We start from the raw sequence: 288,358 nt of genomic DNA, 5'->3' as shown, positions 1-288,358 counted from the left end.
AATGTGCATCCTACTGGATGCATTGAGTTAATCTTCGGTCACTATGCAGTCAATGATAAATGTCCCATGTTTTAAATGGGTTCTCATGCGGATATTAGTTATTTTCCAAACGCTTTCAAACTAATTACATTACAATTACGGAATAAGACATGTGCAATTTGTTTCGGTCCGAATGTGAATTCGGACGAATTTCTGGCAATTCGGACATTCGGGTACTTCCGAAAGTCCGAATAGATGAATTTCCGAAGTGCTGAAGTGCCGAAGTTCCGAAGTTGTCGAAGTGCCGAAGTGCTGAAGTTCCGAAGCACAGTATTGCCTAAGAACTAATATACTTCCAGTGGAAGATTGAAGAATGTTACAATGTATACAATTTTAAATACAAAGTATACAAACATAGACAGAATTCAGCTGTAAGCATTTGCAACACTTACAACAATCAAGTAACACACATTCATATAAAATGTAAGTTACTTAGCCTTTCAATGTAATGACAGGGATGAATAAGTAGATAACTCCCTAATTCCCACGGTATTAGGGAGCTATCTACTAAAAGGCTGAAAGACCTAAATTGGTCTTTCAGCCAAATTTTCTAATACTAAGTAAAGATTACTTAGTATTAGTAAATTATGCCCCTACTCCCTACACCACGAGTAGGGGCATGTCTATTAAACAGTGAGCAGCCTGTGGCTGCTCACTGTTAAAAAAAAAAAAATAGTCCCCCCTCCCGAGTCCCCACCCTTATTCTAATTTAGGGTCCCCACCTACCACTCAGGAGTGGAGGCTGGGGGGGAGGACATTAGGTTCCTCCCTTATTATAATTTAGGGCCCCCACCCACCGCTCAGGGGTGGGGGCCAGCGGGAGGACAATATATCCCCCCCATCATTTTACTTTAGGGCCCCCACCCACCGCTCAGGGGTGGGTGCCACTGGCTGCTCACTGTTTAATAGACATGCCGCTACTCGCGGTATAGCGAGTAGGGGCAAAATTTACTAATAAGTATTTTTTACTTAGTATTAGTAAATTTGGCTGAAAGACCAATTTAGGTCTTTCAGCCTTTTGGTAGATAACTCCTTAATACTGTGGGAATTAGGGAGTTATCTACTAAGCGGCTGCAAGAGAAGTCCCAAAGTGCCGAAGTCCCAAAATTCCGAAGTGCCGAAGTCCCGAATTGCCGAAGTCCCGAATTGCCAAAGTCCCAAATTTCGGAATGCCGAAGCGAAAATTTTCCCCATGCACATGCCTAGTCGGAATTCAGTAATTTTTATTGTAAAAACTTGTGAATATGGACTAAGTACAAACGTTCTCCTTCCAATTCAACAAATCAGTTTACAATTTATATCATCAAAAGTTAGACTTACAGTTGCAAGAAAAAGTATGTGAACCCTTTGGAATGATATGGATTTCTGCACAAATTGGTCATAAAATGTGATCTGATCATCATCTAAGTCACAACAATAGACAATCACAGTCTGCTTAAACTAATAACACACAAAGAATAAAATGTTGCCATGTTTTTTTTGCAGTCAACCAAGCAGTGGAAGGAACTGATTACCCCATTCTATGTTAGAATATCCACTTTCATGTTATGCACTCACTTCATTAGTGTTTGTAAAACATTAATCTTAATGAGAAATGTAATGCCGCCGAGAAGTCTTCCTGTAACTTTCAGAGGTAGATATCTTTTAATTTCTTCTCATGAGCTATTTCACATATACTTGCATGTAAATATCTTTGTTGTGTCCTAACAGGGCCCAGTCGAGTGGAAATGCCACTTCACAGAGACTAGCAGAACTCATTACTTTATTAATGAAGCCATTTCTTTCTTGAGGAAAACATGCACCATACTAATTGGAGTTACAGTATGGCTGCGAATTCTGGTAAAAGAAATTGTCTTACCAGGCGCAAGAAGTCATTAATTGCTTCTTTGCAAAAGATCCATAAAGCGTCTGGCAACAAACAACTTGAATATATTGTGTGCGTCTTCAAAACTGCCAGACAAGAACCAGGCTGAAAATGATCAAAGCTTGCGGTCATTAAAATGCTTGCTAACCTAAATAAATGATGCATTTACTATGTGTGTAATTTTTTTCAGACTAGCAATGCTCATTTGTCCTGAAGAGGAAGGAAGGTTAGGAGATGAAGAAAGGATTTTTTTTAAAGACTCAGCATTCAAAGTATTAAAGTATTTGTTTCCAACTAATCTGAATACCTATTGTGAAGCATGTCATTAACCCACAACTCACATCGCACAAAGAAGAAACCTCCACTAACACTTATTTTTTCCTGTTAAAACAAGTAGGACACAGAAACGTTTAAAGGAACCCTCAAGCATTAGGAATACAAACCTGTATACCTGGCGTTTTAGTGTTCATGTCCCTAGTAAAATATAGATGACCCTCCCCCCGTTTGTGATAAAAATAAATAAGATAGATGATTTACCTACCTTTCCTATGCCAAGACTCTCTCGGCGCTGTTTGTGTCTCTATCTCCTGTGACATCATGGAGGAGGTATGGTCTCCTGTGGTTTTGTCCAATGCTGCTCATAGAGCAGCACTGAGGACATGACCTAGTTTTAGTCGGTCAGTCCTGGGAAGTGCCTCTAGTGGATGTCAGTATGACAGCCACAAGAGATGTACTGAAGCCGGCAAAGTAAGCATTGCAGTTTTAAAAAAAAACTTGCTTAACTCCTATGCCCTTTGCTGTCCTGCAAAAGCTTGACTTTAACGCCTCAGGGTCATAGAACACTCTGCGGATTGCCGTCCCTTCAACCCCGCAATACTCACCTCTAGTGTTGTCGCGAACCCGGAATTTTCGGTTCGCGAACGGCGAACGCGAACTTCCGCAAATGTTCGCGAACCGGCGAACCGCGCAAACCGCCATTGACTTCAATGGGCAGGCGAATTTTAAAAACAACAGGGACTCTTTCTGGCCACAATAGTGATGGAAAAGTTGTTTCAAGGGGACTAACACCTGGACTGTGGCATGCCAGAGGGGGATCCATGGCAAAACTCCCATGGAAAATTGCACAGTTGATGCAGAGTCTGCTTTTAATCCATAAAGGGCAGAAATCACCTAACATTGACACCTGTCCTCAAAGCCCAGCCCTGATACACACTGACACAGAGCAGAATAGGGACTGTTCCCCCTACATAGGGTCACTTGGCAGATATGGATTGACACCTGTCCTCAAAACCCCTGATACACACTGACACAGAGCAGAATAGAGACTGTTCCCTGTCCACAGAGACCATGATACACACTGACACAGAGTGTCCGCGTGAAATAGGGCCGTGAGTAATGACGTCACGGGTAGCCTGCCCATAGTATCGCATAGGGTGGAAGAGCTGATAGGACATCTGAAACGTATTGGGATGGAGATGCTTAATTGTTCTCCAAAATGCTTGACACCACCCCATAGTGAATCTCTGCAAACTTTAATACCATCAGAGGAGGAAGAATGTGGCAGCCCACTGGGATTATTCGAAAAATTTCAAATTGATGATTTTCCAGACCCTGGGGTTGACATTAGTCCAGATTTACATCTTGTGACCCATGAGGATGTTCCAGGCACTACTTGTGAAATAAAGACAGATAATAAAGTGAATGATCCTTCTCCTTGGGACTTGCACCCTGTCGTTGAAGGTGGAGTAGGCAATGGCAAGAGCATGCTGTGGGTAGTCAGTGCAAACACTCTCTTCCCGGTGAATAATGAGGAGACTAACTATGATGACGTTATTTGCGTTGAAAGTAATGATGCCAGAGATCTTTTGAAACCATATGGAAGGAACTAATTGGTTAAAAGAAAGGCAAGAGACCACCTGCATATAGACAAGAATACTCATAAGAGAAAGAAGAGAACAGGTGAAAAAGAGAAGCTGCAGACTGCCCATCTGCAAATAGTTGAGTTATGTCCTGAAGATGTCCGTGTTACCACAGTGCAGACTCTGTTTGATACACTACTGAAGAGAGTCAGAAAAACCCCAGATCTTCACGTATTGGATGAGTCGGTGCGTGGAGTTGCAGAGAACGTAGAACAAGAAATATTTAAACTTTTCCTGTGTACTGACAGCAGATATAAGAATAAATACCGGATCCTCCTTTTCAATTTGAAGGACCCTAAAAATCAGATCCTGTTCCGTCGTGTGGTCCTTGGTGAAATCACCCCACAGTGTTTGGTTCTAATGAGTGCAACGTAAATTGGCAATGTGCACTGGAGAGCACACGCTGAAGGAAGGACTGACAGAGCCGCTTGAAGACAAGTAACTGCTATTCAATCTATAACAGTGAAAAACAAATTTTGGTTTTAAAAGCACGCTATAGAGACACCAGATATGAGTGGCAACTGTCAAAGTACGCTGGCAGGGTTGTGCAGGGCACACGCTGAAGGAAGGCCTGACAGAGCCGCTTGAAGGACACTGACTGTCTGCTATTAGCTTACACTGGAAACCTTTTTTCTTTGTAAAAGCACGCTAAAGAGACACCAGATATGATTGGCAACTGTCAAAGCACGCTGGCACAGGTCTGCAGAGCACACGCTGAAGTAGGCCTGACACCCAGATGCTTGCAGACGACTAACTGATCTTCTATTACAGTGAAAAAAAATGATTTCTTTAAAATCTAAAGCTTAAAGCGGCACTGTCACTTACCTTTCCTCAATCTCTTCCTCTTCTCCCCCTCTCTCGGGATCTGTTATTCATTTCTTCCATTCTTCTTTAGTTTTCTTTAAAATCATAAGACAAAGTAGGGACTCTGTCTTATGGAGGATTCCTCCGCTTGACCAGCTCTGACCAGCGGAGGAGCAAAGTGTGCTTCATTTCCGCTGGTCAGAGCAATTTTCCCATGATCCCTAGCTTTCCTCCCAGTTCCCACAATGCTTCCTGTCAGTATTGCCGAAAGTCCTGTCACTTAGACAGAACGCCGGCAAAACTGCCGAATTGCATCCTAACAGAATAAGAACAGTTTCTCCATTGGTGTTAGGATGCAATTCGGTACTTTGTTCGGATCGGAATTTCATTCAAATGAATGAAACTCCGATCCTATTCATTGCTGTGGCTGCATCTTGCAGCCGCTTAGTAGATAACTCCCTAATTCCCACGGTATCAGGGAGCTATCTACTAAAAGGCTGAAAGACCTAAATTGGTCTTTCAGCCAAATTTACTAATACTAAGTAAAGATTACTTAGTATTAGTAAATAATATGCCCCTACTCGCTATACCGCGAGTAGGGGTATGTCTAGTAAGCAGTGAGCAGCCTGTGGCTGCTCACTGTAGAAAAAAAAAAAAAAAATATTGCCCCCCACCCCTAAATGACGGGTGGGGGCCGTTAAGTAAAATAAGGGAGGGAGACCTATTGTCCCCCCCCCCCCCGGCCCCCACCCCTGAGCGGTGGGTGGGGGCCATAAAGATAATGAGGGGGGGGGACCTACTGTCCTCCCCCCCCGGCCCCCACCCCTGGGCGGCGGGTGGGGGCCATAATGTTAATAAAGGGGGGGGGGACCTACTGTCCTCCCCCCCGGCCCCCACCCCTGGCCGGCGGGTGGGGGCCATAATGGTAATAAGAGGGGGGGGGACCTACTGTCCTCCCCCCCCCCCGGCCCCCACCCCTGGGCGGCGGGTGGGGGCCATAATAGTAGTAGGGGGGGGGGACCTACTGTCCTCCCCCCCGGCCCCCACCCCTGGCCGGCGGGTGGGGGCCATAATAGTAATAGGGGGGGGGGGACCTACTGTCCTCCCCCCCCCAGGCCCCCACCCCTGGGCGGCGGGTGGGGGCCATAATAGTAGTAGGGGGGGGGGACCTACTGTCCTCCCCCCCGGCCCCCACCCCTGGCCGGCGGGTGGGGGCCATAATAGTAATAGGGGGGGGGGACCTACTGTCCTCCCACCCCCGGCCCCCACCCCTGGGCGGCGGGTGGGGGCACTAAGTAAATCCCCCCCCCCATCAAGGTGACTAGGGGTGCCCAAGCCCCTAGTCACCCACCCCCCACCCAAATAAAAAATGCCCCTACCTACCCCCCTCACCCTAAAAAATAGTGAGGGGGCAATAAAATTGCTAACCTGTAAAGTAAAATTAAACTTACCATTCGACGTCTTCTTTTTTCTAAAATCTTCATTTTTCAGCCCCAAAAAAGGCCAAATAAAAAACCATCATAGCCGTCGAACTAAAAATAAAATAAAAAAACCCGAGCACAAAAAAAAAACCCGACGAAAAAGAAAAAACCCGAGCGCACAAAAAAATAATCCATCTTCACCCATGGAGGGCCACAGGCTGCTCACTGTTTAGTGGACATGCCCCTACTCGCGGTATAGCGAGTAGGGGCATTGGGGAGATTTGAATCTCCCTTATGCTATTATGGGGGTCATATTGACCCCCATAGAGTGAGGGGAGGACCTGGGGGGCTAATGAAGTGGTGGGGAGCACTGCTCCCTGCCGCTTCTGTCTTTACATAATGCAAGGAGGGAGCTGCACGCCGGTAGCTCCCTCCTTGTAATAAACCGAACAAACAAACGAACACTGATTCACAGTGTTAGTTTGTTCGTCTGATTTTTTCTATTCATTCATTCGTCTGTCTGATGAATGAATGAATAGGTGAAATTCCCGTTCGCATGTCCAGGTGTTTCACTGGGCATGTGCGGGAATCTCACAGTCTGTGTAGTGTGGGTAGATGACGTGTCCCACAGGGACTTCACCTACCCACACAAAGATGGCGGCGCCCTGAATATAGATCGGGGCAGAAAATAAAGAATAAAAAATAGTTAATGTGGGGGGCATAGGGGCATTTGGGGATGACTAGGGGGTCGATTGGATGTAGTTGAGGCGGGAGGGGGGTTAAAAAAAAAACGGAATTCGGCATGACAGTGCCGCTTTAAGCTATTGTTAAAACAGATATGAGTGGTGGCACTGACTGTGCAAATGGGCAAGGCATCCAACCTGACACAGAAGCTGGCAGGCAGGCAACTGCTCTTCTATTACAGTGAAAAAAAAATATTTATTTGAAATGTAAAGCTTAACCTATTGTTAAAACAGATATGAGTGGTGGCACTGGGCAAATAGGCACAGTATCCAATGTGAACCTCACACAGAAGCTGGCAGGCAGGCAACTGCTCTTCTATTACAGTGAAAAAAAAAAAATTATTTTAAATGTAAAGCTTAACCTATTGTTAAAACAGATATGAGTGGTGGCACTGGGCAAATAGGCACAGTATCCAATGTGAACCTCACACAGAAGCTGGCAGGCAGGCAACTGCTCTTCTATTACAGTGAAAAAAAAATATTTATTTTAAATGTAAAGCTTAACCTATTGTTAAAACAGATATGAGTGGTGGCACTGGGCAAATAGGCACAGTATCCAATGTGAACCTCACACAGAAGCTGGCAGGCAGGCACCTGCAATTACATTACACAGAAAAAAAAAAAAAAAAAAAAGCAGCCTGATGTTATAGCCCTAAAAAGGGCTTTTTGGGGTGCTGTCCTTACAGCAGAGATCAGATGAGTCCTTCAGGATTGTAGTGGACACTGAATACCCTAGCCTAGCTATCAATTTCCCTATGTAATCAGCAGCAGCTAAACTTTCCCTCCTCTCACTAAGCATGCATCTTCCGAATGAATCGAAAATGGATGCTGGGAGGGAGGTTGGAGGGTGTGGAAGGGAGGGAGTGCTGCTGATTGGCTGGAATGTGTCTGCTGACCGAGAGGCACAGGGTCAAAGTTTGCCCAATGATGACGAATAGGGGGCGGATCGAACTGCGCATGTGTCCGCCCGCCGCGGCGAACGCGAACACGCTAATTTCGCCAGGAACTGTTCGCCGGCGGACAGTTCAGTACATCACTACTCACCTCCCACCGTGATGCGGTTTCCCAGCTATATATATATATATATATATATATATAATTATTTATGTATATTTATGTAATATTTTTAAATAATTAAGGAAATTTGCAGATAACTTAATTTTCAAACCCTATATTTAAACCTGTATCTTTCCAAAACAATAATAAAACCTGTACATGGAGAGTACTGTTGTACTTGGCAGAATTGGATGAACACAAATAATAGTGTTTCAAAACAGTAAAACGTATCACAATAATAATATAATCAGTGAAAGTGCCGTTTGTGTGTGAAAAATGCAAAAAAACAAATATGAATGCTAAATTTGACCAGGGTTTGTCACTAAGTGGCAGCCAAAAAAGACTAGACATACCCCATTTTGAATACCCTGGGATGTCTACTTTTGAAAATGGTATGTCATGATGGGGGTAACTCTCATTCCTGGGTTCCCATACGATCTCAAAGACAACATAACCAATCTGCCCATTTTCAATATGTAAAACCTTAATTGGGCAAGCCTTATATTTGACCCTACAACTTTTCAAAATCCCATGAAACCTGGACATAGGGGTACTGTTGTAATCATGAGACATCGCAGTGAAAACTAACAGTATTACGACATTCACACATTGATATAAAGGGGCATGCCACCCACCGTCCCAATTTCTGAGGGACAGTCCAGATTTTCATGTTCGATTGTCCTTTTAGAGATGACAGGGAAGTGTCCCCAATAATCATAGCGTGACCCTGAGTTGGCCTAAGTGATGGGCAGGCAACCTGATGTGCATTCATGCCAGGCGGACCTGCACTTAATTGGGGGGACCTGCCCCCTTTATGGGTGGGTCAGGTCCTTTGGGGGCAGAGCTAGAGACATGATTGTATCATTAGGTTGTTTGTTTGTTTTTTAAACAATAAAAATAATATAAAATTGTAAGTGTCTCTTACTAGTTCACATTGATTTTATTGCTTTATAAACTAGGAAATCTAATAAAGTAGTTAATATTTTAAACTTTATTGTATTGGACTTCACCCTGATTGTTTGCAGAGCCTGGGACCCCATATTCCTTTGGTGGGAAAAATACCACGTTTGCTCCATACTTGTGAGTACCTTTCCTATTTTATTTCAAACATGTATTTGCATCAGTGACCACTATCTACCGTATATACTCGAGTATAAAACGAGTTTTTCGGCACATTTTTTGTGCTGAAAACCACCCACTCGTCTTATACTCAATTCACTGTCTGTATTATGGCAACTTACATTGCCATAATACAGACCAGGACCGCCAGGCTCATTACAAGCCTGGCGGTCCTGTTGGGGGCTGGGAGCAAGCTGCTACTTACCTTTACAGCAGCTCCTGTCAACTCCCTTCTCCTCCGTTCCGGTCAGCTCCCCACTGTAAGTCTCCATGAGAGCCGCAGGGTCTGAGCGTTGCCACGGGTTACCGTGGCAATGTTTCGCGCGGCACTCAGACCGCGAGACTTACAATGGAGCTGAACGGCACGGAGGAGAAGGGAGCTGACAGGAGCTGCAGGAAAGGTAAGTTACAGCTCGCTCCCAGCCCCCCTCCTGCACAGCCCATCCACTGGACCACCAGGGAATAATATAGCCCCCCTCCCTGGCCAGCTAACAAGCAGGGAGGGGGCTAAAAAAAAAAATAATATTTAATAATATTAAAATAAAATAAAAATGTAATATTAACGGTAAAAAATTTTTTTTTTATATTATAATAATCATTTTTTTTAAAAATGCCCACCCCCCCACCAAGGTTACACACACTGCATTCATATACACACACACTGCATTCATACACACACTGCATTATATACATACACACACACTGCATTATACACACACACACACTGCATTATATACACACACACGCTGCATTCATACACACACACTGCATTATATACACACATACACTGCATCTTATACACACACTGCATTCATACACACACACACTGCATTATATACACACACTGCATTATACACACACACACACACGCTGCATTCATACACGCACACTGCATTATATACACATACACTGCATCTTATACACACACACACTGCATTATATACACACACTGCATTATACACACACACACACACACTGCATTCATTATATACACACACTGTAAATAAATATTCAATTAATATAATTTTTTGGGGATCTAATTTTATTTAGAAATTTACCAGTAGCTGCTGCATTTCCCACCCTAGTCTTATACTCGAGTCAATAAGTTTTCACAGTTTTTTGGGGTAAAATTAGGGGCTTCAACTTATATTCGGGTCGACTTATACTCGAGTATATACGGTATTTTATTCTGTGTTTTGCATATAAGACCTACTTACAAACAAGCCAGTGAGCCCATAAGGTAGGGCTGATATCATCCGGGCCTACTGTATCCATTTGAAAATTCTTTGCATTACAGCAATTTAAAGATAAGAAGACGCCATATATACTTAGGTGGGGGTTATACCGCACAGACGCAACTAGATAGAGCTATCCTAGCTCTACAAACTGTGAGTGCAATTCCTTTTTTCTTATTTTTAGTTGTCACAGGATATACTAAACTATATTTTGCTATAATTTATGTCATCCTACTTCTTCTGGAAACACCTCTACCTTAAGAAATACATCAAGGCAGTACTCCCTCATCTCACCTGTTTGCTCAGATTTGACATCAGCCTGTCCAGTTCTCTTGTTCCAAGCTGGCTAATGATACCTCCATGACGCTGCTTAGTTTCACCTCTGGCAACAAAGGAGTTTCTCAGTAGTGAATAGGCACCATGATCATTTGATGTCATTAAAGCTGTCATGGTACTTGGAGTAAACCTTTAAATGGCCACCCTAAGCACCAAAACTACTTTAGATTAATGAAGCAGTTTTGGTGTATATATCATGCCCCTGCAGTCTCACAGCTCAATTTTCTGCCATTTAGCTTATGAAGCCCTTGTCACACCTCCCTGCAAGCAGAGTGCACAGCCTTCGTAAACACTTCCTGTAAAAAAGCATTTTACCAATGTTTATTGCACAGTATGTTTAATTTAGAATTTCTTATCTCCTGCTTTGTTAATTACCTGATAGATTTCGCAGCAGCCTCCTGTGGATGAATAAAGTTCAATTAATAGAGCAGAAGACAAAATCTTGTAAAGTAAACACGCTGTGCTATAAAAGGAGGAGGTGTGGCTAGGGGTGCACAAACTTCTAAATGGCGGAGAAATGAGCAGTGAGACTGCATGAGCATACACCAAAACCACTTAATGAAGCTAAGGTTGTTTTGGTGCTTAGAGTATCCCTTTAAATGTAACCCTTGTAACCCTGTCCATTGAGGGTAGAAAAACACAGATCGATCAGGACAACAATTTCAGAGATTTCCCCAGTACAATCATGAAGATGAAATAAACCCTTTATTTATTTAAACCTTGTCACAATAAAAGTACGATACCGTCAAACATTTTCAGATTCCAATGACTTGTGTTTGCAAATCCTCTAAATGTGTCCAGTAGATGGAAATCTAGGATAAGGAATGCTAAACGCGTTGTGTTGAAAGTTTACTGTTATTTATACTGCTAATTAGAATTGCATATTCAGTTTCAAACTAATCACAATTCGTCCGAATTTTGGGCGTTCGGCGATTCATCCAAATTTCGTATTCCAGAATGCCATACGGACACATCACCAAACAAATTAAATTTATGTGCCGTTTCATTTGTTTTATAATTCAGGGTTCCTCTGTGGCACCAGAAAAGGGGATGGGAATGGAGAAGAAAACGTACTTTTTTTTTGCCTCATTAAAGCCTATGGGATCAATATGACCCAGTATACATGGACAAAGTGATTATTTTTAAAAAGCCCGCACCTGACTTCCACAGTTTGGAACTAGAGGGGGCAATGGGATATGCCTCCATTACTCTATTAATAGCCCCCACCTTCTGCCATTGGGTGGGTACTGGTGGTGACAATGGGATGTCCCACTATTATTTTATTGGTCTTCTCCCCCTGCACATGGGTGGGGAATAAGGGAACTTCAAGAAGTCCCCCCAATGTCTTTTTATTATAGCCCCCATTCACCATACACAGGTGGGAGCAGGGGGAGGACTCCCCATTATTTAGTTTCTGCCCCAACCTAATTCCACTGAAGGCTCACTGTTACTCCATATTTTCTTGCTATTTTGGTTTGTCCAAATCATTTTTTCTGAAACAATCCTAGGATTAAAGCATCTTTATATAATGTATCCAGTGTCAGGAGAAATTTGTGATAATATACTGGCAAGACTCGCAAGACTCGCACAGGTTTATTCACGAAAGTATTGGGAATTTAATGTGGATTTCAAATCTAAGGGCAGAAAAGTTATCTACACCAAAAACAAAATGGATTTTTTTTCTAATTTGGCTACATTGATCTGAGTTTTGAATTCACTTGAATTAATTTTGAATTCCCAGGAATTCTCACTTTAGTGAATAACATGTACATTAGCTTTAAAGGGACACTCCACTGCCCAAATACAAAATACATTTTGAAAAATCACCATTTAGTGGATATACCCCAAATGAAAACGTGCGTGCATTTAATTACGCATTTTTTCATTAGAGTAATATCTAAAAACAGCTTGCAAAAACTGCAGATGTCTTGTCTGCTGCCTTTGCAGGCCTTCCCTTCTAACCCCACCCAGACTTTCTGTGGCTATCCAATCATAGCCTTCCCAATGCTGCTCTCTCAGAAGTATTTGCATGCCAGATGTTCTGAGCAATTGCTGCCTCTTGAGTTTAGTGCAACTAAGCTAACCAAACTAGGAAGTAACAGGATATGTAGCCAGGTTAATTAAGAAAACTGCAAAATATTTATTGAAATCTGCATTTTTTATTAAAATGAAAAAATAGGACACACTCTTAACACATAAAGCTTCTCAGCACGCTAAATTGCTTTAGGGGTCTGAAGTGTCCCTTTAAATGGGTTAACATACATGTAGTACCCCAATGTGACCACCAGGTGGCAACCTAAGATAAGTATATCTATCAGGTAGACCACACTTCATCAGCAATTGCCTTTGTAGTGTGAGTATTGTTAGTGTTACTAAATGGGAACCACAAGGTGGGGGTAGAGGGATACAAATTTTCAAAATCACTCCCTGTACTATCATGGTTTGTAAATCCACAAATGTACTTAACTTCTTCCCACCACTTTGCAGGATTATTCCATGATTATTAGAATTATTATTATTAGCATTCTGCTGATAACGGGGGTGGGATTGTTAGCATGCCCCAAGAGTATTATCTAAAAGAGGCATACTCCCAACTACTTGATGAGGCGACATATGGAAAACTAAATAACAATCGCACCCCCCAAATGCAAAAGAATTTGGAAGAATACTTGAAGAGAGGATTAGATTTATTTATTTATTTATAAAATATTTTACCAGGAAAGATACATTGAGATTTCTCTCGTTTTCAAGTATGTCCTGGGTCCGCAAAAGTATGTCCTGGGTCCACAAAAGTATGTCCTGTGTCCACAAATGTCCTGGGTCCACAAATCTTGGGAATATAAGGGAAAGGAATTTGATTTTATGAATATCAAGTATCCTATGATGGCATTTTTTTACCTGCCCAAGATCCAAATAGATTCTAATAGAACCTCCAGGAGACCCATTGTCTCTGGGATAGGGTCTTTATTCAGAAACCTATCCCAATATATAGATCACATCATCCAACCATCTGTCTTTAAAATGAAGTCACATTTGAAGCACACCACACATTTACTGAGAATTTTAAGGGAAACAAAGTAGGAAGAAGGAATATATATACATGTATAAATCATGACAAAGGAAGTAAAGTCTATAGGGAAGTCCTGGAGAGTGAAGACATACTACCTCAACAACAGATTGACTTTGTAATCAGGGGTATTTTATTGATTTTAAATAATAATGTTTTTACATTTGAAGAACAACATTTTATCCAGAAGGTCGGCACAGCGATGGGAACAAGGTTTGCACCCAGCTATGTCAACCTTTTTATGTCCAGATTATATGATGTATATACATGGGCAGAGCATGGCTGGAGTGCAAACCTCATGACCTATAAACAATTTATTAAGGACATGCTTTTTATTTTGAATGGACCGGAAGAGGATTAAAAGAAGTTTTTAGAATTTCTAAATCAGAATGACTGGGGGATTACATTAAAAGGAATTACCTTCTTGAATATAGGAATACGGATGGTTCAACACAGGAGGACATGGATATCCCAAGTATGTTTAATTATAACAATCAAGCACACCACATCAATAAAAACATAAATGAATGGTGGCCAGTCTTGAGACAGGACGAACTAGTCCATAATATTCTACCAGAGAAACCCAAGCAAGTCTTCAGAGGGGCACCTAATTTAAAATCGATGTGGGCTCCAAGCCAACTACCAGAAAATCAAAAAAGCATGGTGAACCCCTTCAATCTAGGAAGCGGCTTTTATAGATGCGGATCGTGCAGCGCATGTCGAATCAGTGCAAGAACAAACAACAAAAAATATACATATTTTAGATCACACTACATTGGAGAAGAATTTAAGATAAAAGATGTAATTACGTGTAATTACAAAAGGAGTGATCTATATGTTATACTGTACATGTGGACTACAGAACGTTGGACGAACAGAAAGACAACTGAAGAAATGACTGTATGAACACATATACAATATAATATATATAGTGTCTCTGCGTACTTAAAGCTTAAACACAATATGGACCCAAGTCAATTATATTTCTTTAGCATTGAGATGGTCAAAAAGGACAAAAGCGAGGGGTTTATACCAAAAAACTAACCATCCAGGAGATGCAGTGGATATTTAAGCTTGGGACTTTAAAACCCAATGGCTTAAATATTGATTTTGAGCTTACACATTTTTCAGATAAGAAATATATTCTTTAGATATATATATATATATAAATATATATATATATATATATATATATATTTATATATTTTTTTTTTAGGTATATTTTTTAGGTATACTTTTGAGGAACATTTATGTAGTTTCCGTGTTTTATCTGTTCCCCACTATGTATTTATAGAACTCTCTGAGATGCTCACATTACCAAGTGTGTTTTTGACACATTTTTTAGATAGGTGTATTTGTTTATATTAGTTTCTTTCCAACAACACCACCCGAGTCCAAAGAATTGCTGCTATTTACTATATGGCATAGGGACTTATGTGATATCTATAACAAATACGAGTTTCCCCATTAAGGTGAGGGTAATCATATATGTCAGTTACCTCATCTTAACAGCACCTTTTGCACATATTCCAATTTTAATTTAGTTTTATGTATAAGAATTATTTTTATTGTAAAACTTTTATTGTAATTTTCTATTGTAACTTTAGATTCTTATAATCTCCTATGGGGAGTATTTATTTGTATATAGAATATGGGTTGTATATTAATAATGGTTGTATTCCATTATAAGATCAAATTTACTGAGTTCTTATGACTATAAAATAACCTAGGAGATACTGTTACAAATGTATAAAGGACAAGTTATATCGGAGTGTATACAACGGGGACAAGTATTTTGGGATGATTTTCTATACTGTTACAACCAGCGAAAGATTAAACTGGCAGAATCAAATACTTTCGGATTGTATGCAGCTGTAACGCTGCAAAACACTCATTACCATGAGGGAGAAATAGTATTTAACCAAGGCCGGCACACTTTGACTTTGAAAATGCCCACCCAGGGCGAAATGCGTAAGTCTCGTGGTGCCGAAATTACATATCTGGCGTTCAGGGAGGAGGAAGATCAGGCAGGAGCACCAGTGGACGGGGAACTCAGCAGCGATTTCAAAACGTAACCCAAAGAACTGTGAGCCAGCATACTGCTTTTAACTTTTTACTTTGTGTTGTAAGCAAATAAAGTTGTGACATTTGGACCACTTAAGATCTGTTTTTTGCCCTTTATACTGTGATACACTGTGGGCTAGTTTAAGTCTCTGTACAAGGTGAGCAGGATACATAGGGGGAGTGCTCCAATTCCCTACCGATACAGTATCACACTTTTGGAGGATATATATGTTTTGTCTCCTAGAGTCTGATTGGAACAAGGTACAGTGCAAAAGATTCATTGAAAGTGCACTATAACAAGGTGAGAGCTCCACATAGGGTGTATATGGTGGAGGTCCCTCACCTGATGATATTACACCATATGATGATATTACACCCGATGATATTACACCATTTGTATCACTTTAGCTTGCTATTTGAGCTGTGATCCCAGGAGTGCTGGAAGACTCAGAAGGGATTACTCTGTTAATGGTTTGGACTGGGATATCTTTGAACCAATAAGATTCCACACATATAATCCTGATAGATACCAGGATAATACTGGTGTTTATTTGCATGAACTACTTTTCTGCAGAGTGATATGTGCACTTACTCACTTTTCTGGCATTAATATATCGCCAACATATTCCATAGCGCTTTACAATTGTAGAAAGGAGATATATGAGAGCTGAAGAAGGCCCTGCTCAAACCAGCTTACAATCTATGCTGGTTGCCCTGTACTAAAGAACCCATGAAGAAATAGTCCTGCAGTTTTTTAACCAGCAAGAACTGTTTTCGTGCTGTTGCAGGGAAACCTAGTTATCACTTGATACCTGGACTCCCCCCGAATCCTTTAAAGGGACACTATAGTCACCAGAACAACTACAGCTTAATGTAGTTGTTCTGGTGAGTATAATAGTTCCCTTCAGGCTTTTCTCATGCAAACACTGCCTTTTCTCTGCCTTTAGGTACACCTCCAAATGGCCACTCCTTAGATGGCCACTGGAGGTGCTTCCTGGGTCAGTGGTGCCGAAAAAGCAGCACTGACCTTCAGCGTCCCCACGCTCTGCATAGAGACGCTGAATTTTCCTCATAGACATGCATTGATTCAATGCATCTCTATGATGTGGGCCTGATTGGCCAAAACGGCATTTGGCCCCACCCTGTGCCGATTTTAGCCAATCCAATGCTTTCTCTATGGAAAGGCACTGGATTGGTTAAAAATCTCCCATTTTGCTAATGTCACAAAGGGGGCGGAGCCAGTGCCGGCAGTGAGTTTTAAACTTTTATAGGGAAGCAAGGCGCCTAAATGGTGGGTTAAACACTATAGGGAAAGGAATACATGTTTGTGGTCCTGACCCTATGGTGTTCATTTAAGTTTACATGATGATAATATCCAGCAAACTGTAACACAGACCCACCTGCAATTTTTAAAACTGCATCGGGCAGATTGCTATATCTTCACACAAACAAAAAATGAGAGTAGCACATATAAGATGTAAGAAATACAGAGCAAAACTCCAAACTGCATGTGAATTTTTTTTTTTTTTAAATTTGAACTTTTTAAAAATGCCCCCCTTGATAAACCTGAAAATGTATGACATGAAGGTCACGTGATGTCTTCATTTTTTATTATTATTATTATTACTGCCATTTACATAGCGCCAACAGATTCAGTAGCGCTTTACAATATTACATTTGTAAGCAGTATGCATTAATGGTGTTATTTCAATTTACTTAAAATGCCACTAATTGTGGCTGGAGTCACCCAACATCAATATTCCGTATTTGAATGAAACTGACATGGGAAGATCTATAATTCCTAGATTTTACTAGTAACATGACGTAAAGTCATGATTTTATTAATGACACGGAGGCGAGTATTATGCTTCTCTTTCTTTAATTTTCCCTCAGCAGCGAAGAGAGAAATGAGTAAAAAGAGAAAAAACATATCATTAACATATATACATATTCAACATATTCAACAGTGCTACATAAGGGAACCTCCCCCTTCCAGTATATAAGGTGTAGCACTCTCTTCCTCTTCCTCTTTCCGTAGCGATCCGAAGACCAGTCAACCGAACAATAACTTTGAACTTGAAACTGTAATCTTGGGAAGTTGAACATCTCTTCCTATGGAAATGCGGAGTCAACCTTGAAGCTCCTGTCAGTCCCATTGGCTTGTGGAATCACGCTAAAAAGGAGAGGAGAAATATGGTAAAATCTCAACTGACAACTGGTTGCAACATTTTCCAGTATTTCTTGTAACCTTCACTTCTGAAAGGAATATAAACATCATATTATACTGACATAATATTAGATATGCAACAGTTATAACCAAATTTAAACTAATGTCAACTATGTCTGAAAGAAAAGGTGTCACAGCGTCTACAGAACAAAAAACAACGTCAACTAGGTTAAGCGTAACGTAATACACCTGGGCCAGGAAGACCCGTCCTGAAAGTATGAGGGTAAGTCGTGAGTCAGTCTAGACTAATAGGCTGTGAAAGAAAACAATCCACCACTTCCAACCCAGGGAGGGAGGGAGGGAGGGAGGGAGGGAATAATACTCGCCTCCGTGTCATTAATAAAATCATGACTTTACGTCATGTTACCAGTAAAATCTAGGAATTTTAGTAAAGACACGGAGGCTCCTATTATGCTTTTTTAAAGCTGAGCTATAATCTTATCCGAAAAATGTTGTATCGGCCTAAAGTAAAAATTTCGGAAGGTGGATTCCGTAGACCAATCTGCAGCCTTCAGAATGTCTTCCAAGCAGCATCCGGCTGCTGATGCTTTTGAGGCCATGGCGCCTCTAACAGAGTGTGATGAGAAAACTGAGACATCTATCCCGGCCGTAGCTAGCAGCCATTTGATCCATCGTGCCAGTGTCGGTGTGGATACCGGTAGATGAGGTTTCTTCAGGGAGATGAACAGGGGGCCGTCATTGGACGGGCGTAGTGTAGAGGTGCGAGACTCGTACTCCTTTAGGCATGCTATTGGGCATAAGTTTGGCAAGCACGATATTCGTGGATAGAAACCTGTTTGGTAGCCGACTTCGTTCTCCGTGAGATATCGAACGACACCCCCTCCGGAGTGAATGTGCGAGCTCGCCAGTCCAAGGCTCTTACGTCCGATACCCGCTTACAGGATAGTAGGCAGAGCAGCATAAGTAGTTTTGCCGATATTTGTTTAAGTGATAGATCCACGTTCGTGGGCCAGCCATCTAGGAGTCTGAACACACAGTTGACGTCCCAGAAGGATCCATATCTGGATGTGGGGGACGTGAGAAACGGACTCCCTTGAGCAGACGACAAATTAGAGGGTTTTGCCCCAGTGGGAGGCCGTCCACCTGGTCATGTCCGGCCGATATGGCCGAGCGGAATACATTGACCGTGCGGAATGCTTTGTCCGACTCGAACAGGTGTGTAAGGAAGTCTAGTACCGACTTCACATGGGGCTGATACCGGATCCAACGATCGTTCCAGGCACCAAGTGGCCCACTGTCTCCATGCCGCAGTGTATGCTTGCCGTGTACCAGGTGCCCATGCGTTTGCCAGGAGTTGCATAGTTGTGCTCGAAACCTCTGCGATTTCCCAGGGTCCCCGGAAAGGAGCCATGCCATGAGGCGGAGAAGGCCCTGTTCCACTAGGGAGTGGTTCTCCCCGTCTGGGTTGGTCAGCAGAGATGGATGGTCCGGTAGTAGCCTTGGGTGGTCTATCGCCATCTCCAGTAGATGTGGGAACCAAGGTTGAGATCTCCAGCATGGGGTTATCAGGACCAACGAGCTCTTGAAGCGTCGGAGGTGCGCTAGACAACGAGCTATTAGATTGAAAGGTGGGAAGGCGTAAGCCCTGCCCTCGGACCAATCTTGGAGGAAAGCGTCTGTCGCTATGGCCTCCGGTTCCGGTCGCCAGCTGCAGAACCTCGGTAGTTGTGCGTTGAGCCTGGATGCGAACAGGTTCGTGCTCAAAGGTCCCCATAGGGATGAGATCCTGTGGAATACGCTTGGTAGCAGTCTCCAATCTCCTGAGTCCCTCAAGTAGCGGGAGTTCCAGTCCGCGGTGTAGTTGTCCAGGCCTGGGATGTGTTCCGCGTTAACGGACATGCTGTTCTGTAAGCAGTAATTACAGAAGTCTCTGGCCAAAACCGCTAGGATGTGGGACCTGGTTCCCCCTAGATGGTTTATGTATCGCACTGCTGAGACATTGTCCAGTTTGAGCAGAATCGAGCATGAAATGCCTCTGGGTGAGAGACTGCGAATGGCGAACGAGGCCGCCAGCAGTTTGTCAGGGTACCTGAGGTCTCTACCTCCGAAAGAGGTAGAGACTTAGCCGTTCATCCATCCGGACGGTCTGATTTCCCCCTTCCTCGCGGTCTATCCGGTCATGCAAAGCCGGCCGCGAGGGAGTAACTCCCTTTTATAGCATGACGTCCGGAACTCGACGTCAGGACGCTAACCCGGAACGACCTGTCACTCAATTGCTTCAGGACCAATCAGGACGCCTCGGAGGCGTGTTTACTTATCTGAACAGGGCATTTAACAGTGCTTCTTTCATTAGCTCATTGCCCTGTCGTGGTTCTAGCTTGTTCTAGTCACTCAGTGCTCGTGTATTCTAGTTATCCCTTTTGGTTTTGACCCGGCTTGTTTGCTCTACTCTGCTTATCTCTGTTACCCTTGATTCGGCTTGTCTCTCGCTTACCTGTCTTCTGTTACCCTCGACCTCGGCTTGTCTTTGACCATTCCCTACTGTACTACTTACGTTAGTCCGGCCATTCTAAGGTCCGGTATACGTATCTGGCTACTGTTTGTACTCTGCGTGTTGGATCCCTGTCCCGATCCTGACATTACGACAGGGCCAATGGATCCTGCAAGTACAAACAGTCTGCTTGCTTCTCCTGATCCTAGGTTTGAAGCCATGGATCACAGAATGGATCAGATGGCGCCAGCGCTACAGGCATTATTATCTCGTGCCAATAACCCACCAGAGGAGATACGTACTACTCCTATCTCTCCTGTAAGTTCAGGCCTAGAGGTAGCCACAGTAGGTGCTTCTTCTCGCATTACCCCACCAGTACGTTATGGTGGGGCTCCTGAGAAATGTCGTGGTTTTTTAAACCAAATTAGTATCCACTTTGAATTGCAACCTCGCTCCTATCCTACAGATAGGGCAAAGGTAGGATTTATTATCACCTTACTCATTGAGAAGGCTCTGAGATGGGCCAACCCACTATGGGAGAACGATAACCCGTTAGTATATAACTATAACGCATTTGTAGCTGCTTTTAGAAGAACGTTTGACCCTCCAGGTAGAAAGGTTAATGCAGCCAGATCACTGTTGCGCCTGAGACAGGTGAACCGAACACTTGTGGATTATGCACTAGAGTTCAGGTCTCTGGCGTCAGAGGTCAAGTGGAATGAGCAGGCGTATATGGATGTATTTTTGAATGGGCTATCAGATGTAATCCTTGACGAGGTTGCTACTAGAGAACTTCCTGAAAATTTAGAGGATTTAATTTCATTCATTTCTCGTATAGATGAACGTTTAAGAGAGAGACAGAACACTCGAGAGAGGAACCGGAGACCTTCCTTTAGGTTAGCCCCCGCATTTCCAAGCCCTGACTCCACGGTCTCTCTGCTTCCTGAACCTATGCAGATAGGCTATACCCGCCTCTCTGAGGAGGAGAGACAGCACAGGAGAAGGGAGGGGTTATGTATGTATTGTGGAGCCAGAGGTCATTTACTCTCGAACTGTTCTAACCGCCCGGGAAACGCTCGCACCTAAGTTTCTCTAGAGGACAGGCCTTGGGTGTTTCTATTTTGTCCTCTACTCCTAATTATAAAGATCACAGGCTTCTGCTACCAGTTTCCTTAACTTGGGAGAAGGAAGTAGTAAAGGCTATGGCATTGATAGATTCCGGAGCTGCTGAGAATTTTATCGACCAAGCCTTTGCCACTAAACACAATTTCCCATCCCAGTTAACGGAGACACCCTTGGCCGTTGAGGCCATAGATGGTAGACCACTACTGGACCCTGTTATCTTTCGTGAGACTATACCCATTAACTTAAATGTTGGTATCCTACATGTGGAGAATTTATATCTTATGCTCATTTCGTCCCCTTCTGTTCCCATAGTTCTGGGGTATCCATGGTTGAAGAGACATAACCCTATTATCGATTGGGAATTAGGGGAGATACTCTCGTGGGGTCAGAGCTGCCAGGAGAGGTGTTTACGCAAGGTTTCTCCATTGGCTAATATTAACACACCTGGTAGTCCTACTCAGTCCACAGAAAGACAGATACCGTTCCTGTACCAAGACTTAAAGGCAGTATTCGACAAGAGGAATGCCGATTCTTTACCTCCACACAGGTCATTTGATTGTAAAATTAAGCTTCTACCTGGGACTATTCCCCCGAGGGGTAATGTATATCCTTTATCTGTTCAGGAGAACTCTGTTCTAGAGGAATATATTCGTGAGAATTTAGAGAAAGGATTCATTAGGAGGTCTTCTTCTCCTGCCGGGGCTGGGTTCTTTTTCGTTAAGAAAATGGATGGCACGCTGAGACCTTGTATTGATTACCGAGGCTTGAATAAAATAACTATCAGAAATGCTTATCCTATCCCATTGATTACCGAGTTGTTTGATCGTCTTAAGGGCTCCAAAATCTTCACCAAGTTAGATCTCAAAGGGGCATATAATTTGGTGAGAATCCAGCATGGACACGAGTGGATGACGGCGTTCAATACCCGGTATGGCCACTATGAATACACAGTTATGCCGTTTGGACTTTGCAATGCTCCTGCAGTATTTCAAGATTTGATCAATGAGGTACTTAGGGAGTTTCAACATGATTGTGTTATTGTCTACCTGGACGACATACTGATACACTCTAGGGAGATTGAGACTCACCATAGACAAGTCAGAAAGGTATTACACAAACTTCTGCAACATGGCTTATACTGTAAATTGGAGAAATGCAGCTTTGATCAGTCTCAGATAGACTTTCTTGGTTACGTGATTTCTGGGGAAGGTTTTAAAATGGATCCTGACAAACTCCAATCTATTTTAGATTGGCCTTTGCCCAAAGGACTCAAGGCTATTCAGAGGTTTATTGGTTTTTCCAACTACTATAGGCGCTTCATTAAGGGATACTCTTCTATCATTGCGCCTATTACCAATATGACCAAACAAGGGGCTGATACTAGGACCTGGTCTACGGAAGCTCTTGTTGCTTTCAAGACTCTCAAAGAACTTTTTGCTTCTGCTCCCATTCTAGTCCACCCTGATACGACTCTGCCGTTCTTACTCGAGGTCGATGCTTCTGAGACGGGAGTTGGGGCTGTTCTGTCTCAAAGGTTAGGGGTGGACAAACCGTTACACCCTTGGGGGTTCTTCTCTAAGAAATTATCTGGGCCTGAAAGCAGATATGACATCGGCGACAGGGAACTGTTAGCGGTCATTAAGGCTTTAAAGGAGTGGAGACATTTACTAGAAGGGACATTACACCCTGTTACTATTTTAACGGATCATAAGAACTTGTCTTATATTGGGGAGGCTAAGCGCTTATCCGCCAGGCAGGCTCGTTGGTCCTTGTTCCTCACTCACTTTAATTATGTACTTACTTATAGACCTGGGTCTAAGAACTCTAAAGCCGATGCTTTGTCTCGTCAATATGAACCGTTCACTATAACTGAACCAGTCCTTTCCTCCATAGTTCCTAAGGGTAATATCATCGCTAACACGAATCTCAGGATTCACTCTCCGTTGCTTGCCGAGATCATGAAATTTCAGCATCTTGCGCCCAAACAGACTCCTGGGGATCGACACTTCGTTCCTGCCACTCTCCAACTAGAAGTGTTACGCTGTTTCCACAACAGCAAGGTGGCTGGACATCCTGGCATTCGCAAGACGTATGCTCTGATCTCTAAAGATTTCTGGTGGCCTGAGTTACGTAAAGATATTAAAGAATTCATCGGGGCATGTGAGGTTTGTACCAAGACCAAGCAACCCCATTCGCTTCCATGCGGATTTCTGCACCCTTTAGAGGTTCCTGAAAAGCCATGGTCCTGTTTGGATATGGACTTCATTGTTGATTTGCCTATCTCTAAAAAGCAGACTGTTATCCTCACTGTGGTGGACAGATTTACTAAGATGGCTCACTTCATTCCCTTACCTAAACTCCCATCTTCGCCCGAATTAGCGGAGATATTCGCTAGGGAGATTTTCCGTTTACATGGGATACCTTCCCAAATTGTATCTGACAGAGGTTCCCAATTTGTTTCCCGTTTTTGGAAATCCTTCTGCTCTCAACTAGGCATCAAATTGAATTTCTCTTCTGCCTACCATCCTCAGTCCAATGGAGCTGCTGAACGCACCAACCAAAAGGTTGAACAATATTTACGTTGTTTCGTTTCTGAACACCAGGACGATTGGGTCGGTTTGATTCCTTGGGCGGAGTTTGCACACAACAATCTCGTCTGTGATTCTACGCATTCTAGCCTCTTCTTCATGAATTATGGCTTTCATCCTTCCATTCTTCCTTCGGAGCCCTCTTCCCAAGGGGTACCGTCGGTGGATGTCCATGTTGCCAATTTAAGGAAGTTATGGGACCAGACTCGACAAATTCTTCTGCACAATTCTATGCTGGTTAAAAAACACGCTGACAAACGTAGCAGGGCAGCACCGGTGTTTGTTCCAGGCGATAGAGTATGGTTAAGTACTAGAAACATTCGGTTAAAAGTGCCTTCCATGAAGTTCGCTCCTCGGTATATTGGACCTTACAGGGTACTGACTCAAATTAACCCAGTTGCGTATCGTCTAGCTTTGCCTAATGCCTTACGCATTCCTAACTCATTTCATGTTTCCTTGCTAAAACCACTAGTATGTAACAGATTCTCCTCCACGATCGCCCCTCCTCGCTCTGTTCAGGTGGAGGGTCAGGAGGAGTATGAAGTCAATTCCATCGTCGATTCTCGAATCTCCCGGGGGAGAGTACAATATCTGGTCGATTGGAAAGGATATGGTCCTGAGGAGAGAAGTTGGGTACCTCAGGAGGAGGTTCATGCTCCCCGTCTCCGCAGGGCATTTTACTCTCGCTTCCCTTCTCGTCCTGGTGCCTTCCGCCCGGTGGGCGTATCTGAGAGGGGGGGTACTGTCAGGGTACCTGAGGTCTCTACCTCCGAAAGAGGTAGAGACTTAGCCGTTCATCCATCCGGACGGTCTGATTTCCCCCTTCCTCGCGGTCTATCCGGTCATGCAAAGCCGGCCGCGAGGGAGTGACTCCCTTTTATAGCATGACGTCCGGAACTCGACGTCAGGACGCTAACCCGGAACGACCTGTCACTCAATTGCTTCAGGACCAATCAGGACGCCTCGGAGGCGTGTTTACTTATCTGAACAGGGCATTTAACAGTGCTTCTTTCATTAGCTCATTGCCCTGTCGTGGTTCTAGCTTGTTCTAGTCACTCAGTGCTCGTGTATTCTAGTTATCCCTTTTGGTTTTGACCCGGCTTGTTTGCTCTACTCTGCTTATCTCTGTTACCCTTGATTCGGCTTGTCTCTCGCTTACCTGTCTTCTGTTACCCTCGACCTCGGCTTGTCTTTGACCATTCCCTACTGTACTACTTACGTTAGTCCGGCCATTCTAAGGTCCGGTATACGTATCTGGCTACTGTTTGTACTCTGCGTGTTGGATCCCTGTCCCGATCCTGACACAGTTCCAGAGAGTTTATGTGTAAGAAGGACTCTTCCGTGGACCATCTGCCTCCTGTGGATATATTGCCGCAGCGTGCGCCCCAACCATGTAAGCGGGCGTCCGATTCTATCACAAGATCTGGAGTGGACCCGAAGATCGCCCGGCCATTCCATGCTTCCATGTGGGTTAGCCACCAGTTCAGTTCCTCCCTCGATTCCATGTCCAGGGTAATGTGAGATTCGTACGAGTGGCCACTTCGCAGGCATGCCGCTTTCAGACGCTGTAGCGCTCTGTAGTGTAGCGGGCCTGGGAAAATCGCCTGGGTAGAGGCTGCCAACAGGCCGATGACCCGTGCCAGTTGGCGAAGGGATATGTATGGTCGTTGCATAAGTTTCCTTATTTCTTTCTTGATGTTGGACATCTTGTCCGCCGGGAGGCAGAGAACTTGTAGGACTGAGTCGATTCGGAATCCGAGGAATTCCATTTGTTGAGAGGGAATCAGAACCGATTTCTTCCAGTTTACAAGGAAACCCAGGTTCTGTATGAGGTGTAGGGCCCACCCTAAGTGCTCTAGTAAGAGGGATCGAGTCCCGGAGAGTATGAGAATATCGTCCAGGTAGATGATGAGGCGGACCCCGTGTAATCTGAGGAAGGCCACCACCGGTTTCAGAACTTTTGTGAAACACCATGGGGCGGAGGACAGACCGAAGGGCAGGCACGTGAAGCGCCACTTCTTGCCTTCCCAGCAGAACTGGAGTAGGTTCCTGTGTATTGAGGCTACTGGGATCGTCAGGTAAGCATCTTGCAAATCTAATTTGACCATCCAGTCTCCGGGTAGGAGCAGGTCTCTGAGGCAATGAATGCCTTCCATCTTGAAATGCCAGGATTGTATGAAGGCATTCAGGGGTCGTAGGTTGATTACCGGGCGGACCCCGCCTCCCTTTTTGGGCACTAGGAAAAGGTTGCTTACGAAACCTGGTGTGTCTAGGGGGACCTCCTCTATGGCTCTCTTTGTCTGTAATTCTCTGATCTCTGCAGAGATGAGGTCTATGTGTGTGGTCGGCATGTGAATCGCCCGTGGGGGAGAGATCTGAATGGGGGGAGCAGTCAACTCTAGGTGGTAACCCCCTATCGTCTGTAACACCCAACTGTCTGACGTGATCAGAGTCCAGGCCTGAGCGAACAGGGCCAGTCTGCCCCCTACCCGTATATGGGAAGAAAGGGGAAACATGGTACTCACCATAAGGGCGTTTTCCCGTGGGTGTTCCTCGACTGCCGCGGGTATGCCAAGCCCGTCCTCGTGAGGGGAAGAACGGGGTGAAGGACCGTTCCTGGGTCGGTCTCTGCTGGTTGAAGGAGCCTCTACCCGGTCTGGAGAAACCCCGGGGGTTGCGGCCGGGTAGACGGCTCCTACCTCTACCGGCCCCGCAAAAAACCTTCGGGTTAAATACCCGCTTGATGGAGGATTGGGCTTTGTCCAAAGCCGTGAAGGTCTTGACGTAAGACCCTAGGTCCTTTAGGAAGGACTCTCCAAATAGAAGGCCTTTTGCGGAGGCACCGGGCTCAGTGGAGGCCATGCTCGCGAGCTTGGGCTCAATTTTAAGCAGGATGGCCTTCCTGCGTTCAGTCGACAAAGCCGTATTGGCATTGCCTATCATACATATTAGGCGTTGAAGCCATCCGAACGCTACATCAAAGTCTATTGGAGCCCCACTAGACTGAGCCATTTCTAGCAGCTCATACAGCTTGGTGACTGGGCCCAGGGTGTCAAGGAATTTTTCCTGACAATTACGCATGGAGTAGTCCAGGCCCTTTTTGGGTTTCCAACCCGTCTTGCCCAGGAACTGTACAATCTGGGGGTCTACCTCAGGGGTCTTAGCCACAGCATCGGGTATGATCGGGCGGGGGCATTCCGCCCTTAGTTTGTTGCGACCCTCTTGTGAGAGGGACTTACGGACTCTAAGGGCCAGGTATCTGGCTATGTGGTCCGAAGGCTCCCATTCAGCGGAGCGGGGGTGCCTGAGGTTGTCTGGGTCAAATGCCAGGGCATCTTTAGCATCAGAGGTTAGCTCTGCATCATGGGCCCCTGAAGGGGCTTTGGTCTGGGTCGGCTTGGAAGGGAATTGGATTCCCGGGAGGTCATCGTCCCCTGAAATCTCGTCCCCATAGGGGTCCGAGAACTGATCATCTGACCCATCATCCCCATCCTCGTCCGAATCGGACAATAAATCATGGGCACGCACCCGTTTCCATTCTCTGGCCGCCGTAGCCCGGCCAGTAGCTCTACTGCGCGGTTGTTGCGCGCCATCATCGACAGCCTGAGGCGTGTCATTCAAACCAGGCTTTACCTGGGTATGGGGGTGGTCAGCAGTGTGTTTGCGCTTATCAGGTGCCTTGCGCCCTGGGGCAGCCCCTTCAGGGGAGATGGGAGAGAGTCCTAGCCCAGACTGGGCAGGGAGGGCCTGCCTAAGGGCCTGGGAGATGGACAGGGAGATGCTAGAGGACATAGCTCCCATGGCCGAGGAGCCTATAAGGAACTCCTCAGAGCCTATAAGGTTAGAGTCAGCCTGGGAGTCAGAACCTGTGGTACCCCTAGGGGGGACAGGGTGAGGAATTAAATCACCGCAGGCAGACTGCATAATTATAGATAAAATAGTGCAAATACCGAGAGTATAGGACAGAGATAGGTGCTGGATTGCTTAACCCACGCACAAAGGACAGAGCAGGAGAGAAATACCCGGTATAGGAGCAGGAGCAGGGAGCATGCAGCCTCCACGGAGCAATAAAGCAAAAACCGCCGAGAAAAGGGGCTTAAAATGGCCGCCGGCACAACCGGTGACAAGAAACCAACAAAATGGCCGCTGCGCGTCTTCCGCGCATGCGCAGAACGTGTGCGCGGCGGAACCGGAGAAGAGAGAAAACCGCTGGGGTAAGCCGCCGGGCGGAGTCTAAGGGTGCCGAAAACGGCTATGGGGGGATGGGGAGAATGCCAGGGGCACTCGAAGAGCCCAGGGACCCGGGCGAAAACGGGCCGGGTCAAAACAGCCCAGAGAGAAAAGAGGGACCTGAGCCCACCCCAAAGGATAGCAGAAACACAGTAGTGACAATATATAATAGGAATAAATAAATCAGAAACAAGCCCTGCAGAAAAACAGGGACAGTCAATGAAGATACAAATGACAATAATATTAAATAGTCAATGAAGGTACTTAGCTGGTCTGAGGGAGCAGCGAAGAAAGAGGAAGAGGAAGAGAGTGCTACACCTTATATACTGGAAGGGGGAGGTTCCATTATGTAGCACTGTTGAATATGTTGAATATGTATATATGTTAATGATATGTTTTTTCTCTTTTTACTCATTTCTCTCTTCGCTGCTGAGGGAAATTTAAAGAAAGAGAAGCATAATAGGAGCCTCCGTGTCTTTAATAAAATCTGACGTTATAATTTCCCAAATATATAGCAACGGTATGAAAGAGGGGTCATTTTGCATTCAGAAGATATAGCTGAGCAAAGGTTAGTGTTTTTTGTTACGGTATCACACACCTTGTTTACACAGTATGCAGCTAAATTGAAATGATATTTGTTTATTATCTATAATATCTGCTGATTATGTTTCATTTTATCTTTGCACATCTGTGTGTATACTTGAGAAACAGACTACATAAATAAACTAAAAGTCCACTAATTTAAGAAGCAATATCTCAATTGTCTAATATAGAAGAACTATTTTCATTTATCTTGTAATACTGTACAGATTGTTCTTGGGAACAAAGGTAATTGAGTAATTTGTGAAGTAGCGACAGGTCTTAGAATTACTCATTATTAATAGAGTGCTTTCTTGAATTACACAGCCTGACATTTTACTCCTTCTTAATGAATTATTAATCTCAGCGAACTTTCTAAACTGCAATACATCCTGCCTTTCTACCTGTCCAAAAACACCGCTACAAGCTGGGTTTGTTTATCACAGCATTATTGGAATAGATCTTTAAGTTGCTATTGCTGATTCATTTAAGTCACTATGTCCAAGCGAAGATGTGTGGAGCTTAAAATCTGCCAGACTATAAGTTGTTCTGCTCCCTATTATAGAAGACTGAAACGCCAATCAACCAAAGGTATGTACAAGACGTGAGTTTCCCAGAGGTTGTATTGTTTGTAATTTATGGGATTCTGTATACAGTGTATCTTGCATATATATAATAACGGAATCATTTAAAGGGACCATGACACATAAAAAGTATCAAATATTCATTAAGGAAGTCAAACATTTAATATATACAGGATATGATATACCATGGAAGGTAGCTTAGATTCTAGTATTTTTCTCTATTGCTTTCTGGGGTCCCTAAAAAAAAGAGGGGTCAGTGAGTAAAACGTCCTTTATATATGTAGCGTTTTATCTATAAGGATGATGGAAACTGCTGCAGTAATTTGCAGTCCATCCAACTAAATGGGACCATTCCAGGTGTAAAACTGTTGTAAATTTTTTTTTTTTTAATTCCCTTGGCAATAACTATTTATTTGTGAGAGCACAAAGCTAAATATACCTGGAAATCAGAGAACACAGAGAGATGCCCGGTTAATTTGAAGCTTGTATGGTAAAGCAAAGAGGATACTTAGTTTTACCGCAATAGTTCTGACTTTAATTATCTTTAGCGAGAGGAAGTGACTTTAAAATGTTAGCACCCAGAGTCAGATCTAGATCACAAATGGCACAATACTGCAGACTCCCTCATGGCACAATAAAGCATATTCTCTCTTCTGCTAGGATTACCCGCCCGTGATTTGACATGGCTGTGAGTTTACACGTGACACTGTCCTTATCTATTGTGTCCTTTTGTCAGCTGTCAGTCTACACTGGTTTAGGATATTTTTCTTGCAACCTTAAATTTTCAAACATTGATGATATATGACTCTTTCTCAGTCACCTATTATACTTGACCACTAGGTGGCAGTAGAACATGAAATTTTGTATTCAGTACGGCAATACAGTTCAATAAATTGCATGGGTGTACAATTAGGGTTAGGCAGGGGATTTATGACTACACAGGTGAAGATGCACTCTGCCACCTCCTCCACCCCCTCCCCAACCCCCATGCATCTTCACCTGTGTCTCCAACCCCCCTGTGGTTTTTATTACTTCCATTCTACATAGAGTGACTGGAAGTAGGGCAAGTGTGGTGCTCTCGCTCCTGCCAGTCAGTTGGACATTATGCCCCCAGGCTGGTGCACCCTAAGGTGGCTGCCTGTGCCAACTTATTACAGTCCTGGCCCTGCCTGTAAATTAACTAACAGCATGGACCACCAGATATTACTGGGTGCAGAATGGGGGACCCCCAGGAACACATTAAAATACTTACCTTTCATTATTAGTTAACCTATATTGAGGTTCTTATAAACATAAACAACCGGTAAAATATTGCAATGCAAATAATAATAAGTGATTTTCTGTAAAATCTTCATATTTGACTGTAATCATATTTTTGTAATTGTGTATGGACAGACAGACAGATTCTGTTTATCTATCTATCTATCTTGAGCCTAAAGATAAATGCATTTGATCAGTACAGTATAAAAGCTGGTGTGATCATGCTCACAGCCAGAATGAAACTGCTTATTAAATTAAATGTCAATGGTACATTCTGATAAACATCTGAAAATAAACTCACACATATATGTGCTTTTTTTGCACTATGTTAGAAATGTACTAAAAAATCTACAACATATTAACGTATCAAATGCCTAGGAAGAAATCACTCTATTGTCAGCGTTCTGCATCCCGGTGACTAATAGTTCATTAATATGCATTTATGCAATCTGTTCTTCTCTTTAGATGCACTGCACATAACAATGGATGTACAGGAGTGGTATTTTTTTGTCAGGAAGCAAAGAAATGTGCATTTGTCTCTCATAAATATAAATGTGATCATGTCAAGTGCTTCCATATTTACATATATCTGTTCTTTGTGAAGTTTGTTTTGTTTTTTTATTGAATTTAATCAGCAGTGACTGGTAATCAACCTGCTCTCATTTTCAGGAAATATATGATTTGCAATCAGTCTTATTTATTTTAAAGAACAAAGCAATATTTTGGTCCATAAATAGAGCAATATAAAACACTAGAACCGCTTCATCGTAGACGTATTGAAGTGGTCATGGTGCAAATATCCTGTCCCTGCAGACTTTCTTTTTTTCAAATATTTTTTCCAGAAAAAAACAAACAAAAAAAACATAATTGTTTTTTTACTTTGTGTAGGGCCACCTCCCTGGGCTGTCAATCAGCCAGCTGGAATATTCTCTTCCTGGCTGGCAATATCGTTTTTGTACAAGTTTTGTATTTGGTGTCAGCACACACAGCGTACTAACCCCACACAGAGAAGACAGGCTGAACACTCGTATTGTGGCTGTTACATAGTCAGAAGTAGCACCGAGCTAACACTGGCAGTTTAGAAAGATGTATGCATGCGGCCTATGACTGGAGGAGTTACAGGCAGAGTGTCAAAATCTTGCTGCTTGGCTGTCAGGCAATTAAACCATTTTACTACCCTATAAAGAAAAATATAAATAAGTTTGGTTCATGATCTCTACCTTTTCTAGGTGCTGGCATCCGAGGAAATAAAGACAAAATCCTCTCTGTTGGGAATATATGTCCCACCAATTTGAGTGCACATAGTTGCCTGTCCCCACTGGACTACAACTCCCATCATGCCCAGTGATATTCTGGATTAGGCTGTTGAAGTTAAACTGTACATAGTACATATCATTGCATGACAAACCAGCTCCTTATGTGAAAGATATGATTCCAATTAACCTGATACATTGGTTGTCTAAGTATAATATAAGAAAGTGTGTCAACTATAGCAAGTCATCATTTTAAAGGCTGCATAAAAGCCCTAAAGTATGATTTTTTTTTATATATAAACCAAATGTCGATAAAGCCAATCTTTGGAATGGAGAGTTGTCAGTGTTTCTCCTGTAAATACTGGAAAGGTATATTTTTAGGGCTTAGGAATTCTTTGCAAATTTTAGTAAATCTATGTACCAGTATTTTGCAGTAAAAATGCATAAAAAAATTAATTATAGAATATTAATATAACTTGCGAAATGATGTTTCCATAACTCTCCCAGAGTTCCCAGCTTGACATGCAAATGAGCGCAAACAGGCATCGTAATTCAGATTTCATGTTTTAACCCCTTAAGACCGCAGCCAAATATACAAGTTGTGATCAAAACAAAACGTAAACAAAACCTGGCATTTGCGCTATATGTCTGTCCAACCGTAATTCACCTCTTTCATATTAAATGTACACACACTTATTATATATAATTTTATTCAGGGGAAACAGGGCTTTCATTTAGCATCAAATATTTAGGTATGGAACATAATTTAATATGAATAAAATATAAAAAAAATAAGAGAAAATAGTAGCCACTTGGTCACAAACTGGCCAAAGTTAGTGTTAATATTTAAAAATGCAAAAAACTAATTTGAACGCCAATTTTGGCCAGTGTTTGTGACTAAGTGGCTACTAAAAAAGACTGAACATACCCTATTTGCAATACCCTGGGTTGTCTACTATTGCAAATGGTATGCCATCATGGGGGTAATTTTCATTCCTGGGCTACCGTACGGTCTCAAAGGCAACATAACCAACCTGGTGAATTTTAATGTGAAAAAACTGAAACGCAAGCCTTATATTTGACTCTGTAACTTTTGAAAACACCATAAAACCTGTACATGAGGGGTACTGTCATACCTGAAAGACTTCGCTGGACACAAATATTAGTGTTTCAAAACAGTAAAATGTATCACAACAATTATATCGTCAGTGTAAGTGCCATTTGTGTGTGAAAAATGCAAAAAATTTCACTGTCACTGACAATATCGTCGTTGTAATACATTTTACTGTGTTGAGTCTCCCGAGTAAAACAGTACCCCCCATGTACAGGTTTTATGGTGTCTTGGAAAGTTACAGTATATAGTGCTAGCAAATTAAATTCCCTGAACTTTCAGCCTGGGTTGTCAGGCAGGTCCTGCAAATTGTAATTAATAAAATGACCTAATTATGTAAAATTATTACATAAATATATACGTAGAATTATTATATATATATAAGTGTGTGTGTAAATATATATATATATGTGTATATATATGTACATAATTTTTTTAAATTATTTTTATTTATATATAGGTATATATATAGTGATATATACGTATATACTTATGTATATAGATATATATATTATTTTGTTCTACATGTATTTTGATATCAATATATATATTAATTTTAAAATACAGTTAGAACGAAATTACACATGTATATATATTTTTTATTTATTTATTTTTATTATTTTTTAAATTTTATTTTTTAACATATTTACATATTTATTTATTTTTTATTATATATAAATATATATATAATAAAAATTATATATATATTTAATCAATATCATTGTACGTGAATTTTGATATTAATATATATATATATATATATATATAAAATTATGTATATATTAAAATACACTTAGTCAGTGTATGTGTATGTGTGTCTATGTGTGTATATATACTTAGATCATATATATAATAAATATATATATGATCTAAGTATATATAATTTAATGTTACACTGTTTTAACATTTATTTATTTTATTTTCAGGCAGCAGGGGGAGTATCTGTCATTACAGGCACTCCCTCTGCTGGCAATGCCTTGGACGGCTATGCCGTCCATGTGATCGCGAGGTCCTTGCGAGGACCTCGCGATCACATGGCCCTGGGGAGCCGAAGAGGACGGAGGGGGACTCCCTAGGCTCCCAGGCGAGTCTCCAAACCGGGTAAGTACATAATATCGCAGGGCGTTCTATGCCGCCCTGCGGCTTTTACGGCTTTTAGAGCCATCAAAATAGGGACGGCATAGAACGCTCTGCGGTCTTAAGGGGTTAAACATAGCTTTTGTGAACCAAAATATGGGCTATGATGTAAAAGGATCAGTGACCACAGAAACCAGCCATGGACTTCAGTTTCGACATTGTGGCTCTGATCAGCATGGCGCTGGTTGTAGTATAGAAGTTGCACTTTCTCTCTCTCTCTCTCTCTCTCTCTCAATCACTAAACATTAGCTTCAAATCTCATAGAATTTAATAGTTTAAAAACATCTGAAAAAAAGTATTGGAGATATACAGTATTTTTAGATACAGTATATGATCATTCATTGCATAAGCCTGCCATTTGTGTCAGGTTCTATGATAGCAACCTAATGTCTGCTCTTATGATATTAAGTTGAGAAATATATAAATATGTAAATACTGTCTCAAAAGATTTGGCTCAGAAATGTCCATAGTTTAAATGAAAACATACATGAAATGAGTTTGAATAGGAAATTAGGAAATATGGTCATTGACAAGGTTAGAAATAATTAATTTTAAGTAAAATGATTGTCTTTCAAACGTTGCTTTCGCCAAAGAATCTTCCATGTGCAGCAATTACAGTCTGGCACACTTTTGGCATTCTAGCTGTCAATTTACTTAGGTGGTCTGATGATATTTCACCCAATTCTTCCCTAAATACCGTATATACTCGAGTATAAGCCGACCCGAATATAAGGCGAGGCCCCTAATTTTACCCCAAAAAAATGGGAAAACTTATTGACTCGAGTATAAGACTAGGGTGGGAAATGCAGCAGCTACTGGTAAATTTCTAAATAAAATTAGATCCTAAAAAAATTATATTAATTGAATATTTATTTACAGTGTGTGTATATAATGAGTGCAGTGTGTGTGTATAATGAATGCAGTGTGTGTGTATGAATGCAGTGTGTGTGTATGAATGCAGTGTGTGTGTGTATGAGTGCAGTGTGTGTGTGTATGAGTGCAGTGTGTGTGTGTATGAGTGCAGTGTGTGTGTATGAATGCAGTGTGTGTGTATGAATGCAGTGTGTGTGTGTATGAGTGCAGTGTGTGTGTGTATGAGTGCAGTGTGCGTGTGTATGAGTGCAGTGTGTGTGTATGAGTGCAGTGTGTGTGTATGAGTGCAGTGTGTGTGTATGAATGCAGTGTGAGTGTTTGTGATGCAGTGTGTGTGTGTGTGTTGCAGAGCCTTGGTGGGGGGTGGGCATTTTTATTATTATTTTTGTAATTATTATTTTAATAAAAAAAAATTGTTATATTATTTTTTATTTTATTATTATTTTATTTTATTATTATATATATATATATTTTCATCCCCCCTCCCTGCTTGATACATGGCAGGGAGGGGGGCTCTCACTCCCTGGTGGTCCAGTGGCATTGGCAGTTCAGTGGAGGGGGCTGGCAGAGAGCGCTTACCTCTCCGGCAGCTCCTGTCAGCTCCCTCCTCCTCCGCGCCGGTCCGTGCTGCTCCCTCTGCAAGTCCCTCGCGAGACTTACACTGGGAGCTCACAGGGGAGCTGACCGGACCGGCGGGGAGGAGAAGGGAGGTGACAGGAGCTGCAGGAGAGGTAAGTAAATGCTTCCTGCCAGCCCCCCTCCTACACAGCCCCTTGTCTGTATTATGGCAATATAAATTGCCATAATACAGACATTGACTCGAGTAGAAGTCGAGTTGGGGTTTTTTCAGCACAAAAATTGGCTCGTACCTAGGGTATTTGGTACCTCCCGCACTTTAAGATGTATAAAAACACCCACAATATTTAAAAAATGTTTTAATTTTTAAAAAAATTCCCAAATGTGCCCCCTTCTACAAAACCCCTCTTCTGCCTACTGTTCTACAAAACGCATGTCCTGCCCCAGTTCTACAAAACCCCTGCACCCCCCTTCCACAAATCCCCTGCTCAGCCCCCCTTCTACAAACTCCCTGCCCCCCTTCTACAAACCTCTGAACCCCCTTCCATAAAACTCCTGCACACCCTTCCCCAAAAAACTGCCTCTCCCTCTAAAGCCCCTGCTCAGCCCCTTACAATAGAATTATTATTTTTACACAACAATATTAGAAACATTCTTCAGAGTCCAGTACCAGGCAGACAGTCACACACAGTTACAGGCAGAAAGTCACACAAACAGTTACAGACAGTCACACATACAATTACAGGTAGACAGTCACATGCACACAGTCATAGACAGACATTCACACACACACACACACACACACACACACAGGCAGACAGTCATACACACACACACACACACACACACAGAGTTACAGGTAGACAGTCACACAAATACACAGTCACAGGAAGACAGTCATCAATAGAGTCACAGGCAGGCAGTCACACACACAGTCAAAGGTGGAAAGTCACATACACACACACACACACACACACACACAGTTACAGGCAGACAGTCACACACAGTTATAGGCAGACAGTCACACAAACAGTTACATACAGTCACACATACAATTACAGGTAGACAGTCACATGCACACAGTCACAGGCAGACATTCACACACACAGTCACAGGCAGAGAGTCACACACACACACACACACACACACACAGTTACAGGCAGACAGTCACACAAATACACAGTCACAGGCAGACAATCACTGACAGAGTCACAAAAAGGCAGTCACAGACACACCGTTACAGGGGCAGACAGTCTCACCCACACACAGATTCACAGGCATTTACACACACACATAGTTACAGGGAGACACTCACAGACACACACAGATTCACAGGCAGCCACATACACACATACAGTTACAGGCAGACACTTACACACACACACTCACAGATTCACAGGCAGTCACACACAGACACAGTTACAGGAGCAGACAGTCACACACACACACATACACAGATTTACAGGCAGGCACACACACACGCACACACACACACTCACACTCTCTCTCTCTTACTTACAGACAGTATGGGCTGGAGGAGTTGATTACCTGAAGTCCCTGGAGTCTGTTAGTCGGGGAAGCAGGGACTCCATCCTGCTTCCCCTCGATGTGTAGCAGTAACAGCAGCGGGTGGGGGCCGTATTTAGCTCCACCCCCACTGCTAGTTAATTCCACCCACATTTTTCTTACATGCGGTGGTTTTGAAGTTCTGCAGCTGCCTGCCCCTGCGTGCGTGAGCTGTGCGGCTGCCATGGCAACCTGTCCCTGCTGCACAGCTCACACATCCTAAGGCCTACCCCCTTAATACGCCACTACCGCAGGGCATGGTATAGCGTTGCAAAATGATAGTGATAGACTTCCTTCCTTCTTCAAGATCTATTTTACTCTGTATAAATTTCACACTTCACCACCACCAAAAGCCTTCAGATGACATCAGGCATTTCTCCAGCATCTTTTAATTTGGGTTACATCTCATGAACATTCTTCTTTGTGATCCAAACACTTTCAACTTAGATTTGTCTGCCCATAACACTTTTTTCCCTCTGTTTAGTGTCTGTTTTGCAGGTACTAGCTAATGAAGCTGCCACTTGAAGATCTGTGAGGCATGTGTTTCTCAAACTAGATACTTTAATGCACAGTTTTCCAAACTGTGGGTCGCGACCCACAGGTGGGTCACCAGCTGATTTTTTGTGGGTCGCACTGATCCATGCCAGGGACTCGGGAGACAGTTAGGCCCTTGGTCCAAGACCGAGGGCCCGACACCAAGAGGGTTCTCAGCGGGTTGCAATATGAGCTGCTGGGTGCAGGGCCCCTCTTAAACAGGGATAATGCCCTGCGCACCCTCCGGTCTGCATCTCCGCCTAGGGCAGAGCTGCAGACCATGCAGTAACTGTCAGTGAGCTCAGCCAATCACAGAGCGTTACCGCGTGTTACCGTAGCAACGCTCTAAACCTTCACATGCCAGAGCTCGCGAGACTTTGCCTGCATGGTCAGCTGCTGGCAGGTCAAGGCCAGGGAGGAGGGAAGGAGAAGAGATCACTGGATCACCACGGACCTGCACCTCCTCATTCTGTCACCATCACCTCCCACATACTGTCACCCTCACTCACCCCACCCCTTCAACCTCTGCAGCAATGCTGGCAACACTCATATGTCTATTTACCAAAGACAACCTCTGAATATGATGCTAAGCACGTGCACTCAACTTCTTTGGTCGACCATGGCGCGGCCTGTTCTGAGTGGAACCTGTCCTGTGAAACCGGACATGATCTTGCCCACTGTGCTGCAGCTCAGTTTCAGGGTCTTGGCAATCTTCTTATAGCCTAGGCCATCTTTAGGTAGAGCAAAAATTCTTGTTTTCAGATCCTCAGAGAGTTCTTTCCCATGAGGTGCCATGTTGAACTTCCAGTGACCAGTATGAGAGAGTGTGAGAGCGATAACATCAAATTTAACACACCTGCTCCCCATTCACACCTGAGACCTTTTAACACTAACGAGTCACATGACACCAGTGAGGGAAAATGGCTAATTGGACCCAATTTAGACATTTCCACTTAGGGATGTACTCACTTTTGTTGCCAACGGTTTAGACATTAATGGTTGTGTGTTGATTTATTTTGAGGGGACAGCAAATTGACACTGTTATACAGTCTGTGCACATACTACTTTACATTGTAGCAGTGTCATTTCTTCAGTGTTATCACATAAAAAGATATAATAAAATATATACAAAAATGTGAGGGGAGTACTCACTTTTTTGAGATACTGTACAAACACCACTGCATTCAGAAGCAAACACTACACACAAGTACACCACTACATTCCAATGGCAACAGCACATACAAATACACCCATACATCTACAAATATACTTCATACAAAAACAAGTTTACATTTAAACGCTCAAACGCTGCTCACGAATACAACCCTGCAACGGTGGGCAAATGGCAGATCTCCAGCTGGAACTGCAGTGTTGGAGTTCTCCAACAGATGGGGATCTACCACTTGGATACTAAATGTCAGAAAGAGATGGACACAGCACTTCTGATTCTGCCTGAGTCTATGAGTAACTAGTTGTATGCCTCTAAAACTGATTGCCATGATGTGCCAAGTTTATGCCTCTAAACTGCCAAGACATGCCAAAATTATGCCTCTTAAACTACCATGAGATCCCAGAATTATGCCTCTAAAAATGCCACGCTATGCCAAGTTTCTGCCTCTAAAAGTGTCATGACATGCCAAAATTATGCCTCTAAAACTGCCATGATATGCGACGAATATGCATCTAAAACTGGTTGCCATAATGTGCCAAGTTTAGGCATCTAAAGCTGATTGCCATGGTGTGTTAAATGTATGCCTCTAAAGTAGATTGCCCTGGTGGGTCAGTTGTATGTCTATAAAACTGATTGCTATGGTGTGCTAATTGTATGCATCTAAAGCTGACATGATGTGCCAAGTTTATGCATCTAAAACTGGTTGTCATGGTGTGCCAATTGTATGCCTCTAAAGCTGATTTCCATGGTGTGTCAATGTTATGCATCTAAACCCGATTGCCATTATGTACCAATTTTATGGATCTAGAACTGATTGCCATGGTGTGCCTAGTTTGTGCTTCTAAAGCTGATTACCAAAGTGTGCCAATTTTATGGCTCCAAAACTGGTAGCCATCGTGTACCAATTTTATGTATCTAAAGCTGATTGCCATGGTGTGCCAATTTTATGCATCTAAAGCTGATTGCCATGGTGTGCCAATTGTATGCTTCTAAAACTGATTGCCATAGTGTGCAACTTGTATGCCTCTAAATCTGAATGCCATGATGTGGCAATTTTATACATCTAAAAATTATTGCCATGGTGTGCCAATGTTATGTCTCTAAAGCTGATTGTCACGGTGTGGCAATTTTATGCCTCTAAAGCTGATTTACATGGTGTGCCAATTGTATGCCAATTTTATGCCCCTAAAACCGATTGCGAGGATGTGCCAATTTTATGCATCTAAAATGAATTGCCAAGCTGTTTCAATTTTATGTCTCTAAAATAAAGTCATGATTTTATTAAAGACACGGAGGCGAGTATTATGCATATCTCTTTCTTTATTACTCTCAGCAGCAAAGATAGAGAAATATAAATATATCAACATGAAAGAAAAAAAACTGTATAGGCACACAGGCAACCAATCACATAACAGAGGAAGTGACTATAAAAGGCCTGTGTCTCCCACAATCCCCCTCTTTCTTGCGAACCGAAGACCAGGAAACATGAACGTCATCACACACCGGTAAGAACAGGAAACAGCAACAAACTGAACTTCAAGCTACAAAAGAGAGAGAAATATGGTAAAATCCAAACTCCAAACTGAAACTCAACAAATAAAATTCGTCAGGAGCAGTCTAGGAACTCAAACCTAGAATATAGAAGATTACCATTAGTACCAAACCATAGAAACTTGAAACCTCATCAGTAAATATACACAATAAATATATATATATATATAATAAACAGACTGGATTGCAGCATACCTGAAAGTCCAACAGCATCTCATCCCAAAACCCAACACCGGGAGGGTGGGGGGGAATAATACTCGCCTCCGTGTCTTTAATAAAATCATGACTTTACGTCATGTTAATAGTAAAATCTGGGAATTTTATTAAAGACACAGAGGCTCCTATTATGCAATTTCAAAGCTGAGCCACCATATGAGATGCAATGTGATCAATCGGCCTGAAGTAGAAAATCACTAAACTGGATTCTTGCCACCGGACAACAGCCCGTAAGGTATCCTCCAAATGACAACTGCCCTCCGAGGCCTTGGACATCATACCTCCATGTACCAAGTGGGATGTAACAAACGACATGTCGATACCGGCCAACAAGGCAGTCATAAAACCCATCGCGCCAATGTAGAAGTGGACACCGGTAGGTGGGGAGCGTGGAAGGAAAAGAACAAAGTGCACGGTCCGGAGAACGTAGTGGCTGCGTAACCTCCAGGTAAGTCTTCAGACACTTCACCGGCCATAGTGTCAAAAACGTCCTGAACGTAGTGTAAAAATTCCAGCTCCAGGTGGCCTAGCAAGGTGAATCCTCTACATAGATGACCTACGAAGGATGTCAACCGAAATTCCCCAAATCCAATGTCGAGTGTTGGTCTCACGCATCCACCGGACCACACTTGTCATGATGACCGAAGGCCGATCGATTACACGGCGTACATGTGATACAGAGGAGATGGGGAGTTGATCGCAGAACATCCAAGATAATCCAAGCACCCCGAAAGGAGTCACGTCATCCGGTGTAGAAGGCCTTGGTCCACTAAGAGTGTTCCCATTCGGTCTAGAACGGCTCGGAACGCTTGGGATCAAACCTGGGCAAACTATCGCCATTCTCAGTAATCGAGGGAACCATGGGCGTGCCCTCCGCAGAGTAGCAATCAACACCAACGCAACTTAGTGCTGGGCCAATTGCAAGAGCCTGCGAGCAACCAAATCGAACGGAGGGAAGGCATACATCCAAGTATCCGGTCAATCCTGAATGAATGAGTCAATCGCTACAGTTGATAGGTACCATCCTCCAGCCGTAAAACTTCGGCAACTAGGTGTTAAGGCAAGATGCCAACAGATCCACCTCGAACAGCTTCCACAACCGTTCCAAACCTGGAAAAATGCCGAAGCGTGTAAGCGTCAGTCTCCAGAATCTCTTGAATAATCGTGAATTCCAATCGGCCCTAGAAGTGTCCAGGCCTGGAATGTGTTCTGCTGTCACCGGGACGTTGTGAAGACAAAATTGACAGAGGTCCTATGCCACGATTAGCCACATGCGCGGCTTCATCCCCCTAGATGGTTGATGGAACTCATCGCTGACATATAGTCCACCCAGAGGATAACGCAGCTGTTCGCGTGACCGGGGCAACATGGCGAAAAGCAAAAGGCTCCCGCCAAGAGTTACATGCAGTCGATGTGCAACATCTTCCCAAACTCGGACCACTTGTCTCTGGAAGAAAAGGTTCACGGCTCGCAGATGGTCCTGCTGATCCAGGCCTCCCAATGAGCCAAGACATCGGATCAATTTCTTTCTGGAGCCATCGTCCAACGACCTGGACAGAGAGAGGAATCCTTCTGACTTGAAGGGGTCGAAAGTAAGGCGGTCCTAGAGATGTAGCCTGGATGGAAGTCGTAGGCAGGTCGGGTACCCTCACTTAATGCCTGATCGGCAGGTCCACTGCTCTAAGTCCATATCACTACTTTCGTCATGGCTTTCATCCTGGAGCTAGGGAGGAACAGACACTGCCTGATATAATTACACTGTGAAACCCAAGAAACTTCACCGCCTGTGAGGGATACAGAAACTGACTTCCCAAGTGCTTAGAAAAAACAAAAAACCCAAATCTGAAGCACCGTAATCGGCTAGTTGACATGCAACCGGAAGTGGTACCCTGACAGGGGCATGACCAGGATGTAGTCTAGGTAGATATTCAGACGGATACCCCTAGTACCCCTTGGTGGGACCCCCAGAAACCGATGAGAGACAGAACAGTAGCCATTGAAAACTTTGAACATTTCCTTCTCCAGGCAAAGAAACAGAGAAAAATCCTTGGATTCCTTGTTTATAGGAACCGTGAAGCGATGGTCCTTCAGTTCCAGATTGGCTAACCAATCTGACGCCCGGAGATGATCCCGGAGGCAGTGGATACCCATCATATGGAAGTGTTGGTACCAAGGAAAAAACAGAGAGGTCAGGGAAGAAGCGCGGGGTGAAACCCTCCTCTCTGCTAAGGTACCAAGATTAGGCTGACCTGAAGCTCGGTAATCGCACGGCAACTCTTGGATCGCCCCTAACGCGAGCAGATCGCAGGTCTCCGTGGAGAGCAACAATTCCTGTCCCCCTGACAGGCAAGTGCTATGGGGACAAAAATGCTGAACAGGTTAGAATAGAAAAAACTCTAGACGGTAGCCCCGCACCGCTCTGAGAGACCATGAGCCTATAGTCAAGGCAGCCCATCCGTAATAAAAATCTGAGCCAAACCTGCCCACCACCCATCCTCGAGGATGAGGGGAACAATGGGTATCCATCAGAAGGGCATCCGCCCGACGTGTTTCCACGAGGGTGGTAGGGATTTAATGTTTTATCCCTTGATGTGGAGGAGTGTGGAGGCTAGGGTTCATGGAAATCCCGTAAAGGAAGGAGAAGGAGCCTTGACATGTTCGGAACGAGTCCCTGAAATCACAGCCAGACGTGCGGCTCCTGTCACGCCCGGCCTCACCAAACTTTGGAGAAAAAAATCCATTACCATTTTCCTGGGGTTTATCAATAGCTGTGAATGTCTCCCAGTAGGACCCCAGTTCCTTAACAAAATTCTGCTCCCGAACAGCAGCCCTTCAGCTGAGTGACCGGTTCGGAGATGGTCATATTCACCAATTGGGGCCAACATTCAAAAGAATCGCCTTCTGGCGTTCGGCCATTACGGCCATAGAAATAATGGCACTAGTGCCAATAGTTGATGCACCTGGCCGTTCAGAGTCCCCACCGTAGCGGAATCAAGTAGTACATACACCTTGTACAAGAAAAGGGGTGGGGGCCCCAGCGTGTCCATAAGTAAAACTGAAAGTCTCCAGGGAGAAGTCAGATCTAGTGCGGTTACCAACCTGATTCGTTTAAGAACTGGGGATTACCCCGAGGACCCAAAAGGGGTCGGACCCCTAACACCCGCCCGAGCGGGAATACCTGAATGGGGGCAGTAGCCCCAGTAAGGGTCTCCATGGTGGGGGAACCATCCTGCCATAACCTCAGAATCCTTCTCCTCACTCCGGTCGGCGACCGATCTCTTATCACGGGGACTAGCGGTATTCATAGTCTGGTCTTTTATGCCTGACCAGGGGCTTATTTGCGCGGTGGGAGCGCGCCATCTTTGACTGCCTCAGCGAGTCCGTCATAACAGGCAGGACCTGCATCAAGGAGTGGGAGACGAGGAGATAAGCCTCTGCCATAGCCTTACGGGCCCTGGGCGAGGCATGGCAGAAGGGGGGGGGAGTGCCCATACCCAGGAGAGCAGGGCTAGCCACAGGAGGCACTAAGGGAGCTTGTGTCAAAAAAAACTGGGAAAGCGAAGACGACTCCGTTCCCAAGGCTGAGGTAAAAAAGCTCCTTGGCATGGAATATGCTATATTGGAGACTAGTAAGGCCTGACAAACTTCCCAGAGGTCACAGTCTCCACAGTTGCACCTGAGGAAAATCATCAGAATGGCCCTCAGGCCCATCACCCTCAGCCTGCAGAGCAAGATGGGTTAACATATAAAAGATAAAAAGTAATGTCTATTTGACAGAGCAGACTTGTAAGCCTGTAATAACCCATATAGGTCTAAAGGAGAATATTTTAAGAAATTTTAAACAAATAAAATAAACAGTCAGAAATACATTGTAAGATCAGATCTCTCTTGTGATCTGGACACGCATATACATTTTACTATATTACTTATAGATGGCAAAGCATAAACTCACAAAGAGGGTGATCGGAGCATGAGAAAAAATATGAAATGCATTCTATGCACAACAAGAAAAAATAAATAAGAAAAAATAAATAAGTATGTATCTAGCAGGACAGGGTTGAGTAACCCACAGGAGAGAAAAAGGTTAATAGGCATACAAATAATAGCAACACAGAATACCTGAACAGTGGTGTGCCCAGGAAAAGACTCAGAGGCTGGCAGGGTGAGGGGAGAGGGAACCCTGCAAGCTCGCGGTAAAATCGCGGCAAAAAACTCCAGTCCAAGATGGCCGCCGCACGAGGTATGGAGGAGCACCTCATGGAGAGCAAACAGCAGGGAAGGTCGCGTGCACACTTCCCATGCGGCCGACATCTGCATCAGGGAGCCACCGCTGAAATGAGCGAAGGCTCGCAAGTGCCTGCCCGACCGCAAACCCACATGGCCACCCACAGGAGGCCACCCATGACTCGAGGAGGGGAAATGGCAGGGAAAAGGCTTGACCGGTCGGGAGGGGGGAATCCCAGCGGGGCACACCACACAGGCATAGGATAGGGCAACAAGTTACCGTATATACTCGAGTATAAGCCGACCCGAATATAAGCCGAGGCCCCTAATTTTATCCCAAAAAACTGGGAAAACTTATTGACTCGAGTATAAGACTAGGGTGGGAAATGCAGCAGCTACTGGTAAATTTCTAAATAAAATTAGATCCTAAAAAAAATATATTAATTGAATATTTATTTACAGTGTGTGTATAATGAATGCAGTGTGTGCGTATGTGTGTGTGTATGAGTGCAGCGTGTGTGTATGAGTGCAGCGTGTGTGTGCATGAATGCAGCGTGTGTGTGCATGAATGCAGCGTGTGTGTGTATGAATGCAGTGTGTGAATGCAGTGTGTGCAGGGCCGGTGCAAGGATATTTGCCGCCGTAGGCAAAAAAAAATTTGCCGCCCCCTCCCCCCCCATATGTCCTGACTTCCCCTCCTCCTCCCTTAGTGGTCCTTACCTCCCCACCCCCGTGTTCCTTCACCCCCCCCCAGTGGTCCTGACTCACCCCTCCCCTAGTGGTCCTTACCCTCCCCTCCCCTAGTGGTCCTTACTTCCCCCTCCCCTCCCATAGTGGTCCTTATCCCACCCCCTCCCTCTCATAGTGGTCCATATACCCCCCCCTCCCTCCCATAGTGGTCCTTATACCCCCCCTCCCTCCCATAGTGGTCCTTATCCCACCCCTCCCTCCCATAGTGGTCCTTATCCCCCCCTCCCTCCAATAGTGGTCCTTATCCCCCCCTCCCTCCCATAGTGGTCCTTATCCCCCCCCTCCCTCCAATAGTGGTCCTTATCCCCCCCCCTCCCTCCCATAGTGGTCCTTATCCCCCCCTCCCTCCCATAGTGGTCCTTATACCCCCTCCCTCCCATAGTGGTCCTTATACCCCCCCTCCCTCCCATAGCGGTCCTTATACCCCCCTCCCTCCCATAGCGGTCCTTATACCCCCCTCCCTCCCATAGTGGTCCTTATCCCCCTTCTCCCTCCCATAGTGTTCCTTATCCCCCCCCATCCCTCCCATAGTGGTCCATATACCCCCCCTCCCTCCCATAGTGGTCCTTATACCCCCCCCTCCCTCCCATAGTGGTCCTTATCCCACCCCTCCCTCCCATAGTGGTCCTTATCCCCCCCCTCCCTCCAATAGTGGTCCTTATCCCCCCCCTCCCTCCCATAGTGGTCCTTATCCCCCCCTCCCTTCAATAGTGGTCCTTATCCCCCCCCCTCCCTCCCATAGTGGTCCTTATCCCCCCCCCCCTCCCTCCCATAGTGGTCCTTATCCCCCCTCCCTCCCATAGTGGTCCTTATACCCCCCTCCCTCCCATAGTGGTCCTTATACCCCCCCTCCCTCCCATAGCGGTCCTTATACCCCCCTCCCTCCCATAGTGGTCCTTAACCCACCCCCTCCCTCCCATAGTGGTCCTTATACCCCCCCCCCCCCTAGTGGTCCTTATACCCCTTTTTTTTTTTGTATTATTAATTTTTTATTAGTATTATTATTTTTTTATTATTTCTTTTTATTTATATATTTTTTTTTTCGTACCCCCTCCCTGCTTGATATATGGCAGGGAGGGGGGCTCTCCTTCCCTGGTGGTCCAGTGGCAGTTCAGTGGGGGGGAGAGGGGGGCTGGCAGAGCTGTAACTTACCTGTTCTGCAGCTCCTGTCAGCTCTCTCCTCCTCTGCGCCGTCCGTTCTGCTCTTCTGTCAGCTTACACTGGAAGTCTCGCGAGAGCCGCGGCTCTCGCGAGACTTACACTGGGAGCTGACCGAGGTGCTGAACGGACGGCGCAGAGGAGGAGAGAGCTGACAGGAGCTGCAGAACAGGTAAGTTACAGCTCTGCCAGCCCCCCTCTCCCCCCAGTCTGTATTATGGCAATGCAAATTGCCATAATACAGACCTTGACTCGAGTATAAGCCGAGTTGGGGTTTTTCAGCCCAAAAAATGGGCTGAAAAACTCGGCTTATACTCGAGTATATACGGTAAGTAAAAGCCCCAAACAGCACAGTAAAATATATGCAATATAATAAATATACAATAGCCAGCAGAGCAAGTGAGTACTTATCTGGTCTGAGAGCAGCAAATAAAGAGGGGGATTGTGGGAGACACAGGCCTTTTATAGTCACTTCCTCTGTTATGTGATTGGTTGCCTGTGTGCCTATACAGTTTTTTTTTTCTTTCATTTTGATATATTTATATTTCTCTATCTTGCTGCGAGTAATAAAGAAAGAGATATGCATAATAGGAGCCTCCGTGTCTTTAATAAAATTAGCCTTTTAAATGCTAAACTTGGATTAGCAAACACAAGGTACCATTGGAACACAGAACAGATGGTTGCTGATAATTGTCCTCTGTACACCTATGTAGATATTCCATTAAATATTAGCCATTTCCAGCTAAAAAAGTAATTTACAAAATTAACAATATACAAAATTAAGCCCTGCACTCAAAGTCCACTACTATTGGGTGGCAGTAATGTCTATAGTACACATTAGAGATTTTACCTTCCAGCTGAAAGCAGCGAGGGAGGCAGCTAATGGTCCGGTTACCTCGAGAGTGGGGATCGTGGCCAATTGATGACACTGCCTCTACCAATACTGAAAAAAGATCAATTAGCTTGAGACCTGGAAAGCTATTGTAAATGCCTACCCAGTGCCTACTACTTCCTACAATAATAGAATCTGAAATTTAAAATGTAGCTATCTGATCTTCACCAAACATCTACTACCAGCTAATGGGAAAGTAATTATGTAACATAACGTAATTAATCACCCCTCATAATTAATAAAACAAAACAAAAAAATCCAACACATGTTTCAGACCCACCTTAGGCCCCTTTGACACAGATATCACAAACAAACAGAATTGAACAAGCAAGTAAGTATTTAAAGGTACGAAATGTCAACCACCTTTCTCTTGCTACCATAATAGTTTGGTTTTGACTTGACCACAGAATGACCATCCCATGAAAGGCTTGTCCAACTGCGTGACATTTCAGATGAGCAGTATCAGGAAAAATCATATAAACTGAGGAACTGCTTGTGGACTGGATCTGATAGACATTTAGACGTCGTCCAATATAGATGGTCATGTCCACAACTAGAACTAACAGCTGTGCTAGTTACACTGTCACCATCCATCCAATTCAATAACTATGATTCCAGTGCCAGATAAGAGTCTACTTGGCAGTTATATGGAAACTGTACATATACATGCCAGTGAAATGTAATTGTTATAGCCAGATATTTACCTATAGTTTTGTATATGCTTGTTTATAGAGTACTGTAAGATTTCTCTCTAAGCTTGTCTACTGCATATTTTGTGAATAAAAAAATAATAAAAATAATAAAGAGGGACCCCTTGGGAGGTATATATATATGGTTTTGTGGATATAGCATTTCCCGTTAAAGCAGGTATAGAGAGCTCCAAGATATTGATCCTTGCTAGGAAACCTGATTGAAACTCAAAAAAATTGTTTTTGTTTTTTAGTTGGATTATTTTCACCAAAATGATGGAAAATGTAGTCCAGCAACAGCTAAAGTGTGCAATGAGCAAGCTGCATTCACGGCTGTAAAGGATTAATGCAGTCCTTAAGTAAATATATTTGAATACAGGGAGAACAAAGAGAAAGTGAGGAGGTTGTGCCAAAGAAGATAAAAGCATGGTTTAGCTAGTAGCTTATTCAGTATGAGATACAGAAACGAAGAAACATAGTGCAGGACTATATAACAGATCTTCTCTCTGTGTATGTATTTATTCATTTGGAGTAGAAATTGTATGATGCAACATGAAATAAAAGAAAACACTTTTTATAAAGTATGCCTCTAAACAGGATAAGTCTATACATATAATATTCCATTCATATTTATGACATTCTTCCAAAAGCACAAAGTAAAGCGCACTGAGCAGAACATAGTATTGAGAATGTGGTAGAGGTAGAAAACTCTTGGCACTCCAGATGTTGTGGATTACATCTCCCCTGATGCTTTGCAGCATTATGGATGTAAGAGCATTATGGGAAATGTAGTCCAGACCTTCTGAAGTTGTCTATCCCTGGTATGTGGTCTCAGCAGCAAGGCGGATATGTGAAATAGACAGAAAGATAAATAGTGCAGGCTATATATGAAACAAACCAATGTGCACAAACTGGCTACTGATAAAGTTGAGCATCGGTAAAATTATATGAGTCACCATTGGCAGTGCCATCCCCATTAGGGATCTGTCTACTGGAGTATTGAGATTACAGGCAGGAGGCAGAAATTATATATCCTAAATAAAATCAATCCAAAATGTATTCAAATAATAAAATAAAAAAATATAAAATTCTCACACTAACGCATTTGACCACTTGTGGGGTATTTATCAAACTTTGCAGTGAACCATCCTTGATACTTACATTTTCTGAACATGAAAACAGCCGATTTAGCTTTGCATGCTTTTTTTGCCTAGCTCCAAGAACTCAGAGTTCAGTTAATGGAAGGGGCTAGAATCATATCCTGCATCTCTGGCCACTCCACTGAGTTCCACTGAGGCTGGGCTGAGGAGCATGCAAACCCTTTAACCTGATCTACTCTACATCCCTAGGATATTGGTAGGTGGGAAATTGAGTTGAACAGCAGAAGGAAGTGAGTAGACAGACACACAAAGGGTATAGGAAGATATAAAGGGCACATAAGGTGCAGAGTGAAAGGGATGGATAGCACAAATGGGGGTACGAGAGGGATGAAAGACACACAGAGAGAGCATGGAAATTAGATTAGTTAGTAAGGGAAAGAGATATAAGTAGGGGAGATAGGCACATGTTGGGGGCATACAAGGTTACAGATCAAACACAAGTAGCTAAAATAGAGAGGAGACACGAATGGGGAGAGATGGAGAGGGATACTCCTGGGAAAGAGATGGAATGAAAGACAAGTAAAAGACAGACAAATGAAGAGAGAAAGGGGGCACACAAGTGGGGAACAGGAAAGCAGAGGAAGCAAAGACTGAGGTCAGAAAAGGGGGGAAATGCACAAGAGTGGGGATCAAAAGCAGGAATTCATTCACACTTACAACACATAAACACAGACATGCATTTCATAAAAAAAAAAACATAATCCAGGTATACGCATGCATACTGACGCAACATACAGCAAGTGTCCAGTCGGTGGCACTTATACATTTTAAACATGAAGATGCGTATGCCAACAAACAAATACCTTAGATACCCCTCTGTAAAAAAAATAAATAAAAAAAAAATATATATATATATATATATATATAAAAAGAAAATGGGTTTTTGTTGTACATTTGAAGAACTGTATCAAATAGAAAAATGGATACACGGTGTATTAAACAACAAATATTTGGGGCTGGCAGCTACATACATACACAAGCGTCTGAAAAATATTAAAAAAGTATGTGCGCTCAAGAGTAGATGTACGGAAAATTATGACTATTGTATCTAATGAGATATAACTCTTATACAATAAATATATTTATTTAAAAAATCTAGGAAAACATTAAATAAATAAAAAAATCACAATGTGTGCACGGATCCACTGTAGTAAACAATGTACCAATCAACTCTCTCTTTTGATATGTAACACAATACAGAGTGGAATATAAATAATTTATCACCTAACTCTATATTATGGGTACAAAGTATAAAATAAAGTATCAAAACAGCTGCCAATAAGGTCAAATGATGACATAAAAAGATAACATAAAAAAGCAACCACAAAAAATGTATCTATAAACAATAAATATATAGAAAGTATATAAAAAGTAAATAAACAATAATAAAAGTACCTGCCTCGGTGTGGGCCCCCCACCGAGGTAATAGAAGAAAACACCCCAGAAAAAAGGGGAGGGGTTGTTGGAGGGAGTTCTATGCCGCCGGCATCCAACCCACTTCAAAAAGGGGTCCGTCGAGGAACGATGATATGCACCGCGGTCGGGGTCTTCAAAAAAGACCGCGGTGAAGGTTGTGGCAGACCAATCGTAGAGACAGTTGGTAAATCACTCACAGTTCGAAGGTATATACCGCGGTCGGTATCTTCTCAAAAGACCGCGGTATAATTGAGATGGAGCAGCCTTAACTGTAAAGCCGCCAGTCCTCAGCTTCCCAGTGTCCGGGGTCTATAAGCACAACACCCCTCTCTCACTCGCCTCAATGAAAAGTACTAAATGATAAGAGGCGTAAAACTTGAAAGTAAAAATAGAAAACAAATAAAAAATGGAATACAAATAAAAAATATATATAAAAAATAATAAATGATAAATAAACAAATAATCAAAAAATAAACAATGAAGGGCAGCCGAAAAAGATCAAGTGGGACCAGCCACACATGCAGTCACGTCTACGCGTTTCGTCCCGCCCACGGGACTTTCTCAAGAACTGTATCAAACTGTCTTTAGAAATTAATAAATTATGCTAGAGAAAGTCTTGGGAGGACAAACAGATTGTCTTTTTTGTTTGGCAATACGTTTCTTTTACACAATCTTTTACTGCCTGATTGTCTGTTTTTCTGAGATTTTTAGGTGAATCTTTAGGCTGAGAATTGATTGACAGGTGGATGAAGGAACACATTTTAAAATAGTTAAGTCTTATAATCTATAAATTTGCTAGCATCTCTTCTAGCACAATGTATAAACATTATTTTTGCTTATTCTTTAGAGGATAGGTATGTGTAACCACCAAAGGTACACTTTAATAATTTGGCTACATTATATGTACCCTCAGAATTTCTTACATTTATGCAATAAGATCATAATCGAGTCAAGGATTAAAAACCCTTCTTTAATCTGATTTCTCCTCTTACAATTTACATCAATAATAGTGCATAACTCTACTCCTGGTCAAGCCATTTTTTCACAGTGAACTGTGTTGAATTACAAAATAATGTGTAAAATGTAAGAAAAACAGGCAAATTGGAAAATAGACAATCTGGATTTTTATTTTCCTAGAATTCAGCAGTTTTTTGTTTAAATATGCTAGATTCTCTTCACAATGCCATTATCCTTGTAGTACATCCACTTATCCAGCAGAGGACAGCTCCTGCCATTTGAAATATCTGCAATGCCAGTTTGTCCTACCAGCCCAAAATCGTTTCCCCTTTGTACTCATTGTTGCATTGCAGGCAGCACCTTCCAAATTCCCCCCCCCATAAATCAATGGTGGAGACATGATATAATACACTCTATTTAATCTTCCCATTTATTATGTCTTTGTGTCTGTAAATAACTTTTCTGCTGTTTTTAGCTATAGCCTAAAAAGGATAGCAGTATAAAACAATGTTTTAAGGAGAATACACCTGACAATGTGGTTGTGAAGTTGACACATGTATCTTTATTCATTATTTGGCTGGTACACATAATGCATATACACTTGACGTGTTGAGATGATGTTACATATTTATGTAATAAAGTATATAATAATGAAATGCAGTATACATATGTAGACAGTGTTGGAATTCTGTGCACATTTTCCCACCTATTGTCTTTATGTAAAATATATCCAAAGCTTTGGGACTGCAGTTTCTATGGACTATGCTTCCCATGATGCTCAGCCAGCCAGTCAATGCACAGGTCATGTCACACATGGCTGTCTGACCATCATAGGGGGCATGGTGCCCAGTAGCTGGAGTGCCGTGGCCTCAGTTGGCACCATGTGCCCAGCCCTGTGACAGCTGTCAGAAGACACACCTCCCACTGGGGTTCAGTGTCTCTGGCAGGGCTGGCGCAGCGGTGACGTCAGAGGCGAGCGCCGAATGTTTACGTGGAGATGGGGGAGAGCGGCTGCCGTGCCTAACACTGCGTATTGCTGTCTGTGTGTGCAGGAGCTGGGATGGAGGGAGAGGACCAGGAGAGGAAGAGGAAGGTGGAAGCCGGCAAAGCTAAGGTAATGTCAGTCAGGGCGGCGACTGGGAGCATAGCACTGTGTCTGCCATCACATTCATGTCACTCTGTGTTCATATGGCAGTGTGTCATGTCATGTATGTGTCACTGTATGTATGGCAGTGTGTGCAAGTGTCATGTATGTATAGCAGTGTGTCATGTCATGTATGTGTCACTGTATGTATGTCAGTGTGTGCATGTGCCATGTTATGTATGTGTCACTGTATGTATGGCAGTGTGTGCATGTGCCATGTCATGTATGTGTCACTGTATGTATGGCAGTGTGTGCATGTGCCATGTATGTATGTATGGCAGTGTGTGCATGTGCCATGTTATGTATGTGTCACGGTATGTATGTCAGTGTGTGCATGTGTCATGTTATGTATGTATGTATGTCAGTGTGTGCATGTGTCATGTTATGTATGTATGTATGTCAGTGTGTGCATGTGTCATGTTATGTGTGTGTCATGTCATATATGTGTCACTGTATGTATGGCAGTGTGTCATGTCATGTATGTATGGCAGTGTGTCATGTCATGTCATGTATGTGTCATGTATGTATGGCAGTGTGTCATGTCATGTATGTGTCATGTATGTATGGCAGTGCGTCATGCCATGTATGTGTCACTGTATGTATGGCAGTATGTCATGAATGTGTCACTGTATGTATGGCAGTATGTCATGAATGTGTCACTGTATGTATGGCAGTGTGTCATGTCATGTATGTGTCACTGTATGTATGGCAGTGTGTCATGTCATGTATGTGTCACTGTATGTATGGCAGTGTGTCATGTCATGTATGTGTCACTGTATGAATGGCAGTGTGTCATGTCATGTATGTGTCACTGTATGTATGGCAGTGTGTCATGTCATGTATGTGTCACTGTATGTATGGCAGTGTGTCATGTCATGTATGTGTCACTGTATGTATGGCAGTGTGTCATGTCATGTATGTGTCACTGTATGTATGGCAGTGTGTCATGTCATGTATGTGTCACTGTATGTATGGCAGTGTGTCATGTCATGTATGTGTCACTGTATGTATGGCAGTGTGTGCATGTGCCATGTATGTATGTATGGCAATGTGTGCATGTGCCATGTTATGTATGTGTCACTGTATGTATGGCAGTGTGTGCATGTGCCATGTTATGTATGTGTCACTGTATGTATGGCAGTGTGTGCATGTGTCACTGTATGTATGGCAGTGTGTGCATGTGTCATGTTATGTTTCTGTCACCATATGTATGGTAGAGTGTGCATGTGTTATTATTAGTGATGTCCCGAACTGTTTGCTGGCGAACATAGCTTGTTCGTGGCGAACGCGGCGGGCAAACATATGCGATGTTCGGTCCGCCCCCTATTCGTCATGGAGGTGGGAGGGTCTGGGAGGGAGGGTCTGCTGCTGATTGGCTGGAATGTGTCTGCTGACTGTGAGGTACAGGGTCAAAGTTTACTTGACGAATAGGGGGCGGACCGAACATCGCATATGTTCGCCCGCCGCGTTCGCCGTGAACAAGCTATGTTCGCCGGCGAACTGTTCGGGACATCACTAGTTATTATGTATGTATTACTGTATGTATGGTAGTGTGTGCATGTGCCATGTTATGTATGTGTCACTATGTATGGTAGAGTGTGCATGTGTTATGTATGTATTACTATATGTATGGTAGTGTGTGCATGTGCCATGTTATGTTTCTGTCACTGTATGTATGGTAGTTTGTGCATGTGTTATGTTTGTGTCACTGTATGCATGTCACTGCACATGTATCAATATTACATGTACATGTTTCACTGATTATATGGCACTTTGTGCATGTTGTATTTGTAGCACTGTGTATCTGTTTTGTATTATTTATTCATGTTTCACTGTATGTATGGTACTGAAGTAATGCTTCATATTCTATAGTGATGTGTAATTGCAGACATGCTCCTGTTTGCATGTACCATTTTATGTGCACCACTATTTGTGTTCCATAGCGCATATGTCTCTTCATGCACCTGACGTTTTATAAATGCCACTCTTTGCATGTGTATCTCTACAAAGTGCCATTGCGGATATGTTCCTGTATTCTTATGCCATTTATACATTTGCCCTTTTCATTGTATACTGATGCATGCCTGTGCCATTATATGTCTTTTTCATTGCACGTTGCTGTTTGTTTGTTATGCTTTTTTTTTTTTTATTCTTTATTTAAGTTGTGCATGGATTAACAAACAGAGTTGCACAGCCACAATAGCTGGTGCAATCATATCATAAAACAATGGTGAACAACAGAGCGGCTTCGTATACAGTGCACTTTTTCTTTTTTATAATGGAAGATTCACTTCTAAGTTTGAGTTACAGGTCTAGACTAAGTATGTCATAAAGATTTACCCAATGGCATACTATCTAGACTGACAGTAAATTATATCGGATGCAAAGATAGTTTGAAATACAACGTGCTTGAGTGTGAGTTATACTACGCTTGGATGCAAATGGTACTTAGTGATACCATGACAGGATTATACTGCACGTTTTTATATGAAAACAAGATGGTGTTGTAGTTGCCTGAGGGTGTCAACAGAGGAAATAAAATGAAAATAACAATAAAAGTGAATGCAATCAACTAGATTAAGAATTAATAATTTGTTGCCAGCGAGTTATATCTTTTGTGAGTACATTCGAATTTTATTAGATCAGGCTGAACTGGAGTTATGAAAAGAGAGTAGGTGTCAGCAAATAATATACTTGTCCAATTGAGGCATATAAAAAACGGGTGACATGGGGCACCTTGCCTTATAGCGTGTCACAGTCACTATGGGGGTCAGCCGATGCCTTGTTGAGGCTGAGTGTTTTCTCCCAGTGTTATTCGCTGTAGCACTTGCCGTCTCTCCGGTGTGTGGGAGCTCTGAGCCGCTGTCTCTTGTGGAGCTGTGTTTTTCGGCAGGTTTGTTGATGGGTATATTGCCCCCTTAACTGGGTGCTGCACGGCGTTCTCCTGTGTTGGGCTGGGGCAGCGCTGTTTGCGCGCCGTTTTGTTGTGGTCGCTGGTTTCGGTCTGCCCCTGTCTCCTATCGTTCTCTGTCGGTTTAACCCCCTGGGAGCCCCTCGCTGGTTGCGTGTTGGTGTGCGCTTAGGGGGGGGAGGTTCCTACCTTCCTCCGCTTGGCTGCCCGTGCCGGGACCCGAGGTGGGTCCTTGAGTGAGGACGTTGGCGGTGGGGGTCGCATGCGGGTCTCCCATTGCTCCCAAAAGGCAGCGAAAATCTTGTTCAGCCGACATTCCGTCTCGAGCCATGCGCCTCGTGGTTCGGAGGTAAGGAAGGCATCCGCCATTTTGAGAGTTTCTCCGGTTGGCAATTCAGGGCCTCCAGTGGCGGCAGAGGTCTCCCAGTTTTGTTTGGGGAGCGTGTGAGGGTGGACCGGGATATCCCCCGCCGGTCCAGAAGGGGGGGAACGCAGGCCCAGGGTTGTAGTCGCTGCTTGTCTCGGCGGTGGGAGAGCGTCCGCCTCTCCCGCGCCCGCCTCGCTTGTAGGCCGCAGGGACCTGTCGGGTGTGCATCGCAGGAAACTACTCATTTAAGGTATCGTTTTGTTCCTGTCGATGTTGTCAGTTGCTTGGTGGCCTCCTAGCTTCTTTTTATCGCTGTTTTGTGGGCAAAATGATGCTTTATTTCTCTTGTTTGGCAGGAGCTGTGGAGGCTAACATCCTCTCTGCTCTGAGGCTAGGCCACGCCCCGTGTTATGCTTTTTAATGCGTACAAATTTGTATGTACCACTGTATGCCTGTGCCAGTGAATGTATGGCACTGTAAGCATGTGCCATACATTGTAAGTATGCCCCTTTATGCAGTGTATGCATTATATTTATCTCTCTCTAACTTGTATATTACACTTTTTTGTGTTCATGTACCTTTTCTTGTTTGTCATTTAGCATGTGCGCCATTGTAACGATGTTTAGTGCATGTATCCAAGAGTATTCATTACGTGTGACTAAAAAACTGCATTGTGTACTTTGATTGTGCTCACATTGTTGTCTTTGTCATTTGTCTTTGTCATTTTTCAGTAGTTGTGTGATATTGATTGTCAGTATGTTTATTAATTTGTTTTTCCATGTTACATTTTGCCATATGGCACAAGTTCTGTTTGTGTCAATATGCATATGTTCCTTAATGCTAATGCCATCACTGTGTTATTTGGTGACATGTGCACACTGTGTGTCACCACCTGTTGGTAGTGAGATGCTTTATATGCTTGTTAGCTATAGTGTCACACTGTGTCAGCTTCTCTGAATAAAGCAGGTGGCAGACATGGTCGGCTATAATTGTCAGTATATATGCCAGAACTCGTATTTTACAAAACTGTGGCAAATCAAAATACAACTGGTTCCAGGAGACAAAGTGACAAGCTTGTTTTGGTTATGAAAGTAATAAACCTATGTTTACTGTATAAGAGAAAATGTTATTATATGAAGCATACATAGATAATTTACAATTATAGCTAAGCACAACTGTTTGATTTCAATAAACTTTTTTTTTTTTATTCTGCACTTTTGGAGTACTGAGATTCTGAATAGAAAATATACACTTTTATTTATTTTGGGAGGTTTTGACACCTTCTTAAGAAAAAAAAGAGTTTTTAAAATCCTGTCTCTATTTTACATTTTTGCTCTAATTTAATTGTTCTACTTATTTTTGCAATGTGGTCACTGAAAATAATGTGTGATATATTGAGTACCACTAAAGAGTTATCCGATTTTTACCTTTACTGGAGACAATTGGATTATTATGGAATTAGTGCAGTTTTACATACCGTAATTTTGCAAGTTTTTCAGTGTCTAACTTTAAAATCGAGAATAACTACCAGTATAAGTACATGTAAATGATAAACACCAGCATTAAATCCGCATTGTTGTTAAAATTTGACAAATACCATGTTATGCTATGTGTTAATTTTTTTTTAAACCTGATCATCTTTTCTTCTAAAAAAATAAAATAAGGGGCGGGGGCCTGACATCCAAGCGTAGCAGTCACATGCTTGGCAAGCTCCTGCTCTAAACACTGATTTGAGGCATTAAAAGACTGCCAATCCACAGATCAAACCGTGCAAAATCATTAGCGTGAAAAAGGGCATCCTGGCGAACCCGCAAGTGTCAAACTTCTGAAGTTACTCACCGGATCACCCGACTCCTGACCTTGCAGCCTGCAGGCGGACCTGACGCGGAAGGGACGGACGCTATCATGGCGATCTAGTTGGCCAAGCAAACCACGCAGATTTGATCTCTCCCCCCCCCCCCTCACCCCTTTGGACCGGCTGGGGATATCCCGGTCCCCACCGGGGAACACTACCACACCTTCCAGGCATAAAAGCTTATATTTACCCTACCGACAAGGGGTGTGTAGTGAATCCAAGATGGCCACCGCACCGACCGACCACCTGTCCCACTGGGAGATAAAGTTCCAGGCGGCCTTTGACACTTTGTGCAGCGTTCTGGACTCTGATAGAGTCCCGCCAGCTACAACCCACACACCTCAACTGAGCCCACGGAGGCCTTAAGCGTGGTACTGTCTCCCTGTGCCTCCAGAGGGCTGAGGGCCAAGAAGAGCCAGAACCCCTCGCAGCCTGCACCTGTGATCAAACGTCCCTACAAAACTCCGGCAAGGAGACAAGCTCCCAGGCGGAGACCTCCTCGGCCTAGCTTGCCTGCAAGGGGCTCGCACACCCAGGTAGCCCAGCACTCGCCAGCACCACAAAGACCCAGCCTGACTGCAGCGAGAAGAACGTGTAACAGTGGAAGCTGGATGACAGCAACGGGAGATACAGCCTGTGATGGTCCCGAAGACACCGGCCACCTGCCTCAGCCTGGCCTGCGGGCTAAAGGCATTGGATGAAACGGGACTTTGAGTTTCCCTCCCCTCCTCCCATAACGTTAAGTCTAAACCTAAGCGGTAGCCTCTCGGTGGTAATTTTGTTTATTTCTCTCTAATCAGCATGCCTTCACCTCAATACCGTATATAGCAAGTGTGCATCTATCTATCTCTGTTAGATTATTTTTATTCCACTCTGCCATTGTTAATATAGACATTCTAGTCTAGCCTGTTACGATACAATAACAAAAATGTGCAGTATATCAGGTCCACATTTACACTTTTGTTGATTCATCTATGCGTGCTGTTGTGGCACTTCACGTATGCTTGTAAGTATAAGGCATGGAAAAATAAAGCATTAAAAAAAAAATTCAAAATTAACAAAATATCTTCAGATTTTTTTTTTTTTTTTTTTTAAGGACAAGTGGGCACCAAGTATTACCAAATAATTCAAAGAACCTTTTTTTCTTCCCTGCATTGGGAGGTGCTTTAAAAACCACAGGTTCTAATTGGCTGTTTTTCATATGCTCTCTTTAGCCTTTTACTTTTTTTTTAATTAATAACATTGTTACATAGATACATAGGCTGAAAAGAGACATGTGTCCATCAAGTTCAGCCTTGCTCACATTTGATTTTATGCTGTTGATCCAAAAGAAGGAAAACAAAACAATTTGAAGCATTTCCAATTTTGCAACAAACTAGGAAAAAAATTCCCTCTTGACCCCAGAATGGCAGTCAGATTAATCCTTGGATCAAGAAGCATTTACCCTACATTGAAAAATTATATAAATGTAGGGTAAATATTCAGTTTTTGCAAGTATGCATCTAGTTGTTGTTTAAACATCTGTACGGTCTCTGATAAAACCACTTCTTCAGGCTGAGAATTCCACATCCTTATTTTTCTTACGGTAAAAAACCCTTTCCTTTGTTTTAGACTAAATCTTCTTTCTTGGAGTCTAAACGCATGACCTTGTCTCCTATGTAAAGTCCTGTTTGTGAATAGATTACCACACAATGGTTTGTATTGGCCACAAATATATTTGAATAATGTTATTATATTCTCTCTGAGGCAACGTTTTTCTAAACTGAAGAGGTTTAAATTTGTTAACCTTTCTTCATAGCAAACCTGTTCCATTCCTTTTATGTGAAATATGAAAAAATTGGAAAGCATGAATATATTTTCATGGGATAATTCCAGACATCTCTAAAATTGCATCCCTATTTACATGATTAGTACATGCCATAGAAGGGGATATAATATGTCCTTCTGCAGAACACACCTAAAGATTTATTATAGTAAGAATTATGGAGGATGGCCTGCAAGGATTTCATTTATACTATAATGCCAATTAAACATGGCTTCAATAATCAATCCTACAAAAGTAGCAGAGCTTGACAAAGATAGAGTCCCAGGTTGCTATGCCAATACAATTTTTTTTTAGCACAATACGTTTTTTTTCGTTCCACCACCACCCCTTTGCTGGGATGCATCTGCCCCTTTGTACACCTATGTGACATCATGGTATCATCCTGTCTGTGTTCTGCCTGAATACAGTGGTCAGGAGTGCCAAAGTAGATAGGGAATCTGTGATTATTACAGTTAGTGTGTGTTTGAGTAAGAGTTGCTAATTTGATATGTGTGTGAGTTGGTGATTTGGTATGATTGCGTGTTTGTTTAAAGAGACTGTAGCTTTAAAGGACACTCTGAAAACCAGAAGCACTACAGCTTTGGTTCTCCACAGCAGTTTGAGCATTTTGACAAAAAACAAACCTGTGCACTTCCAGCATCCAAAGCCTGTGTCCTTGTTTGCTATTCTGGCAGTGCTGCTAGAACCAGTCAGTAGATACTGAATAGGCTCCAGTATTTGCAAAACAATTTGACATAATGCTACAAATGAACTGTTGGTGGTAATACAATTGTCCTTTTAATGTGTGCAGAAGTATGGCTAACAGTATATGAATCACAATAATGGAAATGTTGCCTGGCTTATAATTCTCTAGAGAAATTTGTCAAGATCTGTACTGAGAACCGTGTGAAATAAATGAGTATCCTGAGATCAACTAGTAACAGCATGGATGGTGGGGGACAGGTGTTCATTAATGCTAAGTGCTAGAATGTTTTGTTTTTTCTTTATAGATCATGCTGAGATAAGATGATTTGTAGCAAGAAAAATGCAATATCATATATGTGAAAATATCTTTAACCCAGGGCTGTGAAGGAGCAGCTCATTTTGTCATGCTAATAAATATTCCCATCATGCGTAGTCATTTTTAGGTTATACAGCAGAATAAACAGAAGGTCAGAATAGTAACTGTAAAACTTTGGTGACCAACTTTATCTTTCACTGGTGCTCAATAAGTGCATTTATTATGCAGTGTGCGCAGTATGTCTCACTGGGTGGTGGACAGTACAGGTGCTGACCAGTCTCTGCCATCTATCACACTGATGACAATTTAGATAAATAAAATATCCAGCTCTGTTTTCGTCACTGCTCACCGTTTTATCCTTCATTTTGCAATTCAGTTTTCAATTTGTCACAATTTGATGCTTAGTAAATAAACCATTTTATGTTCACTCATTAAACCAGCAAATGTGTCTAACTGAACATTTTAATCCATAACAGCCAAATTTGGATAAATGAATAACTCTTTACTAGATTTACTATTATACACCCACTCAAATATATGTATCTGGAAAATGGCTGACTTTTTCACTAAAGTTTGAATTTTTCAGAAATTGAAAGTGAATTTCAAATGATAGTCTAAAATAACTAAATTGGAAAAATAGCTGACCCAGAGAGTTTTTCCATTTATGCTACTTTGGTCACACATTTGAAATTCACTTAGAATTATTGACAATTTACACTTGAATCAACTTTCTAGCCTTCTGCTCTATATCCCTATCATCAGCGCTGAATTGGCAAATGGAAATGGTAAACCCTGGGAGTGTTGGATTTTAATGTTGGTAACTTAGTATTTTTCAGATTGGTAATATATAAATTGTGAGTTGAGAAAAGTGGTTTCCTTTCTGTTTCAATGTAAGCAGTTGTTAGGACAGGTTTACTGGCTCTCCTATGTCATTTGGTGTGACAGCTGTAACATTTGGCTATGTTACTCCTTTAATCTCTTTGCAGTATCAGCTGTCAAAATGTATATTGCAAGTTCTAGTCTGCAACTGCCGTAGGCTGCTTACCAATAACTAGAACTGATCTATTGTACAAAGATGTGTATTTATATTTGCCTATTTTCATGTTCAGTTTGACATATGTCCTTTATCAGGACTGGAGTGGCTTTGTCTGCTACATCAATGTCTCCTGGTGGCAATATTGTCTTTTCTCTTTCTCCTAATATGTCTAGTGTTTGACATTTTCCTTTAAGTCACAGTTGTAATTATTATTGACATTTATATAGCGCCAACTTATTCTGCAGCACTTTACAGTATAATAAAATGTAATTACGAAATGTAACAGGAGCAGTAGGTTGTTAAGGACCCTGCTCAAACGACTTTATAATCTAGAGGATTGTCTTCTTCCCAGTCCAAGGCGCATGTGATACATGTAGCATTGTGTTAAAAAAGTTATGAATTGGAAAAATTCTCCAAGCCATGTCTAGAATCTTTATGAAATGCTCCTATTAACTGTGTTGGAATTTCACTGAAATTTCAACCCATTCCAGAGATCTGCAGAGTCAAAGTAGGGAGTACTTTGTCTCTGTATATTTCCTAAGCCTGACCCTGCTTGACACTGGGCGAGGCTACAGTCGTCAGGATCTTGCGGGGCAGTATTGCAAAATCTGGATCTTGGTTAATCTTGAAAAAAAAAAAAATCAGGATTTTGACCTCTGATGCCCTGGAATTGTCCCATATTATTTCTTTTCTGCATTTGGACTTCAGTGAATTATCACATCAGTCTTCCAATTGTTTAGGTAGAATAAAACCAAGGAATGGTGGCAGTAGCTAATGATTTTATTTTTATATTGAGTTTTACTATCTGGTATGTCGTGGTGGACCAATCCTGGATTGTCATTGCTTTGCAGTCATGCTTGAGAGCAACAGCACATTTATCATGCCTGTTCTTGAGATAGGGGTAATAGCTGATTGGTAGTTGGGTGGGCATTAGAGATGAGCTGTCACTCACCACATGCGCGATGTAGCTTTCACTGCTTCTGACAGAGCAGTATTGGATTCAATGTTACTGTATCAGAAGGAGCTAATTGGGGCAGTCACAGCGCTCGGCGCACATGCACCCAAGATCGAACAATGTTTCTATATGCTCTATGAGAAGCATTTGATAGGTGCGCAAATTAGAAGAAGATATGGTATAATGAGGCAGGTTTAAGCTTGTTTTACAGGGTTTTTTGGAGAAAACTAAAAGTAACCTATGTAATAAGTAATTTAATACGATAATAAAGAGAGTTGCAAAAGGGGATGGAGTAACCCTTTAAATATCACAAAGCCTAGATTTACTCATAAACTAGAATATAAAGTAATACGTCCCAGTACCTTGCCTATTTATTAATGAAAAAACAATGAGCTGTACGACACCAAGAATTAAATGTGACTGCTACTTACTTCATCCACATTAGACTCGGCAGCATCAAGATCTACACCAGGGTTAGGCAACCTTCAGCACTCCAGCTGTAGTGGGCTACATAATGCTTGTACAGTCATAATATTGACTAAGAGGAATAATATTGAAAGGATTTTCCTACCTCTGATTTATACCAACATTTTTCGAGGCTCACAATGACCTCTGTTGTATGAATCTTTTTGGATCTGCTTTGTGGATGAAATAAACATTTGTCATGTTTAATTATTGATGTTGTGGAGATCATTGTTTTTTCTCCAACTCAAACATTAATTCATTACTTGTACCATATTCTTTTTACTTTTAGCTTGCTACAATTGTATTTATGCAAGTGTGTTACATTGAAAGCATTAATACCTGTTTGTATTATAATGACACACTGGCACATTTTAAAGCTGCTAGACATCCATCTTATCTCAACTGTATGTTCACATGTCCATCTGTATTACTGTAACATTGCATGTACCTCTTGCTCTATTCTATATGGTCATAATCTAGTAATGGCAGGTTGCCTTGACATGGCATATTCTAAAATCTCATGCACTGCTTTGTCCTTATGATTTAATTTAGATTTTTTTAAATGTTCATTTAGGTGAAAGTTGTAAATATCCACTTGTTGTGAACAGACAGAAAATGATTCTTATTATTATATATTCGGCAGGACCCCTTTTATAAGGCATTAGGGAGATAATATAGAAAAATAGCTAATGAAAAAATACAAGTCCAAGAGTAGCTGTGACTGCCAGTCTGTGTGAGTATCTTGGCATCATTAACGCTGCAGAATAGGGAGTGTGTTGTACAAGAATAAGAGTCCTTTACATGTGAAAACGTGGCAGTACATTTGGATACAGTGTTTACCTGCAGATTTGGTGACGTCCTTAGAAAGGCTCTAGTTTATCTCTAATGAAAGACTAAGTAACACAAACAGGTTTTAGTCACAGTGAAGTAACCTGCATTTTATTGCTGCATTCCTTCTATGTAACAATAGGTAGTTAGGCCTGATTTTCATTGTGACAGAAGCACAACATTTTTTTTTTATAGCAGGAAAAAATTGTAGAATTCACTTACCGTATCTTTCCGTGTATAACACACCCTCCATGTATAAGACGAGCCCAAAATTAAGAAATAAATATTTTAAACATCTTTTGATATTTTAGAGGTGACTTCTGAGGAGAACAACACACTTCTGATTCTCATGCCTCCCCTTTGCTAAGGTACTCTGTGAAGTTAATGGCTCTATAGTGCATGCTGGGAGACTACAGCTCCCACGATACAGCACGTGGTGTGAAGGCATGCTGGGACATCACAGCAGTATTTCCTCTGCTCCCTGATCCCCATTTACTCCCCCATAAATATAAATCCGAAAGCAAGATCTACCTGAGGTGGATCATACCTTAAAGGGACACTATAGTCACCAGAACAACTGCAGCTTATTGAATTTGTTCTGGTGAGTAGAATCATTACCTTCAGGCTTTTTTGCTATAAACACTGTGTTCAGAGAAAATGCAGTGTTTACATTACAGCCTAGTGATAACTTCACTGGCCATTCCTCAAGTGGCTGTTAGAGATCTTTCCTGGGTCATGGCTGCCTAAAATGCATCCAAACATTCAGTATCTCCTCCCTCTGCATGCAGATAATGAACTTTCCTCATAGAGATTCATTGATTCAATTCATCTCTACGAGGAGATGCTGATTGGCCAGGGCTGTGTTTGAATCATGCTGGCTCTGCCCATAATTTGCCTCTTTGTCAGTCTCAGCCAATCCTATGGGGAAGCACTGTGATTGGATCAGGCCCCACTTCTGATGATGTCAGCAGACTGCATGTTTTTTTTTGAGGCAAACAGCATGCAGAGTTACAGCTTCTGGCTTGAATACTGTAAGATTTTGCTATATTTATGGAGGCATAGGGTGTTCCTGACCCTATAGTGATCCTTTAATAGGGCTGCTCCTTTTATGATATGGCATGTCTCTGGAGCTCCGTTAGTAGAAAGTGCTGATATCTGCTGCAGCTCCCATGCAAATAGGGACCTCTTCCTCCTTGCCACAGCATTCAGAAGTGTTTTTTTTTTTTTTAACCCTTGCAATGACATTCCGTGTATAAGACAACTCCCAATTTTAGAGTAAAAAAATTTAGTATAGACATTTCCTGCTTTACGGACCCACCATTTTGTGCCGGCGCTCTGTGGAAGCAGACCAAAGCCTGAAAGGGAGGGGGGAGGAGGGAAATGGGACATATGGATGAGACACCTGGAGGGGCTGGGAGGGGGTAATGAGATACTGGGAGTGGGAAGGAGACACCTGGAGGAGCTGGACGGGGGTAATGAGATATTGGGAGGTGGGATGGGACACCAGGTTGGGCTGGGAGGGGGTAATGAGATGATGGGAGGGGGGATGAGACACCTGGAGGGGCTGGGAGGAGGTAATGAGATACTGGGAATGGGAAGGAGACACCTGGAGGGCCCGGGAGGGGGTAATGAGATACTGGGAGTGGGAAGGAGACACATGGAGGAGCTTGGAGGGGGTAATGAGATACTGGGAGTGGGAAGGAGACACGTGGAGGAGCTTGGAGGGGGTAATGAGATACTGGGAGTGGGAAGGAGACACGTGGAGGAGCTTGGAGGGGGTAGTGAGATACTGGGAGTGGGAAGGAGACACCTTTATGGGGCTGAGAGGGGGTAATGAGCTACTGGGAGTGTGAAGGAGACACCTTTATGGGGCTCAGAGGGGGTAATGAGATACTGGGAGGGGGAAGGAGACACCTGGAGGGGCTGGAAGTGGGAAGGAGACACTAGGAGGGGCTGGGAGGGGGAAGGAGACACATGGATCGTCTCAAACCAACAAGAAACAAGTGCAGTGTTACATTCAACAAGTGCAATGTCGTTGAGGAGTTAGATGACTGATGATGATTTGATGAAGATTTTAATATTGTGTGTCTTCCTTTAATGTTTCTACATTATATATGTATTTTATATGCTTTCATCTTGTATTTGTACTTCAGAATTAAGGTTTTCAATGGAAAAAAATGTTTGGTCAGGCACGGAACCCATGTTTATTACATTGCAGTCTATTGGAAATTAGTTCTCACTTTACGAACTCTCACTTTATGATCTAGGCTTCGGAACCAATTAGTTCGTCGGGAACTACCTGTATATGATATATTAATAGTAATTTCCTCCATTTTTCTTCAGTATATAGGAAGAAAAATCTATGGCTGTACATTTGCAAATCCCTGTTACAAAAGCCTTATAGCAAACATGTGATTGGTTAATGCAGGCTAATGCGCTGCAAAATGCCTTCCTGCTCCAATCAGCATTCTCCTCATAGAGATGCATTGAATTAGTACATCTCAATGGGGAATGGTCAGCATCTCCATGTAGAGTGTGGAGACACTGAATACCAGGAGAGTGGCCGCCTGATTGAATGCATTTACAGTGTCCAACCTGCAGAGACCAGCTATAGACAACATAACCACTACATTAAAGGGATTCTCTGGTGCCAGGAAAACAAACCCATTTTCCTGGCACTGTAGAATCCTGGAGTGCTCCCCTCCCGCCCTCTATCCCACGTTGCTGAAGGGGTTAAAACCCCTTTTTAGGGGTTTAAAATTGCACTGCACATTCGTGTTAGTGTTTAGGGAGCTTAGCGTAGAAATATCTATACACTTTCTGGATTCTTTTCTTTTAGGAATTGTTCCAGAAGATTGTAGAAAAGCAGATGTAGTGCCTAGATTTAAAAAATATTTTTAAAAACTATGGAAAAAGTTAGTATAAATATTTATCAGGATGTGATTTACTTGGATTTTGCTAAGGCATTTGATACAGTTCCACACAAAAGGTTACTAGTAAAACTGAAATCAGTGTTTAGATGAAAAAGTGTTTTTGGATTGAACACTGGCTTAAAGATAAAGTGCAGAGAGTAGTTGTAAATGGAAAATGGGTTCTGTCCTGTGTTCAGTTCTCTTTAATGTATTAAAAAATGATCTTGAAGTGGAAATTGAAGGTAACTTGTCAGTGTTTGCAGAAGACTCAAAACTAGGTAAGAAAATACAGTCTGAACAATACATAGCTTCTTTACAGAGGGATTTGGATACATTGGGGGACTGGGCAGGCAAGTGGCAGATGAGATTCAGATAAACGCAAAGTAATGCATTTTGGAATAAGGTAACCCACAAGCCACCTATACATCAAATGTGGTAGAGTTAGGGATAACTTTAAATGAAAAGGATTTCAGAACAATTATAAATCACAAAGGCAACAGTGTGCCATGCCAGTCTGCCATTGCCAAAGAGAGTAAGGTGGTTTTGTGTATATAAAGGGGTTTTGATTCACAAGTTCCAAATATAATTTTACCTTTTTACAAATCCATAGTAATACCCCACTTCGAATGTGCAGTGCAATTGTAAGCACCAGCTTTAAAGAAGAATATTGTAAAACTAGTAAAAGTGTAGAGGTGAGCTACAAAACTAGTAAGGGGGATGGACAACCTTCGTTATGAGGAAAGACTAGAAAAACTGAAATTGTGTTCTTTAGAAAAAATGTTGCCTCACAGAGGATATGATTGCACTATACAAATATATACAGAGTCAGTATAAACCACTATGTGCTACCCTGTTCATTAGCAGTAATATACAACAGAAAAGAGGTCACCCATTGAGACTGGAAGAACGCAGTTTCCACTTACATTGGAGGAAAGAGTTCTTTACAATAAGAACAAAAAAAATGTGGAATTCTCTGCTTATAGAGGTTGTGTTATCAGATTCTATGTATACATTTAAAACGGGCTTGGATGCTTTTTTGCATAAACAGAATATTCAAGGATATAATTAATATGTATGTAAACATCTTGCTGATCCACGGAGAAATCCAATTGCCGTTATGAAGTCAAGAAAGTTTTTTTTATTTTTGAGGCATAATTGGAAATGGCTTCTATTGGGCTTTTTGCCTTCTTTTGTATCAAGAGCTTAATATATTTGGGCCTTTTTTCAACCTAGACATCTATGTAACTATGACTGCAGTGCCAACAGTGATGGATGTCGCTTGCAGTGTTGCATTCCTGAAAGGTAGGAGTAGTGTAGGAGCTGTATTTGTAGACTTCCAGGCCCTCCCACGAATTCAAGCTAATTAGCTTTCTTTTTCTATATTACATATTCCAAACTAAATAGAACAGCACTCTCAATATTCTGTTCTTTTCATCTTGTTTTCCTTGTTAACATAAGATGTGTTTAGTCCAGCAGTCCAGGCTGCTATGTGATCTTTCAGTGGTCTTTGTATGTTTGTTTATGTATGTGTATTTCTGTTTTGCAGAATGATTTATCATTCAAAGGAAGCTAACCAGGGCAGATTGTAACAACTGTTAGATGAATGTCCTCATTGTTTACATATGCCACTCTGGTCTTGTTGTCTCTATCTCTCTCTCCCTTTTCCATGAGAATAGAAAGAAATGAATTCAGAAACAGTGTAACCATGATAAAACTGTGTAATAAAGAGACTGTTGTTAAACCAACAGCCAAATTCCCTGTTACTCGGCTAATTTTAATCATTCTCTATAAATATATGTGTGTAAAATAATCAAAGTAACATTGTATCACAAATATACAAAGACTCCTGATGGTGACATTGCCGCTGGTGACCCGATGGCCATGGGGGGCAGGCAAAGGTGAATTTTACTTACCTTAATCTGTCCTCCGCAGGCGCTTCTGTACGTTCCTATCCAGCTCCTGGCACTTCAGCTGCCAGGAGCCGACATCAGCACTGTCCCTTCGTGCCTGTTCAAGAGTACAGCATTGAGGTCTATGGAGGGTTCAGTGGGACTGCTGGATCCTCCATAGAAAGAGCTTTATTTATCTGCAGCCGTCACTGGTGATGACTGGGGGAAATAACAAGCTTGAGCAAAGGCTCTGTCTTTTTGTGAAGAGAAGGAAAAATACTGAGAGAAAGAGGCGTCCGTATATCTTTTGACTGAGTTTGGATTTCAGTGAAATTCCAGCATAGTGAATCGGAGTGTTTCTCAGAGCGAATAAATATTTGTTCTTTATGGAATACTCCTCATTTCTCAACGCTTTCCTATGGACGTTCTGCACGCTGAATGTGATTTTTGCATTCAGCATCGCAGAAGCGCCTCTAGCGGCTGTCAGGAAGACAGCGACTTGAGGCTGGATTAACCCACATCTTCCCTGATGTCGTCTTATTTCAGTAGTCTGTCAAGCATTTAGCCCAAGATGGAATCTGAATTGAAGAAATAATTTAGGTTAGTTTCTTTGATGATTGCTGTGCTTTTGCAGCTTGGACCGAGAACTGCATTTTCTACATATCTCACTTTAGGCATGGCTCAGCATATTTTAGGGAAAAGTCTCCTCTGCAGGTTAAAGTAAACACTGGTAGAATGGCAAAATATTTTTAATTTATAACCACTTTCCATGTATATATTTGCTAGCAACATGCAACACTCCACGTTCTGTATTTCATGACAGGTGCACTTTAAACACAAATGGATCCATTGTTCTAGTTGCTGCAACTGGTTTTAAGGATCTCTTGCAGGAAGGAGTAGTTCTTCTAGTGCAGTGATGGAATGGCTAACTATGTTTGCGGAAGACGTAAATGCTGGTTGAGCTTTATGAGAAATGCAACCATAGCCATTTGTGGCTTTGGTGCTTGTCATCTCTGCTATTTTTGCATTTAATACAATCTGTCTTTCTCTGTGATCACCAGGATTGCCCTGGATTTGCTTGCCTTTATTTTGGTGCCACTCCTTTATCCGAATTCTCCACCCAGTGGGCTTGTGACTTCCAGTAAGGGAATGAGATCAGTTTAGCTGCACATTAGAACATGCTCTTTCCACCTCACTGATCTTCCCTGCATATATTTTATTTTATTACCCAAAGATTTCAATCCTATTAAAAATTAATTTAATTATTGTGATATGAATTTGCTGAATTAGAAGTATCAACAATATAATAAAAAGGTATTTTCAGTAAAACCACAGAATGGTGCAGTGTTTGTAAGTTTCCATGGCTGGCACCAATTGCAAATAGAAGATGCTGCACAGGAGTGTAACTCGCATCAGTCATATATGTAGGGCCCACAATTTCCATTCGCCATGTTGCGACATGATACATATGGCTGCAGGTGTGAAGGAAGCAGTCTATCTGTGTAGTTTGGGATTTGTGACATCACTTCTTACAGTGCAAGCATTAGAGTGCTCTCCTTATCAGTGTGTGTGTTCTATACAATACTATATATGGCACACACACTTCATGAGGTTCTGCTTGGAGATGAAGCCTTTCCGCCGGCAGACGTATGCCAATGGAGATGACTCATAATAAATTGCAGATATAGGGTTTGGGGGAGAGGGGTTGTGGCGAAAGAGCTACTAGCTAGCAAGAGGGTCGTAAGGAATTGGTTCCTGGGAATTAGCTATTCACTATATAGTTTGGCAGTGTGCTATTGCTTATGGGAGGGATGGGCTCCTGGCTCTAGCTAGGGGTGCATTGGCAGGCTTTGGTAGAAAAGGGAGAATGAGAATACATTCACACACATACATACATGCATTCACACACTGACCCTCCACACGTATAAATCATCCTACCATCAGCACACCTTCTACAGAAATACACACACATACACCCCTGTAATCGCTCAATCCTCCTCCCCCCCCCCAAAAAAAATACAAATAAAATCAATCGATCTTTAAATCTAATAAGTATATAAACATAAACTGTATTCCCTTCTCCCTCTCTCTGTTTGTGGTGTGATCTCTCCAGAGTTGCATTTTTGGAACTGCAGCCATATGTATAGCTAAATGTTATGACCTATTGAATCTTTTCACTGTTTGTCTGAATTGATTTTTGTGTATGTTAGAATATTTTAATACAAAAACATATTGTAGCAATGAAAATGGTTCTATTCTGTGAAACCTGAATGAAATCAAAGAAGGTCTGACTCAGATTGTGTATTGCTGTGTTGTTTTTTTTTATTCCACCCACTTACAAAGTCTATATGCCATTTTGGCACCTGTGCATACAAATTATGCTTTATATGTAGTTTAAGAAATTATTACACTATATAATAGAATATAGTCTGTAAGGAGAGCGTAACAAAAATAAATAAAATACGCTTTCCATTCTGTGTTGTGTACGTATTCAACCCGTTTGACGTATCAACTCTAAATCTGCACCAGTGGCGATACATTGTAACTAACTTCATAATGTATACAATAGTGTTCATATTTTTTTGTGTAATTGGCTTCACGTGTAGATAATTTAATTCTAGTTTATAAACCCTTTCATGGTACACTGCATAATAAACTGCTAAAACATCAACATTGTGATGTCCACTTTATAACGGTGAACATCACAAAATAAAGGATAGAAGACCTCTATAGTGGCATTGATGCCTCAGTACACTGAGGTCTATCCTTAACAATCAGAAGAATCCAGAATATGGGTTGCATCTAAAAACCCGGGCAATTGAGTAAGTAGGATTGTTTATCTACAGAAACAATAACTATGGCATGCATGTGTTATTATTTGGCTGAGATGACAATCCTTTAGTACCCATTATCCGTATACCAAGCCCTCTGCATACAGGATGTTTATGTAAAGATATCAAGGAAATACAAAAATAACTAGTCCAATGTCGGAATAACAATAAAAGCTGTACCACTGAGGGAGGACAGATTGTACTAACAGCTCCTAAAGCAACACATCTATCATTTGACAAAATTATAAAGAATATATTAAATTCCATTAAGAGCTTTTAAATTAAGGGTTTACTTACCTATAATCCAGTGTTCCAGTGCTGTCTATGTATTCTACTTCCGTAACACAGACCCATATGCACTGTCTTTCTCCCTCTGTCATGCTGACATTCTGTCCTTACTTTTTGGAGAATAGCACTGGGACCTGCAGAAGGGTCTCCTCATTTACTAATTTGTTTGTATAAATTACTATGAATTTGGCAGAGAGGTTTTTGCTGAGACTTGATTGACATGTGGGGGAGAAACCACGTTTTATTTATATATATATATATATATATATATATATATATATTTTTTTTTTATTAGATATGTATACATTTGGTAGAATATTTGCTAGCTAAAAGTATAAATGAGATTTTAGGAACATTGCTAGGTTGTGTGTGCCTTGACAGATGCACTTTAAGAGTTTCTGCTTGGTCTCAACCTTAAAACCCTAAGTAGTATTGCATTGCATTGTATTGTTACGAAATGTATGCCTTTGGTATAGAAATTTAATCTGTACATTGTGTTACATGCATACAAATATATATACTTGCCTGAAACTGGCTTCAATTACGTCCTAGATGCCCTCTGCCCAAGGCATTGTGGGTGCAATACTTTCCATGAATATTCAAACATGTTTCAAGTTGTTGTCAATTCCCCTGAAATTTTGCAATGTACGTCTTCTTCCCACTGCACATACACAACATAATGACTGGCACCCACTACAAAGTTCACATTATGATATTGACATTTCATTAGTGAATCATTCACTTTATTAAGTGCTTCTGGAATCATCAGATCATTTCAACCTGGAGTAATGAATAAAATATTGTATTTAGTAAATGCCAGACTTAAAGTATAGTGCTTAGCTTTTCTGTCACTGAAGTGGTCAAAATGCCAGAGATAAGTGACAAAATTGTTAAAAAGCACAGGACGAGCCAAAGGATTCTGCGCGGCATTAATGCCCATGCAAAACCCCTTCCACTCTTTCTCACCATCCCTGGTTGGCTGGTGACATGTAATGTACCTTAAATATTAGGAGATGTAGGGTTTTAAAGAAGAACATTAATATGTAAAGTGCCTCTGTCATTTTGCCTTTAAATGTGTGATTTATACAAGGTTAATTGTGTTCTTTCCTGCAATTTTCTGTTATACTTGTCATTAATACTCTACAGAATCTCCGTCTTATAGCCCTAACAGACAATACAGCACACACATTCTCTGTATGCCCACTCTTGTAAGAAACAGATAATTTACTGAAATCTAGTGGTAGGCCAGGGGTTCATCCAGTTTCCAGCGTAACTATTGGAGTGCCAGAATAGGGTTTTGCAGCATTGGTAATAAATTAGTTAATTCAGCAGACTGTCATTTTAAATGCAGATTAGTTTTGCTAAGCAAAACAGTTTAGAATCTATAATTCTGTATGAATAGGTGTCTCTCTTGAAATGAAGGTTTTACCTCTGCACAATAAAGGCTGTCTGATTTTCGTTTCATCATGTCTACTATTTTTCAAGGCTATGTCTGGTCTGTAAATTTAATTTGGAGTGTTTGTTGCTTGGAAATTCCTTTTACTGTTTGTCCCCAGTGACTTTGTCGCTGATTAAATGGAAAATATTTATACCAGCTTAGTAAGATTTTCTTCTTCATATGAGCCACTCTAGGCTGTAGTTGACCCCCGTTTTGTAATTCATGATTATGTTTTGCATTCAGAAAATATCAAAGTTTCTATCATCAAAGTTCTTGAGGATCTTTAGCTTCTGCTATAAGTTCTCCCCAAATTAGAAAGGAACTGAAAACGTTATGCCAATCACTGTCCTCTCATTGCTTTGAATAGGAGCTCTGTGCATATCCCCGTCCAGCTAGGGTTTATGTAGCACGCAATTCAACAGTGGAATGTAGCTTCTATTACTTTGTCTTTATACAAATAAAACCAAAGTGTAGCATACTGATAAACTTCATTCATATTTCCCTGCGATGAATACTCCGTATAGGCTAGTAAAGGTGCATAGTGTAGTTATGGCGTTGAGTTTGTCCTTTTTTTTTTTTTTTTTTTTTTTTTTTTTAATAAACATGGATTTAAAGCAGCCGCAATCACTAGGAACATTCAGTTGGTCTTCATGGTGATACCGTTTAGAACAAGCATGTTACGTTAAAAGGCTAGCATGGGCCAAATAAACAAGGTTTAAGTTTACGTGTGACGCAAAAAAAAACAAAAAATAAAATGTTCATAGAAACGTAGGTTTATTTTGAAAAGTAGAGTATATATATATAAAAAAAAAAGAAACAGAAACCTTCTCTACTAAACCCCAATCCCCCCTCTCCCCCCCTATAGTAAATCCCAGCACCCCCTCTACTAAACCTCGGCCCCTGATTAAAAAAAACGAAATATTAGCCAACAAGCAGACTCCACTCACATTGCTGCTGCCAGAATGTGACTACTGAGTCCAGTCTCTGGTATACCCCCAATGGTACATCCGCACCCTGTGCCAAAGCGGATCCTACTGCTACTTCTTGAAACCCTGTGATGGTGAAGCATGTTGACGTCACGTCTGAATGTGACATGGCATAACGTCTCTCCGTGCACCAGACACACACTGACACACAGACACTTGTTGACTGACACACAGACACTTGTTGACTGACACACAGACACTTGTTGACTGACACACAGACACTTGTTGACTGACACACAGACACTCGTTGACTGACACACAGACACTCGTTGACTGACACACAGACACTCGTTGACTGACACACAGACACTCGTTGACTGACACACAGACACTCGTTGACTGACACACAGACACTCGTTGACTGACACACAGACACTCGTTGACTGACACACAGACACTCGTTGACTGACACACAGACACTCGCTGACTGAGACACAGACACTCGCTGACTGACACACACCCACACACATTGACACATTCTTGCACACACTCACAAATAATTTTATTTATTGCTCCCTACCTTTCGGATCTAGTGTGTGTGGGGTCTCTCCCTGGGGTCCAGTGGGGATCTTCTCTCTGGAGGTCTCCCTTCCAGCTCCTCACTGCTCCCTCATGCAGGCAGTTTAGTGATGCCGGGCCAGAATTATGTCATATTTCGGCGCCTGGCATCACGTGTGAGGGAGCAGTGAGAAGCGGGAAGAACAGACTGAGGTCCCTCGCTGCCACCATTGTCCTCTCCTCCCGGACGGGTAAATTTTAGCAGAGTAGGCACCAGCAATGTGCCTACTCTGCCTTAAACGGACACTATAGTCACCAGAACAACTACAGCTTATTGAATTTGTTCTGGTGAGTAGAATCATTACCTTCAGGTTTTTTGCTGTAAATACTGTCTTTTCAGAGAAAATGCAGTGTTTACATTACAGCCTAGTGATAACTTTACTGGCCATCCTCAGATAACTGGTAGAGATCCTTCCTGGGTCATGGCTGCCTAAAATGCATCCAAACATTCAGTATCCCCTCCCTCTGCATGCAGACACTAAACTTTCCTCATAGAGATTCATTGATTCAATTCATCTCTATGAGGAGATGCTGATTGGCCAGGGCTGTGTTTGAATCATGCTGGCTCTGCCACTGATCTGCCTCCTTGTCAGTCTCAGCCAATCCTATGGGGAAGCATTGTGATTGGACCAGGCCACCACTTCTGTCAGCAGACTGCTTGTTTTTTTTTTTTTGGAGGCAAACCATGCAGATCCACAGCTTCTGGCTTGAATACTGTAAGATTTTGCTATATTTATGGAGGCATGAGGGGCCCAGTGGGGCTAGATGGTGGTTTTAACACTGTAGGGTCAGGAATAAATGTTTGTGTTCCTGACCCTATAGTGATCCTTTAAGAGTAAGAATGTCAAACTCGCGGCTCGGTGGGACGTAAAGATATTCATTGTGGGTCGTGAGTTTGACATGCTTGATTTAGAACATTTTCCCGGAATTGCTCTTTTACTTATGAGCCTTTTTTGTTTAAACTTGCAACATCTGGCATTATGGCTTCTGTTGGTCAAAATTTAAAATGGCTGACTTGTCATAACTGGGAATATGCTGGATTTGTTCTGTTTTTGACAGTTCATTGATAGGACCTATGTCATAGGTAGAAGAGTCAATCTGTGTATAATGGTGCCCATACCTCTAGCTCTTCTAGTGGATCACATATGAGCATAATAGAATAGACGTACTGGATTACCGTTCCTCTATTTGTTTTTTTTTTTCTTATTTTTATTGGTAATGGGCAGTCATTGAGCAAATACAAAGTTCCAAGGTATATGGACTGAGCATGTCTTTAATCAGAAGTTTTCATATCTCGTGAGAGTGCCATGAGGAATTTTGTATCATGGAAACATTGAAGTGGAACTGTCCAGATCCCAAAAGGCAAGTCTCAGCTGTTTCCTTCTATAAACTACGTTGGCTTTATCTCCTGAGGGAACATGCTCAGTGAATGCATAGTATGTTGACTAAGGAAGCAGTGGGTAACTAGGTTCACTCTAGGCACTAAGTGCTCCAGGGAATAAAGCACACAGTCCACAGGCATATTATACATTATACAACGCTTTGTGGGACAATGTCAATCTTCTTATTCTTATTTTTATTGGCGTTTAAATAGCATTAACTTATACCGCAGCGCTTTACCATATTAGAAAGGGGGAAATTTAGCAATAAATTATACAATTACATAGGGGTGCACCGAAATGAAAATTCAGGGCCGAAACCGAAAATTCAGGATGCCCTTGACCGAAAACCGAAACCGAAACTGCCTTTTTTTTTTCTTTGATTTTATTAATATAATTCTTTTACATGGATTTATAAATCAAATATGAAAATCTACACGCCAATAAAATAAATAACCACACTTATTGAGAGCAACACACCAAAATTGGACAGAATAGCTTTAAAAAAAACAATATAAATAAAAATCTGTTAACCCTGTTTGCTATATATGACTGAATTTTATATATATATATATATATATATATATATATATAATTGAATACCATACCAATAATATTTATTAATAATAAAGATTTAGAAATGTGGACTAGGGACTTGAAGAAAGCACTTTGGGCAGATTGGCACGTGCAGAATATAATTAATAAATGAATGTGGCTATGTTTGCAGTAGGATAGGTTTTCTTAAAGTGTATTTCTTTATACACTTGTGGGTATACACGATGTGGGTAGTTTTACAGCAGGTTGCCCCACTGCTCTCACGGCACGTCTGGCACTTCCGGTTAGAAGGTTGCGCGGCGGCAGTGTCCGGTCTTCTCACAGCGGTACCAGGGTGGATGGTGAGCAGTGGCGTACACATGACCAATGGGGCCGCAAAACATGGCGGCGGGCACCTGGTCGCAGGGCTGCGACCGCGGTATGTACACCAGTGCATGCAGATGCACACACAAAGGACCACTACAAACACCCAGATCACATCAGCTCAATGAAGTGGTCTGGGTGTCAAGTCCCTCTAGTTTTAACCCTGCAGCTGAAAGCATAGCAGTTTCAGAGAAACTGCTATGTTTCACTGAGGGTTAATCCAGCCTCTAGTGGCTGTCTCACTGACAGCCGCTGGAGGAGCTTCCGCGAACTGAACATCTGAACGTCCATAGGAAAGCATTGAGTAATGCTTTCCTATGGGCGGTTTGAATGCGTGCACGGCATCTTCCGGCTCCGGTATCATTGCGGCGCGCGAGGGAGCTGAAGAGGAAGCACTCAGGGGAGAGTGCTCCCTCGCGCGCCCGTCAGCCTGACCGCCCTATTTTCTGCCGATATTTGCCAATATCGGCCGAAATGGATTAGGTCCATTTTCGGCCAATACTTTCGGACGCCGGAATTTCGGTGCACCCCTACAATTACAACATGTTACAGGAACAATAGGTTGATGATGATCCTGCTCAAACAAGCTTACAATCTTTACCATTAACGATCTGTTCTATAAATATTCTATTCTAGAATGTAATAACTCTTTTGTGTTTGTATGTAGCCGATGATACTTAAGGGGACACTATAGTCACCCAGACCACTGCATCTCAATGACGTGGTCTGTGCGCAGTGGTTCTGTCACTTTAACCTTGCAAGGTAAAACACATTTTTTTTTTTTTTTTTTTTTTAAAACGGTAATGTTTATATTGCAGGGTTAAATCTACCTCTAGTGGCTGTTTTCTTGAGAATGGAGCAGGGGTATCGCGTGGAGCAGATATGTGCCGCTTGGCTCTCAGGTGTTCCCAGAAAGCTTTAAATATTTTGTCTAACCGACATGTGATGGAGGGAGCCTCTTCAAGACATGACGTCTGCCATATTGTGTATGTGACTCTCGGTAGAACCTAAAATTGTGGTGCGAACAACAAACCCCGACAGGTCTAGGGAACCTACAGGGTGCTGACTGGGATCTTCCCCCACCAGTCCCTTTAAGGTATTCACACAGTAGCATTATTGTATGCCGGTGAGGCAAATGATAGTATTTGTGCAAAATTCTCTTTTGTACTATGTCATTATGCTTCCTGATCTGATCTAATATAACATGAATGTTGACAAATTGGAGAATATGTTGAAAAAGACATGCATGTTTCAGACTCTCTACTGGGTCAGTGTATTGTTCTTCGGGAAATATCATGATATTTATATAAATATCGGATATATATCAAGTGTTTGATATATTTCGCAATCTTTTTCCAAAAACAAGAAAGACACTATGCTTAGTGCATAAATTACTTGCAATCGTGCAGACTATTATTGTTAGCCATTTAAATAATTATAATGGAGGGGGAAGAACTTCATTAATCATTTAAAATAATAATGTCTTATTCAGTGAACATAAAGGAGACCTGACCCCATAAATCTAGTTAGTTTGTAACCTTTACTAAACCTTTGAATAAAATTATGCAATTTTCCTAACGTTTAACAACATTTATTAAAGTTAAATACACACCGTGGGGAACAGAAACACTTTTTCGATCGAGTATTTGAATTATTACGCTTGCAACTTAAATGTCAGTGTCACTCCATCTCCTCATTTTCTATTCGAGTCAGTCAGTAGAGCTAGATGAGGAATCAGAACCTGCCCATTGTCAGAAAGGTGTTCTTCTTGAAACGGAATTTCTTCATCTTCATTTTCACTATCATCACCTTTGTCACTCTCATTGTGGCTTTGCAGCTCATACTCCTCTTCAGATTTACCCCAAATCAACTTTAGGCTTGTCGTTTTCTTGCATGAGTTTTGGTTCATGCATTTGAACATAAATGTCACCCTAACTTTTAGTTTCAGTATCAATATGTAGGGGGTTACCCATTTCAACCTGAGCTTTGCTCGTCTGATTTTGCCTAATTTTCCAGTAGAAATAATGTAATTAGATACATTATTGTAAAATGTAATAAATATTAACTAATAACTAAAAATACTAACATTTTAATAAGTCAAATTAAAAAAGATGAATCAATATGTAAAAGACTAAAGTACAGCAAGGCCCTAATTATTTTAATAAATATATATCGTTATATACATCATGATATATATCATCCGAATCACCAGATTTGAATTTAAATATTTAGGGCCTTGCTGTACTTTTAGTCTTTTACATATTAATTAATTTATCTTTTTTAATCCATCCAACCCTGTTCTTTATTTTTTACTTTCTTTTGGGAAAAAAATACTGGTGTAGTCAATGTTCGTGACTTGTACGGCTAACTGTGACCAGCTTGCTAATGAGTTAAGGATACTGTATTTTAACAGGATTTACACATTTAAACCTTCATTGTAAATCACATAAGCTTTGCTATCAGAAGTCACTTAAAGTCCTTTGGTATGTAACCTTGTCGATGAGCTTTCTCTGATACTGCTGTGATCATGTTTTGCTACAAGGTAAAGTACGGTATATATGTTCATGTTATTCGCTTTACTTTATTGAATTTATTTTATTCTGTTTGTTTATCTTTTTGGGGTAATGCCAGATTTGTCATGATAGACAGCTATGTGCCTTACTCCTGGTGATTTAGATTACAGATTGTATTGTATGCTAAAACAGTGTTTATGTGATAACATTTAGTACATGGCTTGAAAACACCACAAATCCAGTGACCATAGATAGTACTTCTTGCTAAAACCTTTCATCTTGGTCTTGAGAAAAAACTGGTGAGAATAAAAGTGTTTTTTGCACATTCATCTAAAGACCTATGAGGAACTATCTGCATTAACAAAATTGTATATACCATTTTTGGGGCTTTGGATAAATGTATTTATTTTATCCCTTTCTACTGATTTTACTTGATTTTCTAACAAATTGCAGAAAAGATGGTATACTAGATTTGGAATGGAAAGGTTTATTATTTGTGGGGAATTATATGTATATAAAAAAATAACAGTACCTTGCACATAGGCTTCAGAATTCCATAACCGGGTGCACTAACAGGGCTCCAGCATTTAAATAGTTCAAGTAGTTGGCTGCACTCACGGATTTCCGTAAAAAAAAAACTTTTAATGAAGAGATTTAAAATAAGATTAACGTTTCAGTCCTTCTTGTGGACTTTCATCAGGATCCTGATGATGATCCTGATGAAAGTCCACAAGGAGGACTGAAACGTTGATCTTATTTTAAATCTCTTCATTAAAAGTTATTTTTTACGGAAATCCGTGAGTGCAGCCAACTACTTAAAAAAAAAAAATGTCTATATATATATATATATATATATATATATATATATATATATATATATATATATAAATTTAATTTTATTTAGTTTACTTGAGACTTGTTCCTTTTGTCCCACATTGTACAAAAGAATGTGTATGTATATAGAAGTGTGTAATGCCTCAACAGTAATTTTAATGACGTTTGTGTAGTAAGCTACCATAAAAATTCCGTGGTGAGTCTTGTGCTCTTGTGATATATTTTCTGTTTGTGCTGCCATTGTATTTGTACCAAATGAGATCTTGTCACATTTTATATAATGCTACTGCCAATCTCTAAATTTCATTTAGGAGATTAGTGTAAAGCTTTGTCGAAGGAAGAGTCCTCTACATGTTTTGTTAAATTGAATGTGTCTTCAACTTAATCGGGATCTGTAAGCTGCAAAAAAAAAAGTGTTCAATGGTCGTTTTATTTGGTATGTCTGCCATCATGTGCCATAATTACAAGGTTTATTCTTGCCTACTTAAATTAAATTGCATTTTAATATTCACGCTTTAAGTACTAACTACTGTTTTGCCACTTGTTACTCATGGTCCATTGAGGAGGCCTTTCTTGATGATTGTAACTGGACATGAAGATCACTCCTTGTAGAAGGTCACGCCAGACCTGACAAATATATTTTCTCTTGTTGATTAAAAAAAAAAAAAAAAAAAAAGTTACCTGCGAACTAGCTCAAATCCTTATGTATATTTAAATTAATGGAGATTATTTAGTAACTCCAATGGCCATTAGATGTAAGCCCACCTGCCACGTCAAGGCAAACCTCTTAGGTAGGTCCTACACTAACTATTCACCTTGCTTCCTTGAGCTTCAGGCAAATAAATCTCTAATGAGACAGAGAGGGGTATTTTTCTCAACTCCTACATACATATTAACCCTTAATAGGGATCACATAGGATGGGTGGCAGCATTGTAACATGGCTGTATGAACGGTTCTTGGATCTCTTTTTGATTTGTGTGATCATCATTGATGTTATGTGGGGCGTTGTGTGTTTTTCTTTTTTTCTCTCTTTATTTCTAAATGATTTGTCTTCATGACATTTTGATTGGTGATGGACAAATCTAAGGTTGACCGTCAATCACAGGAAATAGTTTTTACAAAAACTTAGGTTACCAAGATTGACCATTGCTGCTCTAGACTAATTTTTTATTTTTTTATTTTTTCAGCTTGCCCAGTTCCGACAACGGAAGGGGCAATCCGACAGCCAGAATTCATCAAAAAAGTCCAAGAAAAAGAAAAGCTCACCAGGCTCCAAATATCGCGAACAACCGGAGCATGCTCCAGATGCTAGCTTATCGCAGAGTGATGAGGCTCCCTCCCAGAGTGCCACAAGTGGAGCAGCTGCCACTGCCGAATTCACCATTATGAGAACTGTGCCGCATGGTGAAATTATTAAACATGACCAGACTTACACTATAGAAGTAAGTGACACTAGAGATTATAAGTATACAACTATCCTGGAGGTAGAATACTATTCGATCCCATAGCTGACTACAATCATTAATTAAATTACATTTGAGGTGTTTGGCATCGTTGTGTAGTTCTACTCTGTAGTCATTTTTTTTTTTATTCCTTTATTATATACAGCCATTTTAGACTACCGCCTCTTATGCAGCTTCAGTGTGCTTGATAGGGATCTCCAACTCTGGCTCCCAACTATAAAATAACAAAGTCTGGGTTAACATAGACCTAATGGGTCAAAACATTTTCAGATCACTTATTTGGAGTTTTTTTTTCACTGACCCTTACTCAAACTGGTCTTCATGTAAAAGTTTGTTAAAGGAATTACAGGTGCCATTGGGTCATTTGTCTATAGAACAGTCATTGAATTTCTCTTGTTTAGAGGTATAATGCTTTTGTGAGATTGTAGAAATACAAACAAATGGCAGTTACCGTCTGGCCTTGACATCAGGGATTCTGTGATTGAACCTGGATGATTAAGATAACTCACAATAGACCTACAGTACCTTCCCAAACACCAACTACGACATATCACACTATGCCAAAGTGAAGCGACCATCTGGTCTAGACAGACCCCTGACCCACATACGGCACACACACGCCTTCACTAGGTAACCGACTTCACAACGAGTGTACCTCAATTAATACATAAAAATACGTGCTTTGAAAATAACTACTTTTAACGTATCAAAATATCACTACCTTTATGTTTTGTCGAGAATGTAACTGTTACTCCTAATGGCACACATTGCACGTGAAAAAAAAAGAATAAAAAAAAAAAAAAAGAAAAAGAGAACTGGTTGTGTGAATGCAGGTACACAAGCTACCTGTACATGCCAACAGAAGCAAGCATTTCAAACTAAGGAGTCTATTGATATCACAGAAAAAATGTTAAAGGCTTTAGGACTTCTCCATTTACTGTCCTGAATGCAAAATAACGAACAAGAGCTTTATCTCTTTTCCTGGTATCAGCTAACCTGTATTATCACAAAACAAGTCCGCACCATATACCACCAGTCGGTTCCACCAACTCTGGCAAATCAAAATCAAATTGTTAGGCAATGTTCTTCTTCAGTGACGTATGGCTTAAACCTCTAAGTACACTGAGCAAGGGGGTCCATCTTTGAATTAACCATTAGACTTGGGAAGCCTCTGTAATGTGAAAATAGTCCCAAAGAAGAGGCCTTCACGAGGGCCGATAAAGTCTGCGTGACTAAAGAAGGTTTTTTGCACCTCTTGTGCTGTGACAAGCCATAGGACAAGCTACTGACTGGACTGCTAAAGCTGGAGATTGCCTAATTTTTAATGCATCGTATAGATCAGTATTTTTCAGCCTACAGCATTATTTACTAAAGTGTGATTTCAACGTGAATTTCAAATTTAAGTAGCAGAACTGAAATCACGGATGACTTAGAGCATCTTTCCATTACTGCAATTTAGAACTTAAATTTGAAGTTTATTTTGAATTATCCCTTTAATGAATAACCCTGACAGTCCTGAAGTCAAATGCACAGTCCAGGATTTAAGCATTTCCCCATTATATTTTAAAGAGAATACTGGCAAAACCTGGACCATTGATGTGCCTTCAGGACTAGTTTGAGAGCCATAGAGATCATGCATTAACAATTAAAATACTCCTCTTTTAAAATTTAGATTTTTCTTGCACCTTCCAGGGATTTGTGCCTGACCTCTCACAAGTCCTGGGAGATGGCTAAAACCTTTCAGCCAGTCCTAGTGCACCTATCACAGAAATGGTGTTAGAATTACTGTAAGTGGGTGACTCTTTCACTGTGCTTTTTTTCATTAATAGATCGTAGTGAGTATCTTTTCTACATATATACCTTTTACCTTGTTGCTTCTTACCAAACTGATTGTCAGATTACCACTGAAATTACGTCCTGTGTAAGCTGACAACTTGACCTGATAACTTAGAGAGAGATGTCCTCAGAATTGTGGTTTCAGTTGATAGGATGCCCCTGAGATTTTTTTTTTATGTTATCACAGTACATAGTTAACTCTAAAACTGTTGTGATCTATCTGTGTGCCTGGTGTGACTTTATTTTTGTTATCATCAGTCAGTCTTAAAACTAGAGTAAAACTAAGAGGACTCTGCTTAACGATGTATTGACTATCCTCTGACTTCAGGTGGAATGGGTTTTCAATCACTTTTTTTCCTCGCCATAACTTTCTTGGTTTGTACTCCGCAAGTAACGTCAAGCCTCACTAGCAAGTCAGTAACCAATCTCATGGTGATGAGTTGCATTAACAACGAAACAGCTGTCCATGAGTGGTTCACTGGCTTTGCATCTCTTCCTGAGTTGTATTCAAACAAGTAATCCATGTTTAAAGGACCACTCTAGGCACCCAGACATCTTCAGTTTAATGAAGTGGTCTGGGTGCCAGGTCCAGCTAGGGTTAACCCATTTTTTTTTTTTTATAAACATAGCAGTTTCAGAGAAACTGCTATGTTTATAAATTGGTTAAGCCTTCCCCCTAATCCTCTAGTGGCTGGCTGTCTCATTGACAGCCGCTAGAGGCGCTTGCGTGATTCTCACTGTGAAAATCACAGTGAGAGCACGCAAGCGTCCATAGGAAAGCATTGCAAATGCTTTCCTATGCGACCGGCTGAATGCGCGCGCAGCTCTTGCCGCACCCTCAGGGCACTCTAGTGCCAGGAAAACAAGTATGTTTTCCTGGCACTAGAGTGGTCCTTTAAAGTGAAATAATGAGGCAAAAAGGTGATTCTTTGTTGAACTAATTTGCATATGCCCACCCAGAATCCCTTGCAGTAGTAACAACACTGCAAATGTGAGATATCTGTGTCATCCATTAGGATTATAAGGATGTATTGCTCTCAAGTGATGACTATCACTATACAGCATTAAAAATGTCTGTTTTAGTAACTTTATTTTTTCGAAATCAGCACTTTGGAAGAATTTATCCTTTTATTTCTTTTTTTTTTTTTTTTTTTTATCCCACAATAGTTTTGTTCTGTTTGGATTTTCCGTTAATTTTCATCACTTCTTTTTTCAAATTCCTGCATGATGTACATCCTTTTCAACAAACATCATTGGTTTACAAAAAGAGCTCACAAATTAGGACAATCAATGCTCTATTTGAGAGCAGCCTGAAAAACAAGACTTACATTAATTAAGCTGGACCCATTGAGTGTGCCTGATATGATCTTCCTTCCCTTATTTTCTGTCTAGAGGGGTGATAGATAACCTTGGTGCTGCGGATATTGGAGATTAATATTTTCCGTGATGCCCATCCCATCTTGGCTTTAACCTCTTTGGGACCCGTAATGGGTGATTTTTTCATTTTTGTGACAGCACAGATTTGTTGTTTTTTTCTGATCATGTGTACTACCTGAACATCATGGGAAATATCATCCAAAATAAAAATTGCATTGTCCTAGAATAGAGCTATCACTCAAAATTGTGGAAAGAAAATAGAAAAGCAATTTTATTTTCCTTTTTTTATTTTTTATTTAAACTAACTGTATAGATCTAACCACTTTAAAGTAATTTATTTCACTTTGGAAATTATCCATGTTTTGTTTTAATTATAGCCTGAAAGTGAAATTTCAACTACAGCTGATGATTATAGCTCCGAGGTAAGACTGGCATTAAGGGTGTGTGCATGCTGCCTGGAGATAATTCATCAGTCTCTTTTATGGAACTTAAAATAATCACAATTTTAACTTGCAACACCATTTTAATTTACATTTCGTTTTGTGCATGTGTTTGTCATTATAAAAATGTATCATTTCATTGCAGTATTTGTCTACCCTACATGGCCAAAAATCTGTGGACATCCCACCTAATTGGTTTTATTTGAAAAATCAGCCACACACATTTCTGTGAAGTGTACATTTATTGAAAGCCAACTTACAAACCAGTCATTTTGTCATAGTTTTTGATGAGCTAATATTGCCCAAGCCAACTTTAAATGTCATTATGGTAAAGTGGAGACAGCAAGGGGCAATGGCATCTCAGCTGCAAAGTGGTAACACAGGCAAGCTCACAGAATGCGACTGTTGAGTACTGAAGCTTGCAGCACACTTTTGTGAAGTTCTAAAAGGGACGTTAGTGCAACAACTTTTCACAGTGAGTTCAAAAAGATGTCTCTCGGTTTGGCAGGCACTTCGAGAGCTCTACCTTTCTGACTATATAACACAAATTGTAAAGTTTGATGGAGAAGAAGCAATAATGATCTTGAGCTTTTTTAAATAGTTTGGGCTAGATTCTTTCATTCCATCAAAGGAGACATTTTATAGGGACACTCCAGACCCCTAAAGCACTTTAGCTTGCTGAAAAACATGATTTGTGAAGAGTTTGCCCTCCTTTTTTCAATTTGGAAATAGTGCAGATTTTAATAAAAATGTACACTTTTATAAATTAACCTGGTTACACCCCCTGGCTTTTTAAGCAGATGGGTCCTGTTACTTCCTGGTTTGGTTAGCTTATTTGCACTGAACTCAAAAGACCGCAGTTGCTTAGAAGCACCTGCCTTGCAATGAGCTGCATTGGGAAGTCTGTGATTGGACAGACACAGAAAGTCTGGGCGGGGTTAGAGGAGGAGGGCTTGCAAAGACAGGAGACAAGAGATGTGCTGTTTTATTAAGATGTTTTTAGATATAATTCCAATGAAAAATGCATAAATAGATGCATGAAAATTTAATTTTGAATATATGTACTAAACAGTAGAATTGTATTTGTTTTGTACTTGGGCAGTGGAGTGTCCCTTTAACACAACACTGTTCTGTAGCCTTCTAGACTAATCTGTGTTACAAACTCAGTTTGAGATCATTCCTTTTTGAATCTGACAGTCCTCGGATTCGCAGGGTAATGCCCATACAGAATTTGTTTGTCAAGAGTGGAGTTTAACACACTCATTGGCCTGCACAGTGTCCTGAAGCCTGTTCCCTCAAACACCTTTGGAATAAATGTTAACATCAATGGTGATCAAGACCCAGATACCTAACATTATTTCCTGACGGAATTTTATTTTTTTTGCTAAATAGGTGAAAATAATGAAAAAGACTGGAGGAGGCTAGCGCAACTAAAAGGGGACTACATCCCCATTAATGCTTATGATGTTGGAATGTGATGACTGAGGAGCAGGTGTCTACATATTTTTGATCATGTTGTATATATTTAGAGAAATCTGTGTTTCTTTTTCTCTTAATTAAACCTAGGCTATATGTAGTCTTTTTATTGCATGTTGGTGTCGGAGGATATACAATCATGGGAACAGGTAATCTGAACTGAGATTTCACAAAATGATTTAAAGTTTCTTTAAATGTAGCTTAATCTTAAAATTATAAGAAAAGGGTATACCATATTTGAATTTATCATGGAACCGGGTGAAATGATGCCACCATTATTGGTTACTAATGTTGAATTATGTATCCTGCTGTAAACCATTATTTTTTACATAGTTAACTTTTTTCTGCATTGTGACGTTTCCAGTAAGTTGGCATACTACTTTTTTTGTGTCTGAAAAGCTAAATGGTTTATTTGTACAGTCAATGAAGAAAGAAAATCTATTTTAATGCAAATTCCAGACTAAACCAGACCATTCATTTTAATGCATTTTTGCATCTAGTGCCTTAAAACACGCAAATAATAAATATAGAGATTAAAACACATTTAGAAGTTAATTTGTTTGCTTTAAATACCAGAACTGCATGTCCATTCTTACCATCATATTTGTTAATTTATTAATGTAAAACTGGAGCAATTTTGAGGTGACATCATAAATGTAGGGAAACACACCATTGGTTTATATAGTGATTACTAATTAGCTAATTGACCCGTAATTGAAATTGTTTTACCTTGATAAATATGGAACTTTGTGTCTCTACTTAATGATATAACAATCAGTATTTTGTTGACCATCTTAAACTACGCAGAGTGTCTGCCCCTTAATGGTGTTATTCTACTATCCACCTGTTATTTCTCTGTCGAATATGGTATCTAGTCCATTGTATACACGTCATCCTCTGCAGTCATATTCCATCACAGGCTACATGTTTTATCTCAAAGTGATTTCATCCCTTTTTTTGGTATTGCCAGCCCTTTTGGGCAGCTTTGTATCTTTCTTGGGTGGAACTGCCACCCTAGTAGCAGCAGTAGGAGGAGGGCCTTCACCTAATGGGAGACACGCTTCTTTTCAGATTACACCAATATAAGTGCCTTGCCAGCCTCTTGCCCTGGGGGACCAGAGAGATGGCCGGCTGGCCACCTCAGGGCCCCCCGAGGCTGACATCTCCTGATGTAGGCGGGCCGAATATGGCATTACTGAAAGGCGCGCGAGGGAGCTGAGCAGGAGGATCAGAACTCCCTCGCCGCCTGCCTGAACTCTGCTCCTGTTTCCCAGGCCGCCTGCCAGCAGCAGCCCCACTGGACCACATGGAAAAATCCAAAATGTCAAAAACAAAAACAAATTGGGAGTGTGTTAGTGTGTGGCTGTAAGAGTGTGTGTCTGTTTGTGAGTGTGTCTGTCAGTGAATGTGTGTGTCTGACACTGAGTGTATATATGCCTGTCAGTAAGTGTGTAGGTGTTTGTCAGTGTGTATCTGTCAGTGAGTATATGTGTGTGTGTTGCCATTGAGAGTGTATGTATGTATGTGTGTTTGTCAGTGAGTGTGTATGTATGTGTGTCTACCAGTGTGTGTATCCGTGTCTGTCAGTGAGTGTATATATGCCTGTCAGTAAGTGTGTAGGTGTGTTTGTCAGTGTTTATCTGTCAGTGAGTATATGTGTGTCCCAGTGTGTGTGTGAGAGAGACAGTGAGTATGCATGTGTGTCTGGTCAGTGAGTGTATATGTGTGTCCGGTGAATGTGAGTGTGTGTGTAACTGTGAATGAGTAAGTGTGTATGCCTGTGAATGTGTATGTTTCATTGAAAGTGTGTGTTGGTTAAACAGTGTGTGTGACAATGACTGTGTATCTGTGAGTGTGTATGTCAGCGCATGCATCAGTGATGGTGTGTGTCTGTCAGGAAGATACATTTGGAATGGGGCAAGGGGGTGCCTGAGTTTTGTTATGCCTAGGGCAGCACTGACTGTTGGGTGACTGACAGCAGTCAGAGAGGTCTGAATTCTTCTTACTGAATCATGGAGGCTTCCTATCTGATAAAAATGCACATTTTAAAAAAAGAAAACATTTTAGGAATTTTAAAGTCCTATGGTTCTTTAAGGACAAGCATGAATTTGCCGATTTCAAAACTTAAAATTGAAAGACAGAACAAGTACTCGTCCATAATTTTTTTTAGCTTGGAAGAACAGTTGCTCTGGCATATTCTGTTCCTCCCTGGAGTGAAAGAGAATAGCAGTCTTGCAAGACACAGCGAACATATTGTCACAAAGTAGAACAAATCACTGCCCATTTAACACCGTAAGAATAAGCCAAAGCACAGATACAGATGTTTAAGACAATCCTAGGATAATCCTGTGTGATATTCTTGTACCTTGCCCAGAAGATTATTGCAAGTCAAGTTTTACTTACTGATTTATTAGTGCTCTCTTCTATGGTGGGCCTAAGGCACAATGGCAATTTTTAAAAATATTCCCCCTCTTGATCATTATACATAAACATTTCATGTGTTCAGAAAATGTTCTGTACGAAGAAGGGGAAAAAAAAGGGAATTTTAAGTATAGTCCTACTTTTTCTGTGGTTACCATTTCTTATTAAAATGTGTACTTGAGCATTTTGTCATGTTATCCACACAAAGCACCATAATCACTGCAGTGTTTGTACTAGTTAAGGAGGGAGCAGGCTTCCGGCTCTGCCTCCTGTTTTTGTGTCAAACTGTTTGAGTGGTTTGACACAAATCGAGGGTCCCCATGACACCCATGACGCAGACATTTTGCCTTTCCAGAGATGAAATAGGAACTGCACTCAATCCCATCACTCTGAGCCAGGGTGCAAGTAAACCTGGACGCAGCACTAGGTCCTAGATACAACATACAGAAAACAAAGAGAGGTTTAGGCATTCCAAGGTTCAAGTAGACAATTTATTCAAACCTAATGTCACACCACAACGTTTCGACCTACAAGGCCTTTATCAAGCTTGATAAAGACCTTGTAAGTCGAAATGTTGCGGTTTGACATTAGGATTGAATAAATTACCTACTTGAACCTTGGAATGTCTAAACCTTTCTGTTTTCTGCAGACATTTTGCCTGACCGTATTGCTAATCCAAAATCCATGTCTGCATTAGCAATGTTGATTTCATCCAAATTTAGACCGAATTGTGTGCTTGTAGCAAAATAGTAAGCTTGAACTAAAGCAATCAATCAGAATAAATTAATGAATTAAACATTCAAAAAAAATGGGTGGAGGAGAGGGTTATTCTTTAAAGAGGCGCTTTCACTTGCGGGATTTTTGCATTTCTTTATTTAGTTAGTTAATTTTTAAAGCCCTCTCCTGAGGTGACATATGCGCTTGCATGGCGGCTCACTAGAGGGGGAGAGAGAGAAAACGTTAGTCATACTTATCTGAAGCGCTTCCCCTTGCCCCATCAACTTTCTCTCTTCAGCTGTGTGTCCAACACCTGTCAGATGAAATGGCCAAGAGCCATGCTATATTTTTACTCTCTCTCGTGTGAAAGTACAGAGTTGGGGTTCACGGAAGATCCTGCTGGGTCCGCTAACTATCTTCTTGCGCATACTCATCAGGTGTGACGATTGATGGGGAAAGGAAAGATGAGGCAGGCGTACACAGTTTTAAGCCTTTTAAAAACATTTCAATGGCATGGACATGTGATTACTCCATACTGTCTTATGGTATCTTTTCATAGGATTTCTTATTCAGTCTTAAGTTATTAAAAAGGCATTTCATATATTATTCACAGCTTACTTTTTCATCAAAATGTCCCTAGAGGTTCTAGAAGTTTTCAAATTTAGATTAGGTATTTATAACATATACCTTTAAATGTTGCAACATGCAGGCCAATTTAATTCTAATAATGTTATGCTTTTTTCCAAGAATTATTAATGTACGTTTTATGCACTTACAACTATAATTTCGAATTGGAAATATTTCTACCCACCTTGGAAGCGGCACCGCTGTCAGTGGCTTGTTTAGAACTTTAAGATTTTCAATATTTCTTTATGATTTAAAGGAAAGCAAACATATAATCAGCAGACAATATGTTTACTTTCATTTGCATTGACCTATGATTTCTTATATATTATACTGCTCATTTTGATTTAATCCATATGGATTTAGTAAAAGTTTTATTTAAAAAAAGAAAAAAAAAATGCTAAAACTTCTTAGAGTGTTTGTCTTCTTTAACCGTGCTGGAAATTATTTTTGGTTATAGGTAATGAGTGACAATTTTCTGCTGACCGCAAACCCAGCATCAGACCTAGAGAGGGTACAGTATATTATCTGTAGTTATTTTTGCCTTATCACTAACTATGCACAGCTAACATTCTAAATCCCTCTGTGGTACAGCATCAAAGGGGTTAGGCTTTTCTCTGAGATAAAGCCCTTGTAACTAACAGACTTTCTTTTAACCCAAGCTAGATCCACTGTTCTCCTCTTGTTAATCTGCCTCTGTGATATCCTTTGCATATTAATAATAGGGAGTTAAAAAAAAAAAAAAAAAAATCTTGTTTTTGCTCTCAGTTCCTCACACGTAGAAGAGAATTTGGTGGAAATGTGTCAGTGCTCTTGAGGCGCAAATTATCTCGACAACAAAGGTGGTTGTCATGGAAATAAGCTTGCTCTGTGCTGCCTGATATATTTTAATGTGGCAAAGTACTGGTGCTGGTTAATGCAGGGAACAGCACTTTGACTTTGTAGACCTGTCAATGCAGTGTTCGTTAACCTAGTTGGATTGATTCAGGAGGAAGAATTCGGTGTCCGGGAAACCTTCTCCGAGCATGGTACACAGAGCTCTCAGACACGACTCGAGGTGATGGAGGATGAGCTAGCTGGAAAGCAACAAGAAATCGAGGAGCTGAACAGAGAGCTGGAGGAAATGCGGGCAGCTTACGGCACAGAAGGATTGCAACAGGTACATTTTACTTCCATTTCTGGTTCGTGATGCATTATGTATATTTTCTTTTTTGCGTGCATTTTGTGTTGATGTTAGGTCTTTGGTGCACTGCAGTATACTTCTGTAGTGAAAGTCCTGCTGAAACGCTGCATATTGAGGTTATGCAGATGTTTAGCTGATGACAAATCTACCCATAGCTCTACAGCTGTTGGAACTAATACTCCCACGATCCTTTGCCAGCCTTTAGCTTTAATAAGCTTTGCAATAGATCATTGTAAACTAAGGATGTAAAGGCTGGATGACAAGATTTAAATTTGAAGTGAGGAATAATAATGGTAATGTATGAAAGTCTTTTTGATTCTCGAATGGCATTTAACCCCTTAAGGACACATGACGTGTGTGACATGTCATGATTCCCTTTTATTCCAGAAGTTTGGTCCTTAAGGGGTTAAACTAAATTATTACAAGCAAATACTGTTAAAATGCTTTCCAAATAAGTTTGTTATTTTGCTTTGGGCATACTAAATGCCTGCTGGTTCTTGTGACCCACCCTAAACTGTGTCTCCTCTGGGGAAAAAAAGATAGGGGGTTATAGATTTAATTCTCGTTAAATTAGTTTTCTCTGAAATATTTCAGGACTTGGCATCATTCCCTAGAATACAGAAACCTAAAGCTGCTACTAGCTGCATTATTGTAGAACTCACTGGTTTTTACATTTCGGCAGCTTAAGCGGGATGTTCAGTTCCTCAAACAGGCACGTAGAAAAAGCAGCAGTGGTTGATGGACATTTAAACAGTTCCTCATATGCATTGTGTTTAAACTATTAAAACTCACTGAAACTACCAAATGTAATTCTCATTTACCCTTTATTTGTCTTCCTTGTGCCAAGTGCTATGGTTTACCCAACATACTACAAATGTTTTTTTAATTGATTCTCTAAACCCACACCTTGAAAAATGCACTCCCATACTCCCAGTGTAAGCATAAAAAACTCGGAAACTTACATTTTGCAGTTCTTCAGTCTGTTCACCATATTTGATGATTTAGTGAATAAACACCCAAGTCTAAATCTTCTCTGTAATGTGTTAAGTTCAGACACAAAACTAAAGTAACTTCCCAAAATAAAATCTAAATTTTGTTTAAGATTTTTGCATGCCATATACCTGATTTAAATTTATTTCTGAGTCAACTTCAGACTTGTAAACTTTAAATATATAGAATGACTTCATGCAGTGCTATATTGCCAGCTATTCATCTCAAACCCTCTGACACCCATCTTATGCCCTATCTTGCTTGTCCTACCCAGCCATCAATTTCATTCCATTCCTACCAGTCAATCATCTCATATCCTTTGCCACTGATATTTAGTTTTTCCCATGCCCTTTGCTATCCATGCTATCTATATTGTGCTCTAACCATTTATTTCATGGCTCTCTATCCTAACCATTGATTTTATGTCTTCTCATCCATATAATGCTGCTCCTACCCAGCATTCCAATTCAAATCCCTCCACTATCTCCTTTATACATTTCATGTATCCTCAACTCCCCATCCATCTTTTGAATGTCTCTTGCCAACAACTCTGTGACCATCTCTTTTATATGTATCACCTATCCACTCATCACTTATCTATCCCCAAGCCATCCATATATTTTTTTCTGTTTCATGTCAGTCTCTTCAGTCAACCATTGTTTTTTTTGTACTCCATTTAATTTGCATTCATTCATCTTTTGAGGAATATTAATGATGGCAGTGAATAACTCTGTTTTGTGATAATTAAGCAGATCTCTTTATGATGTTATATACACATCCATGTGATATAGAGAGCTAGTATTGTGCTAATTAGCGTTGGTTATTTTCTGTGTTTTCATCACAATGATCTTCTGTGTGTTGCTACTAGAGAGGAAGAATTGTTTGTAATAATACTATTATTTAAAACACTTTGTATGAAATGACTCCGGAGATGCATTGTTTTTTTTGTTTTTTTTTAGACAGAGTTAGTAAATTGTACCATGGCTTTAACGCTTTTGGTGCAGCAGGTTTAATCCAATTGGTGGCTGAGTATAATTGATTATGCAGTCTGACAATGTAAGGTCAGTATGTCCTTTTTACTTAACCCCTTAAGGACACATGACATGTCTGACATGTCATGATTCCCTTTTATTCCATAAGTTTGGTCCTTAAGGGGTTAAAGGGACACTAGAGTCACCATAAGAATCTAAGCTAAAAGGAAGCTGTTGTGGTATATAAATCATGCCTCTGTAGTTTCACTGCTCAATTATTTGCCATTTAGGAGTTAGATCACTTTCTTTAGGGCTAGGCAGCCCTAGTCATATTTCCCTGCATGTGATTTACGCAGCCTTCCTACACTCTTCCTGTATAGTGATATCTACTGTTCAAACGTCCTGTATTGCACAGTCTGTTCAATTTAAAAAACAAAAAACAAATTTACAAATCTTTTGCACTATTATTAGCTTGCTAGACCCTGCAGAAACCTCCTGTGTGTGATTAAAGTTCAATTTACAGAGCAGGATATTAAAAACATCTAAAGTTAACATCTGATTGAAAATGAAATATGTTGTGACAGGGGCTACAGAAACAAAAGTGTTCGAATTCTTAAATGACAGTCTTAGAATTAAGCAGTGAAACTTTAGAGGCATGATTCATACAACTAAACTGCTTCATTAATAAGTTGTTTTAACCATCCCATTTTGAAGGAGGTTTGGGACAGAGTTGACTCCACATGTCAATTTGGAGAAAAAAAAATGGCACACAGATTTTGGGGTAAGGAGACCGATTACGCAAAAGTGTGGAACTTGGTTCTTAGATAAATGTAATTATTTACGACTATTATAATATATAAACAAAATATGATTGGTGTCCCCTGGTATGGAGTAGCCATGTTGGCCCTTAAGCAATTTCTGCGTACCTGTGCACAAAATGGTTCAAATGACTTGGAGGAAGTCTCAATATGTGGAGGTCTATGTTCTTATTTCTTCAGAGTTACTAACCTTCCATTAATATCTCATTTTATGCTATAGAATTACTGTTATTTATTTTATTCCTCGTTACCTATCTATCCAACATGTTAAATGCGATACAGAAGCTCAATACGCTAGATTTATTATGCTTACAATTAGATACACTGTGGCAACCTCTTATTGCTATGGTATATATTGAAAAAGTACATGATGCAATCATATGATTCTCAGCTTTCACGTTTATATAGAAACGTTTTCTTTTATCTTCTTAAAATTGTATAATCATACATCTATAAGGTGTGTATTTGACTGATTGTTTATCTTCCTGCGCATGTAATATGATGTCCAGTTTACCTTTGTATAACAACATTTCCAATGATAACATTGTAAGTTAATATTGATAACCATGGGGCTTACCATAACATTTACTTTGTTACTCTGCCCTTTGCAATTAACTTATTATTGCTATTGGTATTTATTCCTTGGAGCTTTACAATATTATCAGAGGGGGAGATTTAACAATAAATGAGACAATTACAAAAACTTACAAGAACAATACGTTGAAGAGGACCCTGCTCAAATGAACTTGCGTGCTAGAGGAGGTGGGGTATAAAAAAATAATACACAAAAATGCCTCTCAATACTTTTTATTGCAGGTATTCAGTATCCTCTTGAGCCCCAAAATCCCTCTGTTTTTTTATTACTGAAACGTCCATAGTGCACTGCAGGCCAGACAATAGGCACTATTGTCCAATATTAGGCATTTATTACACCTGCAATATGGAGTGGGCTGGGTCACATGTGCCTGAGACATTTGTGTCAAACAATTCCGGAATGGGTTGTCACAGAATCGGGGAACCGCACCAGTAGACTGATATCTCCAAAACCACTACGATGGGTTATGGTGTTTAGAGTATCCTCTTTAAAGGTTATGACTTTTAACTTGGCAGTTTTTTATTTAATTTTATTTTTACAAGCTTTACATTATTAACATACATTAACTATAAAACGAGCTCTAATAGAATACAGAAATTGTTAAAAAAAAAAAAAAAAAAAAATATATATATATATATATATATATATGTTGACATCGCAGTATCTAGTGTGTTAAAAGCTTTGAAAAACTCTTACATCCTTGGACAACAATAGAAGGTTTAAATCTTTCCTCTCTGCTGAAGTGAAAATGTTCCGCCACTATTCCTGCGTCATTTAGAAGGTCATATAGGGGATTTAGAACAAAGAAATCAGCACGTTGATTCACACAGGGTTATTTACTGAAGTGAGAAAGTGAATTTAGAATTTAAAGGAACAAATGTGTATTCCTGACCTTATAGTGTTGAAAATACTATTTAGGTGGCCGGGGCCCCATGCAGGGACGGCGGCTAACTAGAAATTTGGTCAGTCAGGCGGGCGGTGCTGGCGAGAGAGCACTTTCCCCTGAGCTCTCTGCTCAGCTCTCTCGCGCGCCGCAGAGTGATGCCGGGAGCCGGAATATGACATCATATTCCGGCTCCCGGCATAACTCTGCGGCGCGCGGCGGAGTGGAGCAGAGAGCTCACAAATCAGTGCTCTCTCACCAACGCTGCCCGCCCACCAGCCCCACTGGACCCCAGGGAAAGGGTTGAATTTAAAAAAAAGAGCAGCACAAAACCAGGATACACCACTGGCCCCATGCACCCCTTAAATAGGATAAAAACCCACCTTTATTCCAGTGCCGGTCCCACCCCGCCTCCTTGACTGAAAGCATCAGAATTGACCATCTCAGCCAATTCAATGCTTGCCAATAGGAAAGTATTGGATTGGTTGAGATTGTCAATTCTGATGATCTCAGCCAAGGAGGCGGGTTTGGGGCAGAGCCAAACACAGCGGTGGCCAATCAGCATCAATGCATCTCTTTGGTAAAGGTCAGCTCTGCACAGAGACGCCGAACATAGTGGAAAAACCCCTATAATGACCGTTATCCCAGTTTTGACTGTGCCTATGTTAATTTAATTGTGTTATTTCAGTTTAAGCCTTCCTGACGTTTTTTTTTTTTTTATCTAGTGAAGATTAATATATATTATATGCTAAGAGGCATTTTCACTAAAATGTGAATTGCTTTGAATTCAAAGTGGATTTAGAATTTTAGGCTTGCATACTAACACTGAAAATAAAGCTGACGATTGGCATCTTACATGGTTATTCAAGAAATTGAGAATTAAAAGTGAATCTGCAATTCAAGATAAAAATACCCAAACTGGAACCATTTTCCAAGTCCGCTATGCTTCCAGCTTGCTACTTCAACCTTAAATTTGAAATTCATTTTAAAATCTCACTTTACTTAATAAGCCTGATCATGAATGTTCCTGTCTTGATTCTCAAATGTCATATGATCCATTAAAGATGGATGTCTCAGTCACCACTCCTTACCAATTATCTGGTAGAGCCCAATTTTATCTTCAGAACATCCTGAAATCCACACAGATGTATTATAGAGTCTTGTCAAAAACCTGTATTTGACAAGGCACTGTAATATATCTCTCAGTCCATGCTGACTCATAAATCATGCAATTTCTGTAGATTTTTACATTTTATGGTTATGTTTTCATGCGCGAATCAACTTGAGATGATGCATTCTTTGTAATGTGCTGCATTATCTGCCTGGGACTATCCATTTTAAAATGAATATGTTATATCCAGTTCTTAATGCTCATTGCCGGCATCAATGCTTGGGTGTACTGTTGACATTCAAGTGATGTTCAGTTGTTTTTAATGGTTGTAAAATATGCCAATAAAACGTTCCCTGCATCACTACATTACCACCATTAACCTGTGCAGAATCTCTGGAATCATGCCGTTTGAGTCCGGCTCTGGCCGAAGTATCAGATAGGGTTATGAGTGGGGGCAGTGCTGTTCTGAGAAATTTTAGGTGACTTACTAGTACCAATTAATGCAACTAAAATATAATTTAAAATCAGAACATTGCATCTTCTTTACAAAGACTGATTTCTAAACACGTTTATTGTAATTTAAAATGACACTCCACTGCCCAAATTACAAACCATTATATTTGTATTTGTAAATGCATTTAATTGTGTATTTTTATTTTGGATATATCTAAAATTAGCTTGCAAAGCCTGCAGTTCTCTTGTCTGCTGCCTTTACAAGCTCTCCCCATCTAACCCCGCCCAGACTTTCTGTGACTGCCCAATCACAGACTTCCCAATACAGCTCAATGAGAAGGTGCTCTGGGCTTTTGCTGCCTCTTGAGGTCGGCTGCATTGAGATAGCAAAACCAGGGAGTAACATTATCTGTTGTCTGCTTGAAAGCCAAGGGGATGTAACCAGGTTAATTTATAAAAGTGTCAATTTTTATTGAAATCTGCTCTTTTTGTAAAATGTAAAAAGAGGATACACTTGTCACACATGAAGCTTTTCAGCAAGCTAAAGTGCCCTAGTGGTCTGGACCCATTAAAAACAACTTCATGTGAATATTCTTGCTGTGGAGCTTTGTTATATACCCAGACATACAAACAATATGGAGCTCCTAGAAAAGAGGGACATCAGGATAGAAATGACTATTTTAGAGATATAGTCCCAAAATAGGGACTGTCCCTCTAATAGGGATACTTAGGATGCATGAAGAAACAGGCCTGGTGGGTCAGAAAAAGTAGGGCGCCCCCTAGTAGATTACCATATATATATATACAAAAATAAAACATAGCTTTTAATAGTTACTATAATAAAATACTCATATTCGTAATAGGAAAACGAGGATAACAAAAATAATTAAAAATAGGTATTTTTACTATTTTTAATTATTTTTGTTATCCTCATTTTCCCATTACGAATATGAGTAATTTATTACAGTAACTATTAAAAGCTATGTTTTATTTTTGTATATATATATATATATGGTAATCTACTAGGGGGCGCCCTACTTTATCTGATGCACCAGGTCTGTTTCTTCATTTATACACATATGTGAGGGTTATCCCCTCTCTTGGTCGCCCCGGACACACACTTAGTTGGTTCCGTTAGGGGTATCCAGCTTGTCGCTTTTCTAAATACTTGGGATGCATGGCAAAGTTTTTCAATGTTGTGCCACTAAATATTACCTTTATCATCTTGTCTAGTTGAGCGGAATGGAACCCTGTAAAGAGTTGTTACGTATTTGTGACCTTTCAGTCACTTTGAACAATGTAAATGATTACAGCCACACAGAACTAAGAACTCAAAGATAGTTATCCTTCTAAAATAAGCAATGTGTTCCATTGGCAGCAGGGGGTAATAGGGGGCAGCCATATTTTTTTTTCTTTTGGGAGGGCATGGGGGGAGTGTTAAGTATTTGTTAATATGTAAATGCAAGGTCTGCAATATATTGATGGTCTCCCTCTGTATACCATGGTGTATAAATAGAAATTAACAATGGTTTGCCTGGATAGAAAAAAAAGGGTTTGTTTACTAAATGGTGATTTGTGACACGTTGATAAATTTACAATATACAGGACAAGGTGGCGTATGTTGGTAGTCCTCTCACCTTTTAGTAAGTAAACCCTTTAAATATTACAATGTAGTCAATAGTAGACTACTTTAAAACTATTTACATCTATTTCTTCCTGGATTACATTTCTAAGAACTGATGGGTTTTCTTTTTCCTTTTCCAATAATTAAGTTAATGATCATGCTATTTTTAGAATGTTTTCAGTAGCGTCCATCACCGCTCAAATTGAGTAGCAAAACATTAATTTCATTTATTTTGTTTTCAATTAAAACCCTCTCGCATGTCAAGTTACACATCAGAAAAACAGTGTGCCGCCTTTCTTCTCAAATGGCAGCCAACTTTATGGTGAGATTATGCAGATGTACACCGTCATCTTTGTGTAGATCATTGCTGGGAAAGCTACAACTCTCTAGCGGTTGTTGGACTGTATTTCCTATCATCCTCAGCCTGTCATATGGAGGGCTGGAGGTTCCCCAACCTTGTTGTAGGTAGTATGGTTTAGTGGAAGTTATGTTTTGCAGTTGTGACTTGTCTGTTATAGATATGATCTTAAAAGTGTTCCAAATGAAACTTCTAATTGCCACAGCCACTACAGTGTTTTGTAGTGGTTATGGTGCATGGTGTCTTTGGGTGCAGTCCCTCTCTCATTATCCATAGAAATATGTCCAAATGGGAATTCAGTAATGGGTTGTAAATCTATTTGGATATGGCTGTCTAGGAGAGACCTTCTTTTTGTCATACTACTCAAAAATGGTTTGACAAAAGATAGGAGGGAGGGACAGTAACCAAACACTTCTTTCGCTATAACTTGTAAAATAATAGTGACTATGGCGCTTAGGATGTTCTATTAAAGTGTTTTTCTTTCCTTTTCTTTTTGAATGAGAAATGTCATCAGAATTGTGATGGTTTACATGCCCTGAAAGTATAATATGCAGAAGTTACACTTTCTATAACGGTCTTACCAAAATAAGAATTTAATCTTGCCTCAACTCCTCTTCATTTTATTAATTATGTATTCTATCCTCCTGTATAATTTCACTTTTGCTCCCTAATTATTGCTTTGCATACAATATCACCTTTTAATACCCAGTAAGTGTATTCTCTGCAACATTTCCCTTTTATTATGTGCACTTACCAACATCCTCATGTTTTTGTGTACCGCTTCCCTAAACCCTGGTATCAAAATTGAGAATGGCATAACTTGAGTGCAGTCACCTCCTAATTTACTTTACAAGGACAATTCAAAGACCAACAACCATGTATGATGGAATAGATCAGGGGTATTCAACTACATCTCCCATAATGCTGGCAAAACATCAGGGGAGATGTAGTCAATGACACCTTGAATTCCAAAGCTTGCCTACCCCTGGGACAAATCATCACCTCTGTTTGCCTCCTGCTTTTACAAAGTAGTACCAACACATCAGCAGTGAAACAAGCAGCTGTATGTTTTTTCAACATTTTTTCCACTGACATGTCATCAGGATATCTCTCTTAATTTTCACTTGTCATGTCCCCCTCCTAAATCCCCTTAAATATTAAATATAAATATGATATTCAACAAGAGAGTAGTGGTAATCCAAGACCCAGAAAAGTAACTGATACTATAAATTGGAGCCTCCTTACAAATACATTGTGTTACTGATTTGATGACAAATAAAGAAGTTGTAAGTGAAATTAAAGGGACACTATAGTCACCTGAACAACTTTAGATTAATGAAGCAGTTTTGTTGTATAGAACATGCCCCTGCAGCCTCACTGCTCAATCCTCTGCCATTTAGGAGTTAAATCCCTTTGTTTATGAACCCTAGTCACACCTCCCTGCATGTGACTTGCACAGCCTTCCATAAACCCTTCCTGTAAAGAGAGCCCTATTTAGGCTTTCTTTATTGCAAGTTCTGTTTAATTAAGATTTTCTTATCCCCTGCTATGTTAAGAGCCTCCTGTATGTGATTAAAGTTCAATTTAGAGATTGAGATACAATTATTTAAGGTAAATTACATCTGTTTGAAAGTGAAACCAGTTTTTTTTTCATGCAGGCTCTGTCAATCATAGCCAGGGGAGGTGTGGCTAGGGCTGCATAAACAGAAACAAAGTGATTTAACTCCTAAATGACAGTGAATTGAGCAGTGAAATTGCAGGGGAATGATCTATACACTAAAACTGCTTTATTTGGCTAAAGTAATTTAGGTGACTATAGTGTTCCTTTAAAGTCTATATGCGATATTAGTCTGATAAATTGGATCACAATAAGGACATTATCCTTATATTAAATGTAGCTTTTCTCCCCTTTATTGGTGAACACTGAGAAATGCGTGAGTTCTTGATCCTCAGAAGGTTCTGGGCTCACACGGACTTTCCAAAACAATGGCGTGGACACCACAAAATAACTTTACAACATGTGTTAAAAGTGATAGCTTTGCGGGGGGCAGGGCCTAACCGTCAATGGAGTAAGACGTGTGCTCCCTCAGCTCTCTCACCCCGGGCACAAAATCCGCATCCATCAGCCTCCACAAAGGTGCAAAACGACTACAAAACTACCCACAGACAGCGACCACACTCACCCAAATGGGGGGCTCGAAAAAGAAAAAGGATTCAACCCCGTCAGTGGCCACGATGTTCCGCACAAAAGAAGACAGGCAGACATCTTGGGCCCAAAGCCAGGGAAACTCTGGCTCAGACTCTGAAGAGAGCGAGCACACACACGGCCCCCCTCACTAAAGAGGACCAACCGGAAAATGTTAAGAGAAACCTCGGCAGACATTAAGGCCTATACCACTGCAGCCCTCGAAAAGCAGATAGCAGGCCTCAAAGGAGAGATCGAGGCGCTAGCCTCACGCACCGGAGATACAGAACGCACACTCAAAGAAACGCAAACGCAAGTGATGAATCATAGCAGATACATGGGGATGCTAAAAGCTAGAATTTTATTTCTGGAAGACGGACTGGAAGAGTTAAATAACAGATCCCGAAGGCAAAATATACGCATAAGAGGCCTAGCAGAATCTGTCTTGCCGGAGGCCATACTCCCCACCATCAAAGCAGTATTCCAATCCCTGCTACCGGACACCCCAGAGCAAGACATCTATATCGAAAGAGCCCACAGGGCACTGAGACCCCCGTTCCCCAATTCAAACACACCAAGGGACATCATCGTTAAGATACTACATTTCCCGGTGAAAGAACAGCTCATGAAGGCGGCAAGAGACCACCCGCCAGTATACCAGGGGCAACAGCTTCAATTTTACCAGGACTTGGCCCCATCAACGCTGAGGAAACGCCGGGATCTTAAGCCCCTCACCACAGCTCTGCTGGAAGACGATTGGCGTTACACGTGGGGGCACCCCTTCAGAATAACAGTGAAAAAAGATCAAACTTACTCCCTTCACCAAGTCTCAGACATGCGAGACTTCACCACTCTATACGCGCCAAACACCCCAACTAGCACATTCTGGCAGACAGTACAGGCACACTTAGCTCTCTTTCCCTCCCACCACTCCATAATCGGCGGCGACTTCAACGCCACTCCATCATGGTAGACAGACACCGATCGCAATCACACAGCTGGAGTGGACAACCGACAGCAAAAGCAGATAAACTACTCTCAGCATTCATCTCACGTACACGCCTAATAGACGCATGGAGAGCCCAGCACCCCACAGCCCTAGACTACACCTTCTTTTCACACCCACACCAATCACACTCCCATATAGACCTCTTTCTCATATCACCAACACTGGCGCCCACGACCAAAAACACGTCCATAGGCCCCATCACATGGTCCGACCATGCAAAATAACACTAACGCTTAACCTGCCAGGAACGGCGAGACCATGGACATTGCGCCTAAACCCACTCCCCCTACAACCCACTAATTAGACAATCGATTGACAAAACCATAATAGAATATTTCCAAATCAACAAAGACACGGCAACCTCAGAAAGGAACCTGTGGGCAGCACACAAGGCTGTAATCAGGGGAGCCTTAATAAACCAAGCAACGATACACAAAAAAAAGCAGGTGGCTCTCCTGGAACAAACATTACAGACCCTGAGAACCCTGGAGGCCAAACATAAAACAGACCCAACACAAGAGCTCAATGAGCAAATCAAAAAATTTCAAACCGTGATAAAAGACTACATGGCGAAAGACTCGACCAAAGCAGCTATACTACGACAAGGCTAACAAAGCTGACACGTTACTCGCTCGCAGACTCAAACAACGAAACAAAAACAAACAGATACATAAAATAATCACCCCAAGAGGGGAAACCACAGAGGACCCGAGAGAATCGCCGAAGTCTTTAAAGATTACTTAAGAACCCTATACGACCATACCCCAGAAACACGACAACACCCAACGTCGGCCAAAACACTAATAGACCAATACCTAACCCAAGTACCACTACCCTCTCTAACTACAGAAGCGGCACAGGTTTTAGCCAGCCCCATAACACCAGAAGAACTTGCAGGAAAGATAAAAGCTCTAAAACCCAACAAAAGCCCGGGCCCAGACTGGTTCACTGGGCTATACTACAAGACATTCGCCCCTATCTTAATCCCACACTTTTGCACACTATTCAACGCCATACTACAGGGAGACCAACTACCGAGAGAAATGCTACAAGCGAATGTATGCCTCCTCCCCAAGCCTAACAAAACCAACCTCGAACCTGGACACTACCGACCAATCTCACTCCTAAATGTGGACATTAAATTATTCACCAAAATCTTCGCGGACCGCATAAGCCCCAACCTAACCAAACTAATACACCCAGATCAAGTAGGCTTCATACCAACACGTCAGGCGAGCAATAACACAAGACGGACATACAACCTAATTTGGACAGCTCACATGAGACACATCCCAGCCCTCTTCCTATCACTGGACGCCAAAAAGGCATTTGACAGACTGTTATGGCCCTTCCTATTCGCCACCCTAGAAAAATTCGGACTCCCACGAAGATTTATAAACGCCATACAGGTACTTTATGCCACACCACAAGCACACCTCCTCCTCCCACTCACACACCCCCCGACCTTCACAATCCATAACGGTACACGCCAGCGATGCCCACTATCCCCAGTGCTCTTCGCGTTGTCCCTAGAACCACTCCTACAAACTCTCAGACTCAATAGGGACATAAAAGGAATGAAAATACGCGAGGAAGAATACAAAACGGCGGCATACGCAGATGACCTGCTCCTCACAATTACAGAACCAGCAACATCTCTACCACCACTTCTCAACGCTCTAGAAGCATACGCCAGGGTCTCGGGATACAAGCTCAACATCAACAAAACGGAAGCCCTCCCAATACATATAGACCCCGCCACCAAGACAGCCATACACGGCATATACCCATTCGATCTCACACTCACCCATATAAAATATCTGGGCATATCCATCCCGGCAGACCTTTCCCTCTGCTACGACCTGAACTACACACCTACGATCCAAAATATCACCCGCGACATAGACAGATGGCAAAACATGCCGATATCATGGCTAGGACGGCTGGCATCCGTCAAAATGAACGCCTTACCGCGACTTTTATACCTGTTCCAAACCCTCCCGATCCCAATACGCAGCACAGATTTCAAACAGCTGCAAACCAAGATTGATAAATTTATATGGGCCAACAGACGCGCCAGAATAAAAAGACAAACCCTATACGTACCCAACAAACAAGGTGGTCTAGGCCTACCACATCTCACCCACTATTTTCAGGCTGCACAACTAACACAAGCACAGAACTGGCACGTTACGCCAGGGGCGAAGAGATGGGTCGAACTAGAGCATGACATTTTTGGCAGGGACTTCCCCTCCATGTACATATGGCTGCCTGGACCAGCGAGACCCCCCCCTCCCTGAACATCCCCCGCAATCCTAAACACCATCAAGGTATGGGCTAAAATAACGCACAAAAGTGGGCTTACAACTCAACTATCTCCACTAACCCCCATACTCCGGAACACACAATTTCCCCCGGGCATGACACCCAAAGATTTCACCCGCTTTGAGGACAATGACCTCACTAGGCTATACCACTTCTACAAAGATGGCCAACCGATACAATTCACAGAACTTCCACAAACCACCCCTTTTCGCACCTTTGACATGTTCAGCCACTTACAAATAAAAAGCTTTCTGGAAACACCGACAATAGCACAGGGGGGGACCAGAGCGAAGACGTTTTTTGAAAAACAATGCCTACAAACACCAGCACGCAAAGGCCAAATATCAGAGATATAATCACACATAATACAACACGTTAAAGACAGAGCACTCACATACATGTCGGCTTGGGAGAGGGATATAGGTCCTGCGGAGGACCCATCAGACTGGGCCGATATATGGGAAGCCACAGCCACCATCTCAATATGCGTTAACCATAAAGAGCAAGCTTACAAGACGCTCATGAGGTGGTACCTCACCCCTCTAAAACTCAAACAGATGGGCAGGTCAGACAGCGACTAATGCTGGAAGGGCTGCGGACAGAGGGGAACGTACCTCCACATGTGGTGGGAGTGTCCTCACACAGCGCAGCTATGGCACCAAATAGCATCTATGGTATCACAGGTCTTACAAAACATACAAACATACATACCAATTGACCCATGGATATGGCTCTTGTCCAATCCCCTGGCAGGCACCCCAAGGGCCCAAAACAAACTTATTGCCAAAATTGCTCTGGCCACAAGAAGAGCAATTGCAGATTGCAGGGGAAGCCAGGACACGCCAGCAATAGACACAATCAAACGGAAAATCAAAGACACAATTAAAATGGACGAAATGTCCGCCCTAATTCACGACACAACTAAACACTTCAATAAAATTTGGGAGCCTTGGTTCTACGAATTCCCAAACCTACCTTAAATAACAAGGGTGAGAAGATGAACTCATGGAAAAGACACACACACAGTGAAAACATAAAACAGCCACCCACCAACCAAAAGGGATCGGTGCAACACAGCCTACCCCACAGGACACACAAAGAAATAACAACACACTCCAGATCGACACTCCAAGACAAGCTAACACCCACACATACGCCTAAACAACACCACAGACGACCACACACATACCAACCAAAATGCTACACAAGCTCACAAGCTATGAAGAGACAAACAAACATCATACACACCAATCCACCCCCCCACACCCACAGACGCTAAAGAGAAGTGCTGCAACCCAACAACCCAAACCAGCCAACCCGCATATTCACACAACCGAAAGGTACACGACAAACCTGACCCGAAGCCTAGTAAGAGGATACTACACCAGAATAACCACAAAATGTCAATTCAACAGGGCATCCTTCCCCTTCCCCTTTTCTTTCTGTATCCCACCCCAACCAGTAGACTACTGAACTACCATGCAGAATAAAAAGAAGGCACTTGGTAAACAAACAAATAACGTAAACACCTAGAAAGAATGATGTAACCGAATGTATTGAAAAATGGTACGACAGGAAAAGCAAATGCAAATGCTGTATGAACTAAATCGTAACTGTCTACTCCCTGTTTCTCTTCTGTATCCTTACCCCCTAAAAATCTAAATCTTTATAAATAAAGAATTTATTAAAAAAAAAAGTGATAGCTTTGCACAACCTGCCATCTCCATAAATGCTCTCTTTCAGTGATAATGAACAGAAATCTAAAATCACACAGTTCAAATATTCATGTAAGAGAATGAAAGTGGAAAAAGTGCAGTAACAAAAAAAAAAAAAAAAACCTCTTGTACCCATAGCCGCGCAGAATGGAAAATATTGGCTGATTTGTATTACAAATGGCAAAGTAACAAAGTGTTTATAGTGAAGATTGTTTAAAACTCTTACATGGTAAGAACAGTCTTTGCATTAGTAGCAGAGTGCTAAAAACCACTAAATCTATATCCCTCTTAGTGATTCCTGTATGCTAACAGGCTAAAAGTTAAAAGTTGGTAAGCTCTTCACCTGTAACGTATTTTGTCACATTACAATTATGGGTATTTGTGTTGGGCTGCAGAGCTCACTGTGGTAATGCATTTATATGATCAACCCCAATGTGCATCAGGACATTAAAATGGCTGCTATTGGTCCGCAGAATGAGATGCTTCAATATCTTTATAATTGCATTTCCCCTCGTTCTGTGCTGAGGTTGTTGAATTTTTATTTTTTTTTATTTTAAAACTCGGTGTCTAATCAAATATCTTTTTTTCTTTTCTTTTCTTTTTGTCTCTGTATGTTTGTTTACCAGCTTCAGGAGTTTGAAATGGCGGTAAAACAAAGAGATGGCATCATTACCCAGCTTACTACCAATCTCCAACAAGCCAGGAGGGAAAAAGACGATATAATGAGGGAATTTCTAGAACTGACAGAACAAAGCCAAAATTTAAAGATTCAATTTCAGCACGTAAGGATCTATGATGCAAGCTGAATTGGTCTAAACATGTTCAGCTTGTATTTTTATTTTAAATTTGCTTAAACACATTACTACAGTGGATCTCTAAGTTGATTACAGTTGATTCCCATTAGCAGTTGCCCATTAAAAATTTATATTCTTATCACCTTGGCCTTTATATTGCATTACAAAAACTACCAAAATGGTTTATTACGTATAAGTAAAATGAGTTGACAGGCCCCATAAACAATTGTTTTAAATTTATAAAGCAAACAAAAAATGAAATGGGCTTTGAGTATGTAGTTCTAATACTATACTAGTTTTTAAGGCCTCATGATGGGAGAACCTTACCATACTTTTATAAAGTAAATTGGATTAGCGTTCAAGAGGAAGAATAAATGAGCAAAGAGGGTAAAGTAAAAATAACAGAAGAATAATGCTTTAGTTTTAGTAGAAAATTGGAATAAGGATTGTGAAATAGTGATGTCCCGAACGGTTTGCTGGCGAATAGTTCTTGGCGAACATAGCTTGTTCGCGTTCGCCACAGATGGCGAACATATGCGATGTTCGGTTCTCCCCCTATTCGTCATCATTGAGTAAACTTTGACCCTGTACCTCTCAGTCAGCAGACACATTCCAGCCAATCAGCAGCAGACCTTCCCACCTCCTAGACAGCATACAATTTAGATTTTTTTTTTGTGTTTATTATACATTATCCTCCATAGCCAGTAACCTGTGTTTATTATACATTATCCCCCATAGCCAGTAACCTGTGTTTATTATATATTATCCTCCCATAGCCAGTAACTTGTGTTTATTATACATTATCCTCCCATAGCCAGTAACCTGTGTTTATTATACATTATCCTCCCATAGCCAGTAACCTGTATTTATTATACATTATCCCCCCCCCCCATAGCCAGTAACCTGTGTTTATTATACATTATCCCCCCACAACCAGTAACCTGTGTTTATTATACATTATCCCCCATAGTCATTTATCGTTGGACCTAGGCAGCACGATGTCTTAGGCCGGCCCAGAGAGTGAGTGAGTGAATAATATAATATATATGTTCAGAAACATATTAGTAATATATGTAAATCAGGTTCATGCAAAGAGGGTGAAAAGGTATTAAAGAAAAGCACACTTATTGCATCAAATTTACAAAGCCAAACTTTTAAAAGCTTTCCTCATTTCTTTCTCGGGATGAGGAATACATCGGTTGTAGACTGAGGATTTCCATCTGCCCAATCTTTTAATAATATGCACTGGAGTGTCAGTGTTGAAGGAGACCGAAGCTGCCCCTATTCTAAATGAAAGACCCGAGACATAGATACAACCCAATCTTAGGAGTAGTGTTCTGATGTAGAAGATGAATTTAGCCGTAGTCAGAGGGATTCAGTGAGAGTAGTGGTGAAATGTGTGTGGGTAAGTAAGAGTCAAGTAACTGGGCACTAGTTCTAGGTGGGATAAAGTGGTATAGCGGATGGATGAGTAGTTTGGTTCGTTTTAGAGGTTTGTAGAGAAAGTATATAGTGATCATGATTTTTAGCGATATCCAATATTTTTAAGGTGGTCCCAGTGCCACCACTCATATCTGGTGTCACAATAGCTTGCATTTAAAAAAAAACAAAAAAAAAACTTTTTTGACTGTAATATAATAGCAGTCAGTTTCCTTCACACGTGTGCGTTTCAGGGCCTGCCAGGGCACAGTGTCACACCAGTGCAACTCATATCTGGTGTAACAGTAGTGTACATTTAAAAAAAAAAAAATACAGGGGGCTTGTTGTCACCTTTCGGGGACCCTTGGTGTTGTACGTGGCTGGGTGGAGGAAGAGACCTTCAATGACATCAGTGAGGACAAGGAACGGGACATGGCTAGCTTGGTATCCAACCTTGTGCAAATGGGGAGTTTGCAGTTGTGCAAATGGACTGTTTGCGGTTGTTTGTGGTGCGTTAAACGGGGAGTTTGGTCTGTCACTGTGAAGCGGGCGTAACCCTTACACTACCTGATCGATACAACATCATACCTGATGTTTTAAAGCACGTTATTCCAAACAATTTAGGAATGTTAGGTTAGTTATGCCCTTTATGGATTAAAACCAGACTCTGCATCAACTATGTGATTTTCCATGGGAGTTTTGCCATGGATCCCCCTCCGGCATGCCACAGTCCAGGTGTTAGTCCCCTTGAAACAACTTTTCTATCACTATTGTGGCCAGAAAGAGTCCCTGTGGGTTTTAAAATTCGCCTGCCTATTGAAGTCTATGGCGGTTCGCCCGTTTGCGAACATTTGCGGAAGTTCGCGTTCGCCGTTTGCAAACGGAAAATTTTATGTTCGCGACATCACTATTGTGAAACAGTAGAGTTGTGGGAAGGGTGCTGTTGTTGTTTTTTTGGTTAAATAGTAATAACATTAACATATTTCCATGTAGAAAATTTTTTGTGCAATTTCGTTAAAACAGTTCATGTTTTCATATCTCCTTCTTTTAATGTTATGGAAGCAATATAGAGATATATTATTGAGCACTTTACTGTGATACGAGTTATATACTAGTGTATATAAAAATTGTTTCCAAGAACATAAACATGAAACTATAAACACTAGGAAATATTAATATTGTGCAGTTTGAAGCAACATGAAATTGCTAAAAAAAAAAAAATATATATATATATTTTTTTCTACTATAGTATTCCAAATATCATCTTGGGTTAAATGAAGATAACATTTTAGGTAGTAAGATTCTTTGTAATTCTGGAGTTAAAGTCTACGGTGTTCTGCATACATAACCTATTGATAAGTAATAATTATGAATACTCTTTTTCAAATACTATGGAAACCTATTTTTCCCTTTACCCTATTTATTTATTTATTTTCATTGTTGCGTTTAGTTACAGGCCAGTGAAACCAAAAGAAACACCAGTCGTACAAGTACAGCGGCAGATCTGTTCCAATCCAAGCAACATATATTCACCTATCAGCAGCAACTGGAAGAGCAGGGACAGAGGCTAAAACACTACCAAAAAGAGAACGAGGGGCTCCAATTCCAGATTGTGGCTCTGCAAGAGGAAATTAAAAATATGCAGCAGGTGTGTATGAACACGGGATCTGATTTTAAGATCTGTTTGTTCTATACTTAGACAGATTGTGTTAAAGGAATTCTATTTTTTTTTCTTCCTTTCTTTTGTGTTATTTTTAAATAGTTTCTACAAAATGGTTCCATGCACCAAAGCTTGATATGGAGCTCATACATGTATCATCATTTCTCTTACTCTCCTTTGTTTCTTGCACACATGAGAAAAATAAGTGACATTATATTTCCAGACACAGGTACAAATCTATATAGGGTATTTCTACTAACTGAAGAAGCGCAGTATAGTATGCAAATGCTCAGTGATCATATCACTAAGAGTAATCGCTCAGCTTCTTCCCTCAGGTGCTGTACTTACCTGAGCCATTTATATTCATAGGCATTTAATGTGTGTGTACATTTATACTATTCTGTATTCTTAACATAACTATCCTCTTCGCTAATGTATAGTCCTCTTAGTACACCTCGAGGCTCCTGATACAGGAAAGTGTGCCTAGCTAGGATGTTTGTTCTTACTGCCGGTATTAACAAAATAAGAGACTAATTAAGATGAGCAAATGTATGTATCGATAGAATGCTGTGAATTGTTTTAATATACAATGTAGAGTTTTAGCTTGATGATGGCCTAATTGTATGATCGTGTCATTGACTGCACTGCTCCTTTGCTTATCAGTCAGACAATGAGTGATTTATACGCTGAGTTGGCATAGTACATGCAACATTATTATCTTGCTATGTGAAGTGATATCATAATTCTAACACCAGGTCAGTCTCCAGAAAAATATTGTATCAGAATTATGCATATATATATTTATATATTTTACACTGCTCACGCTTTAATTTTCTATTTATGTATCTTTTAATTAAGTTTAGAGCCTGCTAAAACCAAGGTGATATGAGTTTTAACACTATGTATTTTCTGGCCTTAATTTGTGACGACATACACATGTTTGAATTATGTAACTGATATTTAACTTGTTTTATACAAAGTGAACAAATCACTCGATTTAGTTTTTTTAATATTGGTATTAATGTGGTATCTTGTAAGGTTATTATAATATCACGTGCAACTGTGAACTTTCAATATTTAGTTATAAAATATGTTTAGGGAATGCCAAAGAAAAGCAGTCATACATTGTATTGTTCTTTGCAAGCAGTTCTTCGTGTGATGAATGCATTTAATAACTATTCTAGTATTCTGCTTTTAGACCCCCTATAAAGCTATTGCAAATTTACACAAAAACCTTTCTTGCGCATACGGTATATGACTAAGGACTGTTATTTAATACCTTTGACATATTTACTGGGGCTGATAAAAGGGCTCCCTGTGGCCCCATGAATGGGTTCTGCAAACATGCACCGTGTGATATTGTGCACAGTCTTAGGAACAATATTTTGCTCTAATAGGTGATGGTGGGAGGTATTTTGGGGTCAGGGATTATTCTGAATAGACCACACCCATATCATACATGTATTTATGTTTTGAAGGTACACCATAAGGAACTTGAAGCCTCATATGAGAAAAAGTTAACTGAAAAAGACCTGACTGTCAATGGCTTAAAATCTGCATTGATCGATGAGGAAAAGAAATCATTTCAGTTACAGGAAAGAATCGCTGGTGCTGACCGATCCTTAGATGAATTGAGAGAGCAGTTAACACTTAAGAGCCAAGAAATAAGCAGTCTTACTGAAGAACTAAACCATTCAAAGCAAAAGGAAAGAAGGTCTTCGGAGGAAATTAAGCAGTTAATGGGTACTGTGGAAGACCTTCAGAAAAAACATCACAAAGGCACTCAATCGGAGGCAGACATTATTCATCGCATGGAACTGGAAACACAAAGAAAACTGGAACAGCTTCAGGCAGAGCTAGATGAAATGTACGGGCAGCAGATTGTACAGATGAAGCAGGAGCTTTTCAAGCAACATACACTGGAGATTGAGAAGCTTGTAGCCGAGCACAAAGCTGTGGTGGACAACCTCTCTAACCAAACAGAAACCAATGCACAAATCCATTCACTTTCTACCGCGATCGGTGAATTAAATTCACAGCTACAGCATTCTAACGAACAGAGAACTAAAATGAAGGAAGACTTCGATCAGAAACTTGAAGCTGTATCTTCCGAAAAGACGCTCCTACAAAGGCAAATAGAAGATTTGCTACAGGACCTAAGCTTTGCAAGGGAGCAGATTCATAGAGCAAAGCAGAGCATTAGTGAGAAGGATAGCAAGCTTAATGAAACCAGCAGTTTACACATCACAATCGAAAATCTCAGAGCAGAGCTGGCATCTGCAACTGAATTTACCAAAGAGATGGAAATAAAGCACGAAGCTGAAGTTACTAATTACAAGATTAAGCTTGAAATGCTAGAGAGGGAGAAGGATGCAGTTTTGGACAGGATGGCTGAATCTCAGGAAGCTGAGCTGGAGAAGCTAAGAACACATTTTCTGTTCAGTCAAGAAGATGATATGTCCAAACTAAGAGAAGATTTAACTCGAGAACACAGGACAAACATTGAGAATCTTAAAGATAATTTAGAAGTACAGTATAATCAGCAAATCGACCAGTTGCAACATGAGATGGGTCAGACCATCCGTGACCTTCAATCAGAAAAAGATAACTTAATAACTGCACAAAATTGTTTAACAATGGAAATTTCAAAACTGACGGACTTGCTACAATCTGTTAACGATCCAAAATCTGAGGCCATGATGGCTCGGATTAATGAACTCCAAACAGAGTTGGACTTTCTAAGGAAAGAAAGAGAAAAGGGTTCTGTAGAACAAGACGTTGAAGAACTGCAGCGTAGAATTACATTTCTGGAAAATGAACTAGAAGATAAAAATACGCTTATTGATAGGGTTGCAGCTCTGGAAAGTGACAACACACTTCTTAAAGATGAAAATAATGCATTGCAAAATTCCTTGAAAAAAGTCAACATTGATGGTCACGAAAGAGGTTTAGTTGATAGAACAGACTCTGATTATCATGTCTTGAAAAAAGAAATTGAAATCCTCACAGCAGAAAATAAAAGACTTGGGAATCTAGAACTCCAGTTGAGAAATGAAATTGAAAGACAGAAGAACACATTTTCATTTGCAGAAAAGAATTTTGATGTAAACTACCAGGAATTGAAAGAGGAGTATGCCTGCCTTTTAAATATTAAAAATCAATTAGAAAACAATAAAATTAAACAAGAAGAAGAATACCAAGTAAAACTTTGTGTTCTTAATGATGAATTATCGAAGTTCAAAGGTAATTCTTTAGAATCAAATGAGCTTTCCATTAACAGTTTGCCCAAACTGATAAAAGCAGATACCCTTGAAGGTATGGACATTGTTGAGAAAGATACAATAGAACTAATGGAAAAACTTGAGCTTGCCCAGCGAGATAAAGAAGAACTGTCTTTGAAGGTGTGTGATCTATCTGAACAGTTACAATTTAAACAAAATGAAATTAATAAATTGAAAGACCAATTGAAATCCCTACACCAAGAAAGAGATCATGTGTTGTCTGAGGGTCAAAAACTGGATCATGTAATAAGCACAAGGAATGTAAACCCTGTTCAGGATTTCACAGAACATCCTGTAGAGACAGACGCTTTAATGTCTGTGAGCGACACACCCAATAAAGACAAAAGAACATTAAACAAAATGGAAGAATGTGAGAAAAATGTTCACCGAAATAACTGTGCACCATATTTGTTGCCGGATATTGGTGAACTGCAACAAGAAAATAAAAATGCTTTTGAAATTTTGTCCGACTCAACATCTAGGGTTAAGCATGAATCAGTGCTTTTGAGAAACGCACAACAGGAACAATACCACCTTCAAACCCAGATCGCTGCACTACAGCAGGAGCTGGTAAGTCCATTTAACCTTCATAACCTTTATACATTGTTTGCAATAATTTGGATAACTTTCCAATATTATCTTTTATTTTTTAATTTTATTTTTTTAATATAGTTTGAGAATTTTTTCTTTATATCAATATATCAATATTATCTTTTATGTCATCTTAAATTGTACCATTTTTGGTGAAGGTAAAAAAAAAAAAAAAAAGCTAAGACACAACATGTTTTTAAAGCCTTTATCTAAAATCACAGACCTGCAATTTGGTCTGAGTTTTAGCAGAAATTCAGACCGAATTCTTCAAATCCAGTTCCAGATTTAAAAATCTAAACTATTTGCACTCTTTGATTCTGTTAAGGTTTGTGTGCCAGCATGGCGAAATGATACTGCCATACCCAACTCACCTTATCTCTTAACGCTCAATAATTACTACAGTAATTAGCTTCAGTAACATAGTTTTTCTTCTATCCTAGTAGTACTTGCAATGGAATTTCTTGCTATTTATATGAACAGCAAAATTCTATTACAGAATACCTATTTCATACACTGCATCTACAATTAAGTCATTTGGAGAGTAAAGTCTTTACCACATCTACCACTCAATTATGTGTACAAATATAAAATTATATAGTCTTCTATAGCTATTACTGCATATGCTGCAAGCTAACTAGAGAGTAGAAAAATATTTGCAACCTCCCAGAACCTTATTCCCAATAAAACTAGCATAAACACAACTATTCACACCTCTGAAAGGGCTAGTAAATGGCATCGATTGTGGTAATCCTCTGTGATGAAAGACAATTAATGCAATTCTGCCTGGCCTAATAGCTACTTTTACTAGCTATATATTGTCTCTAGACCCATTATGAACTGTACTCTAGACATAAATCTGTAATCAAATCTTCTAGTCCTAGTGCACTGACTGTTTTAGTAATTAAAAAATATGGCATTCCTTGTTAAGTAAACATTAAACAGTGAAACAGAGCATGGACTACAATATGCTGTTACAGAGCAGGAGATAAAATATTCTAAACTATGTATAGATCTGATTGAAACTAAAACTATTTTTTGCTAGAGGCTGGTGTGGCTAGTGCTGCATGGACAGAAACAAAAGTAATTTAACTTAATTTAACATATTTTTCGCTCCATAAGACGCACTTTTTTCCCCTCAAAAGTGAGGGGAAATGTCTGTGCGTCTTATGGAGCGAATATGAAGCTTTACTTACCTGTCTTGTAGCGTTGGCCGGCAGCACAGGGCGCACCGCGATACTGGAACTTCAATTTCATGTTCCGGTTTCCGGCGGGACTGAAAGGAAGTGCGCACTCAGCTCAGTGTGCACACTTCCTTTCAGTCCCGCCGGAAACCGCAACATGAAATTTAAGTTCCAGTACCGCGGTGCGCCCTGTGCTGCCGAGAAACGCTACAAGACAGGTAAGTAATTATGGGACAAGGGGAGGGGGACAGTATGGGAGAGGAGAATATGGGAGAGAAGAGAAGACTATGGGGAGGGGAGGGGAGGGGAGGGGGGAATAAGACTATGGGGAGGGGAGGGGGGATGAAGACTATGGGGAGGGGAGGGGGGATGAAGACTATGGGGAGGGGAGGGGGGATGAAGACTATGGGGAGGGGAGGGGGGATGAAGACAATGGGGAGGGGAGGGGGGATGAAGACTATGGGGAGGGGAGGGGGGATGAAGACTATGGGGAGGGGAGGGGGGATGAAGACTATGGGGAGGGGAGGGGGGATGAAGACTATGGGGAGGGGAGGGGGGATGAAGACTATGGGGAGGGGAGGGGGGATGAAGACTATGGGGAGGGGAGGGGGGATGAAGACTATGGGGAGGGGAGGGGGGATGAAGACTGGGGAGGGGAGGGGGGATGAAGACTGGGGAGGGGAGGGGGGATGAAGACTGGGGAGGGGAGGGGGGATGAAGACTATGGGGAGGGGAGGGGGGATGAAGACTATGGGGAGGGGAGGGGGGATGAAGACTATGGGGAGGGGAGGGGGGATGAAGACTATGGGGAGGGGAGGGGGGATGAAGACTATGGGGAGGGGAGGGGGGATGAAGACTATGGGGAGGGGAGGGGGGATGAAGACTATGGGGAGGGGAGGGGGTGAAGACTATGGGGAGGGGGTGGATGAAGACTATGGGGAGGGGGGTGGATGAAGACTATGGGGAGGGGGGGTGGATGAAGACTATGGGGAGGGGGGGTGGATGAAGACTATGGGGGGGGACACTATGGGACAGGGGAGAAAAAAAATATTCTGAACAAACTGTCCCGTAGTAAGAAACACTATGGGACAGTTTGTTCAGAATATATTGTTTTCTGGGTTTCTTCCTCTAAAAACTAGGTGCTTCTTATGGAGCGAAAAATACGGTATATTGTTACAGCCCTATTGCATGTTTAGGCAGCGCTAACTATGTGGACATTTGTAGCTGCAGCCTGTGCACAAATTCATATATCCCCTGCCCTGATTGAAAAATGCATACATCATGGAGGAGGCAATGCCATGGTCCAAGTCAATGCTCATAGAAATAGAGGTGCATGCATTTAAATTTCCCCATAGAAAAGCATTAAAGCAATGCTTTCCTATGGGGGTTTTCACGTTACGTGACAGTGTTTCACTCAGTCAGTGCAGTAGCAGTGCCTCTATTGGCTGTAAGTATCAAAGGATCTAGAGTTGAACTTAACCACGCTATGTAAACATTGCAGTGTCTTAAAATCAGTGCAGGGTTAAAAAGACAGGGCCACTGCACCAAGACCACGAAATCGAGATGAAGTGGTCTGCGTAACTGTAGTGTCGCTATTAGGACTCTGTGACGGCTAATATCAAAGTCCACAAAGTACCCACTAAGCGGACTTTAAACTTTAACTTTCTGCAACATGCCTCGCTTCACAGCCTGGTCACGCAGGGGTCCGGCAGCCTATTTGTTTAACCACGTGGTGCTATATTTCTGATTAACAAAATAATTTATCTTCACAGTCCAGTTCAAACTGTCCATATATCTATTCTGTGCTAGCACTCGACCTTATTTCTGTAATAACAGAAATAGTGATGCCATCTAAACAATATCTACTTAACCATGTTGGCTTTTCCAAACCTACCTATAGTTAAACTAATAGCGACTAACTGGATAATAGATAAGATTTAATACAACTAAATATATATGCTGCAATAATACTGAATGTATGCAAACTGTCAACCAGATGTTACTTTTGAGGAGATTTATAAATGTGGAGAAAAGTTCTAGATCCAGCAGCCCCCCACCCCAGGTTGCCATGGTGATAAGTGCACTTTGAGAACTTTGCCCCACTTTTCCCCTAGCAACTTAAATATTACATAAATAGCTTTGTCATTGTGTACAGTGCCATAAACAAGTCTTTTTGAATCCTGACATAGTTCTGTGAGTCCTGGAGTCATCTAGTGGCTTTTAGTTGCTATGACTTGTTGGCATTATTATACTCAACAGAGAGAGAGAATATACAAAGTTAATTATTATTGCAACAGCATAATACACAGTGTTCAAAAGCAACTCTTTAGAAACACAGGGATCTAATTTTGCTGCTACGCCCTGCTTTGAATATTGCTTTTTTGTTTGACATGTGCATTCGTCACAATTTTCCTTAAACAAATTGATTCACCACACTTTTGATTTGTTTTTACACTGATCAATCAGCCTTAAAATGAATCCACAAAGTTTCTGTGGTAGCCAAAAAGGTTTGTTGTCAAACTAATCGATTGGTTTAATGAAGAGTGCGAGGAATGTACGTGTCCAGCTCCTGTTATAAATTATTGAAATTTTAAAGCAGTTTCATGTCATTGATACTTTCATTCCATCAATTGTGAGAACAAGGATAATAAAATATGTACCTTGTTTTTTTTTTTTTTAACCTAATGATATGACAAGGCTAATTTTTAAATGTCTCTGTTTTATGTCAGTGAAGGGAGAATCTAGCCACCTAGTAGGGACTGCTATATCACAGCTAGTCAGTGCTTCCAGCATGCCTATTAATTAAAATGATCTTACTTTAAATATTAAGATGAATGGAGATGTCCACATTTCTGGAGTGTTCCCTTAATCTTTTACTAAGGAAGTCAGAAGGTCTCCACTTAAAGGACCACTATAGGCACCCAGACCACTTCAGCTCAATGAAGTGGTGTGGGTGCCAGGTCCCTCTAGTTTTAACCCTGAAGCTGAACACATAGCCGTTTCAGAGGGTTAATCCAGTCTCTGGTGGCTGTCTCACTGACAGCCGCTAGAGGTGCTTCCGTGATTCTCACTGTGAAAATCACAGTGAGAAGACGCTGGGCATCCATAGGAAATCATTGAGTAATGCTTTCCTATGGGCGGTTTGAATGCGCGCGGCTTTTGCCGTGCATTCGGATCTGACGTTGGCAGAGGGAGGAGAGATCCCCAACACCTTCAGCCCTGCGGGGGGGGGGGGGGGGGGGGCGCTAATGACCCTATAGTGTGTGTGTTTGCTTAAGATCTGCATATGTTATAAGGGAAATTCAAATGTGGACCCCGTGCTCACTGTGCCCAGAGGCTATACCTCGCTGATGATGCCTAGCGACGGCTGAAACAGTCGTCTGAGGTTCATACTGGACTGCCCTTGTGGGATGGGATCAATCTGATGTTAAACAGCTACACCCAGAACTCACAGCACGTAACCCTGCAGGATTTGCCCTAAGCAGAGCCTGGGCCCCATACAGCATTGAAACGGCTACACCCAGAACTCACAGCATCTAACCCAGCAGGAATTGCCTTAAGCAGAAGTAGCATTTCTGAATAATCGTTCCTCCCCGGGTACTCATTACATTTATAGATAGCTCAAATCACCTGGCTTTCCTGACAAACCAATCATGTCCACACCTAAAATAGCTTAATTCACACAATGAATACCTTTTTAACCCTTACCCCTCCTAATCACACCTACAATTTTCACAGCTCAATTCTCCATATCTTTTAAAAACAGCACATATTCTCCTAATAATGTTCTCCCTATTTTTCACTTTCTCTCTCACTTCCCTTATTATTAAAATCTCTCTATCCTTTTACTTACCTGTTCCTGCTGACATCATCTTCATTGCTCCCTCTCTACTTCCCTTATCTCTGTCTTCATCACATGCACTTTACTCATATGTATCCATCCTTCCTCCTCAATTTCCTCTCCCTGATCACCACCTCTTATCGTTTGCTCTCGAGTACCCTCTCACCCAACAAACTCAGCCTAACCACCCTCAACTCAGGAGGAACCTTAATTCTATTGACCTCCAGCAGCTGTCAGCTGATACTGATTCACAACTGCTATCCATCCCTTCCCTCTCCTGTCCCTCACTGGCCATTTCCACATATAACACTACCCTCAACTCTGCCTTGAACTCTGCAGCCCCGCTCCAAACATGCACCCCGAGGAGGACACCCCCCCAACCATGGCATACTAAATCAACACACTACCTGCAAAGTTGCTCCTGTTGTGCTGAACGCTCGTGGAGGAAGTCTCAAACCTAAGCAGATTCGTATTGTGTTCATACAGAGCAGCCCTTGCCCTCACCGTTATTGCCCCTCTACAGTCTATAATGAATGCTGCCGCCAGACTGATTTTCCTCTCTAGTCGGTCCTCTCACACCCCACTATGTCAGTCCTTACATTGGCTTTCTGTATCCTATAGGAGCCAATTCAAAGTCCTAACCCATACCTATAAAGCACTAAGCAATTCTAGTCCCTCTTATATCACTTCACAAATCCATAGGTATGCCCCTTCTCGGTCTCTCTACTCTGCACCTGTACGGCCAACTCATGCTTCCAGGACTTGTCGCCGGCGGCTTCCTTCCTATGGAATAGCCTGCCTACTGCCCTCAGGCTCTCCCCTAGTCTTCAATCATTTAAGAAGTGCCTTAAAACCCATCTCTTTAGGAAAGCTAATGGCCTCCCAGAGTAACCTCTACCTTACATACCTGTCTCTTGCTCTATCCTAAAGGGCAACACTCTACTCTCTCCTCCAGCTCTGCTTCACTCCCACCTTATTTGATTGCTACCTCCTGTCCTATTGTCAGGGCCGGATTAAGAGCCCAGTGGGCCTGGTGCTGACAATTATGATGGGCCTATTTACAGGATCATATCGACCAAAAACAGTAAAACACTCCCAAGCGTCATGTATCTGATGGAGATGGTGCTGGAGAGAAAGAAAACAGCAGCTATAAGAAAACACATACCCTAGGCTAATCTCTCACTAATTTATGTTTTCATCTTTCAAGCAAATCCATAACCCCTAACAGCAGTGTCCAGTCAAGCAGGAAGTCAATGGGCACGGTAAAAGGGTGTGCCACTGACACAAATCATGTAACCTGCCAAAAGGGGCGAACATGCCCAAAAAGAGGACATGTCTGCCCAAAGAATTAGGCCAGCCTGGCATGAATGCATGTCAGGCTGCCTGACAATCATGCAGCTGGCCAACTAAGGGCATACTCTGCAGACAGCACCCGAGTTTGGCATAAATGCATCTAATGATGCGCTCGCTCAACGCTTTCTAGAGACTGTCCCCTAGCACTCGCTGGTCCACTTGTCTCCTTACCTTCTTACTAGCAGGTAGAAGCTCCTGGTATATAGTCTGGGACAGAGAAAAGCTGTATGTAGTGAAAGGGAACATGCCACAGTGTTAGAGAGACCAACGTCTGCATTACCTTAAAGGATCACTATAGGGTCAGGAACACAAACATGAATTCATGACCCTATAGTGTTAACACCACCATCTAGCCCCCATGAGCCCCTCATGCCTCCATTAATATAGCAAAATCTTACTGTATTCAAGCCTGAAGCTGTAACTCTGCATGCTGTTAGACTCAGAAAAACAAGCAGTCTGCTGACATCATTAGAAGTGGTGGCCTGATCCAATCACAGTGCTTCACCATAGGATTGTCTGAGACTGACAAAGAGGCAGATCTGGGGCAGAGCCAGCATGATTCAAACACAGCCCTGGCCAATCAGTATCTTCTCATAGAGATTAATTGAATCAATGAATCTCTATGAGGAAAGTTCAGTGTCTGCATGCAGAGGGAGGAGATACTGAATGTTTGGATACATTTTAGGCAGCCATGACCCAGGAAGGATCTCTAACAGACATCTAAGGAGTGGCCAGTGAAGTTATCACTAGGCTGTAATGTAAACACTGCATTTTCTCTAAAAAGACAGTGTTTACAAAAAGCCTGATGGTAACGATTCTACTCAACAGAACAAATTCAATAAATTGTAGTTGTTCTGGTGACTATAGTGTCCCTTTAACTATATTCATTGTCAGCCAGTCCACACAAGTTTTGTTCCCATGCATCCCTCTTAAGTTTCCATACTTAAGTATGAGTATGTGAAAAGTAGTTAGGGTTGCCACCTTTCTTGGAAAAACATACTGGCCTTGCTAATTTGCATAATTAAATATGTATGGGTGACATCACATGATGTAAATCACAAGGAGTGACATAAGAGAAAATGCTGTAAAATCACCAAAAAAACTACTTAGTTTGATTCTGCTGTATAGATGGATACCTCCCAGTGCCCCTATGTCTCCCAGTGCCCCCATGTGTCGATTATTCCAGGTCTCAGTGTTCCTATGTATCAGTGTCTCAGTGCCCCATGTCTCCCAGTGTCCCTAGTGTCGTGTCCCCAGGTCTCCCAGTGATCCTATGTATCACAGTGTCTCAATGCCCCATGTCTCCCTGTGTCCCAATGTATCCCAGGGTCCCCATGTCACTAGGACACTAGGAAGACGGGGAGACCTGGGGACACGGGGGGACCTAGGGACACGGAGACACCAGTGACACTGGGAGACTAGGGGACTCTGGCTGGGACACATGGGGACACTGGGAAAATAGGGGATACTTGAAGACATGGGGACACAGACACTAGAGACACTGGCTGGGGGACATGGGGACATTGAGACATGGGGGCACTGGGAGACATGGGGACACTGAGACACCAGGGCCACAGACACTAGGGACACTAGCTTGGAGACATGGGGACATTGAGACACTTGAGGCACTGGGAGACATGGAGGCACTAGGAGACATGGGGACAGTGAGACACTGGCAGACTGGGGGCACTGGGAGACTAGGGGTCACTGAGACGCCAGGGACACTGGCTGGGAGACATGGGAACACAGAGACATGGGGACTCTGTGTCCCCATGTGTCTCTGTGTCATAATGTCTCCCAATGTCCCTTAGTGTCTCAGTGTATGTCTCCTTGCAGCCTTTCCCCCCATCCCTTACTTCCCTGAGCTGTAGGCTGTCTCTGCAGGGTGGGAGCTGCTGTCTGGACTCTCTGTAGCTGCTCCCCTGCGGATCAGTGATTAGAGATAGACAGGGAGGGATATGCTGGAACTTCCTATCCCTGCCTCTCTCCATAAACAGCGACCCCTACTGGCCAGTGCTGGTTTTGCATAGTAATCTCTTGTTTATACTGAGAAAAATACCAGCATTTGTATTGCCAGTATCACTGTAATATTGGAACCAGCCAGGCAGCCTCAAATACTGGCTGTGCCAATAAAATAAAAGCCAGGTGGAATCCCTAAGAGTAGTGTGTAAAAAAAAAAAAAAAAAAAAAAAAAAATTTTTTTTTTTTTTTTTAAATCAATGGGCCTATTCCATGGGCCTGGGCCTGGAGCTGCAGCTCCATCAGCCCCTATGTTAATCCGGCCCTGCCTATTGTATTTTACCCCGCACCTCCTATAGACTGTAAGCTCGTTTGAGCAGGGCCCTCTTCAACCTATCGTTCCTGTAAGTGTTCTTGTAATTGTCCTATTCATAGTTAAATACTCCCTCTCATAATATTGTAACGTGCTACGGCGATAATAATAATGTGCAAATGGTGCATGTTATCTCTGTAATGGCACAAGTGAGCAAAAACTTGTTTGAGACCTGAGCTTAAAACTAAGTGGGAACTATTGATTTTTTTTTTTTTGTCCATTATATGTATATATGTATGTATGTATGTATGTGTATATATATATATATATATATATATATGTGTGTATGTGTGTGTGTATATATATATATATATATATATATATATATATATATATATATATAAACACCTCTCTCTGCCACAAGAAACAGAAACTCTAGTTAGCCGTTTTTAAAATCACTATTTTTTTCTAATCGCAATAATTTTCTTTATGTCTGTTGACCAAACTCAGTTATACCATGACACTGTACCCACAACTCCTAGAATCATCTTTCAATTTGTCCTATTAACATGTTGAAAGATCTGAGGTCATGCAGTCCCAAATCTTAGAACTTAACTGGTCGAGTGCCCAGCTTGTTCATGTTTTTATTATTATTGGCATTTCATAAAGTGTCAACAATTTCTACAGTGCTTTAAAATTATAGAAAGGGAAAGTGTACAAGCTACGAGAATTTGAAATAGATAGATATATATTTTGAGGCATCTTGCCCAAAGACGTTTAGTAGTGATGTGGTCTGACTGGGATATAATACTGGGTTTCCCAGTTCTAAACCAGATAGCAAAATTGTCAAGCTTTTTCATTGTATGCAAATACAATGTGTTACCACTCATAGAAGATTCCACACCATAACATCGCTGCCCTGTCCATGAAATTTCACACCGAGCGTTTTTGTTTGTTGGATGTCCTCAAAGTGTTACTATAATCATTATAATTATTGTAGTGGTTATTATGACAGGAGAACACCAAGTAATGGGGCATTTTGCAACAGTTTGTCGCCCTTCCTGGGTTCCCACTGAACTCTGATGCTCCCCAGTGGTCCAGTTCGCACTTACTGCTTCTGCAGAGCTGCAGAAACTGGAGGCCGTGGCCATCACCATTCATTGACTGAGAGCATCAGCTGACCACACTCAGCTAGTTAATATCATTCTGTGCAACAAAAGTTGCACAGAATTGTCATTAGCCAGGCCAGAACTCTTGTTCCAAGCTTGCTGATTACAATGCCAGAGGTGGAGTTATTCTTCTGGCAGCAAAGGGGTTAAACTCCGTATTTGCAGAGTTTGAATTGATGACCACTTCAAATTACTTCTTTATATCTCACCTGAAGTGTAATGAGTTGCCTGGTATTTGGCTATTTGAAATGTTTACTCTATGGGAAAACCTTTATTCCCAGGTTGATGATTACTTAGTTATGATTTTTTATCTATATTTCCATTGTAGGCTGATATGACACTACAACTGGAAGCACAGCGCATTACCCTGAATGAGATTCACATAGCTCGCTTGAAACTGCTTTCTGAAAACCTCCAAAGAGAAAAGGAGCAAGAGCTCTGCAAGCTTAAAGAGGAGATGCTCAGGATTCAAGAGGTAAAGCTAGAAGAGCTGCAGGATGTACATCAACGGAATCTACAATCACTCCAGTTAGAACACCCTGAGAATGTAACAGGTATGTTATTGTGGAGTATCTTAGAGTGCAGGCCTAATATCAGCACATCAGGTTTTTTTTTCCAGCATATACCTATGTATTTTTGAGCCAATGTCCCAATTTACTCTCAATGTATCAATTTCACTCTCAGGTTTTTTTCCATCTTATCTGTGTCACTCCCAGGGTATTTTCTGTCACACCCCTATATTTGTACATTAATTAATTATAACTTAAATTATAATATTTTTTTTTTATATATTTGTCTTTTCCTGTGTTTTTTCTTTCTTTCTTTTTTATTTATTGCCTATCAATCTGTTTTAGGTGTTTTATTTATCCTCTTATATATTCCCTGGGTCAGTCTCTCTGCCATTTCATTTCTGTGTTTTTAATATCTTCTTCTCTTCTACTGTATTTCCTGCACTTTTAAGCATGAAGCCCGTAACCCCAATTCAAAAAAAAAAAAAAATGAAAAGTCCAACCTTGATACAATCTCCCTATCTAACTACCACCCGATCTCCCTACTACGATTTGCCTTCAGGCTCCAGCATCCTTGAGGGAGTTATGTACACAAGACTGGCTGATTTCCCTGAATCTAACTCTCTGCTTGTCATGCTTCTCTCATCACTCTGTTTAAACCGCCCTCTCCAAAGTATCCAATGATTTAATTTCTGCAAAATCCAGTAGTCACTACACCCTTCTAATTTCCCCTGACCTCTTTGCTGCTTTTCACACTGTTGATCATCAACTTCTTACAATCCTTCACAACTTCGGTCTACGAGACTCTATTCTTTTGTGGTTCTCGTCCTACATCTCCCAGTGCTCTTTCAGTGTCTCCTTTTGTGGTTCTTCCTCACCTCCACAATCTCTCTCTGTTGGTGTTTCCCTGGTTCTATTATCAGTCCCATACTGCTCTCAATCTACGGTATACTTTCTCCTTTGGTAAACTAGTCACTTACCTTTGGCTTCCAATATAATATCACTTCTTTGCAAATCTGTCTGTCTTCTGATTTTTCTACATCCCTCTTAAATTATATATCCAACTGCCTCTGCTATTTCTAAATGGATGGCAGTTCACTTCCTTAAACTCAGTCTCCCCAAAATAATACTTTTCATATTTCCTTCTTAAAACATTACTAGTCCCATGTCTATATCTGCCCTCCGTGGCACTACCATCAGTTTTACCTCACAGGCTTGCTGTTCTCTTCGATTCCAACCTCTCCTTCACCCCCTTACATTGATTCAATTGCCAAACCCTGTCACTTCCATCTCAGAAACACTGTAGGAGAGCACTCATTCCACTGTAGCAGAGCACTCATATGGGGACTATTTACATTGTATTGCCTCGATATATCCTCTTAAAGGAAGGGGAAACGCGTGACTGAGAAGTGGTAATCCATTCTTTGAAATAATTGCTTTATTTTTATGTATTGACATTGGTGGGCAGAGTTGTATACACCAATCATCTGGCAGGGACAAGGAAAACATGGGGAATATAAGTGAGACCCAGCATGTCCCTAGGTATTCTGAAGAGGTATAGTTTATCTAGCTACATCCATAGTTTAAGGTATCTGCCCTCTTGAACAACCAACATTCTGTGATTTAGGAATTATCCATTATGTTAACATTTCTTGACATCGTATTGTGCTTATGTATGAATATGATTAGGGAAATGTTATAGATCTCGAGAAGTGAGCTCATACATCTGTTTTGTAATTACCATTGCAGGCAGTGACATTGGATCTTGTCGTGTTCTAATAGAAATGTTAATGAAGAGGATCCGTGATGAACAAAATCATATTAATGAGGTATGAGTATCTATCTTTATTTGTGTTTGTTAGCTGGGAAAAGCAGCACCTATTTTTCCCCAATTGATGTCTTCAAAGTAAGTTCATGTTGTGATAATGCATGTTATTTATTTTGTTTACAGTGCTTTAATCAAAAACATCTTGAAAACCAGAAAAAAGCTAATGAAACTGAACATGAGGGGGCAGAGCGGCTGCAGGACTCTTCAGGTGGATCAGTTGAACAACAACACTTAACTGAAGTACAATGTAATGCATCCTGTTTGTTCCAATACAAAACAGCTTAAATCTTTTTGTGTTAGCGGAGATGACAATGCATTTCAATATAAAACAATAATTCAGAGTTAAAGGCTGTCAACCTCAAACTTACCTTTCTCCTATTGTTTCCTCTTGTCTTCGTAACGCTACCTTCTCTTATGTATTTTTCCTACACTTGGAAATATATATACATATTTATTTTAATTTTATTTTATTTTAAAGGCACGCTTTCACCCTTTGATAGCCAGACAAAGGACTTGAAGCTTGTCTTAAGCTCCACCCTTTTGTCACAGTTGTCAAGTGTAAGAAAAATACATAAGTCAAATTAGTTCCTACTTTTGTTTCAAAGAAAAATAGTTTAGAAATGAAGAAAAGAAGAACAGTTTCTGAAAGCGGAAATGAAGAGGTAACAGTAGGTAAGTTGTGACAGAGATAGGAGAAAAAGATAAGAGGTGACAGAGCAAGCCAATTGCCGAATGGCAATTCTCATACTTACTACAGCCAAATCCAATTAGCATTCAGTTGGTCCAAGTAAATCTGCAACAATCGCCAGGATTCATATGATGTCCAAATTAAAATTGCTGCTTTTCGCATCTGAACCTTGTGCAAAGTATAGGATTCAGAATACTCACAAAGCACTAATTTTCATGTCATAATAATTTTATATATGTCTCAAAAAGCCTCCTATCGAGTAATGACTAGGAATTCTATCAGCTTTATAGGAGTTTGATATAAAATTCCACACACAAATGGAATCATTTTATAGAAGTTTAATTCAGCAATTAGATTACCTAAATTGCAAACATCATACAAAAGGCACCTGTAGTAGATGGCTGCAGTGTATTCCAAAACAATGCAGCAATTTAACAAGCTCAGAATAACTGGAGGACTAGCAGCCAAATAAGATGTATATTCAATGATTCTATGCTACAATTAAGGTGCCAAGCTGTGTTCTACTCCCATTTATTATTTTCAGTGTTTCAGAGCAAAACACTGCACATACAGACTCCAGACACAATGACCGCTTCAAATCAATGAAGTAGTTATGGTGGTTGGAGTAATAATTTAAGAATCTCTCATGTGAGGGATAAGAAACTTAAAGAGAGGTAGAATTTTGAATGCTTGTTTATTAGTCATTTTATCTTTAAAGGGAAATTATAATGACAAGTTTCTTTTGTTTAACAGTTTCATATTTATTCCTACAGCCTTATTGTATGGCATATATGAAAAAGAAATTGTCATATTTTACATATGTGTAAAACATTTTTTTTATTTTTTTTTAAATAGTAGTTGTTTTTTCCATTAGTTAATCTTAAAAGAAAATCAGAGGTATAATGAAATTATTTTTTATTTAAAATTATTCTTATCTCCTTTGCAAAGCAAATCTAGCAACACTTCTGGACTCATTTTTGGAAGAATATAGGCGTGTGACTGCACTCTACAACTCGCTTGAAGAGGTACAGACTATATAATGCTTGACATTTTGATATTTGTGTAGAATAATGAAATAGTTACCAAACACCAAGCACTCTTCCTTTGTATGCGCACACACATATTAATGTATTTGGAGCCCTTGCAATTCTTATTGAATTAGCTTTGATAAATAAATATATTTAAGTTATGTTATGTAAGAGTTCAAGTTGTTCTATATTCTTGTAATTAGGTTGTAGTTTGGATGTGCTGATTTTTGTAGACTAGTTCACAATTTGCTTCATAAAGACAAAACATTTAGAAGCACATATGTTTTCTATAAAAGCGATCAGCTGTGTATTGTACCCATAAATGCCAGAACAATATCTACTGCCTGAAATGTATTAGTATTATTAGTATATTTACTGTAAGGAAATTAAATGGGAAAAAAATGGTCCACTCTCATACCTTGCAACACAGACTCATCACTAAATTGTGGAGTTTGTATGAATAATATCTGGCACTTCATTAGAATAATGGAAGTACATATGCAAAATCTTGCTCTCTGTGTGATCCCAATATTTACAATAAATATTCAAGAAGAGGAAGATCAAAGCTAAATTTCACTATTGTCGTTCACAATATGTACTTATGGCTAATTGAAGTTTCCAGTATTCAAGGGCATCCCAAGTAAGCTATGCTTTACCCATTCATTGCTGGTATATGATAGTCGGTTTGCATAGTGTCCCATTTTGTTCCTAGACTCACAGTCGTCCTATGAGTGCAGATGCACCGGAATCCAATACCTTAAGGCACATTCCGATTCCGTCCCATTCTTCAGCACCACACAGTACTGGTAAGTACATAAATATAGAATAGGCCATATGTATGAAGGACTGCTCTAGTGCAATCACCATGGAAACAGCTGTTGCTTGCTTCACTTTTAGAACCTTGGCCCAGAATTGCATTGCTTTTTAAACATATACCCTAAGTGTATAAAGTTAGTATTTTTAATGTAACCCATAAACTTAGAATAACAGAATGGGCTTTGAGTGCCTGAGTGGTGCACTTACCTGCCAAGGGGCATTCATTGGGTTGAAACTTAGTTGTATTTGAAGGTTGGTTCTGTTTAAAATGTCATCTAGTGAATTTTCGCTATAACTGTTCTTCTTAGATGATAGTAAAATACTGGATGTCGCCTCGTCTCGGTCTGAGGAGGCTGAGAAGCTGAAGAATGCGTTTAGCCTGCAAAGGACGCAGCTCGAAGACAAGCACTCTCAAGAAATTGAGCACCTCCGCTTCTATTTCCAACAGCAGCTGAAAGAACGTGAGGAACGCTACACTACTGAGATAATACATTTGCAAGAGCAACTTCACAGTGTTAACCAGACCTCTCTAGATTTCAGGTTGGTATATGTGTGTGCTTATACTGACTAGCTTAGAGAATATGTGTCTGTTTGTTCAGATCAGAAGTCTCTTAACTCCCATCACACTCTGTGCGTCTAAATATCGTTATGGTAATTGTAGTTCAGTAGCAGCTCTATACACACACATATGTAATTGTTTAGGCTATTTATGTCTGATTTTGACGCTGAAGTGGTTTGGCTGAGTATCATGCGAAATGCAAATCACATAAAGACTAACTGTAACTATAGTTTACTAGCCACTTCCGTGCTCAGGTTAGCTGTCAGTGGTTTCATATATTAATACAGCGGTGAAACATGGTTTCTTCATTTTATTGGCTTTGTGCACTGTTTAATGTTTCAAGGAGGGACCTGCAAGTCTCATCTATTGCTAATTTCTATTTTCATATTGCTAGATATGTATTGCCAAATACAAATAAAGCCTTGTTGAAACGAAACATGGTTTCATTTACTCTGCTGTTTCATCCTGCGAGTTGTGAGGCCGTAGTACAAATAATGTTCAAGGCTTTTAAATGAGGCTTGTTTCTTCTCCACCATTCAGAAAGTGATTTTGCAACATTATCATATTATTTAACATGGAAGGATGCATATAGGTGTAGCTTTCAATAAGTATTTGGGTACAGCTGTTATCTAGTCTAGATTTTACCAAGTCAGTCCTTTTATTGACCTAAGAATGATGGAAGGCAGGCTTAACAGAAATTGAATCTGTATCCCTGAGGCTTGAACAGGTACAAGGGGTGTCCACTGGCATAACTTGCAATATTGGAAGATGACTGGTAGAAATTTGCCTAAGCAGGCAAGTTTTTTTGTTTGCTTTTTACATTCTGTATGCTGTGGCCTCAGGTTTACAGACCGTTTCCATTTCACCATTTAGACAACAGTTCCCTTAGTTTGTATATTTCCAAAAGTTCAATTTGCCCTTAGGGAACAATAATTATCAGTGTAAACTGATGTTACCTTTGTAAAGTCAATTTATTGTCAGTCTCTGGATCCTTATAAAAAGACGTTCCCTATGCGTGTATTGTGTATTTAAGCAGGTAATTAGAATCATGCATTGTATTTTTTTTTTCTCCATAAGGGTACTGTCTGAAAGCCAGCTGGTAGTCGAGCTGGGCTCCCATGAAGCTGAAATGTTTAAAAGTGTCTTGGCCCCAGTTACTGAAGAGTTAAAGGTAAACAAGAAAAAAAACACTGTGTACACCTGCGTATGCTTTCTGTTTGTACAGCACTATCTATGTACACAACTCTCAACTTTGTTTGTTAGTAACAATCCCAGCAATGTGCAATAAGGCCAAACAAAGAACCTTTTAATGCATTCAGTGCCTTGGATAGAAGTTATGAATTTCTGCACAAGTTTAAAGGTCTGGCACCTGTATTTCCTGTAGTGCTTTTGCCGCTTGCTTATGGTAGGTGAAGCTGGAATTTAATATTTTTGTATTCACTTTAGGGCCACATGTAATGCCTTTGTATTTTCTATTATAACTCTGTTACAAAAAAAAAACATGATGTATGTTAAATATCTAAAATCTGCAAGAGTTACGACAGTCGTTGATTTCAGCATCACAAATGTGATCTAGTGTGTTCAATGAAAATCCTTTCTAAAGTATGCTCAGAAAAGACTAATGTTGTTTACATTTTTTATGTTTATTTTTTATTTTTTTAAGATGGCATTTTCTGGCCCCATTTACCAACAGTTACATATTCTGAGACAAGCTTTATACGGGCGTTATGTAGATGAAGTAAATGCACTGAAAAAACAGCATGAAGCAGAATTGGATCGTCTGAAAGCAGATCTGACGGAGAAATATTCCCTGGAGAATGCAAGTTTAAAAAAGGAGATCACGCAACTGAAGCAGGCCAAGAAAGACATTTTGTATGAAACCTTTGGGGAACTTTCACTGTATCAGCTTAGTAATAATGAGGAACAAAAACACTCCGATATAAACCAGCTAATGGAGGAACGTTACCGTGAAAGGATAGAGGAAGAAATAGCAAGAGTAAGTCAAAATATGCTGTTGCATTTTTTCGGTTTAAAATGAACACAAGCAGTCCTCCTAAAAAATGGCACTTTGTATTGGCCCGGAGCTGAAAGTAGTGGTGGACACCTGGGTCATGTCATATTTCTTTAGTTGCTTTTAAAAAGGGTGATTGAAGTAAAACAAATATGTATATAATTTATATGTATAAATCATAGTAGTAGTACCGTCAGGTTAGTCTGTGTTCAGTGGATAACTGGTGAAAAAGAAAAGAACAAAAAAGCACCCCTACTGGCAACTATCAAGTGTAAGCATGGTGACACTGAAATAGCTCTGCCAAAGTAGGTATAGCCGTAGCCTTGTTGAAGAGACCTACCTGCTAAATTCTTACCAGAACAGAATATCCTGAAAAGTGTTCCCTAACAATCAGTTTAAATAGAACGCATCTCAAAGCACAGTTAGAAACCCAACATAATTCTATTTCAAACTTATTCACACAATAACACTTGATCCAGTTTCTCGAAGAAACTAAATGCACACTGCTCACTGGGCTCCATATTAAGGTATTATGATGATGTGATGAGCATAGATAGGGAAGCCACAAAATTATTTATATAAAAAACTGACCATAAGCCATAAAAAGTGTAAAGTACCCATGTATGCTTATTCATTGCTACATATACTAACAAACAGTGTTTACCTTCTTTCAAAGCAGGCGTACCATATACCCAAACATAACTAGTACATGTCATCTCATAAAGGACCATAGCACCATTTAATAAATAGTTCAAACTAAATTCCTGGCATCAAGTAGACATTTTTTTTTTCTTTTGTTTTTATTAAGCTATTCAGCAATTGAGTTTTTTTCATCAGATTGACACAAAATAATGAATGCTTCGCTAGCTGCGGTGCTGTCCCAGAACTCCTCTTTTTCTTTTTTTCTCATAGCACCGACTTCTCTTTGCAGTGGTGAAGCTAGACATTATTTCATTGTGGGCAAAGACTTAGTTGGGAGCCCCTTATTTCTCTTATCAAGTGCAGGCAGCTGGTGCACTCTGGGATCAGTGAGATTCAGGCATGCAGATGCCGGTCAGCTTTTCTGGCAGCCGCCATGGATCCTAAAGTAATTGTTCTAACAGGAGCTGCTTGTGCTGTTTGTGTGTTTTGTTTATGGTGAGGCTATATTTCATGTGTATGTATATGACAATTACTATCTTCAGGTGTTGCATGTGATATTGTGAGGGGGGGCTAGGTGTGAAGTGTGGGAGAGACAGGGTGAGAGGATTGAGTGTGACAGGTTGGGTGAGTGTGACAGGGTTAGGAGGTGAGGCAGTCCATCGCTCTTTGTGAAAATCACCAGTGCAGGTTAAAAAAAAACAGAACCACAAACCATCAGGGAAAAGATTTCTAATGGGTCGGCTGGAGAAGGGTATTCAATCAGGTCCAGAGCTTATTGATAATCCAGCTCTGGCAGTGGCGCCCATCTTCATTCTGCGCCCGGGCACATGCACCTACAGCACGCTCCCAGATTTGCCATAGTGTCTTTGGCTATGAGTCTACTAATTTAAACATATCTCAGAAATTGGATTGAACTTTTAAAGGTACACTCCAGGCACATAAAGGACTTTACCTTGCTGAAGTGCTTTATTAACCTTGCTGAATTGCTTTATTTACCTTGCTGAAGTGCTTTATATATGCTTTATTTACCCTGCTGAAGTGCTTTATTTAGAGCCTGCAGTTTTGTTCAACAGTTTATAAAAGTGCTGATTTCAATAGAAATCAGTAGGCTTGTGCACAAATCCCTTGCACTTGTTCTAAAATAAATATATGCCTGTTATTATATGGATGAACAACTTGATTTGTTAGGATGATATGACAACTCTAACATAGCTAATGGAAATGGCAGGCACGCTGGGCTATAATGTGCCTGCCTTCACAATGAGCTGAACTATAGCTCATTGAGAAGCATTGGAAAGCCACCTGCACATGCGCGCGCTCTCTGAGCTTCAGCACAAAGACTTCTCAATCCGTGCCAGGAAAAGAGGGGGGAAGGCTTGCAAAGCCTGTGGATAGAAGGTGTGCAGCTTTTACAAGCAGTTTTCTCAAATGCCCTCAAAGAGCACATGCTGAAAAACAAAATACACGCTTTTATACATGTTTTCGTTGGGAGTATATCTACAAAACAGTGGGATGGGGGGAGGGGGGATTCAGTGGAGTGTTCCTTTAATGCTTTGTTCATGTAAAATGTATCTAACAAACCTGAAATTAGCATCCATTATCTTTTAGCATAAATGTAGAATCACTTCTGTAAACTCTAAAAACCATTACATTCCATAATTTCTTGGGAATTTGAGGTACATCCCAATCACTAAAATGAAGGCATATGCCTTTTTTCATTTATTATTTATTTATAAAATACTTTACCAGGAAAGTTACATTGAGATTTCTCTTGTTTTCAAGTATGTCCTGGGTCCACAAAACATTGCATTGATACAGTAGGATACAATAAAATACAAAAACAATATTAATACACAATATATACAAAATTTAACATAGAACAGGTAGGAAATATATAATCAACCATGACAGGTGCATTCTGTTTTGAGGTATGTAGAGAGGGATCTCTTAAAGGACTTTAGGCTTGGGGAAGATTTAGGCTTGGGAGGTTGTTCCATAATTGCAGCACTCTGTAGAAAAAGGAGGATCGAGCTGCTTTTTGTATTGAGGCAGACTAAATAAAGTGCTGGTACTGAATCAGAGGCTATAGGAGGTGGGAACAGCCAGGGAGAGCATTCTGCTCAGGTAGGGTGGGAGCTTCCCCGAAACGCTCTTAAACGCAAGTCTGGAAAGATGAAGGGTGCGTCTGGATTCCAGCGACAGCCAGGTTAGCTCCATGTCACAATGGTGGGTCCTGTAATTACATTGTAGCACAAATCAGCAGAACGAGTTATACAATCTATTAAGTTTATTAAGGTGGGTGTGCGGTGCAGGTGCATATACTACATCCCCATAATCAATGATTGGCATCAGCATTTGCTGTACACTCTTTTCCTTTACTGTAGGGCTTAGGCAGGATTTGTTTCTGTACAGGGCACTCAAGTATTTGAAAGACTGAACTGCAGTCAGTGTGACATTTGATTTTGTTTTGATGGATAGGTGGGAATTGTGTAATTTGTGTAATTTAGGTACTATTCCAAAGATCATTGTGACAGTTTTGTCAGTGTTTAGGAAGAGTTTGTTTTTTGTGATCCACTTTTCTACCTCTGTAAACTGGTCTTGGAGCACAGCCTCAAGCTGCGGTAGATCGGATTTGCTTGCATAGATTACTGTGTCGTCTGTGTACATGTGTACATTTGTACGCATTAGTCAGATAATTTATAAATAATGTGAATAGCAGGGGGCCGAAAATGGAACCTTGAGGAACACCACACGTGACTGGGAGAGGGAGGGAGTTGCTGTCAGAAATGGACACACATTGTGAGCGATCTGATACATATGATCGAAACCAGGTTACATAGAAACTTAGAATGTGACATCAGATAAGAACCATTCGGCCCATCTAGTCTGCCCAATTTTCTAAATACATTAGTCCCTAGCATTATCTTATAGTTAGGATAGCCTTATGCCTATCCAACGCATGCTTAAACTCCTTTACTGTGTTAACCTCTACCACTTCAGCTGGAAGGCTATTCCATGCATCCACTACCCTGTCAGTAAAGTAATACTTCCTGATATTATTTTTAAACCTTTGTCCCTCTAATTTAAGACTATGTCCTCTTCTTGTGGTAGTTTTTCTTCTTTTAAATATAGTCTCCTCCTTTACTGTGTTGATTCCCTTTATGTATTTAAATGTTTCTATCAAATCCCCCCTGTCTCGTCTTTCCTCCAAGCTATACATGTTAAGATCCTTTAACCTTTCCTGGTAAGTTTTATCCTGCAATCCATGAACCAGTTTAGAAGCCCTTCTCTGAACTCTCTCTAAAGTATCAATATCCTTCTGAAGAAACGGTCTCCAGTACTGCGTACAATACTCCAAGTGAGGTCTCACCAATGTTCTGTACAATGGCATGAGCACTTCCCTCTTTCTACTGCTAATACCTCTCCCTATACAACCAAGCATTCTGCTAGCTTTAGGTTAGTGGACAATCACCAATACCTGAGTTTTTTAATTTGTGCAGTAGAATGTCATGGTCTACTGTGTCAAAGGCCTTTGCTAAATCAAGTAAAATAGCTCCAGCTAGGTCTCCTTTTTCCACGCCAGCTTGGATGTCATTGCAAACTTTTAAGAGGGCAGTGGTAGTGGAGTGATTTGTACGAAAACACGATTTGATCAGGGGTCAGATAGTTAGATTGTTGGTAATACTCACATAGTTGCGTATGGGCACTTTTTTCTAAGATTTTTGACAATACCGGGAGCAATGATATTGGGCAATAGTTAGAAACCAAAGTAGTGTTACCACTTTTATGGACAGGCTCTACTCTTGCAGTCTTTCAAAGTTTGGGTATGTATCCAGACACCAAGGATTCGTTAATTAGGATTGTGACAGGTTTAGCAATTGCCGGTGCACTGAGCTTCAACAGCATTGCTGCGATTTGATCAGGTCCAGACTGGTTTTTCATTTTTAGATTATTACGGTGTTTCTTAATGACAGTAATAGGTACAAGTCTGAAATAGAACTTCTCTATATTGGGTCTTTGCAAATTTAGTGGGGCCTGATCCACACTTGTAGTTTCAGGATGTGTCATTTTGATACCGGAGAAACTGACGGAAGCGAAGCACAGAGAGATGGACACAGGTTTCTTCAGGAAGGAAGAGATTCTTTATTGGATCACCGATCGGGACTCAGAGGGACTAGCGTCACCAAAATACAGCAAGTTCTGAGCCCCGGACAATAGTGCAGGCTCCTTATATAGGCACATAACTCCTCCCATATTAAGCTCCACCCGCACATTCTCTTAACCAATCAACACAAATAAGAATTAACTTCCTGTTTGACCGCATGGCTTGTCCAGCACAATGGAGGAGGGGGAATACTACATCCTGTATTCTTGCACATGCTCCGTACACTACTGATCGTATCTTGCCTCGTGCAACCAACTGATCGATACGTCAGCATATGCACGTACACATGCCACGTGGTAATCTCGGCCTACTAAATTTATTTTTTACCGAGATTCCACCACATTCCCCCCTTTGATGCCTCTTGATATTTCACAATTACTTGAGGCATCACTTAACCTTGGTTTGCATACACCGCAAGTTACCATGAACCAGACCAGACTTATCTTATGATGTGAATCTTCAACACTCATCTTCCTGCATTGGTTCTCCCTGATCTAGAGCCTTATACTTATAAATCGCCATTATCTGTGCAGCAGCCTTCCTCTCTGCTATATTTTCTATCAGGCTTTGCACAGACCTAACTACTAAGGGTATAAGACACGGCAGGAGTAGACACAACATTAAAATCAGTAGGACTCCACCTACCACTGCCTTAAGCCCTCCAAACCACTCATACCAGCTACCAAACCAACTACTTGGATTATACCCTTTCCATACCTGAGTAGGCACATGCGCTAGTTTAACCATATGGCTAGTAAGCTCAGCTATTGCTTGCCCTTCGTCATCTATTTGAAGACAGCAATTGCTCAGGTTAAACTTCCCACATACACCTCCCTCTACTGCCAAAAGGTAATCCAAGGCTAATCTATTTTGGTAGACTGCCGTCCTCATCCTGGTGTTATGCTTCGCTAGAAGATTGAGCGCTTGTGATGTTTCGTTGGTGATAATCTCAACCACCGCCTGTAATCTTATAATACGGTTGAGCATATAAATAGGGGTTCTGTAACCAAAGGTACCATCCTCAGCCCACGTGGCTGGCCCATAATAATCTATGATACGCTGGGGAGGCCATTCATTATCTTCCCAGGTGCCTATCTCTATGGGTCCCCTTTTCTTCCTATGATTCACATCATACACTTTAACACCTAAAGTCTCACCTGTTTCAATCGGTAACAAGAAGAAGGATGGTTTGAGCATACCCAACACACATGCCCCTTCCCAGTCCTGTGGCAACTCCGAATAGGCTTTCTTACCACAGATCCAGTACAAATTTGCTGGGGCTCTCCAGGTAGATGTGATGGATAAATCAAACCACACATCCTTTAAATTGGCGTATCTAGCAAACGGGTTAGATGGTTCTGAGACATTTGAAGCCGACCACCAAGTTGTATTCTTTGTATCATCATCATAAGCTTTTTGCCCTAGACAAGTTAATTCTCCTACAGAAGTGTTATACATTATTCCTTTCCTTGCTATGCAAACATAACCTATGATGGAGGTCTTTAATCTCCACTCAGATTTACCTCTAACACTCATATGATAATCGGCTTGTGTAGATATTAGTTGGTCAACTGCCTCAGAACCGGACATTACCTCCTTTGCTTCCCAAGGCCATTGGTCTCCCATGTTAGTACCTCCACACACATAGCAGTTGGTAACATTAAGACTACCGGCAATACTTTCAGCTAAGTCAATGAACAGGTTTTTAGCATTATGGGGGATCTTATTATCTATACTCATCTCTTCATAAAAGGAATGGTATACTTGATGAGTTTGGGAGGATACCGTATCAGTCTCTATCCCTATAAACAATACTGTCCCAGGATCTAAACCCGTCCCGTATATCTGAAACCCAAATAAATTGCCATATTTGTCTAAGAACTTATCGGGGTTATTTATAAGTATATGGATGGGATTACATTCCATAGACTTACAATATGGGCTAGTCGGCAACTTAGTCACTATCATGTCTTTGTCTACTGTCTGTCCCCAAGTCGCCCACCCCACACAAGACCAATATGGGCAGAAGTTATAGTCTTTATTTGGGCATCTAGGACTCACATATTTATTTTTACTACTGGGACAAATATATTTATCATTAGACCCATACGTCCTCTCCCATCTAAGATCCCCACATACATTCCACGGCTTTCTACCACTCGATATTGCTTTACACGCATCAAATAGCAGAACACCCGAAGAGTGTACGGATTCTAACACCGTCTTATTAATTAGGGTCCCCTGAGGATCTCCATTCCTGAGAGTCAACCAAATTGTACGAGGTTGATACTCCGGACTGAAGCACTTAGGTTCTCCTACTCCTAAATGGCACACACTATAGTCTATATTTAGGTATCTACATCTCGATACATCTCCTTTACATTCGTATTGTGAATGCCAAATTAGGGTTTGGGAAATATGGTTACCTGTTCTCGTAGTCTTAATGCATACCTCACAGCTAGGAGTGTCGGTACCTCTACCTTCCTGAATATAAAAACACATATAAATAAACACTATCAAAAACACATCTTTCGCCGTCATCCTCAGTCTTCGTCCGTGCGAAGGCACCTCAGCTTCCAGGATGTAAGGGCTGCAGGGAATGGAGTTCTGCTCGTCTTCACAGGAGTCCCTTCGAGACTTTCCCTGGCTTATAAACTATACGTCGGTGGGCGGACAGGCTTTATTATGGCCTTCTCACTCACGCACCAAATCCCAAAAATAATAAAATTTGTAATCCACAATAGTTCCTCGTTACTCCGACTGAGTAGTGCGTTTTAACCGGATCTTGCAGGGATTCTCTGGATCTGCTGTAACTTGCCAAGAATCGACTGCTGCTGGTTTAACCCTGGAGTGATGTATCCACGGAGTCACTTCGGCTACTTTTATCGCTGTAGGGGTAGACAAAAGAACAACATAAGGACCTCTCCACTTGGGCCCTAACGGTACATTATTCCACTCTTTAATCCACACTTGATCTCCTGGATGATAACTATGAACAGGGGGATAAATATTCACAGGTAATCTATCTTGTACCCATTTCTGTACCTCCTCCATAGTCTTACCCAACTCTACAACCTGCTGCCGGGTAATTCCTTCTCCCAACTGACTCAAATCCCCCCTTAAGTTACCAAGTACGGGAGGTGGTCGCCCATACATAATTTCAAAAGGAGAGAGGCCCATCCTTCTGGTAGGGGTACTGCGGATTCGCAATAGAGCTATGGGTAAGAGAACGTTCCACTTAAGTTGGGTTTCCTGACACATTTTAGCCAACTGGTTCTTAATAGTTCTATTCATTCTCTCTACCTTACCAGAGCTCTGGGGTCTATATGCAGTATGAAGCCTCCACTTTATACCAAGCATATGAGTCAGTTGTTGTAGGCACTGATGAACAAAAGCTGGACCATTGTCCGATCCTATAGAACAGGGTAGTCCATATCGGGGTATTATTTCTCGTAACAGGAATCTCACAACTTCTCCTGCTTTCTCTGTACGAGTAGGACATGCTTCTACCCAGCCTGAATAGGTGCACACAATTACCAGCAGGTAACGATGTCCACCCGATTTAGGCATCACTGTAAAGTCTATTTGTAGATCGGACATGGGGAGTCCCCCCATAAACTGGACTCCTGGTGGCTTTACTGGTCCTTGTCTTGCATTATTTTTAGCACACGTTACACATCTTCGTACAATGGCCTGAGTCAAGTTAGACAATCTTGGTATGTAGAAATGTTTTCTGAGAGATTCTTCAGTACTGTCTCTCCCAGAATGTGTCCCGTTATGATAATTTTGGACAATTTCTACCGCTAGTGATGCTGGTATGACTATTCTTCCATCTTCTAGCTGATACCACTTGTTCTCCAAATACTTTCCTGGTTCAGTCTTTAACCACTCCTCTTCTTGAGCTGTATAAACTGGAGTCCATTGGGACAGTGGAGTTGGTATAAGAGCAGCTATATGCCCCACATACTCCTGTCTTCCTGATTCAGCAGCACGCTTAGCTGCACTATCTGCCATCCGATTTCCCTTAGTTACATCACCATCTCCTCTCAGATGCGCTCGACAATGTATGATACCGACTTCTTTCGGCTCCCACACTGCTTCCAATAGTTGTAGGATTTCAGCTGCGTATTTGATTTCTTTTCCTTCTGAATTCAGTAGTCCTCTTTCTTTATACAAAGCTCCGTGGGCATGAGTGGTTAAAAACGCATATTTGGAGTCCGTGTAGATGTTCACTCTTAAACCTTCAGCCAATTGTAACGCTCGTGTCAGTGCTATCAATTCTGCCTTTTGTGCTGATGTTCCTTTCGCCAGTGGCCGAGCTTCTATCACCTTGTCTATTGTTGTCACTGCATATCCTGCATAGCGGATCCCTTCTTTCACATAACTACTGCCGTCGGTGTAATATTGAACACCAGGGTTCTGGATGGGAAAATCACGAAGATCTGGTCTACTTGAGAATACTTCATCCATTACTTCCAAACAATCATGTTGACTTTCAGTAGGTTGTGGCAAAAGGGTAGCTGGATTTAAGGTGTTTACAGTCTCTAAATGCACTCTTGGGTTTTCACACAACATTGCTTGATACTTGGTCATACGGCTGTTACTAAACCAATGATTTCCTTTGTAATCCAACAACGTCTGTACTGCATGTGGGACTCGTACATAAAGTTCTTGACCCAGAGTGAGTTTATCGGCTTCAGCTACTAGCAGGGCGGCTGCAGCTACGGCTCTTAGACAAGGTGGAAGTCCGCTGGCCACTGCATCCAATTGCTTAGACATGTAGGCAACAGGTCTTTGCCATGATCCCAAGTACTGTGTCAATACTCCCACAGCCATTCTTCTTTGCTCGTGTACATACAGGTAGAATGGTCGTGTGTGATCAGGTAGACCTAATGCTGGGGCACTCATCAAAGCCTTCTTCACATCTTCAAATGCCGTTTGCTGTTCTTGGGTCCATAAGAAGGGGTCGTGCTCTGTACCTTTGATAGCTGCGTACAGAGGTTTTGCCAGTATCGCATAGCTGGGAATCCATATCCTACAGAAGCCTGCTGCCCCCAAGAATTCTCGCACTTGTCTTCTATTCTTGGGTATTGGTATTTGGCAGACAGCTTCTTTTCTCTCTGGCCCCATAATTCTTTGACCTTCAGAGATATGGAATCCCAGATATTTGACAGTTGGCAAACACAACTGAGCCTTCTTTCTAGACACCTTGTATCCTGCCTTCCAGAGAATGTGTAGTAGATCGTGCGTTGCTTGCTGACAGATTTCTTTCGTAACTGCTGCTATCAACAAGTCATCTACATATTGTAACAATACACACTCTCCTGGGATGGACTCAAAATCCAGTAGATCTTGACTTAGGGCTGAACCAAATAGGGTAGGTGAATTTTTAAACCCTTGGGGCAGTCTTGTCCAAGTCATTTGGCGTTTTGAGCCCGTTACAGCGTTCTCCCATTGGAAAGCGAAAATACATTGACTTTCTGCGGCAATTCGGAGGCAAAAGAAGGCATCTTTGAGGTCTAAGACTGTAAAGTAGGTAGCCCCGCCCGGAATTAAAGCAAGCAGGTTATATGGATTGGGTACAACTGGATGTATACTAACAACCGCATCATTGACTGCTCTCAAGTCCTGCACAGGTCGATACTCATCTGTACCGGGCTTTTGAACAGGCAGCAATGGGGTGTTCCAGGGGGAAGTACAGAATTTTAGGATACCATACCGTATGAACTTATCCAGATAGGATTGGATATTCTTCTTAGCCTTCTGCGGGATGTGGTATTGTCTTAGGCTCACTGGATAAACCCCAAGTTTTAGTTCAATTTTTATAGGTGGAATATTGCGGGCCAGTCCTGGTGGGTTGTTCTCTGCCCAAACTCCTGGTATGTTAAATAATGTTTCATCACTCCTAGGGTTTTGGCTAGTCAACACTGTATAAAGTCGCCACTCTTCTTCCTTTGGTACGGATAATGTCATGATACCTGAAGGTCCATTAAACTTTAAGGATGTTGTTCCATTTGGTAGGAACGTAATCTGCGCTTGTAATTTTGATAGCATATCACGTCCCAGCAATTGGACTGGACATTCAGGCATATAAAGGAATTGATGTTTTACTACGTGGCCTCCCAATGTACAGAGTCGACTTTTAAGAACCGGTTTTTCAGCACTTCTTCCAGTTGCTCCTATCACAGTAATAGTCCTTCCAGATGGAGGAGCAACTAGATTAGTCACCACTGAATGTTCAGCACCAGTGTCGATCATGAACGCACTCCTTTTTCCCCCTATTGATACATCGACCATAGGCTCCGCTCGACCAAGGGGGATGGAGCCCGGTCGGTATCAATAGTCCTCCATGACCGTGTCAGCCAATCCTACAAAGTCCCTGCCTTCTCTATCGCGGGACCTTTGCGCTGCTGGGATATATCTATCTTCCCTAACACTTCCTCTGTTCCCATTACTCCCTCTATTACCATTACTCCCTCCGGGGCCTCCTCTACCTCTCGCTCTGCCTCTAAAGTTTCCATAACCTATCCTAGGTCTGTCTTTCTCACACTGTTCTCTTCGAGGACACTCATTTCTCCAATGCCCTTCTTCCCTACAGTATGCGCACTGATTTCTACTTAGAGGTTCCTCATTCCATCTACTATCGCCTATATCTGGGCCCCGTCTATCTACGCCTGCGATCGCTACCGCTAGCATATCAGCCTTTTTACGCATCTTGCGCTCTTCCTCTTTCTTACTTTCTGTTTCCCTATTCATATAAACCTTATTCGCTACCTCCATTAGTTGGGTGATTGACATACCTGCAAACCCTTCTAACTTTTGTAGCTTGCGCTTAATCTCTCCGTAAGCTTGGCTGACAAAGGCGGAGTTCACCATTCGGGAATTATCTGCGTCTTCCGGATTAAAGGGGGTATACAAGCGGTATGCCTCCAATAATCGGTCATAAAAGACACTGGGCGCTTCATCACTTTTCTGAATCACCTCAACTGTCTTCGACATGTTAATAGCTTTCTTTCCTCCGGCTTTCATGCCAGCAATTATAGCGTCTCTATAGGCTCTGAGTTGAACCATATCAGCACCATTTACATTCCAATCGGGATCGGTGTTGGGATAATGTGTTGCGGCCCATGCTGATGGATTGGCTTGGTTTAAAGTACGGGCTTTATCCTCTAGTGCTTTAATGGCCGCTTGGTTAATCCTTGTCCTTTCCTCATTGTTGAATAAAGTCATTAATAACTGCTGGCAATCAGCCCATGTCGGGTTATGTGTCTGTACTATTGAGGTGAACAGATCAGTCATAGCTTGTGGTTTCTCAGTATACGAGGAATTGTGGGTCTTCCAATTTAAAAGATCGGTTGTCGTGAATGGGACATATACAAAGACTGGGTCAGCATGTGCCATTTGGCCTGCGGCATCGATATAGGCTGACCCAGGATTCAGACGAAGAGGCATCTGATAGTGTTTTAATTGTTGGGCACCGGTCAACTGTCGGGTCTGTATGGGGCTACGTGGAGGGGCGTCAGTCATAGGTTCCAGTCGGGGAGAAATAGGGTATGGGGATGTGGGAGCTTGGTTTTGGGAAAAGGTTGTAAATAAAACACTTCGAGCCGAGCTAGATGAAGCTTGACCGGAAGTCTGAAGTGGCGCCAAATCAGGATATTCGTTTTTAATGGGGGTTGGTTCTGATTCCGGAAGGGGAGATTTAGTACGAGGGGGGGGTGGATCCTGTACTGGAGGAGGAAGCGGAAGTGGATGAGGGTAATGAGGGGAGGGTTGCAGGACTTCCTGTATTTGCGTCACTTACTCTTAACGGAAAGTAAGGGGGCGGCAAAGGGATCTCGGACTCAGGGGGCGTGTCCAAAATGGGCCTAACACCAGTCCTAGTGGACGAACAAGTCCTAGCTACCATGAGGCGACATTGCTCCTCGTGGCATGTCCGGAGCCATTTTGGCGAGTCATTTACGGCCTGTCTCCAACAATCAATATAAGGAAACTGGCCGTAAAGTTCAGGCCTACCTGATACAGCCACGTGTAAGCGCTGTACCAGAGTTGGATCCAAACTGCCACGTGGCGGCCATGCCGCAACCAAAGTAGGCCACTCCCTAGTACACAAAGTGACCAAACGTACAGGAGACATTTTAACCCCAAAATCACATGTCTTGAATCCCTTTTTAAAATTCTTCACCATACAACCTAAGGGATCCGGAATCGTTAACTGCGACGCACCCATACTTAACAATGGAACGTCGTCAACAACGAATACTATACACGTGTACTATTCAACAGTCACACCCGTTTCCTCTGGCAACAGCACCACGTGGTACGGTTACCAAGTGAAAAGTACACAATAACACAATAAACACTCAGGGAATTCCCGTACACACACAGCTGTTACACCAGTCACTAGATAACCAATATTATGCCCTTTGGCGTAACTATACAGTCACCCACGCTATAATTCTCTATATACGAATTACCCATCTATAACACACCCCAGTAACATCGTCTTTTACAAATAGCGGTTACAGTACGGTTAGCATAGGTCAAAGCACAAGTTAAGGTCACAATACAATTATTAGTGGTTATGGTGTTAAACATGCAATGGACGACAATGATTAGTACTTATATACAGTGTCAGTAAATATACAGGGTTATGGTACCGTGCACTATAATACAGCAACACACTATTAACACTCTCGCTAGACGGCTGAGCTCGCGCTATCTAACAAGATATACACTTTACTAAACAATCTTTATCACATTTACAATTCCCAACTAAACTATTGGCCAGTACCTTGAATGGACTACCTAAAAACAATCTACATACGTTTTGGTTAGCCACACTGTCCAATCACCACATATATAGCGAGCTAGAGGACCGAATTTACACAGACGCCTCTTAGTCGCACTATCAAAAGTCTAGTGGGTTCCAAATTTACACGCCTTCCCACTTAGCCCAGATAGGATGAGAACTAGCGAACCGAATTTACACAGACGCCGCTTAGTCTCCCGGTCCCTCCGACCTAGCGAACAAAATATATAGAACGCTAGTCTAGACAAGACACCGGTGTCCGGCTAGGGCTATTTACACCAGAGCCCCGCCTGACTAACAAAATCAAACGGTCTGACTAAAGAGCGTTCGATCGAGCGGTGCGCCTTCGCTCCTTCCCTCCGACAGAGGGGGCAGATACACAGATTCAAACCCCTTTGGGCCTACCGCACAATCGGTATACCCCTAGTGGGTCCTGCCGTCTAAAACAGCAGTTGTCTTACCTCCTCGTTCCTGAACCTGAGTTCACACTCATCGACGGGGACACCCCAGCACTTCTCACGTAGAGGCCGATGATCTCCTGGACAACAGACCAGTGGCGCCGAGACGAAGGGAGGTCCACGCAGAAGTTCAGGGGTGCAGCCGTAGAGAACGTGGGCAAAGATAGACCGTCTCACGCCTCTGCCTCTCAGCTACCGTTGAACGATGAGCTTCCCGGCCAATGCACCAAATGATACCGGAGAAACTGACGGAAGCGAAGCACAGAGAGATGGACACAGGTTTCTTCAGGAAGGAAGAGATTCTTTATTGGATCACCGATCGGGACTCAGAGGGACTAGCGTCACCAAAATACAGCAAGTTCTGAGCCCCGGACAATAGTGCAGGCTCCTTATATAGGCACATAACTCCTCCCATATTAAGCTCCACCCGCACATTCTCTTAACCAATCAACACAAATAAGAATTAACTTCCTGTTTGACCGCATGGCTTGTCCAGCACAATGGAGGAGGGGGAATACTACATCCTGTATTCTTGCACATGCTCCGTACACTACTGATCGTATCTTGCCTCGTGCAACCAACTGATCGATACGTCAGCATATGCACGTACACATGCCACGTGGTAATCTCGGCCTACTAAATTTATTTTTTACCGAGATTCCACCACAATTTATTAGCTTGGCAATCAGGGTAATGGAGCATCCAACAAAATTGTTAAAGGCATTTGCTACATCTAAGGGAAGTTGCAGGGTTTGGTTATCCACTGACAGTGGGTGGGTGGGAGTGGATTGGGGGGAGTTTGTAATTTATTTATTACTTTCCACATGTTTCATGTTATTGTTCAGAATTTCACAGAAATATTGGGCCTTGGCCAATTTTGTATTAGAGTTGTTCAAATTACTTTATTCATAACAGTAGGCTTATGTGTTGACCCCACTCAGATACAACCTAACTTACCTGAATATCCTTTTAAAAATGACACCTTTTTTATTCAATATCCCCCAAACTAAGCTATCCTTTATGATCTAAGCATACGTTGGTTCTGCGTTAAATGCAATGATTTCTTCTAATGGTTTAATTTCACATTTCCCTTTTATAGACAGGGCATATCTCTATAAAACTATAAGTTACCCCAAATTACGTCACATTTACTCCTCATGCCAATTGAAGAGAAACCTTCTTCACACACATCTAATTACTCAGACAATCTTCTTTAATTACACACCTTAAAGGCAGAAATGTCCCTACTCCCACATTGACTGGGTTTTGAACAGCAACACCTACACTTATGTATCGTTATACAAAAAATTTACCTTACCAAGCCTATTGCATCTTATTCCAGAAGACTTGGCTTACATAGCACACATATTTCATTTTCCCACCATGTTTAGTGTGGCCACATTTTCATTATGCACTGGTTAAAGAAACCCCATTCCACAATGTGGAATTGAATTGGAATCCTTTACAAAACTACTTTGTTAAAAATAATTGGACATATATTCAAGAAATTCAAAAATATATAAATTTTTAAATTTTTTATGATTTATCAAAAGACGAATGCACATATTTTGTAATGCTTTCTGTCTGATACATATTAGCACACCAGTTTTAATTGCTTAAATGCAGTTTTCTGCTGTAAAACAAGTTAAACAAAAACAGCTACTTATGGCTACCTATCAAAATATATATATATATATCTGCAACTGATGTCCATGTAAACAAAGTAAGTAAAATATTGAGAATATTAGCTCCACACGGGTGAAATAATGAATGGAGAAATGGTTCAAACCTTCTTGATGATGATCTTACTGTTATCATTAACAATCTATTTGTAAAATAAAAGTGGGACTTCTAGTATAGAATAGTAAGGTCTTGGAAAACCTCAATTGCAAGCATCCTTGCCAATATTAGAGTCCTTCAGTACTTTAAGGTACACTCATTAGTACTCTGCGTATTTGACGCATGACCGCAAACATGTTTTTTTAATTGATTAGCCTTTACAAAGTCCTTACGTAAGCACGTGTAAGGCACACGTATTTAGTTCCTTCTACATTTCAAATGTAGAACTTTTCAGTGTGATCCCAAAGCAAGGTCACCTTCACTACTGCTGAGAACAGCAGATCTTCCTTTTGCTTTTCAGTTCTTTGTCTCTGTTTCTCGTTGTTGGCTTTGCTCCATTTTCCTCTAATGAGATTGTGACCAGTCAGATAAAAATTCTGACTCTGAGCTCTCAGATGTCTGTAGCTGCGAAGCAGATCCTGTTGCATTTTCTTACAGAAAGACAAAAGCTTAGAAAAGGCTTTATTTCAAGCAGTGGCTAATGTATCCGTTGCACTTTTAACACAGTGAGGTATTAGATTAGCCTCTGTTTAGTGAACCTTTAATCCTAGTTTCCCAACTTTCACCCAATAACAGACACACTTGTTGCTTTCTCATCCACCATCTTGATGCTCCTAGGTTGAGCGATTTTAGTTCGTTTTCCTCATGTCATTGCTTAGCTATATATTTTTTAAGTACTCATCAAAACAAACAGTTTGTCACCAAATCAAATCTGTCGTATTAAAAGGCATGTAGGAGTAGCACTTTGTAATGTTCTAATTTTTCCAAACAATGTTTTCATTGGTCACAAGATGCGTTTCTGATAGCTCCTGCTTGGTCATACATATCTACGTGACGGTGTAGAAGCTGTTTGACAAACACTGGGGTTCTCTGAGGCACTCGTAGTCTGCACCTACTTTAGCTGCTTGGCTTTCAAGTTGGACAGGAGTGATTGCATGAAATTGCTGGGAGCAGTAAATTAACATTGATAATGCAGAAGTGTAGATTATAGATTGTAAGTGAGACAAACGCGTAGGCAAGTTCCTAGTGCCAAAGAGAGCCTTTTGTTTTCTCAAATCGCTTCTAAATTATTTGATATAAACATGAGGGATGGCAACTGAAGACTCTCTGAGCTTTAGTTGGTTCTGGTGAGATGTAGGACTGATTGACTGTGTATAGATGTTAAATTGAAATTGGTTTGGCAGGTCACCTTTATAATAGACTATTCTAGTTAGAGTAAACTTTAGACTTCTACCTTGACTTATGTTTGCGTCTTTGTGTGACTTGCTTTTATTATATTTATGTGTTTTGATTCTTCAGGTTATTGTCGAGATGACCATAGGATTTGCTCAGAAGACTGAACTTGCAAGATTGGCTACATTAAAGAATGGTGAAAGTGAAATATCATGTGAATGTGCTGTGGAAAACAGTGACAAGCTACAGGTTAAACAGGATAATGACAACGATGATGGTAAAACAGAAAATCTGCAATCCGTAGAATTACCGGCATACGCACAGTCCGTAGAATCTCAGACCTTGGCAGCCAGTGATGTAAAGAATGGTGATACAGAAGTTCAATCTGTAATTGCAGAACAGACCAATGAGCAGAGCCCAATACACCAGGATGCCACAGCAACAACAGAAATGCTTCCCACAGAGAAAACAGTTGTTCTCAACGAACAGGTAAGCAGCAACACACAATCCATACATTTCTTTTTTTATTTTTCTTGGCAATAGTGTCCATCATTAATGGACAGGGAAACTTTTTATAATGCAATGGGCATAGAGAAACCTAACACACTGATGCCACAAGCTTGGCTAACCTACACATACTGTGAATTTGATTGGTTATGAATAACGCCAGTCAAACTGACAAGCTTAATAGCATCGTAAGTGTCTAAAGGAAACTATACTTGTTAATTCTATTTCTGCCACTATTTTTTTTTTATTCTATATTTGAAGGACAGGAAAATTTGCAATACCATGTGTCATGACACCACAAACATGTACAGAAATTCCCGTACTTTTAAGTAAGGAGAAAAATAAAATAAGGCAATCAAAAAAAAAAAAAAAAAGTTATAAAAACACTTTTCAAAGGATCTTTACAAAATAGTGTCGAGACAAGACTGACATAGGTACAAAAAAAGTGTATGTAGCTGTGATGTTTCTCACAGTGTATGCAACTATCATGATTGCTGCACATTTGTATAAGCGGAGCCCATCTTGCACTTGAAAGCAAGAGATCGGAACCTAAATATTTGTAAGTGTAGGGAAGGGGGTAGGGAGAGACAGGGGCACGCCACATGTGCCCAAACCGAAAACCTTCTCTTACAACTTATCTTGTAAAAGGTTCACCAACTCTTCCCACCTGGCCCAAACCTTCTGGCAAGTAACTTCACCACCCCTCACCACAGCCATGAGCTGATACATTAATTTATTATGTTCTATCACGGACTTGACTTCTCTGAGCGATGGGACATCCAAGTGGTTACGAGTGACTATCTGGCAGCCAAAGTGATTTAATCACAAAGTTTCTGCTCAAGTCTGGTCAGACCCTCCACTGATCTAAGAAGGACCATGGCTCCATCTCCATTGATCTTTGTAACATTTGATCTAATAGCCCTTTGAACTGATGCCAAAACCTACCCTGTCATGTTTCATTCAGCAGACAAAGAAAACATTAAAATTGCAAATGTTCAAAAAAGATAGGCCAGTTAAATATAGTCCAGGAAACTCGAGGTGTCATGTTATTGTCGCTCTGGGAGTGGAGTTAATGTGTACACATTGGATTCTTTTTTTTAAATCTGGTTTTCATTGAATATTCTATTCTATTCACTAGTTCCCAGGCAATTACTCACAAAATTATTTTGTGCAGATTATTTATTGCAGTGGTTTGTTTTCCCCAGAGCAATTGAGACCATCTTGATATTCTAAAAGGCATAATGAAGGGGTTTTGCTAAATTATATAATGTTAATTATATATACCTTTCAAGTATGGGTCACAGAGTCAATTTCAACAATGAAGAACTGGTGTTAGACTAATTCTCTGACAAACCAGAACCACTTGTGTAGATGATCTATTCTATTATTTTGGCAATGTTTTGTTCGCATTTGCATGTTAGCATCAGTGTTAATGCCCATTACTACAGACATTATTTTTTTGCAGAATAATCAAAAATAGTTATTTTAACCCCTTAAGGACACATGACGTGTGTGACATGTCATGATTCCATTTTATTCCAGAAGCTTGGTCCTTAAGGGGTTAAAGGTGTAGCTTGTCCAGGTGTTTATGTGGCATGGATTGATATAATCAATGACTATATATAATTCAATAAGGCGGGTTCAGGGATTTTAATTGTCATAAGAGATGTGACCTGTATGTACAGACATTGTTCAGTGATTGCTTTGTATAGAGATTGTGACAAGCATGTACAAGAAGCATTGAAAGGTATATAAAGAATTCGTAAAGGGTGGTGGCAAAGAATAAGTAAGCAACCAATGGCTTAAATATGTTTGTACTTTAATGCATGCTTTCCTTTGTCCTTGCATTAAGAAGTATTTAATTCTGCCTGTTTTATGGAACAACTGAACTTAAAACAGAACTGTCACCTTGCTGAAAATTTGATTGAGTAGCGTGGCATAGCCAGGGCTCACAAAACAGATTAGGAGGTGAACAGAAGTTCTGTGTCAGTTTCTCCTCTTCCGCTAACTATGTTTAATGACAGAAAATAGTCTCATTTATAACAATGATTGACAAGGAGTTGAGACAAAGGCGCCCACTTCCAGGATACACGTTGATTTCTGCATTTTATTTTTCAGACGTCACAAAACCTATTTGATGACTATATGGAATAAGTAAACCTAATATTAAAAATCACGGAAAGTGACTATTCCCCTTTAATTGTGCAAGTGGTCTTGAGAAAGCTGCCGAGTAGAGAGTTTGTTTCCTGAAACATTAATATCGGTAGTATAGTGGTCTCAATGCTCTTGAACTTCTAGTCATGGCTCCAATTATCTGTGGGTTGTGGGCACCTCGGTTTCGGTTGTTTCATAATAAATATTGGGAGCCTAGGAAAGAGGGCAAAACTGGGAAGAAACCGGGGGACCGAGGGGAGAGGAAAATACTAAATGCATTAGACTAATAAAACCAAAATCTACTCATGTTGAATCTAATTGTCCGTTAATGAATCCTGGGTACTATGTAGAGCAGGAAACACAACTTGGTGATACTGGGAGAGTGAGAAGAGAAGACAAGCCAAGCGAAAAGGAGTGAGAAAGGGTTGGAAGAGATTTGGAAAAGAGAATAATAAATAAGGCAGTTGAGGAAGACTGTATTCAAAACGTAAGCCCAAACCTTCTGGGGTTAAAATGTGCCTTCCTATTAAAAAAAAAAAAAAAAAAGACCTGTGCTTTTTCTTAACCTGTATAAAGACTCTCAATTTATATTTAGTGATTCAATTTTTCATAAGGCTTAGTTTTGTTTTTCTGATTTAGTGTAAGATAGTATTTTGGCAAAATATGAACTATGTTCAGCTATTAATTTCATCAGATACTCGTTCACCTCTTTTGAAAGACACCTGTACATTAACTTGGTTTTAGAAAGGATCTGCGTAACAGATGTTTATTGCTGTAGATCTTTACGAAGTCAGAAAAGCAGACATACATAAAGGCATCAAGATGTTTAGACTTATCCCGATCAAAATATTTCCTTTAAACAATCACCCAGTGGTCTTGCATAAATGCTGTCACATTCAATCAAAGAAAGTAAATTATACATACAATGAATAGATTATCGGATGAAAAGTCTGAATTGTGTTCAAATGTTGTTGGCACAAGAAAAGTCAAATATTTGTTCTGCTATTAAGGGATGGTTAAAAGGGTATTTCCACTGGAAAGCTCAGAGAATAGAGGCAAAGAGGTGCGTAAACCACAGCTATTCTGTAAGTAGAACATGTACTAATTATATTTAGTTTTTAAAAAGTCATAATTTAGTGCCAAAGCTTTGAAGCAAATACTGCTTATCTGCAAATGTTGGCTTTATAACATATGGCTCTTCTTAAATGCATCTCTTGCGTGAAAAAGACTACAGTGTAGGTAGAAATGAACTTATGAGCCACTTCATTATGCTGCGTTCATATTTTTATGTCTAATTTATCTGTTGTTTTTTAAGGCATTTTAAATCTCTGCCTGTTGGAAGGGGGTATTTACTTACTTGTTTTATTGAATATATTTTGCCGTTCATAGAACGCTAGAGGGCAGTTTTCCTATTTATAAGTGTTTTTTTATTCGCTTATTTAGAACCAAGACTATAAATGTATAATATATCTGTTGTGTGCAACTTTACAGAATGATAGTGTCCGATTTAAACAATTGCATGCATGTAGAGCTAGATTGACATTCCTATGGTGTCCCCTAACTGATTTTTTTTTTTTTTTAACTGTTAGACTGATACGTAGTAGTTTTAAGATTTTTGTTTTCCTCTATTAATTTATTGCATTCAATAATTTTTTGCTATTTTACTAAGTGATATGGAATGACCCTGTGTGTGCATATTTGTATGTATATATATATATATATATATATATATATATATATATATATATATATATATATATATATACACACACAGAGAGAGAGCCCTACCAAAAACTAATTATTTTGTGTTATTAAATCTTACAGACAAATGAGGATATTTTTATTTATATGATAAATGTTGTTTTACATATTAAGCTACACGTTCTTTATGTAGCTGCATTATGAATAGCTCACTGTATGCAGTTTTAGTGATTCCTGCCCTTTTTTCATGTAGATTCATGTTATGTATCTGGCATTAGCTCCTCATACTATACTTTAATTGTAATGTTTGCCCTACAGCTCTCTTGTCCGTTGGAATATAATATAAAGGGAACGAGTCTAATAATAGTAAAATAGCCTGTTCCCCACTGTCGGAGAACTCTATGTTGCATCTGGGAAGACAGTGCCACCACAGTAAACTACCGTATTTATTATTATTATTATTATTATTATTGGTATTTATATAGCGCCAACTAATTCCGCAGCGCTTATTTACTGTGAGTAGTAGCTTGGGGTGTGACCCACAAGTTAGAAACACCTGCATTGGCCAAGGCGTGTGTGTATTTTTATATAATATTTCAAATTGAAAGAGTAGAGAGAAAGAGGATGAGTAATTTAGTTTAAAATGAATATTTATGAATAAAGCTCACAGAAAATGGCATAGACTTCCAGTTCGTAAAGGAAATCTGTGGGTTTCTTATGTGCCCCAAATAAAAGAAAGCCTCCCCCCCTTCCCCCCCCCCCCCCGCCTTTTAGGCTCAACTTTATTTTCAACCTTATTTTTGTTTTGTTTTTTTGCCTTCCTTTCTTAATATTTTCTTTTTATATTGGGAAGGTTTCTCCCAGTAGTTGATAAATGTTTAAAATTATATCAGACATTTTATATTTGCATTTATGTTTAAAGTATTGTTTTACGTACTGTCTAATTAGAAATAATAATTATAAAATGATGTCACAAGGAATAATCCTCAGAGTCTAGGATAACAGTAACAGATTGGGCTGAAAAAGACATATTACCGGTCCTTAGAGAGTCAGGCTTTAGTATACAATAGAGGGGAAACGTAGTCAAATACAAGCCCAAGTCAGGATAACAGAGAGACAGTGAAAACAGAGAAGACAAAGTCAGGTAAACAGTATATCAATAGAACAGGTCAACAAATCGGAAAAGGCTTACAAAGAAAGTAAAGGTCAGGAACCAAGCCTAGGTCAAAACCAGGAATATCCCAAGGAACATATATGTAACAAGGAATGCATTAAAAGAGTACTGAGAACAGAAAACACGATGGGGCCACAGTAAACCGGGCCAGAAGAGTTTAAATAACGTTATGTGTGATTTGATTGGTCCTCATCATGCCTGCGATCCCAGAACGTGTGTGAACATGGACGCTGGACTGACGTGGACCAATTCCAGCCAGAAATGACACTGTGTCCCCTGTGTGTTTTTAAAAGCATGCTCCGAATGCGAGTAGCATCCTCAATGCTGGGATTCGGACCGTGTGAACAGTTATTTAGTTCTGCGTGCGGCCCACTCTGAAATTCTAGATCAGCTTGAGGACCAGCTAAGTATATTTACAAATAAATAATCAGCATGAAAAGCTTTTTAATTTAACACTACAGTAAATATATACATATAGGGAATTTTTACACTAGTATGTACTTGAGAATGCCATAGCATTGCTTTGGTGTATTGATATTGTATAACCAAATTGCAGGATTACAACCAGATGGTTGCAATGGGTGCAGAAAGTGCCAAGCTGAGACTATTGTATGAGGAGCGTGTTGAAGACATGAGACAAGAATTGGTGAGGCTTGAACAGGAACGTCAGCAGGCAATCGAGGCTCTGAGACTTGCTCACGCTGCACAGTTGGAGAGGCAAATGTACGACCAAGAGCAACTCCTCACAGAACTTCATACAGTTAGAGCACAGCTAGCTGATGTAAGTCGGTGTAGGCATTCATGATTTGATGTGAGAGTGGGACTGACACAATAAATAATTGATAAATGAGAAAGTACTGACATAATATGGTGGGTTTATATCAAATGTGAACCATTTGTTGTGAAATTGTGGCTGCATGATATTAGAAGATAAAATGTAATAGGTGTAAATTGTTTTTGTGCCTGTTTGTGGTTTATATTAAACTAGCTTTTTGAAATGTATATTTGTAGCAACTGTACAACTGCTTGGAGTCTTATGAGCTGTGAACCAATAGCAACGGAGTACTAATGCCCTTAAAGGGACACTATAGTCACCTGAACAACTTCAGCTTAATGAGGTTGTTCAGGTGAGAACGATAGCTCCCTGCAGCCTTTCTCATGTAAACACTGTATTTTCTGAGAAAATACAGTGTTTACATTGAAAGCTAGGAACACCTCCAGTTGCAGTCACTCAGAGTGAACCAGAGGGACTTCGGAGTTGATGGAGGCATAATATGCCTCCATCCACTCAGATCTGCTGTCAGCAAAGCACAGGGCAGCACTGTGCACAGCATCATGTGATTCAGTATCTCCTCCCTCTGCATGCAGACAGCTTTTTTCAAGCCACCTGGAAAGTGGGCAATCACTGCTGCATGCTGAGGTGTTACAGAGCTTTTCATTTAGTCCTATTTATTTTGGGTGCACTCAGGAAGGTGTGTTTTGGTAAGCCATTGAAAATTCAAACAATGCCATGGTTTCAAGAGAACCTTTTCCAAACATTTCCTAATTTTAAAGAAGCTAACTTTGGAGAATGAAAGACAGCTGGCAAAAAATAGGCACAATTGTTTTTTTTCCTTGAATCCGGGAACATTTGTTGAGGGAGTCCTGAAGGTGGTTCAGGAGGAAGATACAACGGGGGAAAAAAGGAAAAAGGTTTTTCTATTCATCCTGACCTTATGTCCATGTTGAAACATGACTGGAAGAATCCTGAATCATTTTTAACTTGCAGGAAGCTGAATCATGGGAAACACTTCCCAAAGTTTTGTGTGTCAATTGCACAGCTTCCAAAAAAAAAAAAAAAACACCTTGCGTATCATAGAAGCTGCTGGATTTAAAGGATCCTATTAATAAAGGACCAAAACTTTTTTTTTTTTTTTTTTTTAAATACCATACTGCAGGGAAACAAAATCCGATTCATACAAGACCAAGTACTCAATTCCTTTGTTCTTCTTATATCGGCCAGAAAAAAATAAAATTACCTGCCTTGCAAAACTATCAGGGCATTTCAGAAAGGACTCCTGGATTTGAAGAATCTAAATCAATATATTCATCATCAGAAGATGTGAAGGATGTGTATCTGTAAATACCCATTGATCAAACATCCAGAAGTACTTTTAAGATTCATTATAAGAAATGGCAGAGAAATGTAGCTCTCCCTTTCGTTCTTACATTCACCCCAAGAAACTCTCATTCTCAGGAATGACGTAAATCAGATCATCTTTTCATCAATTACCAAGGTTGCTCTAATGCCCTTCAAGCTTTCAAGTCTTCCATTGCTTGGTGGATTACAGAAGTTATTCAAGTAGCTTATGCTGTTCGAGGTTCAGTTCTTCCATCAGAAATTAAAGCTCATTTTACAAGAGCTGTAGCCACTTTATGGGCGGAGCAATGTCCACTCCAGAGGATATCTGCATGGCCCTCCCTTCATACTTTCATCAAGCACTACTGGTTAGATCTTGGCCTTAGTGGAAGATTCTGTTTGGTGTAAGGTGTTAGAAAAAGCCATGTACCCACCCTTCAGGGAGTTTCTTGCTATTTCCTTCGGGTACTGCCGCTGTACACAGTGAAATGCGGATATTACAAACCGCAGATTCTTTTCCCCGTAGTTTCAGCAGCAGTACAACTATACCCTCCCTTCTTTGAATACATTTCATACTTTATGTTCGTGTGATGTACTCTTTTGTATAACTGGGCTTCATCGGGTTACTGCAAATTTTTATAGAATAAAGGGGTGGGATTATTGTTTTAAATTCTATTTAGGAGGCTACTTGTCCCATTAGCTCGAATATCCCTTAAGTATTGCCTCTGATAATAAGGAAAAAAGAATTAAGTGCAAGTAAAATTTCAGGGTTTTTTTGGACATGCAACAGGTATCTTTCCATTTATTTTTCCACTAGTCAATCCTGCTAGTCTAAATGTGGCATATGTTTCTGAAATAGATATTTGGGTCATATTCATATTCCAAAATGTATTAATTGATATTTAGGTACGGTACATGTTTTTATGGAGGCCACTTAGCTCAAGATAGTTTCCAAACCGTTGACTGTAACTCAACTTACTGTTCTCATTCCGTAGCTAACCATAATATTAATAATTTGATTCTAAAATCACCAATATTTTCTGCAGTGTTATATAGTAGGATCACAAGATACACCAGCATATTTAAAACCATAAGTGTTTGTCTTACAGAGGTAGTCTAGTCCCTGTTCAATGATAGTTACAGTGTAAAGATAAGGGAATTTGAAACACCCGGGGTGTATTCGAATAGATCAGTGAGTTATGGTGAAAGAGTGTACAAGATTTAAACCAGAACAACCAAGCCTGGAGAAGAACAAAACTGGTTTTAAATCCAGCTGAACTCTGTAAATTCGAATTATAATTTTTTTGGTCAGTGTTCCGTTACTGCTAATCTCCTTTTTAGTGAATAGCTCCCTAATAGAAGTGTTGCTTGCTGTTGCTGCAGTGTTTCAGAATTGCTAGCAATTGACTGGATTGCATTTGTTTTAGAACGTGCTGGTGTTTAGTGAAAACCAGGACACAGAGAGGGAGAGAATGTTGTTGGAAACATTAAAGCAAACATGTCCGGAGACCAGAGGAAAACAAGATTTTACTCAGCAGGATAACAGCTCTCAGACAGAGGTAAGGTGGGATCTTTTGAAAATGACTGTGTTTAAAATGGCATGTTTGAAATGTCATCTGTCTTTTCAGTGATGCTGTAATTGACCTGCTCTAATTAGAACACAGCTTTTTTTTTTTAAAGAGCAGAATTAAATGTTGCCACCATGGTTGGTGGGAATCTAGAGTATAGGGCACTTGGCATTTGGATTAGGGGTTCATAGAATGAACCACCCCTCTGTTCCTGTACGTCCAGTTGTCTGGCTACAATTACTTGTCTGTTAGTCCACCCATTGTACAGCGCTACGGAATCTGATGGCGCTATATAAATAATAAAATAATAATAATAATAGGTTTAGAATGCATGGATGCTTATGTCTCGGGGACATTTGGGGATTAAGAAGTGGGACTAGGAGCTGCACTTACTGGCTACTTAAAATAGGGGTAACTGTATTCAAGATGTTGTGCCTGGCTGAGAGTGATGGGAATTCACTCCACAGCATCTCAAGTGTTTACCAGGTTTAAGGGGAACGCTGCTGCACTCACAGATTTGAAGTTACAAAACAGATGGCACTTGTGTCACCCCACTTAGTAATGGCACGCTTCCTTATTAATGTTTTTTTTTTTTTTTTTTTTTTTTTTTATCTAGTAAGATCTGCTGTGAAATGCAGTGAGTGCAGCTTCCAGCACCCTGTAATTAGTGGAAGTGCTAGTCCCTTCCTCCTCTATGGGTGTCAGGTTATGCTGGAGCTGTTCCCGAGGTCCAAGCATGGAGGGCGGGATTTAACTGTGTATTGTCAGCTGGTAGGAGTCCATGGTTACCATAGCATTGCCAGGAGTTGTCTTTCTAACTAGGAAACTACAGCAGTGTTACTGCATGACTGTGTTATTTACTTAGAATTAGACATTTGCACAGGGCCAGGGGTATTTGGGATAATTCCATTTTGAATTTCATTTGAGGCTTTCAATGTGAGAATGAACATTGCATTAATTGCTTCTATCTGGGATATGTTAGCCACACAGCTAGTTATATACTCATGTTAACTACAGTATGACAGGATTCCTGTCTCTTTTCTCTTATTTACCTTTGCAAAAACTCTCTCAGCATGAACCTGTCAAGGAGGTGGAGAACGAGGAAGAAATGCAGGAGGGTGGAGAAGAAAATGAGGAGAGTAGAGACTCCCTAGTGAGTGACCCCATCTGTGACAGGTATGCTGCATGCTTTCACTTCTTACCACAAGTCCTCTTGTAATGAGCACTTGGTATCCATTGCAAAGTGCCGTAAACACATTTTCTGCACAGAATCAAAGAATCCAGAGGATCATGGCAAATACTGGAGTATCCCTCCAGTACTGGGAACGAAACTAAAATAATGTGTTGTGTGCTGCATATTTGTGCAGACAGTTGTCTTTTTTTTTTAACTGTATGTTATTAACCATTTAGATATTATTGCAATAGATGTAAGTGGCTGAGGGAAAATAAATGGTTTTATGTACTCGTACAATAAAATATTTCAATTAGCAGCATTGCTGTGTGTATTTGGACATCATATAATGCACAACTTTGGCACCAAAGTGTTTACATTTTTTCTTAACAAGATATGTTGGGAAACAGAAAGGGAATAGAAAGCTTTAAAGTAAAGTTATGTTCTATCCTTCCATTTCCTATTTGTTGTCATTTTCGGCATTATAGAGGAAAATGAATTACATTTTCTTATTGATTTTAACCGTTGTTTACTATCTATGCCATTTGTGAGTTGGAAAACTTTTTTTATATATTTATATTTTTATTTTGGTTTAAATTCTGATACTTTTTAGAACCCAATATTATCACTGTTTAGTGAATAATGCCATAAACTGGGTGCTTAATTTGTATATACATGTGCAAATGATACATCAATCAGCGGACTTTGTTTTCTGTACACGTGGCTAATGACGTTTCACACTGCAAAGTTTAATGTTCCCTGGTTTATTTTAAGCATTGTTAACACATTGTTTAAATATGTTCTGAAATAAAGCATTTTTATGATGTGAGACATTATATACACAATATAAATAAGCTATCCTAAATTATATTTAATGATATTGGCTGTTCAAGTCCATGTTGGTTTTATAGGCATTCACTCATTCACCTTTTATTTTTAAATGTTCAGTATGTTTTAGGTTTATTTCATAAAGAGTAAAGAGTTTTGCAGGGTTATTCACTAAAGTGAGAATTCAAAGTGAATTTCAAATTTAAGGTCAAAATATCCAAACTGGAAAAAGTCAGCTATGCATCAGCTACTCTGACCTTAAAGCGGCTCCGTCACACCAAACTTACCTTTTCCCAACCTCTTCTCTTCCTCTCTTGGGATCTGTTCTTCTTTTCCTCATTTCTAAACTAGTTTTCTTTAAAACATAAGACTAAGTAGGGACTACTATATTTTATGTATTTTTCCAATGCTTGACTTTCTTTGACTCAAGGAGGAGTTTAAGCCGATTCCATTTACTGTGTCAAACTTTTCCCACAATACTCACTCTCCTTCGTTTTCTTTCCTTGCTTAATTTCGCCATTCCCAAACGTCCTGTCACTTAGACTTGGTAGCCGAGGAACTGACCGAATTTTGTATGAACAGAGAGTCGTAAGGCTCTAGATTTACACGTTAGAGCGCTCTGATTGGTGGGCCAACCAATCAGAGTGCTCTGAGTCAAATTGTACAGCGTGGGAAAGCTGTATCAGCCTTTCCTCCGCCCTACATAGCTCCTACTGCGCGGAGCCCTTGTCAGGTGTAGATGGAACATTTTATTTTGTCATTTTTCTAAATGGAATCACTGGCGGAATTACCGGGGTCGCAGGGGTCGCAGCTGCTACTAGGCCCATCACTCCAGGGGGCCCGGCGCCCTCCGCTATGTGTAGCGGCCCCGGCCTGCGCGGTAGAACCCGATGACAATGAATATCCAGGGAGCCAGGTCAGCGCTGCAGCGCTTTAACAGGTGACCAGGCCCCTGTGATGATGTCAGACTGAGCTGGGAGGAAGTGACTGCCCCGGTCTCTCCTCCCAGCAATTACCGAGCCAGTGCGGGAGGAGGAAGTAGGGGAGGGAGTCAGAGTAGTAACTCTGACTCCCATCAGCCTAAGCCACCACTGGACCCCAGGGAGGTTACCCTCCTGAGTTCTAAAAGGTAGGAAACAGGAGGGTGACTAAACCATTTTGCATGTGTGTCTCTGTATGTATGTGTGTGTGTTACTGTATGTATGTGTCTCTGTGTGTGTTACTGCATTTGTGTGTGTGTGTGTGTGCCTGTTTTTCTCTGTATCTGTATGTCTGCATATCTGTATGTCAGTGCGTGCCCTGTGTATCTGTATGTGTTTCACTGTTTGTATCTGTATGAGTGTCATTCTGTGTATTTGAAATTTGAATGTTTGTCCTTAAGTGTTTGTGCTTCTGTCTGTATGTGTGTCTGTGTATCTGTGTCTGTATTTGTGTCAGTGTTTGTATCTATAGGAGTGTCATTCTATGTATCCCAAAGTGTGTAATTATGTGTGTCTGTGTGTTAGTTTGTGTCTGCATTTGCGTGTGCGTATGTGTGTCTGTGTATCCGCATGTGTGTCCGTGTATGTATCTGTATGTTTTATATGGTGTGTATCTGCATGTACGTCAGTGTGTTGTTTGTATGAATGAAGTAGTTATGGTAGGGTGTGGAACTGCACTCTATCCCTTTAAGCAGTATGTAGCTGGGTGCAACTCAGACAGTCTCAGTACCAGAGACCAAAATGCTGAATAACAAACTAGAAGGAAAGTCGAGGCACTCCAAGGTACAAATCAGGCAATTTTATTGAACCCACTCCATCGCATTGCGATGGAGTGGGTTCAATAAAATTGCCTGATTTGTACCTTGGAGTGCCTCGACTTTCCTTCTAGTTTGTATGAATGAGACACATTGAGGGGCTCCCGTGGGGGGGGTTATGAGACCTATGAGGGGGGCCCAGGGCAATTTTCGCACTGGTGCCCTGTGTTTTCTAGTTATGCCTCTGGATGGAATCATTAGGGATTTGCGTCCTTCAACTTAGACATTTTAGACGGGTTGGATAACATTTCCAATTTGGTTATTTTGACCTAACATTTGCAATTTTCTTATCAGTTATCCGCATGGAACAATTTCCTTTCAATTCAGTTATTTAACTAGACCTATATAAATAACCTATCTTTTCTAAATATTATATTTGCCATGTTAATAGAAAATTTGCTATAATGTCTAACTAATCTCTAAAATATGATATAAATAAAAACATTTAAACACAAAAGCAGAATTACTCTAAAATTACAGTGAAAAATGGTATTGGTTAAAGGACCACTATAGTGCTGGCACTATAGTTCCCTAAGGGTGCCCCCACCCTCATGGCCCGCCGGACGGAAGGGAGAGGAAGGGGGTTAAACACTTACCTTTCTCCAGCGCTGGGGTCTCTCCTCCTCCTTCCGATGTCATCGGCTGAATGCGCACGTCCGGCAAGAGCCGCGCGCGCATTCAGTCAGTCCATAGGAAAGCATTCTCAATGCTTTCCTATGGACTCTGGCGTCTTCTCACTGTGAAAATCACATTTAGAAGCGCGGAAGCACCTCTAGCGGCTGTCAATGAGACAGCCACTAGAGGCTGGATTAACCCTAATGTAAACATAGCAGTTTCTGTGAAACTGCTATGTTTACAGTGCAGGGTTAACCCTAGATGGACCTGGCACCCCAGACCACTTCATTGAGCTGAAGTGGTCTGGGTGCCTATAGTGGTCCTTTAAATCAATCAAATTAAAATCTTATGCAACAAAAGTGTTTTACTTAAGTCATATTATAACAGTGCTCCCGAACATTATGAAATGCTTAGCAATTTCATTATCTTGGTTAGAAGCGTTTATTTAACTAGACACACCCTTGCACAGTAGTTTTTACAGTAATGCAAGAAACTAATCCACAGTAGACTTGTGCAAAAGTGAGTTTTGGCTGCTACGAATCAGTTAAATGTCTTTTAATCTGTGCTCGAACAAATCTATCCATCCGGAATTTACCTGTGGAGTCATATTCAATTAAAAAGGCTTGATGGGTAAATCCTGGAAGGATCAGAGTGCTTCAACTAATTAGAGGCACTGTGGATCAGTTTCTTTCACTTCTAATTTCGTCATATAAATGGGCTAGTAAGACGTAGTTAGTGGGAGGCCGGATATACATGTGGGGAAGACACCTAATGTGTTTCACCTTGTCTAAGCTGTACCACTTTAACTACATTTTCTTGATGAGAACGTTCATCTATGGTACAGTATGGCACAGGCTGCTATTGTTGGGATCTGCATCTGGATTCTGGATATATAGAGCTCTTATGTTACCTTTGTAACATATGCAATAAAGTTGTGGAGACTTATGTAATATAATAAATACAGTTAAAGTTCCTGGGTGCGCTATAAACTCCCCGTAAGCATCTTCTTCAGCAAGCTCTGCCCAGACCATCAAATAACCCAGCCAATTACAATACTTTCACATTTGTATGGGTGCCACAAGCATATTTAAGAGCAGGGGTTTCTGGGAGTGACTTTTTGATACCCCTGGCTTTTTTCCTCTAATTTCAAATCCTGCCTGCTCATTCTTGTACCAAATTTCAGAAAATAAAACAAGTGAGTGTGTATTCTTTCTTAAATTCATACACTGCTAGATGCTTTCTGAAATAAATGCAATCGTTTATCACTTTGTTTCCACCAAAACATTCAAAGAAATGGTCTCAGCCACTATTCATGAAAAAAAGTTGTGACCAAGGACAAGTGTGTTCCGATAAAGGGTTTATCCACATAAATTATTCCAGTGTGCAGCATAAATTCTGAAACCTCTTTGCTGAAAACTTACCATGAATGGTATTTGTTCTGTGGACCTCCTTTCCATTTAACACACCAGGAGTAATAAATGCTAATACAGCTTTAATGTTATGTATTTTATGATAAAACAGCAAAAATAATAAACACATAAAAAGTTAAATAAATGTGATTTGCTACATGAACTAAACTAAGGATGTATTGTTTGTTTATTAGGAACACCTTGAAAAGAGCAAATAAACATTTGTTAAAGATTCTTCTTGAAATTGCAAAGACAACTGGTGCCGTTGAGGAGACCATAGGGCGACATGTTGTTGGACTTCTTGACAAGTCAGGAAGACGCCAGTCTCTTTCTAAAGGGCTGGTTTGGAGCCCTGACCCAGTGTGTGCTGGGGATGTTCCTCTCACAGGTATGTTGTAGGTTTAGAAAGGCTGCAATACCAAATGTATTATGTTTGAATTAGTTCAAACTTTTCACTTGTGCCCATCGCACATATGCTATGCTTTTCAATAGCCAAAAAATGTAGGCTCCCAATCCAGTAAATATCCTTCATGTTGATCTATACAATATTTAAAGCCTCGGGACTTCATATAAAATTAGTAAATTGTCTATTTGCATAACTTTATACTCCAAAAAAGGTTGACTTTTTCTATTAAATGTCTATTTATACACAAATATAATTTAAAGTTTGAGTACAAGTTGTCTTTTTGTTATCAAGTCAAGTTATCCTTCTAAACAGTGCATGTGAATATTTATTAATTATGGAAAGCGGACAAAATATTATTCAAAGGATCATTGATGTAATTTTGCTAAAAACATATGTCTGAGAGAGTACACAGGCGGAATGTATGTGTAGAAATGGTGTGACTCCATTTAGTTTTCAAGCAGTGCGTATCTGCTCTGTTTAATTTCTGTAAATAAGGAATTTTCCTTGCCTTGTGACAAACACTCCTAGCTGACCAAACACAGGTGGGAAAGCTCAGCTTGGGACATCATTGCCTCCCCATCAAAGAAAAATTGTGTCAATTTATTTAATATATTTTCATTATAAACAGGAGCATGTGATTTTGCTTTGTTAAATGATGCATCCCGTAAAATAGAATATTAATCAAATAGAAAAAAAAAATCTTAGGAAGTAATGTAGAGGGTATTGCTTACAAATGCAGAATCAACTTTTTAAATATCTCAGTGCCCATTCTCTTCTAGTGGATCTGAGATAATTATAGTTTTCCCTTTGTGAAGAATAATTAGTTTTACAGGAAAACCCCATCTATAATGAATATTATTTTTTCGTAGTTGTAGTGTTATATCTTGGAATTTCTTCCTAGACATACGTGTGGCCGCTGATAGATCAGGGTATATAGAAAGTCCTGTAAATTTTTCATCATGGGGTCTCTGGTATCTAATTTTCTGTAACAACTTATCTTTTGTGAGGCAGTTCATAAATCGGACTATAACATCCCTAGGTTCGGAGGGGTTAATTCCCGTTGGTTTTGGTAACCTGTGCCATCTTTCAAAAGGATGGACTCCTTCATGTTGATTATCAAGAAATTGAACGATGGATTCTTTAAGATATTTTTCCAGATAATCATGATTAATGTCTTCTGGTATACCTTTTATACGGATATTATTTATTCTCGATCTATCCTCTATTTCTGTTAGTTTTTGTTCGAGAGTTAGTATTTTAGATTTCATTAAATTATTTTGTACCTGGAGCGTTTGAATTTCATCTTGTAATTTTATGAAGCTTTGATTTTGGTTTTCTAATTTCTCTTTTATTTCTATTACTTCATTTTTGAGTTCAGTTGATGTTACTTGGAGGTCTTGTTTAATCTTACAATATAGATTATCCAATGCTTCTATCATACTTTCTTGTGAGCATGTTTTTTGTGGTATTATACTTCCTGCTTCTGTATTGATTTGGAGCAGGGAATCCTCTGGTGTAATAGATAATCTTGGTTATTTTTAGTGGAGGATTATGTGATTTTGGGGAGTAGAAGGTATTTATAGTTTTTGGTTTGTCAGGTTTATCTGATTCCACATGTTTCTCTTTCTTGGGGGCCATTATCTTTTAGTTTTCAGTCCTCCTTTCAACTATTCTCTATTCCGTTTTTCTCTTTCTTTCTTTTTTTTTCCTCCTTTTTTTCTTTTCTTTCCCTTTTTTTCCTTTCTCTTCCTCCCTTCCTTTTCTATCCCTTTCCCTTTCCCCCCTTCTTCTCTCTCTCACTCTCCCCTCAGTCTTTCCCTGCCCTCCTCTCTCTTTCGTCTAGTTAGTCTTTTATTAGTCCACCTTCTCTTATATCTTTCGTGTCTTCTCTTTTCTTCCTTATACAACTGTAATTATATTATAAAGAGTATCTCTGATACAATATAAATTATAAACTACTCAGTACTTATTTTTATTCCGTTTTGTTTCAGAATTTATAAAGACAACCTTCTCTTTAGATCCAATAAGGTCTTACCTTAATCCATTTTTAGAGACCTTTTACTTCAACAGAGACTCAAATACGAATATCAACTCATACCTTAGGTTTGGTGTTGCAAGGCAACCTTCATTGATCGGTACCTGACGGCATTATGAAGATTGTTGACAGATGCCTCACATTAAACGCCGATGTTCCTCTGATTTAGTCTCCGATCGTGCCACAGGCATACCTTAGGTTTGGTGTTGCAAAAAGCAACGTTCGTCAATCGATACCTCTCGAGGTTATGAAATTGTTGTCGGACACCTCACATTGAAAACGCTGCTGCTCCTCTGATTTACTCTCCCTACACGCCACATCCACGCTCACGCAACTTATTACTTCCGGTTGACGTCCTACGTCATGCCGTCATAAAAAACAAAACAAAAAAAAAAACATTCTCAAAATATATGTATGCAGTCCCAGGTTATCTCTCTGGGACACATCACTCTTATGAGCTGAAAGGAATATAATTGTGTTCTCAATAGTACAAGGGGATCTTAAACTTGCACACAGGGCGCCTTCTACACACCCCTTGCCAGCACATCCCCCCACACACACCCACACACGATTTGTAGAATAGAATATTGTGAGGTCGTTAGTTCACCTTTCCTTTTTAATACTGCTTTTTAATACTGAGTTGAATCGTTCATTAACCTTAGTATACAAACTATTTGGTTTACGCTTACTTAAAGAGCACTCCCAACAGTAAAAATAAATATATATGTATTTTGTTAATGTTGGAGTATTCCTTTTTTATTTTAGATGTAGCCTCCCTCACCATTTAAAAAAAAATTCAAATTCTGAGCCTTGACTGTCTCGGTCTCCAGCCTGCTCCTTTCTAGGCGAGAAATATTGCTAATATCTGTCCAGTTCAATGCGTCTAGAGAAGTGCTTAGGATCTATGGTGCATACCCACCAATCTTTGTTCTCCACCAATCTGATCCTTTTCTTTGAAGCACTCGTTTCCTCTCTGAGGCGGTTTGCTTGATAGCAGGGAGGTCTTGCTAAGGTCTGTTCTAAAAGTACCAACGCACCTTGAAATTAGTTCTTTTTATAATATAAGCTGAGGAGGACATGCATATAACCCCTAAAGTGCGTCAGCAAAATAAAGTTGTTACAGGACTGACCTTTACTTTAACCTAAGCTCAGTCCCTCTGTCACTGTGACACAGCACACTGTTTCTTATATATGGCCTCTATATATTTTATATGGAGGGCAAAAACTGTATTTGTATGACAACTAAACTATATAAACTCGGTCACAAAGTTTAACCTGTGCAAATAGATTAGCAGGTTACAAATGGCACCTGTTTTGCAAAAAATGGTGATGTACCAAGAAGGGATAGAGGTCCAGGTAAACATTACATAGGAAGAAGTGTTTTTTTTTCCAAACCTTTACCTCCAAAGGTACACAGTAGTGTGTCTTTCTTCTGTCAGCAAAGTGTCCGTCATAAACATAATGTTCCTTCCTACTTAAACTAAACAGTTCAGATACGCACTGTTAGAGAACTATAGGGTGTTACACAGTTTTTACATTCCATCTATTTGTGTTATTTCACACAAGCACGTGATTAGAAAATGTTACTTGTGATTGATGTATTACATTTGTTTTTCTCCTTTGTGCTGTTGTGTTAACACATTTAATCTGATCAGTGTTACTTATTCCTCCTAAATCTAAGCTAAGTTAGTATTGTGAATATTTAATCGGTGTATCTTATATATATCACACATTACAATGGTGCCCATAATTGAATATATCAAAATTAATATCTGTATGAATGATATCTTCTGCAGCTACAGATAGACCATGCATTTGTAACATATTCTTATTTGTTGATATGAATTTGTTTTCGGAACATAATAAACTTGTTTTTGTAACGTAACAAGTTGCCCAGAGAGGCCATGTATTTTTAATATTTTCTGACTTGTTGAGATAAACTTTTTTTTTTTCCTCAGCATAACAAGTTGTTTCCCAGCACAAAACGTTTTCTCAATGTAACACTCAATTTCTTACATTTGTCTGACTAGATTTCAATCAGGAAGCATTACAATGAGAAATTACCACTCAACGTATATATTAATATAAAGTAGAAATCCCCTGCTATTTACCTAAGGATATATTGACTGCTATTGCCATTTAACTGCCAATCTCTCCTAAATATTGTAGTACTTTTTTTTTCTCATTTTTAACATACAGACATGTAGCAAGTTTTTTTTTTAATGAGTGTTTTGTAAACCTGATGTGTGTTACTACTGTACAAAACTCCATATTGTGTACAATGATACCACCAATGAATGCTTTTACACTGTTCAGTAAAGCTGCAGCTCCAGATACCATTTCAGTGTTTACGGTTAGAATTTTGAGAGATGGATTTGATGGGCGTATGTCTAATTTGGGGGCATTATAGCCTACCATTGGTGAAAGTAGACACTCCAGGGTATCTCATATGGTGTATATTGTGTCTTTACATATTGCATTGTTTTTTTTCCACTAGTTTCTGGTAAACAAAAAAAAACTATTTTGTGTTTTCACATACACATTACATTGTAACTGGGTTTTTTTTGTTTGTTTTTTTAAACTGATATGTTTCACTTAGATCAACCCCTTCCCCACAATTTATGCTCAGTAAACTCTTCTGAATAAAACAATACCTAAAATGTATGCCTTTGGCACTATCTTGTGATGGTACAGTGCTATATAAGAGACCTTACTATTACAGCGTTTCCTGTTAGAATTTGAATATATTAATTAGATGGGCTTATTCTGAGTTTTGGGCATTGTAGCAGTTTGACCGTTAAAATTACCACATAAATGCATATCATTAACAACACAATATAAGTCCAATATACCATAAGGCATATAAGACAAAGCAAGTCCCTCAAAAGAGATCAGGAATGAAAAAGAAAAAAATCTTTATTGCTATATTCTGAAACTAAAATATAAAGGGAAAATATAAAATATACTAGGCTGAATGCTGGGAGGACAATGACAAAGTTTAATGGGACAGCAGAGGGTCTCCATTGTGCACATAGGTAGTCCCTCCCTGGCGTCTCTGTGTCTGGGAGATAATTGAGTCACTTCTTGCTTAATGAATAATCTCCCAGGTACAGAGAGCCTTAGATAGAACCCCCCCCCCCCAAACATTAGCCAATCAACCCTAAGGAATTGGGGAAATGCCACCAAGTTAAAGTTCTGACCAGCTGTTTGTTGAATCCTGGCAGAAATTAGTTCCATAAGTTCAATGCGTTCTGGTTCAGTGACAAAAGAGAGCTCCCCCTGGCTTTCAGGGAGGGATTGTTCCTCAGTGTCCATTGTACCTTCCCTCCAATTAGAGCTCTTCTATACAGGGTAGAAGTAGAGGAAAATGAGGATGGGACTTGACCAGGAGCTGATGCTCATAGCGGGAGTTCCAGACAATTGCAGCTGTGTCCCGCTAAATTCCTAAATAGTCTTTTAGGGAAACATTTATAAATTCAAAGCAGGTATTGCCACATATTGTGTTATTTCAGAAAATGAGCAATTTACCAGGGCCTTATTGTGGGTCACACTTAAGGCCAATAAGTATCAAAGATCAAATTAAATCAATTAAACTAAATTTAGGAGACAGCTCTGGTAATATCCAGATATAAATAACTATAGCAGTAAAATAACAAAGTGGAATGATTTAGAGGGTTAATATATCATTAATGAACACTAATCCTGTTCCAAAGTTGCACTGGTATTCAGTGTCATAATCTGATCTACTTCAGGCAATTAGTACTAAGGTCTGGCTATTTATATGATGCCCCCAAGGCTTCCACCGAAAACCCCATATCTGTAAAATCAAAGTGCCAAACTACATAACCTGCTTAACAAAAAAGAGTGAAAGCTAACTTTTTGCACGACGCGCGTTTCGATGCCAGTGATGCACATTCGTCTAGGGCTGACAAATTACCTTTTCTTAAATAACACGCTATAACAATCCTGCATTAAAGGGACACTACAGGCAACTAATCAAGTTAAGCTTAAATTAAAGCGAATACATTTAAATACCTTTGGTTAGTTTTTTGTTTTTTTTCTTTCAATTCTGTGTAGTTTTCCTACAGTGCTGTAAATTGTTTGCGTTTTTCAGCAGTGTAACCCAGCCTCCTTAGCCACCCCCTCTCAAATGTCAACATGTTCCTGATTCTCAGTCTCTGTAAGAAATGTACCTTTTTCAGCCAATGACAATAGAGGCATGTCTTATCTAGTGTAAGGAATGCTCACAGCACAGACTCCACTGCAGAGACAAGGCTACAGCCCATATGTGCTCCTCTCCCTGTAATGCAAGTAATACATTCTCTTCCAGCCCAAGTCAGCCAACCTCCTTTCCCACTGTTAACCCCTTCTCTGTCATTCCAAGTCATCCAAGCTCACTACCAACTGTTTACCCATTCCCTGCCAGTCCCTATAAGCCAACCTTACTACCCTGCTGACATTTCATGCATCTCATCAAATACTCTGGAGCCATTAAAATAGCCCCAGCTGAAAAAAGGGAAGCCCCAGGTATCCATTGATACCTGGGACTCTCTGGTGTGAGCAGGGATTTAACTCTGCTCACACCAAAGCTGCAGGACGTGTCCGGCATTAAAGCCCATTATAGTTAGGACGTACTGATACATCCTAATGTCCGTAAAGTGTTACAAGTGTTAATGAAACGTATATTTTTTTTATATATTTTATATTTTTATATATATATACGTGTGTGTGTGTGTGTATATATACAGGGAGTGCAGAATTATTAGGCAAATGAGTATTTTGACCACATCATCCTCTTTATGCATGTTGTCTTACTCCAAGCTGTATAAGCTCGAAAGCCTACTACCAATTAAGCATATTAGGTGATGTGCATCTCTGTAATGAGAAGGGGTGTGGTCTAATGACATCAACACCCTATAGCAGGTGTGCATAATTATTAGGCAACTTCCTTTCCTTTGGCAAAATGGGTCAAAAGAAGGACTTGACAGGCTCAGAAAAGTCAAAAATAGTGAGATATCTTGCAGAGGGATGCAGCACTCTTAAAATTGCAAAGCTTCTGAAGCGTGATCATCGAACAATCAAGCGTTTCATTCAAAATAGTCAACAGGGTCGCAAGAAGCGTGTGGAAAAACCAAGGCGCAAAATAACTGCCCATGAACTGAGAAAAGTCAAGCGTGCAGCTGCCAAGATGCCACTTGCCACCAGTTTGCCCATATTTCAGAGCTGCAACATCACTGGAGTGACCAAAAGCACAAGGTGTGCAATACTCAGAGACATGGCCAAGGTAAGAGGCTGAAAGACGACCACCACTGAACAAGACACACAAGCTGAAACGTCAAAACTGGGCCAAGAAATATCTCAAGACTGATTTTTCTAAGGTTTTATGGACTGATGAAATGAGAGTGAGTCTTGATGGGCCAGATGGATGGGCCCGTGGCTGGATTGGTAAAGAGCAGAGAGCTCCAGACGCCAGCAAGGTGGAGGTGGAGTACTGGTTTGGGCTGGTATCATCAAAGATGATAGATGAGCTTGTGGGGCCTTTTCGGGTTGAGGATGGAGTCAAGCTCAACTCCCAGTCCTACTGCCAGTTTCTGGAAGACACCTTCTTCAAGCAGTGGTACAGGAAGAAGTCTGCATCCTTCAAGAAAAACATGATTTTCATGCAGGACAATGCTCCATCACACGCGTCCAAGTACTCCACAGCGTGGCTGGCAAGAAAGGGTATAAAAGAAGAAAATCTAATGACATGGCCTCCTTGTTCACCTGATCTGAACCCCATTGAGAACCTGTGGTCCATCATCAAATGTGAGATTTACAAGGAGGGAAAACAGTACACCTCTCTGAACAGTGTCTGGGAGGCTGTGGTTGCTTCTGCACGCAATGTTGATGGTGAACAGATCAAAACACTGACAGAATCCATGGATGGCAGGCTTTTGAGTGTCCTTGCAAAGAAAGGTGGCTATATTGGTCACTGATTTGTTTTTGTTTTGTTTTTGAATGTCAGAAATGTATATTTGTGAATGTTGAGATGTTATATTGGTTTCACTGGTAAAAATAAATAATTGAAATGGGTATATATTTGTTTTTTGTTAAGTTGCCTAATAATTATGCACAGTAATAGTCACCTGCACACACAGATATCCCCCTAAAATAGCTAAAACTAAAAACAAACTAAAAACTACTTCCAAAAATATTCAGCTTTGATATTAATGAGTTGTTTGGGTTCATTGAGAACATGGTTGTTGTTCAATAATAAAATGAATCCTCAAAAATACAACTTGCCTAATAATTCTGCACTCCCTGTATATATATATATATATATATATATATATATATATATATATATAGAGAGAGAGAGAGAGAGAGAGAGATTGATTGATTTAAAAAAAAATTATTGTCAGACTCTGTTATCTGACCAATTACTGCTCAACCAACTTGCCTGCTGCTCTGAAACCACAGCAGCAGGCAAATTCAGTTGAGAGGCAGTTGGTCAGATAACAGTATAGTCTGACCCAAAATGGCTGTTCGTTCAGGTAAAAAAAAGAAAAAAGTGTAATTTTCACTATAATTGCTATACATTATTGAATAAAATATTGTTAAAGTTCATTGAGTGTTATATACTTTGATGACCAATGTCCTTTAACCCCTTAAGGACACATGACATGTGTGACATGTCATGATTCCCTTTTATTCCAGAAGTTTGGTCCTTAAGGGGTTAAAGCAGCTCTCTTACCCGCCACCCACACCTCCCAATAAATAAATGAATCTTTGATACTGATAAAATCTTTATGAAATGCTCAAAGAGACTGAAAAGGAACTACTTTGTCTTCTAAATTTCCTTCTGCATGACAAAAAGGTGGAGATACATCTATCATGTCGTCAGGTTTGTCGAGCCCCCAGCAGTCACTAGTGATGGCTGTTGGGATAAAAGGCTTTGTCTATGGATGGTCACGTGGGATCCTCTATAGACATCCGTATTATACTCTCAAGCATGCATGATGTCCTGGCAGGTGAAGCTCCAGGATCTGAAGAGGATGCCATGGAAGAAGATGGCAGCAGCCTCAAGGGACAGGCTCAGGTAAGTAAAACACACCTTTCCCTGCACCCCACGGCCACCTCACTGCAAGCATGCAAGGCACCATCAGGGACCTTTACAAAACATGTAAAGACCCCAGAAGGTGACCGAGACGGTTTAAGATCTATTGCCAAGATATAGTCAATGTAGGGTAATGGCGTTGCTTGTCGTCATGGTACTGTAGGGATTAAACCTGGCTGTTACAATGCTAACGTAAACTTGGAAATTATAAGTAAGCGTTGTCACTGACAAAGACTAACATTATAGTTCTTTAAATCTCCTATTCCTATGTGAGAAAGTGAAGTTTTTCAAGGTTAGTATCAACTGTGCATCATACCTCCATCTTCAGCTCTAGCTAAAGTTAAGAGGGATCAGAATTTGTGGAATGCAATTATTACAAGAACCAACATGTTGTGTTTTGTGAACAAGTAGTGTCATGTATTGTATTAAATATTTAGCAACAGTTGTGGTTAATAGATTATTTAGTTTTTTTTAGTATTAACAGATTAACTGCTTTTCATAACACAGAGCATTAATGGATTAATGTAAATCCTAGTTGCTTTACGTGGATTTTTCCTTCTGTTAATGGCAAACTAAAATGTCAACTGAAAAGCTGATAGGTGAACTACAAGTGAGATGTAAACGGCATTAAAGGAACACTATAGTTTCAGGATTACAAACATATATTCCTGACACTAAAGTATTCCATGTTTTCCTGACAATAGAGTCCCTCTGATCTCAGGCTTTAGTGTCAGGAACACATGGAATACTTTAGTGTCAATCTTGATGATCTCAGCCAATCAAATGCTTTCCAAAGGAAAACATTGGGAGGCTATTGCGCATGCGTGGCAAAATGCTGTGCTGCGCTAGTCAGCAGCTCCTCATAGTGATGCATTGAAACAATGCATCTCTATGGGGAACATTTAGCACGCGGTCCCCATAGGAAACATCTCTAGTGGCCGACTGAGTGACTGGCACTAGAGGTGTTACTAGGCAGCTACGTAAACACAGCCTTTTCTTGAAAAGGCTGTGTTTACATTGGACAGCCTATGGTCAGGCTGCATTAAGCTGTAGTGCTTCTGGTGACTATAGTGTCCCTTTAAAACTTTTTAAATATGTTGGGACAGCTCCAGGGCTCTCCTGGCACCATAACCAGTACAGTAGAATGCTGTAGTGGTGATGGTTCTTGAAGTGTTATTTTAAAAACCACAATACTATATTCATTTATTTTCTTTGCAGTCTTTTCAAATGTTGAGAAACATTTCTAAAATTAGATTGGGTATTAATGCAAACCTCTGCCACCTACATATACATTTTAGTACTAAGGGGGATTTTTAATTGATTCGTATTATTATAATGGCTAATAGCTATAATGGGAATGGAAATTTTACATCTCTATTAAAGGTTATGTAGTATACATAAGATAATATATGATAACCACAAGAGAAAACCTACTTAAATACAACTCGTGGCACATAGAATGAATGAGTGAGGTTTTACACAAATACGTTATACCTTGCTTTGCTTCTAAATGTGTATTGCAGCCACGTGGACGTATTGACTTCTCATGCAAACCTGCCTCTAGGTGTCAGTAAAACCCCACACTGTCAGCATGTGGTTGTATTGAAGAATATTTGCACAACATATAGCTGCTTTGGCTAACCTTATTTCCCTATCAACCATATTTAGAATAATACACAGCCAGACTGACTATTAAATGCAACAGAAAAATCGCATTAATAAAAAGTCCCCCCCCCCCCCCCCCCCTTAATAAAGAATTTAACTTGATTAAAAATCAGCTGAAGTCATGTCCCAGATATGGGACAAGCCATCCTTTGATATTTAAGATATTATTAAATAGTTATTTTGTTTATGGTCTTGATTTAATTTTTTTGGATAACCTTTTAAAATGATGTAATATATTGAAAAAAATATTTTGTATATATTGATATATTTTTGTAAATATGATATATTTTTGAAATTTTAATATTTTAAAGAAAAAAAAAAGAAACCTGTAAAAGTTGATATAAAACATTTAAATAGAGGCCTGTGTTGTATGTTTCTATGTTATAGCCAAGTTTTTCCATTTGGAGCATTTTGAGTAATTTTTTTTAATCAGTGAAATCATTTGGGGATAAAATCATTATGGTAAATTGTTTATTAACCTAAATAGTACATGGCTCGAAAAGTGCTTTGGATTGTTATTTGTGTTGGAACTCTGTTAATCATATACCTTTTGTTAGCATTCCTGATTTTATTATTTACATGTTTGTGAACATTTTTGAGAGCAAATTGGAAAGTTTTTGCAAAAAAGAATTCAATCTGACACACTGAAGTTCTTGTAGAATGATTTAGATTTGTATGAAGCTGTATCAATCATATCTTATAATGTTTGAAATCCCTGAACTAGAACAAATGTTTGTATGTGTTTAACTGTGTGTTAATCAGATATGTGGGCAAAGTGCAGAGACACACTTCAAATAAATAGAATTTTCTAGCAAATTAACAAAGCCTTCTTGAAAACCAAAAAAGTGTAGAATGGACACTTATCTGATTTTTACAATTATGCTATATAAATTGTTTGGGCCCCTGCCAAACCAGTGCTCAATGCTATCTATATATTCTTCAACCCATTACTGTCCTGTTGCAGTACCTATACTACCGCTACACTACACTATACTACACGTCCACTAGCCGTTGTAAGTGCTGGTTTCACATTCTCACATTAAAAATACATCTTATATTATTTTTTTAAATAGGTTCTGTGAGTGACTTTGCTGAAGAGAAGATTACACCCATCTGGTCGGGAGAGGAGGTCTCTGAATTATCCCAGCAACTCACAGGAGAAGAATTTGTGGGAATAGATATAAATCCTGAAGATGAAGGTTGCATGCTTAATATTGTCACTCGACTCCAAGGAGCTGTAGAAAAACTGTTAGAGGTCATCAATGATACTAGCAACCAGGTACGCAAATTACAAATGTTTATTTGTTTACGTGTATCCATTTTAGTACAGGTAGAATTGTTTGATGTAAATAGGAGTTAAAGGAATCCATTTCTAATCATTGACCAAGAAGCAGGAGATGCTCTTTAACGCTGCTATCAGTGGAACATTGAATGTATCCGTAAAAGAACCTGTTTCTGTAAATGTTTAGTGATGGGGCTTATTGTACAAACTATGGACTTATATCCCTGCTTCATCCTTTCGTCCTCTGATCCTTTGGGGTTGTAGGGAGTGATAACATTAATGATAGGCCCTAGGCATCCCCAGTCACTGACCTATAATATTTAATATTGTACATTACAGTAATTACATAGTGCCACTCTCTTAATGTATAGTGGTCAGGAAGTCCCCTGGTCACATAGAGTATTGTAAATCAAAAATACCTACATCGATAAATAAATATTACTTCCATCAGTGTTTAATAGGGACATGGATACTATGCTAAGATTTTTTATTTTTCTGTTGCCCTGGGGGTGTATTATGCGGACTGTAGCCATATATGCTTGGTATTTGCTGTGTAGGGATTTCCTGAAACATGTTGAGGGAGCTTCTCCGCAGTTATTGGCTGATACATGTTTTTACAAAGTTTTCATACATCCGCTCCCATTTTGCACATTTGCTGTTATCTCCCAGAAACTCGCCAGTTAGTGGATGATTTGAATTCCCTAATCCAACATTCAAAGAAACTATTTGGAAGACTTAAAACCACTAAGATTGGTGATCTGTTATGGCCTGTTTACAGAGCATCAAGGATCTTGAGATTTTAATCTTGCAATTGATATGCATTGTCAAACTTACATTTGTGAAAATTAGAAATTGGTTTCTTTTTTAAAATTAAATGCACCATATTAATTTTCTCAAACAATGTTTTTAATGGTAACATTGTTAGGATGCCTGTCTATTTTTATCTCACCAACACTCCTCGCAAGGGGCCTTGAACATCTCATGCAACATGTTGCTCTAAGTAGGCATTAGCTATAAATTGCCTTTAAAGTTACTGAAATAGTATGTCCTTCTAAATGATTAGATCACTAAATACTTAATTAGAGCAAATCTATGTAAAAAAGAGGAACAAAGAAACTGCAGTATAAAAAAATCAAAACTTACAATCAGAAATAACTCAAGGAAATCCGATGAAGAAAATTTAACTTCTGTGCAGCTAGTTCATAAAGCCACCATTGCTCCCATAGTGGTGTGTGTGTTTGTGTATCTATATATATATATATATATAATATATAATATATAATATATATATATATATATATATATATATATATATATATATATATATATATATATATAAAATACACACACATGTTCCAGCGCACTCACTTATCATATTAATCACAAACCTAAGTGAGGTTTGCTTTATTCGTTATCCACTAAATTGTAAATAAATTCAAACGCTTCCATCTTGATAAAGACCACTTGACGGTCGAAACGTTGATTCATTTTTTTGCTTATGGTTTAATATAATATTTGTTTCAAATCCTGTGAGTGCTCTAATTTTTTCTGGTTTTATATCTGTGCACTGAGAACGCACCCTGGTTAGTTTTCTGATTTTGGCTTGAAGTTATATGGGAAGAGTGACAGAACTCTGGATTTTTATACATATATATATATATATATATATATATATATATATATATATATATATATATATAATATTTTTTAGAGGAATTGGATCAAATGAATGAAGGGAATAGGGCAGCAGTTTTTCTTCTATGAGCAATCTAAACACCACAACCGTTAATGTTGTTATTTTGCTAGTTGGCGGAAATCACCATTCCTGGGTGTTGGGTAAAACTGGTTTCAAGCTGTTTGATCAAACGCCTCCATGGCACAGCCACTCGCCATGTTACTAATGTGAACGTTTCACTATGTCAGCCTATCATTACTGTACAAATAAGGAAGAAATTGATATTGCCAATGTGAAAGTGGAACTTCCACATTAACTATACAGCAAGTGAGGGCAAGGCTGCAGGTATTTGAGAGACCCCATTTTTTCATGGAATTCACGGGGTGGCAAATACAGAGTAATAGTCCTGTAACCATTTCATTGGCGTGTAGTTGTTATAGTTCTTAAACCTCCCCTTATGTATTTGATTAGCAGACTATGTTTAAGAAATGGAAGCCAAATGCAAGTGCAAATATGGCTAAAATAACCAAATTTGTCTAATATATGAAAAGAAAAAATTGGTTTTGCATAACAGACTTTTTAACAGGGTTGTTATCTAAAGTGAAAATTCAAAGTGATTTCAAAGTGTATTTCACATTTAAGGCCAAGGCAACCAAACTGAAAGCATAGCTGACTTAGAGAATTGTTCTAGTTTGGCTTTTTTCCCCTTAAATATGAAATTCACTTTGAGTTCTCGCTTTAGTAAAAACAAAAAACCTGAAAGTTAGAACAGAAAATTTGGACAACTGAATTATTTCCTCATAGAGCCTTAAATGCTAACCACGCAAAAAAATTTTGTTTTTGTATGTTTTTATAATTGTGTTGGTGTCTCTTTGACGTTGTTGTGTAATATATCTGCTTCTCTTTTGTTCTTAGTTAAGACTGTGGAATAATATTTTCCCAATGTTTCAGGGTAGTAATTATCATAATGAGATTGTAATTACCAAGCAGGTACCACCACTGCCATGCAAATTGTGGCTACCACACTCATAATGTATAAAATACATGAATTACTTTGGTTTAGGAAGCAGCCCATATTTTCCAGTCCAGCTTGAGAATATAAAATACAGTATGACATAAATCCATTAAGAGCAGTGACAGGTCCTCATTCCCTCACCACAGAACAACCTAATGCAGAGCTGGGGTAAGAAAAAGAGAAAAACCTTCCCTCTCCTGCACTTCCGTCTTCTACTTTGCAGCCCCGTGATGCCTCTCGGGCGCATCATAAAATCCATACAAGCAAATAAACGCTCTGTTTTTTTCTGTAGCAGAGTCAAAGCATGTATGCGACCTGTGTAAACCAATGCAGTTAAGTTATTTACATCCTTTGCTTTGTGCCGCCTAACATTTATTTTAAAATAAATTAAACAATAATAATTTCAAAAATGTATTTTAAAAAATGGTAGCTGAACCAATAACCAACATTTTCAGGCTTAACATTTCAAAATCTATGTTACTTGCCACTGCAAACCTTGGACAGTCCATGGCATATTCATCAGGCATGAATTCTACCTACCACCACCAGGGGTGAATTTTCACTTGCATCATGACTAGTAGAGAGTGGAAATAAAAAGCCTTGATTAGCTATGAGTAGGCTAAAAGTACATAACAGATCCTTTTTGGTTTATAAATATTATAAGTTAAACAAAAAGAAGGCTAGTTCAGCTGACATTCTAAACGTAACTATTCTTTTCTGAATGGCTTTCTTCCGGTTTGTTTAGCTTTTGCATGTGATATAACAGGGTGTTTCCTGAATAGTCAGCTGTGGAAACCTACTTTTGTTTAATAATGCAATATATTATTTTTAAACAAATTCACAAAGTGATCTGTGCTAAATAGGCGCTTAAAACAATTTCCAAAAGTGTAGCAGCTCACACACACAAATAGGAACCCTCCAATCCTATTGAAACATAATCAAACAGGTGCACTATATACATAAACAATATGCAACAGTGCCCGTGCGTAGCGCTTAATAATAGTCACTTACTCCCCAGCTGTTTTCTTTAGGGGTATGTAAGATATTCGGGTATTCTTTACTTTGAATGCAGTATGCTCCTCAAAAAAAGCAAAGAGAAAACAGGGAAAACTCGCCCTGGTGTTGAAATCCTTATGATAATTGTGTATAAAATCAAATAAAGGTGAAGATTGCTTCTCACCTGGATCAGAGCCTGTAACCTGGCTCTGAGTGTAATAGCCTGTGAGTCCTTTTAATGGGATGACTCCTTCCCTCTTTAGCAGGATAGAAGATGTACCAGGTGTATGTTAAACATTAAAACTTTTATTCTACAAATTGTTAAAATCTTAAAATACATACATAACACTGGTATCAGTCCAAAACGCGTTTCGCCGATTCCTCTCGGCTTTATCAATTGGTATTTTTAATGTGTTATAAGTATAAATAAAGATTTATTTTCAAAAACATATGAAATGCTTGCTGTAACTTTTCCAGAAATTAAATTATGATTTAGCTATGATATATACAATTCCTTGCCAGATTGTAGTTATTAGTACAATACATAATTGTTTATACCATAAATAGTTACATAGTTACTTAGCTGAAAAGAGACTTGCGTCCATCAAGTTCAGCTTTCCTCACATCTGTTTTTTGCTGTTGATCCAAAAGAAGGCAAACAAAACAATTTGAAGCACTTCCAATTTTGCAACAAAGTAGGGGAAAAAATCCTTCTTGACCCCAGAATGGCAGTCAGATTTATCCTTGGATCAAGAAGCTATTTGAACATCTGTATGGACTCTGATAAAACCACTTCTTCAGGCAGAGAATTCCACATCCTTATTGTTTTCTTTGCCTTAGATGAAATCTTCTTCCAGTCTAAACGCATGACCTTGTGTCCTATGTAAAGTCCGGTTTGTGAATACATTTCCACACAATGGTTTGTATTGGCCCCAGACATATTTGTATAATGTTATCATATCCCCTCTCAGGCGACGTTTACATAAAGATGTTTACATTTGTTAACCTTTCTTCATAGCTGATATGTTCCATTCCTTTGATTAATTTTGTAGCCCGCCTCTGCACCTTTTCTAGTGTCATAATATCCTTCTTTAGAACAGGTGCCCAAAATTGCACAGCATATTCAATATGTGGTCTTACCAGTGATTTATAAAGAGGCAAAATGATATTCTCATCCCGAGAATGAATGCCCCTTTTCATGCATGACAATACCTTACTTGAATTAACCACTGCTCATTGACATTGCACATTGTTGCATAGTTTGTTGTCTATAACAATTCCCAAGTCCCTTTCGTGTGTTGTTATCCCTAATTTGCTTTCATTAAGGGTATATGTTGCTTGTGCATTCTTTACGCCAAAGTGCATAACTTTGCATTTTTCAACATTAAATTTAATCTGCCATTTGAGTGCCCAGTCTATCTAAATCCCTCTGCAGCAAAGTAATATCTTGCTCACATTGTATTACTTTACAGAATTTTTGTGTCATCTGCAAACACTGAAACATGACTTTCAATGCTTTTTTCCCAAGATCATTTATAAACATGTTAAAGGGAGGAGGGGGGCGGGCAAAGACCGCGAGCTGAGCTGTCACTCAGCTCAGCTCGTGGCCGCGCACACCTCGCGCATGTGCGGTAGTGCGCTCAGCACTTCAAAGGGCGGCATGAATGCCGCCCTCTGAAGTATGTGCGCATGTGCGGTGAAGCCGCGCATGCGCACAAGGGAGCAATGACGCTTCCAAATGGAAGCGTCTGATTGCTCCCTGCTCGCGCCCGCCTATTTCGTCATTTTGACTAAATAGGGGGTGCGGCTTTCACGAGGCTCCCGGCGCTGGAATGAGGTGAGTAAAATCACCTCCCTGGAGAGTCCCTTTAAATAGAAGGGGTCCCAAAACAGAACCCTGAGGGACACCACTTGCTACCTCTGTCCAGCTTTAAAATTTACCATTAATGACAACTCTTTGTACTCTATTTTTCCAAGAACAAGAATTTTCTTCTAGAATGATTTCTTTGAGTTTAAACACTGATCTATTGTGTGGAACTGTATCAAATGCCTTGGCAAAATCCAAATAGATCACATCCACTGCAACACCCTGATCTATACTTCTACTTACTTCTTCGTAGAATGCAATCAAGTTAGTTTGACATGACCTGTGCTTCATAAAACCATGCAGATTTTTGCTGATAACCATGTTCTACTCAATGAATTCCTGAATATTATCCCTTAATAACCTTTCAAATACTTTTCCAGCCACAGAAGTTAAGCTCACATGTCTATAATTTGCAGGCACGGATTTTTTTGTTTTTGTTTTTTTAGTTTATTTCAAAGGATAGTATATTGTGATAACTATTTCCCAAGTACTCACCTACTTGAATGTTGGTCAAAATATCGTTGTTTGTTAGAGCCAGGTCCACTTTGCTGAGCTATTAGACCATCCGTCCCAATTAATGTCCGGGTAACTAAAATCTCCAATAATTAACGTAACCCAGATTTGCAGCTTTCTCAATTTGCTCACACAGCTGTTGTTCCTCGTCAATATTAACATTAGGTGGTTTATAACATATTCCAACCATAGTTGATTTCCCTTCTCATGACATACAAAATACCCCACCACCTTTCCTGTTTTTTTTCTGTCCTTCCTAAATAGCGTGTACCCATTTAAGTTAACTGCCCAGTCATGTGTCTCATCCCACCATGTTTTAGTTATGCCTATTATGTCATTTTGTTTAGTGTATGCTATTGCCTCTAGTTCCCCCATTTTGTTATTTAGGCTCCTTGCATTAGTAAGCAATAACTTTCTGTTTTGGTTATTATTTATTTTTCTTTGACTGTCTGACAGTCTTTAAGGTGTAATATTACAGTTGAATAACCTGCATTGAGCTCACTGTTGTTGTGGCATTTAAGGATCTTCTCAAAGTTCAATTCACCTACTTCCACCCATCCTGTCTGGAAGGACACACTTAACAGTGATATATTTCTAAAACTTGCTTTTTTTTTTCCATGTATGCAATGGGTTAGCTAATAATGAATACACCTTCATAGATATTATGAAAGTTAGTCATCTAACTACCCGAGCTAGATTAAAGGATTACTATAATCCTATTGAGAGGGGAGGACCTTTCCAGTGTAATATGCCCTACTATGCACTGTGGGGAATATCCCTCTTTTCAATGTGTAGCAAAACCTGAAATAAAAAAAGTTTTACTTACCTTGAAACCAGCACCGGGAAAAGCTTCCAGCTCTGCCCCCTCTGACATCACTGCGCACACGCACTCAAGGCTGGCGAGTTTTTTTTTTTTCTTGTTTGTGTTTTTTTTTTAAACCAGTGAATACAGAAGCTTGCTTCCCCGCGCTCTGTCTGTGAGCGGGGAAGGAATATTCACATCTGTTGTCAGCATGCCGTGTGTGATGACATCAGATGTAATTTATGCACAGAATTGACATTAGGCAGCCCGGAACAGAGTTCCAGGTTGCCAAGTCATGTGTGCTGGGGTGCAACCAGTCCCAGCCCGCAATTACAAATATCTTACTATGTTGTGCAGTGTTTCTAGTAGAAACACTGCACATACTGACTCCTATCACCATCACCACTTCAAGTCGCTGAAGTGGTTATGGTGGTTGTAATAACCCTTTTATGCTGTCATGTACTATTCATATCTTGCAACATCATAAGTACATTTACATGGTCCATGTTATTTGCAAATGTATTTATTTTTTGTTTTTGTTTTGGTGGTGGTGTTTTTTTTTGTTTTTTTTGTATTTGCTTTAATGCTTATTTTATTTATTTTACCCCAACATTTTCAGACCAGCCTGTAACAAAAAAAAACACATGGTTGTAATGCAACCTGTGTTACTTTTGTCCTATCCACTTCAACGTAAACTAGCTGTGGAACATTTTAAATAGTGTTTACTCGCTTGAGTAATCCCATGGCCTCTGTGAGAAAGAATTTTAATGATTCGTTGTGCTTGGCAAATCAGTATCTGTTTTCATAACATTTAAGCATCAATTATGTTTAGTGATTAACATTGCAATTGTCCTTTTATTTGGTAAACCTTCAGCTACTTTAGTCCTTTTCATATTTACATAGCAAAAGCCCCAGGTTGTATTTTAAAAAGACAGCAACCAAATAGAACGGTCTTCAATTTGTCTTAAAAAAACATACATCTAACACTTTGAATTGCAGAGAGAAATTACTCCGCAACGTACACTTTCAGTTTAATTTTATTTTTCTTTCTTTTGTTTTACACTAATCTAGTCATAAACAGTATTACAATCCAGTGATAATTTTATGTGTAGCAATAATAACATCCACCACCTTGACCCACCTTTCCTTGCATGTTCCACTTGTTTTCCCATGTATTTATTCCCTCCGAGGCTGTCCTTTCTCTCAACAAACAAAAGAACTGGAACGTTGAGCTTTGGCTTGCACAAGTTAAGATTTACTAATGAACCCAACCCCAGATCCACAGTAAGGATAAAGGGCAGAATTTCTTATCATTGTCTGATTCTATGTTTTTCATGGCTTTAATCCAGGAGAGGTTTTTTTTTAATGAATATTACATCATGTCATGTATTGTGGTCTAACAAGAGATTGGAATCTTTAAAAGGTTCATTGTCTGACAAGCACCTAGGATCTATAATCTGGTCACTGTCTCACAAGTACACTTTTTAAATAAATAGAGAATTCTCTGTAAATTGTGTCTGAGAAAAGAGATGAACACATATAGGGAACACAGATCTAGAATCCCAAGTCCTACATACATGCTTTCTATGCTACTTATTTCCTATTAAAATCTACCCAGTTAATACATAAAACCATATTTTATTCTGCCAAATTATGTTTGTTTCCTTTTTATTAAGATCAGAATTCTGTGTGTTGTTTGTATATTTACCTTGAGACATTCTATGTAGTTTAACTTGTGATGGAACTTTAATTTGGCTCAGCTATCTTCGATAAAAATGTCTCTGGGGTTTTAATGTATGCACTATCAATCAAATTAAAACCACATTGAACTGAATGTATAATACCTGCTTTTTGCAAATCAAACTAATTGCCAAAGTGAGATTTGAAAATAGTTTGGGGACAATCTACACAAATGCATGACAGTAAGGTAAGAGTAGGGTTTGGGGTGAGGGGATTTAGTAGTATTAGCGTAATATTAGGATTAAATTATTTGGGGTTTTAGCAATGGGTGGGAGCAATATAGAAGCAATATCCATAGTCTTTATCAGGATAACTGCATTGGCAGAATGTAGGGTAGTTGGTTGCGGTTTGTGAATAGCACAGTCAGCCACGATGTATAGAGATTCTGCTCATTTTAACAGGTAACTGAACAGTTATACCAGTTGTGAATAGACCTTACAATTTACAGGTCTCCATTCTGTTTTCAGAAGGGAACCTGTTGATTTATTGAGTACCACCTGTTATATTGAGTATAAAATGTGTGATTTTGTGATACAGAAGTATGATTATGATTGTAGAATAAATTAAATATTGAATTGACCAATCTATTACAATTAACTTCAACTGTATTTGTACGTCTATATAGCTCCTCACTGCTCATGTGACCAAAAATAAAATATCTAGTACATACGTTTGTGTTAAGACTGTAATTTGCTTGTTTTTAGAGAACTCTTTAAGTAAGGTAACTTTACTGTACACATTAAAGGATTTTACCGAAATTCCTGGAAGATTAACAGACTTTAAGATTATGTGTAAGCACCCTTTAAAATGAAACAACCTTCTGCAATGCAAATAGCTTTGTGTTATTAGCAGTCTTAGTACAGTGTCCCATCTGCAAACTCACCCTTCTGGTTGTGTGAATGTTTGTTTAAAATTTCATCTAGTTGATGTTTTTAAAGCACTATCTTACCCTGACATCCTTATAATAGGCTTTATACGTAATCATTCCTCCTTGATATTCTTTATTGGGTCACCGGAATTTCCTATGCCTTCACAGTTGTTATGGTACTTTTTGAAAGTAAACCAAAATGTTCAAATGTCTATCTGTTCCTGTCCAAATCAATAAAATTAAATTGCGTATATACGCTGAAGTAATTAAGTCTGACACACAAGGTTCAGGTTAAAATAACTTCGAGAAAGTTTATTGGCAAGTGAAGAAAAAGCGGGCGCGCAGGCCCTTTTAAGAGGCATTTTGCGTCATCATTGATTATTAGAATATCAGCAAATAAACACCATCAATTGGATTAATTGTTAAGTGTCGGTGTTAGTGTCTTACCTATTGGTTCAAAAATAAGAAAGGTTAGTCCCGTGCCCACCCATCAGAGGTGGGATTATTCTGGACACGGGTGGGGATAAGGGGGTCCTAAGCGTCATTTTACACGGTCAATGATATCAGGCTTCATGTCCAGGTGCAAGGTCTCTTATGAATAGAACATTTCATTACTACTGTGTTCTGTGGCCTTCAAACTATACTATCTTACAAATTCTAAGGAGTAGCCAGCAAGTCTTAAGGAGTAACCAGCACCTCCTGGTATTTGTCCTTGCAGGAAAACACAGTCTTTGTCTACTGTACTAATTGGGTTGAGAAGTTCAGTCACGTAATGTAGTTTTAAAATGAACAAGTTAAGTCATGAGGACAAAATGGAGGATTGAAGAAGTCAGGTTAGGAGGACAAAATGGAGGAGGAAGTCACAGTATAAAGTTAAAATGGAGTTAGTACAATAATTCAATACAAGTACAATAGTAATTTTTAATAATTCCACATCAGTCCCCCCTATGAAATGTTAGATTCTAAGAGATAAAACTTTATTATGTTAGTATCAGAAGACGTGTTAACCCAAAGGCACAGAAACCCCGTGGCCGCTAGCTAGGTGTTAATGCAAAGTGCAAGTCTGTCCCTAGAGCTGACCCTAATAGGCTAACTCATCCATCAGTATGGCTCTCGAACACTTCACCCCCATGGGTATCCCATGGCAGCTAACCCACCACTTCTCCGCACGGGGCCTTTACCATTCACTGACAGATGCTGTCCCTAAACTGGTCCCTTCCTAGAATTCCTGCACTTTATCAACAAAAGGGAATGTTTGCAGCGGCAGACAGGGTGAATTGATGTCTTGGGATTCTTGGTCATCAACTTCGAGATGGGTGAAAGTGGGTGCCGCTTGGTCAACAGTCTTCATGAGGGATTTTCTCAGACATGGGAGGATACAACAAAAGAGAAGAGCAAAAATAAAAAGAAAAATTAGTATAGCCATACCAAACTGCATTAAAGCCTTTTGCCATCCTGTCATCCAACCAAACCATCTTTCCCAGGGATCTTTTATCCCAGAATTCCTTTTTAATTCTTCAGACAGGTCATTTAATTTTTCTATGGCTAATGTAACTTTACCATTAGGGCCTGTGTTTTCTGGGATATATGTACAACATGTCATGGTGTCGGGTAAAATTTTACAAACCCCTCCTTTCTCGGCTAAGATCATATCTAGGGCCATTCTGTTCTGAAAAGTCATTTGGGATGTGGCCTGCAGCTGTTCGGCCAACCCCTGGAGGGCGTCTCTGGTGTAATTAACAAAACGCTGTTGGTTGTAATAAATATAATTTATCCAGTTTAAATTCTTGTTTGCGGTAACTATGGTAAAAATTGATTCAAATCCTGCAGCAACCTCATCTCTTGCTTTAAACTCATTGGGTACCCCCCTAGGCACCCCAATGGCATCAATGTAAATGTGAGGGTCAAAACTTCCTTTTACTGGGGCTTCACGTTTAACCTTAGTGTGGCTGGGCTCATGGGTGTTGAGGTGTGTGTCAGAGATGATGTGTATAGGCATAATGGCCTTAGTCAAAGTACACTCCCCCCACCACTCTGTGTCCATTCTGGATCTTAACTGTAAATCCCCACACAACCAGTAAATATCTCCTAATGACTTAGTGTGATGCTGCAGTAAACGTACAGGAACAGTTCGATATGTAGCACAATATCCTTCGGGAAAGTTACCCACAAATTTACCAATCCCATCGTCCATGGCATAGCAAGTGTAATTACCTTTATACACGGTAATACCATCTGGGGGTTTAACATCCTGGGTTAGGAGAGGATACTCCTTTGTCCATGCAATACATATGGACCTGTTAAAATTATAGTGATAGGCAAAAAGGCTTAAAACACATTCTTCTATATCTACTGGTAGGATTAGAGGCACGGTACCCAGGTGAGGCCGGGCACCGCCACACACATAACATGCAGTTCTATTATGCTTATTAGCATTATATTTCATCCATTCTAACCATAGATTTACATCATTAAAACCTGTTTCAGCGGCCATGGTATCTTCAAAAGTGGGGTTAGCAATGGCCATCATGTCTTGAAAGGTCTGGATATGAGGTTTTAATGGGTTAGGGACCATATGGGTGGCCCCTTGCCACTCAGAAGAGTTGCACATATCTTTAAGATAGAAATGCCCTAACTTTTTATAGGAACCCTTTTTCCAATACATTCCCATCACATACTGGTCCGCATCTGTTGGGCTTGGATGCTCAATGTTAAGGATTAGTTTCATTGGTGTACTCCCCCCAGGCTTTCTCAAAGTCATTCTCTGGAGGAGGGATCTACCATGATCATCTACTTTAGATACGGCACTTTTTGGTTTGTAACCCCAGGCAGGCCCGGCATTCCATCCCGCCGCCCCCCAATGGTCACAATTGTGCCCCCATTGCTTGTCAACTACACAAACATATGGGTCTTTCGAATGAGGGATATCTCTATAGATGCTCTGGATTTGTGGTGTGGGAAATGGGCATTCTACAATATCACAGTAGTCAAAGGTATAAGTAGCCACCTGGGTGCACGATGAATTATACCAGAAGGTGTACCCACTAGTGTCTTTGGTAATGGCTACTTGCTGGGCCTTCATAAGGCTAATTAAGGAGAAGATGTACCAGAGATACATGTTTGTGCGATATTCGCTTCCTCTGGGGCAGGAGATTTCTTGCAGTGGGAAGCGTGGATCCAATTTGGCCTACCGGCCAATTTGACGGAGGTTGCGGTAATCAGGAGAACTTGGAATGGACCGTCAAATCTTGGTTCTAGGGTATTTTTCCGCACAAACTTCTTGACCAGGACCCAATCTCCGGGAAGTAGGTTATGAGAACCTGTATCCAATTCGGGATCTGGAATTGAAGAGAAAACTTGGGCATGTATTTTGTTTAGGACATTTGCAAGTTCAGTTACATAGTCTACTAAAACATCTGATTGGAGTTGCAACTGCTGCGGATAATAACAACCTAGCCTGGGTGCTGTCCCAAATAGAACCTCATATGGGGACAGTGAATACTTCCCTCTAGGTGTGTGCCTAACACTAAATAAAGCTATTGGTAGGCTTTCTGGCCAGGGCATCTTTGTTTCTTGTGACATTTTTAACATTCTGGTTTTTAGGGTGCCATTCATGCGCTCCACTTTACCACTACTTTGTGGGTGGTAAGGGGTATGGAAGGCTAGAGTCACCCCTAGGGCAGTCCAAATTTCTTTAGTCACAGTTGCTGTAAAGGCTGGGCCTTGATCACTCTCAATGACTTCTGGGAGTCCGAATCTACATACAATATCTGTAAGTAGGCGTCTTGCGGTTGTTTTTGCAGTGATATTGGCCACTGGGTAGGCTTCTGGCCAGCCTGAGAACATGTCCACTATTACTAGTGCATATTCATGGGGCCCACTCTTGGGCATTTGGATGTGGTCAATTTGAATCCGCTGGAAGGGGTACATGGGCTTTGCCAGGTGTTTCGCAGGTACTTTAACTGGTCTTCCTGGATTGCATTTTGCACAAATGACACAGGCCTTGCAGAAGCTATTGATCAATGTTGTGATTCCAGGTGCTTCATAATACTTCTGTATGAGGGCGGCCATCAATTCTTTTGACAGGTGTGCAGGCCCATGTGCCCATTGGACAACTGCTGGATACAAATTTCTGGGAAGACAAAATTTGAAGTTGTTGTAATATATTCCGTCCTTTTGGACAGCTCCTTTCTTTTTCCATTTCTGGATTTCTTCAGGAGTGACTGCAGCTTGCTGTTCTCGCAAAATTCGCAAATCAGTAGGAAGAGTTTGCAGAGCAAAAATAGGGACTTCTTCTTCTTCTTGTCCGGACACTTCTTCATCCACTTCCTGCAGATCCCTGGCCGCTAACTTAGCAGCCTGATCAGCCAAATGGTTGCCCTTTGCTTCATCTGTATCCAATTTCCCATGGGCCTTGACTTTCAAAACGGCCACTTCTTCGGGAAGTAGGAGGGCATCCATTAGCTCCTTGATTGCAGTGCTGTGTTTGACTGGTGTACCGGCGGTGGTAAGAAATCCTCGTGTCTTCCAAATTAGGCCGAAGTCATGTGCCACACCCAGAGCATATCTTGAATCTGTATAGATGTTGGCACGTTTTCCTTCGGAAATTTTGCATGCTGAAGTCAGAGCCTGTAATTCAGCTTCTTGCGCAGACATTGCTGGCGGTAAGGATGATGATTTGATGACTTCGTCTGTTGTGGTTACGGCATATCCTGTGTGATATGTTCCTCCTTCATCGGCATATCTTGATCCATCCACAAACAGGGTAAAATCCGGATCTGGTAATGGATTCTCATGCACAGTTGGTAAGTGCACTGTTTCCATTTTCATCTGTTCAAAACAGTCATGAGGTGTTTCTGGGTCATAATCATTCTTTATGACCAGGTCTTGAAATTCCTTTTCCAGGAAATGGCGTGGCCATGCTTCCAGAAGGTCAGTTGTTGGGTATTTGGCAATACCATTTTCCTGTAGCTGTTCTTCATTCATGGTGGCCCATAGTTTTGCCATGGGCCCAAGATCATTCCATGACCTTGTCTTCAACTTGGTAACAGGAATATGTGGGATAGCGGTATCCCAATGGCAGTAGAGGTAGTTAAGTTGTTGAGGTAGCTGGACCAAGACCATGCTATTACCTTCAGAGTCACAATAGAAGTCTTGTGCAGTGAGCTTTACATCGGTCCAGTGGTAAAGCTCATCTTCATAGCAAGGTTCGGGAGTAATGTTTGGCTTGTACCACATGGTACAGAAGGCGTAATCCGGGCCTTCACAAAGAGGTGTCTCATCTTCATAAAATGACAAATGTGGATGCATGACTTTCTTGATACATCCACAGAGCAGGTAGATGTAGGTTTCATCTGTGATAAATCCATAATAGATACCCCCCTCAGGGAGTGGAAGAAGAGTGGACGGATTAAGCACTTGACATCTTTGGATGGAAATGTTGTCAGGCAAAAGAAGATGACACTGTAGGCGCAGGTGTCTGGCTGGAGACACGTGCTTGAGCTGGACTTGGTTGATAATAGCAGAAATGTCATGAGGGGCTAAAACAACCAGAGGGTGGCCAAGGACCAGGTCCGAGGTTCTTTCAATGAGCTCTCTTGCGGCAAAAACAGCCCTGAGACAGGAAGGAGTCCCTCTGGCCACAATGTCTAGTTGACATGAGAAATATCCAATAGGCCTCTGGCGGCCTTTTAAGTCATTTGTTTGGGTGAGAACTCTGTTGCGTGGCCTTGTCTTTCAGAGACAAATAATTTGAAAGGTTTGGAGTAGTCAGGTAGGCCCAAGGCAGGAGCAGAAGCAATGGCACGTTTTAAAGCATCGAAATTGTCCAGAGCTTCATTGGTCAGACAGAACGGGTCAGACTTAAGAGCATCATAGAGAGGTTGCATAAGCAGAGAGGCTTCTGGGATCCATGCTCTGCAGTAGGAAATGAGGCCTAGGAAGGCATGAAGAGACTTTGAAGTCCTTGGAGGTGGAATGTCCAGAACAGCTCTTACCCGGTCCCGAGTAAGATGTCTGGTACCTTGAGATAGGCAATGTCCAAGAAAAATCACTGAAGATTGGCAGAATTGCAACTTGGTGAGTGAAGCTTTGCATCCTTGTTCTGCCAAATAGGAAAGAAGACTAATTGAACACCTTTCAGTAGTGGGTATATCATCTCCACAGAGCAGTAAATCATCCACATACTGGAGCAAGACAGCTTCTGGGTGCTCAGCTTGCCATGGGTCAAGGATGGTGCCCATGGCCTTTGCAAATTGACTTGGAGAATTTTGTGCCCCTTGGGGCATGACAGTCCAGGTATACTGTTGCATCTCATGAGTGAAAGCAAACAGGTATTGACAGGACGGGTCCAGTGGGACACTGAAAAAGGCATTGGCCAGGTCAATGACTGTGAAGAATTTTGCAGATGGTGGGACTCCAGAGAGCAGAGTATGGGGATTTGGTACAAGAGGGGTGTCCAGGACGGTAGCTTCATTGACAGCACGGAGATCCTGAACCATCCTGTACTTCTCTGGCTCACCCTTTGGAGTTTTCTTTTTCACAGGGAATAACGGGGTATTGCATTCAGATTTACATTTTACCAGGACACCCTTCTCTAAGAGTGCCTTGATGTGGATAGAAATGGCAGCAGACTGTGCCGGTTTTAATGGATATTGTGGTTTTCTTGGTAACTTAGCTCCTGGAATGAGCTTCACCACCACAGGGGGAACATTTAGGTGACCTATGTCCTCTGGGCCTGAGGACCATAACTTGGCGGGCACCTGTGTTTTTAATTCCTCTGGGAAATTAGACCTTAATTCTGCTGCTTCCTCACGGGGCTTTTCTAAATGCAGCATCAGAGGCAAGGAGCACAGGGCTGAGGTGTCTGATACAGATAGAGGTGTAAACATTTCTACCTGCCCATCCGGGGTAAAGGTGATGGATGCTTGCAGGCGTGAGAGAACATCAGCACCTAACAGGTTAATTGGACATGTGGAGGATACTACAAAGCGAGCGAGCAGGCTAGAACCAACTCGTAGTGGAGTTGTTAAAGGGCTATGTCTCGGCTGGCCATCCACTCCAACACAAGAGACATCAATATTCGACAGAAAAGATGGGTCTGGCAGGTCTTGTTCTCGCAGAACACTACGGGCTGCACCTGTGTCAACAAGAAATGTGGTGGGGTGGCCTTCAATGGGCAAAGTCACTGTGGCAAGTGGCCCCCCTTTATCCCCTGTAGACACTGCCATGACAGGGGTCACAGACACAGGCTTGCCAATTTCCTATTCATCGGGTTCCTCAACTATTGGAACCCCTTTTTCGGCCTTAGTGGCCGGGGCGGGCCTGGATGGCTTTCTTGGCTCTCTTTTGGGTTCCGGGCAATCACTTTTAAAATGACCTTTAGCTTTGCAATGAAAGCAGAAGCTATCCTCTGGTCTGGTGCCCCTGGGAACAGGGGTACTGCGTGATACCATAAGAGGAGCAGAGCTTGGCCTCCTGGGGGTCTGGGTAGATTCTAGGCCCCTAGCAACTAAAAGCAGAGTATCCAGGGGAACAACCTTATATTCAGGGCGTGCAGCAATAATTCCCTTGCGTATAGAGTCTTTAACGCCTTGGACAAACGCACCTGACAGCATTTGTGAATGAATTTTGTCTGTAAGATCAAATCCTAAATCTGTAAACATTTGATACAGTCTTGCATGGAACCTTTCTACTGATTCTCCTTTGTCTTGAATAACATCAGTGAGGCCAGCAGCCTGATCCGCAAGTTTGTCTTTGGCCCATTCTCTTAATTGGGTTCAAAAGGTGACCCCGGAGGGGTAATCAACATCACTGGAAAGTAGATCTGTACTGAGGTGACGGGCCATGCTCGGCCAGTATGCATCCCCTGCTTTAATAGCACAAATGCTCAGCAAATCACGCCATGCGGCGGAATAGGTCTTTTGAATTTGAACTATCCCTCGGTAAAAAGGCATAGGCTGTTTTTCTGGGTCGGGGAGCGATCTCATTAATGCGCTAGCTTGAGTGGGGTTAAAGGCAACATATTTAGGAGGGGTCCGTTCACCCCGGCCCTTGTGTCCAAAGGGATCATCGATGGAACGATGAGTTGAGGCTCCTGCAGCGGCTCCTGCAGCCTCCGATGAGTCCTGGGATGAACTATCCTCATCTCTCTCATCTAATTCTATGATCTGAGCTTTCTTTCGTGCAGGGCCTGGGTAAGGTGACAGGACCGGAGGATGAGCGGGGGTCCCAGATGCGGGGGTGGCTAACGAGTCATAACCGGGGGATAGGTAGTCACCGGGAATTACCGGCATCAGGGCTGTACTGGGGGCCGCCATATTAGTGGCCGGAAAGGGTATTGTATTAGGGTTAAGGGAAGAAGTGGCGGCCATGTTGGATGTGGGCACATCCGGAGCAGACTGTGTCGGACTGGGCATGACCGGGACCTGGGGAGTGGCTTGGGGAAGGGGTAGTGGATATCCGGGATAGGGCAGAGTCATGGGATACGGGAAGGGGTAGGGCCAGGCTGGGGAGGGGAAGGAGGTGGGGTATTGGACTGGGGTGGAGATGGGAGGGGACGGAGAGGGATTGGTAGGGGTGGGTGGAGGGGGAGGAGTCGGGGCGAGGGTGGAAGAGGTGGTTAGTTGGGCGGATGAGGAGGGGAGGGGATCATGAACGGAGAGGGAGCGTAGGGAAGGAATGGCAGAGGAAATGTTAGGGAGAGGTACAGCAGGTAGCGTAGGGATGGATGAGGATGATGGGAATGTTAGGGACGGGGAGGGGGAAAAGAAAGATCCATCAGAATTCAGGACCGGGTAAACAGGGGAGGTGGCGGGATGGGTGTTAGGAGGATTGGGAGTGGGGAACATAGTCAGCTGGCTATCACCCACTGCTGACTGAACCTGGGGGATAGACGTCCCCTGGGCGCCACTTTGGGGCGCTGGCTGAGGATAGACCCCAGCAACACAATTCTGATGATACACAAACAATTTCACACCTTTGTGATTTATTTCTTCCTCAACCCAACCTTCTAGCTGAATAGCCTTCGCTACTCTGTACCATGCTTCAGCAGTCTTTAATAAACCATTATCTGTAAGCTTGCCTTTCATTTCTGCCAGTAACTTACGCCAACTTTCTGGTTGCAATCTTCCACCCGTTGGTACAGTAATTTTACATACTTTTGCAATCTTTACAACACCTTTAACCATCTCCTCACCCTCTCTGTTTTCTACCAAATCACATGCTAACCAGCCCTTACTGGGCTTACCCAAATCCTGCCCCATAATCCCCCTACCCCTATACCAGCATCCTAGATATAGAGAGAGAGAAGGAAAACGGAACAAGAACGTCTACAATGCTCGACTGCCACCCGAGAACCGTGGGACTTTCTCAGGTGCGTCTTCCCAAAACGTAGACTAGTCACTGAATCCGCCTACCCGGGGTGGTAGACGCGGATTGGAGCGAGGTGAGAAGTGTGTGACCAATCACTTCTCCTTTAAGAGGAATGGGAGTGGATAGTATAATAATATAGGAAGTACAGAAAAGATGAAAGGCAAGGAAAATCCTTAGAGACAGACACAGGAGTTCATGAGACTCCTATTAAACAAACAAGACAACAATACAGTTGAAATACAGTGCATGCATCACAATTCAAATGAAATCAACAGTAATTCCTTTCCTTTACTCATGTGCTTACTCCAAAGTCACCTCCCTCAATCCCGTAGTATCTTACTACCAACGGCCAAGGATAACAACTAACACCGGTCCGAAATCCATATGCCTCCCTCGTCACAGCAGCCCACTAATAGTGTCTGCGCTACCCTCACTCTTGTAGTGCCCCTATAAAGACCCACTTTATAAGTCCCACTACTCCGTGGTGATGAAGACAGCAATGCCTGCCCGAATTCACACACCACAAAATAAAAATTGGAATGGCTCCAGCTCAGCGCTCAAAGCTGGAGGGTACCACCACTCTGCAAGCAGAGTAACGTGCACAGAGAAGCTAGCTAGGCTATCAAAGTGACACAAGAAGGATCCCCAGGAAACTATGAGTCTACACAATCTCCACAGATCCAACACACCTCTTTTTCCCTACAGCCCCAGCCACGAGGCTCCTAAAAGAGTTAAACAGGAAAAGATGACCCCCAGGAACACATCCACAGGTCAACCCCCCTTTTTCCCTACAACCACAGCACCGTGGTTCCTAAAAGGGGTAAAACAGGCAACAGAAGACCTAGGCAAATCCCCTCAGGTCCACCCCCCTTTATCCCAAAAGAGGTAAAATACAAACAGATAGACAGACAAACTGAAGACCCAGGCAAGTCCCCTCAGGTCCACCCCCCCTTTATCTCAAAAAGGGGAAAACAAGCAAAACAGAGAACCCCAGGCAAATCCCCTGCAGGTCCACCCCCCTTTATCTCAAAATGGGGAAACAGGCAAACAATTCAAACACACCCAGGCAACAGATAGACTAAAATGCAGGTAAACAAGTGAGTAACGAGGCACCGGGCAAGATATTACCTGTCTTTGATGTCCTCCCGGGAAGCAGTCACAGACACGTGGACGGGTCAATCAAAGGGGCCGGAACATACCGGTGGCTCTGCAGAAGTCTCTACCGTGTACCTGGAGGTGATCAATCTCCTTTCCTTCCCCCCGGATTCCTCCGTCCACCCTTGTCTTCCTTAGGACGGCTCACCGGCCGGACATAGCCCGATGCCCCACGTTGGGCGCCAAGTTGTTATGGTACTTTTTGAAAGTAAACCAAAATGTTCAAATGTCTATCTGTTCCTGTCCAAATCAATAAAATTAAATTGCGTATATACGCTGAAGTAATTAAGTCTGACACACAAGGTTCAGGTTAAAATAACTTCGAGAAAGTTTATTGGCAAGTGAAGAAAAAGCGGGCGCGCAGGCCCTTTTAAGAGGCATTTTGCGTCATCATTGATTATTAGAATATCAGCAAATAAACACCATCAATTGGATTAATTGTTAAGTGTCGGTGTTAGTGTCTTACCTATTGGTTCAAAAATAAGAAAGGTTAGTCCCGTGCCCACCCATCAGAGGTGGGATTATTCTGGACACGGGTGGGGATAAGGGGGTCCTAAGCGTCATTTTACACGGTCAATGATATCAGGCTTCATGTCCAGGTGCAAGGTCTCTTATGAATAGAACATTTCATTACTACTGTGTTCTGTGGCCTTCAAACTATACTATCTTACAAATTCTAAGGAGTAGCCAGCAAGTCTTAAGGAGTAACCAGCACCTCCTGGTATTTGTCCTTGCAGGAAAACACAGTCTTTGTCTACTGTACTAATTGGGTTGAGAAGTTCAGTCACGTAATGTAGTTTTAAAATGAACAAGTTAAGTCATGAGGACAAAATGGAGGATTGAAGAAGTCAGGTTAGGAGGACAAAATGGAGGAGGAAGTCACAGTATAAAGTTAAAATGGAGTTAGTACAATAATTCAATACAAGTACAATAGTAATTTTTAATAATTCCACATCACATTAAAGGGACACTGCTGTAAAATGTGTTGTTATCCTGTTTAGCCTTTAGGGTAGTCTAAATTACGGTAAAACATTTCTAGGTAGGGATTCCGCAATGTTTTTGGGATAATTATCACTTGCAGGAATTGATGGGCCACATTTGGTAAGCAGTGCCATGCGGTATGTAGACATCAAATGAAGTAGGTAAAAAAAAGTAGGTGATAAATCAGTCCTGAATCCTGCAGCATATACAACTCTACGTAATACAAGGCAACATGGTTATGAGCTGTCAATCATACACTTAATGACATTATCTGTGTCCAGAAAAATAATGGCAACCCTTTCTTAGGGCAAAATATAGGTGCTTTCTTTGCAAGAAGGGGCTTACTCCCTAAACAGGAAATTTCAGTGGACTGAAAACTGAATTGCAAATTTTAGGCAAAACGCTGATTTGAAAAACAATCATGCTTGGCCATGGTCAAAGCCTGGCTATTTTAACCTACATTTTGCCATACGGTTTTAAAGTCACTAGAAATCACTGTTTTTTTTAATAAACCAAAACATTAAGCAATGCTCCTGACCATTTAAACCCATGTCTGATTGTAGAAGGTAGCAAAGTAGTTGATTAAACAATAGCTAGTCAGATAAGATTTCGGTGGCTGGAGAGATATATTTACACATAGTAAGTAAAAATGTGTATTAAATGCTATTGAAGAGTTACAGCAGTGTTAATATAACATCTACATTGCTCTAAAGTAGTTTTTACTTCAAATAAAGCAGGATGCTAAAAAATCTCATATGGTGTAGCCTTGAGAACAGAACATTCTGTGAAGCTCACACAGATTGTTCTAGAACAGGGTATACCTCGCTGTACATCGCTCTATATTGCCGAACTACAACACTCTTCATCCACATCCAGGTTCAGACTTTAAACAGACTCTAAATCAGCTTTTTTTTTCTAACCTTCTACTACTAGTAACAAATTATTCCAATCAAGTAACCCTTAATATCAACTTTCTATTCAGTTGGTGGTTCTGACAGCATCGGTTTCCCATTTAATACAATAGATATTTGAGACTAAACAGGTCCTGATGTTCCCCTGGCGGTATCTGAAGCGTCCCATAAGCTACATTTATCAGTGGTCCAGAATCCTTGCTCAATAGTAATCCTGTGAACTGTCCCATATATTCTGTGATCTAAGTGGACACTCGGGAGCAATACAGCTATAGCGTGATATTCTGATATGACATAAAATGGATACTTGTGATATATAATAACTGTGTGCAGGAAAGACACAGAGCATATTTACATCTTGGTTTTCATGAGGGTATCCTTGAGGATGCTGTAAAGCTGAATTACTCCTTTACATGAATGGTTAAGTTGTCTGAATGATAGATGCATTGATATAGTATACCTCTTTCTCTATTCATATTAACCCCTCGCCATTGGTGACTGACTGATTCGCAGAGTTCTATTTCGTAGGCCCCTCAGGAGCAGCATAGGTTAACTAATCGGATTACTTACAGTACGTAATGTAGGTCATTGAAACTTGAGCCTTGCTCATACAGAGTTCCTATTATTGAACTGTTCTGGACTGCAACTCTTGTCATCTTTCAAAGCATGGTGGGACTTGTATTTTAACTGCTCAGTGCATGTTTCTCTATCTGCTGGTCTTTTTTTGAATAAATTATTGTAAGTATTGAGATTCTGGCAATTCATGTGTAAACAAGTTTGGAACACGCTCATAACACGTACACTAATATGCTATTAGTGGATAATTGTTTTAGCGTCTTCTATAATTGACGGTGTATTTTTAAACCACTGCAAACAGGAGAACACTTGGCAAAGTATATTGCAATACACCTGTAGTTCTATCATCTTCAATGTAACATTATGCACCAACCTAAACAAGGAAAACATGGTCTATATAATTAGAGTAATTATGTATGAACTCCATGCATCCAATTATTCATGCTCACAAAGTGTGTTAAATGCATGTGGAAACCTGTCTGTCTAGTTTTATTTTCGTTTTGCCTGAAATGAATATAATGCATTCCAGCGTCAGCTGCTTACACCTTTTGTTTATTCTGTTTCTGCAAAACTGTTGACACGTTTTCTATCTTGTAGCACATCATCCCATTCGTGGGTGTAATGGCTTTTGTGCCTGAGGGCTTAAACTTGCAATCTTGGATGTTTTGTACATGCCTCTGCAGTCTGCAAGGAGTTAAACGTCTACCTGCCTGAAGGTAACAGGCCACTCCCTTCGACTTTGCCTTTTTTTCTCACGGAAGGCAGGGAGCGAGACACAATTTTGCTTTGTGGGAGGTGATATATTTGGATAGTGCAGCAGAAATTGTTGCAGCTTTCAGATTTTCACTAAGTGTGTGCACTGTGTATGGGGAGGTAATGCTTTGCCTGTGGAGATTTTTTGCCGCTTTTGCTGCTATGGAGATCCCGTTTTGTTGACAGAAGGTTTAACTTGTTGTGTGCTACTTGATGCTCAGCACTATATGTGCTGTATCTGCGCTGTCACGGATTACTCATCACACGTTTAGACCTGCTTTGCATGATGATGGTCTTGCTCCTTAAGGAATCCGTCTTTTTATTCTACAAAAACAGAACCTTCCAAAACAACCAAAGAGGTTTATTTGGTTAGTCTCAATATTTGTTCTCCGTTTTATGGTTTTATGCTTACATTGAACTTCCTTTGCAACGTGTGACTGTAATTAACTTGCTCCTGTTTCGTCAGTGTCACTTGTTACCTGTACTATGTTTCAACATAGCCTTAAATGTCAGACCCTGCCTTTAATTATACCAGGAGAATGGATTTTGTGGTGTCTTTTTGCACCCCATTTATAGTAAGGTTTAGAAGCCCGTGGCTTTAGACGTGGAATGGATTCTCACAGATCCTTATGGGCATCGGATGTACTGCGTGGTTTATGGCCCACTGGCAACGATGAAGATACATACGAAGTAGAATCTCTAATTCCTTTGCCAGAACCCTATCCTTTTACTTGGGACTTGAATGATAAAAATGCCATTGTGGTGAATACTTCCATTGCCCATGTCAGCCACAGACAAAATGGGCACTTACTAAAAGTAGTCTCCAAAATATCGCTGCCCACACCACCATACTCTGTAAGTATATAAATATTTAGGTTGCATGTTGGTTGTTTTTTTTATATATAACATTGCAACATGAAGCAATCTATGTCTTTTAATGGTATTCTTATATTTTATTTCATAATAAAATTAGGAGTCTCTGGTCATCCTTTACTATAAAATGTGTTCACCAGGACTAAATTTGTGAAAAATAAGTGGCAATTAATGCTACAATTTGAAAATTTTAGCTTTATATCATTTCATAGGTTTATTTTGTCTGGGTTTTACACTGGTACCAAAAGAGGAGAACACGTTAAAAGATGAGAGGCAGTTCCCTTTAATTAATTTTAAAATTATTTTAATGGCGCCAACATGTTCCGCATCGCTGCTAATGAATATATTGTCATGTTGTCATCACATTGCAGTAGACATGACCCTAAGTGCTTTTTATTGTGTCAGACCAGTGATGGAGGAGTTGTTTCCAGTCATGTGACAAAATCAATCGTCCAGCAGTTGTTTTTGACACCCTTGAGAATTACACTTTCTACACAGACATAATAATTACTTGATAGTATGTGATATAGGAAAATAACGGTCTTGTTTATGTCACTCAGCCATGTTTGTTGGCTATATATTACTCACGAATGCCACTAGTAAGAATCATGGAGGTTGTCAGCCTTGAACTTGACCCCATGTTAATAAAGATCGTTCCATTGTGTCCATTTCAAGTGACTGACACAGGCTCATAAGATATTTGTTAATAAAATGTATTGTATTCGTTGTTATGCTAACATTTTTTTTTTTTTTTTTTTAAATGCTATAACCGTTGAATTTGGGAATAATGCACGTGAATACATGGTTTTATAGACATTCATATCTGAGACACTATTGTAAAAGACTAATGGAAATAATGTTTTTTACCGTAGACTCAAGGGGTTTATTCACTGTTTGTGCATTAACTATGAGCCAAATAGCTTAGTTAATTACTAAAATTCCAAATCAGTGTTTGTTTTATGTTCTGCAGTGAAGAATAGCCCATTTCAGAGTATTCATTTGAAAGTTTTTTTTGTTGTTGTCTTTTTATGCAATGTTAATGCACTTTGAGTTTGCCAACATCATGGTCCTGAGTATGTTTCAAACAGGAGTATGTTTAACTCTGATGATGGATGATAATGTGGCAAAAACAGGACTATGCATAAGACGTGAGGTCATGCATTTAGAAAGAAAGGAGATTTAGTTTGAGGCAAAGTTTTGGTTTAAAGGACCACTATAGTGCCAGGAAAACTCGTTTTCCTGGCACTATAGTGCCCTGAGAGTGCCCCGACCCTCAGGGTCCCCCTTCCGCCGGGCTCTAGAGGGTGGAAGAGGTTAAACTTACCTCTTTCTCCAGCGCCGGGCGGGGAACTCTCCTCCTTCATAGCGACGTCATCGGCTGAATGCGCATGCGCGGCAGGAGCCGAGCGCGCATTCAGCCAGTCCATAGGAAAGCATTCTCAATGCTTTCCTATGGACGCTGGCATCTTCTCACTGTGAAAATCACAGTGAGAAGCGCGGAAGCGCCTCTAGTGGCTGTCAATGAGACAGCCACTAGAGGCTGGATTAACCCGATTATAAACATAGCAGTTTCTCTGAAACTGCTATGTTTATAGAAGAAAGGGTTAATCCTAGATGGACCTGGCACCCAGACCACTTCATTAAGCTGAAGTGGTCTGGGTGCCTATAGTGGTCCTTTAAGTAGACTTGGCTTAAGGCAAAGTTTTTTTTAATAATAAGGATGTGTAATTCTCTGGATGAAGAGGTAGTTTTATCAGAGTCTGTACAGATGTTTGAACAGCAATTCGTTGAATACTTGCAAAAACATAATATTCAAGGATATCATTTTTAATTTGTGGAGTCATAGCTTCCTGATCCTAGGAGATATCTGACTGTCTTCTGGGGTCAAGATGGATTTTTTCCCCTAGTTTGTTGCAAAATTGGAAAGCACTTTAAACTAAGCTCTTTTGCCTTCTTTTGGATCAACCGCAAAAACCCATGTGAGAGAGGCTGAACTTGGTGGACACACATCTCTTTTCAGTCTATGTAACTATGTAAAAATTACAGTGTGTTAATTAAACTGTCAGTTTAATGATTGCCATGTGCTGAATCATCTTTTACACACTTATACTTAACACTTTGGTCTAAAGGCAGCAGGTGACACATTACTCATACGTTAAAATCATGTTTTGAATCATCAGAATTGTCAGGATTCTAAAAGCCTATCCCATTGCTCGAGGGCTAAATAATTTTTTTTTAATTATGTATATGGCAAGTTACACAAGTAGTGACAATCTGAACTGTGCCAAATGCAATATGTGTGGGTTTATTCACTAAACCGTGAGTTACGGTATGTTGTGAACCCGCTTGTAATATTTAAAGAAAAATAACACATTGGGGGGAAAAAACTCCAACTTGGTGGAATGTTAATTTTCCTTTACAACTGTTTCAATGGTTTATATTTTCCAGGTTCTCTTAACAACCCCCTGGTTAGTAAATATATCTAGTGTAATAAATTCTGCTTTATGGTACAGAGCTACTTTATTCGTGTATTCCTGTAGTTATGGTACCAAGTGTTAAACTGCTAAACCATTTAAGTGTCGGGCTTCCCGCATTATCATACCTACTAATACCAAGTTTGGGCATTGTTTATTAACTGAGAGCCGTCACATGGCACCCAGGAACTCCTGGCACCATAATCACTACAACTTGCTATGTTTCTTAGAGTATTCCTTTAAAACAAGCATGTCAAACTTGTGGGCCGCATGCAATGAACTTCTTTACAGCCCACCCAATCAGGGGGGCGCAAAAATCACTTGTCAGACTAACAAGTGATTTTTGCGGCCGCCTCTGCCTGCATTCCCTGAACCCCCAGGCAGCATGCTGCTCCATAAGGGAACCGCACGCACAGTACCCTGGGAGGGGGAGCGCCTCCCCTTTCTGCACCGCTCAGTCTGACACCGTGTGGCACTGGAGAATGAGAAGCCCCCCCTCCCCTGCTATGTCAGGTGAGAAAGAGCAGGGAGGGGAGCCATCTATCAATAGGGCAGAGCAGAGCCGGTGCTACCATAACCCTGGGTGCCAGCTCTGTAAAAGAAACCGCTGCCTGACAGAGCAAGAGGAGGGAGGTATGAATGGAAGGGGTAGGAAGAGACATCGGTACGGGAGATAGGAAAGGAATGGGGGTAGGGAGACATGGGGAGAGACATGGAAGGGAGGGAGACATAGGTGAGAGATATGGAAGGGAGGGAGACATGGACGGGGAGAGAGATGTGGGGGAAATATGGAAGGGCGGGAGACATGGATGGAAGGTGGGGGTGAGACATGAGGGGAGATACATGGAGGGAAACAGACATGGAAGGGAGGGAAACAGACACATGGATGGAAGGAGGGAGAGAGACATGGATGGATGGAAGGAGGGAGAGAGACATGGATGGATGGAAGGAGGGAGAGAGACATGGATGGATGGAAGGAGGGAGAGAGACATGGATGGATGGAAGGAGGGAGAGAGACATGGATGGATGGAAGGAGGGAGAGAGACATGGATGGATGGATGGAAGGAGGGAGAGAGACATGGATGGATGGATGGAAGGAGGGAGAGAGACATGGATGGATGGATGGAAGGAGGGAGAGAGACATGGATGGATGGAAGGAGGGAGAGAGACATGGATGGATGGAAGGAGGGAGAGAGACATGGATGGATGGAAGGAGGGAGAGAGACATGGATGGATGGAAGGAGGGAGAGAGACATGGGTGGATGGAAGGAGGGAGAGAGACATGGATGGAAGGAAGGAGGGAGAGAGACATGGATGGAAGGAGGGAGAGAGACATGGATGGATGGAAGGAGGGAGAGAGACATGGATGGATGGATGGAAGGAGGGAGAGAGACATGGATGGATGGATGGATGGATGGATGGAAGGAGGGAGAGAGACATGGATGGATGGATGGAAGGAGGGAGAGAGACATGGATGGATGGATGGAAGGAGGGAGAGAGACATGGATGGATGGATGGAAGGAGGGAGAGAGACATGGATGGATGGAAGGAGGGAGAGAGACATGGATGGATGGATGGATGGATGGAAGGAGGGAGAGAGACATGGATGGATGGATGGATGGAAGGAGGGAGAGAGACATGGATGGATGGATGGAAGGAGGGAGAGAGACATGGATGGATGGATGGATGGAAGGAGGGAGGGAGAGAGACATGGATGGATGGATGGATGGAAGGAGGGAGGGAGAGAGACATGGATGGATGGAAGGAGGGAGGGAGAGAGACATGGATGGATGGAAGGAGGGAGGGAGAGAGACATGGATGGAAGGAGGGAGAGAGACATGGATGGATGGATGGAAGGAGGGAGAGAGACATGGATGGATGGAAGGAGGGAGAGAGACATGGATGGATGGAAGGAGGGAGAGAGACATGGATGGATGGATGGATGGAAGGAGGGAGAGAGACATGGATGGATGGATGGAAGGAGGGAGAGAGACATGGATGGATGGATGGAAGGAGGGAGAGAGACATGGATGGATGGATGGATGGAAGGAGGGAGAGAGACATGGATGGATGGAAGGAGGGAGAGAGAGAGACATGGATGGATGGATGGAAGGAGGGAGAGAGAGAGACATGGATGGATGGATGGAAGGAGGGAGAGAGACATGGAAGGATGGATGGAAGGAGGGAGAGAGACATGGATGGATGGATGGATGGAAGGAGGGAGAGAGACATGGATGGATGGATGGATGGAAGCAGGGAGAGAGACATGGATGGATGGATGGATGGAAGGAAGCAGGGAGAGAGACATGGATGGATGGATGGATGGAAGGAGGGAGAGAGGGATGGATGGATGGATGGAAGGAGGGAGAGAGACATGGATGGATGGATGGAAGGAGGGAGAGAGACATGGATGGATGGAAGGAGGGAGAGAGACATGGATGGATGGATGGAAGGAGGGAGAGAGACATGGATGGATGGATGGATGGATGGAAGGAAAGAGAGAGACATGGATGGATGGATGGATGGATGGAAGGAGGGAGAGAGACATGGATGGATGGATGGATGGATGGATGGAAGGAGGGAGAGAGACATGGATGGATGGATGGAAGGAGGGAGAGAGACATGGATGGATGGATGGAAGGAGGGAGAGAGACATGGATGGATGGATGGAAGGAGGGAGAGAGACATGGATGGATGGATGGAAGGAGGGAGAGAGACATGGATGGATGGATGGAAGGAGGGAGAGAGACATGGATGGATGGATGGAAGGAGGGAGAGAGACATGGATGGATGGATGGAAGGAGGGAGAGAGACATGGATGGATGGATGGAAGGAGGGAGAGAGACATGGATGGATGGAAGGAGGGAAAGAGACATGGATGGATGGATGCAAGGAGGGAGAGAGACATGGATGGATGGATGGAAGGAGGGAGAGAGACATGGATGGATGGATGGAAGGAGGGAGAGAGACATGGATGGATGGATGGAAGGAGGGAGAGAGACATGGATGGATTAAAAGGACAATAATGCTTACATAAAAATTTGAGTTATAGTAACAAATATATTTGAAGGAATCATGAATATGTTTGTAAGGCCTGTGAAATTTTTTTTGTTTTCACTTTTATTGGTCCAGAAAGTATTACCGGTATTTTATAGCAGACTAGGCTTCATTCGAGTTGTTTTTATTTTTATATATATATATATATATATATATATATATATAATCTATGCCCTTTTACCTTCCACTAGTAGTTCATATATAACCATTAAGGTTTAACTATTGCTTTACAATTACTTGCATTTAAAATAGTCTTTCAACGTGGGTTCATCAACTGTTTGATGATGCCCAGGTTCCCTACTTGTAGCACTTGACATTTGATGCAATAAAACAGGAATCTAGCGTTTAACCCTCTGAGCGCTATGACAGTATAGGATTATTTTCTAGAGGCCATTTATTAAACATGTTCACAGTTTTGCCTGTATTAAAAAAAAGACCTGGTGCATGCAAAGACAAATCCCTCAATGTAGACTCCATAATCTTTCTTGATTTATGCAGTATGTCATGGGATTGTCTTCTATCCTACTACTTACAGGTCGCAAACGACAAGTTGTTTAAAAACGTATTCTGCCTTGAGACATCTTCACACTTTTATTTGTGTGTTCTGCTTTGTAAGCCTAATACATGCAGCTGCAGAAAAGAAAATTTGTGTTCAGCTCCATCCGCCATGAACAGCAATACCCACTTTATGTAGGTTTGTCAGGCATTTTTGAAATTACAAATTACATTCTTAGGGCCAAACCTTGAAATTTTAACAAATAGAATTTTGATAGTTTGTTGCATATTATTGGCAAATAGGGGATTAAAAAGTAATTCTGCAGTAAACAAACATCTGGCAGTGGAACAGACATCGTGGAAACTGAAGTCCGATTTCTCCACTTTTAGAACTTTAGAAGCTGATGTATACATGATAAATGGCAGTAAACCAGAGCGGAGCTTGGAGGAATCCAAAAAGAGAGTAGTAGTAGTAGAACTGATGTGATATAGAAATAAACTGTAAAACATATGTTTTGAACCAGGGTAGAGCTCCATCACACAAGCAAAAGTAGTATAAAGTTTGCAAAAGTAGTATAAAGTTTGCAAAAGGAGGGAGATTTCTGTCATTTCAAAGGTAACAAACAGGATGTTGTGGCTGAGTACATAGAAGTATTAACTGGATCACAATGAGAATTGAAAATAAAATAATGACACACCTATACATTTCCAGTGCAAGGTTACAAAGAAGCTGATATACAGTAGAGTTAATGCATCAAAGATTGAATTGTGTTGATTTGAAAACCAACTTAAGAAATGGGGTTTTCAACTGGCTGCAGTTTACTTTTTACTCATGTGAAACAGTGCATGAGCAATACAAGTCCAATGCAATTTTAACATCTGTAATATTGTGCTAGTTTTAGTAACAAGTGTGATCTTTGTTTTCATGCATGTGTATTACAGTCATGCTTAGAGTAGTATGAAAACAATAGGAAAAAACATATGGGCATGTTGAAACAGAACTACCTACTTGAAAGGTTATATTGCTTAACATGAAAATTGTTGGCATGGCTGCCCCAGGACTGCCTTACCTCCCCAAATCAGACTTTGCTCTTTAACAATAACATTCCCTTGACATGGAGGGAGGCAACATTCTGTGTTGGAATGTTCCCACTGAGTAATAAAAAAAAAAAAAGGAAAATACCTTGTTAAATCACCCATCACAGCTACTGTATGTCATATACAAAATATATCCCATATATATATATATATATATATTACTGTGCTTAGCGATTTTAGAAAATGTTGGATTTTGAAACATCCTGTATAATCCTTGATAAGGCTTGTACCTTAGTCCATTTCAAGTAATCACACATTGTCACTGTCTGTATTGTGAATTTATAACATATAACCAGTGATATTTTCATCGATCATCATTGTTAGACAACTAATAGTATGATGTCTGGGTGTACATGCATATTTCACATATTTCTTATTATAATTTATTTTAAATAAATCATTCATCTATTCAGTTTAAATCATCCATCGCGTAGTATGCCCTATCACTGGTTTACCCTGAAGGTATTGCCAGTGCTGTATAACAGAACATTTGCCAGCAATTGTGCATTGTGTATAAAAACCATTATGGTAGCAACATTTTAAACGTGTAGACCTCAGCTGCTACAATCTATTGGTTTCTATAGGTTACTGCTCCACTGGGGGGAGAATACGTGATATGAGGAGAGAATGTAAGAGAATGAAAGCAAAGCTAACAGAGTAAATGGGTGAAAATGGTGGAAGAGAACTATTACAGTTCCAGTCCTGACTTACAGGAAAAAATGCAGTTCTGCCACTCCACAAAATTTTTTAGGAAGCCTTGCCATAGAGGTTGGGTAGGTGTTAAAGCTGCTGGAGAATATGTAATTGCAAGGAAATGTTCTCTCCTAGAATAGGAGACTACTGAGCCCTTTATCATTTCAAATCTCAACTCTGTAGAGTCAAGATAATGTATTTTAAACTTCTGGAACTGTGACAGCCATGTCTCATTAGATCCTGATGGAGTGCAAATCTATAATCAGTCACTGTTCCATAGTAACATTTACATAATCACACGCCATCCACAAGCACATCCTGTTTCAATTCTAAAGAAAGCAGCTTCCCATTAGTCAGGACTGCCAATAATATTACACTGCCGGCTGAAAACAGGTATAGATCCTGCAGCATTGCCTTAATTTTAGAATATTCCACAACTCCGCTGTTAATTCAGTGCATTTAATGGACTAGTGACCATACTGCATGACCTCCCTTAACCTTTAGATCATCTCTGAATAATTTTTAAACAAACATTGTTTTTTTTTTTTTTTTTTTTAAATATGAATAAATATTAAAAGATTTTTCAATATTCTTGTCATTTAAAAAAAATCTGAAATCATTTAAATCGCCTATTCAAAAATCTGAAATCATTTAAAACGCTTATCCAAAAATCTGAAATCATTTAAAACGCCTATCCAAAAATCTGAAATCATTTAAAACGCCTATCCAAAAATCTGAAATCATTTAAAACGCCTATCCAAAAATCTGAAATCATTTAAAACGCCTATCCAAAAATCTGAAATCAAGTCCTAAATTTCTATTACAATAATAGAAAGGACATCACAGTCCCAATTCTTTAAACACATAGTTTACTTTGGGGCTTGCTGTTGGCTCAAGAAGTATGTAATTAATGGTTTAATTTAATTGCATGGGTACACACCTATATGTGTATTTATTTAAGTGAACACACCCGGAATAGGAATTACAGGATTTACACTTTGCAGATACAGTGCCTAAAGTTGTATAGATATTTGTAGTTGACAATTCTACTACATAATGATCAACAAATAAAAGATTCCATCGGTAAACTTGAGAAGGGAACAGTACGATTTCTGCCTGGAACTGTGCTGTAAAAATAAGGATGTGGAATCACTGTGTTTACTTTTACATTGAGTAAAGAAGCCACCTGTTGTATTGTCTTAGATTACAATGAATAATACTGCAGTGGACCAGAGACAGATCCCAACTTCACTTTGATCACTTGAATTTAATAAAAAAAACTAGGCTTATTACTGTCATTGCTTAATTGACCTTATCTGGAATATATATATATATACCGTATGTCTCCCTGCCCCCCTTTACCAGCGTATTTAAGTCACCAAACCTGTAACAAAAAGGAAATATCCTTCATGCTTAACATCTATGTTCATCTCCTTTTTTATTTACACAATGGCTTCAAACAGGACGGAACTTAAAACACTTTGTATTAAAGAATATATTATTTGATTCCATTGATTCAATAACATATCAATGATATTTTAAGTTTTGCACGATGAGTTTCAGCTTGTTTTTTGTTTTCCTCTTACCTAAAAAGCAAAGATTTGAAATAATGGAAATATTTTTATGTTCCTTGCCTATGATGCTAATAAGAAACAAAAGCACATTTCACAACATTATGAAGACGTGCTTGTAGCTGGGGTGCAGCTCTATGGAAACATTTTATGAAACTTTAGTAACATATCATTTATACAAACTAATAAACACATTTACTATACTTATTTATGTGTGTTTAATTGCCGCAGATGTGTTATATACCAGCACACCAAATGTTATAAGCTTTTAGGAAGAGGGGCATAAGGATAGATAAAGGGGGCTATCCATCAAGAAGAGAAGAGTGTATTATTTAGGTAAATCTGTATTCTTTGTTGTTCTCTATAAAGACCATCCTCAAACTGTGGTGGTTGGTTTGTACTTTTTGCTGCTTAACCCCTTAAGGACACATGACATGTGTGACATGTCATGATTCCCTTTTATTCCAGAAGTTTGGTCCTTAAGGGGTTAAATATAATTAACTTTATAAACTAGTGTTGAAGAAAAAAAAAACTTTTTTTTTTTTTTTACTATTATTATCATTAATATATTGCTCTATATGCTTATCATGATACATTGGCTTCCTGTATCCTATAGTGGTCAATTCAAAGTACTAATCCATACCTATAAAACATTAAACAATTCTAGCCCTTCTTATATCTCTTCATAGATCCATAGGTATACCCCTTCTCTGTCTTTCCGCTCTGCCCGTGACCACCTCCTGTTTGCTGTTCGCACCTGTACGGCCAACTCGCGCTTGCAGGACTTCTCGTGGGCGACTCTCTTCCTATGGAATAGACTGCCTACCGCCATCAGACTCTCTCCTAGTCATCACTAGTTTAAAAAGTGCCTTAAATCTCTTTAGGAAAATGTATGGCCTCCCAGAGTAACCTCTACCTCACATACCTGTCTCTTGCTCTCTCATAAAGAGCAGCACTCTACTATCTCCTCCAGCTCTGCTTCACTCCCACCTTTTTTGATTGCTATTTTCTGTCCTATTGTGCTTTACACCCCACCTCCTATAAACTGTAAGCTCGTTTGAGCAGGGTCCTCTTCAACCTATCGTTCCTGTAAGTTTTCTTGTAATTGTCCTATTTATAGTTAAATCCCCCTCTTATAATATTGTAAAGCGCTACGGAATCTGTTGGCGCTATATAAATGGCAATAATAATAATACATGAGCGTAAGCTAAAAAAAAAAACTATTGTGTTTATTCACTTTGATACAACTTCTTAAAGGAACACTATAAGGTAAGGAACGCAAACATGTATTCCTTGGCCAATCAGCATCTCCTCATAGAGATGCATTGAATCAATGCATCTCTATGAGGAGAGTTCAGCATCTCCGTGCAGCATCACTGTTCAGCACTGCCCCTGGAAGCACCTCTAGTAGCCATCTGAGAAGTATCCCTAGGTTGTAATGTGAACACTGCCATTTCTATTAAAAGGTAGTGTTTACAAGAAAAAGTCTGCAGGACACCAGAACAAAAACAATAAGCTGTAGGTATTCTGGTGACTATAGTGTCCCTTTAAGTCTTTCACCATAGGTGTCCAGTCCTACTCATTGAGTGGATGGGAACTTTTGTTTTTATTTTTTTTAAACTTTCTCGAATGGTTTAACTCCAAAGTCTTTATATCAGAGCCGAATCTCCATGCCTCTCTACCCTTCCGTTTTTCCAGTTTCTAAAAATCTGTGAACTGGAAGGCTCTTGCAGAATTGGGCAGGGGTGCCGCTATTGGCTGAGAGTAGTCGGCTGACGCTAAGTAAATCAGTAAATCCTAAAACTGTCTTGAAAAATGTTCTTTTCAAGTCTGTATGTGGGGGGGAACCATGCTAACAAGAGTTACTCTAACCAGTAACAGTGTTTTATTAAGTATCAAGTAACCTTTTATCCGCCGCAGCACATACTTCATGACATTGGAGCACAAATATGCTCCAGGCGCAATTGTGCACACTCTGGAATCTGCAGAAAAATGTTGTATGGAATCATTTACTCAGGCATTAACTTTTAAGTATCAGTTTTACATATTTTTTTTAGATGTGGCAGTTGTGGTTTAACAAAATTATTTCGCAGTAATAAATCTGTCAAGAATAGAATATTACATCTTTGTCATGATCTTCGGTAACTCAAGGCATATTTTTGCTCAACCCAGTATTATAGTGTATTTATTAAGGGACACTGTAGGGACCATAACTGCTTTATTTAACTGAAGTGGTTATAGTGTCTGGAGCTGCCCTGACACTGTCCTTTCATTCAGCATTAAACCGTGTTTAATGTTTTAATGGTAAACAAGAGTCCTCAGCAGCCCAGCCCAGTGTCAGCTGACCGTATTCAGCCGATCACAATGCCATTGCAGATATGAATCAATATGGCTACAAGGAAGTATGTCATCTGTCTTAGCCACACCTCCAGTGGAGGCAGTGCTTTTGGAAGCCAGAGACCCTCAATCTGTGTTATATTGCTCAAAAATAATTTAACAATGAAAGAAATGATAGTGCCAGGGAACTCTAGGCACTTTAACCAATTCAATGAGATGAAATGGATATAGTTCCTTCCTACAGTGTCCCTTTAAGGGAACTTTGAGACGTACAAGTATGGAGCATTCCAAACATGTTTTTGGGAGGTGGGGGAAGAGCTTATACTAAGGGTCAAAGTGTATACCCTGCCAGGCATAAAGATCTTGATTACTCTGAGAGCACAATCAGGTAACTGAATATGACTTTAGCTATTTATGTGGCAGACAAGGCTCTGTGTGCTGCAAGCTCATCTCTATTAATGATGTAAAATGAGAATGTAATTTGGTCATTCATATAAATAAATAATGCTTTTCCAGTTTTGTTTTATAGTAAGTGCACTTGCACCTTAAATGGTTTAGTCTAAGTAAAAATGGACTATATATGTTTAATGGCATGCATAGATAATGCATTCAAAATATTGCCAAAAATATAATTAAAAATAAAAATGTAAAAATCCTTGCTGTAGAGAGGCCCCTCCCACACCAGGATGCATATAATGAATGTCTCATTTTAAACTATGTGACTGGCTTTATCCCAAAAGCACCGGTCTAGTAGGGGATTATGGTAATAGTTGTTTATTCCCAATGAGCAGTTCCAGTCATCACACAGGATGACTGCAACTGCTCAATAAACTGATATAAGCATTAACTCTGCTGCTGTTGGTTTGTTGACAACAATGTTCACTGTTTAGTGAATCAAGCCATGTTTTATTATCTGGAAAGCACTGGAGTATGCGTCCGCAGTCCGAGATTTAGCTCTCTTTCTGGGAAGGAAAGAGAAAACCTTTTGTATTGTGTGCAGAATGCTGGACAGTCGAGTCCATCTTTCACAGCTCTGGTCTTGAGCCGGAAAATATGCCGACATGTTGCTCACTGTTGACCTATTTGACTGCTTGAGACCTTCTTCACACTTCTATCACTTTTCTATTACCCACCTGAAGGCTAGGGACTAAGGCTTGCTCCTCACTTAGTCGGAGGACTAACCTAACAACTCACCTGTGGCCCTGGAGGCTGATGATTTGATGCAGCATCTCCTGAGCTGCTCACCTGCTGAATTTATGGAAACTCTACCTCTGGGTTTTGAGGTAGGCCCGTAGAGTGATGACTCCTTTGGTGTGAGCCCTGCTGGTACAGGATGTTAGGGCCTCTGGCAGAACGGTAGCTGTGAGGCTATGGGTTCCCTGTCTCAAATGAGTAGCCAGCAATGAGAGAGGCATATGGAGGCACCTATTGGGATCTGCCATGACTTGATGGTACAGCGGAGGTGAAGGGGGCTGTTGGCCTACAGGCTCTGTTGGGGGGCTTGGCAACAATGATCAGAAAACCTTTGAGTGCCCACTGCGCTGCAGATATCTCTAAGTACCAACTGGCTCTGGAACTGTGTGCGGTGGAAGCACATCCTCAGGGACCTGTCTGCTGAACTCTATTGTTGGTCCTCTGGCCAATTTACAATGTATTTGTCCTATCCCCCTTCCCCCTTTCTCTTCTATCACCCCTGTGTGCGAGGGAGAATGATAGCCTTTAATAAAACTAGGTTATTTTAATCTAAATCTACTTATTTTTCCTTTTTGTTTTTTAGTTGTGTGTGCTTGGTCCATGTACCTAAGAGTAGGCCGAGCACATTTTTGTCCCCTGGGGTCTTCACACTGCTCTACTTTTTACGTCCCTTACCTTTTTTTTTTTTTTTTATACTGGGACCTTTTCTGCCTTTCCTGCTTATTATACAAAGCAGCTTCAAAATGATATTTTCTTGCCTCTAACTTAACATGCAGATAATCATAGCAGCTTTTTAGGCGTGTAACACAGTATTTTTATACTCATACAGTGAGGGAAGAAAGTATTTGATCCCCTGCTGATTTTGAATGCTTGTCCACTGACGAAGAAATGATCAGTCTATAATTTTAATGGTAGGTGTATTTTAACAGTGAGACAGAATAACCAACAAAAATCCAGAAAAATGCCAATGTCAAAAAAGTTATAAATTGATTTGCATGTCAATGAGTGAAATAAGTTTTTGATCCCCTATCAATCAGCAAGATTTCTGGCTCCCATGTGTCTTTTATACAGGTAACGAGCTGAGATTAGGAGCACTCTTTTAAAGGGCAGAGATCAGAGCACTCTCTTCCACGCTGGTCAGGAAAGTGTCAGTCAGGTCCTTGAAGAAGAAGCATTTAGATCTAGTACCCCAGCAACTAGTTTAATTTGTCGCAGATAAGTACCTTAAAATACTGTTGATTTAATGCTATTGAGTGTTTGTTTACTAAACTGCAGACCTTACTGTCTTTTTTACACAACAGCACAAAAGCTCCCTGTTACAGCTGCAAAGATTAGTGCATTAGCTCATGTGTTGGTGAGAACCACACTTTTATTTTCACTTTAAAAAAAAAAAAAAAAAAAAAAATCCCCCCCTTTAGGAATGACATGGACCCATATCAATAAGTTATTATATATTTGATTTCTTATACTGGTATCATATTTACTAGTTGAATTGAATCATGTGGCCCCATGTAGTGCACCATGACATCACCTTTCAATAAGGTGTGTCAGGAGGTCATAAATACACCTAAAGACTTCACAGAATTTTCCTACTGTCCGAGCCACAGCCCCTAAAACAAATGTTTACATTATGTGGCCATGTGACATGTTTGATGTTTAAAAAAAAAAAAAAAAAAAAGGGTGAAGTTGTTTGGGGTTTAATTGCTAAGAAGCAATTTACCATGACTTGAATATGAATCTCAAATATGCAATATACAATGTATTATTCCATATTTCTGAAGTGTAAATATTTCTGGTTCGCAGTTTTAGTGAACTTTTAAGTGTGTTTCTTTCTGAACTCTCACTTAAACACCAACCAGAAAATTTAAAATCACTGTGTAACTACCTCATTTTAACAATGGAGCACAGTTTAAGGGCCCTTACTGTATTTAACGGAACATTCCAAGGCCACTGTAGTGGTTATGGTTCTTGGATACCCTCCCAGAGTAATCTGTGACACTGTTTTAAAGCGGTTTGACAACATACCTGGGTTCCTCTGGCAGGAGAAGCAGGTTGTCTTCACTGAGCTAAGCAGCTGCAATACAGGAGCATGCTCATTTTCTGAAATGTCAGTATTACTGACTGGATTAGCATTTGGGTTGTGTCTAGTGTTGGCAATGTTATGATGGCATATTTGTGGCGTTTGCAAATAATTTGACAATTTACCTGAGGTCCTCCCCTATGAGAGCCCAAAGCTCTCTGCACTCAGCTAACCCCAGCGATGCAGGGCTTCTTGGCTGAGAGCCCTCAGCTGAACTCTCAGCCAATGAGCACAGCGCTGCTTAACTCATTGGAGCTAACCAGATTCTCCTGAATTCTAAATCCAGATGCAGGATGCGGCTGCAGGAGCCCGGTGGTACCCAGGTAGATGTCAGACTGTCCTAAAACATTTTGATAGATTACTCTGGGATGGGCACTTCTGGCACCATAACCACTACAGTGGGCTTTGCTGGTTAGGGAGCTTGCGGTATTCCTTTATTTTTTTATTCATTTTTTGTTCAATAGTTTTTATTGAGTTTTAGACAATGTCAAACAAATTCAGACAAGTTGTACAGTTACAGAATTGCTTCGGACAAGTTGTCATATTTTAATCATGCATCCCGCCTCGAGGATGGTAGGTATCCACATCATATCGTCTAGGAGACACATTACAGTATCCTAACATTCATAACTATGTAACTTTGTAACCTGTAACTGCATCTAGGTATTTCGTCAGATTCACCAAGTCTCTGTAACGAGGTGTTACCCTAGATATAAATGTAGGGGGGAGAGGGAGGAGGTGAGGAGGAAGAACGGAGGGGGGTAGGAAGGTCGCATTGTTAGTTAGAAGATGTGTCTTGGGGGACGCATTTGTGAATGATGTTTTGCATCGGAGCTAGATATACGTTTGGCATTGTTGTCGACATTTTTTCCCATTTTTGCCATGCTGTTTGGATGCGGGTCTCAGTCGCCGTGCCTCTATTTCGTATGTTTTGGTGGTGTCTATTGTATCTATGCACGTCTGGGTGCCTGGTGGGTTTCTGCTCAGCCATGCCTTACTTATTGTTGTCAGCGCCGCGATGACAATATGATACGTGAGGTATAGATCAGCCTTTTGTAGTTCGTGTGGGAATATCAATAATAGATATGTTTCAGGTGATAGTGGTATTGTATTACCGGTGGATGCTGTTACTATGTCTGAGACGTCTTTCCAGAAGGTCTTAATCTTCGGGCAAGTCCACCAGATGTGGAACATTGACCCTGGTTCTCCCAGACATCTCCAGCAAGACCTCGATTTGTTGTGGTCGAGTTTGTGTAGGCTAGTCGGAACCATGTACCAGCGGTACAGCACTTTCCTACTGGTTTCGATATGAGAAGTGTTCAGTGTGAGGTGTTTGTGTGCCTCAAGTGTTTGTAACCATATTTTGTTGGGTATAGTCTGGTTTAGGTCTTTTTCCCACGCCTTCATGAAGCTTAGTTTCCCTACGTGATCGTATGTCTTAGTCAGTTTGTACAGGAGGGACAGCATTTTTTGGGATGGCTTTTGAGCCATACACACTTTTTCTAACTCCGTTGGTGTGTAGTTCTGTGCCTGTGCTATACTTATATCGACGTGTTTCCTCACCCATGACTGTAGGCTCTAGGGGGAGGTTAAATTGTTTGGTTAGGGAGTTAAAGTCTATCAGGCGGCCATTTGTCATTATTTGGGATAGGCGTGTGACCCCATTGTCATACCATAGACCGTGGTCAAAACCTGGAATAAGGATTTGGAACGCTTTGATTTGTAAGGCCGGGGATACATGTGAGTCGGGATAGTGTTGTTTGATGTATTTGTCCCAAATGTGGAGTGTCTCTGCAGTGGTGGGACAGATATTTTTATATTTCGGTCTCGTGTTTGGGCACCCAAGCTAACATTGACATCATGAGTCCGTCCGTGTGTGCTGCTTCCATTTGACTCCTTGTTGGTGGGGTTTTATGGTGGGAGGTGGATATGAGTGTGGTCATCATGGCCACTATGTAATATCTCGTGATGTCTGGTGCCCCCACCCACCCATCTTGAAGGGCCTGTACTGTTTCCACTGCTATTCTAGGTCGTTTTCCTCCCCAGATGAATTGGTTTATGGAGCGTTGGGCTTCCTGGAAAAATTGTCTTGGCAGCCCTATCTGGAGTGTTCTAAAGAGGTACTGTAGTCTTGGCAGTACCATCATTTTCACCGCCGCTATTCGGCCCCTCCATGAAATATACTTCCCCTTCCAATTTTGTAGCTGTTGTTTAATTGCATTGAGTATTTTTGTATAGTTTGCTTTATATAGTTCTTGTGTTGTGGGCGTGAGGTCAATTCCAAGGAAGGTTAAGTGATCGCATCTCAAGTCATATGTATGTTGGCTTTGTAAGTGGGAGAGTCGTGGTTTAGTGATGTTGAGGCCCATAGCTTGTGTTTTAGTAATATTTAGCTTATAGTACGAGCAGTTGCTAAATCTTGTTAGTATAGTTTGGAGTTGTGGTAGGGAGGTGTCAGGTTTAGACAGTGTAAGCATTACATCATCGGCAAACAGGGTGATCTTGTGTGATTTCCCCCCTATGTGTATCCCATGGACTTCACTCGAGTCTCTTATGTGTTGAGCTAGAGGTTCTAGTGCCAATATGTAAAGTAAAGGGGAGAGTGGGCAGCCCTGTCTAGACCCATTTGAGATGTGGAATGGTTTGGAGGTAAAGCCTCCATTAGCTATTTTTGCTGTCGGGTTATCGTATAACGCAGAGACCAGTGTAATGAAACAAATCTCCGCAACACTGCCTCTAGGTATCCCCAGTGTAACCTGTCAAAAGATTTCTCAGCGTCCAGTGACAGTGCCACACTGGGTTCCCCAGATTTCTGGATCTTGTGTAAGATGTTGAGTAGCTTCCTGGTCCCATCTGATCCCTGTCTACCACAAACGAACCCCACCTGGTCATCCCTTATCAATGTTGGTAGTATGTCTCCCAGCCTATTTGCATAGATTTTTGCCAGTATTTTTAGGTCTGTGTTTAGTAGCGATATGGGGCGCAAATTTTGGCATTTGTGTGGCAGCTTACCTGGTTTTGGTAATGTTGTTATGTGGGCTAACAACATGTCTCTAGGTATAACGCCTGTAGTTAGAATACTGTTGTATAATTTTTCCAGTTTGGGGTTCAGGATATGGGAGAAGGTCTTGTAGTATAAATTTGTAAAGCCATCTGGACCTGCCGATTTCCCTTTTGGGAGGGTTTTGATAGTGTGCGCGATTTCGCTTTGAGTGATGGGTTCTTCTAGTAAGGTTCGGTCTACCTGCGAGAGTTGCTGTATTTGAGCTTCTTTTAAGAATGTGTCAATTTCCGTTGCTAGTGGTTGATGTATGTGTTCATCATTTTGAAGGTTGTATAATGTGTCGTAATAGTCCGCCAGCATGTCGTTATGTCGTTTATGTCGTGAGGATTGTATATTTAGTTTCCTTCAGAATTTATGAGGAATGGTATTTTCGCGTTCTGTCTTTTGTGTCTTCGTAGTGTCGCCAAAGCCTTCCCCGCTCTGTTACCTTGGGTATAAGTTGTGAGTTTCAGTCTATGTGTCATGATAGCTGTATGTCGCAGATGGATGTCATTTAGTTTCCCCTGAAGGTAGTCTATACGCTGTTGTGGGGGGGGGGAAGGGTCTAGGATTTGCACGGACGTTTCGTCCCTAAGTGATCTCAGAAGATCGATATATTTCTTAGCTTGCCTATTTAGGTGCGATGCTTGACTAATCAGGAGGCTGCGAATGACTGCCTTATGTGCCTGCCAATTTGTGGCTAGTGAGACGTTGGGTGTTTCGTTCAGGATAAAGAATTGGGTTATCTCTTCATTAAGTTTGGTTTTGAATTCAGGGTTGTGTAGGAGAGCGTCATTCAGACGCCATGGTGTCTTCCCTCGGGATTGGAATTTGTCTCTTAAAGTTAGTTGTACTGGGGCATGGTCGGACCATATTATGTTTCCTATCTCACTGTGTGTAACCTTCATTAGTAGATCGCTCGAGACAAATATGAAGTCTATTCTGGTGTATGTTTTATGTACAGAGGAATAATATGTAAATTCTCGATCGTTTGGATGTTGTGTCCTCCATATATCGTAAAGATTGTGTTCTGAGAGGAGTTTCATAATGGCTGTGGCCTGTTTGCATAATGGTTTGCGTCTAGGGGACGCGTCGGACAGTGTAGTGTCTAGTCGTGGTTGTAGTATGTGGTTTAGATCCCCACATATGATTGTGGGTGACTGGTGAGTGGTAGGGAGTTTGTTTAACACCTTCTGTATAAAATTCCTTTGGTTATTGTTTGGTCCGTATATTCCCACTAAATTATATAGGGTGTCATTGAGTTTGCAGTGTAGATACCTTCTGTATCTTTTTTGAGTCGCAGGAGTTCGAATGATACTGAAGAGTGTATGAGGAATGAAACGCCTCGTGCTTTAGAGGAGTATGTCGAGTGATACTGCGTGGGGTAATCTCTGCCAGCGAAGCAGGGTACCCTGTTGTGTGCAAAATGTGTCTCTTGTACGCATAGTATGTCTGACTTAGTGCGCTTAGCGTCCTCTACCAAGAGTCTCCTTTTGTGTGGTGTGTTCAATCCGCGTGCATTAATAGTCTGTATTTTCATCATTTGTGGGGGTTGTGTGGTGTAGCTGCTTAGGACTTGTAAGTATACGCCAGCGGCATTCCCCGTGGCGTGCGAGGGGATTTTGTGTCGCTGCTGTGCAGAGTGGGTCAATTTTTTTGTCGTTGTAGAGTTTCAGCTTGTGGGCAAGTGGGTGGCGGTATAAGTCTAATGTGTTGTAGCTTCTTCGGTGGTTCATGACCGACCATGGTTAAGTTTGGATTAGGGGAAAACAACTTGGGGGGGTTGTGTGAACTATATACAAGGTGTCTCTATCCGAGACTTTATGTGGGCTTGCCACATCTGGGGGGTAGGAGAGAAGGATTTCCTCCATTAGCGTGGCTATTGGGCACCTTCCTAATTTACTATGTTGCGCTGCATGTCCACGTGTCTAAACGTGTGGATGCCTGAGAGTATGGACATATTGTAGGTGTTTCCATTTTGGGCGTCGGTTTAAGCCTGGGTGATGCACCCAGAGTAGAGACGCGCCAGGGGGTTTGCTTGCTAATTCAGCCTTTAAGGCCATATTTGTTGATTCTATGGGGGTGTCTCTTCCATTATCTGGTGGGAGTGGGCCTGGCACATAAGATTAGTAATGTAAAATGCATTATATACAGATCATTGAGACCAAGATATACAATGAACCCTCACCCGACATTTTTTGATTGTACTCTAAAACATTTTCAAAAAATATGTTTAAAAATATGTCATCTACAGCCTGTAGTTTTCAATTTACTTCATCCTAGATCGGTCTTTGTTTTCCAAAAACTGCTTTCTTTTGTAAAAGTATCAGAGCAGAATATAGTTTTCAAATTCTGAAACTAGAGAAGTAATCAATCATCTGGAGCACCTTTGTTTGCCCCACTATAATATTATTGGCTAAATGTAAAGTCTTACCGTCTGCACCTCATCTGCCGTTTGCACAGCATTCACATTTAATGTTCCACTCATGCTTGCATTTCACTTCAGTAAAATTAAAACTACAAGAAGTTATTTTAGTTATACTAGTTTTATTATTTAACATACCTCCCAACATTGGGAGGTATGGCAAGGGCCAATTGGTGGGTGGACTACAAAGGGGTGGCAACAAGGAGCCCACAGAGAGACCTGAGGGTCACATATGGCCGCACATTATCCCTGCACACACCTACAATGCTAACAACCCAGCTTCAAGAGAATATTGATTTTCTTTGATCTATGTATAATACAATGATGAATTGGCATCCATGTCTGTCTGTGTAAACCTTTCTTTATTACATTACAACCTTTGCCCTTCAGCTACCATTAGACCAAATTTCCTCTAGTTATGACAGCTGTACGTAAGCAGCAGTTGGATGTCCCAGGCTAGGTGTCCACCTTTGCACCTGTAATCAAGCGTGGATGTGAATTTTTTTTTTTTTTTAATTGACAATCTCTCCTACTGTCTTAGCCTAACTATATTAACCTTTCTAGCCTACTCATAGCCTCTTATTGCATATTCAGCATTCATGTTGGAATTACAGAAATACGCACATGAGACAGAGCAAGCGATGGGAGAGAAGTAGGGGTGCTCTTAAAGGACCACTATAGTCATTGAGCTGAAGTGGTCTGGGTGCCAGGTCCCCCAGGTTTTAACCCTTCACATGTAAACATAGCAGTTTCCGTGAAACTGCTATGTTTACATGGCAGGGTTAATACAGCCTCTAGTTTTAACCCCTTCAGCCCAGTGGGAGGAGGGGCCCTGAGGGTTGGGGGGGGGGGGGGGGAGAACCTAAGGGTTATATTGTCAGGAAAACAAACACTATAGTGATCCTTTAATATTTTTAAAGTTGCAATTCAGTGCATTCAACATCTTTTTAAATTATACTGGAACCGTAAAAGCCAAACAGAAGCAACAAACTATCATTCATTTTGAAAACCCATATTTTCTAACAATCAACAGAATGTTATGTTTTGTTTTTGGTTTGTTTTTTTAGCCACTAGGCTCTATAATGGTGTGACAGTTCATGTTGTACTCATGCTGGGTACTCTTTGCAGAAGTAGATGTGTCAGTGTAGCCTTCACGATGAATGAACCCCATGAAAATGCAGATGCTGGGATTTTGGTGAGGACTGATCTGCACAATGCTGAAGGTACAGAATAGGAAGCAGGAAGCAGAGCAGAGCCAAGAAGGAAACAGGCCGGCTCTAGACTGGACAAAGATTTCAGTAGAGAAGGTCATAGTCACTCTGCCTGAGTCAAATTCTCAAGTGTTCTCAAATGTTTAACATGTATGCCTTGGTCTTCTGTAGAGTAAATCCATACAAACATGTTAAGCAAAGTTTACAAATGAGTAATGTATTAACTGAACAGTTATGTCTCTATTTCACCCTGCAGCTAGAACATGCCAAGGCTGCACAGACTGAGTTGGTGCGGGAATCCATCAAAAGGAAGCAGGAGACTTCTGAGCTGCTCAAAATACAAGATGAGCTTCAAGAAAGACTCAATGAGGAGGCCAAAGCCAGAGAACACCTGGCTTTGGAACTCAGTAAAGCAGAAGGTATGTTCATGTATAGTCAGGATACATTCTCTAAATGGAGCACTCAAGGGAAACAATCACTTCCCATGATTTCTAATGTTATGTTTACCTATCCTCTATATTTAACAAATCGCTCTTAGTGAGGTCTAAAATTTTAAATTAAATAAGAAATCCACAAAACTCTGGAGCAGAGCTCCTCCATCTTGGCCCCCTGACCGTCGTTTTTATAAGCTGTGCACCTGTCAGTGTTCCTGATTGTCCTCTTCCAAGGCTGTGCCAGGATCAAACTGGATTCTGTTGTCATTTGCTAAACATTTAATATAAACTTTGAAAAGAAAATGCATAATCAAATTAAAAATGTGATAACTCAATTTCTAAGTATTTTTCAATGTTTTATTCAATGGTGTAATTTTTACAGAAGTTACCTTTTAGGTTTGGGTGAAATCTTAAGAAGCTTAGAAGTTTTTTGTTTTTTTTTATTACAATATTCTCAGATTAAATGTTTTGTTTTACATAGTATGTCTGACTGTCCTGTCATGTAAATTACTCCCTCCCCCCCCCCCCCCTCTAGCTCCCATAAGCCTGAGTCCATGCACATATGGCACTATTAAAGGAATGTCCTAGTGTGCATGTACTTGAATGGCATTGCTCTGAGACCATGGTAGTTGGTCAATGTTGCCCTGAGATCAGACGTGCTGTTGAAGTAAGTATGGTTTTTACTTCTATCCTCAGCACTAATTTCTCTAGTAAACATTTTAACAATGTTTTCTAAGGAAGAGAAATGATAAACTGTCCATTCCCAAGAGAAGGCTGTTACACTTTGTTATACACTCTTATCCTAAAAGTGAATTGAAAAGTCTTGAATGGAGAGTTTGGTGGAGGTGGCTTGTGTGGTGGTATCACGGGGAGAAAAAAAACTATAAAATCATCTCCTATAAGCTAGCTCTGTGCAAACTCCACTCCCTATATTTTATTTAAAAAGGGGGAAGACCGAGGTCAAAAAACATAGATTTGGCATGTTTGATCCTGTCCACTCTATAATCCATTTAACACTTATGTCTTCTATCGAGATAAGGAGATTTGTTTACACCTTTAACACAATGCTAGTGGTATATGGGTGACTGTAGCAATCGTGTTGTTCCCAGCCTTCATTAGCTTCTTCCTCTCCATTAATCCTGCCAGTGATCTGGGCTGGTTTATACACACTCTCCATGAAAGATTTATTAAAGAATATATGTATTTGATAGTTTGGTAATAGCTCTGTTTAACCCTCCTGTCAGATGTTATATAGCTTGACGATGCACATTTTTTTTATGCAGCCAAAAGTCTTGTGTATTCTTGTTCTCAACTGTCCTAGTTCTTCGTCCCTCTTATAGTGGTGACGTGGAAAATTAAACATCTGCTGTCAAATTTTTAGTATTTTACCTGTTATTGAGTAATACGTCAACACACACACACACATATAATATCGATTGTATAGCGCTAAGGAATTTGATGGCCCTATATAAATAATAAAATTATATAAGTAATTTAAAAAGTATGGCTGCACTCATGGTCTTGTCCATAGGCGTGTGCACGGGGTGTGCTTGGGCACACCTTAATCCCCACGGCACGCCTATGGAGTAAGACCGGCAGAGGAGATCTCAGGATCTCCCCTGTCGGCTCATTCAGAGACGGCGCTATCCGAGCACCGGCTCTGCTCTAAGCCTCCCCTCACAGACCCACAGGCAGTGAGGGAGGCAAGAGAGGACCCGGGGAGCTGAACCAGCAGCTTCGCCGGGTTCCTCTTGCGAGGTCTGAGCGTTGCCGTGGCAATGCTCAGATCTCGCGAGAGTGAACTCTAGCCCCACAGGAGAGTTCACTCTCCACTGGACCACCAGGGAAGGGAGCATGGAACAACGATCCCCACTCCCTACATAAGGTAAAAAGGGAGGGGGGATATTAAGTAATGTACCCCCACCTCCGCCCCCCACAATCACCCACACACACAACACACATACAGCACCTTCACACACATACAGCACCTTCACACACATACAGCACCCTCACACACACACAGCACCCTCACACACATACAGCACCCTCAAACACACAGCACCCTCTCACACACAGCACACAAACAGCACCCTAACAAACACACACACACACAGACACACACAGCACCCTTACACACACAACACCCTCAAACCACCCGTACGCGCACACGCGCACACACATACACACACAGCAGTGTGTGTGTGTGTGTGTGTGTGTATGTGTGTGTATATATATATATATATATATATATATATATATATATATATATATATATATATATGTGTATATGTATATATATACACACATACATATACACGCGGCATGTGTTTGTGCTTTAGGGTGCATACCCTAATGCAATAGGCTGCGCACGCCTATGGACTTGTCATAATAGGTATTCCTTTATTCTAAATACATAAGCTCCAGATAGATCAACGTTTCAGTCCACACAGGGACTTTCATCAGGATCAAGATGAAATCCTGAACCTGAACCTTGATCCTGATGAAAGTCCCTGTGTGGTCTGAAACGTTGATGTATTTGGAATAAAGGAATACCTATTCTTAAAAGACCGTGAGTGCAGCCATACATTTTGTTTACTATTGTATCACTAAAGCCTTATGGGCTGGCATATTCAAAAAGTTGAGCCCGAGTGCAAGGAACTTGAATATATATATATATATATATATATATATATATAATGTCAGAGGACACTACATTTCATATTTTAACCTCCTGGTGCTAGTCATTAGTGCAACATTTCAGATTATTTACTATTTCAGAACATTTCAGAATTTACTATTCTAAAAATATGATATATGATGTGAATACGCTTTATGGTGACAGAGGCATTGTTCCTTCATTGTCAATCAGAAGACATGGCCTTTCAGCATTTGATTGTTTTTGCCATTTTCTTCATTTCTCTGTTCTCCAAAACAATGGTTGACCCTATAGGGCATTATTATTGTAGAAACACTGTTGCTAAACCTGGTGTGTAGGAATTATGAAATAGACATCTGACAGCTGGAATTCAGAGACAATGCTGTAAACCTGTTAGGACTTGTTCAGTAAATATTTATCTTAGTTTGGTTATTAATAAAGGATTACCCTTGAGTTATAGTTGTATGCAAAAGATACACATTTGCAAAATGTTTTTAGCACATCTATTTAAATGTCAGTAAATGGGATAGGATACTTTTGATATAAATATGTACACATGGTGGAGTGGTAAAAAAAAAAAGTGATACTTGAAAGTAAACCCATAAACTAATATATATGTATGGTAGCAACAGCTGTTAGGTTAGTAAACTTCTAATCATTAAACGGGAAAATAAACCAATACAAACATAAAAAAGGATTGCGTTAAAGGAACACTATAGGCACCCAGACCACTTCAGCTTAATGAAGTGGTCTGGGTGCTAGGTCCAGCTAGGGTTAACCCTTTCTTCTATAAACATAGCAGTTTCAGAGAAACTGCTATGTTTATAATAGGGTTAATCCAGCCTCTAGTGGCTGTCTCATTGACAGCCGCTAGAGCGCTTCCGTGCTTCTCACTGTGATTTTCACAGTGAGAAGATGCCAGCGTCCATAGGAAAGCATTGAGACTGCTTTCCTGTGGACTGGCTGAATGCACGCGCGGCTCGTGCCGCGCATGTGCATTCAGACGAGGAGGAGGAGAGTCCCCCGTCCGGCGCTGGAAAAAGAGGTAAATTTAACCCCTTCCACCCCCTAAAGCCCGGCTGGAGGGGAGGCCCTGAGGGTGGGTGGGACCTAGAGACCCTATAGAGCCAGGAGAACGAGTATGTTTTCCTGGCACTATAGTGGTCCTTTAAATAAGGTTTAAAGACAAAACAGAATGATTTAACTTAACATCAGATCTTCTGTTTGGTAACTTGAAACTCTGTAAAAGTCAAACACGTATTCATAATAATGCTGACAATCCAAACAGCAAAAATATCTGTTGAAAAAGTTGTGATTGAGCTTACAAAATGTGCATCCCAAATTTGGCAATAAATGTGCATGTTACAATCCCCAAAAGTTTGCATAGCTGTGTGGCGTGAAAATGGCCTTCCAATTTAATTAATCTTGGGCATTTTCACATAGATAGGAGACATTTATTTTATTACAAATACATTTAAAAATATATATCTTCCATTAAAGCCATCAATTATTCTTCACCTTTCCAGAAACTTTGTGAACTTTGTCTTCTAAACATTAAATTAATTTGTCATTGAATCCGTGAAAGATATTTGCTAGAAGAATCAATTCAGATTCCTAAATATACGGTAATCTAAAACAAAGTGAATTTCAGACTTGAGAAAGTTACAGAATACAACAACAAATGTATCCAATTGTAAAATACTGTAATACCTTATACGCGGCAGGCAGGTTTGAACAAATAAATGCTTGGCTCAAATCCTGCAACAGGCTAGCATATCTGCTGCTTGCATTGCTGACGCATGCAGATCAAGAACAGTCTATGTATACGTTGCTTAATATATCCGTATACATGGGAGTTTACAGTATCTTTTATTCCCCGGCCGCCCAAGCGAAGTCCATATGAAATAATTATTGCTGGGATTTAAATGATCTGCTTTATTGTACATCTGCTAATATTCGTTCTACGGCTGGTTTGTCTGAACACTGCTTCTGTGTAAAATCGCTTTACGGGTAAAATGTTCATCCAAGCACTTAAAGGAGATTGCATGGTGTTTTTTTGTAGTGAAACGTACGCATTGGTCACTGAAATCTCTCTTTGCTCTCTACAGGCCTTCTCGATGGATACACAGATGAAAGAGTCTTTCTTGAAAAGCAAATGCAGGAAAAAAATGATCTTATCCAGCACCTTGAACAGGAGCTGCAAAGTACAGGTAACAGGTTGCAGGAATTTGAACAGGAGCGGCAACAGATACAGGAGGAAAGGGAGCTGCTCTCCCGACAGAAAAATGCATTAAAGGCTGATGCAGCACCTGCAGAGCAACGTATGTATTATTCTAATTATCATTGTGTTCTCTGTATAACTATAGGTTTCGTTTACAGTTGTGTGACCACGGGTTATTAAACATTTTTTTTTTTTCTTTTGCAAGGCTTTGTCATCATGTTACACATTGGGACCAACACCTTAATAGGTAGTTTATATAATGGTAATTTGCACCTTAGTACCATAATTACCTTATCGAATTCTAAAGCCACGTAGGGTGAAATCATCATCAACTAATCTTTTCATCAAAGCCAAAAAGTTCATAGATTTTCAGATACTTTTATTATGAGATTAGTTAGATAGTGCTTTTCTCTGACAGTTAAGTTAAGTTTGGATATTAAACTGCCAATTAGTGGTTACAATTTAGCAGAAGGAGTAATATTTATTAAGAATATTTTATTGGGTGAATTAGGTTGCTGTTCACCTGCAGGCATGTTATTATAATTGTGAAATACGAGTTTTAACATTTTCTTGGTGCTTTGCAAGAATTGTCTGCTTCAGCCATAGCTAGCCCGCAACCTCCAATTAATTTGTTAAAGGATAATTGTTCTTTACCACTTATAATCAAGCAAAACTAATGTTTTTGTTGAGGTTCATTAACACTGAACATTTATTAGACGTGGAGGTTTATTGATAAGCAACGAGTTAGGATTAGTTGGAAGCCAGTTTTCTAAATTTAGGTTGTATTTTTCACCCACAAATTCATTTTATTGTCTAATTATCTTGTTTGCTTACCACAACTCTCTGCTTATGGTTAGTGTACAAAACATAGATTGGTTTATGTTTTTAAGAATTCCTCTTATGCTTGAATTTTATATTCACTCACATTGTCAGCCTTAATAGAAAGAATAGCCTCATCTTAACAACTAGAGTGTAAAACATACCTGACATGTTGTAGCAATTTATCCTATAATATATAATTTAACTCTATAGATTCATGTAGGAGATTAATGTATTTATTCTGAAGTTTGGAATGTCTAGAACAATTATACTATATATTACATCAAGATAGATAGATAGATAGATTTTTTTTTCATGGGAATTGTAGCAATTTGACAAGTGAATCGCAATTTTTAGGTGAAACAGAACTTCAGAGATTTTTTTCAATTTAGACAAAAAACAAATTACATTCGCTGTCGACGTTCCTCAAGTCTGGGTATAGTGAATAAACCCTTTAGCGTTTAGTATTCTACTTCTCTTTGTTATACAGCAACAAGTTTCCTAGCAAGGGATGTAGCAGGTAAATTATTACAAAACTTAAGTACACTTGACAAAATAGCCACATTCACTCAAGTTAATTGCATTTTGCTAGGGAAAATGTGAAACATACATTTCAGTGGAGAGCCTTGGTATGCTTTCAATAGCTCTCCAGCTGTTGTGGAATGACAACTCCCAAGGACTTCATACAATAGAATTGTTTAATATTGTTTTAATTTATCTTCTTATTTGTGGTCCTTGAAAATATGGATACTGTATAAATTAAAGCTGTTATTGCCACACAGTTCATACGTTATTCATGCATTCACACTGATTAAAACTGACAGTGCACTTTTATTTTTTTTTATTTTTTTTACTAAAGTGACAATTAGCAGGAATTCAAAGTGAATTTCAAATTTAAGAAACAAAGTAGTCAAAGTGGAAAACTTTTCCAAATCAACAATTTTTCCAGTGTGGCTACTTTGTCCTTAAGTTTGAGGTTCACTTTGAATTCCTGACAATAGGTTTATTAAAATAGCCCTGTTTATGGTATATCCAGTGTGCTGAGATGTAAAGTTCTACCTTTTTTTTTTTTACAATATTTGTTAAAAAGGTACAAAAACTGAAAAAGGAATGTTAAAAATAGTCACATTCAGTGTGGGGGTGAACAGCACATCAACAAGTTTACCTCCACTATGGCGCTAACATGGATTTATCCATTGCAAATTTTATTTTACGTTTATCTGTTCGACATTTTTAAAAATACATTGACAAGGTTATTAGTAAGTTATGACGAGTTTCTCGAGTGCAACACGCAGTAAAGGTAAGACCATTTATGTTCTAAATCCAGGGACAATTGTTGATTCTCCTGGACTATAATCTGGCACTGGTAGCATTGGGTGTAATTCGGCATCCTCATATTCTTTGCTTGGTTCCCCCAATTATAGATTTGCTTTTCTGTTATAATTCACTGCCATGTCTTTGTTCAGCTGCTCCCTATTTTTTCCACCATTGTCATTTTGCAAAAGAACCACAGTCGGCATGTAAATTACTCTGCCCTTGTTTTGTTTTTGTTTTTTTGTTCTCCTAGGGTTAGTAGAAGCTGCAGTCGTTGCAGCTCCCAAAGAAGGTGTGTTTATACCCCGCATGATGAGGCATTCAAATTTGGGTGGCTAATTACACGGATTTGGAATTAATCTATGGGTTTTATTTTGGCTTTTCTGCATTTTGCTTTCTGCACTAACAATACTAACCTGCACCTGCTAAATAATCAGTATTTTCTTCTTTAACAACTCTGCTGTGGTGTTAAAGGGCCCTTACGGCAAGCTAGGGGTTAATCTTGAGTTTCCTGATCTTTTCTTAGCGTTGTCATTAACATTCATTCATTTATTCATCATTACCCATCATCTTATCCATGTATTAAAAACAATCATAGAATCAGTGAGTTGATTTTTTTTTGTTTTTAAATAGAAATCAGTTTGGAAAAAAAACAAATAATAAATTCAGATGTGCATTGATTTTTGTTTTGCGATCATTTGCAGATTAGCGCTCTATGTAAGATGATGGTGTGAGGAAGGACTTTCCGGATTGTGATAAGAAAATTGCATTTAGATTCTGGTGATTTTCTTTCCGCAACTATTTCACAATTATCATCTTTGCGAAGGTTCTCTTCTCTTGTTAACAGCATTTGGCCAACGTTTGCTGTTCATAAATAACTACAAACAGTGAAACGTTGTGTACCCTATGCAACGGTGCAAGCGATCATATGGCTTTCCTTTTATTTGAGAAAACGATTGGATTTTTTTTTTATACATATATTGATGTATTGGACCATATAGACTTTGTACTGCTATATAAAAACAATTTCTAGTAGACGTTAAGATGTGTGATAGATGGATCCCTGTTAAATGGAAACTGGCAAATACATATGCAAATCATAATGCATCATATACTATTTCAGGGACACTCCAGGCACCTGGACAGCGTTTGTGTATGTTAGAACCTGCAGAATTTAGTTCCTTCTGTTAGCAACAGGATACAGCTTGCTGAAATTAGACATTGGAAAATTTACATGTGGCGTTGTGCAGGGTTGGCTTCAAATAAAATAACTGATTTGTTGTGGAAGAGGGATGCATCGGCACACAAATAGTAATTTCTGTTTATTGCATGGGCAATTGAGTGAAGGTAACTAAATGCCATTTATCCTGCCCCAGAAACAAAAAAGTTTTTTTCAGATCTAGTGTTCATTATGTAAATCTGGCATGAACCCCAGATATTATTAGTTAAGCAATCTCTTTGGCATATCAATAAAAAAAATTGCTTTTATCAAGCAGAACACTTGTTATCTCATTCTACTTCTTTATTTGGAATTTTTAAAAACCATCACGTTTCCTCTGCATTCCTAAATGCCAGTTTCCTTAAAGCACATTGCCGCAGTACTGTAGCACCCTCAAAACCATACACCTAGCATATTCTTTTAAAAACACCTTCATTTCTATGAAAAACGAGCTTAAAATTGTTACTGATAAATTCTGATGTTAAGTCAGGTACAAATGGACATAATTGAAAATAACTAAAATGTCATTTATTAATACAATACAATACTTTCTAATTAACTTATAAACCGGTTTTCATGTACAATGATGGTGCTATGTTATGGGTGTTTTTCCATTAAAGATGTAGAGTGTAGGACAAATTCTTAAGAATCATAAATATATCTTCCTGCCTCCTATATGCATTCCAATACATCAAAAAAATCCATAAATTTTCTTAACAAGAGCACTCCGGTGTATCCGGAAAGTTCAAAATGTTCCATAGAAAATTAACACGGTTTATTATGATTTTGTCTGAAAATAGAGCTGCTAGAGGAGGCAGAGAAGCTCTTGAAGGAAAAAATTGAAGTTCAGCGCCAGGCTGAAAAGGACTCTGGTGACTTCCACAAGCAAGTGAAAGTCCTCGAGATAGAGCTGGAGGAACAGGTGACTCGCTTTACAGAATTGGAGCAGGAAAAAAATGCTGACCTGGAGGACCTACGCCAAAAAAACCTTGCTCTCGAAAAACAGCTTGAGAAAACACGCAAATTTTTAGATGTAAGAATTCAGTTCATTTATTTCTAACACTGAAAAAAATGTTGCGGTGCAGTAATAACAACATACAAACCTGTAGATATAGAACTAATGTTTGAAACATTGCGACAGTAAATATAAGGAAAGCACATCATATTTTCCATAGGAAAACTTTTACAGAAGATATTACTGCGATGCTTAGAATGCTACTGTGTTCTTAAATCGTTACAAATGATTTAAATACAACTTTTGAAATAAAAACAAATCTAAAGATTAAATATCGAGAAAAAAAAATGTATTTCATAAAAAAAAAAAGCAAGATGTAGAAGAATTAAATATTTACAAACAGCATGTCTATTGCTAAAGTGATTACCTGGTCCTCATTCTTGTTGTGTAGGAACAAGCAGTAGATCGGGAACATGAAAGAGATGTATTTCAACAGGAAATTCAGAAACTTGAGCAGCAGCTTAAAATGCCGCAAAGGTACCAGCCAACTAATGATCAACAAAGCAACCAGGTAAGATATAAAAGTTGGTTAAAATTACTTGTATGTGTTCTAATTGTCTAACTGACATTTCTGTGTAGCTGTCATCATTTGCTTAGTTTATATCTGGCTTGAAATGGGACTTAACTGTTTAACACAGTTTAATGACATATTAGTTTTAAAAAAAGTAAATTAAAAAAATAACGATCAAACTAAACCATCACTGCCGTATCTTGATCTGCTGGCAGGAAAATCAGACTACAAGCTACAAGTACCTCAACAGAAGAGTCCATCACTTAAATCACTTTGTTTACGCAGCCCTAGTCACACCTCCCTGTATGTGACTTACACAGCCCACCTAAACACTTCCTGTAAAGAGTCATCTAATGTTTACACTTTATTGCAAATTTTGTTTAATTTAAAATCTCTTATCTCCTGCTCTGTTGATAGCTTGCTAGACCCCAGGAGCCTTCTGTATGTAATTAAAGTTCAATTTACAGAGCAGGAGATGAAAATGTTTTAAAGTAAGTTGCATCTGATTGAAATTAAAACCATTTTGGTTTTTAAGCAGGCAATCACAGACAGGGGAGGTGTGGCTAGGGCTGAATAAACGTCATACGCATGATCTATACACCAAAACTGCTTCATTAAGCTAAAGTTGTTTTGGTGACTATAGTGTCCCTGTAAAAATTTGCCAGTTTCTTAGTGACATGTAATTATGTCTATTCTTCCTGCTACAATAAAATAAGCTCTTAGTATACCCTTAGGATAAGATTTCAGATTAGATTCCTGTTGCTTTGTTCAAAGGGACATTCCAGACCCCCAAAGCACTTTAGCTTTGTGTCCTCCTGTTTTGTTTTTTGGTTTTTTCATTTTACAAAAAGTCCAGAATTCAGGAGGAATTTGCACTTTTATAAATTAATCTTGTTACATCATTGGCTGTCAACCAGTCCTGTTACTTTCTGATTTGTTTAGCTTAGTGGATCTAAACCCAAGAATCAGGCAATTGCCCAGAGCACCTGACTTCTCATTACGTTTGGAAGTCTGTGAGTGGACAGCCACAGAATGTCTGAGCTGGGTTAGAAGGGGAGGACTTGCAAAGGCTTCAGACAACAGAACTGCAGCATTTGTAAACTGTTTTTAGATATACCCCCAATGAAAAAAATGACATTTTAAACGTGTGTGTGTGTTTATTGGGGTTATATCTACTAAATAGTGATTTGTTTATTATGTGTGCAGTGGAGTGTCCATTTAAGTTCTGGCAGACCAAATTGATTATCCAAATTACTGCTTAACAGGAATAATACCCCTTTCTTTAGTTTTATATTTTTTTTATGCTGTGTAAACAAAAATATAGCAGTGGAAAATTGGGGAAGGGGCTCAGTAGAATAATCTTAAATATAGTTGTCTCCACTGTATAGTGAGCACCACCCATTTTGAATATCATGTTTTTATGATGGTGAAACACACCTGAGTTTGGGAGTTGTAGAAGTTTAGTGAGAGTTGTCTTTACAAACTAGACCCCCGTTAATCTCAATGAAGACTCCGTTTTTGAGTGCAACTCGTTCACTAAACTAAAATTGTGAGAAACTCAAAGGGAATTTTCCATTTTAGACTTGGCTGAATTAGAAACATTCTCTATGTCCACTGTTCATGAATAACCTTGTTTGTTCTAGATTTCACAGTGCATGGAAATAAATAAACCATATTCTACAATATGCACAGTTTATTCAGATTAGCTAAGTAAAACTTGTAAACCATTTTCTTTTTTTTACAATTTATTTCACAAATTACAACAATTATATTGATATATAATCTCGCTATTCAATTACACTGTTATGTTAATTAGTTTTATTATTTTTTATATAATTCCATTTTATTTTTCTTTGCAGGTGGAAACACTTGAAAATAATCTTAAGGAAAAAACTGACAAATGTAGCGAACTTCTTCTATCCAAAGAGCAGCTCCAACGGGATGTCCAGGAAAGAAATGAAGAGATTGAAAAGCTCGAGTGCAGGATTCGAGAACTTGAGCAGGCCCTGCTTATTAGCACAGACAGTATACAGAAGGTACTAAGCTTCAGAGGAGGGCTGGAATCGTGATTAAGAGAGATAATAGTAAAATTAGTGTATAGGAGTTTTGGTGGGAGAGTAAGATAATCTGCATGCTGTCCTGCATACAGCCAAATAATCCATCAGATCTGCAACCTGTTCTTGAGATACCATTTATAGATCCCTTCTATGTTGTTGATTTTACTAACGGATAATGGGCAGGTAACTGTGTGCTTGGCCATGTGTCTTAAACTGATTTTTTCTGTAAGGTCGAGGACAGACGAGCATCTCTAATCAAGGTAGTCAAAGGAGAAATGCCTCTGGAAGCCCAACTTCAAGTGGAGCGAGAAGCAATGGACAGAAAAGAAAATGAGGTGTGTAATCTTCTTGTTGTCGCTTTCAAATGCAACTTTCTTTCACATACTTGTCCAGGTGTTTTTTTTTTTTGTCAATCTGTATTTTATTGAGGCATGGTAGTTAGGATACAGAATAGAGAAAGGGAAATGTGCATTTAGAATACAGTATAGGGTTCGCTAACAATGGTAACTAACATTTCCTGAGTATTCGTGCCTCTTTTTTATATATTATGGTTTAACGTCTGCAGGCAAGCAAAACAGTAAATAGTATTAGCAGAGTCAAGCATGGTCTCGGCTAGCTAGTATTAGTGAGTGTTTCAGTCATTTAGTTTCAGTAGCTGAAGGGTGATATAATTTGTCGCTTTAACTTTTGTCGCTTTAACTTTAGTCGCTTTAACTTTAGTCGCTTTAACTTTAGTCGCTTTGTCCTTAGTCGCTTTGTCCTTAGTCGCTTTAACATGTGTCGCTTTAACATGTGTCGCTTTAACATGTGTCGCTTTAACATGTGTCGCTTTAACATGTGTCGCTCTAACATTTGTCGCTCTAACATTTGTCGCTCTAACATTTGTCGCTCTATCTATTGTCGCTTAAACATTTGTCGTATTATCGTCAAACCTTTTAGTAGTATCAGAGCTTAAAATAAAATAATAATTCTGGTCTAAGCTATGATGTAGCAGAGAGCAGTAAACAACGGTTATATCTGGTTACCAATAAAACAAAACAAAACAGAAAAAGGGAAATAGGGAAATACAAGCACAAAAATCATAATCATGCATGGCAGGTCAAAATGCTCGTTAGTTTCATAGTCCATACGGGACCGGTTGTCCACAGCCGCGGATCGGTAAGTCCATGGGGCGCATGGTGAGACTGCCCTGCTACACAAGTGAGCCGTCAGCCTATGCCCTGGGTCGTGAAGCTTAGCGTGGGCAGGTGTGTATTCCGGGTGGTGCGGTCTCTGTGGGTGTTGGCGCGTGTTTGCATCTTTGTTGGGATCGCTGTCGGGTTTTGTGATGTCTCCAGCATGGATAGTTGTGCAAGCCGGTTTCCCTTTTTATCACCCCATGCGTTGTGTGACCCGTACCTTTGAAGCAGAGGGTGCCGCTTGGAGTGTCCGTTAGCGCCCTGAGGAGCTAGCTTTACCGTGGGTGTCTGTGCTGTAGTCTGCTGGGGCGGATTTTCCTGCGGGCGGGTTCGGCATTGCGGCGTGCGTAGACCTGTCCACCTACGGGTGCCTTTGCGGCGAGCCTGCTGGGACCTGCCTTTCCCGCTTTTCCCCCTCTCGGAGGTGCGGCTGGGGTCTCTTTGCTTGCCAGGACTCCCATGTGCCGTAGTGGGTGCGTGTTTCCCAGATGCAGTGGCTTGTTGCAGGTAAGTTACCTTTTTTTTGGTCTTGGTCGTGGGGCGTCCAGGGTGTACTGCCCTGGCTGGTTGTCGTGCCATTAATGGTCTGGGCTCCTTCCCAGCGTTTGGTAGCTGAGGTGCGTTGGAGGCTTCCTCCCAGTCGCTGTGAGTCTGTTGTGGAGCTTGGGCAATGAAGCCGTCGGCCATTTTAATCGGGCCTTGTGGCTCTCGCTTGTCCGCCGTGCGACCCGCTGCTGCGCTCTGTTTGGTGTGCTCTGCTTTGATGTGTGGTCCGGGATAACCCCCACCGGTCCTGAGGGGGGGGGGGAGACTGTTCCCGGGGGTTCCATTCCCCGCTCTCGTGCCTGTGGAGCGTCAGTCGTGAGTAGGCCGCAGGCCTCGCTATGTTTAGTCGGCTGCGCCGGTGGTCGGGAGAGGTACCGTTCTGTGCAGCAGCCCCTCCCGGTTGTGAAACTCTTGGTCTGCGGCTTGTGGTTAGTGGTAGCTGGGTGTAAATCCCCGTAATTTGTCCCCAGACGTGGGAGCTCTCTCCTAACACGTCTGGGCTGCTTGGCTGCTTGGCTCCGCCCCTCTTGTCCAGGTGTTTATCCCACATACTTGTCCAGGTGTTTATCCCACATACTTGTCCAGGTGTTTATCCCACATACTTGTCCAGGTGTTTATCCCACATACTTGTCCAGGTGTTTGTAATCCTTTCATGACAATTGAAATGCCAAAATTGGTCAACTAAAATTTTGTCATGGAGGGATTTAAACAAAATATTATGGCAATAATTAAAAATAAATGTTTTGAATCCTTGTACCACTTATGTCTTCCTATTGTGTCCTAGATTACCAATTTGGAAGAGCAGTTGGAACAGTTCAGAGAAGAGCTAGAGAATAAAATTGAAGAGGTCCAGCAGCTCCATATGCAGCTAGAGATCCAGAGGAAGGAGTCCGCAACCCAAATCCACGGATTGGAACAGGAGAATAAAACACTAAAGGTAGTAATGCTGGGATAGCAATGGCCTGATCTTTCATTTGTTTTATAATGGTGGCATGTGTAAGTTCATAAACAAAGCAGTTTAATTCACAGTTTGACGACTTGTGGATCTCTAACGTGCATAATTCTTCTGTGATAAATAGAAGTTGTCCCTGGTGATCTGTGCATGTGTCACCACAGCTGTCTCCTCTCTTTGCTTGCCCCCAGTTATTATTCTTAGGTGACATCATATCCTGGTGTTTCTTTTAATGATATGTAGAAAAGGCGTGGGTTACGTGGTCCTGATATCTGCTTTCTGTTGGCATACTCCTGAGTGTTACTGTCAGGGTACATCATGTTCTGGTGCTGCTATTTCATGTGTAAGAGAAGTAAAAAACAGAAAAGAAATAGAAAAAGTTGTAGATGCAGAACATGTCTTTCCATTGTTCTACATATGTGGTTTTCAAATGTGATCCATTATGTCAACTAGATTATACACTGTTAAAGTGAGACTTTATTCCTTCCCATCAGCTGCAGAATAACAGTTGCAAAGTAGTCTTTTATTGCTTGTGCATTGAGCCATTAATAAAGCAGATCAAAAACCTGGATTCTGTGTAATGCCAAAGTTGGTTAAACCAGGTCACAGAATCTAGTTTGCAAAGAATTCCCTTTATTGTTTGTGAATTACAATGTTTTAAAATTGCTGACTATTTTAACTTAGTATTTATAAGTCACTTGTGGAAACAGTCTCTGTACGGCGACTGACATTTTGAGTTTGCTTTACATGGACCTGTTACGAGAAATTTGTTCAAATTTTTATTTCAGTGCTTGTTAAATTTTAAAAAATGCCATCACTCCTAAAATAGTTAAAGGAACACTATAGGGTCAGGAATATAAACATGTATTACTAACCCTACAGTGTTAAAATCACCATCTAGCCCCCTGGCCACCCCTTGCCTACCTAAATATAGTAAAATCGTACTTGTATTCTAGTCTGTAGCTGCTGGCTCTGCCTCTGACCTGCCTGCTGCCTGCTGTCTGCTGACATCATCAGAAGTGGTGGTCTGAGCCAATCACAATGCTTCCCCATAGGATTGGCTGAGATTGTCAAGGAGGCAGATTAGGGGCAGAGCCAGCACAAGTCAAACACAGCCCTGGCCAATAAGAATCTCCACATAGAGATGAACTGAATCAATGCATCTCTTTGAGGAAAGTTCAGTGTCTGCATGCAGAGGATGGAGACACTGAATGGCAGTGCTGCTCACTGTGCAGCACTGCCCCAAGAAGCACCTCTAGCAGACATCTGAGGAGTGGCCACTGGAGTTATAGGCTATAATGTAAACATGCATTTTCTCTGACAGTGTTTACAGCAAAAGGCCTGAACGGAATTATTCTACTCACCAGAAGACATACAATAAGATGTCGTTTTTCTGGTGACTATAGTGTCCCTTTAAGTATTAAAGTAGTGTTTGAATGTACCTCCGTACATATACAGATACAATGTGTTAGTTTGTTTTTTTAGTTTTAATCTGTGATTTTTATTTTTGTGTTTTTTTTTTCCCCAAGGATGAATGTGAAAATTTACAGCTTGATCTTCAAGGTGATTCCACTTTAAAAACCCATCTTTTAAAAGGGGAGAAATATGAAGAACAGCTTCTGTTGAAAGACCAGGAAATAGATCAGCTGAACGAACAGATTGTCAAACTACAGACACAACTTAAAGCAGCAACTGATAACAAGGTAAATATCACACTGCTAGAAATTCACCAACTCAAATGTCTCTGATTGCATAGTAAATAGGATATTAGAAAATACTGTAAAACAAATTTCCTTGAAGATCTGTTACCACAGTGCTATTAAAAGACTAATTCTATATGCAATATGCAAACTTGTGAAAGCATGTGCTACTAATAAATAGAGTATCCTTTTTGTTCTCATATAGTACAGGTTGGCGTTGTTGGACATAAGTTGTTGGTTTGTTTTTTGTTTTTTTGTGGACAATTACAACACAAATCTTGTGTAAACAGTGCACTGTTTCATTCTCTAGTAGGACTTTGTCTTGACAACTGTATAGCATTTATGGACCCTTAATGGTATATTCTATGATTGTTTTTTTTTTTGTTGTTTTTATTTAATTCTTTATTTTATTCGTGCATGGATTGACATTTAGGTCTGTTACGCCACAACAGCGGTATGAGACCGATTTTCAACAGTTGATGTTATGGCATTGGAAATACTGTGCACAATTATTTGTTATTTAGGCAAAATACATGTTGAAACGAAATGCAGTTATGCTTAAAATTGCATAGAGATTCACAAGGCTACATTATGTAACAGTGAACATCAAAGAATAGTAATGTAACATTCTAAGGGTAATGCTAATTGGTTAGTATACATAACACAGCTGTGGTGGTGACAGATGTATGCACTGTGTGTTTATGGTGGGTTATTGGAGGTTAGGTTACTTCAGTGCAGGTGAAGTGGGGTTCTCTTCTGGGCAGGTGTGTTCTGGGTTGCGTCTATGTGATTTGTTGTGTCATCAGCGTGTCTTCATTGCTTGGGGGGGTGCGTGTGGTACCCGCTTGTTGTCAGGTTGAGAAGTCCCCAGGGGGCCCTTCATGGTCGTGTACATGGAGGTCAGTGTTCCCGCGGGGGAAGCCAGGTGAGGGCTAGATATCAGCTCCTGGTTGCTGGGCAGGTAGGCTAGTGCGGAGTGCCCGTGCAGCGTCGGAAATGCGAGGGGTTAACTCGGCACCTGTAGTGGGTCCTTACGCTAACGTGTGGTGTGTGGTTGTCGATGGGTAAGGGAGTGCGGCCATCCTCAAAGCGGGGCGTTAGCCCGCCATTGAGCTGCTGTCCTGAGTGGGTTCAATATATGTGGGCAATGTCCCGGCAAATTGATTTATAGTCTCAATATTTTCAGGTGGTGGCTGTGTCTTTAGGTGCTCCGCCGTGTCTTCTGGGGATGAATTCTGCAGCTCTTGCCATGCTCCAATTCGGTGGGTTCGCGTGCCTGTCCGTTGGTGTCGGTAGTGCCAGAGAGTCCGCTGGGAGGTTCAGCTGTCTGTGTCGCCGGCGCCTCCTGCATGCAGCGCACTCTGTGTGGTGTCGCCCTTGGTGACCAGTAGGGTGTGAGCTGGGCCCCAGCGGTACTTGATGCGTTGTGTTCGCAGGAGAGATGTCAGTTGTTGCAGGGACCTCCTCCAGGCCAATGTTGCACCTGAGAGATCAGGGTAAAAAGTGAGAATCATATCCTCGAAGATGTAAGATGGTTGATCTCTGGTAGCTGCCAGTACTGCGGTTCTGTCCTTGTAGGTCTGGAACTGCAGGCCAACATCTCTCGTAGCTGTAGCTGGGGCCCTAGTGGGCTTTGGAACGCGAAATATTCCATCTATTGTCACCGCTTTGGCTGCTCTTGGGGTTAGTAGAGCTGTAAGGAGCCGCCTAGTAACATGGGGTAGTTCAGCATCATGTATGTTGTTGCTGATGCCCCTGATCTTAAGGTGCCTTAGGCGGCGTTTATCTTCAAGCGCAGCAAATCTTAGGTCATTCTGCCCAGCTAGCTTTTTCAGCTCCTGAACCTCCTGTTGCAGCGTTTGAATTTGGCTGATTTGGGCATTCATGGATTTTTCCAGGGCCCCAATTCGTCCTGTTTAGCCCTGCAATGTGTCCCTGATCGAGGCGACATCCGCCAAAATCTTTTTATGGTGTTCCGCCATAAGATCTCTGATGGCCTCCATGCTCACTGGCGTGGGGGTCATGGCTGGTGGTGGGGGTTGCGTTCGAGCCGGTGATGGCTTAGGCCGGCCCGGGGAGAGTTCCCCTTCACCTTCATCTGACGTCTCCTCATAGAAGTCGGAGCACCCGCCGTGCAGAGACGCCATATTGGAGCCTGAGGCGCCACGGGCCTGCCGCCATCGCTCGCCAATATCCATGCCCTTCGTGGGCCTTTCAGGTTTGAGCTTTTTGGTTTTTCGCCCCATTGGGCTTGCTTATTTGCTGGGATCACCCTGGGGTGGATTTGGCCCATTTAAGGGTGTTGAAAGAGGGTTTTTCCTGTGTCGCGGCCTGGAGCTCAGCGAGCGTGCGACCGTTCTCTTCAGTCGTTAGGCACCGCCCCTCTATGATTGTTTTTTACTTCATGATCAGGTGGATCCTTCTAGTATTGTCCTGTTATATAGATTGAGGAATCATTTTATTTTGTGCACTATACCATGCAGTACTTTTCCCATAAAAGAGGAATCACACTGTTTTCTGATATATTTTCTTAATTTCAGGTAATTGAAGAGAAAAACGAACAAATTAAAGAATACAAGAGCCAAATAAAATGTTTAAGAAGCGACCAGGAGCGTTTGAAGAAGAATAGCGAGGAGGAGATAGAAAAGCTTAATGAAGTCATAGATAAACTTCAAGAGGAACTAGCGAGCATAGAACAGAAAGTGTCTGCTGATATTGCCAGCATGACAGAGGACGGATATAACAGCAGGCATCAACTCGACGACTTGTTGGCAGAAAAAGAGATTTTACAACAAGGCATTGCACTGGGTGAAACAGAATTAAACCTTACAAGGGCTGCACACGTAGAAAGAAAAGCTGAAGATTTAGAAAACCTGAGAAACACCAAGGGTAACGTTGAAAAGGAGACACGTTGGGAAAGTAACTGTGCCAGTAATTTAGAGTTGGAGATGCAAGCAGTATTAAAACCCTTAGCAAATCCTTCATATCCATATCTACAGGACATGGAATTACAGTTGCAGGAGTTAAAACAAATTATTAAAGAAAAGGATTCTGAACTTTTACAGTATTCGGATCAGGTGAAGGAACTGAAAGAGCAAGTCCAGATCATCGAACATTTAAATGGTGTTATACAGAACCTTCAGGTGAAATTAAAAGAACAGAACATTTCTCTAGAATCCTCCAGCAAGACCGAGGACGCAGAGAGTTCTAAACACCACCTTGAAACTGTGAGGGCAGAAAAAACTCTAGCTGCAAAAGTTGATTTTGATGACACTATGGCGACTGTCTCAAAGACTGATCTTGAGGCAACCAAATCAGAATTACATTTATTGAGAGAAGAGTTGAAGAAATTAAAAGAAAGGACGGAAGTTACAGTGTTAGGAAATGTGTCTTCAAGTAAAAATCAGGGGATAGTGGCAGAACATACTGAAGCCAAATTTGATAAGCCAGAGGAAGCGTTAAGAGCAAAGACGGCACAGCACTTGGCAAATGAAGCATTACTTGAGTCTGTTCAGGAAACCGCACAGGGTGCAATGAACAACATGGAGTCTCAACTGCAGAAACTTCAGGGAATTATTAAACAGAAGGATTCAGAACTGGCACAGCATGCAAACCAAACCACAACCCTGGAGAAGCAAGTCCAAGAAATCGAGCAGCTGAATAATATCATACGGACACTCCAGAAAGATATGGCAGAAATAGAGCAGAGGGTTTCTGTGGAGTTTGATAAGAAGATGGAAAGTTTGCAAGCTGAAAATGAATTATTAAAGCAGAAGGCTGTGACAAATGAAGAAGCTGCTACTCGGGCAAGGGCTGAACTGGAAAAGACACAAACTGAAGTGAAGGTGTTGAAAGACAAAGTCCAAAATCTGTTAACAACACAAGAAAATAATACAACCGTGCAAGAATGTTTGACTATATGCAGCAATGATGGGCTTATTTCTGCAGATATCAAAGCCAATTTGGAGAACTTGGAGGATGCCCTTAGAGAGAAAACCGCTCAGCTATTAGCCAGTCAAGCTCTGTACACATCCATGCAGGAGTCTATGCAGAGTGTGATAAACAACATGGAGTCTCAGTTACAAGAATTTAAGATGATTATTCAAGTAAAGGACTCAGAGTTCCTCCAACTTGAGGGTCAAAAAGAGTTGCTTAATAAACAGACAGAGGATATCAAACAGCTGAATACAGCAATAGAGATCCTACAGAAGGAATTGTCTCAGGCAAGAGTGAAAGACAATGTCCAACCTTTAAGAGTGACACAGGATATAGAATGTAGCAATCAGTATTCAAGAACTTTGATGCCAAACCACCAGGATTCTAGGTTGAACAATGAGGAGGTGAATCTAGCAATGCTAGAGTTGGAGGAGACAAAAGCAAAAGTAAATGTGTTGAAAGAAGAGTTAGAAAAACTCAGAACTGCTAGAGAAAATGCACTTGACTGTACATCTGTTGGGCCTGTGATGTCCAGTGTAGAAAGTAGAACCAATGATGGTATTGAAATTCAGGAAAACTTAGAGCAAAAGACAGAATTACTCTTAACTAACCAAGCTTGGCAAACTACTATAAACTCTATGGAGGCTGAGTTACAAGAGCTTCAGAAAGTTATTGCGGAGAAGGATCTTGAGCTTCTGCAGTATTCAAGTGAAATAGAGTTGCTCAAAGAGCAGGTGAAGACTGAAGGTGATCAGCATGGTCAGATCATGTCAGCCATGGAAGATACGCTCAGGGAAAAAGTGGCTGCAGCTCTGGTGAGTGAAGCTCAAATAAAGGCCATTCAAGTGCACACCAAACAGATGCAACGGTCTGACACTTCTTCCATTCATGACGAAGAGTCTAAAGCAACTCAGACCTCAATGTCCACACTGACAGAAGGGGAAGAAGCCGAGTCAAAGTTATCTGCACTCTCTTTGAGGTTACTACAGCTTGAGAAGCAGCTTGCAGACCTTCATGAACAGTTACAAGTAGAAAGAGAGCAAGTGATTGCTGCAAATGAACTGGCTGCTGAGAAAGAAAGAAAGCTACGTGAACTGCAAACTGTCCTGGAGAGCACCACTGGAAAACGTGAGAGTGTATGTACTGGATCTCCCAGTGAGAGGGAAGGGGCTGTAACATCACAGGTACATGGTCATTAAATATCTTGTGATAGACTGTAAATGGCTGAATCCCTTGGTTATACAAGGGAAATAAACAGGGTGATTCACTAAAGTGAGAATTCAAAATAAAATTTCTGTATATACTCGAGTATAAGCCGACCCGAATATAAGCCGAGGCCTCTAATTTTACCCCAAAAATATGGGAAAACTTATTGACTCGAGTATAAGACTAGGGTGGGAAATGCAGCAGCTACTGGTAAATTTCTAAATAAAATTAGATCCTATAAAAAATATATATTTTTTTTAGGCAATCTTCATTTTTATTGAAGCACAGTATACATGTATACAGATAATAAGCAGGTAGAAAGCTTACAGACTCCAAGTATATTACCGCACATATGGTAATACTCACTCAATTTTTCCCGCCTGTATTTCCCTACCCAGCCTTTGTGGTTAACTGAACAACTGTAAGCGCAACTGCGCAAACTGAACTTTAGAACGTGTTCTTTATGTCACTATGGGGGAAGGTAGGGTAAGGGTATCGTGTTTTTTGGGGGGGGACTAATCTCTTCCTCCGCCTTCGTCCCGCTCATGTATTTGGCTTGAGGTAATGACCTGAGTGCTGTCGTGGACAATTCAAGTGCGCGCCCAGAAGTCTGGGCCCCGCACTCTGCGTTAACAAGTCAGTGACCATTATCTGTCCGGGCTGTGTTGGTGTAAGGTCAGACATGCATGATAAGGGAGAGGAAAAAAAAAAGGGGGGGTGAGGGAGGAAGGGAAGGGGGATGTCGGCCAAGGGGGGAAGGGAAGGGGGTAATCGGCCAGCACCCCCGCACCCCACGTCCCAACCCCGCGCGCGCCATCGCTCACCTGTTTATTCGGTCCCCCGCTCCGGCGGTCCTGCAGGCCTACGAGCCATGTACTCAATCCAGGGAGCCCAGAGGCGGGTGCATTTCTCCCCCGTCCCTCTCAATTCCGCCGTGAGGCTCTCCATGCTGTATATTTCCTCTACCTTCTCCATCCAGTTCGCAACCGTTGGGACGGTAGTTGTCTTCCAGGGAGCCGGGATCAAGCTCTTGGCGGCATTCGAGAAGTGTCTCGTCAGCGATCTCTTGTAGGCCCCCAGGGGCATCGCAGTGTGGTGAAGGAGCATCGGTAGAGGCTGCATCGGGATGTCTGAGTCCAGTAGCTCTCGTAGCTTCGCGTGTATTTGTTGCCAGAAGGGTGCTAGGAGAGGGCAGGACCACCAGATGTGAAGGTCCGTACCGTCGTCGGACTCACATCTCCAGCAGCTGGCCGTTGGTGACAGGCCCATTCGAAAGAGTCGGGTGGGCGTCCTATACCAGCAAGTCATGAGCTTATAGTTCATCTCTTGCAGTTTCGTACTGGTCGTACCCTGGTGCGTGAGGGTGTGTATCTTCTCCCAGTCTGGGCCCGCGAGAGTGACACCCGTGGCTCGTTCCCAGTTAGATTGGTATGGCGCCGGGGGGCTAAGAGTTACAGTCAGTAGCATGGAGTACAGCGTGGAGACTCCCTTCGGTATGCGCCTCCCCTCCGCGCAAATGGCCTCGAAGCTGGTCAACCCCCTATGTACCAGCTGCTTGCCCGGTAGAGATTGGTAGAAATGCCGAACTTGTTGGTATCTGAATCGGGTCAGCCCAGTTAGGGGTGTCAGGGAGGCCAAGGTTTCCAGAGGTTTTAGCTGTCCCACCGTGCACCAGTCCCCTAAGTATGGTTTGTCCGGGCTTCCCATTCCAGTAACGTCTCTCGGCGCTAGCCCTCCCGCAATCTCAGGGTTGTAAATCACCGGGACTAGCGGGGACGGGTTAGTAGTTAGTTCCAACTTGTAGCGAATAGTGGTCCATACTTGCAGAGTTGCCCCTATGAGCGGGTGCCTCCGGATGTCCCTCGTCTGTATGGGCCGCAGTAGCCACGTGACCCAAGGTATTCGCTCCCTGACTTGTGCGCGTTCTAGGTAGACCCATTGCTTATCGGTGTCGGGTACGTGCCAGTCCACCACTCTGAGAAGGTGTGTCGCTTGGTAGTAAGTTTGGAGCGAAGGGAGAGCCACTCCGCCTTGGCATTTTGGACGAATCAACTGGGTGTGTCTGAGTCTAGCTGCACCTGCGGCCCACACAAATTGTCTGATGGCCGTGGTCAGGGAGCTGAAGAAGGCCCTGGGGTGGTTGATGGCAATTGTCTGAAACAAATATAGGAGCCGCGGCAAAAGGTTAATTTTGACCGCGTTTATTCTCCCGAACCAGGATACACGAGTCGCGCCCCATCTCTTCTTGTCCGTCCCGAGTGTCGCCAATAGGGGCAGAAAGTTGTCGGGGAACAGTCTGGTCAAGTCCGTCGTCAGCCAGATGCCGAGGTATTTAATGCACTGTGAGCACAACCTGAAGGGGAAATTCACCCTCAGTTGGGCCGTCAAGCTTAGGGGTAGACAAAGCGCCATCACCTCGGACTTGTCCGCATTCAATTTTAAGTTGGAGAGCACCCCATAGATCCGAAAGTAGGTTTGGCAGTGTCACCATCGGGTTTGCAATGAAAAATAGCAAGTCGTCTGCATATGCAGCCACCTTATGCTCTCCACCCCCTACAGCGAACCCTGTGATACCCCCGTCCCGTCTGACCGCCGCCAGAAACGGTTCTAGCGTGAGGGCAAACAGGAGGGGGGACAGGGGGCATCCCTGCCGCGTCCCATTGTTAATCGAAAAGACAGGGGACAGGGCACCGTTTATCCGCAGGCGGGCCCTCGGGGTCGCATACAGGGCCGCTATCCAGGTCTGGATGTTGGGGCCGAAGCCCATTACCCGTAGGGTCTACCTCATGAACTGCCAATCCACTCTATCAAAAGCCTTCTCGGCATCTGTGGAGAATAGGAGGCCTCCACGTGCAGTTTCCTTGGTGGCATGTATGATGAGGTTGAGGGCCCTGATCGTATTATCCTTCGCCTCTCGCCCCGGGATGAACCCGGTCTGATCTGGGTGAACCAGGTCCGGAGCCACTTCCCCCACTCTGCGGGACGAGAATCTTCGTGAATAGCTTGAGATCCGCATTGAGTAGGGAGATAGGTCTATAACCGGCGCACGATGTAGGGTCTTTCCCGTCTTTCGGCACCATCGCCACTGTTGCCATGAGGGTATCCTCTGGGAACCTCCCTCCCTCCAAGATGGAGTTGAGGCACACCAGCAGCTCCGGCAGGAGGATCTCCCCGAAGGTTCGTATGTATCGCACGGGAAAGCCATCCGGTCCCGGGGCTTTGTTCATCTTCGCGGCTTTGAGGGCACCTGTGAGCTCTTCCAATGTGATGGGGGCATCGAGGTCTTCGGCCTGAGCCTGCGTGAGCTTCCGGGTCACGTGTTGTTCTAAGTATTCCTGAATCTCGCTCAATCGCTGTCGAGACATTCCCCCCCCCCCCCCCAGTGTCCCTTGGCAGGTTGTATAGTTTGGCATTCGCCTTTTGCAGGATGGTTATTTGGGACTGTCGTCGTTTCTTTTGTAGCATTCTAGCGAGTAGGCGCCCACATTTGTTGGAATGCTCATAGAAGAATCTGCGGGACTTACGGAGCATATGCGATAGGTTCCTGGATAGCAGGCTCTTCAGTTCTCTCCTCGCCTCCAGTAAAGAGCGGTAATTGTCCTCCGTCGGGTCTGACCTGTGCGTCTGTTCCAAATGCGAAGCTCAGGCGTATAGGTCTTTCAATCTAGTGTTTTGTTCTTGTTTGCGTCTTGAGCAGAGCTTAATGAAATGACCACGCAGAACGCATTTGTGGGCTTCCCATCTTATCTGGGGCGAGGTATCCTGAGCATGTTTGTCAGCGAAGTATTAAGAGAGAACCTCTCTCGTCTCCGCCTGAAGTAGGGAGTCCTCTAGGACTTGTTCATTCAGTCTCCATTGCCGACAGCTGGGTTTAAACAGAGGTGAACGCATCGTAGCCAGGACCGGGGCGTGGTCTGACCAGACCGCCGTTTGGATGTCACAGGACTGGAGAAGGCGCAGATATTCCTGCGCGATCAGGATATAGTCTAAGCCATGGGTCGTCAACCTGGTCCCTACCGCCCACTAGTGGGCGTTTCAGGATTCCAGGTGGGCGGTAGGGATTTCCAGGTTGATAGTGCGGGCGGGCGGGTGCGAGCCGGCGGTACCCATGCGACTGGGTACCACCGTGACCATTTGCGGCTCTGGCCCGCGCGGTAAACCGCCGGGGCTGCCTTCCAAAGTGTCCATCGGGTGGCCCATGCTGTCAGGGCCACCCGATGAATGCGGATTGTAAGGGGGCCCGGTCAGCGCTGGGCGCTTTAACAGCGCGACCGGGTCCCCTGTGATGACATCATAGCTGGGAGGAAGTGATTCCCTGGTCACTCCTCCCAGCTAAAACTGAGAGCCGCGCGGAAGGAACACCAGGGAGTCAGAGTGGGAGCTCTGACTCCCATCCACCTGAGCCACCACTGGACCCCAGGGAAAGTCACCCTCCTGCACCTTAAAGGACCACTCTAGTGCCAGGAAAACATACTCGTTTTCCTGGCACTAGAGTGCCCTGAGGGTGCCCCCACCCTCAGGGACCCACTCCCGCCGGGCTCTGGGGGGAGGAAGGGGTTAAACTTACCTCTTTCTCCAGCGCCGGGCGGAGAGCTTTCCTCCTCCTCTCCTTCTTCCTTGCGACGTCATCGGCTGAATGCGCATGCGCGGCAGGAGCCGCGCTCGCATTCAGCTGGTCGCATAGGAAAGCATTTACAATGCTTTCCTATGGACGCTTGCGTGCTCTCACTGTGATTTTCACAGTGAGAAGCACGCAAGCGCCTCTAGCGGCTGTCAGTGAGACAGCCACTAGAGGTTTAGGAGGCTGGATTAACCCTCAGTATAAACATAGCAGTTTCTCTGAAACTGCTATGTTTATAAAAAAAAAGGGTTAATCCTAGAGGGACCTGGCACCCAGACCACCTCATTAAGCTGAAGTGGTCTGGGTGCCTAGAGTGGTCCTTTAAAGGTAGGAAACAGGAGGGTGACTTAAATATAATGTGTGTGTATGTCTTGTGTGTGTGTGTGTCTGCATGTGTGTGTGTCTGCATGTGTGTGTGTCTGCATGTGTGTGTCTGCATGTGTGTGTGTCTATGTATGTCTTATATGTGTGTGTGTGTCTATGTATGTATGTGTGCATGTATGTGTCCCTGTCTGTTTGTATGTGTGTGCCTTGTGTGCGTGTGCCGTGTGTGTTTGCGTGCCTTGTGTGTGTGTGTGTGTGCCTTGTGTGTGTGCGTGTCTTATGTGTGTCTATGTATGTGTGCATGTATGTCTGTATGTATGTGCCTGTCTGTTTGCCTTATGTGTGTGCGTGTCTTGTGTGTGTGCGTGTCTTGTGTGTGTGTGCGTGTCTTGTGTGTGTGTGCGTGTCTTGTGTGTGTGTGCGTGTCTTGTGTGTGTGTGTGTGTGTGCGTGTCTTGTGTGTGTGTGTGTGCGTGTCTTGTGTGTGTCGTGTGTGTGTGTCAGTCTGTTATAGTGGACTATAGTAAGTGGGCTACCTAGCTCAGCCTTCCTACTGGGCATTGCTATAAGGAAGGTTAAAAAATAGAAAAAAGGTAAAAAAGGTGGGGAGGGGAATTGAACCAGATATCAAATATTTAGTCTCGCAGCATCAACCTCAAGGATCTCATTAATCACTAGTAAAGGTAATTTCAATTTACTTTGTTTTCTCATTAAACTTTATGAAGTTAAAAACCTTATAAACCTGCATTAAGTAGAAATAAAAAGATAAATGTACGTACATTTATTTTTTTTAAAACACCCTCCTTTCTAAAAAATATTCTGCATTTGCGCGAAAACTGGTGGGCGGTAAGGATTTTTTTTCAGCCAAAAAGATGCATTAGTGGGCGGTAGGTAGAAAAAGGTTGACTACCACTGGTCTAAGCGGCTGTGGCCGTGATGCACTTGCGAGTAAAATGAGAAGTCCCTGTCTTCCGGGTGAAGTACTCTCCAGGCATCGGCCAATCCCGATGCACGCAGCGTTTTTTCCACCGTTCGAATACATAGGTCAGAGTGCGAGCGTCATGCGTGGGTCCAGAGGGACATTGATGTCACCCGCCACCAGGAGGACCCCCTCCCTGAACTGGTCTAGCTGCCGGAGGGTCCTGGAAAGGAAGCGGTGCTGGCCCGTGTTCGGGGCGTATATGGATGCCAGTGTGTATTTTCTATCAGCTATCGTGCCTTTAAGGAATAGATAGCGGCCATTCGGGTCCGCCTTTATCTCCACATAGCTGAACGGCACGTGCTGTGCAATTAGGATCGCCACCCCTGCTTTCTTTGCCAGCTGGTGGTTCGCAAAGTATCCAGTTGGGAACCTCTTGTCTCTAAGGAGGGGTCCTGCCCCACCCCTGAAGTGGGTCTCCTGGAGGAATGCTATGGAGGCTCGAGTGGCCCGCAGGGACTGAAGCAGGTGTAACCTCCTTTCCGGGGCGTTCAACCCCCTAACGTTGTTAGTCCAGAGCCTCAGGGGAGCCGGACAGAACCCCGCACCCCGTGGCCCAGCCATGGTCGACAAGTAAGGGAAGGGAGGGAATGCGGGGAGTGGAGAAAGAGAGAGAAAAAAAAAGGGGGGGTGGGGAAAAGGAAGAGGGAGAGGCTCTGTCTAAGGGGGTCTGTCAAGTGTGAAAGGTGGTGTCCGTTAGGGAGGGAGGGGGTTTGTGACCTTATAGGTCTACCCCAGCCGGGGTAAATAGGACGTGACTGTATGGGAAGAACTTGACAGGTTTGAGTCCCCAAACCCTTAGTTGACTCAGTCTCCCGTGAGCCTCCCGTCTGTACCCCTCAGTCTGTCCGCGGGGACGTGCGCGGTGCCCGTGCAGAGGTGCCCGTGTCTATCGGTCTAGGCGTGAAAAGGTACCCGGATAGAATTGACCAACTCCTGACGGCCCCCGGCCTACCTAAAATGAAATGGATCAATAACTAATTACAAAACTAGGTTTGAAACTGGCGTTATGAGGTGCAGGGAGACCCGCATCCCCCCAGACCGCCCCTGGGGCTATGCCTCAAAACCGTGTCACCCTGAGCGTCTGCTGTGCCCACCACTACCTCCTCTACATATGGCGGGCCACCGCCTCCACCCCCACGCCCAGCCAAGCCCCCCACCGCAGACCAGAAAAATTATATTAATTGAATATTTATTTACAGTGTGTGTATATAATGAATGCTGTGTGTGTGTGTGTGTGTATGAATGCAGTGTGTGTGTGTGATGCAGAGCCTTGGTGGGGGGTGGGCATTTTTATTATAATTTTTTAATGATTATCATTGTAATATAATTTTTTTTGTTATATTAATTTTTTTATTATTATTATTTATATATATAGATTTTTTTTTTTCGTCCCCCCTCCCTGCTTGATACATGGCAGGGAGGGGGGCTCTCACTCCCTGGTGGTCCAGTGGCATTGGCAGTTCAGTGGAGGGGGGCTGGCAGGAAGCACTTACCTCTCCTGCAGCTCCTGTCGGCTCCCTTCTCCTCCGCGCCGGTCCGGTCTGCTCCCTCTGCAAGTCCCAGTGTAAGTCTCGCGAGAGCTGCGCTATGACCCCGTGACTCTCGCGAGACTTACACTGGGAGCTGACAGGGGAGCTGAACGGACGTGCGCGTAGGAGGAGGGAGCTGACAGGACCTGCAGGAGTGGTAAGTAAATGCTCTCTGACAGCCCCCCCCCCCCCCTCCTACACCGCCCCCAGTCTGTATTATGGCACTGTAAATTGCCATAATACAGACATTGACTTGAGTATAAGTCGAGTTGAGGTTTTTCAGCACAAAAAAATTTACTTATACTCGAGTATATACGGTAAAGTGAATTTCAATTTGAATGTCAAAATAGCCAAACTGGAAAAAATATTTGTCCACTATGCTTTTAGTTTGTCTACTCCAGTGATGGCGAACCTTTTTGAGCCCGAGTGCCCAAACCGAGATACATGCCAACTTTTTTTTCCTCAAAGTGCCAACACTGCAATTAAACCTGAATACTGAGGTTTAAGTTTAGAAAAAACAACTTGTACAGTTGTCCGAACTAATTAACAACTTTTGTTTTAAAAGAAGAACACAACAGAGAGTTCAATGATACAAATTTTAAATAATGATATAAATAGATAAAATTCAGCTTATATTTATTAGTATCTCCAACATATGCAATACATACACACAGACTGCAGAACACATTCTCACACGTCCACTAAACACATACACACATCGTCCGCTAAACACATACACACACACACCGTCCGCTAAATACACACTCACCATCCGCTAAATACATAAACACACAGTCCGCTGAGTACACACACAGTCCGCTGAGTACACACACAGTCCGCTGAGTACACACACAGTCCGCTGAGTACACACACAGTCCGCTGAGTACACACACAGTCCGCTGAGTACACACACAGTCCGACTGCTGAGTACACACACAGTCCGACTGCTGAGTACACACACAGTCCGACTGCTGAGTACACACACAGTCCGACTGCTGAGTACACACACAGTCCGACTGCTGAGTACACACACAGTCCGACTGCTGAGTACACACACAGGCCGACTGCTGAGTACACACACAGGCCGACTGCTGAGTACACACACAGGCCGACTGCTGAGTACACACACAGGCAGACTGCTGAGTACACACACAGGCAGACTGCTGAGTACACACACAGGCAGACTGCTGAGTACACACACAGGCAGACTGCTGAGTACACACACAGGCAGACTGCTGAGTACACACACAGGCAGACTGCTGAGTACACACACAGGCAGACTGCTGAGTACACACACAGGCAGACTGCTGAGTACACACACAGGCAGACTGCTGAGTACACACACAGGCAGACTGCTGAGTACACACACAGGCAGACTGCTGAGTACACACACAGGCAGACTGCTGAGTACACACACAGGCAGACTGCTGAGTACACACACAGGCAGACTGCTGAGTACACACACAGGCAGACTGCTGAGTACACACACAGGCAGACTGCTGAGTACACACACAGGCAGACTGCTGAGTACACACACAGGCAGACTGCTGAGTACACACACAGGCAGACTGCTGAGTACACACACAGGCAGACTGCTGAGTACACACACAGGCAGACTGCTGAGTACACACACAGGCAGACTGCTGAATACACACACAGGCAGACTGCTGAATACACACACAGGCAGACTGCTGAATACACACACAGGCAGACTGCTGAATACACACACATACTGCATTGAGGGGTGCATTGTATGTGTTTGTGTGTAAGGGTGTGGAGTGCTGTGTGTGTGTGTGGGGTGCAGTGTGTGGGGAGTGTGCTCAGTGTGTGTGTGTGGCGGGTAGGGGTGCTGTGGGTGGTAGGGGTGCTGTGGGTGGTAGGGGTGCTGTGGGTGGTAGGGGTGCTGTGGGTGGTAGGGGTATGGGGGGTAAGGGGTGCTGTGGTGGTAGGGGTGCTGTGGGGGTAAGGGTGCTGTGGGGGTAAGGGTGCTGTGGGGGTAAGGGGTGCTGTGGGGGGTACTGTGGTGGTAGGGGTGCTGTGGGGGTAAGGGGTGCTGTGGGGGGTACTGTGGGGGTAAGGGGTCCTGTGGGGGTAAGAGGTGCTGTGTGGGGAACTGTGGTGGTAGGGGTGCTGTGGGGGTAAGGGGTAAACATACATTAAAAAAACAAAACAAAAGATATATTAATACTGTATCCCCCCCTCCCTTCCTCTTTCCTTTGGTGAAGGGGGGGGCGGACACAGCCATCCCTGGTGGTCCGGTGGTAAGAGTGTTTCTGGCAGCTAGCAAGTTGCTCCCCTGTCCTCCCGCACGATGCTGTGTGGAGCATTGCCATGGTAACGCGCGGCAACGCTCCACACAGCATCGCGCGGGAGGACAGGGGAGCTGCTTCCTAGATCCCTCCCCCTGCCTCCCGACCCGGAAGCAGAGTAGGCGCCTGCCATTTTGGGCAGGCAGGTGCCTACTCTGCAGACAGACAGGGGCCCCCTCTCTCCCGGTGACCTATGGCCGCGTGCCAACAGAGCGGTCCCGGCGTGCCACAGGTTCGCCATCACTGGTCTACTCTGTCTCTAAATTTCATATACACTTTGAATTCTCACTTTAGTAAAGATCCTTAAAAATGTGATTTATGACTGATGCCTTAAAGCATGGGTCCTCAAACTCCGCCCCCCCAGATGTTGCTGAACTACAACTCCCATGATTCTTTGAATTACATAGCCAGAGAATCATGGGAGTTGTAGTTCAGCAACATCTGGGGGGCCAGAGTTTGAGGACACATGCCTTAAATGAACATTCCAGGCACAATCACATCTTAATTGAAAATACGTTGTTATGGTGCCAGGAGACTCTCGACACGGGATCCCCTTAAAGAGGTAACCCCAAAGCTTGTGTTCCTACGCCAATTCTCCCCTTGCCTCTCTGTCCTTCTGTGTTCTAAAGATCTCTAAACCATAAGGCTCTTGCTGAATCGGCAGCAGCGCCACTGTTTGGATGATTATGGTCAGCTGATGCTCTCAGCCAATCAATGAATCCCCCCTTTATGTTTAAGAAGCGTACCGTGTAAATCCACCTTTGTGACAAATTGTAACGTCTCCTTCTTGCCAATTGGTAAAGTAAACACAACAATGTGGGACTGAAGCTATTTACCAGTACTTGGACCCCATATGTACTTCTTTAGGCTTCAACCTAAATGTTTGGTATAAAAATGTTTGGTATAAAAATGTGTCACAGAATACCACAGCAGTATAACTTGCAATAATGTGTGTTGAAAGATCATTGAATGCGTTGATGTTCAAAGCTACATTTTGCTCTTTGGGCAAATAAGGTATGAGAAAGCTTTCATTTTTTTAGCAGTAAAACTTTTACACCAAAAATTAATTGACAATTTGATGCTTGTATTAAAATAGTATATAACGAACTCACAAATAAATCTAATAGAATTGACACCAAACAGAGCCGTTTTAGAGGACTAATCTGAAAGTGAACTTTAAACGCTGGTACTAAGTGAGAAAGGCTTTTCCGCACTATTAAAGCTTTTAGCTACATGACTGTACGGATGGCTGTTATCAGCACACATACAAACAAAAACATAATTAAACATTTAAAGACAACATGCATAGATTTCAAGTGAATGAATACCTGTGTTGCTAACAAAGAAATACAGACCAATGCCCATTCAGTGTTCTAATAGAATATAATACATATTATTATGTATAGAATATGATACATTAATGGGATCGAAACCAATCCAAAGGTGTCCTTTTATGACAATAGTATGTTTCAAAAGATTATTTTCAAATTTGACTGGAAGACCGTATCACTCTTCCCAGAATATGTGTCATTGTTTATTGTTTCATTTTGTGCCCTCTCAGGGCAATGTTATGGGTGACCTGGAACAAGAACTCCAAAGGATTAAAGCTGAGACAACAGCCACCAAAGAAGAACTGTGTCACTACCGAGAGGTGGCAGAAAAGCTCCAAGAGGAACTCCTGGTACACAACAGATACATTAACATTACATTTTACAGAATTGTTGATTTAGTGTAAAATCCATCTAAAAAATGTGCTCCTTTTGGCATGTGTCCTCTGTGCTTATTTACATAGTATTTTTTTGTTAATTTCTTTGTTTTATACATTGCATTATTTCATAGCGATGATGGATCAGTGGAACCATTTGGCTTCATTTCTTAATTTGAAAGTGAAAAGCATGCTTTCGTAAAGTTTTCTGTATGTCAAAATAAGAAGGAACAAAAACATAATTATAAGGTGTTGAAGGTCTCTGAGGTTTATTCACTAAACAGAGAATTGTAGTGAGTTGAAAACGGAATTGCAAAATGTAGGGAAAAATAGCTGAACTGAAAAAAGAATTTATAGTGTGACATCTTGGATGTTATAGTCTACGCCACTGATAAACATACAAAATATTCAATTTCCAGGAAACTGTTGAGTACACAAATATTGAATGACTTTAACAGTACTTTAACCTGCAGTGGGTCGTCAGTGTGTGTTATCTTAACGTTTCAATGGTTAGACATTTTAAAATGGGACTCGCTATAAACCTGGAATATACCCAGCACATTGCTGTTTCTAGTGACTGTAGCCTGTACAAAATAAATAGGTCACTTTTACCATTAGGAAGCATCATTACTATAAAAAAAAGCCCAGTTAGTTTATCACTTATCAGTTAACATATCAGTTAAGCGGCTGGTAATAATTATGATAATATATCTGTATTCTGGTTTAACTTACTTTATCTCCTGCTCTGTAAATTGAACTTTAATTACACACATGAGGTTTCTCCAGGGTCTAGCAGTCTATAAACAGAGCAGGAGATAAAAAAAATTCTAAACAGAATTTGCAATAAAGGAAGTGTAAACATTAGATGACTCTTTACAGGAAGTGTTTAGGTTTTTTTGGGTGACTATAGTGTCCCTTTAAGTCATATTACCTAATATCTCTAGATTTTGTTACTGTATTATTAAGTTTAACACATTTACATTTCACTATACACAAACATGAAGAGTTGTATGGTGGTTAAACACATCATTTTCTTATTTGTCCAACTTGTGGATTGTTGAATGTGTCTTTTTCCAGGTGAAGGAAACCAATGTAGCTCATTTAGAAGAAGATCTTAAAAACATGAAGAAATGCCTCTCTGAGGCAGAGGATAAGCTTGCGTGTTTCATGAAGAGGGAAGAGCAGCTTGCAGAAGAGAAAAAGCAGTCACTGGATGTCCTCGATGGGGTAGGAGTCCTGGCACAGGCTGCTTTTGACATGACATCCTCTTCATCACAAACTGACAGAGCTTCAAGTGTGAACAACAGTAACCAGACTCCACCTGTCCACCTTGTCGATATGGGAATCCAGAATGAGCTAGAGACCACACAGCTGAACAGCGTGTCCGATGAAGTTAGAGAAATGGTAGAACAGTACACAGAAAAAATTGGTCAAATGCAGGATCTCCACGCTGCCGAAATTCTTGATATGGAAGCCAGGCATATTGCCGAAGCAGATTCCTTGAGGAGGGAGCAGTATGTTGCTGTGCAGACGCTGACTAAGGAGTGTGAATCTTTGAAATCAGTGATTGGAGCTCTGAAAGCTGTAAGAGTATGCTCTTTTATATTGTGTATTGATGAAACTGGATATTGGTAATATGGTCACTAGAAAAGCAAAGTCACATCATAACACCCAACGGTTAAAATGGCTAAAGGGGGACAATTTAATTTAGGAGGAATTATATGGATATAGTATAGGTTGGATTTTATCTCCTTTTTAATAGGTTATGACCTATTGGCAAGTATTTCTAATGTTATAGTGTCTTCTCATTGTTTTTATGAAATGCCCCCCAAATTGTTAAAAATAAAGGAAAAGATTGTAAATTACTTTTTTTTTTTTTTTCAGCATCTATGGTTTTATATACAGCAGTTATCCTTTGTGTTTATTCTTTTTAAACTATTAGGGAAGGACAATCCCGGATGCCGCACTCTCTGATTCTTACCAGTTCACAGATGGAGCCTCTAGTGGTGAGAATTAGTTTAGCCTTTTTAGCTAAAGAGTGATGATTTAACCCCTTAAGGACCAAACTTCTGGAATAAAAGGGAATCATGACATGTCACACATGTCATGTGTCCTTAAGGGGTTAAATGTGTGAGTGAAATATCTGTGGCAATGTGCAATTGATTTAGCAAACCGAATTATGAGCTGCACTGGCTAAGCTTATGTACAAATTAAGCAGGTTTAATGTTGCAGTGCAAATTGTTTGTGACAAATAAAATGTTTTAATATGTTCCTTAAATAAAGTGTCCATATATAAAGGAATGTACTTTTCAACTACTTTGTTATATTTTGACCTATATTGACCTGTTATTGCATACTAAAATAGTTTATTACAGTGTAATATTAAAAAAAAAAAGCTATATTCATCACATTGTTGATTTTAATTAAAGTAGATCTCCCATTTTATTTATTTTTAGTCTAATGGATTTCTTGATCAAAATCTACTACATGTATTGTTTTTCAAAATTTATCATTTTGGTTATTGCTGTTTAATGTGATAACTATTTTACAGTTTTTATGGGGTAAACGGCTTGTTTCCATCAGCAAGTTAATTGAATTCCTTTGCTTTAGTGTGTGTCTTTCAAACTTAAACGTTCAGTAGTGTTGGAAATCAATCTCTTCTATTAAATCTTAAAGGGATACTATAGCCAACAAAACAACTTCAGCTTAATGAAGCAGTTTTGATGCATAGACCGTGCCCCTGCAGTCTCACTGCTCTGACATTTAGGAGTTAAATCTGTTTATGCAGTCCTAGCCACACCACCCTATGATTCACACAGCCTGCATTTAAAAAAAAATGTTTAATTGTCAATCAGATGTTAACATACTTTAGACGTGTTTATTGCCTGCTCTGTAAATTGAACTTTAAACACATATAGGAGGTTATTGCAGGGTCTAGAATACTATTAACAGAGAAGGAGATAAGACGTTCTAAATTAACAGACTAAGCAATAAGGGATGTCTAAACATTAGATCTCTCTTTACAGGAAGTGTAGGGAGACTGTGTAAGTCACCTGCAAGGGAGGTGTGACTAGAGCTGTATAATCAAATTAATTTTACTCCTAAATTGAGCAGTTAGGCAGCAGGGGCATGCGCTATACACCAAAACTGGTTCATTCAGTTAAAGTTGTTTTGGTGCCAGTAGTGCCCCTTCAAATTGCCTTTAGAAAGAAGGACCCTAAGCCTAAAGCCTTTAACTAGGACAGTTTTCGAGAAAAATAAATAAATATATAGCTAGATTTTAAGAATGCATTTATTATGTTTAGTCTCTATCAAGTAAATGTGGAAGATTTGCGATGTGTGTCTTTTTAACTCATGCTTTGATTGTGAAGAGTGCACCTAAAGTGCGTCTGTCCATTGCATCCCCTGCTACAGACACGGGCTCGGACTGGAGCCAAGGAATCTATGCTACCAATAGCTTTGTTTCGGCCCCCGATGGAATAAGAGGCGATGATGAAGTTCTGACAGATTTACTTCCAAACAAGATAAAGGTATCCGTAACAAAAACCCATTGGTTTGTCACAGGCTGTAGCTTTGAGGGCAGGTGTCTGTTTGTAGTGTTAGTAGTTACTGTAACTAGAATAAACACAAACAAGCTGTCACTGATAAGTTTATTATAACAAGGATTTTTTTACAACAAGGATTGTTGTTTTGTTTGAAGTGCTACAAATATTCTATACTTTTTTTTTTATTGATCTGTAAATGCCAGATCTGGATTCTCACAGCCAGTGGCGGAACTACCGTGGTTGCAGCTGCGACCGGGTCCGTCACTCCATGCCTCCACGCCTTGCCGACTCGCCGAACCCTGCGACAGCGGTAGTTCAGCTGGCAGCAACCGCCGGGGCAGCATTGAAGAGGCCTATCAGGTGGCCCATGCTCTTGGCGCCACCCGATGGCAATTAATTACCTGGGGACCGGTCAGTGCTAGGGCTCTTTAAGAGCGCGACCGGCCCCATTGATGATGTCAGAGCGCCCGCTGGGAGGAAGCCATCACTTCCTACCAGCATACACAGAGCCACGTGGGAGGAGACCGCCGGAGAGGAAGGAGTCAGAGTGGGAGCTCTGACTCCCATCAGCCGTAAGCAGCCACTGGACCCCAGGGAAGTCACCCTCCTGCACGTAAAGCTCGGAAACATGAGGGTGACTAAAATTTGTTTAGTCACTCACTCACTCTCATTCACTTTCTCACTCACACACACTCAATCTCTCTCACACACACTCAATCTCTCTCACACACACTCAATCTCTCTCACACACACTCAATCTCTCTCACACACACTCAATCTCTCTCACACACACTCAATCTCTCTCACACACACTCAATCTCTCTCACACACACTCAGTCTCTCTCTCACACACACTCAGTCTCTCTCTCGCACACTCACTCTCACACTCACTCTCGCTCTCTCACACTCACTCACACTCACTCACTCACACTCACTCACTCTCTCACACTCACTCACTCTCGCTCGCTCTCTCTCACAGTCACTCTCGCTCGCTCTCTCTCTCTCACAGTCACTCTCAATTTTTAAAATAAGTTTGCTTACTGTTTGAAGTCATTAGATCCTCCTGCGCGGTCTCCTGCCTTTTGCCTGTCAGCCCGAGCCCACGCTGTGTGCAGGAGATCCTTATCTCCAACACTGTCGGCTCTGATTGCTGACAGGCTCCGGGTTTCTACAGGATACAGGCAGACATTTGATGTCTTCAGCCAAGAATGAAGAAGTCATACGTGATTAATGCGAATTAGGCAGCAGTTTACTCGAAAGTCCCTCTGGTGGCCGTTTGAATGACTGCCACTGGAGGTGTTCCTAGCTTCCAAGGTAAACACTGTATTTTCTCAGTGTTTACATGAAAAGTGCTGCAGGGCGCTATTGTACTCACCTGAACAACCCCATTAAGGTTAAGTTGTTTAGGTGACTATAGTGTCCCTTTAACTACACTGAAAGCTGATGTTTTAGACATTAGCAGTGATTCCACCAACATTCAGTAAGGAATAAAACACTTGCCTAGTTTGTTGCTAAACACATGTACATATTTTTTTCATATATTAATTGTATGCAAAAAAAAAAATGTATTGCAGAACCTTCTGAGGGCCGTACATAAAGAAGGAATTCAAGTATTGTCACTAACAGAATCTGCTATTTCGGAACCAAATCTTCAGTCACTCGGCGCAAGCTCAGAATCTTGGATGGAAGAAAGAAAGTCTTTAATAGAAACCATTAGATGCCTGAAAAACCTGATTGGGAAAATGCAGAATGAAGAGAAATCGGAGGTATAATATGCTAAATACACTTGGCAGAGACTTTATTCATTGCTATAATGCAGTGTTTCACGAGTATTACAAATTGAAGTGATATATTACTAATGTTTCTGTAGAGTGGCAACTTACCCACCACAGCTACTACATTTCAATGCAATTGTCTTGGTACCAATAGTTCCCGGGTAGCTGTACCCCCTTTGTTTTTTTTGTTTGTTTTTTTACGGTTTGCCACCCCCCAGCTTCATTGTTAAAGAGGAATGTCCAATTCTCTGACTTCCCATAAATACTCTTGCCGCAGACCTTTAAATATTCAATGTATATTCAAATAAGGTGAAACTCTGTCTCCAATATAATAATTTTTAGAGCTTTGCAAACCCTTTAGATTACAATCTTTGTGCCAACTCTAGCATTACCAGGAAAATCCTATTAAACCACCGTATTAAAATATTGGGGTATGAGAACTAGTGTACAATGAGATTTGACATGCATCACATTGAAAAATATTATAAAGTACATGTACCATTAGTGTTTGTTATATGAATAAGAATTTTGGCAACCTTGCTTTTATTTTTAAAATGTAAGAGTTTGTGTTGCAGATTCTGTTGTGTGTGTGTGTTTGTAAAATTTGTTTCTCATGGAATTTTTGTTGTTCGTCTTCACTCCCTTAGCTTGAGGAGGGTTCAGAATTTCCAGATTGTTCCCCAGATTGGCGTGGGGAGCTCCTGTGTGCTATACAGGATGTGTTCTGCAGGGAGCAAGATGTTTTAATGGCTGCTTTTCACACTCAGCTTGATACCTTGGGCTCCTGTGATGCAGCCACACTGGTAACCCAAATGGAACACCGGCTCCAGGAACTGGTAGGTAGAAATATTGATTTATACAAGTACATAACAAAATTCACAAACTTCACAAACTTCGCTGCTCATATGGAGGGGATTTCTAACTTTGTATGTTTCCAGGACCTGGGGGCCAAATGCCACCAGAAATAAATATTCTGAAACAATAAGTAAAAAGGGAGTAGAACTCTACAGTTTTAGGCCCCTAGTATAAAAACATCCATTAAGCTTCTGTGGTCAATTTGTGGTTAATTATTTGATTAAATTATCTTTTTTTGGGTAAACACATCTAAAATTGATGTAATATGTGACTAAGTGGTGGATTCTTTCTTATTTGTACCAGTTTCAATCTGTGGGTCATGGCACATCAATATTTATTACTGTGACTGTGTTTTCTCAAAACATAATGATATTAAATGCATGTCTATTAACCCTTTAAGGACCAAACTTCTGGAATAAAAGGGAATCATGACATGTCAGACATGTCATGTGTCCTTAAGGGGTTAAAATGACTTAATCTCATTTGGACTCTTCATTTTTAGGGAATGGAACAGATAAACTCAATGGACTGTATACAGAATGCTGACAGGCGCAGTCTGCTTCTAGAGATTCAGGATTTGCGCTCTGAGCTCTGCAGCATACAGAATAATGGAGCAACGGACCAACCATTCCATTTACATATTGCAGGTATGTAGGTACAAGCTACTATTCCTTGTGAGGTTGAAAGGTATCAAATAGGCCTTCATTGAAATGACACACATAGTCTCGTTTAAAATGACTTGTTTGCCCCTGTTACAATATTAATATTTGTCATAATACTTTGTGATGTAGACCAGTGTTTCCCAACCCAGTCCTCAAGGCACACCTACCAGTCCAGGATTTAAGGATTACCCAGTTTTGTCTAAGGTGTTTTTTCTTTTTTTTTCTAAAAACACCTTAGACAAAACTGGGTAATCCTTAAATCCTGGACTGGTAGGTGTGCCTTGAGGACTGGGTTGGGAAACACTGATGTAGACTATACTTGTTTTATTTAGAAGTAACACTGTTAATATGGTGTATCTGCGCAGGCGCAGTGATGTTAAAGGACCACTCCACAGGTCCAACGCCCCTCCCCCCTAAAAAAAACAACCCCACAGTTTAGTAGATATGCCCCCAATGAATACATGCATGCTTTTTTTTCATGTATTGGGAGTATAGTCTAAAAGAGATTACAAAAGCTGCAGTTCTTATGAGCTGCAGCCTTTATAAGGCCTCCCTTTTTTCCTGGTGGAGACTTTCAGTCTACTCACGGTGGTCCTTTAACTATTGTTTTTCACAAAATATAAATATATACTACAAGCCATGTGCCTTGGTGCAGCATTCTATACTATGCCAGATTTTTTACTAGGGTACTAATGCTCCCTCCTAGGTTAGAGAGGCTGCCTTGGCATCACCTGAATGTCGCAAACAGTGCCAGAGCTAGCCCATTAATGTGCTGTGATAATTCTTCTGCAATAAATTAAGAATTATCACATTAGGTGTTCATTAGACATTACTCATCACTCTCGACAACTTAATCCATGCAGACATGATACAGGATCTGTGGTTGATGGCTCAAATTACTGTACTTGTTGAACTTTGCTGAAGTGTGTTTCCTCTGGGTTCAGTTGCAACGACACCTGGTTATTATGAAATGTAGAAGAGCAGGGTCATAGTTGTGTTGCCTAAGGATAGGCAGCACTTAGCACTGCAGCTGTAATAGGCTCGAACTCGCATGACTCTGTCAGTGTGCTTCGATCACAGTATGCCAAGAACACAGCATAGAAACATATAATGTGGAGGCCAATAAGAACCATTCAGCCCATCTAGACTGCCCAATTTTCTAAATATTCTCTTTAGTCCCTGGCCTTATCTTATAGCTAAGGTAGCCTTATGCCTATTCCACGCATGCTTAAACACTCTCACTGTGTTAACCTCTACCACTTCAGCTTAAGAGCCTTTAACCTTTCCTTGTAAGTTTTATCCTGCAATCCATGAACCAGTTTAGTAGCCCATCTCTGAACTTTCTTTTCTCTATAAGGAGTACCCTGGTATTGCTATGTCCCAGTCATTTTTCTCATTATACCATGTCTCAGTAACAGCGACTAAATCTACATTATCAGTTGCCATTAATGCCACAAGTTCATGGATCTTATTCCCTAAACTGCGAGCATTTGTAGACATGACTCTAATCTTAGCAGAGCTTCCAAATGCGGTGGCAGAGCTTACATATCCCTTTCCTAATATTTGTTGATATATCGGCAGTTTTCTTTGTGACCTGCTTTGTGGATCAGTGTAACGATCAACTACATTACACAAAGTAGAGACCCAAGAGATACCAAATAAAAATGTCTGGAGCACCATATCAGTACATGCAGAGAGACCAGGCACTGAAAGGGGGAAATTATCAATTATCTCTCTACATCTAAAGGCTCAGCCAGAGTCCAAATATTTCCTGTCTGTGGTAAGGAATAAAAGGTCTTAACCTCACCATGTAGAGTGTCTAGTTTTTTTTTTTTGGTTTTGTTTTTTTTTAACAAATTGGCTAAACATACCCTGCCAGGTTTGGGTTCAAAGGGAAATCCCTAAAATGCAATTCTTTCTTAAGTAATTGGCATAACGTTTCTGTATGGATAGGCAGACCACATAACAAGCTAAAGCTTCCCATACTCATAAAGTCTTCAATATATGGGATAAATGCATCCACAGCCTCCACACGGACACTCAGTATTAATTTAAAAAAAAAAAAAAATGAAACACACCATTCCACACAACACTCTATAGTAAATACTCAGTCCCCTTCCTTCTCACTGACTGTTGACCTCTTAGAACAACACTACAATAATAACACCTTTCCATACTTACTCAAGATCTTTGCCATTAGATGCAGCCTCGAGAACAAGTTTACATTTTGATGTTTGACCACTCTGATCCTGAGTCATCAATGTTTGCCTTTTTTAAATTTTTATTGGGGAAGAGGTAACTCCACTTCTATTGTTCTCCTGTACATGACTGTTGCCTTAAATTTAGCCCAATTGATGTCTCATGTGTTTTGTGAATGTTTGCAAAATCAAAATGCATTATGATAAAAAAAAAAAAAAACATATCCTAGCCATATTGTCCCAGCCAGCCATTAGTTACATTCCCTTAGATGTGCTTTCAATAGCAATTTGAACTATATGAAATTAATGGCAGTTATTTCCCCCCAGGAGATGTATTTACTAACCGTGTACAGCAGGATCAGCCTCAGCAAGCACAACACACCCACTCACAGCTCAACAGTTTGAAAGCAAAAGCTGCTGAACTACAGGAACAGCTTAATTCTGAGAGAGCCCTGGTAGCCAAAATTAATAATGAACTTGCACAAACCAAGATAGAACTTGAATCTACGCTGAAACAGCAGCACAAGCACTTTAAAGAACTAGAGTCTCTCAGGTATGTACAATTATTACTCTGGGGTTGGCAAGCAGGTTTGTCTGGGTGAGTGTTACTTAACACACAATGCAGAGCATAGCTCCTCTGCCCATCTGTCGGCTGCCTACAACTGTGGGGAACTTTGGGTTTTCTAACCTCCACCCAAGGGACCCTATATATTAATATATTAATCCTAAAAACACATACATGCTAAATTTGTTCTATTTAGGTGGTTCTGTTCTCTTTGTACAGAGGTGCCCGGACGTAATTTTGTGTTCTATTTGGGTTTATTTTTATTGCTTACAGTATCTTTTCATTTTACAAAATGTTTGTTTTTTTATTACACAGAATTGAACTCAAGCAGCGAACAGATGAACTGGATGGTGTAAATGATGCATTGACAAGTGAACAGAAAAAGACCAGAGAGTTACAGTGGGTCTTGGAGAAAGAAAAGACCAAAGTAGAGCGCAGTGAGGAACGAGAGAAAGAGGAACTAGAAGTAAGAGCATTCAGTGTGGTGTTTTGCAATTTTAGACTATGTGGGGATCATATTTTAATAAATGTAATGCTCCTGTGAATAGTGTAAATGTTCAGTAACAACTGTGTGCTTTAAGTGATATGGCAGTGATAGGATTATCCTTAGAGTCAAGATAGGCATTAAGTCAATGGGAACAATGAACATTTGTTGTGAGTGTTGGAGCATAGATTGTGGTGTGCTTGTAAGTGATGTTCCATAGATCGGTGTATTCCGTGTCTAGGCAGTGATTGCTGTTCTTTAACTAGCGGTGACTGATAGTTGTGAGATGTGCTGTTCTTTAGTGGTGAGATGAACTTGGTGGGCCAGTGATTCTTATCTGTTGTGAGCAATAACGCAGCAATGTTTTCACTGTAGTATTTTGCCCTTTAGAGCAGTAAACTTTAGTTTATTGTTATGAAAACCAGCAAATTATTTTATTTTTATTTTCTTATTGTTTAGGACCTGAAAATGTTAGTTGAAGACCAAAAACTGAAGAATATGGAGCTAAGTAAGCTCATAGAAACTGAAACACAGGCGGTGAAGGATCTCCAAGAACGAATCGCATCCATGGAATTAACCCATAATACAGAACTCTCCCAAGAGAGAAACAAATTTTTAGAACTTCAGACCGTCTTTGAAGTAGAAAAAACACGTTCTAGTGAGTTGGCAAATGCCTTGCAATGTAAAAGAGAGATGGATTTGCAGATACAACTTTGTGAGCAAAATGGGCAAAATCCTCCACTCAACCCAGCTGAAGACTTGCTAAAAGAGCTCAACGCTCAGCTGGAAAACAAACATAAACGTATAGTAGAGTTAATGAGTGAGATGGAGAGCTCCAAGCTGGAGTGTGTGCAACTAAGAAAAAGCATGGAGGAGGCAAGCAAAAACCATCAGAGAGAGATGCAGGCCGAACAAGACGCTGCTAGAGTGGCACACGAACAGGCAGAGGAGTTAAAGTCCAAGGTGGAAGATCTTCAGCATAGGCTCATGGAGAATGTGTTGGAGATGCAGAAACTTCAGGCAGACAAGACCTATTTGAAGGAAACAATCCAAGAGCTTCAAAAGAATGGTCATGAAGTAATTGATGGACCAGTAACTGAAAGAAGAGAGTTGGGGGATAATGTAAGTTGGTCAGAGTCTATAGTAGTGGTGCTTAAACTTACTCTGAACATTCTTTCTCCTACCATCCGTGCTTCTGAATTTAGGAAATTGTGATTTATGTTTTGGCCCAAGGGGAACTTCACAAGGGCTATGGGATCCTTATTGGCAACAAGAATCATTACTTAAATTTTAGGGTTTTATTGTGTTAGGCCTTTTCTACCAATTAGCAGTAACTTCCAGTTCCTTGACATTTTTCCCATCGCTGACTGTATTTATACAATTGTAAAATAGCAGAAATGGTCCAGGCACTCAAGGATGACTGAATAGCAGATTTAACGAAGACTGGTGCATATTACAAGCAGCAGCAACATCTTGACCTTCAAATGTGCTTGAAACATTGCGACTGCTGCTTGTAATACTTGCATTACATTTTTTTTTCTTGGTCCCCAATTTTGAGGGCTCAAACCCCCTCGGTCATGTGGTTGACCTTCCATCATACTCAGTTGTTCGACATATTGTGTCAAACAAGATTAATGCAATACTTGTACTGCTACACGTACTGTTACAGTGATATGTTAACCAGAACAGCCACAAAAATATGAGGCAAATAGTTAAATGGAGTAGAGAGTAGTTACATTTGCTGCTTGTTTTATCTCTTCCAGACTGAAAGGAAAGGTCTCATTGACCAATGTAGAACACGTTCTCAAAATGAAAAAGGAGGAGGAGACGCACAAGAAGCAGGTTCCATCTCCCTCAGTCCAGTTAATGGTGACCAGTTTTCTGGAGGGTCTTCAGTCAGTATAGAAAGTATTCAGAGAAGGTTACAACAAGTGTCCAGTAAACTCAAACAGCTGGCCACCAAAGCCAGCCAAAGGTGAGATACTTTATTATCTGAGGATCTTCATGCCATTAGGAAATAGAATATTTTTTTTTTTTTTAATTTTTTATTTTTGCAGTGCATATAGTGATTACAACTGGCTCTAGGTACCCCAACGGCATTCCTTGAGCTGCTTGGCATAGATAACAAGTAGGGTAATTGTTAGACAGTGCACATTTTTTAGTATAATAGGTACAGGATAAGGTTACAAGCGGATAACACACTCTTTTTAAGTGGGTAAGCTTTGTATAAAATAAAGAAGCAGGTTCAAGATTTCCCTGTCGCATAGGTTTAACTCAAACAGTAGGAACATGCTAACACAATAAACGATGTAGGGTCAAAAATTACAGGCTACGAATTGAACAAGGCTGAGCTAGTGTGTGTGTCTCAGGAAGTGGGGAGTCTCGCGGCTGAATATCGCGTTCAGGCGCCGAGCGGTGTCTCGTCGGATCATCTTTAGCTGTAGCTGATTGTTTGCAAACAGCGTGTCGGCTGCCGCCATCTTGGGGGAGCTGTGTGGGTGCCGGCGCTGTTTTAGCTCCGCTTTGCATCCCCGTATAGCTGGTGGCTCCGGACACACTTTGCAGACCGGGATGACCCCCGCCGGTCCAAGGGGGGGGGGGTAGGAGGTGAGTAGCGTGGAGGTTCCATGCACAGGGTTACCCGCGAGGAGAGCGGCCGCCTCTCCCCTACAGGGTCTCAAGTTGCTGGTGCCGGTTCCCGGTAAGTAGTGGGTTAACAACTGCATCGCTTTGTCCGGGTGTCCCCCACGTTTCTATCACCCTCGAGGTGCTGTGCGTGCATGTTTTTTGGGGTTTTTGCCCCGAATTGTGCCATTGTGCTCAGGAGCTCTGTTGCAGCACGTCCATGCAGCCTGGAAGCCAGGCTCCGCCCCCGGAAATAGAATATTTTAATTCAGATAAATATGTTTGTGTTGCACACTTTCAAATGTATGTTTTGATTAGATAGACTGCATGGTCCATACCACAAATTTTACTTTTTTTTTTTTTTTTTAATTAGTATAAAATCGGCCTGGTAAAAGGAAGCTAAACCACTAATTAAACTACTTTTTAATGCAATTTTCCTGGTATTGTGTTTGATGCTATACTATACAAAACATTGTAATTTTTAGTACTAAAGAAGGCTTCTCCAGATGATGGTATTGAGTGTGCACTTGCTGCCTTATCAGTTGAACTGAGAAATAAATCAGATGTTATCCCCTCATTCCAGTACAAATCTTACTCCATGAATGATGTGATTTTGTTTGTTTTAGAGCTTAAAGCTGCAAATTTTCTTCCGAGTTTTTCATAGCGGTAATATTTTTTAGAAAAGCTTTGTATAGATTTTTTGAAGATGTTAATGTTGTAAAATATTTATCTTCATGTCACGTCTTACAAGTGCTGTCTCTCTGCCCTGCAGGATATTATTTGACGAGGCAGACAATGAGGACTTTGTCTTGTCACAGAACATCTTGCAGGAGGTCAGATCTCATCTTGAACTAGTAGCAGTAATGTCACTTCAAGAAAAGGTGAGATAAAACTCACAGCATGGTGGTTGCAACTTAGTGGACACATGATGCCCAATGTACAGTAGTAGGCTATTTTAAAGTCATATTTCAAACAAATATGGAAATATGGAACAATAATACTGGCAACTTATAGATATAACCACTAGTTTCCTGGTCACATATTGCTAAGCCACTGAAACTGGTTTATGTATGGTAGGTATCATGTTATAATAAAAACAGCAACCAACTCAGAAGCAGCAACAAAAAAAGGAGATTTAAATGAACGTTAAAAATAAATGTATTCGTTTTCGACAGAGTTTTAGAGCCCTTACTTACATTGTTAGAGTTTAGATTACTAGGGGTCATCATGTACCTGTAATCCAAGCCCAGGACAGTCTCCTCTTTGCATCTGTTCCACCTCCAGTGAAGGCATTGGAAACATATGGCACATGCCTGTCAATTGCTGCTTGGAAGCATTTGGATTCCTCCTGCTGTGCGACACCACATGTGAAGACCTACGCAAATAGAATACCTTCAATGAGCAAGAGCTTCCTGTGGCTGTCATGGTTTAGGTAATTGGCAATGATTTACATTGCCCGAGGAAAGAGTCACAGGGTCTTTAGACTAAAACCACTTCATTCGTGCCACAATGTTTTTTACCCAGTGCAAACTTTTCGAGATCAGGGCATCACATTTATTGATTAAATAGTATAACTAGTGTGACCGTTTTGTGCATTGTAACAGGGATCCTCCTTTATTTAGCTGTATGTGGACAGCAGTCCCTAATCATTATTTTAGTCACTAAAGCCTAGAACTGTGTTCATGTTTTTACATATATAAAATGCTCTATTTTCTTCTCACCTACAGAATTTAGTGATTCCTGGTACACCAACAAACACTCTTACAGAGAGATTGCTGACACAAAATGCTGAGCTTACAGGGTATGTAAGCAGATTAACAGAAGAAAAAAATGATCTCCGCAATGCCGTACTCAGGCTGGAAGGTGAAGTCACTCGCCACCGTTTGACAGGAGCATCTGGTGACCATGTATGTAACGGATTGTTCTGGGTTTATACCACACCTCCAGTATTTGATTTATTTAAATAGCAGTTTGGCTTATCAATTTTAGATTTCAATTCAAAACAAGAAAAAAATGGATTACTAAAAATCCTGATGTTTTGAATAGTGTTTTGTTTTTTCTTACATATTTTCTAGTGATTTAAGGAAAAAATTATATAATCATAATGGCAGGTGATATAGTTAGTCCTTCAAATTCCCAAACATAATATAAATCCCAATATCACTTGTTATCATCAGTCTTACAGACCATCTGTGGACAATGCAGTGAACGTGGATTCAGTCATAGCATCTGAAAGAGAACTATGGAACAAGGAGAAAGTTCAACTTCAGAAATCTCTGAAACATTGCGAAGCTGAGCTGTCCAAAGTGAAGGCTGAGCTAAGGAGCGAAGCTGCTCATAGGGATTTGGGGCGCGAGTCGGAAAATTCAGCACTTAAAGTGAGTGTTTGGTTTGTTTTTACATATGTTTTACTTTTACTGTTTTGTTTGTTTTTTACAAATGATTTGTACTGTACCATTTCAGTTTTGCTCTTTAGAAATCTATAGAAATCTATAGCAATGTAATGCCTTTCAAAGCCATCAAAAATATTTTGCTAGCATGTTATTTAACGTAAAGGTTTATATGATGTTTTACAGTACAGTAAAAAAAAATTGTTTTGCTCTTTTAATGTTTGAAATAAATACCTTTATAAGATTAATTATATTTTTAACCCTGTAATCCAAAAAATCCATTTATATGTTTCCTTTAAAGTAGTTCTAAAATAAATGTGTATGTTGTTCATGTGGAATCACTATCAAATATTTGTAGATTAGCCCTTTAAGGACGCATGATGGAAAATTTCCATCATGCAGTATTTTTCCAGCAGGGTCTTTTTCCCTGCTGGTAACTGTGAGCCCCAGGTATCATTTGACCCCAGACTGACCAATGCTCTGTTTGCAGAGGTCAAAGTGAGCGCTGCAAACAAGCATTTAAATAGGGATTTAAATCCCCACTGTTACAATTTGGTGTGATCAGGGTTAAATCCCTTCTCACACCAGGGAGTCCCTGGTATCAATGGAAACCTGGGGCTCCCCTCTATCAGCTGAGGGCATTTTTAGTGACCCCAACCTTTTTGATGAGCTACATGCAGTGCTGGAAGTCAGCGCGGCATGTATCTGCTTAAATAGGCATTTAAATGCCTATATCTAGATTGTGGTGTGAGCAGGGTTAAATCCCTGCTCACACCTGGAAACCCAGGTATCATTAGAAACCAGGGGCCGGTTTTAGTGGCTCCAGACTGACAGCTGAGCTGCATGCAGAGCTCAAAGTGAAATCGACATGCAGCTGTTTAATTGGAGATTTAAATCCCCATAGACTGCAATGCAGTGTGAGCAGGGTTAAATCGTAAGATACCTGGGGCTTCCCTCTGTCAACTGAGGCAATTTTTAGCGGTCAAACTCAGCTACAGTCATTCTGTCAAGTGATCTGGTGCTTAAGAGACCCTGGAGGATCACCTTCTATGCCCCAATGCCATTCTGATCAGTGCTGGGCTTTTTAAGTTGCCCAGCATAGATCGCAATGCATTGGTCATAATGTCTTCAATGTAAGAGATAGGAGACTGCAATACGGAAAATAGCCAGTAGATGGCAGCAACATACCACTGTCTGTTTTAGTTTAAAATCCCTTTACCAATATCAGTACTGATATTAGCAGAAAGGAAACCTTTGTGATTAAAATTAAGGATTATTATTCGGTAGAATAAGAATTAGATTTATTATAAGGTTTATTATGTATATTATTAAGTTTGTTTAAGATTAGGTTTATAATTAATTTTAGTATTGGGATTAGGATTCAGATTATGGTTCAGATTAGGATTAGGGTCAACACAGGCATCCCTTGCTGAATATAGCAAGGACATTCCTCTACTGACACCAGCAGGGGGGATTCTTCTAACACTTGCTTAAATAAGGATTGAATTAGGATTAGGGTTGCACATGGGATTACGGTATGGGTTAGTATTGTGGTGAGGTTTATGATTAGATTTGGGATTAGGATTTGATTTAGAATTAGGGCTTGGTTTAGGATTAGGGATTTAGATTGGAATTAAGATTAAGATCGCTACTTTCCAAAGATATACATATGGGGTATATTTGTACTCAGAAGATGTTGCGGAGTACAGCTCAGATTATTTTATGACAGTGAGACACACTAGATTTAAAAAATAAGCATCACAGATACTATGTGTATGTAAAGATTTAAAAATAAAAATGAATACCACAAACTTTGAAACAAAACGGTAACCAAATGTCACTTTAATAAAGCTCATAATATTTTATGCGAGAGTTCCCATGGTGTCCACTTTTGCAAATGATATGCATTGGTGGCGTAATTTAAATATATGAGCGACTAAATTGCCCCAAAATGAACCAAAGACCCATCGTCAATTTGCCGTTTTAAAAAAAAAAAAAATTTTAAACTCTACTGGGCCAGATATAATTTCAGCCCTGTATTTTCACTAAAACCTGGCTAAGGTATACAAAGGGGGTCATTTTGTATTCAGGAAATATAGCAGAGAATAATTTAGTGTTTTTTATTACAGTAGCATATGTCAAGTTTCCAAAATTAACCACTAAAATGCATTGTGTGTACAAAAATGCAAAAATAAAACAATACGATAAAATTTTAAAGTAATTGGTGCTAAAATACCTGTATGATAAAGCTCAAAATATACCATATGACATAGCCCATGGTGTCTACTTTCACATGATATATAATGTGTGTTGGTTCAATAAATAGGAAACATGCAAACTGAGGTTGAACACAAACCGCAAAAAAATGCAAAAATTGCTTGTGTCCTTAAGGGTAAGTCCAGTTTTGAAGCTGCTTAAGAGGTTAAAAGATGCTCATATATGAATATGGGTGTTCCTTCTCACCCAACATGGCCACTACCATGAGGGGCGAGTCTTTCATCAAACATAAATCTATGGCTACATAGTGTCAAGTGACACTAAAGTCACCTGGACCACTTCTACTCAATGAAGTGGTGTGGGTGCAGTAGTCCTGTCATTTTAACCCTGCGATGCGAAACATTGAAATTTAGAAGGAAGTGCAATGTTTACATAGCAAGGTTAACCCCTTAAGACCGCAGGGCGTTCTATGCCGTCCCCATTTTGGTGGCTCTAAAAGCCGCAGGGCGGCGTAGAGCGCCCTGCTATCTTATGTACTTACCCAGTCGCCGGCGATCCCACGCCGGCGATCGCGGTATGGGGGACTTACCTGGGAGCCCAGGGAGTCCCCCTCCATCCTCTTCGGCCCCCCTGGGCCATGTGATCGCGAGGTCCTTGCCAATGCCAGCAGGGGGAGTGCCTGTAATGACAGGTACTCCCCCTGCTGTCTGAAAAAAAAAAGTTAAAACAGTGTAAAATAACATTCTATATACTTAGATCATATATATATTTATTATATATATGATCTAAGTATATATACACACATACACATAAATATACATACACTGTCTACGCGCACTTTCAGCCAGTCCATAGGAAAGCCTTCTTAATGCTTTCCTATGGACGCTGGCGTCTTCTCACTGTGAAAATCACAGTGAGAAGTGCGGAAGCCCTCTAGCGGCTGTCAATGAGACAGCCACTAGAGGCTGGATTAACCATATGTAAACATAGCAGTTTCTCTGCAACTGCTATTTTCACAGCAGAAAGGGTTAATCCTAGAGGGACCTGGCACCCAGACCACTTCATTAAGCTGAAGTGGTCTGGGTGCCTATAGTTGTCCTTTAATACTTTCAAGGTAATACAGTGTTTTTATTATTAAGGTCATTTCATTTTCCCAAGTATGTCCTTGCTATGCCATCCATACCTAATTTGTTATTTTATATTTAGATATTAGTAAGCATTTGTTATGGTTTGTCTTTCAGAGAATCTATGGGAAATACCTCCGCTCCGAGAGTTTTAGGAAAGCCCTGGTGTATCAGAAGAAATACCTGCTGTTATTGCTTGGAGGTTTTCAGGAATGTGAAGAGGCTACTCTAACCCTAATTGCACGGATGGGTGGCCGACCTAGCTACACAGATTTAGCTATCATTACTAATCATACAAGAGCCTTCACACGATTCCGATCTGCTGTTAGAGTGTCCATAGCCATTTCAAGGTACGTGCTGGGATCTCCACGTTCCCCTAGCCAAGATTGAACTCTCCCTTTTTCTGGAGTGCATCCCATGGACGTTTCTTCCTTTGTTCTTGGAGCTTAAAACCAAATCAGGTTGAATCAATTTATTTTCTAGATTGTGGCATCATCATTTATTATGTTGCATTATGAAAAGCAAAGGGCACTTTAGCAGATTATATTCGTTATGTAGAGCACAACGTATCTCCGAATAACTGTGGTTTTGTGATGCAATAGAGGTATAATTTATTTAAGTGTTAAAGGTTTTTGTTTTTGTTATTGTTCCCAGGATGAAATTCTTAGTCCGTCGGTGGCAGAGAGCAACTGGATCCAGTATAAACCGAAATGGATTTGGACAGAGCTCGGGTACAAAGAACACTTTCACTATCATGGCCAATGTTTTAGCGCAGGGGTGTTGAATCTTTACCCAAAACCTGTGTTTGGACTACATTTCCCTTAATTCTCTGCATGCATTTGTTGTATATGTAGACCAACAAAACTGGATTATCCACCCATTTTCCAGTTACATGCCTCACAACAATTGGAAGTACAGACTTAGAATGAACTAGTGGTTGGAACAGAAGGGTAGCAGTAACAATGGACTGACCTGCCTCAGGGGGGGAGGGGGTCACACACTAGGCTAACTAATAGCATCTCTGATAGCCCTAAGCTCGCACAATTGAAGCATGTTTTATGGTGTGATTGAGTTGGGAAGAGAGAAGTTTTATTATTATAATTATCAGACTTGTAAATGGAAAGATCACTCTCAAACATTATTAAAGGTTATCAGATATCAAATGACTCCTCTGTGGGAGAGGGGAGAGTGTGAATGTAGAATAAAAATATCTATAGGTCCATCCAATAAGTAAACTGAAATACATACCAAAAGGCAAGGAGCCAATCAATCCACACAAAGAACTATAGAAAAAAACTTGTAAATTCTGGTGGGTCTGCAGCAGAGTCAAATTCATGTTGGAGCTTGTTAAACACACTCCCCTGCAAGAAGGCCAGCGGTCATTGTTATCATTGACAGCACGTTAGGTTAGGCATGGCAGGCACAATTAACATAAACTTTTCTAAACAGTGTTTTGGACACATTCATGGGGCACAACAATCCAATTACAGGCAGTGCTATTCACGAAAGTGAGAATTTGAAATTAATTCTAAATTCAAATATGCTTCCAGTTTGGCTACTTTGGCGTCAAATTTAAAATTCAAATTCACCTTGAATTCTCACTTTAGTGGATAACCCTGGGTGTGTATAAAGGTAAAATGGTGTGTACCTCCACCCCACTTATACATCCTTCACCATGAACCATGTCTGGACAGAAAGAATTTGAATAGGAGTTCAGTGTGATTGAGACATGAGCTGCAGACTGAGAGATATAAACATAAGTCATTTATCATTTCAGTGACATTTTTAATATTAATTATAATGTATCAATATGTATTTCTATAAAGCACAGGTTTATGTGAAAACACATTTTTAAATATGTTAAAACATATTTCAATACATTTTGTATCTTAGTTATTTCCTTTAAAATACCTGTTTGATTTTGTTGATGTCTCAAAATAAAATTTGCGTCTTGTTTCAGGTAACGAGCTGAGAACAGACTCTCCGTACCTCCCCAGTGGCAGTCTGGAGCACTATGGGGACCCCAGGCATTCATCCTGCCGATCTCGATCAGGCTTCGACTCACCGCAGTCCACTGTGAACTCTCAGCATAGGTATGCATCATCTAATTCTATTTAGCAAGTGAAGGCTCTACTCACAAGAATTGTGCACCTGTATTCAAATACAATGTTAAAGGATTACTCCAAGCATCATAATCTCCACAGTGGTGGTTATGATGCTACTAGTAGCCGTGGCCGGTCCCTGGTAATGGGGCAAACCGTTTAGTAACATTTGCCCTCTTACCTGAGTCCTCGCCAATCGCTGAGTCTCTCTCCCCTGGGTTATGTGTTTCTGGCTTCTGCAGAGCTACAGAAGCAGATCCAGTCGTCATTCATTGGCTGAGCGCATCAGCTGACCATTCTCAGACAATGAATGGCACACTGCGCATAGACAGTTGCACGGGATTGACATTATCCAGTGCGAAACTATTATCCCAGGCTGGCTAGTGACTCTTCCAGTGGTGGAGTTACACCTCTGACAGCCAAGGGGTTAAACTCTGCATGTGCAGTGTTCCATATTGAAAAGCTGTACATACAGACTCCAGGCTCCATGGCCACCTCAAATTACTGAAGCCGTCATGGTGCTTGGAGTACTCCTTTAATAATTCATTTTTAAAAGATATTCATATATAACATAGGTCTGTAAATCCATGAAATCCATCATTAACTTGATCTCATCCACAAAATCTAAATTGATTTTATTGCATAATAATAAATTTTAAAAAAAATCATTTCAAAGGAAAATGTACCCTATATTTAAAGTACACGAGAGCATGCACGGGAGTACAGCATTGAGCTCTATGGAGAATCCATAGACAGAGCCAAAATCACTGGTGACGGCTGGGTGATTGACACTTCTAGGCGGTAGTTTCACCTTGAATCAAAAAGTGTCAGGCGGAGGAAAAAAATAGAAAATATGAAGACAAAGTAGACAAAGTCCCTACTTTATCTCAGTACAGTGGGACCTCGGTTTACAAATGCCTCGGTTAACATAATTTTCGGTTTACAAATGAAAATCCATTTAAAATAATGCCTCGGTTTACAAATTTTTTTCGCAATAGAAAGCAAGTTTCCTCAGGATGCAATGCACCTTGGTGGTTTATAGCACTGCTCCCTGCATGCTGGAGCCTCTGGACAGCACGTGGCTTCGAGTGTGGAGGTGTTGTAGCGGCTATTGCATTTTTGCAGCCATTCTAGAAATTGTTTGCAGTTGTTATGGGACTTTTTGGTGCATTTCTCAAGCTGTGGAAAGGTAGGAAGCTGAGATTCGTCATTTGCATGCCTTTTATTGTGTGTTCTGCATTGTGGGTTGGTTTCCATGCCAGCTCATTTCGACTTTTTTCTGACCTCCAGAACAGATTAATTGATTTTCAATGCATTCCTATGGGAAACCGCGTTTCTGTTTACATATTTTTCGCAATAGGAAACGTCCCAGAGAACGCATTAAATTCGTAAACCGAGGTCCCACTGTATAGCTTTTGACTGGGTTAGAATTGCAGTCATAGTCCACATAGTCCATATATTTTTATGAAATACTCCTTTTTCTACATACGCTGCTCTCTTTGTTTACATGTTTTGTGTTTGTAGTTAAGGAATAATGGAAAATCTATAAAACAAACAGAATCCTTGTACACTGATGCCATCATTAAAATGGCATATTAAAATGAGTACACAGTTTGGACCCTGAATAGGGTCTCTGGGCTATATCAATTGCACTTCAAAGGTATGAACATGTACATCACATTCATCATGTCCTGGGCACTTTCCTTCAATAAATTAACTGTATCTGTGCAATGGAGATCTTTCTAGCACTGGGTACACCTACATCAGGGTTTGAAATGTCCACTCGCCAACAACCAGTAGAAATTCACTCCTGGTGGCTGCATCATAGATTATCCAAGCTTGCAAGTAATTTTTTTTGGCCACGCTCTGCATGGGGATGCTGAATTTTCCTCATAGAGATGAATTGATTCAACTCAATGCATCTCTATGAGGAGGTGCTGATTATCCAAAACTGCATTTGACTCCACCCGCTTGCCGATTTTAGCCAAGCATTGGATTGGCTGGCTAAAAAGCGGCAATTCTGATGATGTCACAAAGGGGGCAGGCGCCAGTGGACTTGAGCGGCACTGAAACTAAGGTGAGTTTTTACCTTTTCTAATGAGCCTAACTGGGGCAAGCCACCTAAATGGTGGGTTCAGCACTATAGGGTCAGGAATACCTGGTTGTGTCCCTGACCCTATAGTGTTCCTTTAACGATATACTGCTGAGACCCACACAGTGATAATATCCATAATGATTCTGCTCGTTAACATGTCACTGTAATGACAAGACACCGTTTCCTTGGTGTTACTGTTATAGGGAATCTAAAACAAACAATAAAAGTTTTGAGAAACAAGACAAATCCATATTTTTAAATGAAAGTAGGGTAATAACATCAGTGGAATATGTAGAAGGGTGAGGGATTTGCTGAAATATATGACTGTATATTCCTTTTCAATCATATAACAATTCAGGGTTTTCCACTCTTGTATTGCCCACAGGTATATGGGCGGCTCATCTGAGATAAGTCCATGCTCTCACATCCAACACTACGACCCTGACAGAGCATTAACAGATTACATCACTCGTCTAGAGGCGCTGCAGAAGAGGCTAGGAAGTGTGCAGTCAGGTAAACCATAACAAGCATGCGGCATCATACAATGTCTCTGGATACTTTGTTATAGGTCCTGTGCATTGGTCAACTGTCATGTAGTTTAGCCTACACCGCGATGCAGACCTGAGTAATCTGTATGAGTTCTCTCACTGTTTCTTTTTGATAATCAGGGCATGTTATTAATGCAACTGTTGAGCTGCATGTTCCTTGATCCTCTGCTGCAAGGCAGTTTTGAGGGAGAATATGTGCAGCATTTTCACTGAAAACTGTGATAACATAAGAAATCTCCTCCACTTCCTGTTTTTTTGTTTAAAGATTTGCAGCAAATGACTGAAACTTAACAAAATATGAATTAGGAATCATTAAAGAAATATTTAGTTGAAAATTCATGTGTAAAGTAGATGATTTTCCAAATAATATTGATAATGGTAAAATGTTTCTTTTTAGCAGAATAGGAGACCCTGTGACATGCAATTATTTGAATAACCAGTGGATTACAGCAATGTTTTGTTTTAATAATGTTTTCTATAAATAGGAGTCTTGTTACACCGTTTCCTACCTGCACCTACCTCTCATTGTGTCTATGTTTGTATTTTCTCATCTTATGACCGTGACATGACTCTGTGGTTCCTTTTTTGAGACGGCTGAATATCGCACTGAATACAGTTACTAGAATGATTAGCCTAGCAAGGGAGAAGGATATATTCATACAGTATTTATACAAGGCGCACTAATTCATCATTAATTCAAATCAAGTATTTGCTGGCAGGTTTTGAAATGGACATTCCCACATTGCAGTCTTGATATTTAAAACCCCCCTATGAGTGGGTTATGCAATTTTATTTCTTTCATGATTTTATTCTGGAAGCACTTTCCATGGTAGAGATACAATATAATTACTGATAACTGATATCTCTACTCTATTTCTTATACAATGGAAAAATAAATCTATATGTATAACACACACACATTTTGCTTTTGTTCATTCCCCCCCCCTTATTTCCTGTACATTAATATTGATGTATGATTTTTATTTTTTTAGCACATGATGGTGAAGGAGCTAATACCTGCCGACTGGCAATAAATATTCTCTGTCTATTTACTTGTATACTAGAAGTTTAATTTTCATTGTCTTTTCCCACACAGGTTCAACTGTAAATAATACGACACACTACGGTATACGAAGATAATACCCTTGCAATACTTGAATTGCCTTCCCTGTGCTGCTTCCGTATTTCCGAATTGCATAGATCTCGGGACCATCATCAGCCCAGTGAAACAGTCGGACATTATTCCATGAACACATCGAGCAGTCTGGAATTTCTGTATATGAGCGTTTTGTGTTTTGTTTTTAAATCAGCCATTAAATTACTTGTACATTTTGTGGATTTCTAATTTAAATGATTAAGTTATATGTATTTATCAAACGGGTGAAAGGAACTTTTCTGTAACGGGAGACCTTGCTTGAAGGCCAAGATTACTGTCTTGCCCTAAAATTTGCTACTGGCGACGCGGATTGAACATAACATTTGTAGAGAACTATTTTTGTAATGGTAGGAGTTTCGAATTTTATGGGTATTTTGTCAAGGTACTGGAATAAATTTCATCATTTTAACAATTTGAACTGTTTTTACCATTCACCTTTATGTCTGTGCTGATTTACATACATGTTTGTCTTTAATTCTCTATATTACGTGTACTATAGTGTCATCAGATGCTATTTGAAAATGGCACATTCAGGATTTGAATTAATATTTGGTAGAAAGGGCATATTTCCCAAAGCCCTTGGACATCTACAGCCCCTCTCAGCAGACAATTATATAGGGACAACACCCATCATCGCCTAGGGGCCCAACATGAAAAAGTCACAATCTATATGTAACCATACCTGTTGTTTTATTTTAGTCTGTAAATATGTCAGCATTTTCATATATTTTAGGAATTCACCTGTGTTGCCCAAGAATGTATGTCCTTAATTTACCTGAATGTATGTTTACAAAAAGTGTTGAGATGCTCATATTGACTAGTAGTCAGAATAACTGCTCCAAATCCTAGTTTTGGCCGAAGTAATCAGATGTAGACCAGTGCAGGTTAGGAGGGAGTGAACGATGTAAGGAACTATCAAGAACAAAATGTATTTAGAATGCAGAAGGGTACATAGTTACATAGGCTGAAACAAGACTTGCGTCCATCAAGTTCAGCCTTCTTCACATTTGTTTTTTGCGGATCCAAAAGAAGGCAAAAAAAAAAAAAAAACAGTTTGAAGCACTTCCAGTTTTTCAACAAACTAGGGGGGGGAAATCCCTCTTGACTCCAGAATGGCAGTTAGATGTATCTTTGGATCAAGAAACTATTACCCTCCAGTTGAAAGATTATATAATTGAATATTCTGTTTTTGCAAGTATGCATCTAGTTGCTGTTTAACCCCTTAAGGGCCGCGGACATATGAGGTACGTCCGACAAAAAACGATCCTTAAGGACCGCGGACGTACCTCGTACATCCGCGGTAAATTTGAGAGGTGGAAGCAATCGTGATCGCTTCCAGCCGCTCTATGGGTATCACATGATGTCTCAATTTCAAGGCATTGAGGAATACCCCCCCACACTGCCGGGCACCCGAGTGATCGCTCCCCCTGGTGCGATCACTTCTGGGTTGCCGCACGTGGCGCCCGGCAGCGTAGGCAAGAGCATCAGAAGCCTTCAGACAGGCTTCTAATGCTCTGCCTGTACTGAGTGCCTCAAAAAAATGTTTAATTGCCGCTTCCTAGTACTTGCGAGTACCATAAGCACTGCACTGGAGCACCATAACCACCGTAAACCCCACGAACTGTCGAAGCTTGGTTGGGGTCTTGCTGTCCTCCACCCACCCTGGACCCAAGAACAGGATCCAGCTTCCAGTTGGTAGACCTCTCCTGGACCAGAGAGCGAAGCAGGAACAGCTCTTACAATAATTTCGTGATTATACTCAGGGGAGTATAGTGATTAAAGCAATCCCCAGAGTTAATGTAGTTCTCCAATCCCACAAACATGAGCCTAGACTTTATGAAGGGTAAAACAAGTGTGTTTAATGGAAGCCACAGCCAGCCTTTTATGCAAGTCCCCAAGCAAGGTTTCGCCCACATGGACCTTGTGGGGGACAGGGACACAAAGCTTACAAATCAATCAGAACAGTAATTACATGTACGACACTCAAACAATCCCTTCTCTCTGCATGGGAGATAATTGAGTACAGTACAGTATGTAACTCAATTATCTCCAGACAGAAAAACCACATATTTTATAAAGCCTCATAAGTACCCCAAAACACAACATATCCCCTGATAGCCCTGATCTAGGTGAACAACATATCCAAAAATCACCCAGATCGGGGTTCAGGAAATTCCTGGAAGTCTCTTTTATCTCTAGACAGAAAAACCACATATTTTATAAAGCCTCATAAGTACCCCAAAACACAACATATCCCCTGATAGCCCTGATCTGGGTGAACAACATATCCAAAAATCACCCAGATCGGGGTTCAGGAAATTTCTGGAAGTCTCTTTTTGACCGACCGCACGCATGGCTTCATGCCCAAAATAGTTTCAGAGAATTAGGCTGTGCGGCTGGTCAATTTCAACAGTCGAAGTAACGTTCAAATAGTCAAACGGAGCCGTTCGTGCACAGTCAGTGAGTGTATCTGGTCCCATAGGTTATTTCTACCGAACGGCACTCCGTTCGTGCAATTGTAGTCGAACCTAACTGGAGGTGAAAGTCTCAGCGGTGTTTGTGCCATCGAGTGTCCGATTTGGATTCCATGCGCTCAACGACAAAACACCACTGGACACGATCGACTAAACAAGATGGCAGCCGCCACGTGTTAGACTATATGTACGGCGACCACCCGGCCGTTAGTCAATTTGGCTGCGGTTAACTCACAGCCTGGGAGGTAAATGGGCTGCACACTCCACTTGCGTGTGGTCAAACTGTTCGGTAAACAAACACCAAAAGCATAATCCATTCGGTAGCCCCATATACCGAACCGTAGAGCGGAAAAGGCATGAACAAAGCCTTTTCACAGTACTGAAGTCAGGTCTAATACATGGGCCATAGTCCTGGGGCAAAAGGCTGGCAAACAGGCCACTCCAAAAACTTGTGGCAAACTCACAGTAAAAAGGGGAGTTTGTCACACATCTTCCCTTCCAGGGGGAGACTAACCAGGTACCTGAGTTAGTCGAGTAGCCCACCCATAAGCAAATACTGGACCTGGTGATTTCTGTAGCCCATCTCTGTCCTGTATGTCCCCAGCAATCATGTGGGCATCTGGTACTCCTGGTCTCCTTTGTACTCCCAGGCATGGACTTGTAGGTACTTGGTGGGCAGAGGCCAACTGCGCTCTGCCCGGTGCCAGTGCTTCTGCTTGGGGGGATTGGTACATAGTTCTGCCCTGTAACCAGGGGGTAGGTAGGGCAGAGGCCGGCTGCTCTCTGCCCTAATGCCAGCACTTCTGCTGGGAAGATGCCAGGGGGCATGTCTCTGGACAACAGCCCCAGCTGCTGAGGGGTAGCACCGACCATCTCCACTCCCTGCATCTTTCCCTGTGGTTGGGGAGGAGGGGGCCCGACTGTCTCCTCCCAAGGTGTCTCTAGCTGCTGCTTGGGAAAGCGTGCGATATATGCTCCTCTCACTGTAATGCATACTGCCGCTGGGGAGTGAGACCAACCGTCTCCACTTCCAATAACATGCACTGCCGCTGGGGAGAGAGACCGGTTGTCTCCTCTCCCTGGATGGTAAGCTGCCGCTGGGGAGTTGGACCGATTGTCTTGACTCCTGGTAACGGTGCTGGGTAGTGGGACCGACTGTCTCCACCTCCAGTGCTGCTGCTGGGATGAGGAACCGACAATCTCCTCTCCCTGTGTGTGTGTGTGTGTGTGTGTGTGTGTGTGTATATATATATATAAAAATAAATAAATCAGCACTCCCAGGTAGCTTTCTTAGGAACTTATTTTACTAAAAAGTGTAACAGTCAAGGAACTTTCATCAGGACAACTACAAGTGATATACTACAAAACAAACATTTAAATAAGGCAGAAAATCAATCTCACATTTCAGCTGTAGGGTGGGCTGGCATTCCGGCTCCCAGAGCACAGGACCAGATACTGATATCAGCTGTCTGCATGCTAAATCAATTAATCAATTTTAAGTGAAGTAATCTATCCCCATAGAAAGCGTGATGCGGATGCGCCAACCAACGCTCTCGTACTGTCAAAGGTCTAACTGTGTATTGAGGCATCCTTCATCTCCTAGGAGATCTCTGCACCCATGTGGTGCCGGCTCACTTCCAGACTGCCGCTTGTATATTACAAGCCAGGAGCTGGATACCGCACACCCTAGCAGTGACTGTGCCAGAAAAACCTAAGTTGATACAATGTTAGACTGACAATACATCTGAAACAGTAACTTTATATCCTGGATGTTTTTCGCTTATGAAGGATGCCTTAATACACAGTTAGACCTTTGACAGTTGATCAGCGCATCTGCGTCCTGGTTTATATGGGTATAGATTTTATTTAGCGACCTACCTGTTTTACAACAGCTCGCACTTACTACCAGGCGTCAGTGCGAGCCGTCGTGGGGATTTCCTGCTCTGATGCGCTTGTCTATGTTCGGGGAAACTTCCCCGAACAGAGACGAACACACCAGAGCAGGGAATCCCTCAAATCTATGTTCATGGAAATTCATATACACACACACTTTTATTTCCTATATATGTATAATATATTATAATTAAAGCATTTTATAAATATATTATATATATATATATATATATATATATATATATGATTTCATTATAAGTGTATAGTCTATGCACACCAAATGCCAAACTGCACCCACATATGTACACATATCTCAAAATACACTTATAATGAAATTATATAATAAATGCATTTTATATATTATAAATATAATATATTATACATACAGGGAGTGCAGAATTATTAGGCAAGTTGTATTTTTGAGGATTAATTTTATTATTGAACAACAACCATGTTCTCAATGAACCCAAAAAACTCATTAATATCAAAGCTGAATATTTTTGGAAGTAGTTTTTAGTTTGTTTTTAGTTTTAGCTATTTTAGGGGGATATCTGTGTGTGCAGGTGGCTATTACTGTGCATAATTATTAGGCAACTTAACAAAAAACAAATATATACCCATTTCAATTATTTATTTTTACCAGTGAAACCAATATAACATCTCAACATTCACAAATATACATTTCTGAAATTCAAAAACAAAAACAAATCAGTGACCAATATAGCCACCTTTCTTTGCAAGGACACTCAAAAGCCTGCCATCCATGGATTCTGTCAGTGTTTTGATCTGTTCACCATCAACATTGCGTGCAGAAGCAACCACAGCCTCCCAGACACTGTTCAGAGAGGTGTACTGTTTTCCCTCCTTGTAAATCTCACATTTGATGATGGACCACAGGTTCTCAATGGGGTTCAGATCAGGTGAACAAGGAGGCCATGTCATTAGATTTTCTTCTTTTATACCCTTTCTTGCCAGCCACGCTGTGGAGTACTTGGACGCGTGTGATGGAGCATTGTCCTGCATGAAAATCATGTTTTTCTTGAAGGATGCAGACTTCTTCCTGTACCACTACTTGAAGAAGGTGTCTTCCAGAAAATGGCAGTAGGACTGGGAGTTGAGCTTGACTCCATCCTCAACCCGAAAAGGCCCCACAAGCTCATCTTTGATGATACCCGCCCAAACCAGTACTCCACCTCCACCTTGCTGGCGTCTGAGTCGGACTGGAGCTCTCTGCCCTTTACCAATCCAGCCACGGGCCCATCCATCTGGCCCATCAAGACTCACTCTCATTTCATCAGTCCATAAAACCTTAGAAAAATCAGTCTTGAGATATTTCTTGGCCCAGTCTTGACGTTTCAGCTTGTGTGTCTTGTTCAGTGGTGGTCGTCTTTCAGCCTTTCTTACCTTGGCCATGTCTCTGAGTATTGCACACCTTGTGCTTTTGGGCACTCCAGTGATGTTGCAGCTCTGAAATATGGCCAAACTGGTGGCAAGTGGCATCTTGGCAGCTGCACGCTTGACTTTTCTCAGTTCATGGGCAGTTATTTTGCGCCTTGGTTTTTCCACACGCTTCTTGCGACCCTGTTGACTATTTTGAATGAAACGCTTGATTGTTCGATGATCACGCTTCAGAAGCTTTGCAATTTTAAGAGTGCTGCATCCCTCTGCAAGATATCTCACTATTTTTGACTTTTCTGAGCCTGTCAAGTCCTTCTTTTGACCCATTTGCCAAAGGAAAGGAAGTTGCCTAATAATTATGCACACCTGATATAGGGTGTTGATGTCATTAGACCACACCCCTTCTCATTACAGAGATGCACATCACCTAATATGCTTAATTGGTAGTAGGCTTTCGAGCCTATACAGCTTGGAGTAAGACAACATGCATAAAGAGGATGATGTGGTCAAAATACTAATTTGCCTAATAATTCTGCACTCCCTGTATATAGGAAATGTGTGTGTGTATATCCTGGGTTGTCTACATTTGAAAATGGTATGCCATGTTTGGGTTATTTCACATTCCTGGGCTACCATGGTCTCAAAAGGCAACACAGACCCAGCAAACCAATCTAGCAAACTGAATTGGGCAAGCCCTATATTGACCCTGTAACTTTCCAAAACACCATAAAATCTGTAAATGGGGAGTATTGTTATATTCGGGAGACTTCGCTGAACACAAATATGTTGTTTAAAACAGTAAAACTTATCACGACGATGAAATCACCAGTAAAAGTGCAATTTTTGTGTAAAAAAACAAAAACACTAGCTTTGGCCAGCGTTTGTGACTAAGTGCCTACTACAAAAGATTGGACATACCCCATTTTGAATACCGTGGGTTGTCTACTTTTACAATGGTATGTCATGATGGGGCTAAATTTGATTCCTGGGCTGCTATACAATCTCTAAGGCAACATAGGCCCAGCAAAACAATCTAGCAAATTTCAATATGCAAACATGGAAAAGCCCTACATTTGACCCCTGTAAGTTTGCAAAACCCCATAAAACCTGTACATTAGTGGCATTGTTGTACTCGGGAGATGTTGCTGAACACATATTAGGGTGTTCTTTGTCAGTAACACATAACAGGAACTGAGAATCCATGCCTAAAGTACAATGTGAGAGAAAAATAACAAAATTATGGAATGCGCACCCTCCAAATAAGGTCTTTTAGCCCCCAGAGAACCCGACACACCTATACATGGGGGTATCACTGTACTCAAGAGATGTTGCTGAACACATATTGAGGTGTTCTTTGGCAGTGATCCTTAAAAGTTCTCCATACATGTATTTTTAAATTGCTACGTGTGTCAAAAAAAAAAATCTAAACAATTTTTTTTTTTTTAAATTTGGCATAGATTTGTGGTAAAATACCCCAAGGTTGATACCTTAGGTTGTCTTCTTTTAAAAAAAAAATATATGTGTGAAGGGTTATTGAGGGATTCCTGACAGATAGTGTTACAATGTAACTTTACAATGTAAAAATTGGGTTTGCAAATAGCAAAATGCTACTTGTACTTATTGCCCTATAACTTTCCAAAAAAAAGCTAAGAACATGGATATTTCTAAACTCAGGACAAAATTTAGAAACTATTTAGCATGGGTGTCTTTTGGCGGTTGTAGATGCGTAAAAGATATTGGGGTCAAAGTTAGAAAAGGTGTGTTTTTTTTTACATTTTGTTCATTTTTTTTATAGTAAGTTATATGATATTATGAATATAATGGTACCTTTAGAAAGATTATTTAATGGTGAGAAAAACTGTATATTATATGTGGGTACAGTAAATGAGTAAGTGGAAAATTACAGCTAAACACAAACACCACAGAAATGTAAAAACAGCCCTGGTCAGGGTTAATAAGTAGAATGCAGGAGGTGGAGCAAAGAAAGCAAGGTTAATATGTAAAATGTAGAAGGAGGCGCAGAGGAGGCATAAAAGTTGTGTTGGTGCCTGAATTGCCCCTTTAATGAAAATTCATGCAGGGGCGGACTGACCGGTCGGGCACTTCGGACATGGTCCGAGGGCCCGGCCGGGAGGGGGGCCAGCCATCAGGGGGCCCGGCTGCCCCTTTAAATGCTG

The 288,358-nt window shown here is 41.0% G+C and overlaps 1 protein-coding gene across 1 annotated transcript; it reads left to right on the top strand.

Annotated features, from left to right (window-relative positions):
- The first annotated feature begins 52,936 nt into the window (after window positions 1-52,936).
- On the top strand, window positions 52,937-280,444 carry AKAP9 (A-kinase anchoring protein 9). Its single transcript, XM_063452457.1, has 51 exons — window positions 52,937-53,060; window positions 82,067-82,321; window positions 85,933-85,977; window positions 91,694-91,747; window positions 92,222-92,392; window positions 108,080-108,235; window positions 111,117-111,314; window positions 112,805-115,177; window positions 125,343-125,568; window positions 127,273-127,352; window positions 127,475-127,598; window positions 128,988-129,064; window positions 129,780-129,873; window positions 130,192-130,423; window positions 131,520-131,613; window positions 132,106-132,438; window positions 149,669-150,031; window positions 155,635-155,859; window positions 158,625-158,756; window positions 159,838-159,941; window positions 164,778-164,971; window positions 176,859-177,064; window positions 223,099-223,261; window positions 228,041-228,253; window positions 230,540-230,578; window positions 232,306-232,538; window positions 232,912-233,031; window positions 234,891-235,067; window positions 235,319-235,423; window positions 237,597-237,749; window positions 239,294-239,467; window positions 242,005-244,584; window positions 255,932-256,051; window positions 257,153-257,659; window positions 258,018-258,081; window positions 259,490-259,605; window positions 261,195-261,386; window positions 262,043-262,231; window positions 262,753-262,897; window positions 265,438-265,663; window positions 265,991-266,141; window positions 266,619-267,281; window positions 267,923-268,134; window positions 269,557-269,665; window positions 270,512-270,691; window positions 270,962-271,162; window positions 274,633-274,865; window positions 275,170-275,246; window positions 276,476-276,608; window positions 279,098-279,225; window positions 280,357-280,444. Exons 1-51 carry the CDS (start codon window positions 53,007-53,009, stop codon window positions 280,398-280,400), a joined length of 13,437 nt encoding a protein of 4,478 aa, XP_063308527.1. The 5' UTR covers window positions 52,937-53,006; the 3' UTR covers window positions 280,401-280,444.
- The last annotated feature ends 7,914 nt before the right edge of the window (window positions 280,445-288,358 follow it).

The sequence above is a fragment of the Pelobates fuscus genome, chromosome 4 (assembly GCF_036172605.1).
Source record: "Pelobates fuscus isolate aPelFus1 chromosome 4, aPelFus1.pri, whole genome shotgun sequence".
Taxonomy (NCBI): Eukaryota; Metazoa; Chordata; class Amphibia; order Anura; family Pelobatidae; genus Pelobates; species Pelobates fuscus.
Note: the sequence above shows the minus strand (reverse complement) of the source record. Positions and strands in the feature narration are given on the sequence as shown.

Coding starts and splice junctions, on each gene's coding strand:
- AKAP9 (XM_063452457.1), top strand. CDS start 53,007: ATGGAGGGAGAGGACCAGGAGAGGAAGAGGAAGGTGGAAGCCGGCAAA. Junction 131,614..132,105: donor CAGTTACTGAAGAGTTAAAG/GTAAACAAGAAA, acceptor TATTTTTTTAAG/ATGGCATTTTCTGGCCCCAT. Junction 230,579..232,305: donor CGTTGCAGCTCCCAAAGAAG/GTGTGTTTATAC, acceptor GTCTGAAAATAG/AGCTGCTAGAGGAGGCAGAG.